At 41.8% G+C, this 261,599-nt stretch overlaps 2 protein-coding genes and 1 long non-coding RNA gene across 9 annotated transcripts in view; 1 reads left to right on the top strand and 2 right to left on the bottom strand.

Annotated features, from left to right (window-relative positions):
- Positions 1 to 25,020: 25,020 nt before the first annotated feature.
- Positions 25,021 to 147,881, bottom strand: pmfbp1 (polyamine modulated factor 1 binding protein 1). Of its 5 annotated transcripts, none has more exons than XM_086191041.1 (27): positions 147,815 to 147,881; positions 143,277 to 143,370; positions 132,736 to 132,885; positions 118,247 to 118,308; positions 111,302 to 111,425; positions 108,671 to 108,841; positions 108,176 to 108,469; positions 98,582 to 98,665; positions 80,356 to 80,523; positions 77,744 to 77,923; positions 71,406 to 71,573; positions 71,235 to 71,318; positions 69,411 to 69,557; positions 68,006 to 68,236; positions 67,702 to 67,932; positions 64,624 to 64,725; positions 64,418 to 64,494; positions 64,038 to 64,182; positions 62,359 to 62,596; positions 54,784 to 54,868; positions 48,717 to 48,807; positions 38,458 to 38,567; positions 38,059 to 38,133; positions 36,133 to 36,226; positions 36,003 to 36,043; positions 29,763 to 29,865; positions 25,021 to 26,151 (listed from the first exon to the last, which is right to left on the bottom strand). In XM_086191041.1, exons 1-27 carry the CDS (start codon positions 147,859 to 147,861, stop codon positions 25,906 to 25,908), a joined length of 3,642 nt encoding a protein of 1,213 aa, XP_086047167.1. In that variant the 5' UTR covers positions 147,862 to 147,881; the 3' UTR covers positions 25,021 to 25,905. The 5 variants fall into 5 exon arrangements, with proteins under 5 accessions (XP_086047167.1, XP_086047168.1, XP_086047169.1 ...); XM_086191042.1 differs by having other exon boundaries at positions 26,075 to 26,427; XM_086191043.1 differs by lacking the exons at positions 25,021 to 26,151; positions 29,763 to 29,865 and adding an exon at positions 33,202 to 33,522.
- A 12,811-nt stretch (positions 147,882 to 160,692) lies between these two features.
- Positions 160,693 to 242,153, bottom strand: zfhx4 (zinc finger homeobox 4). 3 transcript variants are annotated; one of them, XM_086190805.1, is made up of 12 exons: positions 242,037 to 242,153; positions 215,103 to 217,629; positions 214,464 to 214,676; positions 214,011 to 214,305; positions 212,017 to 212,558; positions 197,821 to 198,058; positions 179,131 to 179,229; positions 172,953 to 173,086; positions 171,520 to 171,720; positions 171,092 to 171,212; positions 165,583 to 170,967; positions 160,693 to 165,064 (listed from the first exon to the last, which is right to left on the bottom strand). In XM_086190805.1, exons 2-12 carry the CDS (start codon positions 217,581 to 217,583, stop codon positions 163,503 to 163,505), a joined length of 11,271 nt encoding a protein of 3,756 aa, XP_086046931.1. In that variant the 5' UTR covers positions 217,584 to 217,629; positions 242,037 to 242,153; the 3' UTR covers positions 160,693 to 163,502. The 3 variants fall into 3 exon arrangements, with proteins under 3 accessions (XP_086046931.1, XP_086046932.1, XP_086046930.1); XM_086190806.1 differs by lacking the exon at positions 242,037 to 242,153 and adding an exon at positions 238,321 to 238,690 and having other exon boundaries at positions 179,131 to 179,226; XM_086190804.1 differs by lacking the exon at positions 242,037 to 242,153 and adding an exon at positions 238,321 to 238,690.
- Positions 242,154 to 247,690: 5,537 nt separating this feature from the next.
- The window catches only part of LOC147241766 (uncharacterized), a 35,321-nt gene continuing 21,412 nt past the window's right edge, over positions 247,691 to 261,599 (top strand). The window contains exon 1 of the long non-coding RNA XR_015110981.1: positions 247,691 to 247,846. This is a non-coding gene — a long non-coding RNA (uncharacterized LOC147241766). The remainder of the gene's footprint in view (positions 247,847 to 261,599) is intronic.

Consider the following 261,599-nt stretch of genomic DNA (forward strand, 5'->3'; position numbering starts at 1 on the left):
GGAGACAGCCTCATTACATTTGACTCCCTCACCTGACACCGTAGACTCAACATGACATGCAAACACACATACGTGCTGAATTGTCCACCACAGCGAGACAGTTGCACACACCCCGCAACAGTTTATAATTACATTAATATGCCATTGCGCATACACACAAACAAAATAAACACGCAAACACACGTCACACTACACATACAGCTTAGGTTGAGTACGCCCTGTTTACATGGACTAATGTCTGTTAGCAGGTACTTACTTTGAAGTATCATCCCACCATGCCTGTAGAGCAAGCCCAGATTATGTTGAAGCTGTCACTAAAGGGTATAAACACAGGCCTACACACACACACACACACACACACACACACACACACACACACACACACACACACACACACACACACACACACTCAGAGCTTACATTGTATCAGTCCCTCTAAGCAGTCTAAACACACCGTCTAGCCGGCCTCAGAAGGTGTGCATCACAGTTCTGATTTGCATACGTGAAGTGCAGCGAATGCAGCCTGATGTTTTCACTTCTGCAAAAAAAAAAAGAAAAAAGATTACACTGGCTGGCGCTTTTTTGCAACATGAAATGTTCCAGCTAAAATGTAATTTTCAGCCCCATTGTTGAGAGATGAAACCAGGCAAATGACAAAAGATGGGATATGACAGGGAAGATATGGTGGAAGAATAAAGGGATGGAAGAGGAGAGGCAAATATGAATGGAAAAAGAAAAGAAGGAAGATCCAAAGCTTTGATATTCTAGAATCTATAGAAAACACACCAGTTGGAATAGTGAGATGCTTCTGACAGAAAAACAACAAAGCTTCCCAAGTTTCACCTTCCCCTTGGTCTCTTTCCCTCTCTGTTCTCTTCATTCAAACTTCCACGTTTAACACTGTTAATCAATTGACCTCCATTGTGGGGCTAATCCTTAACTGTGGCTAATTCATTGAGTTGAAAGTGTCATTCCACTTAGCTCCGTTCATGTTTCCAATGACACTTGGGACTAATGTGGCCTCAATGGATTCATTTAATTTCCATCTGCTCATTTTGAAAAAGGATAAGTATTAATATGAGGCAAAATAGATTTGATTCGCTATTTTTTCTTTTCTGAAATTTCTTGAAATAAAGTGTCAAACACGACAAACACCTGTTTTTGTTTTTTGAAAAGAGAGCCTTTGAATTCTGAGTGTCAGTAAAGTCCAGCGCTCCAGGTGCAGTTCCAACAAGAGAAAATATTTTCTGAAATATTGATCGTCTTTTGCTCGGGTCTGGAGCGTTCGTGTCTTTATGAATTTAACGTGTTTCGTGGAAGCAGTGTTTTACTGGTCCAATCTGAGCCTTGTTCAATGGTAATGCAATCATCTAAGTTTAACTCCATTTTCTGTCTCTTCTAGCTGCAAGAACGGCTCAGACAGGAGACTGTGCATGTAAGAATACTCACACACACACACACACACACACACATATATATCTATATATCTATCGATATATATATATATATATATATATATATAAATATATACCTACGCATGTGTTTCCATATATATATATATATATATGCAGCAGTAAAGCCTGCCTTTGTCTCACTATCAATCCTTCCTTCCCTGGACTGCCTCATTGAAACATGTTTCTTATCCTGTCAACCGTTACTCCAGAGGGAGGGGAGGTGTTTGAGAAGCAGAATGAAGAAAGGAAAGAAAGAGATAGATAGAGGGAGAGGTGAGAAAGAAAGAAACATGTCAGAACAGGAGAAACAAAGGGCAGACAGAAGCTCATATAGAGGAAGAGATCCGCAGCCATAGCGTGTGGTGTCATTATCATCAGTGGCGGCTAGAAAACCACCTATATGGATATTTCAGCTGATTTTATGGTTACTCTGGAATCTAATGAACATAATACAGCTCTATTATCGCGGCAAACATGATGTCTTTCTGGGAATCATCATAATTGAATCCAAATGATACACAAATAGAACGTTTTACCTCCCGAACAAGTGTAAAGATCATTTGCGCTTCTGGAGTTATTAGCATGTTAGTTAGATGTCATTAGGAGCGCGTGTTAGCAGTGTAAAGAACACATCATGGTGCATCATTTTACTGCACTCGTGCCGGATATGTCTTCATCTCAACTGGTACGTTCACTGGTTCTGATGAATCACAACATTTCATTGGAAATATGTTGTTGGCAATAACAAATTTGTGGCCTAAATGAACTCCAGCTATGCACTGTAATTGTAAGGTATTTTTTGTTGTTGCTGTTACCGAGAAGCCATTTTTGTACAATTATTCCCATTTCCACTGTCAGATAGAGCGTACGAACCATTGGAAGGAGCAGACTTGCGCGATGGTTATCATAACTCAGAAATGCATTAAAAAATAAGTACGCCGCGGCTGTCAAAGACAATTGCATTTACACACATTCACACATGAGCGGTGCACATATACACACACACACACACACGCACGCTCAGGCAACACAAATTTTAAGTGCGCACACATGGGGAAGAGAAGGTGTTCCCACAGATAGTAGACTCGATGTTCTTAATCCGAAGCAGACCCCATCTGTCTCCCATTATAAAGACTCTGCCTTAGCCCCAAGAATGTCTACATTTCATAAATATTATCTGGGCCTGGCAAAGCAAGCCGGACAAAAGCCAGAGCACGGAGCATTTCTCAGGGCCGCATCAGAGCATAATTAGCAATCATAACATCATCCCTACATGCCATACTGCCTTATTTTCTGGAAGCCACTTAATTGCCTTGAGGTACAAAAGAAAAGAAGAAAAAAAAAAGAAAAGAAAAGAAAAAGCATACGTCCTCTGACTAGAAACCATAATTAGATAGAAGTAATAACGGCTTAAAAGTGGGTCGTCTGAAAAAACAACAACAACAAAAAATAAAAAAAAGTTTAATGAAGTTACAGCACTGGACATGAGGGCAAGTTCTCCTGACTGAGCAGCACTCTAAAAGCGAGGGGGTGGGGTGGGGTGGGGTGGGTTCTTGGTTGTATGGGTCAAATATGTCCCGCTCTATATAAATGTTGACCTTAAAAACCAGAGGAAATATAACGAAAAAAAAAACTCCTCACCTTTTTTTTTTTTCCTTCTCAACAGCCTTAGATTTCTGAAACATCCCTGCAGGAGAGAGGAAACCGTAGATGACACACTGTATATAGTGGGGAGCGCAGAAAGAGAAAAAAAAAGAGAGAGAGAGAGAAAGATGTAAGCTCATTACTGAGACAAGTTTAAAAACCAGAGCATGAGAGAGAAGAAAAGTAAAAGTTAAGCACTTCCTGAAACTTCAGCTTCCTTTCTATCTTTCTTGAAGAGTTTACCCCCTCCCTACCATCATCACCGCCACTACCACCTGCACCCCCCACCTCCTCCTCCCCCTCCTCCTCTCTCCTACTCATTCTCTCTCTCTCTCTCTCTCTCTCCACTCTCTTTGAGTTAAGGAGGGTAAGGTAATCGTAATGAAATGACCCCGCGAGGCACGATGGCAGCCCTCGCCTGATAAGTTATTCCTGACTGGCTTTTAAGCTGCTGTCAAGCAATTTCCCTTGAAACCTTGCTTTGTTTTTTAGGGATGGTGTGTGTGTGTAGTTGTGGTATGTTGGTGGTGTGTGCATGTGTGATGGTGGTGGTGGTGGTGGTGGTGGTGGCGGCGGCGGCGGCGGCGGCGGGGTTGCTTTGACACCCCTACTTCTCTCCCATGAGGGGTACGGATGACAACCTCAAGGTATAGCTATGTGTGGTACGTGTGCACACTAGTGGGTGTGTCTATGTGTGGGTGCAGCAGGAGACATCTCATAGATGACAATCCCGCTAATTGAAATGACAGATTATTCTAATGTGCAGAAAGTCATTAAAAACCCAGCAGCCGTTTTTCTTCTTTTTTCTCTATTTCCCCTCGCTGAGAGTATTTCTGCCTCTAAGTCTGAGATGGAGACTCTGTACTTAAAGGAGATGTTAGCTTTCCTTCCTTCAAGCTCATGATTATTATCAGGATCACCTGCCATCCAGGACTTAAGATACTTTTCCAACTTTCACTCAAATGAACACTGCCGCTGCTAAGTGAGACAGTCGGAGGGGACGGACAGTATATGTGTGCTTCCGTAACGGGTACCAGGAGAAATACTCCGATCATCTGGAACTACTGATGCAGGATTACTTCAGTCTACCAGCGCTCTAAAATCATGACACCTTCCTAACTTTGTTGCATTTTTATTAGTTCTCCACATGCGATGAAGAAAGTCGGCTGAAACGAGCCATAAACTAAGAAAAGTAGAGAACGCTCGAAGGGACGGCGATGGGCGGGCCCCTTGCGTTGGTGTTCCGTAGAGCCAGAGGGACGTAAAACCTGATCATGTTGGGAATTCGCATGAAAGAGCAGATTTGTGCAGCAATTGAGAAAAGGGCAGTGGATGCTTTAACATGAATTATTTAAAAGAAATTAAAAAAAGGCGAGTCCTGCAGATTTAGCAGATTAACTCAATTTCATCCGTCGTCCTTAATGATGCTGGAGAACGCATATGATGATGCTGCGTGTGCCATATCATCAATTTTTAAGGGAAATTAAATGACCGTTACGTCAGGGTAGGCAGTATCTTATTTTATGATGAAACTGACAAACTAGCACAGTTTAAACTTATAACTCTTAATGTGTTTCTGAGCAAATCTGAAATGGACCTGGTGTAAACAAACAAACAAACAAACAAACAAACAAACAAACAAACAAACAAACAAACATGACAGTACCAGTTGCTACCGTACTATAAAGATTCTGGTCCAAAGTGTAATGCATGCTTTTTCGGCTCATTTTACACCCCTCCACTATGTTTGGTAAAAATCGGCTTCATAACTTTTTTTTTTTCATAATCCCACTGGCAGACAAACGCCACTGAAAACATCCATGGTGGAAGGTAATAATCCATCACGCCTGTCAGAATCTCAGACGTTCATGTCAAATATCTATTTTGAAAGTTGTTTTTTTTTTCCTCTTTTGGTTTCAACGCTATACTTAGCGACTGCAAAAAGAAAACAAAAAAAAGAAAAAAGAAGACAACCAGCAAAATAGTGCTCTTGCAACTGTGGGATGTAAAAATCTTTAAAAAAAAGAAAGAAAGGGGGGGGGGCAGAAGAATGGTTCGCAGTGAAATCATGCAACATGTGGCTTGATCCCAGCCCACAGTGCTGGGTTGTGTTGATACTGCTCGTGCCCAGACTGTCTGCTGGGGACCTCCAGCACCGTTCATCTCTGAGTCAAAGCCTTGTCAACACCGAGCTTTGACACAATACACAAGTAGACCCGTGCGTACAAGGCAGACAGGACTTTTTTTTTTTGGTGCATCCAACTACTTCCTGTCTGACTCACCAACTATTTTCCAACCCCCCTCCACAGACACACACACACCCCCCCCATCTAAAACATTCTGCTAGCTGATATGGAATTTCTCCCAGACTGCCTTGCAACAGATCCAGACAGCTAAAACACCAACCGGGGACACATTTTTAGATTTCTTTCCTCTGTCTCCTCTTTCCCACCTCCTCCTCTTCCTCTTCCTCCATTGACATTCAGCAGAGGTAAATATTTAACAGCATGCTATTGAGTGCCGTGTGCAGTTTGGCACAGGCCAGGCTGCGGTAGAGATATGTATATAGACAAGACTGTTTTATTAAGAGTTGCTGCAGACATATTAAGGTAAAGTATGCCTGACACCTAGGGAGGAAATTGCCAGTATATGACACTATTCCTCAATACTGTGGCAGCTCGCCTCAGTGCAATTTTGCACAAGGCGAGTGACAGAGAATGACATGCAGAGAGGGAGGGGAGAGAGAGATGAAATAGTGAGAAAGTAGGGTTCGATACTGAGGATGTGTGTGTGTAAGGGGTCTCCAAGTGTGTGTATAGGTGTGTGTATAGATGCGTGTGTGTGTGTGTGATATAGGTGGCATGGTGAGGTGACATGCAGAGTTTGTAATTGCCTTATGCCATGTGAGGGATTGACCTGGAGATAGCGGTGTTTACCTGTGGCCGGTTATGTTTGCTGTTTGTGGGTGTGTGATGGAGGCAGAGGGGCAGCCCTGAATGATTAAGTGTGGTGTGTGTGTGTGTGTGTGTGTGTGTGTGTGTGTGTGTACTGCATGTATGTGTGTGTAAGTTGTGGAAAAGCTCGTAAAAGTGGAGACAGATGAGAGTGACAGAATGATACCCAAACATATACAGATGACCACATCCTCCATCTTACAAACCCACTTTCTACTACACAAGCCTACAAAAAGTGACTAGATAATTACTGGAGACACACGACAAAATTTTAAACATGTACAGCAATAAAATTAATTTAAGTTGAACAGGGTTATAACGGCTCCTCCTCCAGCTACATGAACACACACCAAGCATATAGAAATCACGTTCAATTACAATCCACTATAGGAAGCTCAATCTAAGAGAGCAGCGAGGGTGCAGAGGGAAGACGCCACCGACCACCCAGACTAGATGATCATAAAACAGCTTCGGTGTTCGCCTCCGCTGCAAATTCGAATTCTTCTAATGCAGAAAAGACATTCATTTTCCATTAATTCATTGAAAATTTTTGCTCCTCATATTGCTCCTCAGTCATATTTTTCTTTTGTTAATGGAATTTCCATAACTGTTGCCATCTTCCTCTCCTAAAATGGTTTGAACTTTGGCTACAGTGGAATATTTGATGTTGACTTGAACGAACTGGCAGCTGCAAGTCTTGCTACTCTCCGTAATCCTGTCGATATTGCAGTTGTTTCGTTTTTGCTCGTTTTCTTTTTTTTAAACTGATTAGCTCACTTTTTTCAGGTAGAAATATTCCTACTTTGTTCAATAAAATTTGAAACGTTTGGAAATATGATAAAAAAAATTGACACACATATAATTTGACAAGTATTTAAGACACCTCGAAGGGATTTTATGATCTGACTGTTGCCCCCCCCCCCCCCCCCCCAGTAAAGGTCTGTCAACGTATTTTTTATCTCTTTTAGTCAACTTTCATAAAATATTATCCGATTTAAAAGACAAGCACAGAATGTATATAATGCGTTGGTGTGTTATCATTTTGGTTTCCACCATCTTGGCTTTTGGCAGCCAGAAATGACCATATTTGGACAAGGAAGCTACATGCGCTACCTTCTTGTGTGACTGCAGGGTCACAGTGGAAGGGACAAGGTTGCCATATCCAAAACTATCCCCCTGTTTTACCATCTACTTCACTCTAAATGAGACAATCATTTACAAAATGAACATTTGCGCTGTCCAGGACTTGAAACTAGCGATTGAGACCATAAACTCATTAGGAAAATCTTTACTGTGGTAATAAATCAAGAAGGGAAGCAGGGTCATTTTGTCATACAATCGGACTGCAACCGAGCCGGAGGGTAGGCCTATGCATAAAACATGTGCAAATGTGTGTGTGATTATAGGTTATGAGAGGGAGAGCTCCTGTCATTAAACCCACGCAAGTCCAAAAAAGATTACCAAAGACAGCACAGTGGTGCTCTCAGATCCAAGACAAACTTCAGCAGAACTGTCTGATGATAAACTAAGCGTCAGAACTAACTTTAGACTCAATATTAAAACATAAAACAGCCTCTTTAAGCTTGTGCTCTCTCATCATGCAAATGCAGTTTTGTTTTGAGATAGAAGAATCTGTCTAAACCAAATTTAAGCTAGATTTAATGGACGGGGTTTTTGTGGGGGGGGGGGCTGTGAAGAGATGTTTTTTTATAAAAATGTTTGTTATTCCAAAGTATTCTAGGTTGAGAGATGAAAGAAAAACTTTTAACTCGCCTCACATGTATAATATTCTTCTATAGGTGACATATTTGTGATCATTGTGTTCAGAATCTTTTTTTTTCCTCAAAAGGAAACACATGCTCACAAAAAAACTATCCCACCACCAACGAGTTGTTCTGTTTTCAACATCTAGAGGGCACTGTTGCCCACAGTCTCAGCCACATTTAAAGTCTGATCCTGCCCTGCATTTCTCCTTGAAAAGACACCGGTTCTCACAATTACATTCTAATTAAAAAGAACAACCTAATTAAACGAGGGAATGTATCCCATAATTCGGTATTATTAACATGATCTTCCTCATGCTTGTAAATGATTGGTGATAAAAGCAAAAGCAGAAATGAATGCCAGTTACTAATTAAAATGGGGGAGATAAATACGGGGCTTATGAAAATGGGGGTGAACCGGGAGAGTTTATAGTTTTAAGTAGTTTTATTATTACCGTGTCAAAAGAAAAATTTTTGAGTCATCATATTTTCTTTGAAGACTCAAAGCTGTGATTGGGATGAGCAGAGCATCACAGCACACTTTGCTCCCTGCCAACTCCCCAAAGAGACAGATACTCAAGCGCTGCACGATATCTGAAACATGCAGAACAAGAGCCTTGCTAAAAGTGATACCCAGGATCAAATTGCTATCATAAATTCTTCATAATTCAATAAAAAAAAAAAACAGCACAGACTTTGTGTAACTGATACATTTCCACTGTCTTCTTTTAGTATTCTGTGACACGCCGTTGTACAGCGGAATGGCAACACTTGACTGCTCCTGACTTGTGATTCAAAAATTGAACCAAAGGACAAAGAGGTGAAGTGACGATGAGGTGGAGAGACACGCCGACAGAATGAAAGCACAGAATTGTAGTACACTTCTGCTGCAGCTCATCATCACCCACCTATTCCCACATGACAATATATCTGTCAAAACCCTCATCACCATCCCAAGGTAGAGTCTTCCATTGATAATGACCCATTTAGAGTAAATAGCTCTAGATCATCAGCATAGTAACCATTATCAAAGATATATAGCCAAGCGTGTGACTTGTGAGGCGTTGCCAGCATACTGAACGTTGGTAATATGGAGGCTCTGTGTATATGTGTGTGGGTGTGTGAGGGGGGCATGCATACATTACTAACATTCGGTTAAACGACATTAAATATTGCATAGCTTTCGTCTCCAGTATCGATAAAAACATCCCCGTGATCTCGCCCCCCCGTTTGGATACAAGGATCTGATATCGCCACGCCGCTGTTGTCGCTGCAACAACATTTAAAATGATGGTGGAGTAAACAACCAACAAGGTGACATCAGATAAACCGGTTTCCTCTGAAGGGACTTTTAGGGCGCTAGTCTGCGTGCACGATCTGACCACAGGCACCTCCCCAGAAATTTGTTGCCTCACCCAGAGAGCAGCTACACAACCCTGTGATATCACTGCCTCATGTAGACCAGCAGTTTGATCAACCGACTGAGTAAATCGCGTTATTTGGTCGAAAATACTCGATGAAGAAAAAGACCGAGTTTAGGACAAACGGAGATAGAAATCAGAAAGGAAACAATGGCCCTTCATACAGCTCAGAGAAAGAGAGGTGTGCTGCTTTCAAGAGGGGGGGCATTCACCACGCAGTGAATCAAAGGTTGGTGTGCATGAGGTGGTCATATCAAAAGGAAATGAAGTTGCTTTCTGGTTTAGGCCGGAAACTTCTTCTACACCCAGAAGCTCTGAAAGCCTACTTGGGGGGCTCGACACTGGTCAGGATACTCTCGTTGTAAAACTTCGACAGCAGCATCGACGAAGAAACTCTAAACACAACAAAACTACTCCGTCAGGACTGAGTGGAGGCGGCTGCATTTGACGCACCATCTAAATTAGTCACTATGTGAATCTGCTGCTCCACAGAGCCAGAAGTCTGACTGGAGGATGTTCCTTTTGCACCACCTGACAAGCTCCTGCAGTAGGAAAAAAAACAACCCAGTAGGTTCTCGTTATTATTAAAAACACATCGATTTAAGTGACTGATCTTATGGTTTGCTGCTTAAAACTCTGCTGGAGGTGAGTGGTACTAAAAATACTTGATGTGAACTACAAGGAAGCATGAGCGCCTCTTTGTACAGTGAAATTTGAAGCTTTTTATGTACCAAGAGGGTCAGAATCACAACTGCACTGGTCAGAACTCAACTTGTGTAATTTATTTTATAGAAGCAGGAGACATACGTTCAGAATTATATTCCAAATGAGACGATTACAGAGAGATGTACCAAAAATACTACGAATATAAAGGAAAACGCACGCAAAGACTATTATATACTTCCCAGTAGTGGGCATGGTAGTGAAGTGGGATGCTATCACAGAGCCCCAACAGAAGCATTCTTGTAATTCTACAAGCTGATTAAGGAGACCGCCACCCTGAAGGGCTTCCACACTGCACTGAAGAAGGGTGCGAGTCCTCCTACAGGTCTTCCTTCCGCCTCGGGGAAAGAAACCCAATCAGATAATCTGATGCTGAAAGATTCAGTAAGTGCTTTTTCACATGAGCATACAAAACATTCCAGGAAACATTAACATTATAAATGTCAGACATGAAATATATATATATATATATGAATGGATAATAGATCCAAATGTATAAAACACTAGGCACACTGGCCACTCATCACTGAATCAATACAGACAAACATGGTAATTATCTTAAATGACAAAAAAAAAAAAATATATATATATATATATATATATATATATCTGGAGGGAGTAATCCACCAACGTTACCATACCAGTTTAGGTTACCTTGCTCAATTAGGGGGTCTGCTTAAAAGCAGGGCTTGGCTGGTACAGATAACAGGCTCTGGCTCAAACAGGGGCCAGGCGAAAGCTGAACCGCTTTCCAAAAGGGTTAGGTTGGACATTCAGCTAATGTACAGTAATTAACTTAAACAAAGACCAGATTTCTCCACAGTGCCGCAGAGCAAACATGACATGCAGCAACGATACCCAAAATACAGCTATTTCACCCTAAAGCTCCCTCACCTGCACAAACAAAGCCGTCCCACCCCACGTCTCCCTGACCTCAGTCCAAAAAGCCAACCCCCTCTTCCTCTACATATAGCAGAGGATGTCATTATTTTTTCTACCTGTACTCTGATAAAACAATTCCTTTTCAAAACAAAGAGTTAACCTGGACATTTCCCTGAATTTCAATGACTTCAATGAATGAATAACTTACGATGAGTTCAATTGTAAATTTGTTAATTTTAAAGTTCCTTTATTGCCGTTTGTTTGGGGCCATTTCTTTGTTTGTTTATTACAGGGTTACAAAAAATGACGCAGCTGATTTTCACCCAACTTGGTGGAGGAGTATAGGATGGGTCAAGCAAGAACTCGGTCAATTTTTGGGCTGGATCTATTAAACACTGCATTTTGGATTAATAAAGAAAATAAAAAAGTTACTCCTGAGTTTCCTGTCTTTTGAATCATTAAAGGTCTGTCTGTACTTACTGGATTTAAGTAATACAATTACACATACACATCCATACATTGATATATATGAATGCAAGCGTTGTGCATTAGCATAATTCCATGCATATTGCATGCTTACATATTGCATCTTTTAGTGCTGGTCACATTAAATTGGGGAACTGCAGAAAAAGGAGCATTTGTTTTGATAAATTATTCTGTTGCAACACCACCAGAGAGCTGTTTCAAATGTGTATTAGCCAAATGCAATGTCCAGGAATTAGCTCAAAGATGATGTGTGGAGTGTGCAGATTTTCCATGTCCTTCATAGAAATGTAATAAATTATGCCAATGTAACATTTCAATGATTACTATTTAATAAACCAGCATAATTAAAATACAAGCTGTGTGGAGATGTGTTTTGGTAGTGAGATGCTGTAAGTCATGTACGCTGTCTCACACACACACGTGTGTGTGTGTGTGTGTGTGTGTGTGTGTGTGTATGTGGCACAGCCGGAGGCTATACGTCTACTATAGTGACTACTGACACCCTTCTACCATCAGACCATCATTTACAACAAAGTTTTTTTTGTTTTTTAAATATATCTCAGGACAAAATAAAAAATGTCAGGGACGTCTTTCATGTAAGTCCCCAACTGAGAGTACAGCTAGTTTGTTTTAATGACCCCAGATCCAAGGGTGCGAAAACATTCCCTCTCGTTCAAGGCTGAAAAAAAAAGAAAAAAAGTTTAAAAGCCCATATTTGATAAACTTTAAATGATAACTTTAGAGATATCAGCTTCTATTGGTATGAGGGGTATGAGAAGTGTCAGTGCAGCAGTATTGACCACATGCTTGCTAATATGTGCTCAATAATGAATGAATGTTTATGTTTAATTCTATCCAACACTCCTTTGCTGATTGAAACCAGCTTATCAATGCTCATCCGTCTTTCATTACACTTACAAGAAAACACAAGCATGAACAGCAGCAGGCAGCTGAAAAAAAAGATTTGTACTGACAGTCACTCTCACACACACACACACACACACACACATAGTTATTGCACAGAATCACACGCCATCATGAGCATTATCCGTTCCTTCTACTTCCCATTCTTCCTCTTGCTTCAGTAACTCCACCAGGACGTAGTTTCTTATGAAACTGGCATCATTTTATTGCTCTAAAGATGCAAGACCCATAAAAGCTTCATAATCAATGTACAAAAAAAAAAAAAGAGACTGTAAGTCGTTGTTCCTTCAAGCATTCAATCTTTACATCCTCTCTGAGGTTTGCATAATGGAGATTTACGTTATATTGTGCAGACAGACACCCACTTTCCTCCAGAACAGCCAATATAAATGTGCTTTTTCGCTGTCGGGATACACTCAGAAAATGAACGTAATAAAAACACACATACATCGTTATGGAGGTTAATGAATATAAATACAAACAGTGGGGCATCGGTGTAATTTCATGTATATTGCGAAAGGGGTTCAGGTAGGTTGTCTGGCCTGTGCTGGCAGCAACAGCGGCTGCGAGTGCTGCTGGAGAGGAGGTAGTTAGGCCCTGGTGCTCTGCCAAGCCAAACTCCTGAAGCATGCAGAGGGCTAATGCTCTGCCTCTGATGTGTGGCATAAAAAAACCACAGGGCCGCTTGCAGGGTCCACTAAAACTCCATCACTCACTCACACCCCGGCAGAGATGAAGAGGCGAAGTGAGAGCGAGGAGGGAGGAGGCAGGGAAAAGAGCTAGCTAGAGGTGAAGAGAGAGAGAGCAAGAGAGTGAGAGAGAGAGATGGAGGGGGGGGGGGCTAAGAGAGAAGGGTACAGTCACAGTGTTACAACCGCATGATTGAAGAATGGCTGCATATAAGGAGAAAAATAAAGGGCAAAGTAAGGCAGAAAAATAGAGTGACTAGTCAAGGTGTCTTAATGCATATTCCATTCATCTTCTCTCCTGCACTATTTCTCATTCCTCAGTGTTGTGGCTAAATCAGATAGCCTGTATCAGATGGAAACCAATGGAAGATTCTGGAGTAGATCAAAGGTGCTGCTGTGGTTTAGATAAGTCTACCCACTACCCAAACACAGTTCATCTGTCTTAAATGGCTGCTCATTTCTCTTCTGGGATAGGCGAAAGGCTATATATAGCTGTGATTAAGATGTCTGGAGCAACTCTCACTCTTTATTCAATAGGAGACTTCGGAGGTGTCTCTTGACATTGTAACGCTGCCTATTAAGGGGATTTGTTTTAAATTAGCTGTTGTTTCAGGGGGGTTGCCCTCACAGACGGGGCTCTGGTATGTCTCCAGAGTTTGAAAAAAAAGGCAGAAAAGAAAAAGGAGTTCAGCTGGGCCTTTTCTTAGCTGGCACTCTTACAATTGGCAGGGTATTTTTTTTTTGGGGTGCAAGACTTTTTTTGCCATCCGTTAAAGAGACAGACAAGAAAGAGACCATTCTCTCCTCACAGAGACCCATCGCCTGCAAGTTGGCTTAGCAAAATAAATGGAAGTGGATGGGAAATGCTAACATACCTCAGCAAAAGTAACCAAATACACTTTGTTCAAAAACAGTCCGTCCACATCATGATAACTTATGTCTTGAACACCATTTGCTGTGAAATATTTTCAAATGACCAGATATTGAAATGAAAGAATAAGACACACAGCCGGAACTACTTTCCCAACTAGGCGCAGTGATTTGTCAAGTATGAGGACTGGAAGAGTGACTACTTCTACAAATGGTCAACTTTTTAAAGAGGATGAGGATGATTATGTATCCTAAAACAAGATGTTGAACCTTGATGACTCGTGCCAACACTTCCAACCACCACCATTCATTGCGCTCAGCAAGTCTGTGAGGGTCTAAGCACCCGAATGCATCTCAGAGGAGAGATGGGTATCTATGTTCTTGTCTGTCTCTGGGGAAGATGGCAAATAACCATATTCCTCCTAAAATTGGCATCGTTGATTTAAAACTCATCTTCTTTCCTCAACCTCGATGACTGACTTCCTATTTGATTACCTCCAGCCGCTGTACCTGTTATCTTCCAGCGTGTTGGTCTCAATTTACTTCTTAAGTCTGAATAATTTGACTCCTTGTCTGTCCTGCCAACTTATCAAAGAGGACAACTTTCTGACCTACTTTATTCTGCACATATACACATTTATTTTAATACTAATATATACAATTCTTTGGAAAAAAAAAAAGAAGTTTCAGACATATAAAGCCTTTAAATGAAGTGACACTTGATCAGAGAACCATATCAGTGAAGGGACATCTGAGGGGGAACAATTAAAAGAGCACAGGAAAAAAGTGACGTGTAGTTGGAGAAGTAGTTTTTTTCGTCTGACAGAATCCTTGCCCTCCCTTCCCACCTTCACATAAGGCTTTTGTGCATTGACACAATTATTATAAATGCTGGATTTCAAAAGCGGCGTTCTGAATATCCCCAAATATTTGTTGTGCAAATTATGATTCTTCATTTCTGGATGCCAGAAAACGATCAGACAGCATCCACCACATCTTCATCATTCAGCTGGCCTCTTTAGTAGCCTAAATAGGTCATAAAAAATACAAAAAGCTCCCCTTTTCCCTGTTCAGTGAGGCCCACGGTGTGTTCTTACCATCTCCAGGGCTCCTTCACCAGTTTAGCAGGGCACAAAACAAGCCTTACCCACACACACACACTTACACACCAGAGGCAAGGAGTCTCTTGCTACTACTGCATGATGTCACTAGCAAACACTCAATGTGGGGAACACACGGCCAAACAGCGAAACAATTTGTTTAATCATAAAGTGCATTTACATAAGGCAACGGCTGCATAAATGAATGCATAATTGAACAGGTTAATGCATAATGTAGTGCTCCCCTGGGACAATAAATAAAGTGCCTTTTGAAAAAAAAAAAATGTGTGAGACAGAAAAAAAAAAGATAGAGTGAGAGAGACAACGCTACCCGCCGAGCGTCAGACAAAACATGAAACGCGCTCAACGAGACAATGCCAAGGCCACCGAGGCAGAGGAAGGGAAAAGGGAAGGAAAGAAAGGAATATGGCAGGAAATAAATAAATAAAAGGGTGAAGTCATGCTAAGAGGATTTCAGGACATGCTTCGTTTCTTTCCATAATCTGTCTATTAGCACCAAAGTATTTCCAGCTCTCATAACCATGGCAGGGACACTATTAGTGACAAGCTCACACACCAGTACAACTTAACACTGCCTCCTGGGAATTCATCCCTCACTCTCTGTTTGTCCTCTCAGCTTTTTTTTTTAAACCCCTCTCTTCCTCTCATTTCATTCTTTCCCATCTTCTGTAACTCTCGTTCTCTAAACCCGATGCAATTGCTGAGACGCAGTTGGCTTGTCGAGCATGCGCACGTATTGATAAGTGTGTAGTTTCTAATTAGGAACGGAGTAGGAGGCCATCGAATGATCAACACACAGCCCTTTATTTTAGTTCTGCTACGCTGTCATGGTGAGGAGGGAGAAGCTTTAAGAAACATGACAGGATTTGTAAATGGAAATCTGTAAAGGTCAGGGTGTGGATTTTATCCCAACTACTATCACATTCTGAAGGCTTTGATCACTGCTAAAGTACAGCGTGCACGTATGTATCCAGTATCCTTGTACCACATATGCTGGTCCAAACACTCACTCACAATCTTACGGACATCAAAATGTTTTTTTTAAGCTCTGCAGTGTTGCCTTGACCTGCATGTCAAGCAAAAAAAACAACAAAAAAAAAGAACCGCCTTTATTGTTTTAGACTCCCAGTGATAGTATAAGAGTGGAATGGTGCAAAAAAGTAAAATATTCTCCGGGTCAGCGTTTATGATTCAGAAACCAGTATGGCTCTGATATCAATCACCCTGTTTTGTTCTTTGCTCTGATATTCGGCCGATAAACAACTTTCTAATGCACCCCACTGAAGTCCTGATCTGTTAATGGTGGCTCATGCTGGCTAACGTTCGTTAGGGTTGATGGAACAAATCAACACCAGACTTTGACCGTTGTTTGAGTCCCATTGATGACCATCAGTGTCAACTTTCCCACAAGCAAGTATATAACCCTGGAAATAACGCTTCTCATAATTAAACCAGTAAAAATGCTAAAAACATAACAAAACCAACTTTTTAAAGGTTTCCAGTGAAAGTATTTGGGGACTGCCCATTGAGTTAAGTTCCTGCCAGAAGTCGATCAATTTTAGGCACACGTTGTCTAACAGATCAACAACAAGCCTTCTCAATAAAATGCCTTCGAATCAATTTAGCTCTGTAGCAAATGTCTGACCATTCAAAAGCCAAAAGGACGCATCGATGTAACTTGCATTGTGTTTTTTGAAATCGCAGATGATATATTGAGCCTGCTTACCACACATTCTGCTCTCTCCTTTCTGGCATCATCGATGACCTCATCCTTGTATCCCAATGTCAGTTACTTTCAAAGTAGCGTCCTCCATTCGAGCTGCCTCATGCATCGGCCCTCTGCTGGTCAGGTACATTACTGCATAACTGGACATCACCCAGACTCAGGCAGCTCCTGGTTACAGGAATGGTGGGCTACAAGTCCAGACACAGACCATATGATGTCATCACCTAGCCCCTTCCATTGTAGTTGATTCCTCCATGTGATGTCACACGTGAAGCAACCGGTAAAGCAGATAAAAGTACAGCATATAAGAGCAGAGTTGGAAAACGGCTACATTTCATCCAATCCTGAACTTGTAACCCGAACCCCTCTCAATATCTAAAAAGAAAAGAAAATAGTTGATCAAAACTCTCCTTCTGAGTCATTTGTCTGAAGTGGAACTCACCACTCGAGTCAAATCATGTCTTTGAACGATGTTGCTGAAGTAAGTCTCCACCTCTGGATCCTCGCCTATCACAAACCTTCCGTGTGCATCTAACCTGTTTTACCTGTGTTATGAGCCCGAAAGGGTCTTCTTTGGAGGGCAGTAACAGGTTTGCAAATACTTGATGAAAGACTTGTACTATAGATTGCTGACACATACATAAAAGATATTCAAACTATATAAAGAAACGCTGTAAACATTGTTACACCAAAGCCGTCTTTTGGGTTTTTTTTGACCATCAGTCTAGCGAGTGGATTCCTCAGTGGCACTTCAAGAAGGAGAATGACTTCCTGAATGATTAATCACACTCTCCCTCTGCACAGCTCCCACATCCTTGATAAATTCAACAACTGGAAAACAAACAAAACGGAAGCAGTCGTATTCATTAAAGCAACTGTTATGTGCATCTAAGAATACACTCAGATACCTGTCAATGTCTGTTTCTGTCGCGTCGGTCCACCACACAAACATCGCATGTGTGTACGCGGCTGTCAGGTAAGATTGGAGCGTTTATGCTGTGATGTGTCACACCTGATTATGGATACACGTTTCCGTCTTTCGCTCCTGTGCACCGTAAATATGTGTGATCCACGTACGTGTGTGTGTATGTGTGTGCGCGTGTGTGACAGGCAGACATCAGCCGAGGTTTGGCGGTTGATGACAGCGCTTCGACCTCTGATGACGCCCTCCATTTTGTCAGACGGCTTGTGCAGATTACCCCCAGCGCCATCTTCTTACTCTGTATGCTAATGAAAAAAGAGAGAGGGAGTAATGAGAAATGAGTGACAGATTAAAAAAAAGAACGGAGAAGTGAAGAGAGAGAAACAGGAAATGGGAGTTTTCACAGACATGAAAGAGTGTGACGGAGAGGAAGAAAGACAAAAGAAAGAGTGTGTGAACACGTAGACACATAAAATATGTGAAAAAGAAAGAAAGTGGGACTAATGAAGGTCATCAGCAGCCATACTGGGACTCCAATAGACAGAAATTTAGGAGTCGATGCTCCAGTGGGTAGGATGAATGTATGGTTGTAGGTGAGTGTGTGGCAGTAATGAATTCAGGGATAGAAAAGGGATATTTTGAGAGGGTTGAATTTCAAATGTGAACTGATTGCTGCTCATCCTCGTGTGTGTGTGTGTGTGTGTGTGTGTATGTGTGTGTGTGTGCCGGGAGAAGCAGTCCGGCCTGCTGTAATTTATGTGAAAACTAACAGAGCTGTCATTAGCTAGAAGGCAAATTTCATTTTTCTTTAATAGGGAGCATGATGACTCTTTTTGATGTCCCCCCTCCCTTCCTCTTCTGTCTCCCTGACACCCCCCCCCCCCCATTTACCCACACCTCCTGCCGCCTTTTTTTTGTCTTTTTTCACTGGATCTCCTTATTCAGAGCAGCTTTCTCTTTCAAGGTTGAAGAAAATGGCCATATGTGGAGAAAGTGAGAGTGATTTTCCTTCGTGGTTCCACTGAAGTAGGTGATCACCTTCAGCCTGCCCCCCCCCCCCCACACACACAACTACTGTACCTCACACACCACCTCCCCCCCCGCTCCCTCCCTCCTTTGATGTGTGTTCGAGTCGATGGCTAATCAGGTAGCATCAGGCCTAGTCCTCATTTCCCCTTCACTCCGGCCCCATTAGGGAGCAGGCTTTCTGGAGCAGGCCGATAAGGACAATATGCTCCTCTTTGGCGCTCCTGCTTCCATATACACCCCTAAATCTCTCACTACTCTCCCAGTCTTTCCTTCTCTCATTCTACTCTCTTCCCATCTCTCCCCCGCCCTCGCCCAATCTCCCTTCATTCCTTCATCTCTCATTCTCCCCGTCGTCGTGCGCTCCTCTCACCTTTCACTTTTCTTTCCATCTCATCACCCTCCCCTAAATGTCCCATTAGCCCCCCAACCCCTCCCTCTCACACTCTTAACCTCTCTAAATCTCCCCCACCCTCCTACCCACCCTCTTTTCCTGTCATTCTTTTGTCAGTCTCCCTTTACATCTGTCTCTCACTTTGCTATTCATCCCTCATTCTCAAACTTATTCCCTGAATCCCATCCCGATAACTTTCATTCAGTCTCTTCCCTCGTTTACTTCCTCTCCTTTTTTTCCTTTCTCCCTTGGAATCTATTCTTTCTACAACTATCTTATACACGCACGCAGAGTTTCACGGGCGACGGTCAACTTACCAGCCAAAAACATGTTGATCATTCGTAATCAATCACTCCTCTACGGCACAAATGAGAAATAGGATCTCTTGTTCTTTTTCCACTCTGATGGCGATACATTTATGATCCATTTAATGGTCCATTTAGGAGCTAAAAGTGTGAGTTTTTTTAAAGCCATTTCTCCAGGCAATGGGGGGGGGGGGGGGGGGGGGGGAGAAAAAACACCATTCCTCATTTCTTACTCATAAAGCACTGCAATATCTGATCAAAAAAAGAACCAAAAAAATCATGTCATTTCCATTTTCTCTGTTTAAGATGTTATTTATTAATCAACAGGACTTCTTCTCATAGTCAATACGACATCATATCTGGTTTTAGCAAAGTTTAAAATTCTTATGTTTTAATATTTTACAAGCATATGATGTGACACCTCATTAAAATTTAAATTACCTCCAGTTTACTGTAGATTTTCAAATGGGCTTTTGTGTTACCAAAGATTAATTTTAGTTGTGTATTCTCTGATGGTTCTCTTAATATCATTCGGACAGTATGAAACTGTACTTCAAACTACCTTTTGAACTTCTAATATTGTATTCCTTTTAATTATTTTTGATATTTTCTTTAATATAATTTTTGGAGGGCTTTTTCCCTTCATTTTTCGTCCAAATCAAGCTCTCCTAGTCAGACAACCACAATCCACGTGGTGTCATGGGATGCACCTTCTTGTGCCCTAACAGTGAGGAGTGTCAGGTTTATGAAGCACATGGAGGGATCACGCTACCCGGGCTGCTCCTTATCTTATGTTTCTATCACTTCATAAGTTTGTCGATTAGTTGGCCGATATAAAAGAAAGAAACAAACAAATATTCTAGTGTTTCAAGCATCTGCAGAATTCAGGTTCCTGTATCTGACTCCCGTTCTTACCTTCCCATGAGGACCAAAAGACATCGACAGCTTCCAGCAAGCTTATCACACGCGAGCAATCCCTCCCTCCAAGGGCCTCGGGTTTAGGGCAGTGCCATAAAGTATGAAAATATATAAACGTCTCATGTTTATATTGTAAAAATCACAAAGAGGCAGCAGAACTGCTCTATGGCTGTATTTCAAGTCATCCACCAGGACCCATTTACATTACCTACATGCAAACAAACAAGCATGGTGGAGCATGATTTATATATAGAAAAATCAGAACCCAGACAAGATGAGGAGCTTGCGCTTAAAGAGTAAGCCTTTGCGAAATGTAATTAATAAAGAAGCAGCATACAAAAGAATACAGAGACAGTGAAAAAAAAAGACTTACCTCCAAGCCAATAGTTGTTGATGAAAAGAGGAAAACCAAATCTCAAACAGCCTTGGCACTGGACCCCCATATGAGCGAGGGACACGTGGATACAGCAAAATCCCATTTCCACATACAAAGGTAGAGACGTGGTTTTGTTAGAACTTTCAAAAAAAGGACTTCAAAACACTCGATACAAGATCGAAGAATCCAAATGGCAAACACTTCTGGGTAATGAGGTCATGTGATATGTGGACTCTTGTCTTTACTGGTATACTTTATGAACTCGCACATGTTCCGTAGTTATGTGTGACATTCAAACCCCTGACACACATCTGTACTTTTGGCAATGAGACTGAACAGTGAAAGTACCAAAAATGTCAAGTAAGATCTAACGCAGAAGACAGGCAGCCATTGTCTTCTCCACGGTTGGACTCAACCTGGTTCGCAACAAAAGAAGTGAATCTCAACAAAAAAAAATAACTAGGTCCTCTTTATTTTTCCTGCAACTCAGCAATGGGCGTCAAACTGGCAACGCAGTTGGTTATGGCTGCTTCAAGTTCCCCACTGGGATAATTGAGAATACGTTTGTGGTCTTTTGTTGTTTAATTGAAAATACATAAATATGGCATTGGCAATACAAAGGGTTCAATTCCCATCAGGGCCAAGCTTGTTATAAATGAAGTCATTATGCAACAGTGTAGTTCAAAAAGAAAAGAAGGAAGTTAGAGACACATTTAATGAACTACACGTTTAAGTTGCTTTATTCTAATGGCAGTTTTGGAATTGCTGAAAACATTCTGCTGGTTGCTATTATTTTATTTGTCTGGATAATTTTTATTTCCCCCAAATTATTCTCAAAGTTCATTTTGGAAACCAAGATAATCAGTCAACAGATCCAGATAGATTTATATAGAGATGTTCTAAAAAACTGTGTTAGGTCGGTTTCCTCGAAAAATCAGACAAAGACTCTGAGCAAAAGAAGCTCAGGCTACTAAAACATTACATGTAATTGCTGCTGATGGTACCAAAATGTTAACTAGTTATTATTTATTTATCTAACAGTGATAAGATATATAATATACATAACATTACAGCTATTCTCTATCCATCAAATTAATGTTGCGTCCTTGCAAAAAAACTACTGCTCGAGGCAAGTAATAAGGCAACATGGTGTTTCATCCATCCAATAATAGACACTCGAACCCCTACTGAGGAACACTGAAGCTGCTCTAATGGTGGCCCAACACTTGGGTGGGTGTCTCGTACCATTCTGAAGCAGGCTTACCCCACCCCACCCACTGCATCGTTGCAGGGTCGAGCACGCTTATCACAGAGCGATACGCAAAAGCCTGATACCATCCATCCATCCATCCATTTTCTACCGCTTATATTGTTAAGGGTAGTGGGGGGGCTGGACCCTATCCCAACAGCCTTCTAGTGAGAGGCGGGGTTCACCCTGGACAGGTCACCGTCCATCACAGGACCAACACATAGAGACAGACAACCATTCACACTCACAGTCACACCTACAGTCAATTTAGAGTATCAATCAGCCTCGTCCCCTCTTGATGTCTTTGGACTGTGGAGGAAGCTGGAGAACCAGAGAGAACCCACACAGGAACAGGGAGAACATGGAGACTCACACAGAAAGATCCTGTGATGGAGCCAGGACTCGAACCAGGAACCTTCTTGTTGGTGCTGACCACTGCACCACCGTTCCTCCCAAAAGCTTGATATTTATTTGAGGAATCCTGAAGGTCAGGGTTTTTTTTGGTTTTTTGTTTTTTTTTGGGGGGGGGGGGGGTGGCATGAGTAATCTTGCAGGAGCAAGGCGTCTGACTCAATTACGCATACTTTAACATACACTGCAACATACATCGTACCAAAAAGTGACACCCCGAACTCCATGGTACTTTCGCCACAACCCTTTAAGATTTTTTCCAAGTTTTTTTTCATGTGCCAAAGTTCGCTCGGATTTTATATGTTAGTAATTTGCGGAAGACTAATTATTGTGTCAGCAATGTAACACTGTAATTCTTCCTTTTCTTCTCCTGAGCTGCCAGATTACATAATGTCTAGGTTCGGTTTCTATGCTGAGGCCAGACTCTTTCAGCTGTGCCAGGTCCAAGAATATGTACAGAGCCTGCCATCATGCCAAGGAACTGGACTTCGGTAACGTCCAGATCATCCACTGTGAAGGGTGTCGTCACTGAGATGAAACTGTAGATAGAGCACCTGTGCCGGTTGGAGACATCTGCTGCATTCCAGTTTAACTTCAACAGCTCCAACAGAACGTCAGCATTTGCTATATACTTTAGATGTAACCACAGACAAAAAAAACACCTTTCTAAAAAAGTAGAACGCTGTGTGAATAACTGTCTCCTGTTCCTTTCATTTTCCCGTGTTTTTGAGTGACCTTACCTTCACAGGAGACATGTTGCTAGCACTCCTGTCAGTTTGATTTCTTTCTCACCCCTTCCTACTGTTCTGTCATTTTCTGCTCACGGTGTGACAGAACCGCCTCTCCCGCTAAAAGTTATTTTAACAGTGGCAGAACATTGGGCCGAGCTAAAAACCTTTTCCACATGACAAATATACAGGCTGACGATTTGGAAAGAAAAGAGATTAAATGTGCTATTTATATATATATATATATATTAATAAAAGTCTTTATCATATTCTTTAAATGAAAATCTTTATGGTTCCATAGCTGCACAGAAACATGCAATGTACGTCTACACAATGCAACAACAGTTTGTTTGCCAAGAAACTAACCGCTCGTCAAAAATGGACATAAACCTTAGTTCAAACACAGCAAATAAAATCACATAGTTATTCGGGTGCTGCAATAATCTTCTGGATTATAATGAATCGAGCAAATTATACAGATGGAATAAATTTGAAATGGCTTTTCTTGGCGTGTTTATTATCACCCATCTGGTGGAGACATGACTGCACTCCAAGCTGCTTAAAACAAACACTTAGGATCATTTGCAAACTATTTGTTGCAGAGCTGCTTACGACACGGGCCATGATGCAAGCTTTTTGTTTGATTATTAGCACGGGCAACCACCCAGAGACTTATAGGGAAGCCAAGATATGAGTTGAGACACACACACACATACACAAATATCACGGGCATAAGCACCCCAATCATTTGTATCTCGAAACAGGGATCAAATAATACCTCGTAAACATTGTAATGAGTGTTGTGATGATCAACAGCTACTCTCTTTCCTTCTCTCTCGTGGTTGAAGGCCTACTCTGTTCACAAACAGCTAATTTAGGATAAAAAGAAAATACTGGCTTGCAATATTTTGCTGGCTTACCACATATTTCCAAGGGACCACACATACAGCAGTGAAGTATACCACACATGCTCATTTGATGAAATTAGGTTAGGAAGGAGCCTGTTCTGTGCCTTCCTTCTTTGTGAGAGAAGAGCGCACGGTGTGTAAATTAAGAGCCGGTATGTACTCGTGTGTGAATGTGTGTGTGTGTGTGCATTTGTGTTTGTGTGCGAGGTTGACTAATCCCTCCACAGCGCTGAAACGAGTTAAAAACACATCAAAGGGAAGCTTAACCTCTGTGAAACCTCACCGGGTTTTCAAGAACAACAAATGATCATTCTCCTCATTGTTTCCAGGGGGACTCTTTTCACCGCTGCGCCACTGACTTTTCCTTCAGTCCTGGGAGTTTTCAAAAAAAAAAAGAGAAAAGCCTGTGGTTTCATTTTTAATGACTGTGCCGTTTGTGTGAGTGTGTTTGTGAAAGACTAAAAATGCGTGTGTGTGTGTGTGTGCGTGTGTGTGCGCGCACACTGGCTTTTTTTTTGAGTGTGACACGGCAAATGAGATGCTAACAAGGACACGTAGTTCTGCTTGAAATCATTAAAATGTTAGAAATCATGACTGGCTACGCGGCAGTTATGCAGAACCAATGAAGAATAAACAGGGTTTGGAAGACAGGATGGAAGAGGGAGGGAAAGAGAGAGAGAAAGAGGGAGAGAGAGATGAAGAAAACGTTTGTGGTCTGAGGCCTGATCTCCCCCCACAGTTCTCATTATCACAGTATAAGAGTGCTTTTTCTGTGTACCTTCACACTTCTGCCTGCTTCTTTTGCTTGTCTTTGCTTGTGTGAATTAGCACGAGCTCTTCCACTCTACACACACACACACACACACACATCACCTGTGGATGCACACGGAAACACAGCGGGTCAATATTGGCAGGAGTGTGCGCTATTATTCCCACTTCAAACACACAATTTAAAGGTTTTCAAGCGAAGCAGAGTCTTCCTCTGTCTCAGTAGTCATGTAAAACTACCTAAATAGAGAATGCATACAGGCACAAGTACCAAAAAAAATCCAACTGGCAGATATGCTCAGTGTACCGACAGAGAAATGTCTGACTGCTTACAATTGTATCTTTTATTTGTCTTTCGTGAGAACACAAGCTTAAAAGGAACAAACATCAATAAATAGTTGTAAAATTCAAATTCAATGTAAAGAAAATCTACACGCAAGCACACAATGAGAGACAGATGAACCCACAACATACTCACACAGCAACATTGACCGCAGTAGACGCGGGACACATGGCATGCAGCTGCAGCCTGACTCGGGAGTGTGTGTTACAGTCATTCACGTCAACATGTGAGCTACACTGATGATGTGCGTGTGTCCCTCATCTATCCATGGTGAGACTCATTTTCCAGAGTAGGAAACATTGATCAACACTAAAGAATCCTCAGTTAGTCACTTCCTCTGTTTAGCTCATTTGCCTTTTTAAGGCAGATTAGACTGACTCAGCTTCATCTGAGCTGCTGTCACTCTCTCGTAAGTGCAGGCACTAAAATGTTTTAGTGTTTGAGGCCGCTGGTTTGTAGTAAACATCATTTTCAAAGAGACTGCTAATGTTTTCAGCTGCCAGTGCTCAGAGCATTGCACCTTGTAAGTTTACTATTAGATTTAAAATCGTGTCGAATGGAGACCTATCATGGTGTAGAAGAAGAGATATTCAAGATGGGTTGGTTTTTTTTTTTGTTTGTTTTTTTTCATTTGAGGGAATGCCATCATTCTCTGGATCTGGATTTCCCCCCTCAGGCAATAGGCACCCTGGGACTTGACTTTGACCTGCAGGACATTAACCTCATACTGAGTACGCTCCTCGGTGAGGAGCAAGAGGTCAGGAAGCCATGACAGGTCAAAGTCCTCTGGAGGCTTTATTTGGTCAAATCCCTGCTTGTCCTCCCAGACCAATCATCTTCCAGACGAGCGCTGCAGTCGCCTCGTCCATAAGGCTTCATCCAAAGACTCACCTGGTCTCTCTAGCCCAGCTCCTCTCTGCTCGATTTGGGTTTTGTCACTTGGTCCAGGCTCAGGGGATGAGGGAGGCGGAGGGATGAGGTGGAGATAAGAGGTGGGTGGGTACCGAGGGAGAAGGGGATGTGGACGGAGGAAGAGTGCTGAGAGGTGGGAGGATGAGGGAGCTGTCGCTCCACTTGTCTACGCCTGGACCTCTCCTCCTCCAGCTGCCTACGCAACCGCTTATTCTCACCGCTGAGGGCGTTTAACTGAAGAGGGAAAGAAAGAGAGGAAGATCTGTACAGACAAAGGGAACATCAATATTTCTGAAGACAATAAAACACTGAACAAGATGCGCAGAGGCACTATTTTGAGAAAAGTTTCAAGGAGGAAATTTGACTTGTTAAGAAGATAAATCAACCATATAAAAATAAAAAAATAATTTGAAATAAATATCACTCATCAAAAATCAACAGCTACCATGCTGATAAAAAAGCCGACATCTCATTATGGGCTTAATTCCGCTTTCACAGTTGCTTTCATGCCTGTTGAAACAGAAATGCAAATGGGAAAATGTCAAGAGGGTATTCAGGAGAGTATTGTGTTCACAGTTTGAGATGGTTGTAAGTGGGAGTCATGCGACGACGGTGTAAATTTCGACATGAAAACAACCAATTTGAACGATCATTAGAGGTCGATTTGACACAAAATCATCCGTGACAAAAAAAAAAAACCAACAACAAATAATCACACATTGCTAGAACATGATTGGGCTCCCTGAAACACAATTACAGAGTTGCAAATTTGAGGGTGATTTTCTTTTTCTTTTTTTAAAGAATATTTGGATACAAGGGAGGATTTAAAAAGTGACTTTAAATGCAAAACATTTGCTGTAATTACATCCATAATATACCAGACAAAAAAAATGTAATAAGATAGATAAAACAGAATAAAACATTTGAAATAATGTTTTTTTTTTTTTTAGCTATGAGGAAAATTAAAGGATGGCGAGACAAGGAGACATGTTGGGTAATGACAGTTGCACACATCTGTTTTTTTCGTGTGTGCGTGTGTGTGTGCGTGCGTGTGTGTGTGCGTGAAAGCTGCAGTTGAAAATGATGTCACATCGACGGCCATGTGAATGTCTGCATGTGAGTGTGTGTATTCGAGAGAGGGAGACAAAAAAAAAACACAAACGGAGATGAGACAGACACATTTCCGGAAGGTTCCACAAGCATTACCCATCCAGACACCACGCACACACACAAACACACAAAATGCACGCAGGCACGCACACACTCACACAAACACACACTAATCTGATGACTAGAAATAGCTTAGGCTTAACCCTTGAAGAGCCAGTGACATGTTGATGTGTCAAAACTATCCTAAGACGCTTAAAAAGGGTATTCGAACGGGAAAAGCATCCCACGACATTGAATGTTACGCCAAAAGCAATAGAATTTCTAGATGAAAAACACTGAGGTTGACATTTATAATTAGCTGTATATTCAAGGGGGCCTGTTTAATTTCCCCTCATCTTTGGAGGCTCAGGACGCTTTCCTAATTGCAAGGGGGGAGGTTGAAATTAAAAATCACAGCTTGTCTCCTTATTCTTCTCATACTGCGTGTGAGCTGGTGGATGAAAAGGAAGGAGAGAGAGAGAGAGAGAGAGAGAGAGAGAGAGAGAGAGAGAGAGAGAGAGGAAAGAGGATAGACAGGGGAGAGACAAGTGTGTTTGCACTTCTTTTGTTTGCATAGCAGTATTTTGATACAAATTAAGAGGGTGATTGGGCTGGAAAAGATGAATAAAAAATGGAATATAACCATAAATTGGCAAAATAAGAGAAGAGACTACCGAGAAGTGACTTCGGTACTTGTTTATCTCCTGCAGGAGGTGGGAACAACTTTGTCCATGATACAATCACGATTTGGGATTCAGCACTCAGCAAGACAAGTAATCTATGATACATCTTGAGATTTGTGTAACTTGTACATTAATTATGTGCAAGAGAGTATAAAAGGCGCAGCTCTCATATCTTAAGTGAGCAGAGAGACAGTAAATGTATCCAACGTTAATATAAAATGCAAACGAGGCTCTCAATGGTGGGGATTTTATTAACCAGCACGTGAGCATGGCAGAGAGTAAAAACAACACATTTCCTGCTCCTTGATTGTTTAAAGTGCACGTGAAATCCTTGCTTCATATGTCAATGATGGTAATTTGAGAGTGTGAGTTCCTGAAAAATAAGAAAACTGAGATGAAAATGTCGAAGAAAGTGTAGGATTTTAACTCATTGAACACTGGCGCACACATGAGGCGAACAATTTGGGGAAAAAAGGCGTATCACACGAGGAAATATCGCGATGCGTTGGAGTATCAGTATTTTGTCCCGCACCTCTTCCTGTAGCACTGCTCAGCTTTATCTCTTTTTTAACCCAGCGTGAAAGCATAACACAACCTGGACATTAGCTGACACTAAGGAACAATAACAGTTTGTCTAATTCTCATCAAGAATCCTTTTTTTTTTTGTCCCTCCTCAGATTCTTGTCTTTATCTTTAACTCATATAATTTGCATTTAATTTTGCATGACATTTACTAAGTTTGCATGAAATTTACTTGACAGCTGGATGGAAACGTGATTCAAGCATGTATGTGTGTGTATGTGTGTTATACACTATGTGCCCGTGGGTGAGCATCAAACCCGTGTTTGACTGTGGAGAAATGAGACAGATCCAAAGAAGAGATTCAGACCTGATTTATAAGCCGACGTAGATAAACTGAGACATTCCGTTCAGCTTCTTTACTGATGTCTGTATATGTATGTGTGTGTGTGTGTGTGTGTCCACTGGACAGTGAAGGGTTGTGTAAATGAACTGTCTGTATCCTATCCCATCCAACTAGGTCTGTGTGTGCGTGTGTTAGTGTGTGTGTGTGTGTGTGTGTGTGTGCTGGATCAATGTGTGTAATGATTCACACTGGAGATTAAGAGGTGCTATTACACACCTGACCTGTTAAACAACATCTCCCTCCTGTCTATTTTCCACCTTTTTCTGTCTCAACAGCTTCACCCTCCTCAAACACAGACAAACAGACACACACACACACACACACACACACACACACACACACACACACACACACACACACACAGATAATTCCATTTGCATTTCAGTGAGACGACGCTGCATTAAAACTTCAACAAGTGCCAGATTCCGTCATAGCCCGTCAATCAGCGGGCCATTCCACAAACTAACAAAAGTCGGGTGAGCCGTTCCCCAGGCCCTAGAGTTTTTGGAGAACTGAGGGGGCTGAGGAGTACTTTTGATTCTCTTCTCCTTTGGTGATTTGTTGACTCTTGTGAAGTTCAACACAGTAAAAAATGTCAGCTTTTCCTCAGAATATTCCTCTGTGTTTACCCCCCCACCACATTGTTTTATCACAGCGGGCCATTTCCCTATGCTGTCAGGGAGAGATCAGCACGGCTGTATTGATATACATCCCTCTCTCACTGTCATAAAAGGGAAATCATTTACCAGTGGAAAGAAACGTCACTGCTTTCTCCCGATACAATTTGTCCCCCACATACACCAGCACCATCCCACCCCTTATTCACACACACACTCCTACCCTTGCTTTTATCGTAGGAAGAGGAAATGGATGTCTGTGTGTGTTTGTGCGTAAGTGTGTTTTTGAAGTTGGACGTATGAAAGCTTCCTCTTCTGTGTGAGCTCAACAGCAGGTGGGCCGGCGTGTGGGTGTGCGTTTCTATCTGTCGGGTAAAAGGACTGTCAGTGTGTGTGTGTGTGTGTGTATACACGCATATATATATGTGTGTGTGTGTGTATGTATATGTGTGTGCATGTGTGTGTGCTTACTTGTTGATTTAGCATTCTGATGGCCTCCAGGTTGCTTTGCAGTCTCTTCTCCATGTCCTGGATTTTGCTGAGACTGAGAGCGACGCAACCCCGCTCCTCCACGCTAAAACAAGGGTATTTAAAAACATTTTTAATACTTGCATCAGTTTAAGAGATAAGAAAATTGCATGTATGCAAGACAAACTTTTTAGTGATATTCATTTATCCTCAAAAATAGGGTGCAGGGTGTGGGGCATAAAAATGTTGGCATACATCATCTTCATTAGAACCATCTTCATAACAACTTATTAGTAAACTCAGAGATGGGCGAGCAAATGGCTTCCTGAAATCATTAAATTATAAATGAGAGCGTATACAAAAACAAAATGAACATTAAGAGCACAAAAAGCCATTTAAGATTTTAAGTGTTTATTAAAAAAAATGTTTTGGAGAAGGACAAACAAACGGTTATTTTCAGATCCAGGGCTAACTAAGGAATGTCTATTAAATTAACGACAGTGGATAATGGCGCTCTGTACGGGCTGAAGAGCTTGCTGCCCCCGCTTTACGCTCTTTTCTTTCATGCCCCAGTGAACCTGTCCAGTTAGCATTTGGGAAGAAAAAAAAAAACCCCTCTTCTAAATACTTTATTGAAGACTTCTTAGGCCATTAAAGTAGCGCCGTACCTCCCCAATGTTAATATACTTGTAAAAGAGCAAGCTGGAATTCTTTATCAGAGCGGCAGATGGGAAGACGCTCCTGTTTTTGCTCCAGTTGATAAGGGCTCATCAAAACACTAATAAATGTTGCTCCTGCAGATGTGTGTGAGATGCAGACAGACACACACATGTAGACAAATGTCAGCCATATTAGCCACAACTGAAAACACTGATGCACAGAGAAGGAGATATGTAAATTGACTGAGTGTGACAATCATCAAAGCTCAAGTGAATGTGTAGCCTCTGATATTTAACCTCCAGCACAAAGCAACAACACCAAACAAACACTAGTGCGACAGCCGTCATCATGTTCGCAGTAACGATACCTCCCAGGAAAGTTCTTTCAATTTGACACAAATGTCCACAGAAACTCAAAGATTAACTGATTTTTGTGGCCAAGTGTCAAAGGTCAAGGTCACTGTTACTCTTCAGTGTTTCTGAGCATCTCACAAGCTAATCTTTACAACATTTTCCATGAAATGACATTTCATATCCAAAAGGTCAAAGGTCATCTTCAGTGCAACATCATTCAGGGAGAGAAAAACACTTTCCTACTCATAATCAATATCATTTTGTGTTTTATTTAATTTCTTATTAAATTATCTCAAAAGTCTGTTCCACATCCAAAATATTACAAGTATGAACCCCAACTCCTTGGTTGTTGGAGGCGGACAGACAATCGCAAGGCTTTAATTCTAGTTTTGGAGAGGTATACAGATACGGATAAAGATGCAACTTCGGATGACAGCACATAAATAAAAATTATGAATAAAACTAGTTCCAATAGAATAAAAGAGGTAAAACAAGAGCAGCCGGGATGTTCCGTATTCTTCAATGAACAGATGTGATGCAGATGTGATTGTGATGGTTTCCTCCTGTTAAATACCACAACACCAAACTACGATTTTAGATGGATCCCACCTACAGGAGTCAGCACTGAACTGGAAAAAAAAACAAACTGAGATTTGATTTAATTTGATTATTGGTAAGATACTTCCTTAGAATGTTAACGACATCCACATGACACCGATGTCCTTGATTATATGTCATTTGTACAATATTTACGAATTCCACATACGATGTGCTGCAACCAGAGGGATTAAAACACCTCAGCTAATTGCGAAGGTGCGTGGGGATGTGGTAGTGGTCCAGGTCTAAAAAGAAACCTGATCCCAGTCCAGCTAAAATAGAACATTTGCAATTTGCTGCATATTTAATTGAGAATCGAGTTCATTTTGAAGCTCGGGAAACCCTTGAAGGGAATTTCTTCAGATCTGACTCAAACTTCCACAAGCACCCAGGAGTGAAGTGGCAGGATTTGGGCGGTCAAAGGTCAAGGTCACACGGTTCACAGAAGTATATACTGTTTCCAGCATGCAGTATTTCTGGGATTCATTTTGTGTGTGTGTGATGTAAATTGTGTGTACAGCTATAATTTTGTACATTTCAGTTCAGAACATTTGCTTTTTGTCTTTTTACACACGCGTTTATTTGAGCTTGTGCTCCTTGCTGCACGGCAAGTTTAACATATGGGATGCCTGTCAAGTTTTAAACACCAAGAAGGACAAAATTAAATTTAAAAAATACATACTTCAAGTGGAGTGAACTACATATGGATCATTCCATCCATAACTGCAGCAGCTGACAGACGATAATTTAAATCACTGCCCAATTACCAACTAACTAATTTAGCCTGGCCAATGAAATGATTCTGTAAACTAGATTTCCTCAATATGACATTTATAAACTGAAAATAATTGCAACTGACCCTTCCGGATCTTTTAATTTCACACCATAATTATGATAAAAAGAACATTAATAAGTAGAAATGCTGAAATTTCCTTTGATCTTCCATGAATACGGGGGTTTCCACAGCTACAGCTAAATGAAAAACAAGACACTTGCAGGACAAAACCTGCAGCGCCACATCTTAACGGATCCTTCCTGGTGATTTAAACTCCTCGCTAAGACAGTAATGTAATGTAATGTGTTCAGGGAGATCATGAAACATCACCATCGCTGAGACAACTGTGTGAGATTTATGCACTCGATGTGAGAACGCGGCGATGCGCTGAGTGCCTGGCGTGACGCCCGTGTAAACATCTGTTCCTGTGTTTAAACGCAAACATGGATGTGTGTAATTAGTGGCTTAACCCAATCAGTGTGTGTATAATTACAGTCATTAGTGTCAAAGCCAAGCTGCCATGCTCTCTAAACCAGGCAATAAACTACATGGTTCCTCTCTTCTCCCAATCCAGCTCTCATCTTTCTTATTTATTGCTCTCACACTGCTGTAAATTTCATGCAACACCCGACTCAGTCTCCCTCTTATCTTCTCGTCTGTTTCGCTGTCACTTCACTTCTCTGTGTTTATACAAATCCTCCGCTGTGATCACAGAGTGCTCTTAATTGGAAGCCCATCATTAGTGGTGCGGCTGATGATGTCTGATGCTTTATGAGCCCCCCCCACGGATGGGTTGTGTCACAGTTACTGAGTCAGTAGTCCCGGAAGCAAAATAGAAAAAAAAAAAAAAAAAACAACATAAATTTTATTATTTAATTAATATGAAGCTTCAGCACAGGAATTGCAATTAAGAGACAGAGATATTTTGATTCTTTCTGCTTTGCAATTTGGACTTTCCCAGTATATTGCTTTGCAGCGTCCATGACAAAGGGCATTTTTGCGTGGCGAGGGCTGTTGTCACAGTTGATCCTGCTAGCGCTTCACATTAAACACTTCTGGAGGGCAGCCAGGGAGGGACAACACGCCAACAAGACATTTGGAAGTCTTCATTGTGCACGCAGGATTGCAATATATTTAAGCTATTTAGGCAAAAATATACTGCTCCGATCCAGCCTTCACCAGAGGTTCTTGTATTAAACTTAACTGATGTATTACACATCGGGATAGCTGAAACCTTAAAGGTAGACTCAGCAAATCTGATCCAATACAGTTTCTTTCAAATTCAGTATGTGTGTTCTCACTAGATGGTTTGAATATGACTGTATAAACAGTGTTTGAGCTGAAAAAAATAAATCAATCTTCGTACACAACCCTGGCTCTGTAAAAAAAAAGAGAAAAAAGCATGTCACTCAGGCAGAGAAACATGGGATTATTCCAGTCTATAAGCAGGATGCAGCGACCTCTGCCTCCTCCTCTCCTGCCGCAGGTGACTTTCCTTCTTCCTTATTCTTTACCTAAAGATAGAGCTACACCATGACAGCCGTGAAGCACAGTCAACATAAGACACACGACTGAATTTCCCATCATTCAAAAAAACATGCTAAAATCTGTCTTTTGCCTGCAGTTGTTTAAGCAGCTTGGCCGTCTGGCAACCAAAGGGACGCTGGTTCGATCCTCACCTCCCCCGGTGACCATGTCCAAGTATTCTTGACCAAAATACTGAACCCCTAATTGCTCCTGATGGCCCTGTGACGGAGAGGCGACCCGTCCAGGGTGAACCCCGCCTCTTCAAACAAAACATAGGAGGCAACAGACTCCAATACAAGAGGTGTGTCTCCTGATGTTCCAGTCGAGTACTGCAATCTGGTAACAATTTGGAGTCCCTAGTTCACATGACACAGAAACTATTGGAAAAAAAAGGAAAAAAACAACTGAATTTTGCATCAAAATGTTAACTAAAAATACAGTAAGCAATATAATACAATAAAAAGGAGGCTTGTCCTACAGTTGTACGAATATCTGGTTGTGATTTGGAGTCCCTGGTTTACATGATATTGGAGCGGCTGAGGGGACAAGAGAAACAAACTTTAAAAAAGGAGGAAATTTGGAATAAAAATTCTGATGAAAAAATAAGAAGCATTATGAAGCAAGAGAAAGAGGCATATCCTATATTTCCAGTCTAGTACTGGTACTGGTACGGATTTGGAATCCCTACTTGGCATGGAAGCAATTGAAAAAAATGCTGATTTTTGCAGTTAAGGAAAGAAAAACTGTGAATGAAATCTTGCAAAGCAGAAAACAAGTTTCAAGTGTTAAAAAAAAAATCATGTACAATTCAACAATTAAAGAAGTAAACAATAAAAGGCCATAAAAAATGTCATATAATCAGAGGAATTATAAAAAATAAAAATAAAGTCACAAATGTTACAAAAAAAGGATTTTCTACCTGACAGAAATATCTTTCGTCTACCTTAAATTTCTCCATGTGTTCTAATTCTCCTCACTTTTCCACGAGCTTCATTGCCGCACGCACACACACACACACACACAAAACATAGGTAATATGAAGTTGTGGCTCTGCAGCTGCTTTCAACCAGGAAGCTGTGTAATCACAATATATTTCTTTAATAAAGCCATATCTAATGACAAAACCTTCACACCGTGTTGATTGCTGTCAGCGATAGAGACGCTGTGAAGATGTCCCCTTTGCCACCAGTAATGAGATTTAGACAGTGAACGTATAGGGCTGCCATGCAAATACCATGACATATCTGTTGCCTTATAGATGTACAATTTTCATACATATGGCATTTCGGGAAGTGCAGGTGTGTGTGTGTGTGTGTGTGTGTGTGTGTGTGCGTGTGTGTTGGGGGAGGGGGTGCGCTGCAATAATGAAATGAAATAAATTAGAACTCCTCATAACAAAGAATAGATGAGGAGACACTATAGAAGAAGCTTTCATTCACTGTTTTTATCTCATTCCGTGTTATTATATTCGCTCAATCAAAACCCCTCTTACAGCAACATCTATATGAACTGCCTCTCTTGCTCCATCCCTCTCTCTTGCTCTCTCTCTCTCTCGCTCGTTCGCAATTATGAGGGAAAGACAAAGAAAAGCGATTCATCTTTCTGTCGCGGCCTCTTAATGATATCATTAAAATGACTGACAGCTTTGAATAGCATTGGGAACCTACCCCAGTCAAAACAAATCTGATCCGTTTTGGAAACAGAGCCTGGTGGTTCATTAGGGGAGGGGGTGCAACATGAGTGTGTGTAAAACAGGGTGAGCAAAAAGGGAGGAAGGAGAAAGGGGGGTTGGGGGGGTTGTTAATGAGGGAGACCTTAGGGGGTCATATAAGGGCTATGGGGAGTTGTGCTGCAGGCAGGTTGCCCCCTCCCTACAGACACCCTCTTTTTTCACCTCCGTCCTACGCCCAATCCCATCTGTGGCACATTCATTTTCATTGCCTTAATGAAGATAATAAATATATCTTCTCCCCATTGATGAATGCTATCTGACAGCCATGGGGGTGGCAAGCAGGAGAGGATGGGCCCTTGATTGGAGTGTAATCATTGTTAAAGGCTCAGCATGAATAACATATTCAGAATGAACACACACACACACACACACACACACACACACACACACACACACACACACACACACACACACACACACACACACACAGGTGGTTAGGCCCGCAGGGTGTTTCATTCACTTCTTATCACCATCAGCTTTGTTTTGTTTGTTAGACTTTGTGTGAATGGGTGAAGCGTTTGTCGGGATGCTGATCAGCTGGTGGATGCGTACAAATGTAGGCTCTTCTATGTATCGTCACACACTCACTCATGACTCACCTCCTCTCATCATGCTGGGCGAACTGGTCTTGGATTCGGGCCTGCAAACAATGCAATTTAAAAAAAAACAACGTTTGTGTTCTGTTTCTCTTGTGTTGTTCGCTACTTGTGCTCCCTTGCACTTGTTCACCTTGAAGCATCCCGTCTCTCTCTCCTTCTCATCCGCCACCTCTTTCAGACTCTTTACCTCCGCCTTCAGTGTGTCATTAGCCTCCTGAAGATGTCTGATAAAAGCAGAAGAGATGCAGAGACAGAGTTAAACCACATGGCAGGCGAGACACATGCTATTATCATCAAGAGACTCTTGTTAACATGGAAGAGAAAATATTCCACCACACTTCATGGTCATGCCTATAACACGCATACCCTCCTGGCTATTTTTATTTAATTTTTTTTTTGCTGTGCTGAATCCAGAACTGCTAAAAAGAAGTATTATTTATGTACTCTGCTGCTAAACAGCTGATACAAAGCATATGGAAACAGAAATATTTTAAGGAAAAGGTGCTGAGTAAATAGGCTGCTGCTTCTATTGCTACTGGTTACCATAACAGAAACAAGAGGGAAAATGCACACACATGCAATGTATGTTTCAAACGAGAAGCCTGGCTGTGCTGGGCTGAGTGGAGGTAGGTATGCCACCACAGGAGGGTGAGATGACAGAAGTCGGAGAGACCGCTTTGATCTCTAAAAAGAGGGAGATGTCACGCCCATGTCTGTGTGTACTCCGATTGTGCGTCTTTATGAGTCATGATGATGCAGACATGCAGAAAGACTGTCAGGTGTGAGTATGTCAGAGAGTCGAACTGAATCGCTCCAACACAAACACACATAGCGTTCATAAATCCCTCACAAACACCACTGTATATGCACACACACACACACACACACACGTACACACTGGCGGGAAAGGTGACCTAGTTTGGAGGTGCGGTGGTTTGTTGAGGTTTTTCTTTTAACATCTTCAGTAAACAAATACACTGCAAAGGGTTGAGAGCACAAAGACATCAGAGATGCTCTCAAGACTTTTCTTGAATGTCCAAGTCAGGTCTTTAGTTACAAGTCTCACTCTATGTCAACCCCCTCTCCAAAAATGACTACTTATTCACATATTTTTGTCTTTTGGTTTCACCAACAAGTGTTGGCAAGGGGACCTGAATGGACTACACCATAGAGTCAGTTAAACACTGACACTTCACCCCAAAAGTGTGTGTTTGCCCTTCAAGAATTCATAAATCGGCGTTTCGAGTTCACGAATAAGTTTATCCCCCTTCAATCCTTTCTTTGTGACTTCAGAATGCAGAAAGAACCAAACGAGGCATATTTAGCCTGATGCTAATGGCGACTTAAGGCTAACGCTCGCAAAACTGCCTGAAAATGTCCTCAAACTTGCATTCTTAACTATCCACTAACACTTTAAGTTGAGAGAGAAACAAACAAACAGCAACAATTGTGATGCACTTAAGAGTTTGTCAATTGACATTTTTGACAGTTTTGTTGTTGCTCGCTCTCAGTTGCCATTAGCTGGAAGCTCAATATATGTGGCTGGCTCTTCCTGCATCCCGGAGTCACAAAGAAGTCTTGCAGCTGAGAAAAAAAACATCTTTGAAAGGCAAAATACACATTTTGGGTGAAAATATCCCTTTAAGGACCCACAAATCTAAGGTTGAAAATGTTTACTAACAAATGCTAACTTTCACATTAAGTGACTGACTCATTCTGATGCACGCATAATAAAGGTAGATGTGTTGGATCCAACAGGCTTTATTTTGACATCAGTCACATCCAGTTACGTCAAATGGCGAAGGCGTTCTGCTGCAACAGGGCTTTGTTGCCGCGGTATCCCAGATGCGTAAGGATACATAAATTGTATATATGGGTACGACATTCAGCTCGATAGTTTCTTGATGTCTTTTAAAGACAAATCCCAAGTTAAGTCTCAAGTAACATGTGGGAGCGACTTGAGTGTGATTTGAATCTGCATCTCAGACAAACACACACACACACACACACACACACAGACACAAAGACACACATCTTTTAAGGAAAAAAATCTCACTCTTTTTCTTCGGTGACAACGAGGAGCACCTTGTTCTGGGCCTTCATCTGGGTGGCGAGGCTCTTATTGGAAGCTCTGAAAGAGGAACACAAGCTTATGAACTGAACATTGAAGCCACTCCAGATACACTCCCAGTTTAACAGCTTTAATTATGGACACCAAAACGCAGTAAACTGAGAAATAGATTCATTTAAATTGGCCTCATGCTGTGAAATATCCATAAAAACTAAAAAACTACAACAATGAAGCAAATGTTACCATTATTTACACTTAAATACACACACACACACACACACACACACACACATATATATATATATATGTGTGTGTGTGTGTGTGTGTGTGTGTTCAGATACACATTATACATAAATACAGTCAACAATGCATTAGCTTTCATACTTTTGTTCAGTGATCCAGCGTTTGACATTGGCTATGGCCAGCTGGCTCTCATGACGAAGGTTTGCATTGTCTGATCGCATTCTCTCCAGCTTGCACTGGAGCGTTTCAACCTGTAGTTTAGATCCAAATGTTATTGATTGCAACACAGACAGTTACTTTTTGTTAAATGCCAACAATGCCACATGATGTGTATGGATAAAATGTTTTAAAAAAAAGAGGGGATAAAGAAGGCTCTAATTGATGGGAAAGAAAGGGGAAATAAATGTCAAAAAACTGAGCAATTGCAGAGAAGAACTCAGTGAATAGGAAAGAAGCCAAGACTGATGAAACAGATGGCATTTACAGATGCAGGTATAAATAGCAAGGTGAGGTATTAAGCAGAGTGAAAGAGGAAAGATGGAGGACAGAAGAGAGCAGCAGCAGGCTGAGATTGGACAGAAGGATGGGATGGCAGTGGCCAAACTGCTGACTTTTTCATTCTGCTTATCAGTCAGGACATTTCCGGGCCTAAACTCTGGGGGGACCTGACACATGAGGCATTATCGCCATGGAAACACCTTGATATACAATGCCATCTACCCACAAAGACTTGGGGAGATGTTAAAAAAAAAAAAAAAACAACTTTCCAACATATTACCTATGATTTAAGTATTAGAAATGTCATGTGATTAACTGCATTCTGAAAATGGTTTTTTTTGGACCCATTTGTGAATGAATTTTGTGTTTCATTTCATATATTTTCTCCTCTCGGTCGCCATCATAGGGAGTTCAATGCATCAGAAATAACATACATTTGTTAGTGACAAAGTGAAGGAAAAAACTGATCACGTGACTTCAGTGAAAACTGACAATATCGGAAAACCCATTAAGGGTAAAGGGATAAAATCATCAGGTCTAAGTGGCGTTTATAGAATTTTACAGCTGCTTCATGTCTGTTGATCTGGTGATTAAATGGAAATTAGAAAATGTTTCCACATACAGTATTAGCAGTGGGCTTTTGCATCCTCTCAGTGAAAATAAAACTTTTTAGTTGCCTGAGGCAGTAAATAAATAAATAAATAAATAAATCCTGGATGTAAGTTTTTAACTTACTAATAACTTCACCTCAAATGAACTGACCTTCAATAGCAACATGTTAGTTCCTGATCTACAGAAATTGAATATTTCCAAAGTTCAAAATAATGTTTTGGGTTTTTTTGTTTTTTGGGGGGGAGGGCGGGTTAAGTCACAATTTCAGGTGTTTTTTATGTACACATATAAAATACTGCTATATAAGCAATTATTGTACCGCACTTGCAGTACCTGATGTATAAGGAAGACGTTCCCTGTTTCCACTGCACAGACTCGTGCATACACACAGGTGTTTTTTAATCCGGGTAAACTTGCTAAAAAACAAACGACTGACTCTCTTCCCATTGTGAGTCCATGAATTAAGTTTCTCTGTGTTTCCTTTATTTACTGGCGCATCACATTCAATGTCACATACATGGAGGGTAGTGACACGGCGCTTCAGACTCTTTTTAAAACTCGTATTTGGTCTGAACGATGTTGGCACGCTGATTAAATGCGTGTGGGCATTCTGTTTGTGACTGGAATGACAAAAAAAAGCAGAAGTTTTGGGTGTCATAGTATCATGCAGGAGGAGAGTTGCATCTAAAAATGCTCAGCAGAGTTTGCGTTTACATCAATGCCAATCAAAATACCTGCATCTACTCCACAGTCATCAGACCTGGGATCGCTTGCCTTTTAAACTTTCCCACTGCAGACAAAAGCCAGATGTTAGCAGGGTTTGGGGTCAGTGGGAGGGGGGGCTCTGAATACAAAGCTTTCTCCATCTTACATGTGCTGCAATACAAAATAAAGTATAATGAGCTATAACATAGAGGTGAAGGTGATGGTAGGGATCATATGACGCTTAAGAATAAAACTGTTTGTCCAGTACACACAAAATGTCCCCTAAAATGATGTCACTTCACACTGAGGTGCAAAACAACACTGCAAATGGGACATCACGGTGAAGAGTTTCACATTTGGATTAAGGCTGAAATGCATTTCAACAAACAAAGAATAAATTTGTGGGAAAACAGAAATTAGATCAAGCGAATCATTAAAATTTGATGAGTAAACTGAATCAGGGCATCAGTTGTAATAACGGTCATCAACCGTGAAAAAAATACTGTCTCCTGTTGTTTGTGATGTCATTGCTGTTGGACTATTGTCACCAGAAGTTGTGAGCTTATTGGGCAAAAGCACACATTCAAACATCCAGTATAATTATATATGCAAAAAATGTACAATCACTCACAATGCCTCGCTACACAAGCCCGCCTGCGAACGCATGCGTGCACGCGCGCAGACACACACACACACACACACACACACACACACACACACACACACACACACACACACACGGGCAGGATCTGTAACATCCTGTAATGACAGTAATTACCTGGGGTTTCACATTAACATCTCCCTCCTGACTGTCTGACTGGCTCGGCTGGTGGAGGGATGTAAATCGCAGCGCAAGTCTGATGTTGTGATTAGGACTAAATTACACACCATCACTCTGTTTCCACCATTGTCAAAGGAGGGTGTGTGTGTGTTCGTGTGTGTGTGTGTGTGTGAGAGACAGAAAGAGGGAGGGACACTTGCAGAAAAAGGGGGGGGAAAGGACACAGGGAGGTGCGATTGCAAACGGGGGGAGGAGTAGTCGTAAATCTGCTTAACATTTAGATTGGTTTTGTTGCACAAATATTTTAGCAGATGATTGGGGGGGGGGGGGGGCGCTAAAAGGGGCAACAAAATACATTTGGGACATACTTAGAGCCGAGTCTGGCGATGCCGCTGCTCCTTTCTGTTACACGCTAGAAAATATGAGTTGACTATTGCGATGCTGCTGGAGGATTTGGAATCTTAACAGCAGCTGAAACAGTTACTTATTATTTCTGATAGTTTATTCTATCAAAGAAGTCGATAGACCGTGCTTCTCATTGATGGAAGATAGATTTTGTGGACACACACTCGTTCTGAGTGTATACATCTGGATGAACTTTTCAAGACAAAGCCGTCCTGCAGACAGAAAGAAAAAGAAATGCGTGGGGACTTTAATGGTTTTTCCATCTCTTCTGTTCTCCGTGGAGCTGTGAACTGGTATCACATTGCACATTAACTGCACAGGACAAAAGTGCATTCTCACTAAAACAGACTGATCCGCTCAAGGTCGCGCCATACGTAGCGTAGCGTAAATCAAAGTGAACTTGAGGAGAGGGAAGTGAAATTGAGGAATGAATCAGAAACAGATCGTCTGGATGTTGGCGGCGTCGTCATCGTCATCATCAAACTCCCTGAGATGAACACGAGCCATTACTCTGTTCCACTAAGCTCATCACAGCACATCCTCTCATCAAATTAATGAACACATTTATTGTTAAACACATTTTTTATAAAACATTCATTCATTCTGTCTAATTAAAAGAGCCAACAGGACTGACATCACTTAAATATGCATACTTATCACTCTCAGGGTCTGAATTAAAGATCTGCAAGTGCTGTATATGGGTGTGTGTGTGTGTGTGTGTGCGTGATGAGCAGGTCTTCTCACTCTGGGCTTAATGGTGATAATCATGGCGTGACCCAACATTAAGACGGTGAGTGCGTGTGTTTGTGTGTGTCCCACTCTCCCTAATGGTGACGATGATGACATGTTCTCCATTAGACTAGTCAGTGGGCCACAGCAGATCTAGCATATTAATGATGCTGATGATGGCTTCTTTAATTACCTTCGTCTGCCGCTCCATGGCCTGACTCCTTTTCCCTCAGTCCTTTCATCACACACTCTCCTACGCATGCTGAGTTGTTTATCAGCAGCTACCATTATCGAAGACCCCTATTCTACATCCAGCCCGCATGAGTACAACTGCATTACAAGTCTCAGGAGAAGTGTCTTCTTCTACTTGCATCTGGATGAAGTTTGCAGGAATCCTTTTAATGCTGTATATACACACACACACACACACACACACATATATAGAAAATATTGCATTTTTTGAAGTATTGGTAAAGTTTGTTTTCACATTCCATTGCTTTATTTTCCACGAACAAGATCATTAAGCAATCAGTAAGAATTTCAGTTCAGTGTTTGTATCTGAAACAGCAGTGGTTTGATCAGTCAGGGTCCTTTGGTGGGTGTGGTTTATGTGTGATGATGGAGGCTCCAGAAGAAGTTAGCATAAATGCTGCGCTAGCATCAGTTACATCAGAAAAGTTCCAGAATCTTATATCCCGGCAAAACTGAAGAGCAAAAACACCGCTGAAGGTTTCTCTCCATCACACACCTCCGCAGACTGATTCAATCAATCTGATTGGCTGAATTTAGCACCTGACACAAGGATGGTCCATCCAACGAACTACCAAATATTTGCAGGTAAAAAGAGTCTCCTCTCCTCTATGATCTCTTTGGTCTTGAAACAAACTATCTGACATAGTTCAGATTGTTGTGCCAAAAATATCCTATTTGTCAAAACTTGGGTTTTTAGACATAATACAACTTTGTTCACTGGCACCCGTAAACACTTATTTATCTTCTTTCCCCTAAAATCCACATCTGACATGCCAGAAAAACATGATACTACAGAACTATCATTTTTTTAGAGATTTTTCATTTGTATAAATAAAGTACATTAAACGATGAAAATACAAATAATACCTGGACACACAGAGGTGTTGTAAAAGCAGTGACAATACAAGAAGAACAGATGAGTTTGCTTTCTCGACTGTCCACCCCACCCCTCAAATGAATTAGTCTGTAGCTTAATGAGCTGTGTGGGAAGGTGATTGTACACACACACACACACACACACACACACACACACACACACACACACACACACACACACACACTCCATTCCATGGTTAACCAGTCAGACAATTGGACCACTTCTCTTTGTTCATCATCTAAACAAATGAGCATCATTTGTCTCCTCTCATTTCTCCATCATCTAACCTAAGTGTGCCTGTGTGTGTGTGTGTGTGTGTAAAAATGTTGATCTAGTGTGGGTCATTCTAACCTAATTAGGCCAAGAGCAGCTTCTAGAAGGTATAATGATGAAATCAATTATCAGAATTTTCTCAATTTGACCTCAATTTTAAGAGACACACTGTAAAATCCCCACAAAATACAAACACATAACACTCTGTTAATACACAGCCATGTTTCTTATTATACAGGACAGTCTTCCAGGTGAGGATGAATACCTGTGTATCCTAGCCATAAATGATGAGAGAACTACTAAATCACTGTCAATCTCTGCTGGACTGGCAAATAGAATTGAAGAAAACTTTTTGCGTGAACACTTAACATATTAAGACAAGTCAAGCCATTTTTTTTATAGCACAACAAGAGTTGACTAGCGGAATTCCATCAGGAGTAAAATGGAAAACAACTTGAGGTCCACAAAGGTATTACAGCAATCTCTGAGGACAGTTGTGATTTTAAACCAAACTGTTCTGGTACTGGGTGATCCATCAAAAGTTTCCCACTGAAAGTCCAACCTGAATCATGAGGAAACAGTTTTTAATGTATGTTCAATTTGTTATTTTGGTATTTCTTCAACTGAACCTAATAAAGATATTTATTAAAATTATATTTTACATATTGCTTTTGGTGTATACATACACCGATGAGCCATTACATTACGACCACCTTCCAAATACTGGGCCGGTCCACCGTTTGCCGCATAAACAGCTTTGACGAGTCCACGTATGGACTCAACTAGACCGCTGAAGGTGTGCTGTGGTATCTGGCACTGAGCCATCAGTAGCAGATCATTTTGGACCCTCCATGGATCAGACTTGTTTGTCCAGCACATGCCATGGATCCTTGATTGGATTGAGACCTGGAGATCTTGGAGGCCAAATCAATGCCTTGAACTCCTTGTTGTGTTCCTCAAACCATTCCTGAACCATTTGGGCCACACCCACTTATCCACACCATATCAACAAAAAAATTATTCCTTTAAGCAGGACAACTTCTTCAATTACAGTTTTAGGGGCCATTATGGCCATTGTTGATGGAGGACAGGGGACAGCATGGGGCACTCTGACCTTCCAATGGCTACACAGCCTCTTACCCAGCAAGCTGAGGTAAACAGTGTTCTGATACTTTTCTACCAGAACCAAAATTAACTCTTCAGCAATGGCTCTTCTGTGGGATCCGATAACACGGATTGGCCTTCACTCCCCATGTGCATCAATGAACCTTGGGCACCCTGCAATGATTCACTGATTCCTTGAACCACGTGTTGTAGGTCCCAACTCTACAGACCAGGACCACCCAACAAGACCTAACAAACCTTGTCAACTACTGTATACTAATATCCTTCCATTCAGCATTTTTCCTCCTTCTAACAGATCAACTTCAAGGATAAAAGGTTCACTTCCTAACTCATATGCTCTCCCCGCCACTGACAGGTGCCAATGTAACATGAAAATCAATGTTTTTCACATCACTGGACTTAATAATATGGCCAATTTCTTTATATCTTACTTATTGAGTACTCTTTTAAAAAAATTCAAGGTATTTTTGTCTGTATAGTATTAATCATTAATATAACTCATTTAAATAATGCAAAAATAATGAATTGGAACTACAGTGAATGCTATTTAAATTTTTCTTAGAATTTGTCTTGAAAATGTCAGTGGAGGGGACACATTTGTTCAAAAGCAGAGAGGCTGTTCCTCTCCCAGTACCCGACTGCGCAAAATATAAAAGTCTATTGGAGCAGTTTGTTATTTAGCATCTTGCTCAAGGATACCAGCTAGTCTCTCTAATCACTCCACTGCCCCCATTGACCTGCAGTGATTACAATTTTAATTGCATTTCTATAGCATGACATCAATAGCTGTAAAGTTTGGGGCTCATGAGCATGTAAAACATCAAAACTTTGGCTATCTGAAAAACATCTCTGCAAATTCTCATTAAGACTGTTTGAAATCTTTTATTTTGCAAAAAAAAAGTTGAGGTAAACACACTAATGATGATAAATATGTGTATGTGTGAGAGAGAAAATGTGTCAGTTATGGCGTGTGTGTGGTTTTTTTTTTTTTTGAAGCAGCAAAAACATGTCTTGTGTTTACCATGACTTGACTTGTGGGGTTTAACTGGACTCATGCAGAGGGACAGCTCCAAGTGCATGTGTGTGTGTGTGTCTTATATACATGTACACACAAATCTGATAGGCTGATAAAATGCAAATCATTTTCTTCATATCAAAAGACTGATAAAGCGATATGAAGCAAAAACCACAACAGCTCATGTCACCTCAAACACACCGTGTGTGTGCATACAAAATCATACACACAAACAAAGACAGAGCTATCTGAAGTTCAGCTACTGTGCACCGAGGCAATTTGTAATATAGATTTCCTCTATAGGCCACTGTAGTGTACCATTTACCATTTCAAACCCTTTGATTTTTTTGCAGCAGCGGATAATTCATCTTCTCCTGGTCAATAACAGCGATTGGGACCTAATGAAGGAGTCATAGTCAGAACGACCATCACACTGGTGTTTAAACACTGTTTGGGAGTCAAATTCAAAGCTCATCTATTGTTGAGATGATGAAAGGCATTGAGAATGCAAAGCGGAGTTACGAGGAACTGCGAATGAGTGCGTGAACCGGCAATGAATACACAGATACAAATAAAGTATATACACAAAAACATAAGAGCATTCGGAGGTGTTTGGAGCTGATGCTGTTACGATGGAGGCCTGCAATGGTCATAGACAAAAAAATACATTTTGAAGTACCATGATATAGCTTGCTCTCTCAATTTAGTTATTTAGAGGCAACAAAAAAATAACTTGTTCCATCAGTTCATTTATTTTGAGGTCATGAGGTTTAACTTTTACTCAATTAATCAATTTGTGGCCATATACTATAACTTGACACATTAATTTAGTTAATCTGAGGTCATGAGAGAGAACTTGTTCTCTAAATCTGATTATCTTATAGTTGAGAGATCAGAAAATAACATTTTCCATCACTTTGATTCATTTGTGGGAACAAGTTATTTGTGGCCACGAAATTTACTTTTTCCCCCTCTATGGCCCCTCTCTTACCAATAACATGAATAAATTTCTAATATTGAAAAACAAATAGTTTTTTTTGCATTATCCCTCAATATGATTATTAAATACTTGTTACAAAAAATCCACGGGCAGCACGGTGGTGCAGTGGTCAGCACTGTTGCCTCACAGCAAGAAGGTTCCAGGTTCCAGTCCCGGCTCCAGCACAGGATCTTTCTGTGTGAGTCTCCATGTTCTCCCTGTTCCTGTGTGGGTTCTCTCTGGTACTCCAGCTTCCTCCCACAGTCCAAAGACATCAAGAGGGGACGAGGCTGATTGATACTCTAAATTGACCGTAGATGTGACTGTGAGTGTGAATGGTTGTCTGTCTCTATGTGTTGCCCCTGTGATGGACTGGTGACCTGTCCAGGGTGAACCCCGCCTCTCACCTGAAGGCTGCTGGGATAGGCTCCAGCCCCCCCACTACCCTTAACAGGAATAAGCAGAAGAAAATGGATGGATGGACAAAAAATCAACAGTATCAATCAGCCTTGTGCCCAATCGCATGTCTTTGGACTGTGGGAAGAAGCCGGAGTACCAGAGAGAACCCACACAGGAACAGGGAGAACATGCAGACTCACACAGAAAGATCCTGTGCTGGAGCCGGGACTCAAACTCGGAACCTTCTTGCTGTGAGGCGACAGTGCTGACCACTGCACCACCGTGCAGCCAATACCTTGTACCATTTAATGAAATGTCAATAAATAACTAATCATCCAAAATAATGGACATCAGTGCACTGATCTTTTTTCTTACTCCACTTTCCCTTTCTATTGCTTGTTTTGTTATTTGTTACTGTGTATTTATTGATGTTTCAAACTTATAACAAAAACGTATGACAAAGATATGCAATGGAGGATTATTATTCAGTTTAAAAAGAATCCTTCAAAATGGCATCAGTGCACTGACATCATAAACTGAACTGAATAATTATACAATACCCCAAACATCTTTCTCACTTATTCTGTGTGAAATTAAAAATAAATAAATAAAAAATTGACAATATACACATCGACAGTGACGTACATTTATAGAGAGGGCATTATCAACCACCCTGATATATCGGTTGAGCAAGTACACTCTGAAAATGTTCTATGTATGTTACTGACCAAAACAAATCCACTCATGTCCTTCAATATGTTTGATCTTAAAAAGTTTAGGAGAGAAAAAGACGGATAGATAGCAAAGGCTAAGATGAAAAGGAGTTTTACCAGTTTACAATTTTGACTGGATGTTGACTGACCAGTGTCTCCCTCGCTTTCACTATTGCCAAACCCTGGTGCACTAATGCTGAGAAAAAAGGGGAGCCGTGCTATGTGGGTTGCATTATTCACTAGGGCAGAATTTGAAAGAGGAGTAAGGTGAAGGGGAAGAGTAAGACTAGGGAACATGTGAAAGAATTGAAAGGGAGGAAAAGACAAAAAAACAAAGAGAGAAAGAACAGAAACAGACAAGAAGAAAGAGAGACACTTAAAGGAGAAATTGAACTAAATGCAAAATCAAAATCCAAGAGAGCAGCAGGGTTCACAGAAGCTTAAGAGAGAATTCAAAGTTTGTCGAATCTAAATGAACATCACTTCCCCCGTCCTGGGTTTACCCTTAATTATCCATTCTGCCTTTGTACAGCGCCGGCTCAGCTCTGACAACCGCTCTCCCCTGAGATTTTCCCCGCTCCCAGCCAGAACATTAGGGAATATCAGGGAATATTACACCCAGGAATTAACTCTCCAAATCACCTTGCCAGGTTTAGGTCCCGCATACACCCCTCCCTCTCTTGGACAAGATAATCCAGGCTCTAGCAGTGGATATATGCCACTAATCATCAAAAAGTAGAGGGGATGCAGAGAGAGAGAAGTGTAAGGAAGGAAAGGTTAGGGAGACCTTGATGGAGAGACCTTTGGAAGAAAAGAGGAGAGGAGAACTTTAAACCACTTTAAGTATAAAATGAGCAGCAAGATTAGATAATTAAGTTTAAGTGACATGAAGAGATGAAAATGATGTAGCGTAATGTGAGTAATGGCATCACTGATGGTATTTGAATGGTTGGGGTGACAAACCCCACCCTTCCTGTGCACCCAAACAATCAGAATTTGAATTTGTTGTCTGTCAGGTCGAGTGTTCGTTTATTTACCTGGACCTGTACTTCCTGTTTCTCTCTCTCAGCTTGATGAAGGTTCTTCCTGAGCTCCATCACCTCCATCTCCCTCTTCACAGCCACTGACCTGCACAAACATTAAAAAAAAAATTGAATTTGTCACTTTATACACTCTCAGTCAAAAGTTTGGACACACCTTCTCATTCAACATTTTTTTTTCCATTTTTCTATATTGTAAATGCATATGAAGACATCAAATATATGAAGCAAGATATATTGAGTTATGTTGCAAATATAAACTGTTAAATAATGGGAAATATATTTTATATTTAATATTTCTCAAAGAAGCCACCCTTTGTTTTGTTGCCAGTGCTGAAAAACCCTTGGTCTTCTCTCAATGAGCTTCATGATATCCATCCATCCACTTTCTACCGTTTATCCTGTTAAGGGTTGTGGGGGGGCTGGAGCCTATCGCAGCGGCTTTCGGCGAGAGGCGGGTTCACCCTGGACAGGTCACCAGTCCATCACAGGACCAACACATAGAGACAGACAACCATTCACACTCACAGTCACACCTACGGTCAATTTAGAGTATCAATCAGCCTCGTCCCCTCTTGATGTCTTTGGACTGTGGGAGGAAGCTGGAGTACCAGAGAGAACCCACACAGGAACAGGGAGAACATGGAGACTCCACACAGAAAGATCCTGTGCTCAAACCCGGAACCTTCTTGCTGTGAGGCGACAGTGCTGACCACTGCACCACCGAGCCGCCCCTTCACGATGTCATCACCTGAAATGTTTTCACTCCACAAGTTTGCTTTGTCAGGGTTCATCAGTGGAATTTCTTGCCCTCTTAATGGTGTTGGGACCATCAGTTGTGTTGTGCAGAAGTCAGGTTGTTACACAGCTGGCAGTCCTATTTGACAACTGTTAGAATTCATACGATGGCAAGAACCAACCAGCTAAGTTAAGAGAAATGACAGTCCATCATTACTTTAAGAAGTGAAGGTCAGTCAGTTTGGGAAATTGCAAAACCTTTGAATGTGTCCCCAAGTGCAGTCGCAAAAACCATCAAGCACCACAACGAAACTGGCTCACATGAGGACCATCCCAGGAAAGGAAGATCAAGAGTCTCCTCTGCTGCTGATGACAAATTCATCCAAGTCCCCAGCCTCAGAAATTGAAAGTTAACAGCACCTCAGATTGAGCCCAGATAAATGCTACACAGAGTTCTAGTGGCAGACACATCCCTACGTCAACTGTTCAGAGGAGACTGCGCCAATCAGGGCTTTATGGTCAAATAGCTGCCAAGAAACCACTACAAGAAGAAGAGATTTGTTTGGGCCAAGAAAGACAAGCAATGGACATTAGACCAGTGGAAATCTGTGCTTTGGTCTGAGTCTAAATCTGAGAGTTTTGCTTCCACCCGCTGTGTCTTTTTGCAATGCAAAAAAGTTGAATGGATGGTCTCTACATGCATGGCTCCCACCGTGAAGCATGACGGAGGAGGTGTTACGGTGTGTGCGTGTGTGTGTGTGTGTGTGGGGGGGGGGCTTTGCTGGCGATACTGTTGGGGATTTATTCAATACTGAAAGTAATGAAGGCCCACTGAACCACAATGGCTACCACACGGCAGCGATGCGCCATCCCATCCGGTTTGCATTTAGTTGGACCATCATTGATTCTTCCACACAACAATGACCCCAAACACACCTCCAGGCTGTGTAAGGGCTATTTGACCAAGAAGGAGAGTGATGGAGTGCTGTACCAGATGATCTGGCCTCCACAGTTACCTGACCTAAACCCAATCAAGATGGTTTGGGATGAGAAGGACAGCAGAGTGAAGGCACAAGTGCCAACAAGTGCTCAGCATCTCTGGGAACTCCTTCAAGGCTGTTGGAAAACCATTTTAGGTGACGACCACATGAAGCTCATCGAGAGAACGCCAAGAGTGTGCAGAGCAGTAATCAAAGCAAAGGGTGGCCATTTTTGAAGAATCTGAAAGGTAAAACACATTTTGGGTTATTTCACGCTTTTTTGTCAACTTCATAATTCCATATGTGTTCATTCATAGTTTTGATGCCTTCAGTGAGAACTGACAATGTAAATAGTCATGAAATAAAGAAAAACCATTAGATGAGAAGGTGTCCAAACTTTTGACTGATAGTGTTTATTAAATGAAAGTCAAGTTATTTCAGTCTTCTTTGGTGAAGTCAATATGAATTTCAATCATTTAAGAATTTCATATCATTGTTTAAAACTTAAAGTAACTATAACGACATTTCAGTTTACTGTATGTTGACGTTGGAAGCCCCACTGACCCAGATCGGTAGTGTTTACCAGAGGCCTGCAAGAGGCGGGGTTCACCCTGGACAGGTCACCAGTCCATCGCAGGGCCAACACATAGAGACAAACAACCATTCACACTCACAGTCACACCTACGGTCAATTTAGAGTATCAATCAGCCTAGTCCCCAATTGCATGTCTTTGGACTGTGGGAGGAAGCTGGAGTACCAGAGAGAACCCACACAGGAACAGGGAGAACATGGAGACTCACACAGAAAGATCCTGTTCTGGAGCCGGGACTCGAACCCAGAACCTTCTTGCTGTGAGGCGAAAGCGCTCACCACTGCACCACTGTGCCGCCTGTGGATAACCCAATGAAGTTAAAAAAAAAATATTGCGATGGTCAAAAATGCAACATTTTAGTTTTTTATTAATATTCTAATTTTTATTAATTATAATATTAATGGAAAATAGATGGCACGGTGGTGCAGTGGTCAGCACTGTCCCCTCACAGCAAGAAGGTTCTGGGTTCGAGTCCCGGCTCCAGCACAGGATCTTTCTGTGTGGAGTCTCCATGTTCTCCCTGTTCCTGTGTGGGTTCTCTCTGGTACTCCAGCTTCCTCCCACAGTCCAAAGACATCAAGAGGGGACGAGGCTGATTGATACTCTAAACTGACCGTAGCTGTGACTGTGAGTGTGAATGGTTGTCTGTCTCTATGTGTTGGCCCTGTGATGGACTGGTGACCTGTCCAGGGTGAACCCTGTCTCTCGCCCGAAAGCCACTGGGATAGACTCCAGCCCCCCGTGACCCTTGACAGGATAAGCGGAAGAAAATGGATGGATGGATTAATAGAAAATAATCATTATGTTACATGTCTACATATTGGGGATGCAAAACCAAACAGAAAAAAAAAACACGAAAAATTCAGACATTTAATTGGCTTACGTGGATCTCAATTTTTCTTTTACACAAGGAAACAAAACTTATATCAGTTGGAAATTTTAGTTTTCCAGATTGGCAATGTTGACAAAGGGCAGCGAACTAATGTCACACCTATGTTTTTTCCTTCGTTTCAACCCTTTGTTTGTATGTTTCTGTTATGTTATTGTTCTTTCGTTTCGTCCTTCCTCAAATTGAACCAAAACCATGGCCCAAACACATGAATCCGCAATGGAAAATGAACCATGGTTTTGGTGAACTGCTGCAGCCCTGCAACAAAAATCATCTGATTATTAAGAGGAAACGGTTCCACACACAGAACTTCCGCTGTCCAAGGGTCTGGTTAACCTATGTAGGTCATATAGAAGCGTCAGTATGAAACTGACACAAAAACATAATCAAATAACAGTTCTGGAATCTTCCACTAAGATTAAAGACAAACACACAAAAAGAATTTAATTACAAAATCCAGTTTTTTGCAAATCTAAAGCAGTGGAAATGGACCCTGGAAATGTGAGTATGTGAGCGGTGTTGCTGTGTTTGTATGTGTATGTGTGTGTGTGTGTGTGTGTGTGTGTGTGTGTGTGTGTGTGTGGCAGCCAAGCTAAGGGAATGTGAAGGGGATCAATATGAAGGGGTCTATTCCTGCCACGCAACTCTGCGTCTGTCTGTATGTGAGTGGGTTAGTGTCTGCGAATGTGTGTACATGTGTGCGTTGGAGTTTGTGTGCGCCGGCTACCCGGGCTACAGCGGAATCAATACGACAAATGATTACCATTTCCACAAACCTCCCTCCATAGCCTCGCTTTGGCCGATCAGTGAGCCTAACCACCCCCACAACCCCACTCACAAACACCCACACACACACACACACACACACACACACACACACACACACACACACACACACACACACACACACACACACAGACCAAAACAAACAACCCACGCTCTCAAACCAAACCTAAAAATTACAAATTCAAACAAATTAATGTAGAAATATTTGGGCCCCGTTGAGTTAAAAGTTTTGGCAGGGCGAGCTGAAGTTAGTTATATTATAGATTTTACAGTAAATAATTATAACTATGCAGGGAAAGTCAAAGTTGGGCCGTTACTTTTTATTGGTCTTACTATTAAATTGACAACACACACAAAAAATGTCAGAAGACTAAAGCACAGTGCAGTATTTATTTACTGTTTATATCAGTTACTTGTAAATGCAGTTATTGAGTATGTTAAATGAAATTGATCAGTTATAGGATGACTTATGACTCGTTAATATGCAGATTAGTTGACTGATTAACTAAAAACCTGGCAAATTTACCATCAGAAAAGATGAGGAAAACAACCAAATACTGACATTTGTGCGTCTGTAAATATCCACTGGCAAAAAACAATTTCATATTTATGCACTGGCACATTTTTTCAGCCTTCATTATGCAAAGGGTTCACATGCGTTTATAAAATTGCATGACTTTGAGGACATTTTTCATCGACATAATTCTTTAAATCATGTATTTCCATTGAAACATATACATTCAATTAAAAAGAATGATATAACGTGCATTTAAGTAAATTAATACTGACAAGAAGAGTTTTGACACCTCTCTCCACTCAAATGTGTACATGCTAATATGCAGGTACGTTTGAAGCAATATTCCAGGACATATCCAATTTCAAAAAGTTTCGAAGGTGCGAAAATTGCCTTTATTCAGATTTCATGACTTTTTCAGGTTTTCCGTGACTGTATAAACCCTGTTTGCAGACACTACTGTTAATAAGGTTGAAAAAATATATAAAATAATTAAAAGCTTAAAAATTGTGCGGAGAGTTTTCTATATTCAAATCCATCAGTTCTATCAGGTTTTATCCAATCTCAATCCAGTAAAATTTGTGCGCCTCAACACGCCGACTAAATGCTTCAGCTCTGAACTTTTCGAGACTAGCTGAGTAGCACAAGAAGCTGAAGCAGAAACAGCCAAAACAAAAAGGGAAGAATATGCCTGATAGATTGGTCCTTGGAGAGAACACATGACAGGATGAACAGAGAAGGAGAGAAGAAAGGGAAGAAAGAGAGGAGGCATCCCGTGGAGAAAGGAGGGGATTTCCCACAGCACAGATGGAAGCCATTAGTATGGAGTTGTTGCTTAAAAACCTTTCATGTCTTTGCAGTTATTAGATAATACTGGGTTAACAGTAAACAGCATTATTCTGCAAATGGATATAATATGCAGACACAGCAATTGTTTCACCATCCAGTATCTAAAATGGGTTGAAATGTAATAAAATGCAATAATTCTGAATGTAACCTATAAAGTTTCCGTGCCGAGTTTTAAATTGTCGGCTGACGATGAAAATGTTCCATGGCTCAACTTAACCGAGAAACTCCCTGAGACCGTTGCAGTGAGGTCACGTCGAAGCCAAAGCCACAACCGCAACGACAGTATGCGTGCGCACACGCACACACAGACACAGACACACACACACACACACACACTGGGCGCTACATACTTGCTGATGTCATCACCACAGTTCTGGTGACACACAGGGGTCAAGCAGAGGTCTCGCCTCTGAACTGTGAACTCTATGACCTAACATCTGCCTACCTACCGTGTCCCATCCATACCCGTTTGAATATTTCATTTTTCTATCTGTTCGGGAGCAAAACCCTCATCTACCATTTGGAAAGAGAACATCCTAAGTATTTCAAGCTTAAGGCTGTTCTGTTCAACACATGTTCAGTTAAACGGCCTACTGTACGCTGCACATAAAACATCCAAAATGTTTTTGATTACCGAGCGTACACATGGGACGATGGGAGATGGGGATGACAGAGGAAGCTTCTTTCCCTCTCTTCTTCTTCTTCATCTTCTTACCTTATTTTCTCATGTGCTAGCTTCCCCTCATCCAGGCACCCCGCCATCCGCTTCACCTCCTCTTCTCGGGCTGCCAACTCCTCCACTGAGGAAGGGCGAGAAAGAGGGGAGACAGAAATTTGTTTAAAAAATAAGAAAAAAAGTATGAACAAGAGCAACAGATTCACACGGACGGATGAATAGAGAAAATATATTTTCCCATTTAAATATTAATAAATAGCTCAAGTTTCTGTGCGGCAAGATTTACATAATACTCAAGCTTAACAGATTGATGTACAAAACATTGATTTTTGTCGGCATGAGCAGCAAAAAATGTAATTTCTCTTCAAAAGCAAAACTCCAGCACAGAGCAGCCACTGAATGCAGGGGGCAGCAGCCCTTTTGTTGGAAGACAAAAGACGTGCTCCCCGACTTTGTCAATAGATGGCACTCTTTACCCTAAGCAGCCCACTTGAGCTCCCACTCTTGACTGCAGCCCTTCAATCACACTCCCTTTTCGGCTTTCTCCTCCGTCTACATGCAATAAAACCCCATTGTCCTGCACTTGGTCGTTGAGCACGCTGAGAGGGTGCATAATAAACCATTGGTCAGGTTCCTCCGTTAGCTTTGCAGGCCTTTTTCAGTTTTAGGATCCCCCCTCCCTTTTTTTTTTGTTATGTATGCTGTTTTGTGAGTCAATGTTTCTTCATAGCTCTTAAAACCTTTTCACTAAATTCAGTATTCATTGAATATAACATAAACTGTCAGCCATCGGTGGCCAAGGCTAGTGAATATTGAAGAGGTGTGTGTGCACTGAATATATAGAGGTGTGTGTGTGTGTGTGTGTGTGTGTGTGTGTGTGTGTGTGTGTGTGTGTGTGTGTGTTCAAATCGGTGTTGAATATTTACAGGACGGACCTTGACTTTGTGTGAGCACGCATGTGTATTTGAGTGTGTGAAATAGAGGCAGAGAAATGTTTTGAGGACAGGTTGAATGGAAGGGAAGCTAAAACCAATACCAGAAAAGAAAATCTACATTTAATAAAACTATGATTAATTTATAGCATTGCAGCATCCAAACTGTTTATACTGAATTCCTGGGAAAATTGTAGCTTGAATTGCTAAATATTTAATGATTCACAAACACTCTTTTTGTGTATGTCTGTGTGTGTGTGTGTGAGTGTGTGTGTGTGGTGTGTACTGTATGTGTGTGTTGGCTATTTCACTGACTATTTCACCTCAAGGTGAAAGTTTTTCTATGAATCTCAATAATCAATAAAGGCGAGATGTGAAAGCTTGAGATGGGGATCAAATCCACATTCAAGGCATTAGCTACCTCAGTGACACCTCCCACACCGCGAGAGGCCACAGAGAGAGCAATTAGCGGCATAGACTGGCCGATTACACACACATGCATACACACACACGGAAAAATTAAGTGAAAAGCTAACTCTAAAACATTTCTGAAAGTATAAAAAACAGATACACACACAAAAGAAGAGTGCAAATAGCCACACATACGCCTGCACATACACGCGGGTGTTTACTTGAGACAAACAGATAAGAAAGGACGGTATGTTTAGCTTAGTAGGGACTGATCACCAAATCTGCTACCCTTTCCCACATTAAATGAGGTTTAAGGTCCTGGGCTTTGTCTTTAGTAAGCAAGTGAGTAAAATACATTTATGTAGCATCACATAATGCATAAGACACACAATCAGTTGATATGTTGAAATAATTCTTGTTTTTGTGTTAAATTAGGTTTTTTGTGGCCTTTTCTTGTGTCTCATCAGCTTTTTTAAGTGTGTTTTATAGGGTTTTTTTAATGTTCAAAATAAACAATAACATGTCAACATCAATGACAATAAGACAGTAAAATCGAGAAGCAGAACGCAGATTTTTACCAGGTTACGCCCGTTGTAGCTGCTTTTTAAGCAGATAAACGGAATCAACAGAGCATAAGGGTGCAGGCAGGGCAGCCTCAAAAGCCCGATCACCAGGGTCTTGAGGTGTGTGTGTGTGTGTGTGTGTGTGTGTGTGTGTGTGTGTGTGTGTGCGTGAACCAGAGAGCAAGTTTTGCGTGCTGACAGAGTGAGGAGCAAGATGTACTAGATCAGCCACATACTCTAGGTGCAGTGTCCTTTACATCCTGTTTTGTTGGCTTCGTGTTATGACATCAGTCCACAATCTAACATCTGGGAGCCCTCCTATTCTCTCACTTTTCTTGACCCTCTTATACTGGCTTCACAACTTAAGGTGTGACATTACTCCATAATCTAACTCTCTCTCAATCACTCCCTCTCAACGCCTTCATATGAGGTTCAAAGCCCCGTCATACAGCATCGGCCTGTAATCACAGATCTGCGGTCAGATTAGCCCACTCTCGGAGCTAACCTTTAACATGAGAGGGATAAAAACCCTGCTAACCCTGAATCAGTGGTTGGGGCTGGGCTGGGCCCTGCCTGGCCCTCATAAAAGATTCATAAGGCTTCATAGAGGCTTCCTTTGGCTTTGTTGCGGGATTCGTAGTGGGCTAAGGTGCTCCCGCGAGACGTCCCAAAGCCTCCCAAAACTCTTTCTGAAGTTTCATGGGCTTGCAACACTGCTTTTGGGTATAAGCCAATAGGTGTAGGCACACAGCCGCACACCGTTATACACACATACACCACAAGGAAAAAAATGTATGCACACAACAGTGAACACTCACAAACACACACACCAAAGATCTAAAACTCACACAGACATACACCCCAACACACTCCCCTCTTGCTCTCTCCTCTCCGCTTTATTTACAATCCTCTGGCAGCGGTACAAGGGCCCGGGGCTATAACACACGGCACCTAATGCTCAAACTGCCAGGTAATCTCATGTCTGACATCCCCCTTTGATAGAAACTGATCAATAGACTCTTGTAAAGGAGTCATTTTCTCTGATGTTTCTACCAACCACTTCTCTCTATCTCTATCTCTCTCCGCTTCTCTCCCTTACTTTCCCTCCCTTCTCTTTTATTAGCCATACATTTATAATTCATATTTCAGCACGGCTGCGCTTGCTCTGAGACAAAAAAGGGGGGGGGGGGGGTTGGCAGTGGTGGTGATGGGGGGGGGGGCCTTCTTTGTGTAATAAAGAACAATGGTGGTGAAATGATGGGGAGAAATGCCAGTGTTTGCTGCTGGTTCCGGTGAACAACAGTTTTGGGGATCGATAGAGTGTGAAATGGGATTATAGCTAGTAATAGAGGTGAATTGGAGGAGAGAGGCCTGTGCACGTGTGCGTCCAGGGATCCAGATTGGATAGAAACACACAAACACACACACACACAAACACACACACACACGCACACTCCTCTGCACAGCACACACACACACACACACACAATCGCACGCATGCACACAATAATGATTTCATCATCTTTAGGCAGATGCACATCAGCAGCACAGAGGGGTTGTAATATCACATTTCTGTTTTACTGGAAGTGTGGAAATATGGATATTGTGTTTATGTTTATGCTATTATCAAACATCATCACGTTTATTTCACATTACAAACAAACCTGCTGCGCTTTAGCCACATCTCCATCGTTACAGCGCGTCATCATGGCAACGGCAGGTTATTGACGAGTGATGCTGGGTCAATGGGTCAAACTAACTTCGTTTGGGGAGAGTCTGTTTTAAGGATATTAAAATTGAATACTGAATATAAAATTCAGTGTACAAACATACATTTGTACTTTATCAAACTTTTTATAATATAATTATTTCTCAAGACTTAACGGTTATTTGGACTACTACTTTTTTTTAAAAAACATATATATTTTTGGAAAGCTTCACTTACTGTACCCCCTGGAGTACCTCCACGTACCCCATTTGAGAACCAGTGGCTTAGAGTATAGCTAAGCCAGATATCGCACATTTACGCTTTTAGGCCATCGATGACATCATTTATCAAAAGATATTCTATACTTTAATATCACATTTCAATACTTGAGTAGTAAATTTAAGGCTGCAAATTACTTTTTACGTTGTAAAACTGCTTTGAGTGGAAAAACACGCTAAAATAATAATAAAAAAGACAACAAGTGAACTTAAGCCACATTTTGTTAAATGAGGAGAGATGCACAATAGTATCAGCAGATATTGGTCACTTTTTAAATATTCTTGTATCTTCTTTTTTTAATCTAAGTATAAAATAATTATCTGATTTATGGGCTTTTACAAAGATGAAAAATGTTACTTTTTCAAAAAACCTATTTGTATGAGTTTTCCAGCATTCGTCACCTTCTTAAATTGCCTGTCGTTTTTTTGACAATTTCTTTTTTCCTTATATCCGCTCCTTACGATGTTTTGTCTCCAGTTTTTGTGTTTTCTGAAAAACGTAGAAAAAATGACTTAGGCGAATATTTCAGAAGGCGACAATCTAGAAAACGTAACATCATACTGTATAAACTTGTTTCTATAAAGATAACATCAGGAAAACACATTGTAAAATATCCTGAATCTCTATAAATTGGTTGCCTTTTTGTTATGAAACTCTTTTTTTGAGTGTGTGGACAGGCCAGGGAGCTGAAGCTAAAGATCTGTAGCATAACATGCATTTTTTTCATCTTTATTTGGTTTGAAAAAAAATGTAGTTTTAATTGGTATCGAATTCAACAGATCTGGGAAGATACAGAAACTGAACTTCTTTTTTCACAGTAGACTTTCAACAACAACACATTTGTGTTAGCTGAAGGTACAAAGTGACACTGCAAACAATCTCTCTTGATTGTTGCGGTGTCTCCTACTAATTACCTGTAAGATACTACACTGTACTGCACTGATACATACAGTATGTAGTGTACACATGGTACCATATACAGCTTATTAAGTGCTCACATACTTTTCAGACTGGTGTATTTTGTAAGAAACCTGATATCTACTGAACTGAGAATCACACAGCTGTCATATAACGATGATACATATGACACATACATTCAAAGTTTAAGAGCTTTTTTTCACCCTCTTTCGTTTTAATCACTCCCTTCTTTCCTGTCACTTCATCCTCTCGTGACACAGTCTGGCTGAATCCAGCTGCCTTCAGACGCTTCAATCTCATCTCTGTGACACTTCCCTGGTTTGAGCTCATCCTCCCATCCCCCTGTTTCTTTCCCTCCATTGATATTCGCTCAATCTGAATAAAAAGATCTTTTAATATAATATCAGTCACATCCAGTGTTGCTAGTGTTTTGTTATCAGACAAAAACTGCTCTGTCAAGTCATTCTAAGTCATTAAATATGGTAATTTCATTATTTGCAGGTACTTCTAAAGCCTGCATTGTCTCTTTCCCTCATCTTTATTTGCCAGATAAACGAACATTTCATATCAAATAAGTGTATAGAGATTTGGTTTTAAATAAAGTTGCAATGAGTGTTTTTATGTGTTCATAACCACATCAACAAGCTGAATTCTGATCCATTCATTTTCAAAAATCTACCACAGTATCACAGCAGAATCTGTTGTAATCACACAACCAAACAGAATCAGCGCCACTCAAGGCGATATTTTCATAACACAGAAAGAAACTCAACAAGGGCTTCATGTTAATAAAAAGGTCTTTTGTTCATGACAGTAATTTCTCAAGCTGACTCTTCACCCAGTCTATTCAGGCCACTGCCATATCCAGGTAAACAATGCTGCCTTTGTCAGAATAATGCATCTTTATTCTTCTTAAGTCATTACAATAGACTTGACATTGCTGGATTGTATTTGCAGAAAGTAAAAGGGGAATAATATGTGGTTTTGTGTGGCGTGTATAGAGTTGGGGCATGCGTTTTTGATCACAGACAAAGGCCAAGCTACACAGTGTTGTCCTTCTGTCTCCATCTTGTTAATGAGCAGTTTTCAGTGAGCAAGCCAGCGACTGTCTGCCACACAGAGAGAGAGAGAGAGAGAGGAAAAGAGAGAGAAAGAAAAAAAGAGAGAGCAAGAGAGAGAGAGAGAGAGAGAGAGACCTTAGATTCATCCCTCTGTGGACAATAGGTGATTGTGTGTATTTGTACCTCGGAGAACCAGTGTGTATGTGCTAATTAAAGCAGTGGGAGTTGGGAGAAATGGCCGTGTGTGTGTGTGCGTATGTGAGGTGTTTGCCTGGCGTGACCATAGATGTGTACGTTAATTCTTAATGAGACTTTTCTGTGCCCAGAGAAACCCAGCCATCACCATTCCTGCACTGACACACGACTACAAAGGCCACCGCCGCATGCATACACAAACACACACACTCACACACACACACACACACACACACACACACACACACACACACACACACACACACACACACACACACACACACACACAAGCCAGATCATTACCATACAGCTAAAGCGGAGCACCATTAAATCAAACATCTATCCACTGAGTGTGTGTGTGTGTATATGTTCATGTGGAGCTGCAACCAGCAACCGGATCGCCACATCTTTCTACCACTGCCTGCTAATTTAAGCTAACTGATTGAGCAAACAGCAGCATGGTTTTTGTGCTACAAAAGACAGGGACCCTTACAGAGCTCCTTTAGCATACATTGTAACAGATGACACTGCTCAAAAGTTGCCGAGAAAGTCAAACAAGAAAAGAAGAGAAATTAATGGATCAAACATGAAAAATCATGTGTTTGTCTTCTAAAAAAGGACTTTTTTTCTGCACCAGCTATGCAAGTCATTGTTGTTGTGTCTTTTTGAATCTACCCCGAATTCTACTTTGTGAATTCACCCTATGTGGTCCCTCCTACTTAGAACCACTGCGATTTCTCCATGGCATATGGAGTTGTCAGGAGCATCTTCTCACCTGAGAGAGAGGAGTTTCACCAGGGGGATGAAGCACAAGGGAGGACCAGAAGAGGTCCCAGCACAGCAGCCAGGACTCTCATCAGGCATCCCAAGTGTCTGAATAGGCGTCCAACCAAGCCAGAGGCAAGAAAGCAGAACTGAACCAGTCGGCACTGTGTTGGTAGTCCACACAATAGACCAACCCAGGTGCAAGTACTGGTTTTATCCAAAAAAACAAATGATTTGCAAGCTTCCCCGTTTGCCGACAGAGACTGCTCAATCGCCCCGCTTCACATATTTACAGTGATCTTCAGCGTGTATCCGTATTTGTTGTGATTAACTTCGGAGGCAAACTAGATCAAATCCTGCATATTTTTCTGGACAAATCATGGATACATTTTGATCATTTCCTTGAGTCCATGGGAAACAGTTAAGGGAAGAATGTTTTGGCTTCTAAAAAGGATCTTGATCATATCAAGGTCCAAGTAATACAAAGGAACTATTTGTGATATCATGGTGACTATCTCCATAAAATTAGAGGGATGAGTAGTCTGCTCCCTGAGATGGTACAGATCATATTCTGGATCCAGAAAACATATTTCTTTGTGTTTTTTGAATGAATGAAAGATCCTCTACCGTAACTCTCAAATAAAGGCATTCATATTTGACTGAATGAAAAACAAATGCATCCACCACATGTGTGTCTGGTTCCCTGAAACATTATTAGTTGGGTTAAAGAACAGACGTATGAATAAAAGAAGGGCCAGATGGATGTATTGAGTGATCGCTACCTGTCAGTTGGTGCTTGCTGCGGAGTTCCTTCACTTCTAGGCTCAGCGTCTTGACGTGACTGCTCAGGCTCTGATTATCTCGGAGGACACTCATCATCTTCTCCTTCTCTTTATCTAACTCCTCATGAAGTCTGCATACCTCTTCTCTCTCAACATCCAGCTCCCTACTCCTACTTGCAGCCTCTTGCTTTGCTTCTTTGAGCTCCTCTTCTGACTGCCTGAGGAGTGTCGCACCTACCTAGAACATAAGTAGAGGCCAACATGAACGGAGAACCGTGACTGCGTTTTCATGTGTACACACACATGTGGTGTTTATAGCTCTGTTCAGACTTTGTCTAAAAGGCACCACACAACAGGCAGCCACAGAGTGAACACTTATTATATTTGTCTTCCCCTCGAACATTTGCTTTTATCCACGGGAAACCTTTAAAATAAGATGCTCGTAAAAGAATCGAAGACGAAAGATATTTAGTTCCTCACCACAGATAAAAACTTGAAAATCTTGCCAGAACTGATTTGCATAGGAACAAAAACTATATTCCTGTTAATATCACAGGCAGAAAGCAGAATAAAAATGTTCTGTCGGCTAAATTTTTTTTCTGATTTGCTCAACTAAAGCAAGGCTAAAATGAACAAATTAATACAATCTGACAAAACGCAAATGACTAATATGCATTTTAGTCAAAAATTAGGTACAAAAAAACCCTGATGAAGCACACTGAGGCTCAAAAAGAAATCAAGTAAATTAAATTAAATCAAATTAAATTTTAAAAAGCTGCCAAAATTAACACTTAATATACAGTCACTTCTGCATATTGCAGCAGTCATGGATAGATTACAACTTGCGGATTATATACTGGTCTGTTCTCATGTCCCAAACCTCCTGTGAATGTGTCCCAAATGTATTCTGAGTGACATCGTTCATAAGTGTGTATTCATCTACATGTGATCACTCCAGCCAACATGCCAAACCAAACTGGACCCAAGTATGTATGACGAACCATTCATGCAAAGCACTGAACTCTTGTATAATTATGTAAATATGAATAATGGAAAAGACTGAGTATATGCATAATGCATGGGGCAAATGATGATGTAGCCTTTAATACATGTGTCCTTACAAGGCGCAAACTCATTATGGGAAATTCCACCGGCTGAATGAATGGGCCAGACCTGACAGCCAGAGGAAATATGTGTGTTTGTGTGAATAAACGTGTGTGTGTGTGTGTGTGTATGCATATGATCTATCTGTATCACTTGTATGTGCCAGAGGACGCATAAATTAATGTGTTAACTACCCGTTTCCCACTGCCACCTTCACGCACACACACACACACACATTTTGTGTCTATGACTGCCAGAAATGCTGGCATTCTGCCAGGCTACAGGCACCACTTTGCGTAATTTGAATATTTAGTGTCCCATTGAGCTCTTAATTGGAGTCAATTTCACCAGCCTTGGCACCGTTTGGTGCTTTAATTAATGGTGAGGCGATTTGTTTCTGCCAGGCAATCACGGGACAATCGTGTGAGTGGTGGGTGTGTGTGGTTTGAGTTGGCTTACTCTATGGGAGTTTAATCTGTTGCTCATGTTGTTGCTTTGAGATGCATTTGAGGACAGAAACACCAAAAGATGCGCTTCAGCCTAGATTTTAAAGACAATCGTCAGTATTTCAGTACCTTTTGGGTGTCGGTCACGTCAAACTCTAAGCGTGTGATTTCCTTTTTCAGGTGTGTCACTTCCTGTTCTAGCTGAGTTTGCTTGCTCAAATGCCCACGGTGGGACGCAACAATACTTTCCTTCAGACTCGCCTTCTCCTGGTTTCTGAGAAAGGAGCAAAGAAAAATGTAAGCCAATCTGAACTGCAGCGTTAGCATAAAAATCACAAATTAGTGAGATTAAAGGAAATTATTCAAATGGATGAAATTTTTGCATTTAATATAAAGTCTGTACTGCTCGTAAAAGAGAGAAAAGGAGATGGCGGGAGATGAGGAGGACATGAGCAGAGAGACAAGGACAGGGAACAGGATCAGAGCAGAAGAAGGAGTTTCGTTATTACTGTCTCTCCAGCTCTGATTTCATCTGAAGAATAATCTTCTCACACTCGGAAAGGCGTTCCACCTGCTTAGAGCAGCGCTGAAACACACACACCAGGAAAGAGGGCGGAGTGTAGCCAATGTACTGTTTGTCAATGTAAAATGGACCTGTATCTTAGAGATATGTTTTTAATATGATAATCATGTGAAGATGTGTCGGAGGTCCTACTGTCTGAAGCTGCCGTCTGTGTCGGAGCAGGCGAAGGTACTCCTCGTCAGAATGAGAGTGAGACTCTTGGTAGAGTCGTAGGTCATGCTCTATCATGAGTTTCTACAGGAAATCAAAGGAAACAGGAAAAAAATGGTTTATCAGAGCTACACACACTGTGGGATCCTGCAAAAGTCACTTACGTCACTGCAATAAGGTGACAAGACTTCCACTGAGAGGGTGCAGACTCTGCAACCATTAAGAAACCTTTCTTTTTCTTTGAAACTGTTATAAACGTACTTACCTACATTTAATTAATTCCAAACACCCCAAAGTGGATATGCAGAATGAACCAAAAAATACTTGCCAAGATGACATCTTACCGGCTTTTCCTCCCATGATTCCAACATTTTTTCCAGTGTGGTGACCCAGTGACATGAATTCACCTTTTTTCAAAGCGTTCCAATTCAGAATATATGTTCATAAAGTACACAGATATACAGTTTAAGTTCAGTTGTTCTTGTCTCATTTTCTTATTACTGCTACAGATCTGGTGGGGACTTAAGTGAGACAGCTCTGGTAGGCGTGTGTCTTCTGATACACATTGCACCCTCCGTTGATGATGTACGGACTACACTCTGGTTAGAACATCAGCTATTTCAGTAAAGTACCAAAGGTCCAAAAATGAATGGCATCGGTTCAAGAACCTGCAGGTCGGTCCCTGAACACTTATAGACTGAGAACATTCCCCCCAGGTTTTATTACTTAAAGTGGGTGGAAACTATAACAAAATCCACAAATCATTCCAATGCCTTGAAGGCAAGTCGTGCACCTGTAAACGCTGTCCTACCAGCAACGCACGCATTACTGGATCATTCCAGATGAAAACTCCATCAAAGTTTGTGAATGTTAGTCCCATTAGCAGTGAAACATATTCATCAGTTAAAAACAAACACAATCTATAACTAGGACATGATTCATTTGTCAGGAGAGACTGTTGCCCTTTCTGTGTCACACAGTTTTTGTTTGTTTGTTTGTTTGTTTGTTTTGTAACCCTGACTACATACAAGTGGTGTGGTTTTGTGAGCCAGCCACTTGTTCTGGTCTTCCCCCTGACGTCAGTAGGTGGAGATCTCCCATGTCTGGTATTGTGACACTTAATGATCAATGTTTTCCGTAGCATATTCATACACTAATAAATCTCAACAAGCAATCAATTTTTATAACTAATTTAAATAAATTAAAGATTAATTATTTATATATATATATATATATATATATATATATATAAATAATTAATTATATATATATGTATATATATAATATATATATATTATATATATACACACATACATATATACATATATACACACATATACATATATATATGTATATATACATATATACATATATATGTATATATATACACACATACATATATATGTATATATACATATATATGTATATATACATATATATGTATATATGTATATATACATATATATGTATACATATATACATATATATGTATATATACATATATATGTATATATACATATATATATACATATATATACACACACATATACATATATATGTATATATACATATATATATACACACACATATACATATATATATATGTATATATATATACACATATATATGCTTTAACAAGCATTTCTGATATTCAAATTCAAATAGAATTTGATAAATGTTTGAATAAATAAAGGTTAGATGTTGAAATCTTTTATCTTCTCTGGCAGAAAAGATGAAACCTCCAGCGCCTGCTGCAGCATCTATGTTTTCGAGCTACAGCCAAGTACACGATGCATTAAGGGTGCGTTTACTAGCGTTATTTGTCAACATGTTATTTCACCTAAAATTCATTAATCAAATCAATATGTTACTTTGCCAACTCTAATATCTGTATGTTCTTTGTTTTAAGGGATTTTTAGTGGAAATCTTTGCATTAACACTTGACATAATCAAACACAAATCAAAGAACATATCTGCAATGGTTCCAAAGTGGAAAGAATTTCCCTACTTAAATAAATCAGAACCTGGTCAAACAACTCTTAACAAAAAGCTGCACGTGTAATAAATTGAATTTCAACAGATCGTATGCATTTGGGTTGACTAATAAGTGAAAAAGACACTCCGGAGATGTATCATTATGTATTACACTCATTTGTGCACTGATTTGGAGCAGACCACAGAAACATGTGGCCTTGATGTTCCCAGCAAAGATGGCATACTTCAAAATGACTAGCATAACATGAACAGTAACAAGTGAACCCCTGACCGCTGCCAAAAATTCCACTGTGTCAAATTCAAAAGCAGACCTTGTCACAGAAAAGGAGAGACGTTACTTCAAATCATCTTCATTTTGGAGTTAAATAATTACAAAACAAATGGATCCCAACAGTGATACCATTCCAGTGTGTGTGTATTTTTCTGTTCTTTTTAAAAATGTAATTTGTGGTGTAAATATGTTCTAACACCGATCTGTTTCTTCATTTGTCTTTTCGTATGTTCTGAGTGTTTTCAGGGTTAGCTGAGCCCAACAGTGACAAAAGAGAGGAGAGAATCAGCAGGACGTGAAGCTCCATACGAACTCCTAACCTCTTGATAGGCGCCTCACAATCAAAGTCATTAGCCAGTGTAATAAAGGGCCTGAGATACAGCCATTCTTCAACAGCCTAACTCTTTTATAACCAACAGATTAAAGTTGATTGGATTAAAATGACATTCTTCCCGTCTGACCTTGGCGGCAGCAGTTAAGTTCATCCAAATTAAATTTCTCCATAATAAAGATGATTCATTTGTTGCCTGATGTAGTAAATATAAAACAGAAAAGAAAGAAGAGAAAAGATTAAGGGACACGCCACATGCACAGTTGTACACACACACATATACGCATGCACGTGTACGGTGATGTGCGCAGTTATGGGGCCTCTCAGCACACATGCGGGGACACACAGATGTGACATTGTGTAAAAAGTCACAATTTTTCGGCTCTTAAATAATGTAGAAAGAGCAAAGATTCTCATCAGGACTGTTGTGACAAATGTGTGTGCTCCCCTGTGTCCTGCTGACCTGCTGCTGGACTGTTTCCCCCTGTTCCTGCAGGGTACAGGTCAGGCTTCTGAAGTGTTCCACGTTTTGCTGGCTCTCCCTCAGTAGATTCTGACCGGCCTGGAGCCCATCTGTCAACTGCTCCAGAGCCTCCTGCGAGCTCTCCCACTGGCTAACCTTTTCCCGGTACCGCTGCTTCAGCTCGGTGAGCTCTTCCTTCACGGAATCAGTCGCTAATCTTGACTCGCTTAGCTGCCGATTAAACAGAGTGAGTGATTCATGTTATAAAACTCTATCCAGGTGTAGTACAGTTGACTGAATCTACCTGTTGTTGTGAGTACCGTAGCTCCTCCTCCAAATGTTCCACCTGCCTTTGCACCTTGTGCACCTTCTCAATAGCAGCAGTGTATTTTTGTTTAAAAATTGCAACAGTTTCTTTCTGCTCCTGCTCTTGCAGCCTGGCCTGTTTTCGGTCCTCCTCAGCTTCTCTCAGCTGCTTATGAAGGAGCTCCATTTCCACTTGCTGCTCTTTAAGCTTCCCCTCAGATGCTTCAAGCTGAAAGCAAACAAATGTAGATGAGAATAAATCTTTTGGAAGAGCTGTTGCCTTATATCTAAGGCCTCATTCAGGAACCTATTTGCAAGAGGGAATAGATAGATACAGTGAAGAATGGTGCATTGCATTACCACATCGCCAAACATGGTGAAAAAAGGCAGCTGCTCTATAGTAACCTCTGTCATAATGACAAGGGAACCCAGGAAGTGAAACTGGGCTTAATCCTGGTGTTACACTAGGAATCCTACCGTAGCTCAACTTTCAAGGGGAGAGGTTGAGAAAGTTAAACCCGCTCTAACACTCATCTCGACTTCATCCACGTTAATCCCGCTGTAATCTGGATGAGAACATGGCGGTTTAAAACTAATGACAGCCAACTAGTTAGATTTCAGTAGTACGCCGCAGCTTGGTTTAACCATGGATTTGGATGGCCCATCTAAGACCAACACGTGGTGGATGGTAACGTGACTGAGGAGGAAACTTGTTAACGGAGAGGAGAGGAGAGAAGAGGAACCATTAACTCTACTTTAGATCCAAAAACTGAAGACTGTGTGCAAAATCAGCTTATATACAGGTATACTCCTTTTTAAGTGTATGATGGTTTTATTTATCCACACACACTTTCACACATTCTGTCTCTCTCTCTCTCTCACACACACACACACATACACACACAGTAAGGAGTCATACAACAGCTTTAACTATTATGGCAGCAAATGTGACTTCTTCCTTTTGTATTTCTCCCCTTCAGTTTATCCGCTTCCGACACATCCACACAGTGAATTTAGCCTCTTTTCTTTTCTCTCCCATCACTGAATGAAAGACTTCATAACAAGGCTTAATGGGAACACCATGGCTTTCTTGTGACCATAATCAGGAGCTTGTGCTTTGGAGAAACAAACAGCTCTCATTAAATATGATGGAAGACACATCGCTTTGACCCTCATGACCTGATGATCGTCAGTTGGCCTGCTGTTTGAGTTGCTGTCACATGACCATCCAAGTGTAAAAGGGGAAATATTATGACTCGAAAGTTAACTGTACCAAAGCAGAAAGGGGCATGATTGTCTAGTATGATGTTTTTTTTTTTATGTTATTCACTGGATTACCATGATTAGTCATGTAGGGCCTCCTCTGTAGCTCTGTGCTACTGGGAGAAGAGATGACTACGTACTTGATGGTATAGCTGCTGCTGTTCTCTCTTCTTCTGGTCTTTAAGGCGCTCAATATCTTGAACCTTTTCACTTAACCGGTGGGCCTTGTCCTGGTGAACTTTGACCTCCTGTTTCAATTGCCTGACAACCTCCTCTCGTTTTACCACCTGAGCAGGATGAGAGAGGAGAGGACAGCCGGAGATGCTAGAACTGGAGGGCTTCATTGTGAAAAATAACTGAATTGAAAGAAAAATTCTTCTTGATACAGACTAAACAGACTGAGAATATACTAGGACTGTATCATATATACATATGTGTGTGTGTGTGTCTATGTAAGCCATATATTGTATTTGTTTTTTTTTACCATATTTGTATTTATCTGTAGTATATTCTTAAAATTCACATTTATTGAGTGTATTATGTGAGTGAACTGTGGTGTCAAAATTTCCCTCTGGGATCAATAAAGTTTGCTCTATTCTATTCTATTCTATTCTTCTATAGACTTTTGTTAAATGTCTGCATGAATACCAAACTGTGCTGTATTTTTTCTTTACAATTTTATTTCTATTCTCACCCACATACATCTGTCATAGTTCCCAAAGTTCAGTGCTTTTTTGTGTGCATTTTTCTTTTTTTCCTTCTAAAGAAAGAAAAGTTGTCGTCATCGCAAGGAATGAACTGAATAGCTAAACAGTATACGGAACAGGAACTGTAGGAATATGATGATACGATAAGTACAAAAAAACCTGAATAACACCCTGTTGGCAATAAGCTGACCAAAATAAAAAACAAAAGCAAAAGAAAAAGAAATGGAAAATTGTAGCAGGATAAATGAAATACAGGAGGATACCAACAATTTGCTATCTAAATAAAATCTGCAGGACAGGAAAAAAAAAGAAATAATGGGGATTAGGAAGCATGAACGTCTGCCAAATGTAGCAAAACCCCATGTTAAAAGACAATGCATATTTTCACAATGATAAACCAATCTGTTTGGTGAAATGTACTCTTGACGCCAGCAACATTACATCCTTGGCGGAGGTAACAATCACGTAGGCATACAATAGAAAAGTGCACACACTCGCACAGAGACGAGAGCAAGGGGGCGGTAAAAAAAAAGAAAAGAAAAGAAATCTAAAAGTGAAGGAATCAAGGTTGAGTCAGATAGTTTCCCAGTTTAGTTTTACACCAGATGGGGAAATGTGGACATGGCAGACATGAATGAGTAACAATTCCCCTTTCTTTAGCTCCAACTTTTGAGGAGCCCTCCCATTGCCAACAGTAGAAGACTGGAGCTGGTATGGGCACCTCCCTCAGGTGGATGTGGGTGTACAGAAGGGCACCGTCGGAAAGAAAACTCAGTAAAACACAAGGGTAATCTCTCAACCTAGCCTCAGCATATAAAAGGAAAAACAAAAAATAGAAAGACAGGTTAAAGACCACGGTAGAACTATCTCAAATTTGAGCTTCAACACACACACACACGCACGCACACACGCACGCACGCACGCATGCACCACGCACACACACATGCGCACACACACAACCAAAAGGAAACGTGTTTATAAAACTTATTTTCCATGGAGCATATTTGAAAGATATAAAACTGCAAAAAACTAGCGTTTGTTAGTTTTCTCTGTCTACTTTTAGATTAATACAAAATATGCATGTCTATTATATCTAGTAAATTGTGCTTTGCTCAGCAGGTATAAAATCAGCAAAAAAAATTGCAATTTCAAACCTTGTGACATCACTCGAATCCCACCTAAACAAATAGAAATACAGACGGATAAGTTCTGCAAAAAGCCTTGATGAATAAAAATGACACAAAGAGGCCACCACACCTGTTTTTGTGTCCCTCGATGAGTCTGCTCTGCTGTCTTCATTTCAGCTCTCAGCAGCAGAATTAACTGATCTCTGCTTCTCACCTGAACACACAGGAAATTCCAGCCTATTATGTACAGTGCTATTATAGCCATGATGACACTGTAGTGAAAAGATTTGTCTGTATGAACCTCCAGGTGTGAGGTGTGTAATTTCTCACGACTTAGAGCCAAGTCAGCCTCCAGTCCCTCTTTAGTCTGGCTGAGGCGGATGCACTCTTTGCTCCTGTCCTCCATCTTGGCTCTAAGGTCATCTCTCTCCTCTTGGAGCTTCTCCAAAGCCTTCTCTCGACTCAGTAACTGGATTTAGACAATTGAAAGAAAGCTGCTCTCCAACTGATACAAGACAATAACACTTCAAAACATCTAAGACAAATTGTGTCCATGAATACACATGAAATGTGAAGGAAAAGTATCAAAACAATATCAAATCAAATTGAAAGCCTTCTAAAATTGAATGTAGTATTATACAGAAACATTAATAATTAACTAGTAAGTACAGCATTGCAATTATGGATCATTTAATCACCACTGATTAATCTGCTGATTGTTTTCACGATTAATTTATTAATTCCTTAATTGTTTAGTCAACAATGTCTCAAGACATTCTGAAAAATGTACAATGTCCCTTTCAAAATATTAATGGCATTAATTGAGTCCCATTAATGAAAAGACTTCATTTTCTTTCACACATGACCAAATTAAACAGCAAAGCTTTATATGCCAGTCGAAAACCAGCAAATTTTGTTTGAAAAATGAGTGACATAATTGATAGTTGATCAGAATATTTAATTTTTTTTCAATTTGTTAATTTTTGAGTTTTTAACCTCCTCCTAACATTCAGCAACAGCTTCTTTCTCTCTGAGAGCGTCTTAATTAGCGCACTCGTATTTACGTCTCTTTTCTCAATCTGGAAGACAAGAAAACATGATTGCCATTTGAAAATATTTTCAAGCATTATTGCATCCATAATTTTCCCAGGAAGGAGGAGAATGGGAGGAGATGAATGTGGGTCACTGCTAACAAATGTTGAGATGAAAAATGATCAGATTTGTGTTTAGGGTGACGACAATGCAGAACAGTTGTATGTGGTAGCCTTGAGATACTATATGTCTAACAAAGGCTTGTTTGTCTGTCTCCTTGGTGACCTTCCTTAACTGAACACTTTTGTGTGTGTGTGTGTGTGTGTGTGTGTGTGTGTGTGTGTGTGTGTGTGTGATTCCTCATGTTTGTTGAGAAATGTTACGTCTTTATTCTTAATTCTTCTCTTCTAGTTCACCGTGTCTGTATCTTGTCAACATTTGTCTCAGTTTAAATTGAATCAAGACGGCCAGACATCTGCAACCATGCATCATACAATCTCCAGCTGAAAAAAGAGCCAGTTAATCCTGAACGAGGGTGGAATCAGAATGACATTAATAAGACATTAATATACCTCATGTAGATTTAAAAATTGTAAGAATGAGGCCCCACATTTTGTCTTAAAAAAAAGAATGAGGGTCCAAAATGAACACCTGTCACATACCTACCTGATCTTGGACCTAAACTGTTATGTAAGAAAACACCTGTTGTGATCAAATCTAAACAAAAATGTCTGGAGTGATCGAATGGGCCTACGTTCCACCCACAGCCGCTCTCCAGGCACCTCCCTCACACCACGCTCCCTGGGTGATATGGGAGCGGACACACCTGTACAATTACTCTCTGCACATAGCCTCTTTAACCCTTCAGGACCCATAACACCATCTACACTTGAGAGGTTCAGTCTCACCGTTTCTACTAATAAACTCGACCTTTTACACATCTGTAACACTATGCATTGGGTCAGCCACAATTACAACTTTGTGGTGCATTCAGGAACACCTCGTAATGGTTTTCTAAACCTTTTTTTTCATTCCTTACTTTCTTTTTTTCCTTGTCGAAATGAATGCACCTGCCGCTATGCTCTCCTTCTGTCAGTACAGTATTTGTAAAAATCAAACAACAGAGCAAAACATAGATTTCTATAAAATTCAAAAATAAAAACAATCAAAATGTATTTAATTTTTATCAAACATTATCAGACTTTGGTGTACTGAACTGACTACTGTTTTGTCCACTGTTTTGATTCACCACCACAATATGACACAAGCTAAAAATGCACTTTGTTTTTTTGTTTGTTTTTTTGGCTGGTAAGACAAAGCTGGGCAGGCAGATTGGCTGCTGAGCCAACATGTTAATTGCAATCTTTTAAACCTTATATGAATGTATATATTCAGTCCATTCCAAATTGAGTGGAAAGCACTTCCTCTCTCTCCCTCCAACCCTTCCCGCCTCCTGTCCATCCTACATGATCTGGAGATTGTTTTGACAGGAGTTGAGGGCTCGTTTGTATCTGTCCAGGGGGATTGATGGAGTTAACTTGGCTCTTTGACCTCTCACCTCTGGCTGTCAGCGGCCAGGCTTCCTAACCACACTAAACCTGAGTTACGGCAACAGGAGTCGGGAAAAAACAACATATACACTCGACTGTGCTGCTTAAATCACAAATGAGTGCTCGTGTAAACACAAACTCCTACAAAGATGGAGAAATAATGCATGTAGTAATCTATAGATAGAACAATACAAGCTCACTGTGCAAATAAAAGTATGACCGAAGCTTTTATTCACGGTACAACTGCAAGTCATTCCACCCACACATAGAAACACTCACTCCCTGCCAATTTTTAAATCTTAGCTCAGTGTATCTTTGACTATGTGCGTGCGTGTACGTGTGCGCGCACGCATGTGTGCATGAATTCCCCATGTGAGCTTGTGATAGGCAGAATGGATGTTGATAAACACCGGAGGATGTCGTGTCAAAACAGACAACTTGTCAAAATGACACGCTAACTAGGTCAATCACAAAGTTTAAGGAGAAACTTTGGAGTAGAGCTTTGGTTTATGCATATCTCTACGTGGATGTCTATGTGTGTGATAAGCTCCTGAACGAATCGGCAGGAGGGGACCTCCAATATCGAAGGTATTTTTAAATCAATGAGCTCTTAAGTGTATCTCAGTCTCAATGTGTTTGCACATACACAACACTCAGCGCAGATAGAATCCCTACTGACAGGCAATGACAAGATAAAGAGAGGGAGGGAAAAAAGGGGTAGAGGACGACAGGAGGGGGTGCAATAATATTTGTACAGTTGTGGTGGGAGGTTGGGGGGGGCTGGTGATGAGGAGGGGGATGAAAGGGAGAAGTGGCAAGGCAAGAAAAGAAATGAGCAATAAGCAAGATGAAGAATGAACGCAGGGAGAGAGAAAAATCAGTAAGCTATTATGATGGTTGTAAGGCATTGTGAGCAGAACCAATGTTTGTCCACGTCCAACCTTGAAGGCTTGAACAACCTTCCATAATGCTGCTTACCTTCAACTGCAGCACTACGTCTGTCCTTTTTGATTCTTGTTCGCTTTGTCACTCCTCCAGCCACTCTTGTCCATTTCAAATAATATGCAATTTAAATCTTTTATCCAATGTGCTTTAAAGAAGACCCAAGAGTGAATACTTTCTAACTAAAAGTCCTGCTGGTGAAGCTGTTGACACGCTATGTTGGATTGTTACCAATAAATAGCTCGGACAACTCACACTGAACTAGAGTTATGTTTCATGTTGTAAGTGCATGGAATACAACATGGGGAGCCAAACAAGCACTCCTAATGGTCCTCTACAGCCCTGATAGAATCAGAGAAGTTCTGATATTGCAAGGTAACGGAAACTAGCGAATGTGGGTGTTATACTGAGTTAGCAAGCAAAGTTTGCATTGTGTTTATAAAGATAGAGTCCAAAGCATGCTTTGTTGAGGCTTGCAAACACAACATTCATTCAAGTTGGAGCCCTCCTCCCAGACTCAAGGTCACCAGAAGCATATGCCCCCCCGCTAACATGAACCACTGTCCATACCTGCATTCATGTGCAACCTGAACACCAGCTAACTCACACTACACTCCAGCTAGGACAAGCTAAACAACAGCTGGGTCATGCAAACCACTGGCTATCTCAAGCTAATCACCAGTTAGCACAAACAAACTGCCGGCTCTCGCCAGCAAACCACTGGTTGGCATAAGCTAAGTGCTGGATAGGACAATCTCACTGGTGGCTAGGACAAGCTAAATGAATTTCATCTCGTGGCTCTGTTGTATCCTCGTCATTTGCAGGGGGAGGTACGCACACGCTCCAGACGCAGAAACTTCTCAACAAATCAAACACACAGAAATATAGGCAGAGGGCAGCGGCTCAGCAGTCTCACCTACACATGTCTAGAGGCCCATAAGTGATGACTGAAGCAAATTAATTTCATATAAGTCGATATTTTGTTTTTTGTTTTCGAGGAAAATGCTACAGAGACTCTACCTTATATTTGTAGAACCCACTAGGGCGATAGTATGAACCCCAATTCCTCTCCTCTGCTGAGTTCCAGTGAGTAAGGTATAAATTAATGTGAGTGGAGTAGTCATTCTAAAACAAATTGTAAAAAAGGAAATTTAAATTTCAAGAAATGAATTCCAAGCAACGGTACCTACTGTAACTGAAATGAGGAGGGAGTAAATCAGCAGAGTAGATTTCATATGAGGGAAGAGAGCGTTGACAGTATTTCTTCAGCTGTGCTAATGTTAGGAGATGTAGCACTGCAGAGGATAAATAGTTCTTGCGAACATCTCTCACACTGCGACCACTGTCCGTTCAATGATGGAAGGAAGTGGGCATAAGTGAACACAGGGCTATACGTGTGTGCGTGTTTGAGGGGGAGCGAGTAACAGACCAGCAGTTTTTGTGCACAAAGCAGGGCCAGATGTGGAGCAGAAACCAGACGCCTGGGCAAAGAGTAATGGACCATTCATAAACGGTCCAAACATGACGGGAACATCCCCACTTCTACTGTACAGTACATTTACACCCAGAAATGCATGCATGGATGCATGCAAAGGGTGCATGTGCACAAATGCAGGAGCATAACTTATATTGTTTTCGAGGATAAAAGTTTGTCCAATAGCGTTGTGCCAGTGTATGTTGACCAGCAGGTCACACCCAGGCAGGGTTAAAGGGGAGCTTCAGCTCTGTGAAATTACGCATGCATGAAACAAGAATATGACATAATATATTATCACAGCAGAGTTATATACCGTTTTTGTTGCAAGACAACTCTAGGAATGTTAAAAAAAAAAAAAAAAAAGGAGACTGAATTAGCGCTAAATGCAAACTACAAGCTCAAACTTAATAGGAAGCTTGCATGAAGTTCTGGTGATGTTTACTGTGGAAATTCCTTAAGTTTATTCCAGGAAGTCCCTAGAATGGCAGTACCACAGTCTGGTGCAGGTGTCAGCTTTATATCAAACCCATTCCAACATGTTAACACCAGCCCAAATCTTACTGACAAATCTGTCGATAACAGAAAATCCAATGTAAAAAATGCCACTGGCTTTTGGATGAGGGAACCCACACTGATGCTAACTTCCAGGTTAGTACACTAGCACTCTATTGACCAACAAGACTTGACTTGAAGCAGCCAAGGCAGTTCGCCTCCTTCCTGAAAGATGACAACTGCATTAATAATCATCGCTCCAGAGTGAATTACAAAAGGTCAAACATGCTGTAAAACATGAAATTAAAGCGTGTTATTTCACCAAAGGCCATGCTTTCCCAAAGCATGAGCTATAGAACATATAGTCTTTTCAGTTTTCTCTCTATGAAGTTGGTGACTATTTTTAAAATAGAACAAAAACCTGACCTTAAACCCAAAAAATAAAGTGAAAATTAGTATTGTCAGTGAAGAAAGAGGCGCACCAGTGAAAAGTACTCTATCCAACCTGGTTAATGGAAGGTTAACTACAAACTATTGAGGTCTAATATATGCTTTGGTAGTACAAAAGGGCAGTGTATAAAAGTTTAAGAGGCAATGTGGCATACAGGTCTGTGGTTTCTGAGTTTTAGTCCTAGTCAGTGGTCACGAACAAAATAGCAGACAAAATCCAACATTTTTGTTTTCTGTCTCATCATCAAAAGTGTGTGTTTCCAATAAGGCTCTAAATATCAGAACATCCCATTACCCCTTATCTGAAACCTTATTATCAGCACTATTGTCAAAATAGACAATAACTGTCACAGTGACTATTACATTTGAAAATTGAATATCTAAGTAACTCACCTCACCTGTGTGACCCTCTTATCTCAGCCATTGTAGGGAAAGACAATGTATTACATTAAAGTGAATATTTCATCTCCATCCTATAAAAACTGCATATTTTCCAGTTAATATTTTTTTCTCCTTGTCAACTTTGTGTAGAAAATATATCTTGACCTTGTGTGCAAACAACCTTACTGATAATATATCAATGCCACTAATACATGGATGGGAAACGTGTTTGTCTCGGGTAAATTGCTAGAATAAACAGGCAAAGTTAGACAAGCAAGGTTCCAATATGAAGGTCTTGAGAGAGAAAGTAATTACCTTCTTTTCAGCGGTGCAACGCACACGGGTTAGTTCCTGCTGCAGACGCTCCGCCTCTTCGCTGGCATGATAGAACTGTTCCTGGATCTGCTCCCTCCGCTGCCTCTCCACATTCAGACTAGCTTTAGCCTGATCCAGGGACGTACTAACGTCACTCACCATGGACTCACTTGTCTGGAACTGAAGCGCAAGCAGAGATAGATGAAGAATAAGTTCAGTTTGTCTACTTGTCTGTGGTATATGAACCCTCTCGAGAGGCTGAGAGAGAGGGCCGTCACACAGACAGACTGATGCAAATGAAGAGAGGCACAGGAGAAGAATGAGTCAACCGTTACAGCCACAACAAGCCAGAGATGAAAGAATAATTTAGGGATGTTTGCCTCTGCTCTGTCTCCATAGCAGTGAAAAGGAACATCATAAAGGCATTGTGTCCGGCCGGGGAACCCTGCAGTTCCTGCTTTGACTCTGGACCAATAAAACTACAAGTCAACAAATCACAAAGTTGTAGGACACTAACATTAGAGCTTCTTAAACCTCCGGGCAAGATTTGTGCACAGTTGCTGTCTTTTCTTTTTTTTCTTTCTACTGGCTCCCTATCAGACTAGAGAAACAAGATGCTTTGATTTAAGTCAGTTGAAGGAAAACACCAATCCCAATACAAGATGTTTAGCTGGGCCACTGCATTTTCCATAAAATAGTTCATGTACGAAAAACTCTGAAAAGCCACAGATACAAGTTATATCTTCAGTTATGAAAACACTGTCTGTTTAGAATGGGAATTCAATGTAAGTTGTTTTTTTCCCGACTGATAACCATGTTATTAAAGACTCTGCTTATTGATCTGGCTCTTTTGATTCCCGATCAGTTTTCCTGTGAGGTAATATAGTCGGCCTACATAGATTTTCTTTGTGAAGTCAAAGCTTTAATTATCTTCCCGTAGGTACAGCATGTAGAAACTAGAAGAACATGTCACAGTTGACTGATTTTTCTATTTTCATATTCTGGTTACATTGCTTGGTTGATCGCTTAGATTAAAAGTGCAGTTGTCCACTTTCAACATGTTTCAAATTCTACGCAGAGGAATGACAACATTCATAGAATTCCATTCATGAGAATGAATATGACTAATTGTGCGTTTGCATCTATGTTTGCTGCACCAATATCTCATGTTCATCTGAACATCATCTTGATGAATGTTAATCACTCTCTTGGGCAAATCTGGTTTGTAGTTGAGGAATAAAAATGCACTTTTCTTTTGGGCTGATTAACAGGCTCGGCAGGTGCTGGCACTTCACCTCAGGGTTTATCTTTACAACATCTTAGTTCCGACAGTAAGATTGTTACGTTGCGTTTGTGTCAACATTGGAAAGAAAAAAAACCACCAACAAACTCGCCCCTCTAGCTGAATTGCTGACCCATTTACAAATAGCCATTTGCTGTCATTGCTATGCAACTGTAATAAAAAAAAACACGTTCATCAATGCATCAATGAAAAAAGTGTTCACAAATTTAAAGGAAAATAAAAGGAACTGATAAAATCGGGGACACACAATCCAGCGGATTCAAACCATTTGGAACCAGGTCAGTTATCATTTAGTTCATCTTTGATGCTGTACAGCGGCAACTTATCTAACCAAACCAACAACAACTTCTTGTCTTAGCAAAGTACTTGTGATTTTACAATGTTTGATCAGAAAAGGGAACAGAAGAAAAGACAACTTTCAAATTAGATTCAAACCATGACAGGACAAATGTAAGGATCAGTACATGATGAAAAAGAACCTTGAAATCAATGCTGTCACTAAACCAACATGTAAATGACAACAGAAAAGACACAGCACAGAGCAACTAACACGCTTTTATAATGGATGTACGTCCGGCACCTGCACCACTAAAACACGAGTAACAGCACATGAATGACTTGGTTTGGTCAAGGACACAGTAACTGGGTTAATTTAAGCCTAAAACATGTCACTGCCTCGCGCCACTCGACATACCTGGAGGGGCAAGAAGAGGAGGAGGAAGAGGGGAGAGAAATAAATACAGTGTGAGTGTGACAGAGACAGAGAGAGAGAATCATAAGAAAGAGGAAGAGAGAACAGACGAGAAGAGAAACCTAAAGGCCATTCCATTTATCACACATATGACTCTCTAATGTTCCCATTCATTACTATTGTAGACTGGGTGAGGGACAAAGACGAGAAGAAAAGCAGGAAAACTAAAATCATCAAAGAACTAATGAGAGAAAGAAAACAAGATCCCCCCCACCACCACAATCTGTATGAACATGATTCTTTGTTGTACAATGAGCAAAGCCTCAGTGGAGCTAAGATGGTGGCGATGAGTTATTAAATATGGAGAGAGGAGGGGAAGAGAGAGAGGGGGGGGGAGGCAGAGGAGGAGGAGGGGAAGGAGAACAGATGATTAACTGTGAAGGAAGTAAAAAATGAGGAGAATTCCCAGATGTACCTGACTGGATTTGATTTAGAGAATGTTGCCCAAATCTGTTCCTTATTTAAGAAGAGCTTACCTCCTGTTTGTGTGTGTGTGTGTGTGTGTGAGTGTGTGTGTATGTGTGTGTGTGTGTGCGTGCACGCGTGTGTGTTACCTACTTTGCTCTGCAGTGCGGCCATGCTGTCTTTGAGCCGTGTGTTGTCTTGAACCAGCTGTTGTGTGTGTTTCTCTTTCATAGCCAGAGTTCTCTTGAGAGTGTCCTGTGTGGCTCGCAAACCAACAAAATCCTCGTCCAGGTGCCTCACATGTGCCTCCCTCTCTTTTATCTATACACGCAAACACACATATACAATCAACACGTGAGTTCAAGACTTTTTTTCCCTTGTATTTCGAACTGGCTTACATGTACACAACAGGACATCTAATTGGACAAAGTCCTTTCACCTTGGCATAGTTCTGTTCTCTCTTAAGTGCTGCAGATCTCAATCAAGGTCAATACAACAAAATTGCAGGTGTCCTGAAAATATAGCGTTTTCTTTTTTTTTGGAAAAGGCACCAGTGTGTCTCATACAATGCAATACATACATCATTTAAATCATTTTTCAATCTAATGCTTTATTAAGAAGTAAATAATGTAGTAATTAATAGGGGGAAAGTGTATTTTTTAAACAATGCTATGTTTAGAAGATGTACTGAAAGGGACACAACCACCAAAATATCAAAGTACATCAGTTGTCAATGGGACACATATCATTGCAGTACCTTGCTGACAGCAACAGCTCACCTGCACTACAAGGGAATGTTTAGAGCATTACTTCACCTTTACTTCACTTAATTTGGTTTTCAAGTATTCACCTTTTGTTTGGGTGTACAAGTACAATTATTATATGCTCAAACTAGTGTTTTTGGATCATGGAGCATACAGGTGGATAAAGAAGTCTTGGACTGATATTTTTAAGAGTTTATTAATGAACATTTTTGACAGTTGTTGCTGTTGTTCGTAGTCGATCTCCATTACCTTCAAGCTAATAACATATGGCTAACATTTTCTTCACATCTGGGGTTACTAAAAATCATAAGCGGGGGGGGGGGGGGGGCATCTTTGTGGGATCAAAACACCTAAAAGTGAGTGTTTGAAAGGCATACTATAATTTTTGGGTGATTTATCACTTTAATTATGGAGATAATTTATGTTGTTCTTAAAAACTATCAGTAATTGGGTGGAGTGGAAACTAATTATTGTGGGTGAAAATGATCGGATGTGCTAATCATGTAACCATAACTAATGTTTGTTTTCACAGCTATAGTTTGCAATGTTAATTAGCCACACCTGGCAACAAACGATGATACTCATTGGCAATTACTTTATTTATTGCATTCTATTTATTAGACAGCCCACGTCAACGTATTTCGTGCCGCATGTGTCATTTATAATCGTGTTCATTTATTGCATATTACTGCACAGCTTTATTTTCTTATGATAAATAGCACTGTTAGCCTGTATTTGATTATATTAAAGTCAATTTAACTTATGATTTGGTCCCCCCACCCACCTGTCCCAAAAGTTGACTCCATGCCTTTGTGATCAGGTGTGTGTGTGTGTGTGTGTGTGTGTGTGTGTGTGTGGGCCAGTGGTTAAAAGCCCCTTCCCAAATCAACACCCCATTCATTAGCGCTGTATTAAGTAGTCTCTGTTTTTGATTAGCGAGGAGGCTTGTCAACACATTTTCATATTCACATATCCATACACTGATATGTGCACACAGTAAACATACGCTCGCACATTTATATCATCCTTGATGTGATCACACTTCATACACTTCATACACTCTCACAGCCATAATGAGAACATTAAACATTCTTCTTAACTACTGATAGTCAATTAAACTCAGACTGTGGTTCTGGACTCTCTTGTCTTGGCACCGACACACAGCCGCCCACCTCTGCCTCCTTCTGAGAGCTCTCTAGACTCTCCAGCAGCTTTGTACAGTACAATATATCATCCAACATATTGTCACAGTGAGCTAAAGGTGGACTTTTATGTTCATCTACAGCATGGCTAATGGATAGTAACAATTATAAGCAATGGAGCAGTAGGCATTAAACACTGAATTAAAATTACTCTTATCTGGATAGTCTGCCAATTTTAGTGTGACAATTGGGAAATAAAATTAGTTTTATAAAACTGAGACAGTGATGTGTGAATTTCAGTGCTGAAGCCACAGTTAAACATAGAAAAGTGAGCAAAAGTTCTCTCTTGAACTCATAATTCTTGAATCTTCTTTATGTCAATCCATCTAGTGCAGGAGGGATTTCTAGTGAAAAATGACTGAAGCAAGAGAGCACATTTGCAATGCATTTAAAAGTAACTATTGTTGTTTCACTAAGTTAAGGCAATGACTTTTTCCTCAAATTCAGCTGTTTTTAGTCTGCTTACTTTCCACAGCAGTTCTCTACCTTATAGGACAATCATGTATTTGCAATATATTGTGTATTCAAGAAATGGACAAAAACCTTCATTTATAGTAAAAAATGATAGATGCCGTTTTGCAAGTGTGCGATAAACAGATTAGGTGCATTTTATTTGACTGGTTGAAAGGCTCTCAGATCAGTGACATTTGTCTGACCAGTGCACATGTTGTGTACCCTGGTTTTACCAGAATATCAAAATACCCTTAACGCTTGCTAGATGTTACGTAGCACGGGTGTGGATATCATGACATTATACAGATTTGACATTTTCTCAATAAATGACAAAGAATTCAACTGTTTATAGTGTACTTTTACCTAATTGATGTTAACATCTGTTATAATGGGAAAGTATGAATTGCTTCTTCTTTGTTTTCACAACTCGTTTGTTTTTTTTAATCTTTAAGTTGAATGGCTTTGAGGTGTTAAGTTTTGACTGAAACGATTGCAACAGTGAGTCTACAGCAGCAGTGCGCAACCTTTTTGGGCATAAATGATAAAATATGATTTGACAATGTTAAATGAAACACACAAAAGAGCAGCTAAATATTTAAGAGCTGCTGGCCAACAAGCTAATTTGATTTAACAGAGTTGTTTGTTTGTTTTTTTAAATTTTTTTTTTTTAATAAATTGAATGAAGTACTGAAACTCTAAATCTGTAAAGAAAACATTTGCTTAGGACACAAAACACAAATTTCTGACTTGCGGCTAACAAGAGACTTGCCTGTCTTGATCTAGACTTAATTTGCAAAAAAGAAAAAGTAATGGATTAATGGTGTCAGTACATAGAGATGTACAGTATTACATTGCACATGAAAATGAATCCAGATTGTTTGAATTACCAGGTCACTAAAACGCATTTTATTTTAAATCTAACTGTACGGACAATGAAGCAGAGTGAAAATACAGATTCAAAACCCCCAAAACAAGAGCAAAAAACTTACTTAAATACTTCAGTGCTTGACGCAGCAATGTGTGAATGCCGCCCTGATAACAACGCTCCGACGTTGCAGTGTCTACCACAGTCCATATCCACCAGGCAGCTAGTTAAAGAAACCACTGTCATCATACATCCTCCAGCCCAAGGTCTTTACAGCACTGACTTTGAGAACTCCATAATATTGTTACATAATTAATACATATCCAAATCTGTCACCATCAGAGATGATTAAAAGTTCCCATGTGGTCTGTGTGAAGTCTTAACTCTCCGGTGGGGGAGTATAGGACCTTGGCTGGAAGTCCGAATGAAAGAATATCAGATTTGTGATTTCATTTCAAATGAGTGTTTAAGCCTTAGACTTTCTTATTAGTATAGACCCCATTGAGTGAGAAACCTCAATCTGATCAAGTCTCATTTCTTTAGCAATCAAAGTTTCACCCCTGGGGTCCTCCCCTCAACTCCTTCTCTCCTCCTAGAGTGTTTTTTTTTTTCGCCAACAAGGCGGAGGCGAGAAGAAAAAGAGGAGAGGAGGGGAGCAGCTCGCACAAATCCTTGATTGGCCGAAGTCTATCCTCCATCTAGGATTAGAAATGGAACATTTGAGGACAAAGGAAGGAGGGGTGAGATGGGAAGAGACTAAAAAAAAAAGTGTGAGTTGCAGAGTTATGGGCATAGAGAGAGAGAAAGAGAGAGAGGGTGGCTAATATAATTGAATTAAAAAGATGGAGCGGGGCCATTTCTAAGCAGGTGGGAGTGTGGAGTGAGAAAGAGCAGGCGAGATATTAACTTCTAATAAAAGAGAGATTAGAAAGTGGCTAGGAGGACTGCTGTCTTTACCTGTGGGAGTGACGGCCCCCACATAACCTTTCGCTGCAATATGCACACTGATATTGGCTGCTATATTCTAAAGCATATCGTACACTGATGGTTGCATGCATGTACGGTACACAAGCATTCAAATTCACTGTGCATGAATACAAAGCAAGCAATCGCAACATTTAGAGACGCCCGTACACACGCGTGCACACATACACACACACACACACACACACACAGTCATGGGCTCAGTGTGACAGCAATGCATTATCAGCTCATATTCAATGATCAAACAGCCATCAGATAATGAAGACGCAGCTCTTTGAGAAGCTGCTGCTATACAGACAATTAATTAACTAATTGGTCTAACTAGCTCGTTAATGACCCGCTTTTTTTGGCAGCCGCTGAGAATACATTAACAGGGCTAATTGAATTAAACAGGTGCAGCTGCTTCTATCACACACACACACACACACACACACACACACACACACACACACACACACACACACACAGATCCAACAGGTGTTGTGTACATGTTTGCTCCATTTGACTCTGATGTCTTTCTCAGCAAAACCTTGGCATTCAACCAAAAGCATAATGATATGCAGATCAAGTGGCGTGGGGTTTTGTGTGTGTGTGTGTGTGCGTGTCTGTCAGTGCTTGAGCCTCAATAGGCCGGCAGTGTGTCTTTGAATCAAAAGTACAGCTCAATACGTACTAGCAGCATTAGTAATCTGTATAATTGAAAGAATGGAACTTAAGTGGGTGGAAAACTGGTTGAATCCCAGTATCCCAGGGGTCAACCACTAACATTTTCCTAAAATAATTTCTGTTGTAAGCACTTGAGTACATTGCTCCTTTTACCCCATTTTGTTAATTTATTTTATTATTTTGTTAACCTTATCCTCAGTTTCTTTAACAATGCAATACTCCATTACAATAGTACTTGCTTTTATCTTGAGCTACATCTATCATTCCCTCCACCAACGAATGTTTTCACTGGCATTTGGGTTTTAGCAGAACTATGCAAAAACTATATGACCGATTTTCACCAAATTTAGTGGAGCGGTATGGCACTTTGTCATTCAGATACTTCGATGAAGGAATCCCCCTTACGCAGTACAATGTTTTATTATTAGGTCGTAAATTAATCCATGTGCTTCTGACCTCCGTATTTCTCTTCTCTGATAGATCTTGAGGCCCTAACTAAGCATGGTACAAGCTGGTGCTCGGTCAAGTGCAAGCATCATCGCTAGTTTCAAGCAGGCACACACGACGGTTTGAGAGGCGTCACGCCCAAAACACATTGAATAACGAGGTGTCTAATGACTGCCTCTTTGCATTGTGGTTTGGCCTCTGATTTCGCGCCATCTACATTCCAAAGTTAAGCTGAGCATGCCCAAAACGCACAGCTCAAGTTTAGCAGTAGGTTCCCAAACATCATCTAACATCATCTGTAAGCGACAGTAATTCAGTCAGACGTTGCTTCATTTGATGTGAAATACTTTTCTCTGCAACAGAATTAGTGGTTGGTGGTAGGTAGACAAGTCTTTGGTGTTTTCTGTCAGCTCACATCCCGTTTTGGTAGAGGATTTTAACAGAGGGCTGAAGAAAGGAGGACTCAGAGAAAATAAAAATCTAAACTACTGCAAATGCAGACATGTACTTCATACAGATCCTGTCCCTCCACATCAGGCACGACAGGATGTCTGTACACACAAACATACATTTTCTTTCAGGCCCAACATGCTCATTCATGCATAAATCTGAGAGTGACGCTCGAGTGTGCGCGTATGATCATAGTGTATGTGAGTGTATTAGTGACATGGGGGGGTTTGGTTTGTTATGGCAGCAGCTCCAGGAGCAGCTCCCTCATAGGCTGACTGAAGCTCTGAAGTCAGTGGTGAGCGAAACTCCCATGGAGATGATACCGCTGATTAATTTCCTCCATCTTTATCACCCTCACACCTCCCCCATCCAAAGGTCCTCTGTCTTTCCCCCTCCCCCCTCCAGCCCCCTCAGCTACTGCTGAATATTAAATCAGTTCCTTTTTTAATTTCTAGATAACCACAGTTCATTTTTCTCGGAGTGTCATATTGCTGTGACAGGGTGTAGCAGCATACATATTAGGGAGGGCTGATGTGAGTTATTGTTATTTTTATCTTTTTTTTTCTCCATTTACTGCCTGTGTGTGTGTCCCACTGTACTCTAACTCATTACCTGCACATGAGGCACAAATATCCAATAACACATTTGTAATTTGCAGTGAAATTTCCTATCTCAGAAATGCTCATGTTGCTGTGTTTAAGAGCCACACGGAACATAAAGTCTCAGTTTCACAGCGTGATTATTGCCTGTGGTGTTTTGTGTTTATTTTCTGGCAGTTAATAATGAAGTGTGTCTGTGTGTAGTGTATACGTATGTGTACGTGTTCGTGTGTGTGTTTGCGTGTGTGTTGGCCTGGGACAAAAGGGGAAGACTGTTGTGATTTTGATTTTTGCGTTTAACAGAAAAAATATCTCATGCAGTAACGGTAAAGGTTTTCTTTGCACCGCTCTAAAAACTGTGGGTGACGTTGTTGATGAGGGCAATCCTGTAGTTTGAATAATGCATTGTGTGTGTGTGTGTGTGTGTGCGCGCGCGTTAATACTCCACACACATACGGACGCAAACACACACAGAGCCGTGAATGTCATTGCTCAATGTCCCAGCTGCAAATGAAATCTCATTCTCTCCCAACAGTCTGATTAGCCCACTCTCCAATATCTAGCGCCATCTTGCCTCCCAGCCCCCACTCTTTTTTGTGGATTTTTAATAAATCATTTTTTTTAACCTCAACTCCACATCCTTAAAATACATCAAACAAATTAGCAGAAAGCATCACACACACAATTTGAGTGGGCTTTTTTATGTTTTTTATCTCTGTATCCAGACACCATTTGTTCTCAGGTTTCCTCAATTGTATTTTTTATGTTATTTCCCCCCCCCCCTTCATACGTTCACTGCAGGTCTGGAACCTCATCTAGGAAAACTGGGGAAGTGAATTGGAAAAAATGAGAGCAATAAAAAAACACACAGGGATGAATGGAGAGATGTGATATAAGGTAATATGCTAACCCAATCACTTTGCTGCTGTTAGCCGACAGCATAATCAACATATCGGCCTAATATCATTACAGCTATGTGAGAAATAATATTGCGTGAAATGATATTGTGCGGCGCGCGTGTGTCCGTGTGCGAGCTCACATGTCCAGATGTATAAATCCCTTTTACTGGCACACAGACTTTGTGAAACGCATGACTACACAAAGGTTTTGCGTGTATATGATGCAAAAAACTACATGTAAAACACTCACTTATTCAGCTATAAAGGCTTTTAGTTTCCTCTATTAAAAATGGATGACATTAGTGAGAGACTTAACTTATTCGAGACAATTAATAGACCCAATGACTTGATGATGAATTGGTTATTTTTAAATATATTATTTTGACCTACCGGCACTTCATTTTGTGGTATGAAGATAAGTTTTTAAGAGCTAACACTAGATTTACACAAATACCGATCAATTTTTTCAAATATAACAATAGTTTTTGACCATTTGTTCCTTTGTTCTCCACAACTGCTCCCACAAATACACCCAATCAATCCATTATACGGGTGTCACTCTGCCCCTCTACCCCCCACTTTGGCTGAAAACACCTTCACCTGACGAAGTGGAGCTTCACCAGGAGGATGTAAAGAGTGGGAGGATCATACTATCCCCTGAAGGTACCCTCTCTCCCAAACAGGCACCCCAACTGACCAGAGGAGGCGCTAGTGCAGCAACCAGGACAAATGCCTTTGTCCGGCTTCCCACTCGCAGCCAATGCCAACTGTGTAAGTACAGATGTCCAACCAAGCCACAGACAATTTGTGTTGTTCGGCAAAATAACACTATAGCCTTTCTAAAAAGAATATTTCATTGCATTTATTTGACTGACATTTCAAATGCAATTTCATTTTCAATATAAGCGGGACTGTCTTTTTTTTTTTGTAACTATCATTGAAAATCCAAATCAAAATATTTACAGTGGGATTTGTGGAGGATCTGTGCCAAACAAAGATGTCTGTAGAGCATGATGTATTGGCAGGATGTCTCAGCAGCACCAGAATATTTAATTTAAAATGGAATTTTTATGCACAAAAACACAATTTAATGTCCATCGAGCCATCCTTGATTTGATTTTAATCAAAATATTTTTGATGAAAATTCCAATTGTGGGTGCAACTCTACAACACGGTTACACTCTGCTTCTTGTTATTTTTTTATGTATTCATATACTGTGCATGCACATGTAAACATCTGCATATTGATAAACATAGATGGTCCAATGGTTGTGAAACAAGAGGATATTAGTTAGTGTGTGGCTTCCATATCCTGGATGCATAGGGCTGCTGATGGCCTCTATTGATGGACACTGGCGTGAAGCCATCACTCAAGTTATGGACCTTTAATTGGAGACAGCATAAAACGATAAACCAAGAAACATGCATGGCTGAACAGCCCAATGTAAACCATTAATCATAGCACAGGCAAAGACAAGTGGCCACCACATAAACCCATGCACACGCGTACAGAAAAGAGAGTGCGCATAGCTGCAGAAGTGCACACACACGCACACGCACACACACACACACACACACGTTGCCCTTGCACCACACACCTTGCATTTGAACACACACACAGTGAGCATGGCAGAGACAAGTGTCCTAGTCACATATTCTCATGATATATGACCCGTTTAACTTTGATTTCTGAGAGAAATGAGCTCACCAGCGATACAGTTAACATGCACGCGCACACAAACACCTACATACTCGTACATTCATAGCATAGCACACAAAGGCAACATACATTAACTCTCCATGTATAGTCTATATGTAAATAAACGCCTGCATTATCGTGCAGGCTCACATATTCATGCCCTCACTCTCTCTCTCTCTTTCCCCTCTTACAGGCGCGTGCACACCAACAATAGCACTTATTTGCATGAGAGGGGTTATAATATCAGGATGATTTGTGATGTAAGCAATCAGAAGTGAAGTAATTCATCAATAGCTTTGTCAAATACACATCTCCACCGGCTTGTAAAATCTGCACAAAAAGGAGAGAATAAATCAGCGCTACAAACAGTTAGCATTAGGGAAAATTTGTTACAGCAACAAAAGAAACACACAGTAATAAATGAGCTCTCACTCACACACGCACCGACAAACTACCTGGAATATAAAAGATATGAAAAAAGAAAGGATTAAAAGTTAAAAAGAAACATAGATAGCAGACATTTGATACAGAATACTGTACGGCTGTAACAACTCAGATATATCAATTCGATGTTATCGATGCAAAAGTTTAGGTGGAAGGTCCACTATACCTTTTTTGCAACTCTGTGGTCAAATTCATTTGATTTTAAAAGAATAGTTTTTATTTCATTTACGTACAATTAACTGTACCATTTTCCAGAACCCAAATTTGGTGCCTTTTTGTGAGTTGATAAGAATGATATGAATAGGAGATCAAAACAAAGACTTTCTACATCAAAAATATTATCAACTATTCATAACTATTTAAATGTGATGAAATGTAAGTAAAATGCAGGGAAATTGTAGGAAAAAAAGATGAACATGAGAGATAAGAGACACGTAAGGTACATGTGTTCACCAAAGGGAAAAGGGAGTGATATTCTACACCGCTCAAAGGCAACCTCAGCAAAACTCCACGTAAAGTATTGCAGTTTTTTTGTCATGTTAAATGCTATACTTCAAAATTTATCAACTATGGTGAAATCAAGCTTCATACTTTGTACATAACCCTGACCACCCATCCATCTATTCATCCATCCATAACTCCTTTTTCGAGCACCTTCACTAGCTCCTTTTGACACAATGAAGCAGCGGCTCGTCTCTGATTCCCTCACAGATGACGTCCTCCCCAAGGAGACGTTAGCCACCCTCATGAGGAAACTCATTTCAGCCACTTGTTTTTGCTATCTCATTCTTTTGGTCATGACTCATACTTGATGATGATATGACTTTCTGATGCTATGTAGATATGATCATAGGTAGAATAGGAATGAAGACTGATGGATAGATTGAGAGCTCTGCCCGCCAGTTCAGTTTTCTCTTTGTCACAACACTGCTGTAGAGCAAACGCAAAAAATGCTCCCGTGGTTTCAATTCTCCAGCTCCAGAACAAGACCAAAGAACTCCTCCACTTGGTGTAAGAGTCATTCCCTACCTAATGTGGACTATCCACCGTTTTCCTGTTGAGACCATGATTGCATCTCCTTGAGGGAAGTAAACATGTTTCTGAATCCAGTTATTATCACATTAACAAGATTTAAAGAGAGATATTACTTCAACCGACAACAGGCAGGCGAGCTAAGAAAGCTCAAGGTTTTTGTGGCAAAGGGTTAAACAATTCAGACATGGAACCATGAAACAAAACAAAAAAATCCTAGCATTTCAGCTCCTCCTGCCTGCACCATTTCCTTAATGACCACAGCGAGAACAAAGGTCTGAGATGTCCCTAAGAACAATTCATTTTTTCCAATTCAGACAAGAGCATTGTCTTTTTCTTATTTGGTCCTAGATTGAAAATGTAACACCCCACAACCACTGTCCAGTGACATATGAGACAGTGTTGATATTTAGACAGATGGATGGTGCATTAGAAGGATGAATACCTTCCAAACACACACACACACACACACACACACACACACACACACACACACACACACACACACACACACACACACACACACACACACACACACGTTCCATACAGCAGTTGCAGCCCCTCAGCGCTCCTCTGTCCTCACATGCTTGGTTTCCCCATCTAATTGCTGCCATTCGTCAGTGTGTGTGTGTGTGTGTGTGTGTGTCCGTCTGTCTGTATGCCAGAGCTCCTAATTTTGCTTTGTTGTTGTATTGTGCTTATTTTGTGATTCTGTCACTGTGCATTTACTGTGAAAAGAGAGAAAGTAGATAATCAAACGGGCAGGTAAGAATGAGAAGAGAGGGTGCAGACATAGCAACACACATACACACACGCACGCACGCACGCACGCACACACACACACACACACACACACACACACACACACACACATCCAGAGGGCTGTCACAGTGCCACAGGGCATACAATAGCTGTCAGCATTAAAGTCTAGTGGGTCGTCGTCTAGTGTGCAAAGTGGGATTAGTCTCACGTAATTTCCCCAATTCTTTATTGAATCAACAAACACTTACTAAACAGAAAGGAAGCTCTGTATGTATTGATTCGTAAATTATCTCAATAACGTCAATCTTGGCATGTGCATTGCTGGAGATCCAAAGAAGTGTTGAATTTGGTACAATGTGGATATGTTTAATATTAATAAACTCTGAATAAAGCACTACTAGTCGAGCCACACAGGAGGGCTGAGCTTTAGGCCCCTAGCGAGTGCATCAGTCAGGACGAGCAGTGACGAGTCGGGACAGAGACAAAAGTGCTCTCAAAAGAGGAACAGCAAAGACTGCAGCAGACCAACTAAAACAAGTGACTGTGCAGGAGGCGTTAAGGTACATTTTTCAGCATAGGTCAACTGCATTTTGGAAGTGCTCAGAGCCCAAAGAGGGAGCCAATATTTTAGAGACAGCTTGACATGGGACACGTTTAATATTAATAAACTTTGAATAAACCAGAGCTGAGCTGCTACGCTCCACAGAGCTTCAGGACTCTGCCGACTGACTTCACCATGTCAGGAAAGACAAAGTCAGAGAAAAGAGTTGCAGACGTCATGTGAGTGGTTTTGTTTACACTGCCATGTTTTTTGGAAATGAGCAAAAATGAATGGTACCAGTTTCAATTTCAAGCAGTCTGAGTTCACAAGACACTTTAAATCCACTGATCTTGAAAGATATATTGCAAAACTTGACAGATTTAACATTACTGAGGTGCATTATTAGGGTCAGCCGGAGTAGACAATATTCCAGACCTGCAGTATCCAGACGTCCATAATTACCTGATCAACTTCCCCTCGTCCCCATCTGGAAAGTCTCTGGAAGTCTACAATAGCTTGGAGGAGCACAAATGGACACAATCTGGCAAGATCTCATGTGTCCTTGCAGCTTAGTTATAGTGTTAGCACATCGAGCAGTTATAATGTAACCTACTGATGTCAGGAAGCATTGAATTCTCTATCTGTGATTTCCCAGCGCTCTGTCTTCTGCTCGCTTCTTGCACGTTTTATGACAGTAACCCAGTGCCGTCGTCTTTCCGGATCTTTCTGAAACTGATAAAATGTTCTCCCCTTTACATGCCCTCGACTGTTCTGGAGTATCAGGGCACAACAACCATACGGAACGGAGCAGCTAGGATCATGTGCGTGGCAGTCATGTGATCCTAGTGAACATCGCTCTTTCCTGCGGTGGTTTTGATTTGGACTGTTGCATGCTGGGACTGTGCAGCATCAGCCACCGGAGCTCTATTGTAGATATTTCACATGTAACAGATCAACACAGGATGTGTTCAGGTACATAGTTGAATGTACATAAAAGACAAAGTACTCATCTTTACCATTTGTATCATCTGTGTATAAAAGGATGTTTGTGTACAGAATAAGCGCATATGTACTTATTCACCTCACATCAGATGTATTAATGTTCTATGAATTTAAATAGCAGCAGGAGGCCAAGCATTTGAGCACTGCACTGCACTGGAAGCGATGTGATGACATGAACACTAAAGCATTGATAGTTAACTTCTGAGTAAATCAACTCGTTTTCAGTTTAACTTCCCTGCATGTTTTTCAGAGCTCCCTGCTTTCATGCAGCTTCTTCCCCCAAAATTCAAGATAGTCTGTCCACCATGATGTCTGCCAACCGTGGCGAACATAAATTCAGGGAAACAGCAAGAGAGTTTTATTGCAAACATCCTGGGAGTAGACAATTTCACTCTGGTGGTTGTGAGAAGGGTACATATAGCCACTCTTCTCTGCTTATTATTTGACTGTCTACAGCATATTTTATTTTTTCAAAAAAAGGCCATCTTTCGGGGATTGAAGTACTTCTTTAACTTGATTGATGTCTGACATTGACATTTTGACTGGTAAACAAATGAGACTGAATGCAGTGTTTTTGGGGGGGCAATCATGAAAAAAATGACAGTGCTGATGAGTAAAGCTCTTTATGTTCTTTATGTTCTGTATGGCCTGTGTGTGTGTGTGTGTGTGTGTGTGTGTGTGTGTGTGTGTGCGCGCACATGTGTGAGTGTGTGCGTGTGTGTGCGTGTGCATGCATTACAGAAAACCCAGCAGTGTGTTCAATAGGACGGTCTACGTTCACATGGGATTGTGTGTGCCTGCGTGTGTGTGTGTGTGTGTGTGTGTCTTCAACATGATAATTTCTCAGTTTATGTTGTGTGTGTGTGTGTGGGGGGGGGGGCTAAACAGATAAGCAATCCACAGCTCAATCCTTCATCCTGCTCTGATTATAAATCAGCTGGAGCTCTCAGAAACAATCAGCAAGAGCAATCTGCAGCCAGCGCAGACACCTTATCAATCAGAGGGGACCATCACACTGTCACACACACACACACACACACACACACACACACGTAAACTCAAGAAATCACATATTTGTATGGCTCTAAACCTCCCCTAACACACACACACACACACACACACACACACACACACACGTGCGTAAACTCAAGAAATCACATATTTGTATGGCTCTAAACCTCCCCTAACACACACACACACACACACACACACACGCATAAACCCAAGAAATCACATATTTGTATGGCTCTAAACCTCCCCTAACACACAAACACACATACGCACACACACAGACCCACTCAGGTACGCCCCGATTGTAATTCTCCATCCACACCCTGCAGCCTCTTTCCTCTTTTCAAAACTTCTTTTTTGTGTCGTGAAACAGGATCACAGAGAACGCGACAAGAGTTTCATCCAGCGAGCTGCCTGGCGGCCACAGAGCACTGCCGAGCTAGACGCATCACTCCTAATTACAGTCTGATATTAATAACAGAGAGAAATATTAATCTTGGAGGTAAACACTAAGCCGCTTAAAGGAAAATTGCAAATAAATCAGATTATCTTATAGGAATATCCTCCGAATGGGCCGAGGGGGTAATGAGAAACAGGAACCTGGCCCAACCTCTCTCTCTCTCTCTCTCTCTCTGGCTCTCTCTCTCTCTCTCTCTCTCTCTGTCACTTCACACTCTTGCAGGATTGAAAAAGGTGTGACTGTGTGTACGTGTCTGGATGTGTGTTTGTGAGCACATCTGTGAATTTATAAAACCGCAATGCAACCCCCCCCCCCCCCCGCCTGCACCACCCCCATTGCCGTCACTATACTCAATCTCTCTCTCTGCTGCTTGCTGCTGTATTCATTTTTCACCTGCAATTTTATTTTTTCATCAGTCGGTAGGGGGGTTGGATGGGTGGTGTGTGTGTGTGTGTGTGTGTGTGCGTGTGTGTGTGTGTGTGTGGGGGGGGGGGGGGGCATTTGCCGAGCAGATTCAATTAGGTTCTGTGATTGGGCCGCTGGCATTCAGCAGGGTCATTGAAAGGTTAAAGAATTCAGCGGCACAAACATGATTATGGCTCTGTAGCTTTTGATCAGAAGTAAGGTTTGTCACAGCAAAGTGGAGCCCTCTGTTTCTTGCTTTGGGGAGCGCCGGGTTTTGGTGTGAATGTGATGCGAGAGCTGTTCCACATGTTGGTTTACTTGATTCTCCCATTGAATAGTAATAACATGCTGAAGAGGCTAGAAACACAGCCAGTATCACAGATATCAGTGTGTGCCTGCGTGTGTGTGTGTGTGTGTGTGTACAGGTGTTGCTACACGAGGACACACACATAAACACGTCCGGGGAGTAGCAGAGTAATAAAGCCCATCTTTGCAGTGAAATTAAAGCTAGTCAATGGCACTGCGTGCTGAGTACACACTAAATCATTTTGATACCCAGATGAAACAGTCAACATAATACTGCACATGTATCCAATATCACCTGGAGACTACAAAAATAATCAACAACTAATCAAATATTGTATTGGATGTGTCAGATTCTTGTCAGAACAAGAGATAAATACTAAATATAGGAAATATGCTACACTGACACTGCCAGATATTTTTATATTCAAAATGACCAGGCAGGGAGCACATTATGAGATATTGGATTGATAAACAGGCTGGGACGCCGCTGTTCGGTGAATATAATAGAACAATAACATTGCTCCTGGGTTCGCAGAGATTGCATTATGATTTTAATGTGTTTTACAGACACAAGACCCTCACTGTGAGGAAATTGTGACAATAAATAAGCAGCCGTACATGTTAAAACAAAAGGGGATCGTAGCAAAAATAGATAATGTGGCATATGTGAGCTCAGGAACAATGTTCTGTCTGGATTATTTTAGTGTGCATTCACACAAGGCACGGATTTCAGGTTGTGCAGTCCGAAGTTCAAAAATACACGAGGAGAAGAAGAAGAGGAGTCTCAAAATGTGACAAATGGCTTGGGGAGGAGTATCAACAGGAGGATTATAACCTAAGATACATGTTTTTGATTGCAGAGGAAACACAAACCCATTCAAGAAGGACCTTGGATGGCCAGGATTCGAACTCGATGTTTCATTGAAGCAACAGTATTAACCCTTAAGCTAATGTGCAATAACCAGGCAAACCGTTCCTCCAGTTGTCAGACACAAACACACACACACACACACACACACACACACACACACACACACCAAACTTCAAGCCCCATCTCTACCGGCATAATCTACTATAATTGTCTTGACCTTAGCTTACTGTTTTTGAGAGACAGAAACAAAATTTGAAATAGTTTTGCATACAAACTTTAGTGTAAAATCACTTATCCCATGAGTGTGTGATTATAATTTCATTTAACATGTGCAAATCTAATTTTGACAACCTCAGACCAGACAAAGCCCCACCCCACCCCACCCCCTTTGTGATTTTTGGCTCCGACTGGGAGCCACTGAAAAGGAGGAGGAGGACGGTATGTGAGCTGATCTGGAAAAAACACTATCGTGCCACTTTCTTTATGCCATTGATCATATAATTGTTGACGCATGATTAAAACATCCATGTCGACCTTGGTTTAAAGTATAAATCTAAATTACATATATATATATAAATATAATAAAAACACAGTGCATATTTTTTTGAGACGAAGCTTTGTGCACATTTTCATAACTGTATGAAATGTTCTCAAGCTGTTTTGGCCGCAAAAGAACTGCTCCAGGCTGCGAATAGAAGCAGGTCAAGACCAGCCTTTCTTGGTCATCTCGGCTCGCTTGTGTTGTCCCACATCTGAGTGTGACTGCCGAGTTGACACATGCCCAGACAAAAAGAAACTTGGAGGTAAATACTGTCTTCTTTTCTTTTATATTACTCTATTTTTCAGCCCTAATTGTGCACATTAAAGTTCACCTCATTTCTGACCTGTCCTGGTTGAAGCGCCTCTCCCTTTACCACTCGGTGGAGCACTGCAGACTACCTCATGCTTCCTTTGTCATGTTTGGAATCATCAACCGGGAGTTTCACCCGCGTGCAAGGATCACGCTTTTAATCCCCAAATCCCCTCCCACATGACAACCACCCTGACAGAAATGAGGACTCATACCTTCATCTGGCCTCCCTTCCCCTTCCAACCTAGCCACTCACGGAACTGAACTAGCAGATCCTGTGTAGGTTGACAACGTAACTGACTGTTGCACTACCTGGACGCCCCAGTGAATATACAAAACTGAGTAAAGGGCACATTTATGTCTAAATAATACTGCCATAACCTTGTTTTGTTCATTCTCATCTCTGAAAGTTACACACTCTTAACATTTTTGCCACACTTCAACTCTGCATAGAGAATACTTGATGGGGTTACAGTGTTGCTATACACACACACACACACACACACACACACACACACACACACACACACACACACACACACACACACCTGAATTTGCCCATGAGTAGATTCATTGTGACAGTGTGTGCCAATCATCTCATTTTCACAGTACCTGTCAATCAGTTCCTCCTCAAATCACCAGAAGCCATAATCATTGGGGAGCTTTCCCATCTGCCACTTCAGGTGTGGAACACCCGTCTGTCAACACACAGCCGTTTGGTTCTCCAGTTCCCTGCTGTGGCCTAATTGGTGGGGCAACACACAAATATGCCCCAACACTCCCCAATTCCTGTGAAACCCCACCACCACAACCGCCCTCCACTCCCCACCCCCCCACGAAGCAATCCCCATTCCATACTCAAGACGGGTATTTACATGCCCCCACACCGCAGAGAGCAAACAAGCTCATTTAAAAGTTCACATGCTAATGTGTGACATTTAATCCAAACTTTACACGAGGAAAAGGACACGCAACAATAGATTTTGATTCCTTTCTTGTCTGTGAATCTCATCATCTTTTTGCTTTCCATATTTATGAGCAGAAAAGACGGGGAACCTTAGTGGGGAGGGACGGGAAGGGACAGGGAGTTTACTGTTTGAAAATTGGGAGCGTTCATGAGATTTGGAGTCTAATTCTGTGTTCATAATGTTGATAAGCACAAATGAACGCTTCTTAATTCACTTTTTGGGAAGTGATAGGACAATTTTTATTAGAGGTTCATGGAATAGTTCCCCGCTGCAATATCAGCTGTACACACATCGCTAATTAATAACTGTGGTTCACTCCATGAGGGCGACAAATTCTGAACAGATGTTTGGGTTTGAGCGCTTGCCAGGGATGCACCATACGCTATCATTTGGTTATTTCAAAAGAATGAAAGACAGATAGTGTGTGTGTGTGAGACAGCTGAAGTAGGTGTTGCATGTTCTTATTTTCTTATTTTCACCCAGAGGGTAGGCTAACAGATAAGATCAAAATTATTACCCCAACCTCCCCCAATAAGAGAAATTGGGGATTGTGACACCAGATGAGGCCAGATGATGAATTTTCATTACATTTTCTTGCTTTTTTTCAGCTAGTCTCCTTTCATGGTGAGGGACCGGGGGACAGGTCTCTCATGAATGCATTTGATCCCCCCCCCCCCCCCCCCATCATATTTCCTGTACCTTTGAAAGAAGAGTCTCCTCCCTCTGGTGACACTCGGACAGCTCCACGCTCTGTCGCTCTGTCTGCTTCCTGCTGACCTCCAACTGGGGAGAGACAAAGAGAACACCAATAATAAGAACGAGAAGCCCACTCAGAGAGCAAAGACCTCCAGTAGCCAGCACTTAAATGGACTTTTACGGAGGATTTGTACAAAATCATAGACAATAATTTTTTTCACGGTACCTTGACACAAATCACTGTAAATATTCGTTTTCTTTCATATGCTGGCTATGTGGGTCAGAGATGTCCTATCTACTGGCTTATACAGTGAAAGAAATTGTTTTTAAAAGCAAAAAGATTGTTGGTTAACAGCTTTCACCACACCAAGCTTGATTAGACAAGAAAACGGATGATTTATGCAAAAGGCTGATGACAAGAAACCTAGATTTGTCCAACATTGGTGACCTGCTGAGAGGAAGACTTCTGAAAGGGACAAAAAGCAGTTATTTTCTTTCTTTATCAACTTTTATCCTGACATTTTTAAAAACATCGGCATGATTGCAAACCTAAGCCAACATTACCTATGACAATGGAGACTTTCAATCCCAGATCAAGCATGGGAAGGAATGACATTTTGCACAATTTAGTGATGTAAAATATCACTGAACAACTTTATGTTTCTGCAGCATTGAAAAAGTCATACAGAGGGGGGGGGTCATGATGACCAGACAAGACTCGACTGCTTTTTGGATATGAGTACGTAACTCAGCCACATTACACTCATTGTTAAAGAAACCATTTATCTTTGAAGAACTGCATATTCTTTTAATTATTAATTTACTAATTTACTGATTGTGTATGTACTGTATATCTTTATATTTTCTCCATGGAAGTTTCTAGGAGAGACTTCTACAGGGTCCATTTGAATCGGATGTGCCTATTGGTATGGTAGATTTCTTTATTACGACTGTGATAATTTATTAAAGCAATGCATTCTAATTAATATTTTATTTGTGTTTTTGTAAGAATTCATCTTTGCGTTCCATGCTGCCATCATGCTCGACTCTCCTTTTATCCCATAAAATAACTTAACCAAGCTCTATGCATGGAAATTATATGAACTGCAAGTGAAGAAGACGGGCCATGTAATATTGTCATCATCTCTACTCAGAAGCAGTCTGATTTCCACTAATATTTTATGTTTTATTTTCAGAAGAATATGCTCTGTCGCACAGGAACAAGATGTGAAGGAAGGTGAAGAAAAAGAGAGGTTAATTGAGCAGAAACAAAAAAGACACAAACAGACCTTGACTGAATTTTTTTGAGTGCCAAAGAAATAAGGGTTTAGTGGGAGGAGGAGTTAGTGATGTATGAAAGTCAGGTATTCTCTCTCCCACAAACACACACACACACACGCGCGCGCGCGCGCGCACACACACACACACACACACACACACACACAGATCGACCAGGACAGGCCAGGGATGAGCACACCCCATCTGATCTGTGGCCCGTTCATTCATTAGACCCATGCTCTCCCCTATTGATTTCAGCTTAAGTAATGAGAAAGCTTATCCAAAAATCTTTAGCATTTGGGCTCCAACTTAAGGGAATCGATGGGGCCATTTCCCATTTTGAGCAGCACATTCGCAGGGGTTTTATGTACGGTGAACGGGACAAATCCCGATGCTGATAAATCAATAGGGCCTTTTTGTCGATGGACAGGCATGCATACAAGCACACGCACACATGCATACTTACAGGGACAAACGTGGCTAATAAATGGTATTTTTTGAGGCAATTAAAGTGAGCTGTAAACATATGAAGGCCAATCAATTGGTCAGAGGGGTCTATTATCAGGGCTTTAACACTGATTTAGAAGGGGCTTTAAGGAGCCGGTGGTTTGAAATGTGCCACAGTCACTTATGCAGATCAGCAGCAGCAGCAGAAGCACAGATACAGACTGCTAAGCTGGTTACACAACGTGTCACCTCTAAAGACCCCGAAAACTGCTGTACTACAGGGAAAAAAGACTTTTGTCATTTTTGGCACCACTGAGTGAAAAGTAAAAGGGACTTTAAAAACTCAATTTTGCTGATTAGCTTTTGTTATGTTCAAATACAGAGGTGATAAAGCTTATTTTGAGTGCAAAAAACCCTAAGCCAGTACATTTCGCAATTGTGTGTTTGATACTTTTTAAACTGGAAGAGCACTCAGAGGGCACCAGGGTGAGCGTTTAGCCACTATCAATAATCAGAACTGCAAGCAGTGATGAGAGGGCCCTCGCACCCTTACACATATTAGTGCATGTGGCTGTGTGTCTGTGTCCATGTGCCTGACAATGTTTGGATTTTGCATAAAGGAGCTGACTACTGCATGCAAAGAAGAATGGATATCACTTCCTGTGTCCACCAGGTGGCGCTATAGACATACACCCACTTACTACATATTATGTTGCTGTGCATCATGTGGAGAATTAATTAGTAAATGTTTTCAGATCAGGATTCTCATCAAACGTGTGAAAATCAAAAAAAGATCTCACCATTCAAAGTCCACCTACAACAGTTTCTTGCTCTATGGTGAAATATTAAAATTTGTCACCTGACTATGGGAACACTGTTTGATGAAAACCCACAAGCATCACAGTAACCCCTTACTACATTCTCAATGGTGTTTTTCACCAAAACACAGATTTAAAGGGTTCCTCCTTGGCCCATACTACATCCCTCTACCGTGTGTGATAAAAATCAGCCTTGAAGTTTTTGGAGAATCCTGCTGACTGACAAACAAACAGACTTACAAATCCCCTGAAAACACTGGCGGAGACAATGATCAAAACAAGGCTGATCACTCAATTATTCATTTCGTTAAAGGTGATATCAGAAGAGGGGAGTGGCTGGACAGTTCCATTTTGGCTGGTTAGACAAGCTTGTTAGGGGAAAAACAAACACGTCTCTCTCCAGACTTTACCCCCACTGCCTCTACTCTGCTCAAGGTGAGGCCTGTGCATTAGCAGAGCTAACTTAAGACAACATTTCCCTAAGGTAATTGATTCTGCATTAATATTCATTTGGTTCTGTATTCAGCATCTGTTCGAAGCCTCTGGTCCACTATACAATGTTAAGATAAATGCAAACACCTCGCGCTGCCATCTGAGACACCACAGTTATATAAAGCTCAACCCAAAGCCCTCTCCCTCCTCCTCGGGTGTTGCGTTAGTCTCTGCTTTCTCTCATTTTTGACTTGTTCAACGTGCCCCGTTCTTTCATCCCGACGTTTCCGTCTGGTTGATACGGTGCATGTGTGTTGCTGAAGCATGACATTTCAATTGTGCGCCCAATCAAATTGGCAGAGAGGGAGTGAGAAGCGGCGGGGAGTGATGAGAGGTACAAGGGTGTTTTGAGGGTTGCCGACCAACCGTTTCCATGGTGAACCACTTCTGTCAAAATCGCCACAATCGTCACAACTGCTGACCTGCAATATTTCAAAGAACTAGTGAATAGCATACAGCACATGCACACTCAGAAATAAAGGCACCAGTGTGTACCTGAAAGGTTACAAATGCTGTTGCTGGGGAGGTCCTCTTAAAGACCAATATTGTACTTTAGAGGTAACAAATGTACCTTTGAGGGAGCATTCTGTGTACCGCTAGTCCAGCAGTGAACTGTTCATGAACCTCACTTTCTTTACTTTTCTACACATTTTCTTGCTTTCTTTCCCCCTCCTCTCTCTAATCATCTTTATCTTTCCCTCTATTTACAAGCACATTTCCTTCAGTTTCTCCTTCTTTCATATTTAAGACAACTAATTGCACTATTATGAGATCTGCGGTGTTGCTGAATCCATTATGTATGGCTTGCGCTGGCATTGGGTCTGAACGCAGCCTGTTTTGAGTCATTATAATTCAGTTTGCTAACACACAGCCATTGTGCTAGTGTGGGGTTAGGGGAGATGGTATGATAAAATATTGAGGGCGAAGCAAGGCAGCTGCAGATGCTAGCTGTCATGTGTGAGCGAATGAATGTTATGACAAGCATGTTTAAACATTCATGCGGGGAGGAGAGTTTAGGAGGGCTTTTCATTAACACCAATATGTCTTCGTCTCCCTGGTGCAGACACTGCTGGTGGAAGCATGACAACAACAGGGAGGAGAGGAATTACCATCTCCAGAGGAAACCGCCACAGACGCTGAGAGGAACACTTCGCGTTAACAAACATACAATGTTTTGGGGTTCTTGTCGGGGGGGGTATGTTTTTACATGTCTTTTTTGTACCAGATCCACTATTGAAAGTATTACATGGTGTTCTGAGCTGATCAAAAAAGCTCACAGTAAAAAAACGGAGCAACACATTCAAATAGGAAGGAACAGGGAGTGCAATTGCTTCTCACATCAACCATAACAATGACATAATAGAAAGGATTTTTCAAAGGAAAAAAATAAGGATGTAGGCGGTTTCTAGGCCAAAGTTACATCACCCACCATTCTGTTGGGTTGTCATGAGATTTTAACTGGTAACAAAAGTGCAATCCTTACACAAAGAGTAAACAGAAGAAAAGCTATTTGTGGTTTTTGCTGGGGGCAGAGTAACGGCCAATCTATTTACATGACTTTGACAAATCTGCATTAATCTTGTGTTCATCAGGAGAAAAAAAAGGGGTTGCTTTGGCAAATTCCAACCAGCTGCTTGGGTTTGTGCATCTGTATTGTGCATAAAAAGCCCAATGCAAAGCTCTATGTCTTCTTCATGTCTGCTGCATGTCATTATGGAGATACACATTTTAGCTCACTAAAACTCCATCTTACAGAGTGCAAAATCAATATCTACACTGATGATCTCACGAAGTCAAACAAGGCGAAGGAGGTAAACGGCACATCAAGTATTCTCCTCTTAAAGTGGCTTGGACTTGCAAAATGTGTTTGCATAACATGAGCTTTAGTTAATGACATAAATGGCTTAAAATGCTGCAAGGTGCATTGAAAATATGCCCAGTCATCTGTTTTAACCTACACCTCCATGCAAACATTTTGAATTAATCGAGTTTTCACTGGTCAAGCAATTCCATTTTGATATTCAAATGTGGTGTGTGTTGTGTGTGTGCAAGACTGATCTAATCAGTCTTAAATCAGTTAATAAGCCAAGGACATGGAGGAGATGACTCAGCTGATGTGAGCATGAGCTAATATCATCATCTCACCCCTCGCATTTAAGCCCTAAACTCAGTACGAGCCAGTGTTTGCGCTTCCTGTTGCAGTTTAGCTCACCACACTGAATTCTGTTAGCATACAGGCAAAGAAATGATGTTTAGTTACTCTTTTTCCATTCATTTTTTGAGCACCTTAACTTTTATGTTAGGATTTGCAGTAGAATTATGAATAAGAATCAATGGTAAGCCAAACAAACTCGATAAAATGTAGGGCCAGGACCTCACAATATACTGTGATATTCCATGTTGTTTACTGAAAATTTATGATTACACTGGAATATCAATACGATGTCGTTAAAAAAACCAAACCAAAACAAAACACGACGTATTGCTGTATCGACTGTATTTCAAAGCTCCTCAAGTAGGTTTTCTTAAGGTTCATCGATTGTGAAACTCTGGGCTGATACTGACGTTTAAAATAGGAACCTGGCTGTTTAGGATGTCTTTGTTGGTCCTTACTCCCCCTTATGTGCCAGTAAAGCAAAATAAAAATATAAACATGAAAAATAAACTCAAACACTTTAAGTCTTTTAGCCATTTATCACCCCATCTGATTGAATTCAATCCTACACGTCACTGAAATATTGAATATAAACTCTGATGTAAACAGATAAACATTAGCCACTGCCTTCTTTGAATTCCATCTTACTTACTGATGATGGATGGTTGTCAATATGGCAAATATTGGTTGATGTATCGGTGCATCGTTAAGAGTTTATACACATCCATAAAGTTGCAAGAATGGCTTCAGCACACAATGCAACTCTTCTCATGCTAAATCCCCCTCATGTTGTTTCAATTGCCCTACACACCAAACCAGAGATGAGTAGCGCTCTGCTGTCTACAAACTCAATCTAATGAATTACATGACTAAAAGTTAGAAACACCACAGGGACAAACAGATAAATAAACACACACACACACACACACACACACACACACACACACACACACACACACAAATGAATATTCACCACAAAAGCACACACAGGAATTTATACAGACTATTAATTAAAACCCAGCAGTTTGAGCTGTGGACTCAGGGTGGGCGGTTCAAGACACCACACAACTGGGAGACTTCCTGTCAGACATAAATCTCTCATGTTCTCTCTTGCATAGGCACAACAAAGACTGGTCGTGTGTTTCCCTCCCTTCTTGCTCCTCACCATTCATTAGCAGCACAAGACGCTGCGGTCAGGTTCAAAGACAATTTACATCCTCTCTCTTTCAGTCACTCATTCATTTCCTCTGTCTTTTTCCTTCTCGTTTGCTCCGGCTTTTACTCATTTTCTCCCTCCCGTTCTCCCGCCTGTCCCTCTCCAAGTCTCTCTCTCTCTCTCTCTCGCTCCCTCTCTTCTCTAAACACTGTCTCTTCCACATGGCCCGGATAATGAGTGGTGAAGCTAAACGAGAGGAAACACGGCTCACTATTAGGAGGGGAACGCTGACTGAAGGTTTAAATAAACGGAGAGAACTTGAGGCCAAATTGTATTTCCAAGGACATAAACTAATGGAACAGGCAGACATTCTCTGAACAAATACACACTCTGTTTAAACTACCATAATAGTTGTAAAAATATACATGTCCATGTGGATCTAACTGAGAGGACCGGCAGCAGGGAGACAGAAATGTGTGCGAATACACACACACACACACTTTTATATATATATATATATATATATATATATAAATCTCCTCACGTATGCATGCACACAAACATGGATTCAATCGCGCTTATTTCCTTCAGTGTGGGAAGCCTATTACCTCGCATTCAAAAACAGAACAATAAAGGCATGAAAAAAACCTAAATGCTTGTCTTTGTCATTGAAAACTAATTAGGCAAATGTGTTTTCTTAAGTGTCTCTGATATGCTCTCAGGCATTGAAATCCACACCCGCATATAAACACAGAGAGAAGCCCCCCCCGTGCCTCACTCTATGAGGTTAATTGGGTTATCTTGGCAGATTAGCATAACTAATTAGAATCCTTGTTAAAAGATAAGTATTATTTATTTAATTTTCGCGTATGTGTGTGTGTGTGTGTGTGTGTGTGTGTGTGTGTGTGTGTGTGTGTGTGTGTGCGCGCGCACGCGCGCGCGTATGTGGGTATGGATGCGTGTGTGTAGATCCCCTCCCATCGTCTCTGGCACTAGTTCAAATGAAAATCAAGCAAAGCTAAGTAGGCATGAAGTGAGACCTGTGGGTGTCTGTGTATGTGTGCGTGTGTGTTCAATTAATCATTTATCTACACACAGATGATCACCATCAGGTGCCAGGCACCCCACCAACATACACACACCAAAGCTTTCGAAGCTTAAAAATCCCTCATCATGATCATTAGCCTTCTGTTTAACATAATTAGCGCTGTCAACCAGATGAGTCGGGCCATCTTTGCCTGGTGCAGCGGTGGATGACCCTATCCAGCACCTTAGCAAGCTAATGAAGAGTCTACTCGTCCATATTCGCCTGTTTTTGCTGATTGCGGAGGGAACGTTTAACAATGCATTCTGATGCAACCTGTGCAAAAATATGACCACCACTGCTCCCCCACCAAAAAAAAAAAAAAAAATTCTAAAAATGGGTGATTTCTGTTTTTGAAGCCAAACAACTTGCCGCCTTTTGTTTGCGATGTTCGACACGCAGCCCGAGCTGACGGCAAACACGAAAACAGCAAATCAACAACACTCGTCTAGTCTTTGGGCTCACAAGTGAATACTCACAAACACGCTCACAAATAACCAGAGAGGGTAAATGAAAGAGAGAGAAAGAGAGGGAGCGCTACATTTACTGAAATTAAACATTTTCTCATCAGCCTGAGGGTGCAGCAGGCCCACTAATGTATTATTCATTCCCACTTCACAAAGGAACATTAATCAATTATGAAGATATGAGGATCTTAAAGTATAGAGGAGAGATGAAGAGCGGCCCATTCGTATTAATATGCGGCCGCAATCGTGCACCCCTACCCTCCACCCCCTTGCTCCTCAAATCAATATTTTGCAGATTAATTTGGAGCGGTTGTGGTGAGATGGCAGGATGGAAGGAAGGAGAGGGCGGGGGGTAGAAGCGAGGAGAGAGTGTCTGAGGTCTGAATTAAGGTGAAGTGTTTTGTTGTTGTTGGGTTTTTTTCTGCCTCTTTCTGCATGTGCATGCAGGATTGAGTATGTTCTGCACTGTATTCGGAAAACATAAACACCCTACGAGGGGAAATTTTATACAGAAAAAAAAACTGGGCTGAAAGTCATCACACCTGTTTGGAGCTCGAAAAACCGGTCAAAGCACACAAGGAAAGTACTTCCGCTATTGTTTCAGCAATATAACAAGGCATTATTATTATTATCACAATGTTAAATAACAGATGTGAAACAGGAACAAATCTGTGTATAAATATATACATATACACTGAGTTTACGAGAAAATTAATCCAAGAATTTTAAACCTCCAAATTGTTTAATTCATATGAGTTATCAGCCATCATTGCACTTGCAGTGAGCCCTTTGATTGAGATATAAGTGGACATACTAATTATCATGTCCATCTCAGTCATTGTTGCACAGGGCAAATTCAAGTGTCGAAAACTTGTTGACCACAAATACATTCTCACGAACAATTTCAGGTTAATCAACTATTAAATAGTGCCTTTGCTCCGCCCACGGCATTCTGTGTGGACAGTGACATCAGCATATTCACTGACGGGCAGGTCCAGACAGTTTGTTAAAACTGTAAGGTTTTGAAATTCTGGGCGGCGCCACGCCCACTTCCTGTCTACCATCCAGGCACACATGCTGAAACATGAATGACGTCTCATCAAACCTAATTAGTATTTGTGGTTTTTCATTGTTTTTGTGCCTTTCATGATTTTTCTATGTTTCATATGGCCCTTATTACTTCCGCCAGGGAGGTCATGTGAGGTTTTCAAAGGATTATGCTAAAACTATAAGGCGGATTTCTACCAAACTTGTTGTAGAGGAGTAGCATGAGCGAAGGAAAGAGCCATAAAATTTACTGGGAGATCTGTTTCACATGGCTCAAAACTGATTTTTTTTAAAAATTGGATTTGGCTGAGGTTGCCTTGGTGGAGGTAAAAGCTCCTCCAGTTGAAAACGGTGTTTGTAACATGTCGGAAGATCATGTCCAAGGGCTGAAACACAAAAGTTGAGTATTTTTTTCCCCCTAGAATTAGGAGGACAAATTTTGAAGATGGAGAATGAATTGATGATGGAAAGATCATTTTAATGTATACTATTATTATATAAAGAGATCTATTCCTCCGTCAGTTTCTGTGTGAGTTACGCTTTAATTTGAAACTAAGCTGAATGAGGGGATGCAATTAAGACCCAAATGTACACTTTTGTCACTCATTGTTGAGTAGTTTGGTTAGATTTACTCATTATATAAATATACTCACCTCAGAGTTCAGAATAACTGCCTTCTCAGCCCACTTTTTAATAGCTTGAGAACCAGCCTTTTTCTCCTCCGACGCTTTCCTCATCCACTCCTCATCCCTCCTCTTCTCCTCCTCCTCTGCTCTCTTCACCCACTCCTCCTCTCTCTTTCGTTGCTCCTGCCTTCTCCCCTCTTGTGCTTTCTTAAGTTCCTGTTCATGCTTCAGCCGCTGTTCATCTTCTCTTCGCATCCACTCCTCCTCTTTTCTTTTTACCTCCTCCTGCAGTTCACTCACTCGTGCATTCGACTCAGAGAGCTTAAGACAAAATAAGAACAAATGTACAGGCTTTTGCAGTCTGAGGAACAATAGTGGTAGTAATCTAGAAGCCACCTGAAACAAGACATTCATTGCGAGGCAGAATGATATAAGGAGAGAGGAAGTGATATTTGAATTGACAGAAAGTTTCATTTATTAATTCATTTATTTTGCATTAACAGTGTAAGAGTTTCCGCACACCTGAGCGTGTGTGTCGACACCGTCTTGTTGCAGCAGCAGAACGTTAGTCTGCAGTTTGGTGATGCAGATGTCTTTCTCAGCGATCTCCTTCACGTTGTCTTTCTGGATCTGCTGCAGACAAGAAATCTCCCTCTGCAAGCGCACCAGCTTCTCGCTTCCTTCCAACACAGTCTGGAATCCAAATGTTAAATATTTGATCCAACAAAAAATTAGGGTAATTCTCTGACAACACTTTCCACAAGAGTGGCATGTCTTGAGCCTCAGTGCTTATCACAGAATAAGAGCAGCTGCTGTGTTGTACTTTAAGGTAAATATGTTACGGTTAGCGATGAAGAGGAAACGCAAGGCCAACGATGCAAAGTATAAACCATCAGTGGTGGAAAAACATTTGATTCAGAGAAAAATGAGATCTTTATTCAATGATTAATGCACTGATGAAGAAAAAGTGAAATCGGGTAATCCAGTGTTTATTTACTCTCAAAGGAACGCCACTTTAACTAAATCTTTTTTTTATTATTTTATTGAGAAAACCGGACAAAAAAGTCAACAAATACAACAATCCAAAATGCAAACGTAATTTTAATATCATTTGTCCTTGAAGAATTTCTAAAGGGGGAGGTTCATAATTAACCTTCAAGTAGTTATCAAATAATTTGGAGTTTGATCAAATAATTGGTCCCACACTTCTATATAGAAATAAAAATGACAGCTTGCCAATGCCGCTAACTCTGCATTCATGGGACCTCGACACATTTGAGCGAGTATTTTCCAACTTGAGAAGGCTACAATTATTGAACAATACTAGTATTCTAATATTCTGATGGCGATTCGTTTTCTGCGTTGTTTTAATTGAAGCTTAAAGGTGCCATGATTGTCCATTAGCACACTATGAGAAGGATATGTATGTGAGGTTGAGCGGCTCTTTTTAAGAGGACCATCTTGAGTTTTAAACCACCTAAGTGAGGACTTCGAGACATTTCCTTGAATCCTCACTTCATAAGACAAAATCCAGTTGGAAGATTTATATTTTCTTCACTGTTAGTATTGTGTTTCGCTTGTAGTAAGAGCTGCATTCAGTTGTAATGATCAAAGTTACGTGCGCAACAGGTGACTGCTGTTTTATTGATTTAAGGAACTTTTCTGGTTTGAACAACAGCTACAGTTGAACTTCTGGCAGTCTTGGGTTTAGGTTTACCTTAGGGTAAAGCTTGGGGCTTGATACCTGCTCATAGTAAAGGGCTAAGGAATACGTTGTGACATGTCCTCACAACTATAGCAGTACAAGCCCTGCGAATGTGTGTGAATCAGTTTGTACTGATCAGGTTGTGAGGACATAAAGCCATAAGTTAAATGGCTCTGCTATGATGAACACCTTTAATGAATATAGTAAGAGCAGAGGTGAGGGATTAAGGAAGTATAATAAGTGCAAGTCTATGTAATGTCCTCTGAAGTAACGGAAACACAACCGTCTGTGAGTGTGTGGGATAGAGAGTGAGTGTGTTTCGGCAGATTTATCTGTGCATCTGCGTTGCACACGTACTAGTTAAACAGAAACACACATCAGCATTTGTTGAAAATATGATTAACAGAACAAGCTGTAGCTTGTTCCTCTCCAACTCTGTAATCACGCAAACCAATAATTAGCAGCAGTGTAAATGAGTCAACTCACAAACACCATGTACAAACAGTAACCAGCCAACACACACATAAACAACCAACATGGCCTGGTTTACCACAAACAGAAATTTATGTGTGTATCAAGTGTTACTTATGTTGTGGGGACAGAAATCTGTGTAGAATCAAACTGCTGAGGCTAAAAGAATGTTATTTCAAAATGGTCAAAGGTTAAGAAAAGATCAGGCTTAAGATAACGGTTCAGGTCAAGCTAGCAACAGTTAAGTCTCAAGGAAATGAATCTAAAGTCAATGCAATGCCCTCTGAAGTGATGAAAACATGATGTGTGTGTGTGTGTGTGTGCGTGTGTGTGTGTGTGTGTGTGTGTGTGTGTGTGTGTGCATTTCTGCCGAGCTGTGTGTTTACATGCGCCTTAACCGTAAGCCACAGAAGACAGTAAAACAGCAGTAGGTATAATTTAGCGACACCCTGTAAGGAGGTGTAGGAAGGCCGTAAAAAGCTCTGCCTTTTAATCCCAACCAGCAAACGCCATGTTTGTTACCAAGAGCTGGGAGATACGCTGGTAATTCATCACACACGCCCCAGCTTCCTGTTAAACCTGGCTACACATGGAGAGCTTCTAACACAGCTGCCAAACCAATATCGTAAAAAAAGAGGACTTCTCCACTCCTCAGACAGGCTTCTAAACAATAACAAGCATGCTGCAGAAAAAAAACAATTTAACATTCATTTAATCGTACAGGGTTATCTTACAATGAGGTGGAAATGATTATCTTTGTCGAACAATGCAGCATAACTTATGCTAAGAATTCTCTGCAACAACATCTTGGAAATGATGATAAAATGCTCTATTCTAATAAATTACAGAAATAGAGGAAGGTTTTCAACATGTTCATAAAAACGCTACGCCTGGGCAGCGTCCTCTTCTGAAAGTGAGTGGCACCTTAACATTTTTAGAAGGTGATTCTGATGATAAAGTCACGGCAAGTCAATTACCTCTTTCTTTTGCAGTGCATTCCCTCTCAGCTCCCTCTTAGCGTCAGAGGCGACCGTGTCCTTGGGTTGAAAGTGGACTCTCACGTCCTCTGACTCGGAGGTCACCTGGACCAAAGACCTTGACCTGTAGTGGAGAAATGAAAAGGGAAATGAAACAGAAAACTTGCTGCATGACCATGTCCCATTTCTAAGGTTGAAGACGGCTGCTATTGTTCTATACGCTGTGAAATAAAATAGAAGAAATATAAGGGTTACGGTAAATTCCAGTATGTGTGTATACAGGTTGGGAATCAGAGCCCAATTAATGATACGATACTTGACAAAAGTTGACAGGAGATGATGATTGATGATTTCATTTGAGGTGAGACACGAGTTCAACACACACCCCATTCCAGGTGAAGAAGTTTAAGCTAAAGTAAACATTGTTTGCCGTTGTTTGCTATGAGCATCGGCAGTTGGTAAAATTCTGTGTGGTATTTTTGAATAAACATTGAAGCAACAGGCCAGCAGATAAAATATAAGCAGCACTCTGCGTACGACTGATTTAATGTCAAAAATTAGACAAAAAAGTGCCAAAAAGGTTATATTTTCAAAGTGAGCAGCCAATTTGAATCATGACCACAGAGTTTGAAAGGTATTCCCAAGTTTCTGAGCAGGATGTCTGACTTCTGAGGGGGGATTTCGGTTGAAATTTCCGACTGGGAACACAGATGACTTCAGAATAGTGTAATCAATTGCAGCAGGTACACTGACCACATCGCAGCGCAAGCATCTCTATTTTTACGCAGCAGGTTATTTTCTTCTCTCAACATGCGAAACACAGTCCTCAGGCATTTAAAAAAAAAAGAATCTCCATAGCAACAGCTCCATTGCACCATAGATACACATACATATGTCCATTCAACTCAGGTCCACACAGCTGAGAGAACACAAGCGCGTATTTTTCAGCCGTTAGCATTGTACCTTTCTAGCAAACACGATGACGGTATCTGTTTATCACAACTCTTTCGATAAGAACATCAGTATCTGCCATTAGTGTATCAAAACATGTGAAAAGGAAGAATATGTAGGACTATACTCTATATATAATGTATTTTTTCTAGTCAAGGCTGCTTTTATACTCAGATAAATAAAAGATTTCAGAGTTGTTGCAAGTTAGAGACACATCCCAAATTAATCTGTTGTAAAAGTTTATTCAATTGGTGTGTGTGCTCAGTGACGACAAACTGACGCTCATGTGCCTGTGTGTGCATGTGCACGTGTGTGTGTTTCCCAACAGTGAAAATATGCTAACTCTGCCCAGACTGTCACCAGTGACAGCTGTCACACACCCCAATATGGCAGGAGGGTGAAAAAAAAAGAAAAATCACACGGAGCACTACTTTTCACACAGGCAGACACATAAAACACACACACACACACACACACACACACACACAATTTTATATTTACCAGCCTCAAGAGATGAGTTATTCTGATGAAACTTTGCACAGATTAAAATTGTTATACTCACATTTGATCAAGCCCGTCGACACGTTCACCACCGAGCAGCGAAGGGAAAGGAACGATTTGACAAAAGTGACATGTGAGTGGATAGAGAGTTAAATCTTACACTTCGGGAAGAAAAAAAAACTTTCAGTCACATGGTGTAAAAGCCAAAGAGGAAAGGGAGAGAAGCTGATTTAAGATTACAAGTGGGTTTCTGTTGCTGGAAGAGAATTGGAACAAATGTGTGCTGCTGCACTATTAATCCAATTTTTTTGCTGCTCTAACTACAACGTTCCTTTGTTTGAATCATCACTTTACTGAGTAGTTCTGTCAGAAAATCTGTAAGGAGAAAAAGAACCTACAAAAACTGTGTGTAAATCTAATAAAAGCATATATATATATATATATATATATATATATAAAATAATTCAAATGTGTTGCACTGTGGCAATTTTACTCTAAATATCACACATTTCAACTTCCAACCTCTGGAAATAACAACCTTTAAGAGTTGATTTATAATGTGATTATATCGTGCTTATTTCAGGGCTTTTTTAGATGGAGAGAAAAAGGCTGATATAAATAATACTGATTTCACAACTTATTTATCCATTTTGGTGAAAAAAAATACTGAAATCAAACCAAAATCTCAGAAAGATTCTTTAGAGGTTTGAAATGGGAACAAGTTGAAAATTGAAGAGGGTTTTTAAATGAAAAGTAACTGCAGCCAATTCCATCTCTATTTTTACCTGCACAGTGGTGGGTGGTGGGTTTAAAGTGCTGAGTGTACTGTACACATCAGTGTGTGTCTCTGCATACACGCCTCAGCTAAAGATTTCCTAACTGAGATAAGGAGCATCTTTTTGTTTTTGGCTAAGGGTTCTATTAAAAAACACACAAATGAACACCCACCTTGCCAATATCAAGATTGTAAAAAACTGTTAAAATACAGTAAAACTACTAAAATTTGCATCATTAGTATCAATCTTGCATCACTGATAGCTGATACAAGGGCACGATGCACTTTTCCTACCTCGTGGAGGCTATTTTAGATGCTGCTACCTTTGCACTCTGCAGACCTTTTCATTGTGCATTGTCCACTGTTGTTTTGGCACACTGTAACCCCCACAACACACACACACACACACACACACACACACACACACACACACACACACACACACACACACACACACACACACACACAATTTAAAGCAGGTACATTCTGGACTTTTATACTTTTGCTTCCTGAGGGAAAATAATAGTTACATGTAAAATGCAGCACATTTATTCACATTATTACTTTATTATTATTTATTCTCACCCGAAGATACGTACTGCAGCAGGAACAACTATTACTACCGCTACTACTTCTTCTCAAGCATGAGTTTCTATATCTACTGAATTTATTTTATTTTTTTTTTTACATCAGCAAGACAAACCTAAAGGTGTGTAATACTGTAGTAATAACTAATGTTTCATAGTTTGTGGTCTGGCTGGGGCCAACCAACAGATGCTTCCCAGTTATTTATTTCCAAATATGGTTTTATTCATGTAATTCTTGGTGTGTGGATGTGTTGGAGAGTGTGTATATTTTAGCTCATGATTATGCACGTAACAAATGAGACTTTATGATTGACTGTTTTGTTATATACAATAAAGTATTTGTGTTGAACAAATGACACAATATCGAACTAGATGAACAGAGGATTCTTAGTTAGAGCCCTGAGTGTTGTTATGATTATTGTGTGGACAGAGAGAGAATAAATGTGATTGAAGAGACAGGGCATGTGGGTGTGTGAGTGTGTGTGTATGAGATATTAAAGCACGCTCTCGATTTCTCAACCTGTCACTCAAGCCTATTAGGCAAGGCTAACAAAATTAGTCATGAATATGCAGTAATAACATGCAAATTGCCACCCCTTTCCCCTGTCCCGTTTGTGTTTGTGTGTGTGTGTGTGTGTGTGTGTGTGTGTGTGTGTGTGTGTTTGCCCTCGGGGCCATAGACATTGGCTCTGTAAACCTAATTCTTTCTACATCATTACAGCAACAAGGCATAATTCATAAGAATAATAGAAACATGCATATACCCTGGCGCGCACGCGCACACACACACACACACACACAGCAAACAGGTCCTCTGCGCTGTCCTCTTCACATACCAGGGTTAATGTACTGCAGGTTGTTGTTGAGAGAAGAGTTTTAAGGTACCCACTTCCACTTTTTATTGCAACACACATACACACACACATATGTGTGAATGTGCCGACACACACATGTAGCACGTCTGTTGCCTCCGTATCCCCAGGGTGATGTTTGACACAGCCTGGGTGCTGCCACAGCAATTAACCTCCTTGTAAATGAGAAGAGCTCTGTCAAGCAGCCAGATGGCACTGGCTGGCACACTGCCATCCACACACACACACACACACACACACACACACACACACACACACACACACACACACACACACACACACAGAGTACATTCACAGATGCACATTCGCAGACAGACCTGGTCGCTTATGATGCATGCGCACACACACACGCACACGCACACGCACACACACACACACACACACACACACACACACACACACACATACACACACACAGCCTCACACCTAACTGTTGGAAGAACCCCTCCTCACTCTTCCGTCTTGCTTCCCTCCTTCATTGTCTTCGATTGCTTCCCCTTCCTCCCTCTCTCCCTCCCCCTCTCTCTATCTCCCTGTTGCCCACCCGCCCGCACACCCGCCATCTCTGGCAGCTGTTTATCCATGTCGCAGCACTGCAGATGTCACAACTCACCAGCTGGGGAAACGGCACGGGAAGGAGGAGAGCGGAGATGATTTGACGAGAAGAGGGAAGATTTGTTGCAACAATCAACTCAAAGAGGATTTTTAGATTTATCCATAATCAGTTGATTGAGTCAGATTAGCTATGTTAAGATTTGTTTAAGGTGGGTTAGTCCGAGTTGTTAATTTTGTAAGCGTACAGTTTTACTGTACTGTACGCTCTGTGTGAATGCGTGCATGTGTGCATGTGCGCGTGGGTGAGGGTTTGCATGCCCACCCAGCATTCAACCAGGGCCCCAAGTATTGATCAGTTAGCTTGGCCTAATAGGAGAAGAGGAGCCTGACCTGGGAAAGTCAATATGTAGAAAAAGAGACATATCCTCATCCTGTCCTGAGAGAGAAGTAGGAGAGAAAGGGAAGCAGAGGAGGAAGGTGGGAGGGGAGAGAAAGTACTGTCCTTGCTGAGATGAAAACAGTAAAAGAAAGAGTCAGGAGACAGTCAGAGAAAACAGCTGGGCAATAACAAAACAAGCAAGAAAGTAATAATGGAACAATAATGAACCTCCAGACTCCTAAAGCCTAAATATCTTATCACTCCTCTCATGAAAAGTTTGGAGTTTTGAATTAGAACAGTTACACAAAGGGGTACTGTCAGAGTGTGAGATAAGTTAAGTTCCAACCTTTCCCAAATGAGAATCAGGATATTCTGTCAAAGCTTTTTTTTTTCTTTTTTTCTTCTAACTAACTTTCCACATTTCAGTGCTTTTGGCAAAGGAAAACAGCACTCACGTTAAGTCGAGTGTAGAAAAAAAAAACTCTCCAGGAGATTATACTAAAGGAAATAATTAAAAAATTGGAGGGAGTTTGAAAATAAAAAACCTGACACCCACTCACACATCAATACATTGATAGATCAATGTGTGTGTGTGTGTATAAGTGTGTGTTCTGTACACCACCTCAACAGAAATATAAAAATAAATCTGTAGATAAACAAAAAAAAAAAAAACAGAGGAAACGGAAAAGTAGATAAAAGACTGAGGTTTCACCACACAGCCGCACACATACATACACACACCTGGCTGAGTGATGCTACCCTGGAGGGTGGTTTCAATCTGATGTGTTTAATGTTGACGCTGGTGGCAAGAAACACACACACACTCACCCGCTGTTTCAACCTGCCTGTCATTCCGTTTCATGAGACCTGATTTACTCATTTCATTTATTTCTTTTTTTATTATTATTATTATTATATGTGCAGCCATTTAAAACGCTCAAGGTGTGATGCAGATCCCCGCGTCTCTGACAGCGAGTGCGCCCACTGAGGAACCATCACGCCCTTCAGTGCCGTCTGCAGAGATGCCAAACACATTCTGTACAGCCACATTGTGCCAGACCACCAGTTCCTGGTTTACTGCCTGATTTAATTGGCTGCTCCTCAGGTTGTCAAAAATAACTGCTGATTAGCTGGTTGGGCAGGAGTGATGCTTCACTGGTTACTGGTTCAAACCCCAACCTACCCAGAGACAGTGTCAATGTGTCCTTGAGCAAGACCTGAACCTTTTAATTGGTCCTGATGAGCTGGTTGTTAGTTAAGGTATGTGTCTATTTCATTTTCCAGCAAAACTGAAGCAAACGCTCGAAATGTCACTGTATCGTCAACTGGTTTCGGATGAAAAGGGATGTGTCATGCACATTTTTGTCAGAGGGGGCAGTATAGGCAATGTGACGCATGGCTGTAGAGGAGTAGAGGAAAAAGAGGAGGTTGTCTAGGCTATCCAGCAGCAAAAAAACAGATAAATCACGAGCATTTCCTTTCAGTTGGGCAAGTGTGACAGATTCAAGCCAGCGCAATGCATGATGGGATATAGGGATGGGAAACTTTTACTCAGTGATGTAGGGTATCGTAAAACTCGTAATATAACTGGAATTTTTGGGGGGGCTAAATTGAGAGTTTTTCAAACTGTGTGGTTTCAAACAACTTTTTTGAAAGCAATACGTCAAAATGTGTTTCAAAATATGTCGATGGAAAAAGTGGATGAGTGCGCGTGCAGGTGTACTCTTCTCATACAAAGTATCTGACAGATTTCTTTGGACTGAAGTGCTAAAGAGTGGTATTACATTTCAGTTTCACATGGAGGTGAATTAGATTTAATTAAATTCAATTGTTTTTGTGTTAAACAATGTAAAACAAGTTGTAACTAGAGCTTCAGCAAGCAGCGGAGATTCTGTTATTTCCTCATATTAAACTGTTTTTTTATTCTGTTAGTCCATGTATCCAGGTGACAATGTGACAGTGCACATAAAAATAGGCATTAAGCATCAGAATCAGAAAATTCTTCTTTCATTACATAACAAAATAAAAACATAGTCTTTCCAGAGAAGTCTTTAGGGGCCTTGCAGGAGCGCTGCACTGTGGGAGATATCGTATAGGGATTCGCATATTGCCGTGGGGACAGAGGTGTTGCTGGTGCTCCCTGAGGAGACAAGGAGTCCCTGAGGCCAACTCTGCTACACTTCACTACACTCGGGAACTTGTGTATGTGTGTAAGTGTGTGTATGGTCGATTCATGAAGTTATTATAAAGAAGTCGCTAGATATTTGAGCCAAGAGTAGAGAAAATATAACAATCACAAGTCATTCGTTCTAGTAAGGCACTTACTGATGAGGGATGGAGGCTGTCGGTCCAACATCCTGCAGTAAAATGCTAAGATCACCTGGCACCTGGGACAAAGGAAAAAAAACAGCTTCACAACAAGGTACGGTATGAGGTTTATTATATATGTGAGATTATGATATGACATTTAAAAGAGAAAAATAAACACTGCACTTGCTTTTCTCGAATGTAACAAACCTCTGACATTTTCAAAAAGGGTCAGCGTTTGCATCTTTTTTATTACTGTTCAATTAAAGAAAACAATTTCATAGGATGGGATTTTCTCAAGTGCTGCGAACTGCAATGACGTTTGACAGCACACGGGAATAGAGGTGTAAACTGTCACCCCTGACTTATTAGCGGCTTGATCACTGTGTCATTAGGAGGAAAGCATCATGGGAAAGACAGGGGATAAATTGAAATACAAACAACAGAGGAGACAACATTACTTCTTTCTACTTGACTCGTTTTTTTTCCCCTCAAACAGAGATGCAAAAACAAGAATTGCCAGAATCAAATCAAAAAGCCGACAAAATGAAACACTGAAGAAAAAAAATTGAGGATGACCCTAAAATGGGTCGCAGAACCATTTGTATTGGGTTTGAGTAACATGCATAATGTGGAAAATTAATGTATTTTCTTACTTTTTAGCAATGCACATAATTTACAAGTGACTGGAGACTTAGCATAAGAAAATAAATTGTAAATAATGAAAATAAATGATTTCACAGTCAGTTTCAATGAGTGGTTTGCTGTGTTCTTTGTCAGTACTTTATAAATCAAGATGCTCTTGCAGTTTTGTTTGTTCAGGCGCCTGTCATGCCAACAGTAATTTTTGCTGTTTTTGTTCAGGATTGAAATAAAAGATGCATGGCAATGATTCTAAAAACATGGGACAACCAACATGGAATATTTGACAGAGAGTAACTTTCTGTAGTCGAAGGACAGAAGAACATCCTGCAGTCTTGTTTTAATTATCCAATCGATTGCAACACCTTGTAACAAAGTAACCTCCACCTGTCTGCCTCTCTATGTTGCCTTCTGTTTCTGCATATGTGTATGAGGGGACAGGTCGGAAATATGGGTCTGCAGTGTTACTGATGAAGTTATGCTGTACTGTGTCAGCACAAAAGAAATCATAATTGAATGACTCAAACATGAAAGAGTCAACACGGGGGGTCCTGTTTTGTTGTTACACAAATATTTAAAAAAAAAACAAAAAAACAAAACTGACCAGACAAGCAAAAAGCGTGCTCAGAAAATGAAAAACTGGATCAAGAAATAAAAGAAGCAGACACACATAAAGAGTGGAAGCTTGAAAGAAAGAGCGAGAGAGAGAGAAAGGTAGACAGAGGGAGAGTGAGCACTACTGGTGAAATATCGGCCACTCTATCGTCGTGGTGACAGGGGTCACTCTGGGAAAAGGAAATCAATACTGACAGCAATGAGTCACTGGTCAACACATAGTGTTGTAGAGTGTGTGTGTGTGTGTGTGTGTGTGTGTGTGTGTATTTCAATTATGCATATGCAAGGGTTAAAAGTATGCACGTATGCAAACACATTTGTGTGCACACATCGTATATAATAGTGAAATAGTTACCAAAATATATCTATACAGTACAAAGGCAAGATAAATGGAAAGATAAAATTCAATACATTAAAATTTTTGGTTAAGACAAGATTTCCCATGCTGGACAGGTAAACCTTCAGAAAAAAAATTAGATGAAAACTAATTTACCAAAAATAATTCATTATTATATAACAGTCATCCATCCATTCTTCCACACTGCTTATCCGTTAAGGGTCGGGAGGGTGGAGCCAATCCCAGCTGACACTGGGCGAGAGGCGGGGTTCACCCTGGACAGGTGGCCAGTCCAGGGCCATCAGGAGCAATTCGGGGTTCAGTATCTTGCTCAAGGACACTTAAACATGGTCACCAGGGCAAGTGAGAATTGAACCAGCGACCCTTTGGTTGTTAGACAGCCACTCTACGTCTGAGCCACGCCGCCCCTTGTAACTAATTTAATTATTCATAAATAATTAGTAAGCTTATATTTCAATACATGGTCATAGAAAAGTGTTGTATCATTTGTTGACAGCAATATTTCTCCAAAAAGTGAACTTTTTTTTCCCTCCTCCATCACTTCTTAGTGACTCCATCACATAGAAAGAGCCAGCCACATATATTTAGCTTGATGCTAATGGCAATTGATAGGTAACAACCCCAAAAATGAATGTTTCCAGCCTCCCAAACACATCCTCTGGTATAATCCATGTCTTCTTTATCCAGCTGTACACTCAGTAATCAACAAAGACCTTTTTAACACTTTCTCTTTGGATCCTATTCGTGGTAGCGCTAAGAATGAGTGGCTGAAGCACTGAGCTGAACCAACTTTCTCAGGCTCATCTATTCTAATTCGTAGTAGCACCAAATTGGGAGAGCTATGGTTAATTATCTTTTGCAAAAGGTTTTTGTGGATTACTGAGATGTGGATAATACTGGTGGCACTTGAGATTTTGTAAAGAGACATTTTTGATAGTTATGCTGTTGTTAGCTGTAAGTCCCCGTTAGCTTCAAGCTAAGTATAAAGGACTGGCTCTTACTGCATTCTTGAGTCACAAAAATGTAATACAGGAAGGAGAAAAAAAAACATCTTTGTGAGCTCAAAAGACCTATTTTTTACAGGTGAAGTGTCCCATTAACCCACTGATTTTTTTTTAACTAAGGTCATTCTTTTAAAAAAATACCAATGGACTGTATAATTATTTCATTGAGCTCAAAAGTAGACATAGTTGTGTGACCATATGCTCATCAAAGAACATGAGGACACACACATTATTTTATCCCCCAAACATTACCAGGTATTCAAATGCAGCTGCAAAGTGACAATGAGCAGTCCCGCTACACGTAGAGGTCAGTGGCTGATATTGGTAGGCTGCGGATGGATACCTTATATACCCTTGGGTTACAAGGAGTTATGACCTGCTTACATTATTAAGGTGAGTAGTAGGCTGTGTTATGTATGACTAAACAGCTAGTCAATTCATTACAGATGCAATCCCCTAAGTACATGAATAAGCACACACCTTCCTCTCTTGCTCTGCTCCTCTGAACTGTAAAGGAGACAAAATATTGGTGGGATGCAGAGCACTTGAGATAAATCAGAAACAGGAGCAAATTAATAATAAGGAATAAAACAGCATTAGCTGATTAAGTATGTATAGCAAAGTGGCAGGTGTAATTTACAGGCAGCTGGGCTGGGTGTCCGGAATAAGGTCTCATTACGGATCAGAGTAGGTGCATGTGTACGTGTGCATGTCCATTGCGTTAGTAATCTGTCACCAGTGGTCTCGGCTTCAAGAAAAGGCCTGCAATCTATGGTAATGAGCCCTGTGAAGGTTATGACCACGGTAAACTCATTTGATAGAGGTGGGGCATATACAGTTCTGTGTGTGTGTGTGTGTGTGTGTGTGTGTGTGTGCGCACGTTTTATGTTTAATAAAGCTATGCCATTAAAAGGGGGTGAGTAAATATACTATTAAAGTAATGGTCAAAATCAGCAGAGTGCATGAGTAAGAGGAAAGATAACAGGAAGTACATTACATGAATGTTGCATCTCATCAGTTCCTTTGCTTTGCTGCTCAGGACAATCAGAAGAGGTATCTACTTTATATCGAAAGGGTTGCAAAAATAGTCAAATTCTTTCTTTCTTTTCCCAGTAGGAAATGCTGTCATGGGTGATATACATTAGCAGTTAGGCATGTAAATAACGCTGTAAATTTGGTACTTGGTACAAATGTAACGGAATTTCTGAGATTTTTAAATAATAAATTAGTGTAATAAATTAATTTCAAAAGTGTTCCAATAAAGGTTGTCATGGAAACTTAACTACTTTAAAACCCACTACTCTGCATGTGAGCAGACTCTGGGCAAACACCCTTAACTCACTGATGTTGGGCTAACTTCACAATTTCTGTATTAATGTATTGTTACGAATAAAAGACAATCACAAGACCATCCCATTATTTTTAGATGTATTTCCAAGAAAACTCACCATCTCCTCTTTGGAGCATTAGTGGATTTTTTTATGCTTAACAAAAGTTCCAAAATTTATAACATTTTTATTTTTTCCCAGTTTACAAATATGACCGTACCAACATAATGCCCCGCTGTGATATGATCTGATGCCTAAATCGTACATATGCAGGTCTGTGTATGGCAGTGGTCCTCATACAACTGCAACACTGTTCATAAGCCTCAGAAATGCTCACAGACTCGCACAAAAACACTCCTCTCACTGGCTGAAACCTCCCTCTCTCTGCAGCATCAGCATTTTTTCTTTTTTTTTTTCACAAATCCACAAGCTGACCTGTTGCAGTACTTATCGTGACTATTCTGCTCATCATTGTCCAATATCTTCTGCAGGGAGGGAAGGTTAAGTGTGATTAAAAAAAACAAAACATGTAGCGTCATATTTTCAGAATTTAGTCATTGACTTGAAGTATCACTTCTCATTCTCAACCCGAGTAGGAGTAGAGCAAAAGAAGTACTTGTAGTGATATAATATCGAAAGTAGTACTTGCAAAAAAAAGGCAAGAAATAAAGAAAATGTATAATAGCAACAGTCAGTCAGGGAATGAGTTCTCCACTGTCACCGTTCGTCATTTCACTTACGTCTCCCTCCATTTCTATTTCTTTGTTACCAGCCTCCAACCTTGTCACACTCTCTTGTCTTATCCTGTCTCATCCACTTGTCCCTCACCCACGCCTCCTCTTCCATGCCACCCCCCACCCCCCACACACACTTGCCCCTTTCTTGTTTCTTTTCTATCTGAAAATAGCTATCCATTTATGCAATCATTCCATTTTTCCATTCCCCATCTATTCCTTTTGTCTGGAGCTAGGTCAACTGAAAGCAACGGAGGAGAAAAAACAAAAGCGGGAACATGTGTGTGTGTGTGAGTCACCAGATCACAACAGAAAGATGAAAAAAAAAAAAAAACATAACGCAGTACACAGTGATGGTGACTGGAAGGAACACATCGGCATCTTCCTCTACAATGCTGAGGCCTGTATGTTTGAAGTGAGTGTATGTACAAAAATATGGAGTTTAATTTTGCCCAGCATGAACTTGATGCAGGTGTAATGTGATGCAACTATGACGATAGCCTACAGGAAAAAGATCAGCTTCCTTACATGTTTTCTGTTGAGAAGATATGGCATGTCATTCAAATGTAGCGGGTGAGTAGATGTAGAAATATACATTATATACCCACACAAGTTCATTCCACGTATTACTTTACATTTAAACTGTTTCTTAGATGGACATATATTTGTCCCGTTTGTGCAGTCTACAGAGCAGGACTCCAATTTACAACAGTGATGCAAGATTTGATCCTGATAGAAACTTGAGCAGTCACAAAGTCATGTTTTAAAATATAAAAATGTACTACTGCACTGATTCGCAGCAGATTGATTGGGAGAATGTTGAAGTCTTACATATTACTTTGAAGGGGAATCCACAAGGGCAGATGTGTGCCTGGCTTATTAGTAATGCAAAACATTTGCACAACTATCCCCCATTTTTTTTGCCTCTGTGAATTGGAAGAAGAGGAATTTTTATTCTCAGCAAATGTGTGCTGTTGTGCTTTTATATCGATCTAAAGCTGGCGGATCCAGCCTGTAAGAAAATCACAAAGGATAAGCATTGACTGCCGTTAGGCTACAAATAACTTACTATCTCTATAATTCATCCATCTGTTGACTTTTTTTTTATTCACTTCTTAATTGACTGCTCTGTAAGAAAAAAAAAAATTAAAAACCTGAAAAATTTAGCTTCAATTTTACAATCACAACTTCGTATTTCTTACACTGTGTTAAGACAAAAAACAGATATAAAACACAGAAAAGCAGCCAGACATTCTCATCAAAACTGTTATATCAGTTTGTCAAATTTGATGAGGAAATCAAATGATTTTTCAAAACCTTAAAGATTCTTAGGTTTTACAACTTTTTAATGAGTTACATACAGTAAGTAGCAAATGCATTTTATGAACGAGCACGAGAGTTTTGGAGGGAAGAATCCTTATTAGCCAATTGCCTCCCAGAGCCAAACAAGAAAACAGATACCCTTCTCTCCTCTGTGCATGCATGAGAGAGCTGGGACCCCGAAAGTCTAGCTGATGGCTAGTTAGCTTAGCACAATCACTGGCAGTGGTAGGGCAGTTTAGCGTACCGCTGTCTCTTCCACTCAGCTTCCAAAGAATGTAGTTCCCCCTGTGTATTCTGGTTCAGATAACATTAAAGGTCACTGTTTGTCCAGAAGTAGTTTCAACTATAATTCTGATTATAAAATCACAATTTCTCACATTTAAAATTTTGATTTCATAGAAAATATTATACACAACCCAAGTATACGTTAGTGCAGTCAATGACAGTTTTGTAGAAAAGCGTACCTCGTTAATCAGACATTCTGAAGCTATGTACGATAACTGTACACCTTCAACACTTACAGGTCCTTTTTCAAACCTTGCAAAAAGCGACAGAGGTGGGACCCATTCTGCAGTGACACCACTGCCAACCCATTGACCGGAGAGTGTTGTGGTGGATACAAGTCAAAATACTCTGTGAAAGTCAGGGATGACTTGATAACCTCTCCACTTGGCTTCATCAATTTAAAAATATCTGAAACACGGCATCTTTAGTGTTATACAAACCAGGTGTACCAGGTGTACCTTTGGGCTTTCTTCATCAGATAAATTTTCTGTAAATTGCCGAATCGATTACATCACTGATGACTGGATCCATCCATCCATTTTCTACCGCTTAACATGTTAAGGGTCGGGGGGGCTGGAGCCTATCCCAGCAGCCTTCAGGCAAGAGGCAGGGTTCACCCTGGATAGGTCACCAGTCCATCACAGGACCAACACATAGAGACAGACAACCATTCACACTCACAGTCACACCTACGGTCAGTTTAGAGTATCAATCAGCCTCGTCCTCTCTTGATGTCTTTGGACTGTGGGAGGAAGCTGGAGTACCAGAGAGAACCCACACAGGAACAGGGAGAACATGGAGACTCACACAGAAAGATCCTGTGCCCAAGCCAGGACTCGAACCTTCTTGCCGTGAGGCGACAGTGCTGACCACTGCACCACCGTGCCGCCCATGACTGGATCATTATACCTTAGACATCAAGTAAACACAGAACCTGCTTTTACTGTCCAATTAACATCCGCAGTATTCCTTGAAATAAAACTGCCATCAAATGATTATCGTACAGGTTAGGAAGCCAGAGTGGTCTCGGTGTTTCAGACGGACTAGTTACAGTTCCATTCGGTGGCAGATATATTAACAAAGGTTTACGAGGGCAGAGCACTACATATGTAAGTCTGGCCTTATGGCTGACCTTACAATGCACTTAGTATCCTGTACAGGGAGTAATGCTGCAGCCACTCCCACAAGCCATTTATTCCAGCTAAAGACCGTCAAGCACTCATAAATCAGCATTAGGAACCTCTTTTAGCCTCTCTCCTTCTCTCTCTCTCTCTCCCACTCATTTACTTTCCCCTATTTTCCTTCATGCTTTCTTGTCTTCATCCACTCATTTTAACATTTTACCTCTGACATTTTACCATCCTTTTAACAACTCTCCCTCACTTTCTCCTTGTCTCTTATCTTCTCACACCTTTTATCCTATTTCTGTTGATCTCAACAAACTGCTTCCTCTCCTTTCTACCTCTTCCACTCCTACCTCACTCCTTTTGTTTGTTTTTTTAAACACCCTTCCTGTTTTACCTGCCATCACTCGTCTCTCACCCACTCTCTCTCAAAACTCCATCTCCTGCAGATAGAGACGGCGGCCCTGAAATGTCTAACCTGGTATTGGCACATCTATTGATTTTAATTAAGCTAATTAGTTCATTATTCCAAAGATCAAACCGGGGCATCCATTACGGCATAGAGAAAGAAGTGTGTGTGCGTGTTTGTGTGTAGGTGTGTGTGTGTGTGCATGTGTGTGTGCACGTGTGCCTACGAATAGTGAGGACAGTAGAGTTAATATGGTAATGAACGCGATCAATTATCGCTCACAGCAAAGTCATTAACAACAACATTAGCATAGTCAACCATCGCAACCCCGTGACCTCCCTTGCTCTTTTTCTCTCACTCTCAATTCTCATTCTCCCTCCGAGCAGCTGCTACATAAGCAAATGTACAGATGTGTGTGTTTGTGTGTGTGTGTGTTTGTGCCTGAACGAGAGAGGGCGAGGGAGAGAGTGAGAATAATAAAGGTCACACGGTTCAGAGACGATGTTTTAATGCATACCTGAGTTGAGTTTGCACATTCATCGACTTGAACAGTGCAGTCACTAAAGTCAGGTTTGGAGAATTTGCCTTTTTTAACTTTTCGTGCAAAGTAAGATTTGGCTTGAGGTTTAAAAATTGTATTAAAAATTCAAATTGATGTATGAAGTGGGCAGGGAAGAACGCGTCTTAGAGGGGATGGTGCATTGTTGTATAGATCAGTTCTGTGTGTGGATTTTGGGTATGGCTCATTGTTATCATTGAACTAAAAGAATGATCCTCGATTTTTGATAACGGTATTTAGACAGGCAACCTATTTTCTGTATTTTAGTCTATCTGAATAAGCGGCAATATGAGAGTTCCTTCTTCATGCCACTTGCAAGTTCCAATGCTGGAGAGAACAAGTGAGAATTAGATAGGAACAATAAATCCAACCTGCAACCCAAAACTGGACAAAAGTTTTGCTTTCACTGTATCTGGTCCGTTGCATGGGGCATGACCCTTGCACAACAGGACCCGAGCTGGGCATGGGTCAGATATTGACTCTAGAGTAGTCGCTTTTTTCCTGACTTTTGGTTTGTTTATTTTAGTCCCACAATTCTGAGGTATTTGTTTTTTGGGCCAAGTATTCCTCGATCTCTGTTGACTCACTTGTATCTATGGCACTATACATTACCTTTGAATATTAGTTGGCCCTTCCATAATTCTACTCTATTCCCCCACGGATGAATGATTCGGTTCAGATTAAATAGGTGTTTGTGTTACTTCTATGGAGGGTGCTTCATTGTATCACACAAAATTTTTTTTATTTTTATTTTTTTTAGCGTAGATTACAACCTTTTTTGTCACTTTGTGCCTGTTAATTCCCATAAACCTGAGAGCAGGTGCTTTAAAATTCTTATGAAAAAGAAAATCACAAAAATTATCAAAACCACCGTATAAACAGATATGCATAGAGATTTGTTCACTTCTTTTGTAACAGTAAAACAAAATACATGTGTTAAGTGTGACTTTTATGAGCAAGGCAAGATAAGTCTATCAAATGAGACATTTACAGTTCAGGCTTCAGCACAAAGACTACCACACATCTCCAGTGCAGACACAAATGTGTTTACAAACACGTGGGTGTTTTTACTTTGCCTGGTATGGTAATAATTTGAAAATTGCGTGGGAATGATGAGATGATAGGATGAGTGGATCAAAGAGAGGGGCCAGAGATCCCAAATGATCCCTACTGATCTGTTCTGATCTACACTGATCCCCCATAGGCCTTTCACAGTACTTCATACTACCCTGCAGGCAAGAAGCCAAACACTGGGAATTAAAACAGCTACCCAACACACAAATACGCTCACTAATCTATACGGCATGCATATAGTAAAAAAAAAAGAAAAAAAAAAAGAAAAAAGTTATACAGGCATATACACTTATGCTTGAACACTAATGGCATAGCATAAAGACTTACATCAAGGTTGGTTATCTGAGTTGTGTGATGGAGTACACATCTGACCTCAAATCTCAAATGTGTGCTGATGAAAATACGTACACACTCCTCTGTCGATTGAAGCCATTGAGAATTACCACGTTGTAGGGCCTGATGATGTATAATTCTTACAGCAGACAGAAGCTTCTACGACAGGAGTTGTTTTTAAGACACCATGTTGGCAACGTCTGTGACTCGTGTGGCAAAATGTGAAAAGTTAACCTGGCCTTCTTTTGTCTGAATACACATCTGTGAGAATACACAAGTCAAGCAGAATTCCAGGGGACAGGGTAAGGCCTTGTGGGAACCTCCATGATCTCTGATGCGTTTATGAAGTCTCTGATTCTGTTTCATTTTGTCTGGCACATGCCTCGAATATGTTGAAAAAATAAATTTTGCAAGGGATTCAACAAGTTAACAGGCTAGGAATTAGCCAGCAGGCTATAGATACCTCTGCCGCTATCTCAGCTGTCCCCCATTCGCATATTTCAATGGACTTGCTTGTAAAAAAAACAAAAAAACAAAAACCTTCTGTCCATCTGTGAACAAAAGCAGTTTCTTGTGTTGGTCAAAAAGCACAATCCCCATTTCGCCATACAACTCTATGTATGTCGAAATGTTTCGTGTCCTAGCTAACTTCATCGTTTTCCTGTTAGCTGACTTGTGCTTTTGACCTGCCTTGAATAAAGCCAGTTGGGGGGAAAAAATCTTTCACAATTGTCCAAAAAGAATATAAGAATCAAAAAAGGAAATTATAAATGTTTACTGTGTTTTATTTGTATGTTTTATGATAAGTCTTTTATTTCTTGACTGGCTGCAAAGCTAGCTAGTTACTGAAACGGATACAAGCACAAGCATCGAAAGTACAATGCTGGAATTCTTCATGCTAATATCAGTTCAAATTGTTAAAGGAACAAAGCTCAGCTGCCTCTGAGAAAACCAACTATAGTTCAAAAATACAAACACCAACAGGAGTGAAATCAATCTTTTTGTTTTTACAATTGATTGCGTCAACTTAGTTGATGCCAACGCAACCTTTGACACATATTTTCATGGAATTACTGTTGTTATTTTAGTATAGAGATGGGAGCCAAATTGCTAATTAATAGTTAGGGGACTGGGTGAAATTAAAGATTTTTCTTCGTATTCAATGTTTTATAATCCACTTAAAGGGCAACACATGTCAAGCCAAATGATTTTGGTATTCTCAAATATTTGATTTAAGTCAATACACAGCAAACATGACATGTATCCATTTGTCTATGAATTACAAACAGACCAATTACAGTCGTCTAGAACAAAAAAATACAAGACTTAGATTTCATGATATTATGACCACAAGACAAACTCTGTTTAGTGTCCATTATTGTGCATCAACAAGACCATACACTACGATTCAATCAGACGTTAGCCAAGCTCCTATTACAGAGCTCATTGCATCGTTTACATGGTGGAAAGGTCCATAAGTAGTTCTAAATGCTCTTCATTTGATTGGATTTCACATTATGGACATCAGAGCAGAAACACACTGTTGTCCCTTGACTACCCCTAATAGACTGTTGAGTGAGTAAGTCCATCTGTTTGTATTTGTTTTCCAATTTCGACTCTGAAACGTACAAAGTAACATAAACAGACAGCGAGAGCATCATTTAAGATTGGTGAAAATGGAGATTCAAAAGCTTCGACGACGGGTCAACGGAATGGCTGCAGAGTGTAGCGATCCTTCACACTATGTGTCTCTCTGGCCAGCGGGGGAAGATTTGAACGTCACTAACAATAACAAAGTAGTGCTACTGGAAGGACTGAAGGACTCCCGTCAACTAAGAAAATATCATCTTATCCCATTTTCGAATCAGTCTTCATCTATTCCACTACAGCTGTTTAATCTGCAAGAGAAACAGATACATTGATAAAGTACCTAAAATGCCATTACTGATAATACCACATCAAAACACCAAGGTCTTTGCCATTCTTACCATTCAGTCTGTATGCTTTTTGCAAAAGTCAGAGTGAAACATATATATTATACAGCCACTTCTATGAAGGCAACTGAGAACACTCTGAAAAAAAGACGGCAAACATGCTGCTCTTCTTTTTTGTTGTTGCAAAAGCTATACTACTGAAGGAAAATTAAGTTTTTGAACGACAGAAGTTAAAATGGAAAGTTTTCAGTTTTGAAAAATGCAAAGCACTGCAGTACGGAGACTTTTGTGACCAGTGTGGAGAGGACACAAGGCTAGGCTTCTGTCCGTCTCTATAATAGCAGATAAGTACTTTGATGTATAATAGGCCATAATTACTTTTCTGTGTGCAAAATGCACTCAGTGGAACGAGAACTGATAGAAGTCTGGCCAGAATTGAAATGGAACAAAACCTTTAGGTCACTATAATAAATGGTGATAAAGTCTTTACAGTCTTGCCTTGAGTTGATGCAATCTTTAAAAAAATAAACCCCATCAGTTAAGAATTACAACTAAGAATGATCATTTATAGCTTTTTCCAAATAAGGGCCACAAAACAGTAAGTAGAGAGTATCCCCTAAACTAGACTCCTTTTATCGTATAAATGCATCTTACCCAAAATAATTCACTGTATTTTTTTTTGTAGAACAATGAATCTGAAGCTGTATTTGTCAATGTTGTTCTTGTGCAGTGGCACCTTTTTCTAGTGATGTTATAAACAATGAGGGATGTTCATGATATTTCATGCAATCTTCACAGATTGGATTCTGTAAATACATTTTGGTGTCACAAACAAGCAAAGGCTCATGGAGACGATAGTACAACAGAGAAGAAAAACCGATGCACTGCACCTATCATTGCCTCTCAACATTGCTGTGTTTATGCATGCTCAATACTTGGAAACAGACAGTGTTCATCACCAGGGTGTCTACACATGTAAGTGAGTTGAATCTGATGATTTTAAAGACAATGTTGATGCCACAATGAATTCAATAAGGCCAAACTTGCAATTGGCACCAGTTTTAGCCACGGGAGGTAGCTGCCGCTCTACCTCTGAGCAACATGGCTCACAGGTAGTGCCACCGTCTAGCAACTGAAGGGTCGCTGGTTTGATCCAATCCGCCCTGGTGACCACGTCGAAGTACTACTGAAAAAGATACTGAACCCCTAATTGCTCCTGATGACCCTGTGATGGACTGGCGACCCATTCAGGGTGAACCCCGCCTCTTGCCCAATGTCAGCTGGGATAGGCTCCACCCCCCCCCGACCATTAACAGATAAGCAGTATAGAAAATGGATGGATATTTATATTATTCTGCATGAAAAAGGTCTTATTTTTGACACATTGAAGCTGAATTTAAGACAATTAAAAAAAATTGTATGATGAAAAAAATGATTGAAGTCATTTTAAGGACCTGTGACTACCTTCATGGACGAGGCTGACTGATACTCTAAAGTGACCGTAGGTATGAATGTGAGTGTGAATGGTTGTTCGTCTCTCTATGTTGGCCCTGCGATGGACTGGCGACCTGTCCAGGGTGAACCCCGCCTCTCGCCCGTTGACGCTGGGATAGGCTCCAGCCCCCCCGCGACCCTTAATGTGTAGGAATAAGCGGAAGATGACGATGGATGGATGGATGACTACCTTCATCATCCGAAAACAATACTTAACACATTGGCTCATTTCAGGCCACAGAGGGTCCTGTGTTTCAAAATCTCTCTTTCCAAATGTGGGTTATATCAGCAACTCCATGTTTCTGAGTTAATATCTTCAAGTAAAAAAATATATTTGCATTACGGGTGCTCTGATCAATCAGTGAGGGTCTCTATAAGGGCTGATCACATGTGCAGATCAGATGACATAAAAACACGCCAGAGAGTTTCCCTCTGTTTGTCTCCCGTCTGGACGATGTGTCTGTAAGATAACATTGCAATATACAAGGTGTGTTGAAAAAAAATTCCCTTGTAGAGGAACAAGAGGAAAGACATTTCTCATCATTACCCCCACACATTTGAAGGTTGGTCATGTCAAAGAGTATGCAGAGTTTTCAGAGCTAGCGGCTAACAAGGGAGAGAGCTGAACTGGATAGCCGGTTGCTGCTGTTTGCTGTAGTATTTATATCCACTTTTGCTGGAGTAAATTGATAAAGAACCTGCAGTTTATTGGAATTGGTTTTGTTGCCCGGTGTATATAATTGGTTCTTACTTTGTGTACTTTTGACATTAAGAATTTTTGCTACTTTTTAAAAAGATTTTATTCATTTGGGAAAATAACTTTTTAAACTTTAAACTGCTCTTAAATATTAACCAAGCACAGGTTGCTAAGAGAGAGAGAGGTGGGGTTTCTGCTATGTCTGCTGTTAAATAAACAGTTTTCAGTTCATGATACTTTCTCATCTCTAATTTCAATACTTAAAACAAAGTGTTTGAATATTAAAATAAGTGAATAATGCAACATGATGATTAGAAATCTTAAAATAAAGCCAGCAATCTGTGATCAGCAATGGTATCAGCAGATATCACTTTTGGCGATCAGCGATCAGCCAGCAAAAATTATGAAAGGAGCACCCTTAAATAGAAAATATCATAAAACAACCCAAAATAATCCAAATAATAGTCAATATACTGAAGTACATTTGTATCAGACACAACATTTCCTGCAGACATGAATTACATGATGTAAGTTATAGTGAAGCAACACTGAACACTAATACACGGCTTTTTAAAGTGATATAGAAATCCTTACGTTCACTATCCAATCGGAGGTGTGTAGCTTCACACCTGAGGAGGACACCTGGTTCTCAGCCTCTCTCTGCAACTCATCAATGGTCTGGACCAACACTTGGTTCTGATCTTCAAGGTCATTCACGTATGACCACAGAAAATCCACTTTCCTCTGAAAGAATAACAGAACCGCAAGATCAGACATTGGTTTATTTGCTGTTTTCACAAGCTCAGTGCAGTCAAGCAATAATTGGAGTCAGTTAATCCAGTAACCAAGAACATCCCACTGTAGAGCAAGAAACCACAATGTATTTAATGAGTAAGAAACAAGTAGAAACAAAATCTTTGTTTTCCATACTTATACTTTAAGAAAAAAGAATTTTATTGACATTTTATAAAATATTCACACATCTGCAAAATCTTTTAAGGTGAATTTTGTTTTTCACGCATTTTTTTGACATAGTCAGCAAATAATTCATGATCCTTTTAAGGCAACGTAGTGAAAGTTAGATACTAATCAATATTAAATGTTTAGACCTATACGCTAAATTAAAGAATGGGAAGGCACACAAACCTGAGTCCAACACTGAACTGCCAGCCAATTCAATAGAGGGGGACCAGGAAAAAGATAGATAGGTAGAAGCAGACAGACCAGGACAGAGAGAGGGAGACAGAGGGGCTAATACTATGCAGTATTGGGTCAGGGTTTAAGGCAGGTACAGATAAATGCTATTCACTGCTTCCGGTTTGGAATAAAACATTTCAAAGATTGCATTTGATTTTTTTGATTTTTTTTTTAAATAGGTCACCTGAACCAGATCACCATTCAGTAGTCTGTGGGGCATACCGTAGTTTATTAAAACTTCACAGTTTGTCAATTCATCCCTTTGGGTAGGTCTTTTATCTCAGTTAAAAAAAAAATAGTTCTTCCTTGAAGGGGTTGTACTGTTATCCAAATCGCATGCACATAAAATGATTTCAGTCCTGATAAAAGGTGTGTGTCTGTGTGGTGGGGGGGGGGGGGGGGGGGCTCATGTCATGCCCCCCAGGTGCACCTGTACATTTGTATTCATCTGTGTCTGTCCCCTAAAGCCACAAAACAACATGTCATCACCTGACACACTATATAACACTAATGTCTAGCTTTAGGGAGAGGATAAACTCAACATGTACATAAAAGTGTGTTTCACAGCTTTGGTCCACACATTCATTATCATTGCTCACACAACATAAGGAAAACATGAATCATGAAAAAAAAACAACAACAACAACAACAACACAGGATGTGATGTTAAAAGTGTCTGTTGTGCCATTAGATGGTACTCACATGAGGTTTGCCTTGATGTTAAGAGGGGCACAGGAGGTGGAACTCATACATGCATTATGTTTAGGTTGGGGTTAAATGTTTTAACATGTTAGAAAACATAACAATGGGTTAAAGGATGACTGAGCGCTTGTTTTCAATGGAGCTTTATGATTAAATATCCACATCAACCTTTAAGACTAGGGAGCTCCTGGGTTCTAAACACGTAACCTTGTTACGCAGGTCCTTGAATGGGACCGGCTGACCGAAACCCATCTCTGAAACCTTGTTACACTCTCTTTGATGCACAGCCCAGCTCACGCAGACTACATTCTCTAGTTAAATGATGTCACATGACAATCCTGATGATTCCAAACCTCTCTTTTTTAAATATGAGTGTGGATCTGTGTTCCTGATCTTGGCCGCTCAGATGGAAACGTAATGCAATTTGCCACCTGTTACAAGTGCTGCGGCTTTATGAAAGCACCCCAGCGCTTCCTCCTGTCATTTATCAGACGCAACAGAGGTCATCTCTTGATGATCGTGTCACGGTGAACAGGATGTTCTTGGATTTTGATGGGATGGATGATATTGGTAACCTAATGACAATAGCAATAGCTGTTGGCATAAAATTAGACAACACTATATAGATTTTTAGGTCCGACTTGTAATTTTTTTTAGCACAAACTACACAGTTCACTGGACTCAAGACTCCTTGATGGATTACTGAGGGAGGTTATTTGTTCCCTAACAAAACAATATACATCTTTTTTCCAGAAATATGTTCTGATAGCAAATATAAAATGACCAGATAAACATTTAAATATCTATATTTGCGCTGATCTTGTGGATAATATACATGTGCTACGTTACTGAGGACAATACTTCAACGTGAGATACTTGATGGGATTTTGTTCTAAACTTGTCCCTTAAGATGCGACACACTGATATAACAGATCCCAGGTCTACTCACCTGCAAGATTAGCTCTGGGATAACAGTGGTGTCCAGATCCAAGCATCTCAACCTTTCCTCATAGAGTCCTTTAAACTCCACTAGAAGCTGGTTAATGTCTAGTGTTGTTTTAAGGCTCATGACTGCGGATTTTACTCACTGCTCGAATCAAGTCAAGCTATCCATGAATTGCCCACCGAAATAGCCGACACAATCAGTTTTGTAGACTACAATAGCCAACCGTAGTTTTAAAACACAATGACATGTGTTCATGTTGTCTTTCCTTTGCGTGAATTAGCGTGTCTCCGTCTAAAACAATGTCGCTATGTGTGGTTTCCACAACGGAGAACTCAAGACTTAAGCTGTTCATGTTGCAGATGGACGCTTTCCCCTGCTGTTTGCCGCTGCTTTGGCGCTGCGTAACCTGATTGGCTACATTCTATCGTCTTTCTTACGTTCTTATGCAACATTGGACAATTTATTTTTGAAGGCGGGCTCAACGCTTCCAACCCGGAAATAATCATTGTTTACGTCCTGTCCGGAACTCGGTGGACGGCAGTGACAGGATCGCCTTGAATTCAGCTCTCCCTTTACCGCAATGGGTAAATATCCTTGATGTGTTGCTCAAAAACGGCTCCGCCCAGCTTTTGTCTGTTCCCAGTCGATATCGCAGGAGCCATTCGTCTTTAACAGCAAACAGAAAGCTCCGACTGTTTTGTGTGACATATTAATAGGTGTTAAGACTCGTTGTTTATCGTTGTCAACCACGTGTTGTTGTCAAGTGTCACTCGTGTGTTGACATCGCCCTGTGTGCATGCCTACGTCTAAAATCAAATCGATTATTAATGTCTGTCTGTCTGTGCTATCCAGACTAGTATTCCGCACTGGTCATGTCAAGATATACAGTATTAGTAACTAAAACTTTGGTAACTCTCAGTGTTACTTCAAGACTATGTTAAGCTGCTACCTATATAATTCCATTATTCCCCTAAATAATCAGCGCCTGGGATCAAACCTCTCCACATTGAGATTCAAGGCAAAGTTGATCTTATTGATTTTTCAAGAGACTACTCACTTCATTTTTCTCATCCCAACCATCACTCTTCTACTCTTATCTGTCGCATGGTTATATCTCCCTTTTCCACTGGCTTTGATTGCACTGCTCTCACACACTCTGCCAAAACCTAATCCCCACTGTGATTATCAAATAGTGCTCTTGCCTTATTATCAAAATGGAGCAGATTTGGGTTTTGTTGTTGTTAAAGACTGATTGGCACCAGCAAAAAATAAATAAATAAATAAATAAAATGCCATTTTAAGGAGAAAGTGGAGTGGCTGATTGCATGCCATATAAGCCTCTGGGGCTTAACACTTTAGTGTAATGAGTGTGTTTTTAAGAGAGTTATTCATGGTAAATTGGGCTGTGATCTAACCCTGGGGTCATAAGGTCATCCTGTAGAGTTTCCAGATAAAACCGTTTGATAATGACTTAGATGGATTGGACATTTAGTTGTAGCCAATTAAGCAAAAATGCGGAAAATAAATTAATACATTGTGGCTTGTCTGAACTGCGCTCGAACTATAATTTTTTTTTGTGAAAAGTTGAAGCATTAAGTGTTTTAAGAGATAAATGACCTTAATAATGTGCATCAATCAATTTTCTCTCTAGTTTTGACATTTCAGTACACAAAGTACCAGGTTTACAGTGAAGACACAGGGAGGTATTACAAATATTCAGTGAAGGGTATTCTCAGTATTTACATTAACTGTGTGAAAGAAAAGTCTGTCTTTCTCTATCATATTATGTTGTCAAAGTATCACTTTTATTTTCAGGTGTTCAGTATTGCCAGGAGGCACATGATTATCTCATTTTTGGAGGCAATTGATACATTACATTTTAAAATTCTGATGAAAATACAATACAAATGTTCCTCCAGTGTATTCAGAGATTTATCAGAAAGGACTTCTCTGAACCTGCAGTTGTTTTTACATTTACAAATATTTTACAGTGGATTACAAATCAGCTTCTCCTCCATTTGAATGTTTCACTCTCATTTTCATTGTCACAGAGAAAAAAATAGTGAAATATTCTAAAGGAGAATACGTTTTATTTGCATGAGGTTAGGTCACATCACAACTCCAGTTCTCATTTATTAGAAGCACTTTTTCTTCTACATTCATTGTGCCTTTTTGCCTTCTAAATGTTTCATGAGTTTTTAGGTTGTGTTTTTTTTCCTTTTCTTTGCAAACCCATGTACTTATTACTCATACAGCCTTAGCATACTCAACCTTCATACTCATGAAATCAATTAATTCTCTTAAATAATTCACCTTCTGTGCAAACCAGATTAAGCAGAGTGCATTTTTTTCTTTTGTGGGTCAGATGGTCTGTTCTAACTGATGTGTATTTTTTTTTTTTTTTGTGTTCAGGCATTAACTTGGCCCTTATACCATAGCTCGGAGGAGTCTTTGATGATTAGAGAAAGAGTAAAGCCTTGATAAAGCATTAGTGTGTCACACACACACACACACACACACACACACACACACACACACACACACACACACACAGCCTGAGGACCCCTCTGTGCATTTGCGCACATTCATTTTTCATGAAACAGACTCATAACAATTAGTCTGGTTACCGCCTGGGTAATCTTAGCGTCCCCATAATGCCTGTGGTCTGCTGTATGACATCATTCTCTTAAAAGTTCTGAATCTGACATTCTCATCCGTTTTCATAGTGAGGACATTAGCAGACCTTCACTAATAGGCCCACACTCATTCCTGGCGAAAGGCGGGCAATAAAGTGGGGGGGGTGGGTGAAGGGAGGGAGACTTGAGTGCTCAGAGAAATAGGTTTTAGGTTTTATTCACCACGGCTTTTACACAAATTAATTTACATGAGCGTGTGAATAAAAAGTCAAGTTGTGATCCAGCATGCTTTGCCAACACGTAGCTGATTTCTCGCTACAATCATCATAGAAAAGCCAAGTGAAAGTTAATGCATTATTTCAGCAAATATATTATGCTAACAAGCATTGCTAAGTGCTTAGGAATCTGAACACTAGACTTTGCCAGGAGCTAAATCGAGACTTCTGGCCACAGAGTTTGCAACTGGCATGAAATGATAGCCTTGTAAGCGGCTTCAGAGCACTTGTCCACTGCAGAAAAAGGGAAATGCAATCCCCCCACCCCACCAAAGATGCTCCACCTTCCCAACATCCCTCAGTCTTTAGTCCCCCTGCCCTAAACAGACTCATCCCCTCCCTAGACGCCAAAGCCAAGGTCAAGAAGAAAGTACAGCCTTCCTCTGACTATAGGCTATTCCCTGGATGCCCACACCTCTGTATGGCAGGGCTGCTTCAGGAATGTTCCCTCCTCCTTTATTGTGACCGTCAGTCTCAAGGTCAGCTCCTCGGGAGGTTTGTGCTTATCTGTTTTTCCACCCTCCCTTGTTTTTTTTTTCTCTCCTTGGATATCTTTGCCCCCAGTTTTTTTCTCTCTTTCACTGTATCAGTAGACAGTAGCTCAGCGCTCCCAGCTGGGAGTTTTCATGACGCGATGTCTGACGTGTCTGTCTGTCCCTTTGTCTTGCTGTTGGGTGACTGTCATTACAGCCCTCTGTCTAGTTGTCAGAGAACTGGGTGTAGCTCCGAGGCTTCAGTCTGATGCCCCGTGTCTCCTTCCTAACACTGGTCATAGCCTCTTTTGCTGGAAGCAATGTTGCAGCGTGTCCCCTGTTAGATTGGATATTGTTGTTGTTGTTGTTGTTGACTGTAAGCCGTAATGTCAGTCAGCCTTGAGTCAGTGCGCTATCTTTGTCTGAGCAACATGCTCAGGATAAGGGAACAAGGGAAACAACTCTCATCTGACCTGAATGAAAATATCTTTGAAAGTATTGTTTCCAACACTGATAGGAAAGTAAGACGCCAGATTTTTGAGGTGATTTGTCTGTGGATTCTCACTTAGGACATTTGGTATCTGGCTGATCCACAAGAGAATTATCGATCGTGTACATCCTCTGCTTGAATCTGTGTGAGGGATGCACCCTAATATTGGCACATCATTTGTATTTTTTTTTCAAATTTTAGTGTGGGCCCAATGAGCAAAGTTGTGCTGAAGTCTCTCCCAGGGGAAACGTGGTAAATATATGATTTATGGGCTTTTCCAAAGTTTTCCAAATAAAGAAAAACTACTTACTGACTTACTCACCTCAACAAACTTGAAATGTTTTTCAGGAACTACAAAATATGAATATTATATTAACTTGTTTTTTATACATCAATAAATAGAGTGCCATAGGAGAGTTTCTGCAGACCAACCCAGAATTTAGCATTGCCATGGGTCCTTCAACCAAAAGCTAATTGGTCTGGTACATTGGATTGTTGGACATGTTGCAGAAAATAAAATGTGAGGAAAACAAAAACTTTATGAGACTTACACATTTTGTTCAGAAATGTAAACTTCACAAATTAGAACAAAGTCTATTGGTTTTTTTTTTTTTTGCAATTGCTAGATGTACAAAGCTAACGATGAGCCACGGAAAAGCTACGCTGTGGATGCACGACTTCATCGTCAGCGTGAGGATATCTATAGTCTTGTTTAGCCACTTGTAAGTAGCCTGCATTTTTAGTGAGACACGTAAATACATATTAAACAACACGTTAAAATATTTTTAGCTTGTTTGAACTACTGGCCTTATTTTACGCATTTCCTGGAAGAAAAACATTGACTTTTAGACAAGGGAACCAGACACTCAATAATGATTTATTTACTTCCGATTGTTAGGACTCATTCCTGTGCATTTCTGTTCACTATCGGCCAAATCAGTTGTAGAATACTGGCCGATCTGATATTGGCAAAATAAACAGATGGGATACCTTTCTGCTTTCTGTTGCTTCACTGAACTCAGTACAATACTGACTCTCCAACAGAGGACTTTTTATTTTTTCACCTGGCTGATCCACATGAGAATTGTCGATGTATGGTTCACACGTGTGTACATTTCCCATGTCCGTACGCTGACATGCTGTGTGACTTTTGACTATTACATAAGACGCATGGATTTCCCGCTGTCCACAGTAAAAGGCCAGTAAATTCAAATGCTTAATTTTTATAGGCAGCCCTGCATTGACCAGAGTGTCTGCTTGTTATATATTTGGCAAGTGCTGCAAGTCTGAAGGGAAGCTGTCAATAACAATCCAAGCTATTGATATGGCAGTGGGCAGGAGATGTAACTTGGCCCCCGACGCCGGTATCCCTCTGATCCCTCTACATCATAATTACATTAATATTGACAGATCCTTGACAATAGTCACATTACTATTGATAGGTGGCTGTCAATACAGTGTTTCCCCAAATAAAACATATTCATTCATAACTTGTAAACTGCTCGATAAAAGGCTTTGAAAAGAATATTGGACTCGGCTGGGTTTACTCTCCCAAGAGTGCTGCTGCTGTGACGGGGATTTTCACCACCTGTGTGTGCGTGCGTGCGTGCGTGCGTGCGTGTGTGTGTGTGTGTGTGTGTGTGTGTGTAAAGCTATGGACTGATAGATTAACTTAGCTCTGTATTAGAGCTCTGCATAGATCAAGGCTAGCCTTGACATACATAAATAGTCACACTCTCCCTCACACGCTGGCACATAATCTGCGCATTTTCTCACATCAAGGAAAAACTTTCAGATTAAGCTAAACAAATGGAGCCTGTTTATTGGTTAGGACACTTATTCAGACTACCTCTCTCTCTCTCTTTTTCTTTTTTAATCCAAACTCTTCCTCCGTCACAGGCGAGGTTCTAGTCACTAAACATGGCAGCATTTCAAATGCAACTCAATGAATTTGTCACACCTGCTTACTTCAGCGTGAATTCACTCTTTTTTTCATTCATTTGCTAATTCTAACTTATTTGGACGGTGTATCCTGGATCTATTGAAACATCATGAATACACAGATGGTCCTGTGCGACGCAATAAACCCAAGCATTGCTACTAAATATGAGAAATATTTTTTTCACCTCCTCAAGAGATGTCTAAAGTGACCATCATCTCTCTCTCTTTCTGTCAAAACTGCCATATTTACCCAGCTGAAATCTCTTTTAAAGCCTCGTGACAAATCCTGTTCAGCGAGACACAAAAGCCACTGTCAAAAGAGGCCTCTCTGTCTCTCTCTCTCCCTCTCTCTGTCGCCCTCTTGCTCTGTCTCTCCGTGGTTAGTTAGTCTCCCACTTCCTAAGCGTTTCATTTGAGGAAAGGGCAGATAAAATTGGGGAACTGAGAGCAGTTTTGTAACGTAGGCAGCACAAAATAGCCCAGACGTCACAATGGCGAGATCCCATATGGAGTAGACTCGAGGGGGAGGAAGATTGTTCCACATTTGGCAAATGTTTACGGTGTACCAGAGACTGTGCCGTTAGCCTAATCCCTAGTGATGTGATTTGTACACACACCCCTATCTCCAGAGGGAGCAGGCATCAAGAGCCCCTGGGCTTCACCGTGTGTGTGTGTGTGTGTGTGTGTGTGTGTGTGTGTGTGTGTGTGTGTGTGTGTGTGTGTGTGTGTGTGTGTGTTGGATTGTGTGCTTATACACTGGAGAGTGCAGTCTAAGACCCCCTGCTCCACTGCATTGCACAGCTCAAAGGTTGCATTAAGGATGGGTTTTACATGTGAAAAGTGATTTCCGTTCCTATGTATAAAGAAAAAAATAACCTTTCTAACAAGATGGGCTTCACCTCAAGGGCCCCATTTCTACCAGTAACCAAGTTGTCCTTTAATAGTTTGTGCATACATTTTCCCAAATATTTATGGCTTAAATAGATCATCTACTAAATCTTCATGAAGTGCTTATGAGAACTCTCTGTACTTGGTTTATTGGCAGTTTTAAGAGCCACAGTAACACTTATTTTCTCATATTGTTTAGAATAAATCTGTACAACACTTGCAAGTTGACACAAGGTTACTGTGTGATCTCTGTGTAGAATGTAAGAGTTGTGAAGGCCATAAGTTTTTATTACTGAAAAACATCTGAATTCCAAAGGTCACTTTTAATTAAAAAAGAGCTGGACAGAAATCTGCAGATCTGCCAACTGGGGAATGAGAATGGAGACAAATATCCCATTTTCTTCGAATATGAGATTGTCAGTGTGTCCGTGTGCTTTATAAGGAAAAGTTCTTTGCACAAGTGTTATTGAAAATGTTAGTGGTTTTGCAATCAAAAATGCAAAAAATTGTATGTGTTTTTGTTAAAAAAAAATATCTTGTCCACTTAATTTAAAAACTGCATTTGTCAGATTTTGCTTTGTCTACATGTGGGCAAGTGCAGTTTCACTATTTACATGCTGTAACAAAATTAATTGAATCTTGTGAAAATGTGCTGAAATTTATCAAACGTTTTATCTTACAACAGGTTTGAAAAGTGAGGACGACCAGAAAAGAGTCATTGGAAGCTCTGGCTCAGAAACTGGTATTGACCCACAGATCCCAGTACTGCGCATCAGCCAGCTGGATGCCCTGGAGCTTGACTCAGCCCTCGAGCAGCTGCTATGGACTCAGTTCTCCCAGTGCTTCCAGAACTGCCGCCCAGGCCTTCTGACCCCAGTGGAGCCAGAATTGAAAGCTTTGCTGCAGCTGGTCCTGTGGAGGTTTACCCTGTACTCCAGCAGCACCACTGTGGGTCAGTCTCTGTTGAGCCTGTGCTACCACAACACCCTGGCTTCATCTGCCCACTACAAGCCACTGTCCCGAAGGCAAAAGTTGGGTCTTGCCTTGCTCACAGCAGGTCCCTGCTGGCTTCGAGAGCGTTCCCACAGCCTTCTGCTGTGCCTGGGTTTGACTCCTGGAAGCTCTGCGTCTGAAAGTGATTTTTTCCAAGAGGCTCTTCGGAAGAGCCTGACACTGATTTCTGGTATCACCCAGCTTGCAAGCATCCTCAATTTCCTGGTGTTCCTCAGGAAGGGCCACCACCCTATCCTGGCGGAAAGGGCGGTAGGATCCCGAGCGGTCTTCAGCAAACCCAATGTGACCAGGAACATAACGTACGAGTACATGAACCGTGAACTGCTGTGGCACGGCTTTGCGGAGTTTCTCATTTTCCTGTTACCACTGATCAACACAAGGAAACTAAAGGCAAAAGCATATTCAGTTCTGTTCGGGGCAGAACGTACTGGTTTGGATGGAGCTCGGGATGGGGAAGGGGTGTGGAGAGAGTGTGGGCTGTGTGGAGAGTGGCCAACTATGCCTCATAGGGTGGGCTGCCAGCATGTTTTCTGTTACTACTGTATCAAAAGTCAGAGTATTGCAAACGCTTACATCACCTGTCCCAAGTGTGGTGCAGAGGCGGGGCAGCTGGAGCCAGTCAAGATGGAGGTGGAGATGGTTGGCAGGTGATGATCCCCGTCCATCTCTGTAGGAAATAGTCAATACTGAGATGGAGATGCTAAAATTGTATCTTTATAGCTGCATAATGCGCGCGCACACACACACACACACACACATTTTTTTTTTTCTGTAGAAATGTATTTTTTAATGTATAAGTTCAAGGCAAGAATTTAACAGTCACTTAGAGTCACAAAGTAAATGTGTAAGAGTTTATGACAGGACTTCTGATGCTCTTTATGATGTCTGTGTCTTTTCTGAGCACACATCGACCTGCTATGTTTAATGTATGTGTGCATATATTGACAATCCTCTGCCCCTTCTTTTTCTCCGGCTGGACATTGGATGGAACTATTTGTCTTTGGCGCACTGGACAGACTACAGAGAACCACACAAAGCATATATTTGATGAGCGAACGTGTTGATTTATGCTCCAAATTGGCTTTCTGTTTGAGAGTGTGTGTTTGTTGAAATGGGAATATTTGTTCTGATGAAAAATGCAGAAAGTCAGCTGAATAAATAATGGGGAGAATTTCTGATGCCTCTTATCATGGCCAAATTAGCATTTGTTGTGTATTTTGTGCCTAAATTGTATTTCAACATCATTAAAATTGATTTAGTGCTTCCTCTTGGGTGTTTACTTAGTTAAGTGGAGGAGAGAGAGATGAGGAAAAGTTATAACAATCAGCACACTTCTCTCTAGACAGGCCCAGTCGTTCTAACTCCCATTATCCATTTTCACAGCACCCCAACATGCTCAAGATCAAGGGGGCAGCCGGGGGCTTGGATTGACTCACACACACTTGACAGCCAGCCTCTCTTTTCCCTTGGCCTTTCTCTCTATTGCTGCCTTTCCATCTCTCTCTCTCCCTCTGTAATCTCTAGGGCCCTTGCCCCCACAAGACTGTCGTAAACTGTACCAAAACCCTGGCAGTCGTCTTCTTCCTCGCAGGCGAATTACTCTCTAATCCCTGTAATGAGTCCAAAGATGCTTATTTATGCTGGAGTTAACCTCCACCAGTGAGCTCAGCCCCGGGCCAAATGCACCCCAGCTGAGTGAAGCCTTTCCTGGCTGACAAGAGAGGAGTGGGTTGGTGGGGGCTACCTCCCACCTCTCCTCCCCTCCCCCCACCCTCTCCCACTCTGATCACTGGGGCTTAATTGCTGATTGCCAAGACGATCAATCGGAAGCATGATAGAAAGCCTAGTGCTGCCTCAGATCTCAAACAGTTGCTCTCAGGATGAGGTTGATGGGGGGGGGGGGGGAGGTTGTTGTTTTTTTGGTCAAGCAAAGAAGATAAAGTATGAAATATTTGTACCGGTGAGGTCCATGAATGCCCTGAAGAATGCTGGGTAAGTACCCTAGCAGGGTTGAACTTAAATTATTTATGTCACTGATAGATGGGATCCCTGTTTCTCCCAGAACTTCTGCAGGTCCACGTGAGTAAATGTCCTTGTGGCCAAGGCCAAAATTAATGACTTGTATGGTTTAAATCACCTATAGAGGTATTGAAATAGCCCCTTGTTAGATTAGAAGAATATGTAAGGTGAGGTTACAACTCTGGAAGATTGATTTGACATTATGTAAGAAACAGGACTCATCACAGGTTCTTTTGACTAATGAATCCTATAGCAATGCATATAAAGCCAGAGACAGGAAAGGCTGGTTGTCAATATTTCATGCACTACATTACATTAATGTACGAGTCCCAGAAAGGGAGATAAAGGAGATGTTTGAGATTAAGGATGCATATATGATCAACCTCAATGCCACTGGGACATGTCATTGTCTTAACATTCAGACAGACGTACAATCGGAACCTTTTTGCAGACATTACTCTACAACTCTAATTGAAGTCCCCAATCCCCAGGAAAGAGAACAGATAAAGACGAAACAGTGTATTAAAGACTATTAATTGAGTTAGGCCACGGATTGAATTAGCTGGAAGTTGGAACAAGGCTCTGGACTTAAGGCAGGTAGTGAGGGGCTCTGCTAAGCCTATCTGTCTTTGGATCTTTTCTAATTCACAGGCTTCGTGTGGAGACGAAAAAGAGGAAGAAGCCCAGATTCCCAGCGGCTATGCAAAGCAATCTGCACATTCACACGCAGCCATTTAGGGAGCAAATTGGCCCTGTGCCCCCACTGACGAAGGTTTTAAGAGAAAGGGAATTAGGGCATTGAATCCCTAACTAGATCTCCTTCTTTGATGAGCCTCTTTATCCGTCTGTCCTTCATCTCCATTTCTTTGATGTGAGGCATTGATTTTCCTGATTAAATAGTTCTTAAAGTAAAAATCTCTTCACTGGGCGCTGTAATACTGGGTACTTTACTGTACCTATTGTTGAAATGTTTGTGCGCCTGCTTGTTGAATGGACCATCAGTGGTATTCTTTAATTGAGCAGAGCCCTTTGGCTTGCACATAATAATGAGTATCGCACAAAAGCTTTGAGAGAAAAATGTCATTCAAGCTCATGCCCGGCTTTTACGTCTTCATTTGAAATGTCTAGAAGAACTCTATATATTAGTAATGACAAAAAAAAACACCTGCACTTTTCGACTTCCTTTTGCTCATGATGCAAGCCTTTAACTACTTTTCAACAGTAAAGGGAATTATCCACACTCCACTTGTAATGGGAAGACATTTCCAACAACTGGCATCACGTTCAGACAGAGAATGACATTTTCACGCCAAAAAAAGATGTGCACAATCTGTTTGTCGACACCAGTTTTTTTTCTTTTTCTTGTGGCGTGTCCGACATGTCAAAAGAAGTTACACGCATCTCTTATATTTCATCTATTCAATAAAAGGCATGCCAAACATAACACACCAAAATTCCTCCAAGGTAGTTAAATCCTAGGTGTGCTCAAGTTCAGGGCTGCAGTCGCTGCAGGTAGCTACGTTATGAGAGTTCTTTCCACACCTGCCGGGCTTCGGATACCACCGGGCCCAATTATCTTCGTCTTCCTCCTCTTCTTAACCACCCCTTCAGTCTAACAGGTCAGGGGGACAATCAATCACACCTAAAATAAGGAAGTCATTTCCTGAGCTTTTATCGTGCTGTTGAGGTTTTGTCTGGTTGAATATCACACTTCAAGAACGACAGTGCAGCATCAGATTTGGGATATACAGAATTTGGCCTTTTGTGTTTTTGTTTTCATGACCCAGGATAATTTGGGAGGTTGTTCACTTCGATACGTGCAGCACAATCACAAAGATGATCTTGAAATACAGACAACACTTAAATAAAGGCATTACCCTACCGGATACTGGAAGTTACTTTTTCTGTTCCTCTTTTACAAAAATTAAAAATGTTTTAAGACTTTTGTTAGATTTAGGGGATGATTGAACCCTACACTTAAAACCAGGGAACAAAATGTCTTCTCCAGCTGCAGCATATGTCAAATACCAGTGTTTTGTTGGCCCATCTACTACCTCAACTTACCTCCATGCACAGACTGTCTTGCTATAAACTGACATCATCTGATTATCTACTTTGCTCTGGCCATTATAACTACAGCTGGTAGATGTTATCTGTAACATAAATGTCAATATTTATCAAACCAAATATATGCATTTACGCCCTATCCGGTCATTTTTCAACCTACTACAGCTTTGTGTGTACAGCAATCATTCCACACTCATTTTAAAAAAGTTTCAAAGAAGGCAACTTTTTTCCTTCTCCACTTCAGAGACAAAGACATCCCTGACATGCATCAGTTGCAGAGAAATATGAACTCAGTCGACTCCTATTCACTCCATCTTGATTTACTTTTATTCATCTACCAAAGTGGAGTGGCTTTTTACCTGTTTTTAGGTTTCCATCTTGGTGTTATTGTAGATTGATTAACCTGACTTTCATTTTCAAACTGATTAACAATCACATAATCTTCCTTATCCGAGTCACATTTAACTGTTTTCCTTGTTAAAATGGTACTCTTATCAAAAAATATTTCAAATACTCACTAACAGGCATCTTGAGCTCAGGATGTCATTTTTTTCCACCCTGCATCAGTTGTTTGTGTTCTTTGAAATAGCTGCAAGCTAATGGCAGCTAACATTAGCTTGCAGCTAATGGCAGCAAACAGCTAACAGCAGCTATGATAAAAAAAACAACAACAGAAAACTTCCCAAAATGGATTTGAACCAAAAAACAAAAGGACTATAACCCTTCAAGTTTAGGGAACAAGTGAGTTGGTTCCCCTATATGTACAAGCTGGTCACACTTAACGCTACTGAGAACAAGGTTTTGCTGTTGTTTGTTGTGGTTGAAGTAGTTGTTAGCCACCATTAGCTTCAAGCTAAATATATATGGTTAGCTCTTTCTGCATTCTGGAGGCACACAATTTTTGGCTGAAGTATCACTTAAAACAACCACACCAGTGAGGTTTTGCTCAATTAAATTTTTTTTTTTTTTTTTTGTGGAAACTTTTGCTTTAAAACAGGCATAACATAAATTGAAGCAAACTTTACCTGACCTGTCCTGTTATTAGATTGGACCAACAACCAGAGGGCATCATGGGGGATTACACACAGGTGTGCTGTGATGTGCCCAGGGTAAAATCTCCCGAAGTCCAGCCTGTTTGTGTTTAGCTACCTCAGTCTTTTTTCCTACTGATGTCTCGAACAGACTAAATGAGCAATAATCTGCACATATCCCTCCAGATGTCCCAGTGAATTTCCTGTGACTTAAGGCGCCAGCTGAACTCTTTGATAACTTCTGCAAATGTGATTGAACCTCTGCTTGTTCAGGAATGTGGTGCAATGTGCTTATTTCCCCTCAAAGAGATGAAAAAGAAGGCACGTGCTCGGCTCAGATGCCAGTCCACCCAGTTGTTCAATATAATCGTGCACTTTGTTACTAAAGTATTTTAGAGGTGTTTTGTAGGAGCTGCAAAGAAAATGAAAATGAACAGCTTTATTCTTGTTTTGCAGTCTGTTCACAGAGATAATTCAGCAAGCTAAAATGAATAGCAAAATATCTGAAAATATCTGATCTCAATCTTATTTTCGGATTAAATGTGAACTCAGGAATATTTGAAGAAAGAATCTATTCTTTTCTGAAACCTTTTTCACATGTTTATATTTTTTGAGCTCCAACTATAGACTAATTTCCAGTAAATGAATGAAAATAAAGAAGAAAATCGTTTTCTTCCCCGTCACCTGTCACTCACTGTTGCTACAAGGCCTGCAATCCACATAAGCAACAAATACAAACAGGAACACGTGTAAAATGTCATGAATATTTGATAAATGTCCTGCCAATCTGACCAGCATTTCTTTAATTCATTTACAAAATCAAATTGTATCTCGGAGCCAGGTTGAGAGTAAACATGGAAGAATGTTAAACTGAATCCCAATAACAGCTGTGGATGAAAGCAACTTTCAATAATGGGGCCTCATATGGACATAAGCATCTTCGCTGTATGTAAAAGATAATGTGTATGGGTGAGGTAAAAGGAAGAATTTCTGTATTACATGTGTAGGCAACACAGCTAACACTGTTAAGTATGAGGTTGGCAAGTAATGACAATGTATTTTTGAATTTCAGCATCTTGGAATCACTGGCTTGCCGGGGAAGGAAGAAATATAATTTTGTGGTTGCCATGGATACCTGTGTGTGTGAAGGTTTCAGCGCGAGTCTCGATTCCTCCAGGAGATTAGTGAACTGCATGTGTCAAGCAGCATTAACCTGCTCAGTCCAACAGATGCGCAGAGAGACACACACACACACACACACACACATGAACACATGAACACATGCAGGTGAAAGACATGTAAACACACACAAACATCTACATTAACCTTCTCATCTCAGCACAAACACGCAGGTGTGAGCAGCATTATCTGAAGAACACACTCTTGAGTGAACACAGAGACGTACCCTGAAAAAAAAAAACTTTGATTATTACGATATTATTCTACATGAGGTCTGAACCTCCAGTGAGGAGTTTCCAAACAGACAAAGTCTTTCCTCCATACACTCTTATACTATAGTCCGTACATGTGTGAATATCTGATGTCGTTTTTGTAGTATTACCTGCCATGTCTTCAAAAAAGTCAGGTTTTTTTTGTTGAGTTACGGAGAGAATTTCAGAGATTTTATTTTCCCAGACGATTCAGGTGAGGCACTTAAGCTTAACATGTGGCGCATCGAGCATGTGTTCTAGGAGTATTCCAACTGGGACCATTCTAACTAAATTATGCATTTATATGCTGGCAGCACTCTCTAAATTAATATATATGCACACTACTATTTACCCTCTAGGAGCATGTTGAAATGCAGTGTGGCTTAATAGCTAAATATGAAGAGTTAAGTCACAATAAACAGATCAAAGTCCCTCTTACAATGAAGGAATGAAATTCATTTTAAATAAAGTTAAAAAAGTATATTGCAATCATTTTCAAAACATCTTATAAAATATTATCTTAAGAATTATTCATATCAAATTAGAAATATTTTATTCAAATTCTTACACACCGTTGTTGCTGCTTCATGATTTTTTTTTTTTTTTTTTTTAAATTCCGTCACAAAATTCCAGCAAAATTCTGCAAATAAAACAAATAACTGTGTCGTAACCCCAGACTAAGACTTTTGCGGTCTGGCCAGAGTGCAGGACCCTCCTTGGGGAAGTAATGTGAGATTCTATAATAACTATGCATGGAAAAAAAAAAAGAAGAAGAAAAGTCTGAAATTCGATCTAAGAATCGGCTTTCAGGCTTTTTCATAGTCTGTGTTTTCATCCTTTTCACAAACATGCCAGACTTTTCTCTGTAGGCCCCCAAACTGACACTCTGGGCTTGCTGTCAAGTATTATGTTCTCAAGTGTTTGTGCTTGTTTTCAGCGCCAAGCTGCTGGAGTCCTCTCTGCCCCATCCACAAAGGCCTCCACAACATTCAGCCGTCATATCTGCGCTTGTCTATCTAGGAGCCCTGTGTGTTTTTCCTCAAAGTCAAATTAAAAAAGTATGCCAGAAAAGCGAGCATATATCTGCAATTCAGAACACATTTTTTTATCAGACAGGAGATATATTGCTGACTAAGTATTGTCAGATGTTGGCAAATTCCACATATTTTTCATATCCGGCCCCCTGAAACTTGGGGCCGCTTCCAGACTCAAGGCACATCATCAACAAAGACTCTGTTTGACCTCAGGAGCACAAGCAGAAATGAACCAAATATCCATTCTGTTTTCTTCAAAAATATTTTCTCCGATATAAACGCATTATCACCGGCCATAAATCATTTAGGAATTCATTTGGAAATCATTTGAAAAACACATTTATTTGGGAGGGAGGTGTTCATCAATAAATGTGGCTCCTGTAGAAAGTTGTATTTATATATTCATACATTCAATAGATTCAGTTATTCATGTATTCACTCATTCACAAGGCCTAGTCAGTGGCTATGCATGCACAGGCCCCATGTGTGCATTTATGGGTGTGTGTGTGTGTGTGTGTGTGTGTGTGTGTGTGTGTGTGTGTGTGTGTGTGTGTGTGTGTGTGTGTGTGTGTGTGTGTGTGTGTGTGTGTGTGACCTACGGTGTAACCATGCTATGCTGCGGGCTAGTGCTGTTCCCCAGGGGGCTCTCATCTTTTACTGAGCCCTGACAGAAGATGGAGGCTGGGAGAGGGGTCCGCTACATTAAAAAGCCTTTACCTAGCTCTGATTTATCACCCCTGCTTCACACACACACACACACACACACACACACACACACACACACACACACACACACACACACACACACACACACACATAAACCTGCCTGCCAACCTCACGCCATCTCACCATTCCTTGCCGCAGCTTAGCTCTACACTCTATCAAACACAAAGACATATAGATGCACGCATACACGCGTGCACACACATTCCCACACACACATATACACAGAGTCAAACAGACACACATTCACACACCATCAAACACATACTCGTTCCATCTTAAGATGGCTGCCTTGGAGAAAGACTAGGAGAGTGAGGCGCCGCAGTGGTGATTTTGCATTTTAATGGTAACCCCTCCTCTCTTCCCATCACCCCCCTCCTACCCCCCCTCAGTTGGTAATTCTGGTGAGTTGCGGGCAGGCAGGCAGTACACCATCAGCCACCTCACCCCAGGAAGACAGAGTGACACAATTACAGGACAGCGTTTCCTGAGTACGTCACCTGCTAACGGCTGCATTTGAATGGCAGCCATATGGGGGTCAGGGAGGAGAGCAGGGGAATATGGGTGTAAGAGTGTGTGTGTGTGTGTGTGTGTGTGTGTGTGTGTGTGTGTGTGTGTGCGTGCGTGCGTGTGCGTGTGTGTGTGTGTGTGTGTGGGGGGGGGGGTTATTACACCGCAAAAAGCAGCACAAACAGACTAAAAAACTAAATACAAAATAAAACAGTACTCTTCCACATCTGTGAGGGCACAAAGGTGAACACACAGTTTTGAAATGCATCACAATCATGAAACATACAAACACAATGAAATTAGACAACAATGTGCATGCAAACACATACACACACGCGTGCACACACACACACACACACACACACGTACACAGCACTTTGTCCTTGAGAGGGTCCCATACTTGTTAATCATATTCATTCATTCCTTCATACATATGGGTGGAATACATTTGCTCCATCTCTGCTTGAGTTATTACATGAGTGTTGATAAAAAACTGTGAGCAAAAAAAAAAGAAGAAGAAGAAGAAGAAAAAACACTGAGAATGAATTTAATCTCTGAAAAGAAACATTTAATCTCAGCCTACGAGTTAAGAAGTTATGTTAGGAATGAATAATTTTTGTGTAGAGAGAATATTGATTCTTACAAATGGACTCAATTCTGTGTCTAACTTACAGGGTGTGGATACAGGGTGTGTTTCTGTTGCATCATTGTATTTAAATCAATATAATTCATAATCAAATGAAGCTTTATAGTTCTTTGAGATGTGTTTTTATGTGTTTATGTATCATTGCAAGAAAAGAAAAATGCAAATCAGCAGCAATGCCCTCGTCTACACAGATAAGATGTCCATGATCTCTGTGTGTTTATAGGGATGCGCCTGATTTGCTGGGCATGTGAAGCCATTTGTTTTTAATAGCAGTAACATTTTGCAGGTAATCTATGTGCTTGTGTGTGTGTGTGTGTGTGTGTGTGTGTGTGTGTGTGTGTGTGTGTGTGTGTGTGTGTGTGTGTGGAGGAAATGGAGGATGAGAGGAAGGCTGCTGGAGCTTCTGCCTCCAAACCCATAATTCATTGTTGGGAACGCTACAATCTAGATTACATCTCTTGCAGCTTAAAAGTGTAGTTTCCCATAAACAGCAATCTGCAGCTCATAAAAATTCATTCTGCTTCAGCATAAACACTCCCCTTGTCCTCTCACCCCTGCTGCATATGTGTGTGTGTGTGTATGTTTATATGTGTGTATGTGTGTGTGTACATGTATTTGTCCGTATGGCATAAACAATCCCCTACTCCCGTCAGGAGCAAAGAGTGATCCATCAGTTTCTCCACGGAAAACCAATTTCACTGGAGATGTTCAGTTTTTCACAGACACACACCACCTTCCTCTTGCAGAGGGGGAGAAAAAGGGGAGAGATAGCGAGACACACACACACACGCACATACTGAGAAGAAAATAGAACAGAGACAAGAAGGACACATGAAGCTAAATTGAAAAGGAAGGATGGGGGGGAATAAGAGAAAATAAGAAACCCCGCCTTGATGTGTTTAATAGGACACACTGTTATTTGATGTCTCATCAGTTCAATGTAGTACGAAGAAATCTGTTGCCCCGTGCATTACAAGTTGACACATAGAGCCTGTCATATATGTGACTGCTCCAAAAAAATAAAGAAGAAGAAAAGCTGCACTTTCACTCTTTAGTTTCAGTCTCTGCGGTGACATTCGTAATAATACGAAAAAAAAAGAGTAATGATGAAAGACGAAGCCGTTCCCGCTTTTGACCATTAAAGCTTGAAGTGTGGAATTATGAGCAAGGAGCAAGGCATGCTGCGGCGGCCCAGTTTTGCCTTGTTGGAGCGGGCAGATGACAACATAATTACAGAGAGTCATCTCATAACACGTGATTAAACAAACAATGCATGTCATCTCCTCCTAAGGTCCCTGTTTCTGGAGTCTTTTGTTTTCATGCAGAGGAGCGACGTTGTGTGTCGCGAGGGAGGGAAGGAAGGAGGGAGGGACGGAAGAGAAAAAGACCGATGTATATGTGAACATATGTGGGCAGACGGAGTCAGACAGATAACAAACAAGTCAACAGACAGCAGGTTAATGTAACTGCGTGGTAATGGGCTAACTTAAAAGAAGATGAGGAAGACCTTCATTTCAGAGGAGCTGCATGGCGACTAATGACTAGAGGGCCTCCAACCGCCATCTCAGCCTATTATAACTTGGAGATGGCTCTTCTGTGTTTTAAAGATGAATGCAAATTAAAAAGCATTAGGCTACATTCATTTGCGGTCTTTGGCATATAGGCCACTTTTGGTCTGAGGGCCACTTAAGGCTGCCTTATATCTTCAAATGACCTTGGAATCAAAGAAAGAGCAAGTTTTAATGATTTAGAGGGGCTCTTAAAGACTCGCAAGGCAAAGCAACACAGCGCCTCATTAAAATGTTCATTTAAACATTAAAAAAGCTTTTTGGTACAAATGTGACTGCGAATGTGTCGAGTTGATACAGCGGAGAGAATGCCCAGCATCTGTGAGCCAATTTGATGCCAATGCTTCTCTTCGTCTGTTATTCTATAAATTAAAAGGCATGAATTTGCCTGCTTTATAATCATCTTTGTTGAGACTCTGGCTCGTGTGTGTGTGTGTGTGTGTGTGTGTGTGTGTGTGTGTGTGTGTGTGTGTGTGATAAATGACGAGCTGTGGCGCATTGTGATTTTGCACAGGGCCTGTGAATGACCTGGGGAATGCATCGTGTCTCTTTATATTTAACTTCCATTTCCTCACCGCCTGCTCTTTCGCTGCACATTGCATGATTTCAGTTCGTGTGTATGTGAACAAAGTGTGAGACATATCCCATCACCCCCTAAAATTCCTTCATTCCCTCCTCCATTGCTCCCTTATTTCCCCATTGACTCGGCACGCCTTGTAAAAACCTTAGTCTGGCTCTTCAGACTCCTTTTAAAATGTAAAGCAATATTACGCTGATCTGCCGTTGTTTCACAGGTCCGGTGAACGTCATGAAAGCTGCCCAGAACAAGCCAAAACATTGAATTTTTATGCTGAAAGAGAACTACGAGAGAACTGTTTTGCGTGTTACAGGTGTAAATGCATTATGAATGCCAAAAAAAGAAAATGTGCCACATATTTTTCACTTTTTGGCATGTAGATCCAGCCCCTTCAGTAACTTCACATCTTGTGTGTTTAGTTATTTACAGCCCTGACAACAAAAAGCCTTGAACTGTTCTGCAAACTACACAGCACCCTTTGTGTCACAGGCAAAACAGGAAATCAGGCTTTTGTCCGCTCGAGATGGCATCAAAAAACACCTTGTTTCATCTGTCTTAAGCAATCCCATCTTGACGCCTTCACACGTCCCCATGTGGGGCTGTGCAGCTCCTCAGAACAGATTGGGAAACAGCACAAACGATCTGCCGAGGAAGTCCCAGCGGGCTGCCATAACATGCTCATTTGTCGACATACCTCTGTTGCACAGAGCCGGCGTTTGATTTCTCTCAGGTCGCCCTTCTTTTTCTTTCTCTCTTGCTCTCACACTCACTTCACTTCTATCACTTGCTCATTTTGCTGTCTATATCACCTACTTTCATGCTCTCTCTGTCTGTCTCTCTCTCTCTCTTTGTCTCTCTTGTCCCTGACTCTCTATCAGCCTGTTGGCCTGTCTGTCTGCGTCTCTTTCTGTTCCTCCCGGGCCTTCCTCCCGTTCTCCCTCACACCTGCTCCTCCTTTCTTTTTCACTTTAAAATACGTGTTAGTTGGCTGTGTGTCTTGTTGAAATGCCAGCAGTGATTGTATGTTTCATCCACAACGTAATAATGAGGCAGGTGTACTCTGCCCTCTCTATTTTCCTCACTGCCCTTCTTTCCTTTTGTACCTCATAAATGAGGTAATGCAGCTGTAAACACACAACGTAGGAAGGTTAAAAGAAACATATGAAGAAAAGTAGATTTCTTTGTCTTTATAATGTTACTTTATTTGACTTGTGCTGACCTAGGTACAAGAATTTTGACATTGTGTTGCCTGCTGCTGCATCTTTCTACCCTCTGGTGCAGCTTATATACTTAAAAAAAATTACCCTCCTAACAGTGAAAAGTAAAGGAGTGTTGCATAATAACTTGTATAAGTTGCGTTATACCTGTTAGCAGAACAACAGGTTCCATTCAGTCCAAACACAGACTAGAGGCAATAAATAATGCGACTTCATGTTGTGTGTTTGTGCGCAAGGGACACGGGTTCCTGATTCCTTAGGTGTAATGCTTTAGTAGATGACTTGCAGGTGCACCTGTAAGAAATATTACGTGGTGGATGGAACCCAGGTGCCGGAGTTATTTACGGTCTCTGCTGTTAATCACCAACCTGACGCTGAAATATGGCTCACATTTTAGTGGTTTTAAAATAGAGCTCCCTTGACTGCATATACTTAGGTAGGAAAATAGTAATAATAAGGGCGAGATAAAGTCAAGAGACTGTGAAAATGTTTCATATGGGCTGCGAAATATGTGCTGTTTTATCAGCGAATGTGTCCTCAAAGTCTGTAAGATAATGGGACCTAAAAGGGATCTGATGCTGTCCGCCTGATAACACTGATTTGACAGTTTCAATTCCTACGCAGAAATCAAGGCTTTGATGTACGGAGCTGATTAATAACTAACTTTACCAATCTCTCTTTAAGGATTTTATGTGCAAAAGCAGCCTTTTAAATAAAAAGAGCAAATGAGCAAGGACAAGCAAAGTGACTAGTTTTCCACAAAGCAGGTTAAGTTTCTTCTTCTTTTTTTTTAACCAAAAAATACAGAGACATAGCGGGTAAACAAAAACAATACTCAAGTTATAGTACAATAGGCTCCAGCCCCTCGCGATCCTTAACCGATAAGCAGTACAGAAAACGGATGGATAGATGGATGGATGGAAGTTATAGTACAATATAATGTTTCAAAGAGAAGTAAAAATACAAATAATTAAATAAGAGAACAAAAATGGCACTCAAACTACAACAAATAAACAGATGAAGACAAATGACAAAATATGTGTTGTTAATTGTAGTTAAAAAAAAAACAACGTCTTTTTTGTCACTTACTGGAACCTCAAAGGACAGCCTTGGCACAGTTGTGTTGGAGTCAAAACCACCTAAACTGAGAACAAGACCGAGACTTTGAGAGATCCAGACCAAGTTAAGACCAAGACCAAGGCAGTGCAAGACAGAAACAAGACCAAGACCAAAACAGGGTGAGACTAAGACAAGACCAAGACCAAGGCAGGATGAGAGTGAGACAAGACTGAGACTAAGCCACGGTGAGATCTACACAAGTCAAACCAAGGCAGGGTAAGACTGAGATAAGACTGAGACAGAGGCAGGGTGAGAGTAAGACAAGACCAAGACCAAGGCAGGATGAGAGTGAGACAAGACTGAGACTAAGCCAGGGTGAGATCTACACAAGTCAAACCAAGGCAGGGTAAGACTGAGACAAGACTGAGACTATTCTAGGGTTGGACCAAAACAAGACCAAGACTAAGGCAGGGTGAGATCTACACAAGTCAAACCAAGGCAGGGTAAGACTGAGACAAGACTGAGACTATTCTAGGGTTGGACCAAAACAAGACCAAGACTAAGGCAGGGTGAGATCTACACAAGTCAAACCAAGGCAGGGTAAGACTGAGACAAGACTGAGACTATTCTAGGGTTGGACCAAAACAAGACCAAGACTAAGGCAGGGTGAGACCTACTCAAGACCAAACCAAGGCAGGGTGAGACCGAAACAGGATCCTGCTGCAGGATTTATAGCCTGTAGAGTGTATTTTTGTTGTTTTTCTGCATATGTAGTCTTTATGGTTTGTGTATCCAAATGTAGCTATAATCTTCCTCCTTGTGTCTTCCACTGAAGTGAAGGAGGTGGGGGAGGGAGGGGGGAGTGGCCGTTTAAAGCTAAGATTCTTGTGTTAAAAAAAAAAAAATTCAGGCATTGTGTAATAACACCGTTGTACCAGCAAGCTCAGCTACATATAGACATTATTTACAACTAAATGTGGTAAAAGTAGAGAGAAGAGTGTCACAATTTAGCTGAACAAAAGTACATATATTTAGCAGGAATTCAGGAATTCAAACTGTTGGACGACTCTGGATCAAATAGTTAATTTTCTATTCAGTTAGGTTGGATCTCAGTGTGCACAGGTTCAAGGGAACAGAGCCAGAAATGTGCTCACAGAAGTCTTTCAAATTAGTTAGAAATGTAGTGGAAATATGTCAACTTTTAAACCCAGATGTGTAGCAGAAACTCTCCTCTCTCTTTGTCTCTCTCTCTCTCTCATTCACTTGGATACGAGCTGCTCGGGAGAGGTCGTCTGGAGCTGGTTGTTTGGGTCCAGATGAGAGTATAGTAACGGTTTTCACAAACACTCGAATCGGTGAAAACTGACAAATGCTGGGTAGTGAAATCATCTTTAAATAACTTCTTAAGAACACGTAACAAATCAACTGTGTTCCGAACAATCTCTGGGTGGATTATAATCCAGCTGAACTCACACGTCCCTCTTTCGATGAGCTAATGAATGATAAACATACATAATCAAAATAATCCAACACATGAGACTACAGCAGTGTGTCCTTCACCTTTCTCTATTCACTTCTGCTCATTCTCAGGAAAGTGACAAAGGTTTCCATCAGTAACAGACTTTCTAAATATCTGATTATAAGCTGTTTATCCCTGTTAAATCATGACAACATAGTAACGCCAATACACAAGTGGCCTCAGATGTGATGTTGGTCAATATCTATTGACAGACAAATCATTGTTGTTGTTCTTTCATTTCGTCATTGTCCAGGCCCAATGCATGATGGGCTAAACTGGGAGTAAATGTGATTGGATTTTCAGTCTCCGTCATTAAATTCCCATGCGGGGAATACTAATTCTAGTATTTAGTGCGGTGATGCTAGGGCTTGCTTTCATCTTAAACTGATTCCAGTCTAATTAGATTGGGCATGTGGGGGGTGGTGGATGTATCCGTCTGGACTAATCCCTGCCTCTCTGTCCCAAACATTGTATTATCCAGAGAAAATCCATTGGCTGCAGGCTATTCAAAGCCAGATCTGCCTCCACTGCAGCCTCTGTACTGTATCATCTGGAAAGCTGTGGCTAGAAGGGTGCACTGTGCAGTGAGGGTGGAACCTAATGGTCATGAGTGATGTATGGGTTGCAGAAAACGCCATTTAGAATTTACAGTAAACCTTTTATCGTGTATTCAGGGCAAGACCGACGCACTTCTGCGGCCTCTTTAGCAAAGCCGTGTGAACTACAATGAACTAGTCTTCAGATGTCCCTTCTTTTCTAGGACAGCGCAGTTATGAAATATCAGAATGAGTCTTTTTTTCTGGTTGTTGTTTGAACTGTTAACAGTAATTTCACAAGATGGGAGCTTCAACGGACGGTGGACTTGTGTACACTCTCGTGCAGCGTGCACAACGATCAGACCGTCATCCTGCTTGTGAATTACTGGCAGACAACAGAGAAAACACAGTGTAAAGAGTTCCTCCATCGAGGCGCTGAGAAGGCCAGAAAAATGAAAGGCCTTCAGCCATTGTTCTCCACAAAGGTCAAACGCAATTCAATCCCATAATATAGCAGGGGTTAGCCCTACCTCGGCAACCGCCTTCACTTTAAGGGCGGGCAACAGGAAAGGGCCATTCAGCAGAACGGTTGCACACTGCGAGTCAAACACATTCGTCAAGGGCGAGGGGTGAAGTCAGAAGGGGGGGAGGAAAAAAAGCTGTTTTTTGAGGCTTTTACATGTCGTGGCTGTTTCAATGCACATTGAAGTGTGTTGAGCGAAACAATAAAGGCCACCGCCGATTCTGCGTGAGTGAAAAGATCCTCATCTTCCTCTTCATTTTTGCTGCCCTTGTGAAATTTCATTAGGTGGATTTAACGACTTGTGAATGTCGGGTTTCTCCGTGACCCTGACACTGGTGGCGGACACGTCTTGCTGGCAGGGTGTGATGTATTGTGTCGAGGTGTTCCTGAGGTGCAATTTTTAATGTGACAGCATCTGCTGACCTCAGATATCTAAAGTCACCCTCCTGCCTCACACAGACATTCATTTTGCTTCTTAATGGAATTTTAAAAGCAGTCATCAATGGCACAAAACAGGATTTTTGTCTGTCCATCGATGGAATAAAAATCGAGTTTGACAAATTACGTGCTTTTTGCATTTTGATGCAAAAACACACCAGTAGAAAAAGGCTCAACCTTCCACTTTCAGCTTCATATAAAATATGTACTGCTCTATGTTGTAGCCATTTATCCACTGATATGATTTATTATTGTGGGCATTTCCCAGTTAAAGGAGCAGCACCTGATCAAATCCAGATTAGCAGACACTTCAACATTTAATCCCCCGCATCTGTTTCGAGTCAGATTAGCACAAACAGCACAAAGACAGGAAATACCCATGGGATGATTTGAAATTTTTTTGCCACCAACCAAAAATAATCATCAGCGGAATGTTTAAACAATATATGAACAGTCAGACATGAACATAACCGGCAAATTTTGTATTTCTTTAGGTAAATGTTCATTATTAGAGATGCAAAAAAATCCAATATTTTGCAGCTATTTTGCAAATTTTTTTGGTCAGTCGTGTTTGGAATAAACACAAGTTTATATGAGATTCACATTTCCTCAAAAGCACATGTAAACATTGTAAAATGTAACAATTGTTCATTTCCAAAATGTTGAAAAGCCCCTAAATCATATAATTAGTTTCCTCATAACTGATGGGCAAAGAAGAGAAGATCTGAATAAAACCAAATTAATAATAATAATAAATTACAAATACGGATATGTCAACATACATCCCTATTTAATATTGAATCTAAGTAAAATTAATTTGTCTCTGATTTGTGAATTTCCACTTCTAAAGCATATTTTAGTGAAACCTTCTACGCAAGCTGCATTTTAGCGGCACCGATATGACTACACCAATAATTCTCAATTGCACAACAAATCATATTATGTCACTTTAATTCTAATACGACTGATTGCACATTTATCGCAATTAAGATATCATTCATTATATTTGAACGTATTCGATTTAAACAATAAGACATCTTACAAATACAAATATTTGCACATGAAAGAATATCTGATGAGACCAAATTGGTTTGCAGATACAGTTTTTAATGTATCACAACAATGAGCAACAAACATACTTGATGAACTATTTCCAGAAGTTGTTCAAATACCATCTACAATAAACGTCATTTCAACTATGACAACAGGTCTGTGACAAAATAAAAAAAAGGTTTCAAAACCATGTTATTACCGTGATACGGTACAGTTGAGACCTCAAACAGTACAGTAACAAAAACTAATGCGACTACTCTCTATATATAAAACATCAATAACATTTTTGGTTTAGTTTATTTAAAGTTTTAGCCATAGGGGCTTCTTCTTAATAAAACCTCAGGGTGCATTTCCTATGTAACCCAGATGTTGAAGAGTACATATTGTGTAGGATATGATTGCGCCATGAAAATCCCTTTGACATCCAGAAGAACGATTCCAATTTCAACCTTTTGAAGGCTGTCCCCATAAACATGACACAATCCATCCATTTTTTTTAAAAAGTTCTTTTTTGTAGTTTTTTTTTTGTTTTTTGTTTTGTTTTTGGCTGCTGTGCAGTTGCAATATCTATGTACAGTTATATTGTTGGACCATCCTTTTTGTTGGTTTGTTAGCTTTTACCAGTCCTTGGTGTGGAAAGCGTCCTGTCTGATGCTAACATCTTAGCACACGATGCTAGCCGACAAGTTCAGTCTTTAAAATGCTGAGCCACAGAGTGGGGAAAGGCAAAGAGCCAGAGTTGTGAAAGCCTTTGGAATCAGGACAGTCGCTCATGTTTGTACAATGGCAGAATTGCACCTTGGGAGGCCAGGATGTCTCTTATGAAACACAATCGAAAAGTGTCTTCAGGATTAAAGTAAATGTTAAAATACTAAAAATCCAAATAATGACATTTAAAAAGCTCACACAGAAAATCAAAAAACTGACATTTTGCTTTAAAACTTTGAAAAAAAAACACCTTTACAATAATAAAACATAAGAGGAAATGTTACTTGATTTCATTGTTTGAAACAATAACTAAGCATGATTTGATTTAACCTGTCAAACAGTTGCATTACATGCTACTTGCTCATCTCAGAATAGGAAATACCAAAAGCAATACATTTTTGCATTTCTTCATATTAATAAATTTGTACCATGCACAGCCAACTACGAATATGTACAACAGCTTTGCTTTCTTTGTTCACAAGCCTTTTTCTTTCATACAAATAGCCTTCTGTTACTTTGGAATGAATCACATTGGTTTCAATTACCAAACTAGAAAGTGATTCGTAAAAAATTGAACACCCTTTGACAGCTTTCACATTCTTAGTTCCACAGCAAAATAACATAAAATTAAAAAAAAAAAAAAAAAATAGCAAAGCATAGCAATTCATGGATCAGTATTTTGTCTGGTAGAAGTCTGAGAGAATTTATGGCAGGCAAAATAAAATTACACAGTAGCAGCAAAACTTTGTAAGGTAATACTTTGCAATGTTGAAATCACTAGGTGTGGAAAAATTAAAAATGTTGAACTGTAGATCCTCAGAAGTGCCCAGAGAATTGATGGGAGGACGTCAACCTATGCGCTAAATGGCAGCATTTAGGTGTAACACTGTTTTAAGTCCTACAAGTACATGAAAATGCTTTAATATACAACACAAATGCTGTTGCCCCCCTTTTAAAGCAGCATATTTGCGAACATATAGCAAATGATCATACCTTTTTTTTTTTTAACATTGTGACCAACTTGTACCTTAACAGTTTCAAGTATACAGTACTGCTTTCATGGATGCACCAATTGTTAAATAGGTCTCTAGATTGTTAGGCATCAATCCTGTAACAAATATGGACCAATATGCTGCTGCAAGAGACACAAATAATAATTAAAACACAAACATACATACGTACAAACTGAAAAAAAATTCTATTAAATTAACAAATGGCCTACTCAAATGATAAAAAGTTGAATAAAAACAAAATAAGTGCACTATAGTCCAGACACAAGCAGGTACCGTAACAGTACAGCAATTCACAAATGAAAAATGTTATATTCACATAATCCGAGAGTCTATCAAAACTAGAGTTATTACCTCTTCAGAAAAGGGTGTGAGCAGAGGTAAAAGTGAGAAGGTAAGAGTTGGCACAGATTAGTATATACTACAAGAATAAAGGGGGTGGGAAATAGATACAGCTTGTTGTAATACAAACTGGCAAACACAGGGGCATCATACACATTTATATCACCATTCTAAATTCCCTCAATGGCAAAACCATACTGTCTTTGTAGGGCAAAACTAAAAGGATATGCACATCATCCATTGTAACAGTTATATCGTCTCTTGGTACTCTATACACACCAAGGAAATGCGTCCGATAAAGCTTGACATGTTTTGGTTATAAGCCAAGTGTACCCAGGCTTGTTGCTGCTTTAACAAATGAGAAATGTTATGTTCTGACCTGAGAATTTAAAGCTACTGAATTACACCTATCTAAACTAAGAGAGATTCTCTTTGAGGGTTCTGGATCGTCATCCCATACAGTACATGCTAGCATTTGGAAAACAATCCAGCTGAGGTGCAATTTGCTATCGTGAGAGTTTTTGGCTTGAAACAAGCCCCCCCAAGGGAGCCTGTGGGATTTTTTTTCCTACTCCGTGTTTTTGTATACAATATAAGCTCAGTCAAGCATCTGCAACAGTTCTGTCCATAACAAAAATCAATCAATATCTTGCCAGCATATCAATATGGGAAAAACAATCCTGAGTCAATCATTTGGTACTGTAATTTTTTTTGGGTTAAGAGAAACTTTGGAACTGCAGTTTAAAAAGTCTTATTTTTTTCTTTAAGCAAGGGATCCTTTTGTCACTCCTACACACTGAACATATCCATTCTGATACTACTGAAGCTCGCGTCTAGGCCAGAGGCCGGCTTAGCCTGGACTTCCAACGCGTTATCTAAGTCTTCCAGCTTCTGGCTTAGCTCATTGTCAGACTCATCTGAACAACTCTCGGTGGGTAGTGAGGTTGGAACCCCTGAGGTGCTGCAGGAAGTTGAGGTAACCGTTGAAGGTGAGGAGAGGGGGGGGGGAGGAGAGGCAGACGGGGAGGAGGAAGCAGCTTTCCGGGCTGTGGTGGCCTGGAACAGGACATTTGGCCAGGACTTCATGGACAAGCGAGAGAGATGAGGAAAGGTGTTATTAGAAGAAGCTGCAGACTGCGAGGTAGATGTGGTGTTAGGAGTAGGGGAGCAGACAGAGTGAGGTAATAATCTAGTATGCTCTTTGGCATTTCTCATTGCTTGTTTGATTGTTTTCTCTTTGTGCAAGCTCGACTGAAGGTGTTGGCCAAGTGCTTCATTCCCGTTAACAACCACATTGCAGGCAACACAAGTGTAGTTGCTCACTGCCTTTCGAAGCACCATCTCTTGCGGGTCAGTAAAAGGATGTCCGAAGTAACAGAGGGACTTCTGATGACGCACCACTGAATCTTCGTCAGCAAAAATCATCTGGCACTTCCTGCATATAAACTCATGCTTGACGGACGGTACAATAAAAGCGTCTGGAAAATCCATGGTACTTTTGGTTTCTGTTTTCGGTTCTTCTTTTGTGCTTTCTGTTGAAGAGCCCGTGTTGGTGTCATCCTTAGCCTCTATAGCTTCTTTTGGTTTGAAGGAGTTGGTTGTGGTGCTCTGTATGCTCCGGGTTGTCTTCATGGGGTTTGTTTTTTGATGCTGCTGCTGCTGCTGCTTCTGCTGTTGCTCGAGTTGTTTCTGCTGCTGCTGCTGTTGCTTCTGCAGTGAATCCTGCAGGGACTGCTGGTACTGCTGATACTGCTGCAGGAGAGCGGTTGGGGAGAGACCAGCGGCCATTGCAGCTTGTGGGACTGCTGCTGGGCCATACGGGAACAGGTTTTCCATTCCACAAAGTGGTGGGAAATATCCCCCAGTTTGGACCCCTCTAGGAAGCTGGGGAGAGAAGCAGTTGGGAAATCCAGGAAGAAAGTAGGGTAGGAATTGCCCCCCTAAGAAAGAGCTTGGATCACCTGCAAGAGCATTTTGAAGTGCCTGAAGTTTTGTGGTGTCCAGTGCAGCCTCACTTCCTGGTTTCCCTGGTGCTGGTTTGTCCCTTTTCTTGGCCAAGCTGGGGGTCTCGGGACGTGAGCCGCTCTCATTCTCGCTGCCCTTCACCTTCATCTGAGGTGGCTTGTCTCCTGGTTTCTTATTGTTGTCTCTCTCTGAGTCTTTACCTTGCTGCTCTGTATGATTTACTGCTGCCAAAGGTGTAGAGGGAACAGGAGGAGGAGGAGGAGGTGGAGGAGGAGGAGGAGGAGTCTGCAGAAGAGTCTTGGTTGGGGTAGTGCTGAGAGACATGGCAGGAGATGGGGTGGCTGGTGTAGGGAACCCAAGCATGCCAGCACCGGGAGATGCTAAAGCTGAAATACAGTGGTATATAAATATGGAAATATTCAATATTTAAATATTCAATGCCAAATCATTGTGGAAATTTATATGCATGACAAGATAAAGATATTTCATTTGTCTCTGGTAGTATTTGTGGTTAAGGTTTTGTTATGGATCAAAACTGTCACATGCGCTTTATAGTAACTTCTGTCTGCCAATATATTACAACATAAATATACCTAACCTGCAAGTAGGAGAGGAACAAAACAACGCAAACAAAAGCAATTATAAAGATGGATTTGTTGTAAAAACAAACAAACAAACAAACCAAAAAAAAACTGAATAATCAGTTCAACTCTGATGGTGACATTATGCATGCACTATTTCCCACTATTTTTAATTTTAAAATAGAATTTAAAAAATAGGTCTTTTAGACAAACACCACCAATACAGAATAAACAGTAGAATATAATAGTGCATGATAAAGATCAGTTCATAAAGCTTCTAATCTATTTAACTTTTTTTTTCACTTTTTGTCATACTAACTCACCAGGTGTGTTGGGTGGGAAAACAGGAAGTGATGATGGCCCATTGACTCCAGGAAGAAGCACTGGCGGAAGGCCAGATATCCCTGGGTAGCCTGAAGGCAGGCTAAGGCCATGAAGTGCATTATTGTTGTCCACTGAAGTCTGTTGCTGCTGGCCAGGCAGGCTGAGTCCCTCACCAGCTTTCTTCATGCGGTCCAGCTCTTGCTGGGCCATCAGCTGTCGGACAGTGGTTGGTGCTAGGTAGTCCTTTTCTCTATCCACCTGGTTTCCCAGGGTTTCTTGCACTTTGGTGATGTGCTGTTTGGAAAAGATGTGGTCTCGGATGGACATCCGGGCAGTGTACTTTACACCACACAAAGTACACTCAGGCCTTGGCCCCTCTGGCGAGCCTTGACTTATCATGAATGGCTTTCCAATGTTTATCTTGAATTTCTTTTCCTTTGCTCTGGCATTCTGGAACCACACCTGGACCACACGCTTGGGGAGTCCAATTTCATTGCCAAGCATCTCACACTCTTGCATTGTAGGAGTGCGGTAGTCACTAAAACAGGCTTTGAGGACTTTAAGTTGCAGGTTACTCATCTGAGTCCTGAATCGTTTGTGGCCTGGCCTATCCCCAGTGCTGTTGCCTTTGCCAGACTGAGACTTGCTAAAGGGGTTACCTGCCCCAAATGGACTGGGGGAACTGGGGTCAGCTAGGCTTGATGATTCACTCTTGTCATTGATTTCATCCATTTCGTCATCTCTGGAGCTATAGTAAGAGTCACAGTCTTTCCCTGTGAAACTGAGGGCAGGACTCACCATGCTGAATTGGAATCTCTCATTGCCACCTTCAGAATTTGGCACCATCCCGCCCTTGTTATCACTCAGCTTTTCACCTCCATTGGCTGTGAAGCTCTCAACCTCATTGTTATTGCCCTCATCTCCAGTTGTAGCATCACTTATGGCTGTATTAATCGACGATGTCTCATCAAAGTCCATCTTGCTGAGATCATAAGATGATGCTTCTGCTGAATTAACATTTGGCCCTTCGGATTCATCACAGTTTTCAGCTTTTAATGATGAAGGGCTTAAGAAGTTTTTTACCTGCGCCTCAGATGGTTTGACTGGAGTTGATGATGCAGCAGGCAATTCATACTCATTTGGCTCAGTCTTGGTAGGCAGCTGTGAGAAGTCAAAGAAATTATACTTTGGGCTTTCGCCCCTTTCATTGTCTTGATTCATCATTGGGCTTGGTGGCAAACTAAAGCCTGCCTGCTTAGCCTCATGCCAGTGTCTGGATCGTATGTGACTATCTAGAGCAGACTTAGCTTTGAACAGTGCTCTGCAAAAAGGACATTTTTTGTGGGACTGGGAGGGCCCTATAGCCCTAAACTGCCCCTTTCTCTCTCTAGCTCGAGTGTTTTGGAACCAAACTTGTACAACTCTCTTTTTCAGGCCAACCTCTCGTGCAATGTGATCCAACATCTTCCTTGTTGGGTTAGAATCAAGAAGGTATTTGTCATAGAGAATCTCAAGTTGTTCTGGTGTGATGGTGGTTCTCAAGCGTTTATCTCTGTGTTGCTCTTCACTGCTATTTCCTCCATCTTTATCATTAGTGCTTTCATCCTTATCATCCAGTTTTCTCTTCACTGACCCTGACCCTGGAGCAGAGGTCAAACCAGAGCTACCCTGAGAGGGAATTTGGGAGAGGCCTCCAGATAACAGCTGGCTGGCCATTAGAGGGTTGTTTGGGTCAAATATCATGTAGGGCATGTCAATGGGTCTTTCAAGAAACTGTGAATGAAGGAATTGGTTTTGAGCAGCCAAGAAATGCATATGCTGGTGTTCCTGCCATAGTTCCACTGTGGGGAATGCAATCTTACACTGGTCACATTGATACTGAAGCATCTGGTGGGGGAGGCTGTTTGTGAGTGTGGACAGGGCCAGGGAGAGTGGACTTGAGGGCACTGCAGCTGCCTGTGGCTGGGAATGGGGTCTTGACATTTGGGGCTGTGGCGCTTTCTGAGGAGGTGGCTGAGGTGTGCAAGCCTTAGATGGTCTGGGTTCTGGTACTGACTTGACCACTGGGGAAGGGGCAGTTTCAGTTTGTTTAGGTTCAGTTTCAGGGGCCAAGTCTGGTTTGGGGGAGGTTTTTCCCATGCTGGTACGGGGAGAAGCCATTATAGGGGAGCTTGATCCAGAGCTTGTGGCAGTTCCGTAGGACTGTTTGGGTTGCTCTGATGTTTTGGATACAACATGCTCATAAGAATCTATGTAGTCTTCGCAGAGGTTTTCCTCATTACCTTCCTCATCTTCATCTTTGTAACACTGCTTTTTCTGGTGAGTGATAAGGTCAAAGATGCGCGGGAACACAATGTTGCACTTTTTACACTGGTACTGCATGTTGTTGGTTCTGATGTATCTCTCATTGGTCAGTTCTTTTTTCTCACTGTCTTTACAATCTGCCTGGTTCTCGTAACTCTTCCGAGCTTTCTGACGTGCATTTTGGAACCAGACCACAATGACTCGGGTTGGCAGGTTGAGTACAGTGGAGAGCTGCTCAATTTCATCATCCTTTGGATAAGCATTTGTGTCGAAGAAATCTTGAAGCACCCTCAACTGGTAATCAGTGAATCTGGTCCTGGAGGACCTCTTGTTGATGGCTGAGTCAGTTCTGTATTCATGTAAGCTGATCTGGGGCTCCATCCGAATATCATCCAATGTAGTAATCGGAGGAATATTAAAATTGTATGGAGAGTCTTTACTTCGCTGCCTCTCTTTGAAGAGAGTGTTACGGAACCAGTGCTTTATGACCTTTTGGGGCAAGCCAGATTTTTCTGACATCTCCTGAATTTGCTCTTCATTGGGAGAATTGTTGATGTCAAAGTTGGCGCGGAGGATTTTAAGCTGATCATCAGTGATGCGGGTGCGTGGTCGCTTAAACTGGGACTGACGGAGGAAGTTTGGATCAAGGCCCAATTGTTGCTGGCAGAGCTGTGTAAGGTCAGAGGAAAGCGAGTCCATAGTGGGCAGCTGGAGTGCCAGCTGAGGGGGTAAGCCTGGGTGCTGGACAGACTGCATCATTAGAGGTGGGAAGAGGGGCAGATCCAAAGGAACAGGAAGCTGCACTTGTGGGGGTGCAGGAGGGGCAGCAGGTGGTGGTGGAGGGGGTGGTGGCTGTGGTGGTGGTGCTTGGTGAGATGGTGGGTGTGATGTTTGATGGGAGACAGGGACTGGGGAAGGTGTTGGTGTTTGGGGCTTGGGCATTGATGCAGAAGCAGGCTGAGGTGCTGTCACTTGGGTGGGAGCAGGAGGCGGTGGAGGAGGAGGAGGAGGAGGTGGTGGTGGTGGTGGAGTCTCAGGGGAAGCAGGGTTTATTGGGTAGAGTTTGTCATAGGCTTCTCTGTATTGCTGGGCAAATTTTTCAAGCTCCACATATGGAAAAAACTGACTGTGCACATGTTCCTGATGGCTTTTGAGAATAAGCATATTGGAGAAGAGCTTTCCACACATGCCACACTCAAGCTTGTCAGTGTTCATTTCCACTTGTTCAATTCCATCTTTATTTTTCTTTTGGTTTTTCTGTCTGTTTTCATTGTACTGGATGACCAGTTCAAAACCAAAATTCTCTAGCAATGCTTTGGCTGCATTACCTCTAGCTCCTGACACAATACGTGGAGGGGGAATCAATGGCTCTGGGAACTTTGACTTTTTAGGTTCTTTATTGTCTTTTGTTCCATCACCTAATACATCACCTCCATTCTCCATCTTTGCTCTGTTTTCTTGTTTTTCAAGGTGGTCCTCAGCCTCTCTTGACATCTGGATTTCTGAAGCTGACCCACTGCTGGATTCCATTTTGGGTTTGTGGTTATGCAGTTGCTGGTTCTTCTGCTGCTGAATCTGTGACTGTGTCTGAGAGGCCTGTTGCTGTTGTTGCTGCTGAGCCTGTTGCTGGGCCTGTTGCAGCTGGTGCTGCTGTTGCATCTGCTGCTTCATGTCTTCTAGGAATGATCCAGTAAGACCAGGCATGCCAAAAGCTGCTGCTGAGTGCAGAGCAAGCTCAGGGCTAAGACTGAACTCTGCCCCTGGGATATAGAAGGGGAAGAGGAACTGTGGCTGTTGAAATTGCAACAATGCTTCTGGCGTCATTGGAAAATGTGGAAAGAAAGCTGGGTTAAGGAATTGAGGCTGGAAGAAGGCAGCCTGTTGTTGGAGTTCATGTTGAAGCTGCATTTGCAGTTGAGCTGAGGACTGTGCTGACTGGTGGCTGCTTGCCTGTGCTGAAACGTGGTCAGTAGTTGTGGTTTGTTTTGTGTTGCTGCTGCTGTTAGCTTCTTTTGGTTCCACAGTATTTTCCTTGTTAGTAGAGGGTGTTCCACTTCTAGCAGTGTCTGAGTTGTTGCTGTTCCCTTGTATGCTTGGAGCGGGGCTTTTTGCCATTACTGGACCACTAGTGCCAGTGTTACTGCTGCTGCTGCTCATTTCAGTTTTGGCTGTTCTGGCTTTAGTCTGGTGGAGTACTGACCTCATGTGAATTTCAAGTGTTGAGCTTTGACTGTAGGCAACATTGCAAATACTGCATTTGAATGGTTTGTTGTCAATACTGTTGCCTGTTTCTTGTGGTACTGGACTTGATGCCTCTTGAAGGACTTTCTTCAACTTATGCAGATGGGAAACTGAATTATAGTGGACTAGAAGGATATTCTTCTGAGTGAAGGACTCCTTACATACTGTGCATTTGTAAGGCCGAGAAGGGTCCAAAAATTTCTCCATTGTAAAGTTGGGCCCTTTCCTAAATGGTAGGGTCCGTTTTGGTTCGGCTCCCATGTCATCTAGCAGAGAGCTGCTGTCACTTCCTGTTGGACTGGGCCTCTCTTCCTGGTCCATTTCATCATCTTTGTCTAAGTCATGTTCAAAGGCCTGAGCTTCTTCCAAAGCCCTGGCTTCACTCTCAGTTATATCTCCGTTGAGCGGGAGATTTCCAATGAGTTGCTGCACCTCAGCTTCACTAAGTTCAGGGTGTCCATTTTCCAAATGCTTCCTGAGGGCCAGGAATGTCCTGAAGCTGCGCTGGCAAAGGCTGCACATAGTAGCTGCTCTGATGGCATGGTACTGGGAATGTATCTGAAGCTTCTGCATTGTCTTGAAGGCCAGGCTGCAGTGGTTGCAGCGATATTTGTAGACATGACGATCAGATACTGAGAGCTGCTGTTGCTGCTGCTGGAGCCTCTGGAGCTCACTGAGATGGTCCTGTAGGGTATCAGGGGACTTGCTGTCATGTCCTAACCCACTTGCTCTCTTCCAGTCTGGAGCTTCTGAAGCCTCCTTTGGGGGCTTGAGTTCCTCTCCTTGCAAGTCCAGTTCAGTCTTTTCATTACAGCTCAGCTGATCTTTTGAGGTGTTTCCTATAACGTAGACAGTAAAAGCGGAAACAGTCAGTTACATCAACAGAAGACTTATGCATCGATGGATTTCAATTGAACTCTCACTTGGACAAGAAATACCAGTGAAGTACTACATTCTGTTTACCTTGGGACTTTCCTGACCCATCAGTAAGAGAGGTAGAGGAATCCATTACAGACAGTCCTTTGTCTTGTCCAGTTTGGGGATGCATGATGTTATTTGATGCTGTTGTGTCAGGTCCGACAACCTAGAAAGACCAAAGCAAATTTTCATTATTGTTGAAATATAATGATATGACAACCATCAACTCCAATATTTATTTTTATACTTAAACACATGATTCATGTTTTATAAGAATTTTGCTGAAAGCGATTATCCTAAACTGTAATGGAGACAGCTTTATCATTGAAAATGACACACATAAATTTTTATGCATCGTGTTAACTAACAGTACAACTGGGTATCATATTCTGCAATGACATTAAACCCTTATGTTAAACATTCCAATCACATGACTCATATAAATATTAATAATCACTGATTTTTTTACATACTGTGAGAATCAACTTCTCCACGCAGTCGGGTGCCACGCTGTGAAGGTGGGTGAGATGCAGCTGCAGGTGAATCTTGTTGCTAAGGACATCCTGGCACAGCGGGCAGCGGATCACTGGCTGCATGGAATGCTGTGACATCACGTGAAGCTGCATACGGTTGGCATCTTTACTGCTGTAGTTGCAATATGGACACTGCTGAACCTGAAAAACACAAGACAATATATTAGGTAGTTGGTTGGGAGGAGAAATCCTTCAAATTGCAGCCATGAAAACATAAATGCTCTGAGAGAGAGATGCTCTCTCTAATTTCATTGTATGCTTCTATGTACAATGATAATTAAGTCTATTCTATCAATTTTGGATTACAGAGCTATTAGCATAGCTGACTGTCCAGTGCCTACTCACTGTTAAGCACAAACAAAGGTTCACACATCTTCTGCATTGCTGGGGGTGTAAATAATTACGCCACTGCAAAATTACACAGGATTTTAAACAAGTATTTCCAAAGCTTTTCTGCACTGTCCACTCACCGCTCCCTACATTCACCTCTCCATACCTTAACACAGAAAATGTAGATCAACCATGTTTCATGTAATTCACTTAAGTCCCTCAACTCATGCAATTTTATTAGCAGAAAACATGGCTGGCCAGAATTTTTAATCAGGAGATTACAGATGACAAAGGTGTGTACTCTTCCAAGCTACGCCTTGCCCTCATTACAGGGAGTACTCTGAACATAGCAGCCTCCCCACCACCTGTCTTAATAGAATCCATTTCTGAAATGACAAAGTCTTTCCTCCTTACGGGCCCAGAACCAGACGAGCTAATACTTCATAATCTAATTTAAAAACACATATAATTTAAAGAGATGCAAAAAGGGGGAATGAAGCAGGGAGGGAGGCATAAGGCCAGTGGAGGTATTCCACTTAAGAACATAAAGACTGGCCTACTGTGCTTGATACTAAAAAGCTCTGTCAGGGAGGGAATGGTGGGCTGTGTTTAACCCTTTGATAGAAAGCTGGCGCCAGCAATTGCTAAATGCTTAGCTTTGCATTTCTGCTTTCTACAGATCATGAGTATCTTCCCATTAGCTCATACACGGTGACAGTGAAGGTTAGATTTCATTAGGGCTTATGAAGGAGAACCAGCCTCATTACCTATTAGTGTACTATACCTTTCCTCCGACAACATATCCAAACATGAATATGACTTGCAAGGTGCCCACTCTAAATAGATGCACATAAAACTTAATAACCCACTGCTGTATTTTATTTGGAGGGGTCAAAACAGTAACCAATTCCACGGTCACCCTCAGAGCCCCTCAAACACATCAGAAATCAGCTACAAACGCCCCCTGAGCTTCAGCAGCAGGATGGTTCTGCTCATGCAGCACAAAAGAAACATTTTTCTTTTAGAATTCTATAAAGCTTTACCTGCTCACTGGTGGTGGTCTTCCCCTCAGCAGACTTTGGCCTTTTGGGTGGGCTTTCAATTTGACGATCAGGCAGGAGTGAATGTTTAGCCATCACGTTCAGTCCGGCAATGTCTTTGGATGTGGCATTCACTTCTGGAATAGAGAGAAAGTATAAATCAATAAAAAAATTTTTTTTTAAAACATATCAGAAATATTCATATTTGTATAGCACAGATATATTCATAATGCCTCTCAGATTGAAATAGATGGCTTCTCATTGAAAATATAAGAGATGCTAAAATGACTATGTTCGCTTGTTTAAATTAATGTTTGTTAGAGTGGGTGCGGGAGCAGAGGTCATCCTACACACACACACACACACACACACACACACACACATATGTATGTTAATTTGTAAAACATAGGAGTTGAAAGAGAGTAGGAGGTCTCATCCTATTCCATAGGTCAGACATGTTTACTGCTTGAACTCCGGCAGAATTAGTTTATAAGATGGTAACATGGCAATTAATACATATATAGTAGAGTAAATAACCTAAACTAATCCGCTGAATTAATATTCAGTGGAACACAGGCGATGATGACAATATAAGCGTGGATACAAGCAAGGGTTGGAGCATTCACATTCAGATAAACTGACGTGTTTCTGCCCTGAGGACATGTGAAATGGAGAAAATTCAGGCAGGCTCATTATCACAGCACGACATACATTAAATGTTATGGTAATATTATACACTTCATTAGTTCATATACATTTCCCCAGTTGCTTCAACTACTTCTCTATCTGTACAAGCTGCTAAATTTTCAGGACTTGGTCACGGCTGGTGGTGCAGTCGGAGCGCTACATGCGTGTGTATTTGTAAGCGTGTGTATGCGTGCGTCTGTGTAGAAGTGTCTGTGCCATTAACAACAGAGCTCAATGTGGGGGAGCTGAGCCTCTGGTTGTATTTAGTAAATGCTGCAGCTGCTGATAAATCTTTCATTAGCCTCATCCTTAGATACAGGTTGTGCAGGCCCCAGCTATACTCTGCCACTGCAATTTAACCACTTGACGCAAAACAAAGACACAGCATCCCCAACTCTCCCTGCCTCCTTCCCTCCCTCCTTCTCTCCCACTGCTCTCTTCCTCCCTCTCTCCCTAAGCCATCATTCCCCTTTCTTGCCTCCCCTCCCCTTGTCTGGTCACTCAAGGCAATATGTGAGCCTCACTCTTTCGAATCAACGCTTCACGCTGGATGCACAAATGGAAAAAAAAGGGAAATCAAAGCACTGATACATGGAGGGGGTGTTGAGCAAAAAAAAAAAAAAAACATTTTGTATTTCATATTATTCTGTGGTTCGTGTTTGTATTGGGTGCATATCAATTCCTCTGGCCCGTTCATGCATTTTAATTCTGTTGCATTAAGTAGGCGTTCCACTTATTTTATTTGTAATCCCCTATATCTGGAGCCTGAAATATTGGCCTGTCAAGGAAAGTGACAAGAGAGAAGGAGGGAGGGAAGAAAAGAAAAGAGAGGGAGAGGGGAAAGAGAGAAAAAAATCACAAGGGCACAATGTGAATTTCCAAGAACATCCGAGAATTGGTCTGCAGCTCAGAATAGCGAGGTAATCTCGTCTTCCACTGCCTGTGATGGACCCTGCAGGGCTTGTGTGTGTGTGCCTTTGTGCGTGTGCGTATTATGACAGGCCTCCCATTGGTCAGATTGGTGCAGCCTGGAAGCACCCATCATATAACCTGACCTTTTCCAAAGCCGGTGCCCCACCTCCCTTATTTGTTATGACCATTTCTAATTTCAACTTTCAATTTTTGCCTCCGTCTTTCACTCCATTTGCAACTAAATTACATCCCGACGGAAAAAAAAAGGAGATGAGGTGATTGTCGGACAAGAGGCCGCAAACACATTTACAATGCGGATGGGGAAGGGTCCACACATCACCATTGATTACTGTCATACTGAATGTGAATGCATGTTTGTGTAATGTGTATGCGCATGTAGATAGGTAGGTGTGTGTGTGTGTGCGCGTGTGAGTTCAGATCTGTCCTTCTGGTTTAGATTTGTCTGTGACCTAGTGCTTTCATCAACACTTATGACACTCAAGCAAAGAAAAGCAGTTGGTTAACCTTGAATGTTGAGAAAGCAGTTCTCTCTCTATGGCCACTTAAGAGATTTAAATGGGAAGCCCTGCAAGTGCATAATGAAGTTGCTTTGAGGCATAGATTTGCATTCAAAATTATAGAGTGTCCTCTGAGGATATAATGACCTGTAGAACAAATAAGCACAATGGAAAGTGCTACTCAAATGTATATTTATGAAATAAATGTACAATATCTGCCTGGAGTTTTGAACCAGCATATTCTTGTCCTCAAAATTGAGCGGAGAGCTCAAATAATTAGAGAGGAATCATCGGGAGTGAGTAGGATAGAGAAGAAGACAGCAGCAAGAGAGTCGGTGCTCGTTTTCCTTTGTTTGGGTGAGTCTGCATCCCACTCTTATTGACTGTGCCCTTTTTCCTCCTCCTCCTTCCTCTTCTTTCCCCTCCCTTCCCACCTTCTCTCCATCCCCTCATCCTTATGTAGGCTTCACCAGCTGCAGCCCAGTGAAGCGGAGGAGCAGAATAAACCTGACACTGCGCGCACCCCCCACCCCCCCACCCCCACCACCGATGACAAATGTCTGCATGCAGCAGGCCCTGGCTTGATTAGATAAATCAAAAGGTGATTTATGACACTCAACCCCTTTTGCATTGCAGGGGGAGAGAGCGGCACACTCACCACCCATCTTTATTTGCAACTGTCAATGGTGTTTAGGGCCGTGTATACACACACTTATATACATGCGAGTGTGTGCTCAAATGAAAAGAAATACAGAGCAGTGGAAGCAGAGCAATGTAGACCCCAAAAGCAGCTCCTTACACCTCAGGATATTTCCCAAATGGTTCCTCGAAAGGCGAAGCTTTTCTCATGGATCTATTTTAAAATCTGCCCTTTTGGGTCAGAAATGCTACGACATTTTGAAAACTGAGCAAAGCAAATGAGATTTCACACAAACAAGCATACCATTGAAACTTTTACATGCTACAAAACAATTAAATTCCATTCCTGACATTTCATTTCATGAAAATAAGAAAAGCCTACAAACTTAGGAGGGCGCAGGCTGGGTGGCGGCAGCTTGGATTTAGTATTCAATTTAGCTGTCCTGAGCCCTGGCAGACTGGCTAAGGTTACGGAGCAGTAAATCTAGGAGGGAGAGCTGGCCAAAATGGGCCGGGGAGGGCCGGCCGGCATGATTTACTGGCCTACTGCTCTGAGGTTACGCATTAGGCTGACCCCCGGTCACCTGATAACATTACAGCAACACACTCTGAACCCCAAACTCCCACTGAAGCACTCAGCAGGCCCAGAGGTAGCCAGAGGGAAGAGAGAGAGAGCGAGAGCGAGAGTGTGAGAGAGAGAGAGAGAGAGTGAGAGAGAGAGAGAGAGTGAGAGAGAGACTACAAAGGAGGGAGAGGAATGGAGCGAGACAGGAAAGGAAAGGCCTGTAACAGCAGCTGTCTTGTAGTTTGTGTGTTATTTTAATGACTAGCCTCCCTCTCTCTCTTCCAGCTCCAGCTGATAAGAGAGATAAATATGAACATGGCCTTGTCACATTTGACAAATCGTCTGAGACGCAAAACAAGCTGTCATTACATAGAAAACACACATGCATGTGCGTAGGAATTGCTGCAGGCTTGCAATTAAACATGCTAATATCTTTAATATATTTTAATCAGATCTTGGAGACAGAAAACAAGCCGAGTTCTCATCTCAAATTTGCAAGATGCATGCAAATAATAATAACAAAATATTCTGAATGTGAACAAGCTAATATGGAATATTTAACATCTGATCTTGTTTACACACCATTCCATTTTGCTTCCCCTTTTTATCTGCACAACTCCAAACTGTACACGATATTAAAATATAATATTTGACTGTTGGAACAATGAGTAATTTCGTTGCTAATTTGAAGCAGGTAGATATCTGTAATTTCCGTAGGCTGCTTGACAGGCTCATTTCCATGCTGGGGCCTTTGTTTAGTCGGTTATTTATAAGAAGTGGGCCCCTGAGCCATAGTGGTGACATGCGCCATCTACACACACAGCACAAAGCTATCTGGAAGTAATCCACATCGGGGACATTTGCATGGAAAATGTAACATGGATTATAATTAATCTAAAGTGACATGGGATTTAAAAAGACAATGTAAATGAGGCAAGGGAAAAAGCCCTTTCTGTCTTTCCTTGCCCTTCCCCCCCCTTATATCTCTCTCTCCTCTTCTCTATCTATCTGCCCCTCTTTGTTTAAAGGATCTTGGTTTTTGGAGATGAAGTGCGCAAACACACTGCTCACTTGGTCACACTGTAATCCCTTCCTTGGAGATCTCCATACGGACACACACATGCACAGATCTGAACATTTCAAGCTTGCCAGAGATTTGGGGCTGAGGAAAGAGATGCTAAATCTTATACTACTTAAAGCTGGAAAAATAGCAGAAACAAGGCCCTGCCTCTGATGATAACCCTAGCATAACAACACACTGACACACCAGGCTCCCTTTTGCATTTTTTTGGGCATTTTAGAAACCTCTTTTAATCCAAAAGCAAGAACAAAACAGAGAAACTCACTCGCAATATTATATTTGGAAGCTACTGACCCTGGGGCAATTCCAAGAAGAAATTATTCACAAATACACATGCAAAAAAAACAACCTCTGCTTTAGCTAATAGATTTCTGATATCAGACAAACTGATAACTCTCACAAGCGCTCTTCATCGCAACCTGGACACTGTCGGTTTGCTTTTTTTTTGCATGTGTGCGGTGGTGTTAAATGACACCGGTGGTAATATGCAGCAGTAAATGCATGGATGGTGGTTCCCCACCAGTCCGTCAGACAGGCCTGTCAGAGAGATAGAGCTGAAAGATAGATGACTAGCTAAACTAATAGGCCCCAGTCTCACTCAGCTCTCCTTCTGCCTCATTGAGCCTCACATTATGGAGCTAGGTATGGCATGCTCGGAAGAGGAGGTGGGGAGGGAGTTTGAGACGGATAGAGGGCAGGAGATGGAAGGTGTCTGCATGTACGGGGTGGAGAGAGGAAGGGGGGGTGAATGGAGGGAAAGAGGAGGACAGACATTAGTAGAGAGAGAAAGAATAAGAGAGAGAACCCCATGCAATGACAGAAAAAAGGAGAGAGAGAGAGAGAGAGAGAGAGAGAGAGAGAGAGAGAGAGAGAGAGAGAGAGAGAGACCCCATGCAATATTCATTCACAGCCATGGATTTCCATCTCATACATAAAAAGACCATATGAATTCTTATTTGGGTAAATCAAATCTAACAAAGCCAGGACTATCCCAACCACAGCCATGCAGCAGAAGCATTATGTGCTCCCTACATCGCCCAAAATAAAAAAGCCACATTGTACGGATTGCTGCTCCTCCCTGATTAAAACACCGCCATTCTTACACGCAAATTAACAGTTGCTTCTTTCCTCTTTCTACCTTGTATTAGCGAGGTAATGCCTAGCGACAGGGTCACAGATTGGACAACAATTAAGGGATGGATTGAGCCAGGAAAAAAAGGAGAGAAAGAAAAATGAAAGGAGGGTGCAAGGAAAAAAAACTAATTTAAGGGTTGTAGGGATGCAATATTAGAAAAACATATACACAGCCCCCCCCCCCCCATCTAATCCTGAGCTTATGAAAAATTAATATGTCATCGGAGAGGGCACAAGAACGAGAAAAGATTAATGCAAGGCGCTTATAAATTACAAGCACGCAAACTGATTTGATTAAAAAATAATCTGGGGCCTGGACATTGCCTGGTAATATCCACAACACTCAACTTATCCCTCTCTCTTTCTCTCTGTTTTTCTCTTTCCTTCTTTCTCACTCTCCCCCCACCGCTCTCTTTTTCTCTTTTTGTCAGATGGAAACGATTAAAGCGGGTCACATGGAGGCTAGTCAGCAGCATTCACATGTTACACACACATGTTTAAACCTTATCGGAGAACGAGTGAGATGAACGATAACTTTGGAGGGAAGGGAAGCTTACAGCTCAGAGGTGTTGTTTGTGCCAGTGTGTGTGTGTGTGTGTGTGTGTGTGTGTGTGTGTGTGTGTGTGTGTGTGTGTGTGTACTCACGGTCAGTTCTTCTGCTGTCAGTCAAGTCTCGGTCAGTGAGGTTGAGTCCAGGCCCAGAGGAAGAGCGAGGAGGTCTCTCACCATCCTCAGCGGTTTCTTCTGAAAATGCACAGGAAAAAAAACACTACATTACCCATAATGCTCTCTGAAAACTCTCCAGGGGACCAAAACTACCAGAGGAAACTCCAATAAAAAGCCTGACATTTAGACATTAGAGACTTGCGTGCATGTGTAATGTTAATCATCCTCCCAAAAACGTTTTCACACAGCGGTCAAGGTTCCTCTACTGTTCAGTGTATCTCATCAGAAAATAATGCTTCTGGAGAATCGAACACATGTTCCCTTGAAAATAGCTCTGGCATGCCACTTCTAGTGGCTGAAACATAATACATCCATGGCCCGAAAGACGGATATTGTGTGACAAGAAAATATGTCCCACAGGGAAGCTGTTTTAGTCATTTTGGTTGCCTCTTCTTCAGAAGTGACTTCAGCATTTAAAGAAAAGCTTTAATTATGCTTACTTTTTGGTTTCCTTTGAAAGATTCTAAACTTTGAAACTTTGTTAAGGTTAGAAAATTAGAAATGGCACTATTAATAGAAAATAATTGTAGAAAAGGAATAATTAACTAAAAACTGTTTGAGACATTAAAAAACAAAAGTGCATGTGGAGAGTTTGTAGATGGCCACTACTTTACTGTTTGTATATATTGTGCCTACCTAAAATAAGTGCACGTATGCAGTGCGGTGCAGTGCGCGCGCACGCACACACACGCACACACACACACACACACACACACACACACACACACACACACACACAAACACAAACCCAGAGACACATGCACATACAGCTCAGTACTATTAGCAGATTAGCCTACCCATCTCTGAGAGTTCAGCCCCTTGTTTGATAATTCTGTGTATCTGCAGTGTTCTGCCAGTGGATTAAAGTGTGTGTGTGAGAGTGTGAGTGTACGTGCATTGTGTGTATGTGTGAGTGTACAAGTGTGTATGTGTGTATATGTGTCGCCAGCACAAGCTAACACTAATCCTAGCCGAGCCCCAGCGCTCCCTTTCATCCAGCCATCATTTGTCTCCGGCTGGGCTGATGTCACTTTGTAATGAATTTTGAGCAGTCTGAGAGAGGCCAGATAACCAGGCATGCGCACAGACGCACGCACACACACACACACACACACACACACACACACACACACACACATACACACACGCAAAAGAAAAAAACGTATACACACTACATAGGACCCTCCTTCATCTCAGGGATAGCACACACAAATGCAAAATCAAACAGAAACACTTGTGCACAGGCTTCCAATCATACACACACGGTATCATATTCTCACACACGGAGCAAAAGCGTTAAAAATTTCATGTCTTCTAAATGGGGGGAAGGGGGTCTCTTTCACCACAAACCCCTTACTCTGCCAGAGAATGAGACGAGTGTATATGAGTGTGTGTGTATGTGTGTGTGTGTATGTGTGTGTGTGTGTAAAAGAGCTGCGCTCATCAATCCTGCGTTGCCTTAATAACCATATTTTACAACACACACACACGGAGTCATATTCATAGAAATCAGGCAAAGGGTGCATTGAGGTCAGCTTGCATTTGCATACAATCACTTTGGCCATTGTATGATGAGCGCAAGGGGTCTGCAAACCCCCCCACCCCCTCACTAAGAAACATGATATTATTAACCCTTTCACATACAACAGGGTGCACACACACACGAGCAAAGACAGAAACATAGACTGATGGCGGATGGTGACTGAAGAGGAAAACTGCAGTTGTGTGTATTTATGAGCACTGTGGTGTTTTTGTATTTGCACGTGTGAGTACGTTTTTCACATGTGTATAAACACGCTTCAGTCAAAGTGTACATCCTCATATATATATATGTGTGTGTGTGTGTGTGCGCGCGCGTGTGTGTGTGTGTCTGTGTGTGTGAAAGAGAGAGGACTGCACTCTGCTCCTGATGTTTTATTAATACGTCGGTGACAACAGGGATGAAATATCTCCTGTCAGCCGAGAGAGCCCGGGCTGCAGAAATTGCAATTTTCACTGCTGGTGCTGCAGCGTCCATCTTTGTATTTTAATTCACCCCACCTTCATACAGACAGAGAGGGAGAGGGAGAGGGAGAGAGAGCAAGAGAGAGATAGACAGAGAGAGAGAGAAAGGTAGTGTGTGCGTGCATTGGGTGTAAATGTGTGTGTAGTGGGGTTTTTTTGTTTTATCACATCACTGGTTTATCTTTTCCTCTACTCTTGACGGTTGATGCTAAGGAAAAGCCGACTGCACAAATCGAAGAGTATATTTTACAAGTGGAGGTGAAGGAGAGGGGTCAATACAGAAACACAGAGGGGAAAAAAGTCTCACTCACTGAGAGATCAGGACAAAAGACAAAATTTAAAAAAATGTGAAAAAGTAAGTGGAACACAACATCTACATTTATTCCTTCATACACACTGTATAGCCTGTATTTACATATTTGAATACACATTTTTGTATGTGTTAAATTGTTGTTTCAATTGAAAGAAATTCATCTATTTTCATATAAACATACTTAAAAAACTTAAAATATGTATGTATTAGAAAATTTAACTTTTAATCTGAATCGATGCCACTGGAAAATATCATTTAATTAAAAATAAAAATATAGGAAAACATTGACTGGTTTGTGGTAACATGTAAGCAGCCATTATCCAGATATTAAGAGATCAATACTTACATTCTTAAATGAATGTCTGTTGCTCTCCATTATTTTAATTTGTTTTGAAAAAAAAAAAAATATATATATGTATTTTGTACATTGCTTGATTAAAGTGGTTTCACTCCAAATTAAGAAAGCTCATGATCTTAAAAGGAGGGCAAACAGAAGCGGAGGACATGGGTCTGGTGATACTTGCAAGTACTGTTTGATCACAACAATACACAACTGGCATCTTAAGTGACCTCTAGAGGGCACTCTACCTGTAACTAGATAGGACCGGGGAGAAATGAGGGACAATGAACAGAGGAGGAAAGAGTGGGAGCAATGGTGGTGAAGAAAGGAAAAGAGGAGAAAGAGAGAGAGAGGAGGGGTGATCATCTGGGCCTCATCAGTGTTTTTTCTTTCTCTCCTTTCCCCTTCTAGTCGGTTAGATCAGTTAGTGAGTTTTGAGTGTGTGTGTGTGTGTGTGTGTGTGTGCGCGCGTGTGTACATACAGGGAATGTGTTTCCACACTGAGGACATTCCCAGACGAGCTCTCTCAATACATCAGCACAGTGTCTGCCCTCTGACTGACCCTGACAGTTACACACCACATGATTGTGTACACGAGTGCATGTATGACTGTGTGTGTGTGAGTGTGTGTGCATGTTGGCAGTGTGTTTGCGTGGACGTGCGCCATTGATCAAGTGAGTGAGACAGTGACTGCATGTGTTTGCATGTGAGATGTCATGTGCAAGTGTGTGTGTGTCAGTGTGTGTGTGTGTTTGAGAGAGACAGGGAGAGAGGGTTCTGCAGCAGGGACTCTTAACCATCGACTTAATCGCTACCAGAGGACGTGCAGAGCAAAACTTTCACAGTCACCTCACTGCCTCTGCACAAACCCTAACACACACACACACACAAGCAGCAGAGGGTGTGTGATTTTAGCAGCCTGGTGAGATTCTCTTTGATGTGGGTCGGTCGGAACATTAAAGCCGGCCGGTGAGCTCAAGCTAACCGCAGACCCTGGGTCCGATTACCCTGCAACCAACGGCAGCCTATATTTAAACGTTACAGAGGAAGAATAATTAAGTAACTGTTGATCAGATATACAACCATGTCAGCCTGGTTTTAGATTCAGCTATTAATTGGAAGCCAAAATAGGATCAAGGAATAAATAACTGTATTTTGTTAACATGATTAAAAAAGACATTATTTTAAATTGCTAATTCTGCTTCATGACAAAGAATGAGGGAACAATAACACTTGGAAACAGAGGAAAGATTGAAAATTACATAAAAAGAGATGTTTCAAAAGACAGAAAAAATAGATGAATAGACATATGGGAAAAAGAGGCGATGGAGGATGTATCGAGAGTGGCAGTGCAGCGTGTGTGTGTGTGTGTGTGTGTGTGTGTCCTCTTACTGTATAATGACCTGCTCTGAGACCACTCTCTTCCCCCTCCTGTCCTCCCCTAAGGGCCCATAACCACCATGCCAGGTCATTATGTGCCCGGTGGAAGACTCAGTTGTACAGCACACAAGGGCCGAGCGATGGCACACCAAGAAACTGGACACGGAGGCTCCAAAATGGCTGAATTCATTAACTGGGCTGAGCTGCCTCTAATTTGTTTTTTTTGGGGGCAGAGATGGTGCTCATTAAAGGATAAAGGAGTAAAATATATATAAAATATATATATTTCATCACTGTTTGCGTTAAATCATAGACACATGGACTTCACTGTAATTGAAGCCAAAGGAAGTACACTATTATCAGTGTTATAAAACTAATCATGAGTAGTAGATACAGAGTGTATCCGGTGTATCTGTGGTAGTAATACTGTCTTAATATTTTGTGTAACGCCCATGACTGCCACGTCTCTCTCACTTAGCTCTGATGTTGATGTTGATTTCTTTTAACAACTCTGGTCATGTCCCCTGTGAGACTGTGTGCACATAGATGTGTGTATGTGTGTGCGTGCGCACGCACGTACGTGCACGCGAGCGAATAGGGGCCCTGTGATGTCACATTTCTGCGCCCCGCGCGCGTGGCTCTAGTTTGGCCTCTAGGTTTTAAAGGGAAAGCTTTGAAACATTACACCATCCCACACAGGCGTACACACGGTCATGTGCACACACGCACACACAGTCAAGGGCCAGTGGTAATACTGCTAGAGTAATAACCTTACAGACTTACTGATCTCCCTCCCTCCCGTTCTCTCACCCTCAAATCTTTATTTACCCTGCTCTCCCTCTTTATCCCCCGTCTCTCCCCTCGTTCTCCATGTACCTTTCCCCCTGAATTTCAGCGCGTTTAACAAGCATTTAGATCTTAACCAGATGTTGTTAATGTAGCATGTCTAAAATACTAAACATCAACCCAGCGGAGAGGGGCTACAGCTCCTGCACAGGGCCTGGGAATAACTGACACACACACACACTCACACTCACACTCACACACACACACACACACACACACACACACACACACACACACACACACACACACACCTACACACACACACACACACACCTACACATGCAACCCTCTACACATTTTTACTCCCACACAGCGTTCAATGTATTTCACGGACAGAGGTCCACAGCCCACATGCTAACATGTAAACACACATGTTTCCATCCACGCACTGAAATCCGCCCACCTTTTTTATTGCTTAAAACACATGAGAAGTTATTACACCAGCAGAAAATATCTATTGTTTCAGGTTAACTCTGAAAGCCAGACAATAGGATTGTCACATTTAATACGCTCCTGGTGTGAATGTCAATAAGTTGAACTGACAGAATAAGCTGGAAAAAATGACTTTTCAGTAAAAAAAAACAAAAAAAACAAAAACGCTTGTATCAGCAGCTTCATATTTGCTTTGTTGTTGTCAATTACGACTTCCTGAGACACATAGTATTTTATTTTCCCTCAAATTGCCCGCTCCACTGTCTTGCAGGCAACTAACAAAACACGTCTTTTTGGGGGAAAAAAAGGAGAGAAAAAGAAAAATCATATGAATAAACATAGCCAAGATTAAAGGCTTGGGTATCTTGCTTGCTGCGCAGACAGAAACTGTTGTTTTGTGTTAAGAGGGGTTTTCAGTGCTGTGAGCATGGGGGTGTGGGGTGTGTGTGTGTGTGAGGGGGTGATGTTAATGATTCTTTAAAAGCAAATACAAAAGGTTTTCACAGGACAGAAATATGGCTTCAAAAGGTTCTGTGGTGAAAAAACTGCAGCGACACCTGGCCTTATACAATAGGGCTAGCACACCTACTGTACACCTCCACACGTGTGCACAAACACCTGCATCTTACACAACAGCCATATTGCATTTCGGCAGTTTGAATCACCTTAGGCTGAGTGGGTGAATTGAAGAGGCGGCACGACAAGCTTACTGAGAGATTTAGGAATAATTTGAAAAGAAGATTCATCTCCTCTGTTTTATCTCCCCCCATCTCTTTCTCTATTTTCTATTTTTCCTGGTCTTTTATGATTCTTCGGTCCAATCTAGCTCCTGATTATAAACATCTGGCCGACGGGGGCAGTCTGCACAGCGGCAGTCGTAAAACACACAAACGTACGCGCACGCACGCCCTTGCGCACACACACACACACACACACACACACACACACACACGTGCGCATGCTCAAGAGTCACACACACTGTGGAAATATCACACACGCTCACCAACGTGACCCTGTCAGGTCCAGACCGGGGGACGACGGAGGGAACGTAGAGTGAGAGCGAGAGAGAGCGAGAGAGGGAGAACCAGAGAGACAACTAGGAGCTGAGGGTTAATGGCCTTCCCATCTCTGTGATAAGAATTCATTCTCTTCTATTACCAGCACTTATCTACACAGGCTTCTGTCTCCCCCCCTCAAAAACACACACACACACACACACACACACACACACACACACACACACACACAGCGAGGGTCCGAGATCGATAGATGAACCTAATGAAGAAAGCAGCTGTTTCTCGGCATACCTGCTCAACTCTATCAGCCCGACAAGATCTCCCTGCCACATTCATCTGTCTATCTATCCATCCATTTATCTATCCACCTATCTATCCATCTGTCCATCTACTTTTTGCACACAGCTAGCCATCCATACACCTTTCCTATCTGTTACGCAGTGCATTCATTTATCCCTCTATCTGTCCGTCCACCCATCCATCCATCACTAGACTGGTTAACAAAGATACCAGCAGGGGAGATATAGTTTGTAATTGACCAGACTGCTCCTTGTCATGTATTCGAGGTTTATTTATTTCCCGGGAACTAATACGAGGCCTGAAAACAGGGAATCTAATAAAATGGCTGCCATGGTTTAAGAGAATGGCTTTCCATCTATGTGTGTGTGTGTGTGTGTGTGTGTGTGTGTGTGTGTGTGTGTGTGTGTGCGCGCGTGCGTGTGCGTGTGTGTGTGTGTATCTATGCTTAAAATAGGCCTGTGACGGGCAGCGGCCAAATAGATAATGCTTAAACAGATCTTTATCCTGTCGGGCTACTGTCCCGTTTTTAGCAGCATAGAAACATCTGCTTTCAGAGCCGCCACCACAAACAAGACTTTAATCCTGTATGAAAATCAAAGATAAGACTAGCAGCAGATAGAATGGAGCGATAGTAATGTAGTTAGAAGACAATAAAAAAAAGTTCTATTGTCTGTTTGATTCGTAAAAAAAAAAAAAAAGCGGCCTGGTGATCTGCAACAATAATATCTATGTTTTGTACTAATGCTGCATTTCTTCTATCCAGGATAAACAGCATGTTTGTATGAATTACATGGTGACATCTAACAAAAAATACTTTTCATTCATTTGTTGCACCTTTTTATGAACGCATTCCTAACTGATAGGGAATTTGGAGCAGCTTCCATTAGCACATTTCATATACTGACAATAAGTCCATGTTACATGCCTTAAAAGAAGAACGCAAAACAAAAAATGTGTGCATCATCAGGGCCTTATTATGTGCTGAGGTTATACAGTAAGGCAGGACCTTCTCAACATGAGAAGAATAGAATCACGGAATAAAAAGAGAAATATCTTCAGGCCCAAATATTCATTAGGTTGCTCAGAATCATCTCCAAAAATGACCACATGGAACCTGTAATACATAAAGCACATAAGTCCTCATGCAACACACACACACAAATGAACGTGCAGACCCGGGGCGACTGCCCTGGAGATGGTATTCACAGACAATTACAAATAAGGAGTGTTGGCTTTCCCCCGACTTTCTAAAAACATGCAAAAAATGTCCATTTCATTACTAGCTAAACAATGTCATATGGGCCCCCACTGGCCCTAATAGAAGCAGACAAAGACAGAGCAGCACACATATGCTTCGAATAAATCAGATTACGAAGGGAGAGGGGAAGAGAACGAGTGAGAGAAAGAGGGAAAGAAAGAGAGACACCGCCAGACACTTAGAGGATTGACAATATTCCCTTTTCTTGCTACCTCTCTCCCTCCTCCCACCCCTTTGCTTCACTTTCTTAACCCCCCCCCCCACACCCCCCCCCACCCCCGAGCGGGATCTGTTTTAGATTTGAGCCAGTGCTACAGCCATATCTCTACCTTATCTCTGCTAGCCGTCAGAAAACAGAAAGCTCCATGTTTCCATGCATTAGGACTCCCGGCCCCTGACACGCCACTTGAAAATCCCATAGCCCTCCCCCCACCCCCAACCCCGCCTCCTTAAAAATGGTCGAGCAGAAAAATAAAACTGCAAAGATATCATTCAATCAAATGCAGGTTAGTGGGCTGTGTTGATATCATTTTTTGGGAGTGTATAGTGTCATGTCAGCCGTGAAATATATGGAAATGCATTTTGGCGATGTGACAACAAATGTCACCCAAAAGCCCAAAATGACATCACTCTTTCAGCGTTACACTAAGAGTCTGAGGGACTTTTTTTTTTTTTTTTTAAACTTCGACGTCCTGTTTTGTTTTTGGCTTTAATTGCGCCACAGCATGTATTGATTCTTAAAGTTGTAACTTAAGCTTAGACAGGGTGGGGAAATATGTTCACACTTTGAAGTTAAAAAGGAAAGAAATCCATATTCAAATGACTCCTTTTATTGATTCATTATTAAGACTTAATTTGTGGTGAAGCTTTGGATGTTGTGACAACAGCAGGGAAACAAGATAGGAGAAGATTATTGATACACTTTAGCAGTGGTGGTTGGCCAGACATCGATTCAGACATTTTTTTCGGTGCCTTTGGCTGAAGATTTAAATGGACATGAGGAAACACTCACACTCACCCACTGCACATATACCTGCATGCACAAACAAATACACACCCTTAAATGAACTAACGGGATAATTAACCTTCATCTGGGAAAAGTCAGGGCTGCCTTATCTGCAAGCTTAGCTGTGCATATGTGTGTATGTATCTTTTGTCATTACACTATTAGATGTGGAACTGATTGACTTCAGATGGTGCTGGTGGATAGAATAAACGGGTAAACAGGCGAAAACGTGGAGCTTTTTTAAGCTCACATGTAGATTTTTTCCCCCCCTGTACAGTTTATCGGTGTTCCAGGTGTGTATGTTCCTTGTGTCTTTACCTGCTCCACGTGAGTGTGTGTTCAAAACTGTGCGGAGTCCCCACGGGCCTAATCAGGTATCAGATACCTTTTGTTTTGGGAGCTCATTGATGGATGAAATCTTTATCTGTGCTATTGATCAGGAGGGCGCGGGTCCTAAACTGTCTGTCTCGCGGCCTGCCTGCTCCAGCTCTAACAAGATTGCCTGGGCCGAGTATATCAGTTAACATTTAATCAATGGCAGCTTAAGACACTGGGGCTGAGGGAAAGAAGCCCACCGCTTCAGCCCCCTGCCCCAAACCATTACCCGGGATTGAAGGGGAACTATACGTGCGTGTGTGTGTGTGTGGAGTTCCAGATGATTACAAGGGATTGGGTCTGGTTGATCACATGTCTTCAGGGGACAGAGGTGTATGTATGTGTGTGTTTGTGTATCGGTGTTTACGGGCATGTGAGTGCTGGTTTGTCAATACATGTTAATATGTCAAAAGTGCCAGAGGGGGTGGTATGTGCTAGCTGTGCAACTGAAACTGAACTGAGGTGACTTTAAATCTGAATTAAAGGATTCAAATTGAATATGCTTCTGTGAGAATACACACACACACACACACACACACACACACACACACACACACACACACACACACACACACACACACACATTGCAGTGGAAAGATATGACATCAGGCAATGCATGATTTTTTTTTCTTCGCTTGCAAAAGCCCCCTGATGATAAAATGCAAAAGAAGGGAGTCAGCAAAAAAGAAATGATCAGTTTGACTTTTTTCTTTCTTTTTATTTTACCATCAGCTCATCTTCCAGTAAATGAAACCCCATCAGATCTGAGACAGATCCCTCTTCTCCCATCTCAAGCTCTTTCTTTCATGTTCTCATTCCTGCTATCGCTGGACCTCATCATCATCAAATCTCATTTTCAGAGAATTAAAGATGTACTTACAGCATTTGCCTATATCCTGTGTGTGTGTGTGTGTGTGTGTGTGTGTGTGTACATATGTGTGTGTTTCAGCAAGACTATCCCTGTGTGTATGTGTGCGTTTGTCAGGGGGTTGCTCCAATGGGGGAAGCCCCTCTCACGTCCCTGCCTTTCGTCCAAAGCCTGGGAGATTCCCACCACCAAAAATCAATGTGTGTGAGAGCATATGTGCGCCAGTGTGTGTGTCAAGGTTTTGTAAGACAAATCTCTCCAGCGTGCGCCGCTTTAGTGCTATTGAACCAGGCTTCGATCACTCGGCTGCTGTGAATAATGCAAGGGAGGCTACTGCTCACTTACAGCACAGGACGCTTGCATGTGTGTGTGTGTGTGTGTGTGCGTGTGTGACAAGACGGTCCTTTCTCCTTCTTGCAAATGCAACAGGGCAGTTCTTCGACATTCCTCCACTTGGCCCTCTTAATCTCGTGTCAGATACAGGAACTCCCACATTGATATAGTCTCTTTGAGCGTGTGCAGCACATATGTATGTGTGCGTGTGCATGCGAGTGTGTATGCTGGAGGCTTCTACAGTAGACGGGGGAAGAGCTTAACTCAAGCAGACAGCTTAGGCCTGCACTTTGACACAACCTGACTCATTACATACAGCTGGCACACAGTGGAATATTGTCATTTCAAAAGACAATTAGATATGAAGACAAGGGTCTTACACACGAACGGACACAGAGAAAAAGGTGAACACACTCGGCTCCATGTCCTTAGGTATGTGATGCGGGGATATTAATAAACAGGATGTCACAGGGTAATTAGAATGATTTTAAATGATGAGTGTGTGTGTCTTTTTGGAGTGTATCTGTGTGTTTCTCTTAATTAAGCTGACTGATCTGATATGACAAAAACCGTAATGCTTTAATTGTGTCCTATACTTGATGTGGCTGGAGGGGACAACAGCTGACAGGGTTATAGGGAGAGACAAGCTCACACACACACACACACACACACACACACACACACACACACACACACACACACAGAAACAGCTGTTCACTGGCCCTGCCTATGAGGAGCATCTCGTTTTTTTCGACGTGATTATCTGTGTCATCGCTTATGAGGCAATTAAACAAACATCAGTTCCTGTTTCCTCTCCTCTCGTCTCATCCAGCTTCCTCATCCTCTCGTCTCCTGCCATTGTCCATCACTTCTTCTCCCTGCTCCTCTCTTCCACTCCTCCTCCTCTCTCTCTCTCTCTCTCTACTCCTCTTCCACCCCTCCGGTGCGACTCCAAACAAGGTTTCAATTTCAGCATGCTGATTGTCTCATTGCCGACTCTATGCATGTCTAACACTTACTGGCACTCTGGGGACTGGCAATACACACCATAGAATGCCTATTACACTCCCACACATTTCTGGCGAGTGTGTGTTCATGTGTGTGTTTGTGAGCAAGGGGGTGATGAGGGTGTAAAATGCCTATTACGCTGAGGGTCTGGTCTCTCTTACACTGGAGAGAATTCTCTGGCGCCTAAAGAGCAGAAAATTGCAATGCTCCTCTTCCTCACTCCCCATTAACCTGCTTTTGAAACAAAGGCCTGGCCAAGGTGTGTGTGTGTGTTTGTGTGTGTGTCCATTAGCTCTGAGCACCATCACAGCAGAACAACAGGTTCTTCCTTATGTTTTTTCTTTACATACTGTACTTTTAAATCATCATCTGTTTATCATCTCTTCCATTTTTTATTTGTATTTTCATGTAACAAAATGAACTTGTCAGTCATTCTCTCTTTTACTTCCTTCCATCCTTCATAAAAAAAAATGCCAAAAGGAGGAGATGGCATATTATGAAAAGCTTTGAGATGACTAAAGCAGCAGGCATATTTGTTTAATTTGCACAAAGACATCGACATCAAAGAGCGAATCAAGACCCGAGATCATTCGGAGGATTTTTTTTTAATCAGTCTATCCATTTCTTGTATTTTTACCAGCATCCTTTTCCTTCTCCCTGTCACATTTCTTTTTCTCTCGCTATTTTCATAGCGTTATTAGGACATGATAAAAGCAAAAAAAGGGATGTCATGACACGGGACCCCCTGTTAGCATTAGGAGGTGGGAGAGAAAATGAAGGAGAGAATGAAGGGAGGGTGGGGGGAGAGATGAAAGAGATTTGTCTGGAAATGATTGCTCACAAGGCATTGATTCTCTGCTTTAATCTCACACAGTGTGCTCAAATTTCCTATTAGGGAGATGAAGAAAGGCGAGAGGGAGATGGGGTCGTATTCACATAGGTGGGAGGTGAAACTTGGCATGTCTCTCACTTCTTTTCCACGGGCAGACATAACATACATTTTCCTTCAGCAGAGAGGCAATATCCAGAATATTATGTTTTTACATGTGCTTTTAGGCCATTTGTTTGTTATAAAAGAAGAGAAACACCTACTGCCACTGGAGGGTCTCTCTCTCTCAATCTCTCTGTCTCTCTCTCTCTCTCTCTCACACGCACACATATACGACAAGCCAATGACAGCTGCTATAGCTGCAAAGCTTCCTCCAGTTAGCGACGATTAGCCTGGGTTATAGGTAATCAATAGCTGCTATCAATTCCATACCTCCCACTGATGGATGAGGTAAAGGAGAGTGAGGAAGAAGGGACTGACAGAGGGGGAGAAAGAATTTGTTGCTGCTGCGGCACATATTTTTCCTCTCAACCTCACTATGTTTCTGCTTTTGATGTTTGAGTGTGTGTGTGTGTGTGTGTGTGTGTGTGTGTGTGTGTGCGCGCGCGCGCGTCTGTGTGCATATAGGCTGCCTTAAATGTCCATCTGTGAATTGTATCATCGCAGTCTCAGATTAGTGGCTGCTTGGACCCAGTGAGCGTATTGCCTGGTTACCGTGGCTCCGGCTCCACACAACCCTCCTCCCATCACCTGATTGTCTGTCTTAATGCTGTGTGACATGGCCCATTGTTTTGTCCATCTGTGGTTAAGAGTCAATGGACAGAGGGTGCATGAGGGGATCAGGGAGAGAGAAGAATAGAGGTGAGAGACATGAAATAAAGAAGAGCAGGGGTGAAAGGGAGGGAGGGGAGGGAAGGGGGGAGAAAAGATGAATGTTGGGGAAAAAGATTGGGACAAGAGCTGAAAGGTGAAGAAGTATGGAAAGGTCAGAAAGATAGATAGAGAGAGAGAGAAAGAGAGAGAGAGAGAGAGAGGGAGAGAGAGAGAGAGAGAGAGAGAGAGAGAGAGAGAGAGAGAGAGAGAGAGAGAGAGAGGGAAAACATGTAATAACTATGAGTTGAGTCTGGACTTCAACACTTCCTCTTCCAAAACCAGAGTCTTCCAGTTCCATATGGAGCCGGGCCTTAAGCCCTTTGTTATATCAGCGATGTGAAAGACGTCCTGGCCCTGTGACGCCAGTCCCCTCTTCAAAGGGTTAAGTCATATTTAGTATGCGTCCTCAGAGCCCCACGGCTTTGTATTGTAAATAAGACTAATGTGGCATTGGTCAGGTATGCTAATTCAGATAATCAGTGCAATTTTTGCAAATTATAACTGTCAGTGTGGTGGGCACAGAACCTTGGCGGAAAACATGAGGGAACAATTTAGCCCGGGTAATACCCCTCCACCAAAGAGCTGCTCAATTCAAAGAAAAACAATCGGCCTGAGCCCATACCGCCCGACACACCATTTCAAAAATAGTTTATGGTGAACGAGGCTCATTTTTTCAAAGGCACAAGTCAGCCTGCTGCCATTTTTTTTCTATGTGCACACACAGACCACAAAGTAATTATAATTCGCTTGGATGGAATTATTCAAAAAATGACCACATCTTTTACTCTCTCAGCCATAGAGAATATGGTTTTGGGAAATTTGGGGTAAATTGCTACTTGCTGAAAATATAATAATATACATATATGAATGTGTTTTATTTTGATTTGAACAAATTATTCAAAATGAAGCGCATTGTCTCCAGCTAGCAATAAAAACTCTCTCTCTCATCAGTCTCCACAGGAACTGCATTTTAGTCATGTTTGGCACATTAAATTACATTCCAACCCCATTTTTCTGTTCTATTACGTAAGGAATGAGTCCCATCTAACTGAAACAACCTGTTTGACATTAAATGAGAAGGAAAAACTGTCGGCATGTAAACTAATCAATTGTCTTGCTTACCTTGTTAAAGCTAATGTCAGGTGTAGATATAAATTCATCAGAAGGATTATATAAGATACAGAGGACAGTAATTGAAGAATCATCCTCTGACGAGCTGATCCACTCCTCTAACCTCCCGTATTCTGACTTGAAAAAGAAAATAGCCACCACTGTGCTAACTCTAGCGGTTTGTGTGCTCTGGGTGTGTGTTGCATCCTTTCTCTCACTCCTTCGGCCATCCATGAATGTTTATGTAATGGCCACAAATTACTGAGACAAACCCTGGAAATAGACTTCTGTCTGAGACCTTCCTGCAAAAAAAAAAAGTGAGAGAGAGAGAGAGAGAGAGAGAGAGAGAACCACTGGAATGGCAAAACCATCCCCACCACCCAGAGGGAAAAAAAAAAGTTGAAGATGAAGGGGTAAAAAGTGAGAGAGGAGGAAAAAATAAAGCATCAAAGGATGTCTTGGTGTCATCACATCTAGATGATCTTTCGGAGACAACAAAGCTCTTTCCCACATCGGAAAAAAAAATGAAGGGATCATATTTGGATGCGCACGTATACAGTTTGGGTCAGGCAAATTTGGAATGTAAACTGGCTTGAAAATAAACAAGATGCGCCCTTGCTCTCTGTTCATGTGCCATGATCCAGCAGGATGCACACAGCCACACATCTCCATCGGCTTATATAGGGATAATAAGTGTCCATTAGGCTCATTTTTAGCCTACAGCTGCAATGAAAATGGTTAGCACAGCTACAGTAATTTGACTAGGACCAAAAATGTCCCAGAGCCTTATCACTCAGAGAAAACAAAAGGCTCTGCGTGCACACACACACACACACACACACACACACACACACACACACACACACACACACACACACACACACACACACACACACACACACACACAAATGTACACGTACAACCCCTACGCATGCAATACAAGTATAGTTGGTCTCTCAAAGTCAGAAAAGGTCTTTTGTTTAAAGGGGGAGTCAGACAAAGAGGGTCCTCTCCCTCCCTCTTTAATGCATGTTGTGTGGTGGTGGTAGTAGTGGTGGTGGGGGTATAGTGGGATGGAGATGTGTGGGTGGTGGGGTGGCGGAGGAGGGCTGGATGACAGGCCTTGCTCTCAGAAATAATTACCTCCATAAGATCCCATCTCCCTTTCCTTCTTATGAAGGACTGAGGGAACGAAAGAAGAAGAAAGAAAAAAAATAACAGAAAGCAAACTATGCAGAAAAGGCCCTAGTGTTTCTGCTTGGTCTGACTTATGAGGAGCTTTACACATGATGGAGCACGGGGCTAATGGGCAAGGATACACAAACAGAGAAAAAAAGCCACACTCATGCACGCATATACACACACACACACACACACACACACACACACACACACACACACACACACCTCCTCATGGTGTTCTTTATGGCTAAACAAACGGTCAAACTGAGGTCTGGGGGGGTGGTGGTACGGGAGTGGCAGCAGTGTATGTACATCAACTAAACCTCAGAGACTGTTACGGTCTCTACAAATCCAGCTGCACAAATTATTCAAATTATATATACATAAAGAAAAACCTATGATGAAATACCCATGACTTGCAAACTGTCATATTTTTCTTTTTCTGCTTGATTTTTTTATTAAACAGCTCTATTCAGGGCTTAATTTCATTAGAGAGCGGAGAAGGGCACAAACGGGAAAAAAGAAAAAAAATCTAATTTCTCTAACAACTTTTGGACGACCCTCAAAGCAAAATGGCCTCCGAGTCCTCCATGTTGAGAGGCAATTCATTTATGCGTGTTCTTATGATGCAAACTGGCATTTTTTTATAAACTCAATTTACCTTAACACTTCTAATTGTACGCAGAGAGGGACGATTTATCTCGGTGATGCGGGCACAGAGGGCTTTTTGTCTTTGAAGGATGCTGCTAGAAGATCACGGTGAAGAGTTGTTTGGGTTTTTGTTTTTCCTCCTTTCTTGTTTCTGTGAGAACTGTTGATCGAACATGCACAAGATGAAGGCCATGAAGGCTTGACTCTTCCTTCACGATGAAGTTTTAAGTCATGGAAGTGATGAGATGACTGGAGAACACGTATGAAGTACACTGACGCGCACACAAAGCTGTCCATGTCTGTCAAAACACCTATAGGCTTGTGTTGCTTCTCTGCAGTATAGTATCCTTAATTAGGCCATAAAATCAGCACCAAAATTGTTTAATGAAAGCCATTCACATGTACATAAAGTCCAGAGCATTAGAACTCTTATTCCCAAATGGGCCTATAATTATCTGGCTCAGTGCCAGGTCCCAGGCTTTAAGAGAAAGATACCGGTCAGCACTTAAATTAATCTTTTTCATACCAGTCTCTAATGAACCGAAAGTGCTCGAGTCAGGAGTTGCAGCCCCAGAAAACTAATAGCATGCACACACACACACACGAATATGGGGTCCTCAAAGTGAACACAGGCTGCAAATGTTGCCTACTATGGAGCCTTTTCTATCAGTAAAAACATTCACATCATTTATCACTATGGGAGCCTAAAGCAGTTTTATGGTTTTTTCTATATAATGTAACCTAGCATGAAAACACAAAACCTAAGCTAAGAAACACAGTGAAAATGTACAGTTGTTTCATTATATAACGAAAGAACCGTTTGATCTCCAGTTGACATCATCACGTCAGCCTACAAGGAACATGTGAAAGAATACTGTTATTCACTAAAAAATTACACAGTGGGCAAAAGGAGGGCATCCAAAAAAATTGCTAAGCATCTTGAATGGTGCCAGCGTCCGCTCAAGCTTTGCGCTAGCTTCCACATGGAAACTCACCATGTGGCATCAAAGCTGAGGCATAAAAATGAGGGCCCAAGTGACAAATATGGTGTGTTTTAAGAGCGGAAAATTTGAAATAGGTGCAGAGGGTGAATATTGCTTTTGACAGGTTTAAAATCTGTTCTAACTGTGAGATTTAAGAAAAAAAAGAAAGGAAAAGGAGAACAGGAGAACAGGAGAGAGCGTGAGAGATATGATGGACAAAAAAGGAGAGAGGGTAGCAATGTAAAAAAGGATGGATTTTGTGACGCGCCACAAATCTCATTGTAACTTTGATCCACATGTATTTAAAACCAAGCCGTGTGTGTGTGTGTGTGTGTGTGTGTGTGTGTGTGTGTGTGTGTGTGTGTGTGTGTGTTGGGATTCACATGTTCCTAGTCTTACTCTGTTTCAAATGTACACATGTACAGTATACAGGACACTTTGCACTGATTCAGGCTAAAACACACACACGTCCACACACACAAACACAGATGGATGTAGGGCCTAATGCTATGCTGGAATGCACAGCCCCCCACCCCAACGCCCCCCAACCCACCTCAACCCACCCGCTCCTTCAGGTCAAGCAAAGCAAAAACAAGTTAAGCGCTCATTTTCTCCCAGCAGCATTAACATAAGGATGACTAAATAATGGACCCTGACTCTCGGTCTTCTGGTTTAAATTACAGCACAGCCCCCTCCCCCTTACACCCTGCAACCCCTCACCAACCATCCAACCCCCACTCAAAGAAAAACGATTAATCTTTTTTTTTTTTTTTTTGTCTCTCTGAATGTTTTACAGTTCTGTTACACTTATTAGCTGCTGGCAGGACGGAGACTCTTAAATGAAAGCCAAATTGCTTTGGTCATGAGAAAGGAAATGAAAGCTCACTCCAGGGAGAGACTGTGTAGCTGTAGCGTATGTGTGTCTGTGTGTATGTGCGTGAGTAACCTGTGCGTGTGTGTGAGTAACTTGTGTGTGTGTGTGTGTACAAGCCCTTTCACTATGAGATCCTCCCAAGGTGAAATTTCATAAGCTGCCTGCCTGCCTGCCTGCCTGCCTGCCCGGGATGTCCCTGTGCACGTGTGTGTGTGTGTGTGTGTGTGTGTGTGTACAGTATTTGTTGAAGATATAAGCGCGGCAGCCTAATAGGAACAGTATGCTCATTTTGGAGAGATTAGGAGGGAAGGACGGGTCTGTATCGAGAGACGTGATCTGGATAGGAAGGCCAAAGGCGGGAGGGAGGAGGATTTGACAGAATATAAAGGGAGTGGTGCAAGAAAAAGAGATGGAAGGAGTGTAACGAGGGAAGTTCGATGGATTTAATCACAACCGGAGAAAACTGACCGTCACAAATGAAATCATAACTTCAAGAGCAAAACAAATACATAAAGAAATTCAGGATGTCCTGTGCCAATAAAAAAAATAAGAAAAGAAAGAAAGCACAGACTCACACAAACTCAGACACAAAATATACACGTGTGAAAGAAAGAAAGAAAGCACAAACCGTGGTTGGGAGGACACTCCTTGACGTGGAACAGCTCTTGGAGGCTCAGTCCATCCTCATCTCCTCCTCGCAGGCCTTGCTGGTGCAGCTGGAGTTTTCTCAGACCTTCGTTCTGCTGGTGGCGAGCTGAGCGGGCGTGCTGCACCAGGTTGAGGCGGGCTTTGGTGGAGTAATCGCACAGTGTGCAGTAGTAGACACACGACTCCGGGTTGTACGCACTATCCTGCTTGTGCAAGTGCTGTGGAACAGATAGAGGAAATTTCAGATCACCAATATTCGAGAACTTGCTTTTAAATCCATCAAGCCATATCATCAGTAATGTAATTTGAATATCAGTGAAACAAGCGAGGCCTGTCTGCTACGCCATGTTAGCCTTTTGTGCTGTACAGTAATATAAGCCTTTCATTCTTCTCTGGTTCCAGTTTGATTCCAAAACTCCCAGAAATCCCACTTCCCAGGGCTTCAAACAAGCCAGCAGATTGTCAGTGGGTAATGTCTCCATCACTTGGCCTATTATTTTCCTCTGTATACAGTGTGTTCCTTACACTTTACAGGCTGTGAGCTGAAGAACCCCCTAATAAAGCAAAAATGTCATCTTTGGTGTCAGTTAATTTCTTTTTAAATTTGACAGTTTCATTTATCCAACATAAGATTAATCTACTTGGAAAGGTTCAGGAATAATTTCACCAAAATATGTTGTATAAGCAAAACCATGTCCAACTTTGGCACTTAAACTGTATAATTACTGCGAAAGAGAAGAGAGAAAAGGGAGAAGAAATGTTGCTATGTTCATGTTCAGACACCATTTAGAATTAACAGGGTATGCTTTAGGTGACATACAGACTAAAAACACACAAAAAGTCAAATAAAGGGCAGAGTTGCGAATGCTGTTTTTCTCTTTAACATGCACATTGTCCGGCTATCCTCATTGTTGGCAGCTGCAGGGGTTTCTCATTCAACGTGTGCTGTCAGTTGCGAGCCCTCAATCTCCAGTTGCCTCTTTAATGGCATTGCAGCCATGCAAAGCTACCCCCTACCTCTCGCCCTACCCTCAGTGTGTGTGCGTGTGCGCAAACTCACAAACACGCACGCACAGCCCCCATCCCACCTTGTCCTACTCTCATACACCCGGTCAAGCCAAGCATATCGAGTGTGCCTCTGTTGTTGCTGCCGGGCTAATGAACAATGCACAAAAACAAAAGAGCAGGCCAAGCTTTTATTATCTGATCCTCTGTGGTGGTGGGAGGGAGGGAGGGAGAGAGGGGAGACACACAGGGAGGAAAAGAGTGAGGCAAAGAGACAGAGGGTGGCTCTCATATGTTGGTTTATACACGTCGCCATGTAAGAGACAGGTGCAGTGATGTATACATGGAAAGGTGTGTGAGTGTGTGAGGAAAACAAGTCGCATTTCTATGTGGAGCAAGAGGAGATTGGAAAAATGAATGTGTGGGAGGAGTGTGTGTGTGTGTGTGTGTGTGTGTGTGTGTGTGTGTGTTTGTGTGTATGTGTGTGGTGGAGGGGTGTGTGTGGGGCACATTTAGCTGCAGGTGTGTGAGTTCTAACTCCCCCCTTCCCTCCACATCCTCCCTCTTCCGTCTTTGACAAACAGGGATTAGCAACATAGCTACAGCTGCTAACACATCTTTTCTCTCTGTCTCTCCCTCTTTCTTTCTTTTGTAGGAAATCTTACGAGGTTTTTCTCACGAGACGGTGGGACGTCCCCTCGCAGTCAGAGGCCCTTTCAGAAGTCTTAAGTTTTAATTAAGTCGGAGTTGTCAGAAGAAAGCTCCCCTCGTCCAGAGCTCAGGGCCATTAATTACAGCTATCTTTGTTTCTCTGTGAAAGGAGGCCTCCCTTGCTCCTTCTCTCTCTCCCTCTCTCTTTGCTTCTTTTCTTTCCGCCCCTCCCTCGCAGGAGAACTGGGCTGTTGAGCCTTACCGGGGAAACCACACACACACACACACACACACACACACACACACACACACACACACACACACACACAAAAGCAAACATATATATATATATATATATATATATATATATATATATATATATATGCCACAAGATAGTTTAATGTCCTGTCTTACTCTCATGTCCTTCTATTAAAACATTTTCTATTTTCGTGTAACATTCAGTTTTCCCTCCCTCCAACAATTGGTTCTGAGCTGTTCCCAATCATCTTAGTTATAATGGCCTTACATATCTACACCATATGCTATTCATCATACACAAAAGCCCCTATAGATTCTTACTGTCTTTTATTCTGTCATCAGTCATTAGTTGTGCAGTGTAAAAACAAGAATGCTTTTTTTTTTTTTACTGCTGCTTTGCCCTCCGATACTCTTTTTTTTTTAATTTCAGCAAAAATGCTTAGAGCACTGAAAAAAGAATCAGTTGACAAACTCAAACAAGACCTTGCTATCCTCAAGTGTATCCCATTAAGAAAAGAGGAAAACCTCAATGGAACTGTGTTTGGAACATATTCTCCCGTCTTATCAGGAGAGTGGGGTTCCATTGGAAATATTCTTGACAGTTTCCAGTGGTTTCTAATGGCTGTTTAGAAATTAAAAATGTTCATACAAAGTGGCGTTAAAATGCTTCACATCTTTCATCGTCTCAGCTTACATGCTATTTGCTTTAAGGATATGAGGCTTCGCTCGGTCAGAGTTGAATGATACACTTGGGGTTGAACTGGGCTGCCAGATAAGTTTAGGCCTAATATTAATTCTCTCTCCATCAGCACATTCCACAGGGTTTGTTTAAGACCTAAACTAGAGGGCTGTCTGTCGCTCTCTGGCACTCTGCAGGCCTGAAAAGCAGGCGGTCTGGTGATCACAGGCCAGTATATCCATGATTTATGAACTTTTAAAGGAGCACTTTGACTCCTGCCAGGCGTGGGCTGTGTAATGCATATTCGAACACACAAACACACTGATCCTGCTTCTGGGTTTGCGCCTGTGTGTGTCTGCTTGAAATGTTTATGCAATGTGCGTGTGTGTGTATATACATTTTATATATATATATATATATATATATATATATATATGTGTGTGTGTGTGTGTGTGTGTGTGTGTGTATACACGTGCATATTTTGTGTTAGATGAGTTTGTGTGTGTGTGTGTGTGTGTCTACAGAATAAAAGAAAAAAAAGGCTCATCTTTGTGAGTGCGGCACCTCCGCGGAGTGCCTGGTGGTTAATTGTTAGGGATTAGTGTTTGGCAAACAACCAAATAAGCCAACACTCCCAGTGGGCCAATCAAAATCATCTAACGGCAGTCCCTGGGTGGACTACAACATGGCACAGACCTCTCTGGATAGAGGAGGAGGCGCATACGCACACCCGTACACACAGAATGCAAATTACGACACTCGGGACTTCCTGTTTACCTGTCAAAAACATAACATTGTCAGCCTTGTCCATGACACACACATGCACTGGGACTTGTATGAGGAGAAGGGAGGAGAGTCAATTTGACAGGTGAGGGAAGCTCCCTTGTGTGTGCTTCTGCTGCGTATGTTTGTGTGTGTATGTGTGTGTATGTGTGGGTGAGGATGACAGAGGACTGCATTCATTATGCAGAATGAGATGTTTACAAAACACCTTCCTCTCCCCCACACACACACACACACACACACACACACACACACACACACACACACACACACACACACACACACACACACCTCACCTCCGCTCGCTCTCTGGGTTTGTGGGGAGGGTTAGCAGCCCCACCGTCTCATATTCATTTGTTCTATCTGTGGTGGCAAAGCTGTCTCATTAACTGAATTCTTAATAAGGCAAGGCAAAATACATCTTCTCAAAACTTCTTTTATCTCCCGGCGCATGTACACGCACTTGGAAGAATGTGTGTGTGTGTGTGTGTGTGTGTGTGTGTGTGTGTGTGTGTGTGTGTGTGTGTGTGTGTGAGTGTCTGTGCAGGTGTTATTTTAGTTCTTCTCACCTTACTGTATATGTGATTGTGTATTTTGTGTGTTTATGCATTGCAAGTGCACATTTTTTTCCTGATTCATAAGTGTGTTTTGGTGTCTGTCTATAATTTCAATTGTGCACTCTTTTTTGTCTTCGCCTGTGATTGTGTGCGTACTCTAGTAACATGACAAAAATATTTCAAAAGCAGCAGGGTTGCTATTTCCTCCAACACACCAAATGACAAATTAGGGTATTCAGTACAAACACGACTCTTTCCTGTCATTAAGTGTAGAAGCAGGAAGCTAATGAACACATACTGGAAATAAGAACCCTCTGCCACTGCAGCTAACAACCACCGCGTGTGTTTGTGTGTGCGTGTGCGTGTGTCAGAGCGTGTGTGTACATGTTTTATAAGTAAAGATTCAGTACATTCAGTTTTTCTATGTCCGCTGAGAGAATGCAAATGTGCACCCTTCACATTGTGAAAATGAAAACCTCTTTATCTGCTTTCATCATTGCTTTTTTAGGGGAAAGCAGGGAGCTTGTTGTCGGTATACCTTCCTTTTGGATTGTCACCAGCTTCCGGTGCTATCCACTGGGCCCCCGGGGGCCATCAGAGACAAAAACAACCCCACTTGGCCCAGCAAACAACAAAAGCGTGTTTTGTTCCTTGAAAGTATTTTAAACACATACCAGCACTGCCTGGAAGGCTGCCAAGTGTAGAATTCCATCCGTGCTACCATCTCCCTAACACATGTTACTGCTAACCACCGCTCAGCCCCCAAGACATAGATGTAATGCAAGATCAGTGCCAATGTATCTGCTTGCAGACTGCGCTGCTGAAAAAGTGGAGCTGGGGGGCTCAGGTACGTGCCACCTTGTTTCCACAGATGAAGAGAGCAGCACATATAATGCATGGAGAGACACATTCAGAGCTGTAGGAACAAATAAGCAAATAGAAGCCGCATACAAAAACTGCAATGTAAATCCTGCTTATCTCGCTCCTTCCTTCAAGGCCATTGCGTTTGATCTAAAGATGCTGGAGACACAAAACAATCCTGAAAAGAAAAAAAAAATCCCCAAAACTCATCCGACCTTCTTGTCTTACTTGCTGGTCTTCTTTCCTTTCCTTCTTTTTTTTTTTTTTTAGACCTTCCAGGGCTTTTACTTTCATAAATGCTAAGAAAAATATTTCCTTGAGCTAAATTGCTTCTCCTGTTTCTCTCAGTTCTGCCTGATGGCAGTCTCATGTGATCACAGCTCTGTGGCCTGTCCATGAGGTGCAGGGCCTGTGGGCGAGCTTAGCTTAGGTCACCTAATAATAATAAGCATCCATTGCACGATGGCCGCCAAGCCAAATAAATGAATTATCACAATGAGTCTTTTATATTTCTTCCGCTCTTCTGTACTCTCCTTCTATCTCTCTCTCTCTCTCCCTCTCTCTCTATTTGTCTCCTTTTCGTCCTTTCAAGATTTCTAGACAAAAACATTGGAAGTGATAGAGAGGAGGCTAATGTATCTATAATGTCCGGCTGACGTACACATTCACTCACACACAAACCTGGAGTGACGCAAGTACATCTGACATATGGGTCAAAGGTCAATCTGAAGTTCACAGCTTCCTGACCTCTGGCCCCCTCTCTTGGAAAAAAAAAAAATCACTTTTGCCTCTCTATCTCTTGTTCTTCTTCTCTCCCCCTCCCCTGTGTGATGAATCTCTTTTTGTCTTAGTCAATAAAGCCTAGTCACATATTATTTTATCATGCCAGCAGTTGGAAAAAACCGAATCTATCTAACAGAGCTCATCGGTGCGTGCGTGTGTGTGTGTATATATATATGTGTGTGTGTGTGTGTGTGTGTGCGTGCTAGGTGTCTTGAAAGCCAGCTCACCCCCCCCCCCAATGAAAATGGATCAGTATTTACATTAGCATTAGATTTAGACAGCATGGCTCAGCCACTTATTCCCTATTAGCCATCCTGACCTTAGCCCATTAGGGTCTAAAAGCCCCCGCTTGTCTCTACCGCTGCCAGGTGAGACTGACCAGACCTCCCCATTTCCCTAAACCATCTCACTGCTGAGATTATATTTTTCCATCAACTCACAATGGGACAGAGATCATAAAATGTTGAGATCAAGATCATCAAAATGCTTGTGGGATTTTTTTTTCTCCCTCAGTGCTGTGCAAGGGGAGGAATATTGCTAAAATGATAACATGCTTTTGGGTAGGGTTCATCATTTTCCATTTTTCCCAACATGCATGGATGCTTTTGGGAAATCAAGGCAAGGCTTAATTGACAGGATCTATGAAAGAAAAACAAAAATAAAGGGGTTGAAAAATCTGGGGCTTCAGCTAATTGGCTGGTACCATCAAAGAGGTTTGTACTACACTGATGTTGTTATATTTAACTAAAACTGAAAGGGAAGAGAAGAGAAAATAATTTTGGTGCCGGGAGGAGCAGTGATTTTTGCCAAGTTTGTTTTTCAATGTTCTGTTCATAATGGAGGACTTACTTAAAAAATCTCTTAGACAAAAGGAATGACAGAAACATACAGTGAGAGAAACTAACGGATAGATTGAGAGGCAGGGAGAGTGAGAACCTATGACAGAAAGAACAAAAGAACCAGAGATGGAAAGAGAGAGAAAGAGAGAGAGAATGATAGGGAAGAATCTAGACAAGCGTAGTCGGGTTCAAATCACTAATTACACATTCCTGAGCCTGTGAAGGGGAGTATTGTTTTCCAGTTAGCCCCTACCCTGTCACATGGTTTCACTTAGCACAAAACAAAAGGTACAGGGAACAAAACACAAGCCTAATACCAGGCCCTGCTAATGACAGAGAAATGGGAGAAATTATCCCTGGGGTGGATCCTCGTGAGAAAATGGCTGGTGATTGTTGGACAAAGGGAGTTCATTTTGAAACTGTCACAAAATGGCAGACTGTCTGCCTCTTTTTTTTCTTTTCTTTCTCTCTCTCTCTCTTTTTTTTTTTTTTTTTTTTTTACAGAGCTGCAGTTGTCAAATGAGTGTAGCAACGCGGTACATCACTGCACATCTCAAGAAATACAAGTTCCTTCTTTTGATTCTTGACACGTAAAACTCGTCAACACTGTGCAGGCTTGTGTTAGCGCGGTACAATACGAGTGGCTCTTCAGCTGCGTCGTTTTGCATCTTGTCGCAGGAAAACAAATGCATTGCAGTTGACCTGGAAGATGGCACACTTGAGCCCGCCCTTCTTTCCTTCAGTGAGGGCGACAGCTGTTAGTCAGCACCACTTTTTTCTACATCTCAATAAAAAAACTGTCTCCCACAGCACACACTTTTCTGCAACAGTTTCTGGCTAAGCACACGTTCAACAACCTCCGATGTTCTGTCTACCCCCATAAACCCATAATGATGAACTCCACCGTGTTCTCCCGACATAGGGGACCCAACCATTTTCTGCATGAGCCAAAAGGGGGGTGGAGGGTGGGGTGGGGGGGTGGAGTAAGCTGATAGCAGTGGCAGCACTGGGCAGAGTCGCCTGGCTGGTAGTATTTGCCCAGGCCCCAGCCATCTAAAGGAAGGATATTGTTTTCCCTTGAAAAACCCTCAGCCGCAGTCCGCATACCAGCGTCCACTCAACATACCAATGGGCTCTTTGAAGATTACTCAAATGTTTGCCTTTGTTCCCCCACCAACCCCCATCCGCCCATTCCCTGAGTCCTAACCTATACTCTTGCCAGGAGGAGGAAAAAGAGGTGGAAGGACAGAAGGAGCTAAATTAGACATGTAGCATCAGAACAGCGGGGATGCTATATCACCCGTAGCATCTGTAGGGGATGGGCGACGAGTGAAAGGAAAAAAAAAATTGACCACCGGCATCGCAAACATAAACACGTGTGACGTATTAACAACGAGGATGTTATACACTCCCATCTGTCCGCTGTTGGCCTTAAATCTATCCGCTCCTCTTTCCTCCGTTCAGCAATTAGACGTGGGCATGATAATTCCGATGGGTTAATTTAACTAAATGTGCTGAAAACTCAGGACCTCCTATACCCCCACCCACCCAACCCACATTAATCCTAAACAAGTAAGTGGGCTTTCTATCAGGTCTATTTCAAAGCATTAGGGATTACCTCACAGAAACTAAGCTGCTTGAACTCGCAGGAGGTCAGCAGTATTGTGCTGCTGCAAGGAAAGAAGGCCGGTGGCAGAGACGGATAGGCAGAAGGACAGGTCAGTTCCTCTTTCTCCAGCTCTCCGGCGACATCCCTCAATCCCTCTCTTTTCACTCCCGTCTCTCGCTTTCACCGTATAATCGAATATCTCCCACTACTTATCTATTCACTGAGCACCTAATGGTTAAAATCAATTACAGCTGGAATGCTGAAATGCCGAATACTGGGCCACATGCTGATAATGACAGAGAGTGTGTGATAGAGAGAGAGAGAGAAAGGGAGAGAGGGGGGGAGACTTGGGAATGTTCCAAGGGAGGCACAATTACCTCCAATCGATTGATTATTGATTTGGTAGGGCGTTGAGGAGTATTTCAGCTCAACTTTGTTCATATCAATATCCTGATAGCTTCATGAGGAGGGCAGTGTGCTATCTAAATGCCAAAGCTGCGAGAGCACCTACTTAAAACACGCTCATTAATTGACTTTGAGATGACAACTTCCATTCAAATTAAACACACGTTTTTTTCTTTTATGTCAGATGATTTTATAGCCAGACACAAAAATATTGATCTGATTGGTCTTTAACAGCCCTAGAAGAGATCATAGTCTAGATCATGAATCCTCTTTGAATGCTGTGGTTTTGTCTTTTCTTTTTTATCTTTTTCCATACACGCGATGATCAAGTCCCAAGAGAAAGGAAGTGCTAGGGAGGGGTTGAGGAGGGGGGGGGGGGGGGGGGGCTGAAGGGGAAAGACAAAAAAAAAACAACAAAAAAGAGAGACAAACTCCTGCTAGCCTCTTTGTTCCCACATCCCAGAGATGTTCCCTTCTTTCTGTGGTCTGAAAGACAATGACCCCCCCTTCCCTCCCTTCTTCTATTGCACACACTTCATGCCCCCCCCCCCCCCCCCCGCTATCATTCCCATACCTGTCAGGCCCTGCAACTTCACAGTCCCGTGCACTTGGACAAATGGTTCGGCCCCCAGCCCAAAGAGGGTTGGGGAGCATCACATCTGGCTATTAATATGACAAAACCAGGCCTGCATTTTTCCCTGTCTCTCTCTCTCTCTCTCTCTCTCACACACACACACACACACACACACACACACACACACACACACACACACACACACACACACACACACACAAACAAAAACTCACCTTACCAAAGGAGGAAAGCATCAGACAAGGCCTATAAATCACAGCAGGGTCAGGAAGTAGCTAGCTTTCTGGCGTGGTTAATTAAACGGAGCATGTGAGTGTCAATCATGAGTTGAAGTTAATGCTAAGGTGTTGGAGTGGGCAAAACTCTTATTATCTACCATGAGGAAGTCTGTACATTCAAACACACACGTACACGCACACACACACACGTACACACACACACACACACACACACACACACACCTGCATTTATGCTTTAATCAGCCACCACCCTCCCCCGCTTTCCCCAGACTACTGAAAGATTTCCATTGTAATCTCTCTATGCAGGTGAAAAAGGAGATGATTTGAATACTCTGCTAACCGGCGTCACTTAGCGTGAGAGAGCAAAAGAGCAACTTTAGGTGGGAAAAAATTAAGAGACAAACAGATGAGCGTAATGCATTCATCTGCTTGGGTTTGACACTGTGAACTCTCAGAGGCAGGCAGCATCGTTTGTCAGAACCATGACAGAAAATGAAAATCTATATCTTGCAGTCAAGTAGCATCAAGTGTGAAGTGTCTGTGAACATTCCTTTTTGGAGGGAATAACAACGATTTAAGTGTGTGTGTGTGTGTGTGTGTGTGTGTGTGTGTGTGTGTGTGTGTGTGTATGTGTGTGTGTGGGTGGGTGGGTGTGGGCGCGTGCGCGTGCGAGGCAAGGACGCAGTGATCAAGAGGCTGTGTCTGGAACAAGCGAGCACGGGCTCAAGTGGAAAATGGTAACTTGATAATAGAGACTACGATAGAATGCGAGTGTGTATAACTTCACTGGAGAAATCTATGAATGTATGTTATGCCATACCTCTGTATCCACATATGTATTTGTGTGTGTGTGTGTGTGTGTGTGTGTGTGTGTCATAAATGGTGCCATGCATCTGAAATAGATCCAGTCTCTTTTCTATTCTGGGGGCCAGCACAATGGCTTTTTATGCAAATCTATGGGAGTCAATCTCCTGTCCATTTCCCCATCACACAAGTCCAAATGACAGTCCAATAATTCGGGCTGCATATATATAGGGCCATTTGATTTTCAAATGAGAGTGGGCAGGGTTGACCCTTACTAATAGCGAAGGCACAGCGGTAGACTTAATATCACAGATGCATAAACCATCTCCATCTGAGAGAGAGAGAGGGAGAGATGGAGGAGAACAAATGCGAGCTAGTAAGCGACAGTTGAAATATAGTAAAAGAAAAAAAAATGTTGTCGGCTTTATGGAAAAAAAAAGCCAAAATAATAAATACAACACACAGGAGATGATGAAAATGAGAAATGAGGAGACCCTGCTCTTAATGCAGCCACAAATCCAGCTTTTTCCTTCATTCCATCCCTCATTTAATTCCCTGCACCCCTTGTTTCCCTGCCATGGTGTTGCCAGGAGAATCATGGGTAATGAGATAGCCTATCTGCGCTCTCCAGAGGAAAGGTAAAGAGAGAGAGTGAGAGAAAGAGGGTGAGACAGTGTTGGATATAAACAGAAAAGGCATAAAGAGTCACACTCTCTCTCTCTGTAGGTCCCACTAACTAACAGCTCCATCTCTCCTCTCTCTCTCCCTCCATTTTCGATCATAAAAAGTTGAGCATTTTCATGATGCTGAGATTTCAAGAGTTCAAAGAAGAGCACGAGGGGAAGGAAGGAGGGGGAGAAAAAAATAATGAAAAGAAAAACAGAGAAATGGAAATGCGTAGTGCATCTCGGACATCCAATTCTGCTTGAATAATGATGGAAAGCTGGACAGACAGATGGGGGGGGGGGCGAAGACAGTTTAAGATTTATTCAGACAGCCATCTGACAAACAGGTGCCACGGCCTATGAGCCAGTGTGTGTGTGTGTGTGTGTGTGTGTGTGTGTGTGGTCCGAGCCTTGACCATGCCACATTGACCATGAACATTCTCAACTCCTAATGACCCAGGGGCACAGACCTGATCTCAACCTCAAAGCTCTGTGGACACACACACACACACACACACACACACACACACACACACACACACACACACACACACACACTCACACACACACATACACACACACACACAAACACACACACAACACACACACACACGCTCACTACAAACTGAACCCCCTACTTAGCCCTGCAACACTTGTGAATGGCACTGACAGATTTACTCCTGTCTCCATGTGTATTAAGGCCAGTGTTTGTTATTAAAAATCATAACGAAACCATATATCATCATGTCTGACTCAAAGCCAAACATGGGTCTTGCCAGCTATGGACATGCTATGCTATGACACCGTTTAATGCAGAACTAACCTCATGTATCGCTAACAGTAAAAAAAGAAAGCAAAAGAAAGAAGCGATATTAAAACATCAGCCATTTACAATGTTTCTAGAAGCGAAATGATTTGCAGTTAACAGCTGTGATAACACTGAAGCGAAGTCATCAAAATAAATTAGAAATCGCAAGAAATTATACTGAAAGCTTTGATTTGATGAAACATCTTGCGCAGAAGCTTGAAAAACAATCTAATTTAATACAAAGTGAGACTTCCTGTTTTACCATATAAGGTCTATGACTTCCTGTGCCACTTGCAGTACCCTGGACACCAGCTCACTTGAAGTCCATGTGCTGTGAATGTAATTTGCCTCTTGGTGTTTCAAAGTCTGGGGAAAAAAAACACTTTCAAATTCTCAATTCCCCTCAGAAGTACTCCATCTCTGCTACAAAGCAGCCATAAAATCTCTTGAATATGCTTTTTGTTTGCATCTTCAAATGGTTTCCCATGCCATAAAGATATTCTGTGTTTCCAAAAAACCAGATGGTAAAGTCGTCAACACTCGGATCTTTTATGCGCCCGGCCAACAAGCTACCTCCATCCCCATGTGCTTTTCACCTCTGCCAATACATGAAAGAAGAGGTGTTTTTCTGGTCAAATAAAGAAATGATTTTTTTCCTCCGCTCTTTCTCTGCCACTCTATGCTCTCTACTCTCTCTCCCCCTGCCAGAGGCATTAAAAGGAGTCATCTGCGGAACACATTTGTTGAGGCCTGTGGGGTAGGTGGGTGGGTAGATGAGATACAGGGGTGTATGGGTGCACAGAGGGGGCACTGGGATGACCCTCACTTGCCTCGGCTAAACTGTTTTTGTGTAACTACAAGAATATTCTCTTGCAGAACCTATATTTCCTCTGTTTAAGTTCTTGATTTTGCTGATCTAAAACTGCGCTAGATTTCTCTGCATCACTAAATCTCATGGTAACCTAGGTAACCCATTTGTCTCGACACACACACACACACACACACACACACAAACCAATGCTAAAGTCTTCCTGTGACAGAGTGGAGATCCTGATTAGCTCCACTAATGAAGGGTTATAGGTTAGGCCAATGTGCAGGCCGACCTTCTGTTGAGAATTTACAAATGTACAATATTTGAATTCAATTAGTGAGTGGACCCTAAGGAGAGACATCTCCAACTCATCCCATGCCAAGTTCAGCCTTTAGTCAGCCAATCCTGCGTCAATACGTACATCCTTTTTAGGTCAACTGTTTAAGAATGCCGACGGACTAATCCACTCAAGCCTTAGAACAGTAAGTATGAATCAGTCACAGATTTTCACATAAATGCCTGAGAGGTTACTGTGTATTCATCATACTTGGAAAAAATAAAAGTTTCCTTTGATGACTGGAAGGTTGCAGATTCACATCTTAATTAAAATACTTTATATGTAAGTATATATTTTCTTCACATGAATTTCCTGTACAAATTTTCATATTTAAAAACATTCATTTAAAAAAAAAAAAGAACTGAAATTTCACTCCAGGATTGAGAAAATAAGCATTTAATACTTGTTTAATACATTTAAACTTTGTAAATCAGACTTAAAATCATCGTTGAGTACTGTAAATGACTGAGTAACATTTGAAGATTTTACACACACACACACACACACACACACACACACACACACACACACACACACACACGCAGGTGCCAAATGTTTTGTACAGTTGTAAAGGAATCCTCATTAATGTAATGCACTTGATCCTGTATTGTAGGTCAAGGCCCTGCAAATGTAACAGCATGCCATTAGTCTGGAGACGTCTGACAAACTTAATCACCTTAAATCTACGGAGGGCAAGAAAGGTGCCAAACACCGGCCTTGTGGGAATTTTGGAACCTTAGATAACTTGCAGGTTTAATTAGATGAGTAGTTGACTACATGACATTGCTTAATTATTCAATTTAAAAAATAAACCCAAAACATTGTCAATATCAAATAAAAAAATCAGAATAACCCTCAGAATAAACCCTTTTTCATGCTCTTAATTAGTGTATTTTTTTTTTGTATCACAAAGGTATAATGGTGTGCTCCAGCTCCCACCTGATTTTTAGATTTTAAGCAAAATCTGATTGTTCTCACACTGTTAGTGACTAAAGTAGCTGTTAAAATAGCTGAAAACAAATTCTTCAGAATTATTTATAGCTGAGAAGATGAGCTGGAAAAAACAGCTGAAGCTAATCGAAACTTTCAAACATGCCGAGAGAACGAGACCAATGTTAACAGAGACAGTGGTGCCAGCTGGTCACAAGCAGGAAATGTACCCATGTCGGATGGAAATCATCCTGCATACACACAGTGACCTTTTCAGTCTCATTCATTCCATTCTCATGGGAACTTTATATCCGTGTGATCGTTGCAGTTAAGAAAATGGGGAAACACTTTAATCTTTATATATAGATAAAAAACTTGCTCTGAATCTGAAATGCTCCCCTTGTGTGAATGCTATGACAACTACATTTTCATAAACTGCAAACATTTTTTCATGTATAAATATAAATGGACAAGCAGTAGTCTTTTTATGTTTAGACTTTTTTGTTTTTAGCTAGGAGATGACGCGACAGGAGAGTTGCAAAAGAAAAAAGCATTTTTACCTTGTAGAGGCGGATGGCAGCCTCATGCCTCTGGTTGGTGGTATGTAGCCTCAGTTTATCCACGCTGTTGCTGTAGTAGTCACAGGCGTTGCACTTGAGGTGCACAGGGTTGCCAATTGCCACACACTTTAATCTCCACTGGTTGGCCTTGCCTCCTTCCTTGATGTGGGCCACCAGCTGGTGCTTCTGCATGTGCTTGTCTGTCTTGCAGTGCAGCTGAAAGTTGGCTTTGAGCTGCGTGTTGTAGCTGCAGAGCTTGCACTGGTAGACGTCGCCGACCACACAGCGCCACTCCTCCTCGGGCAGAGAGCGCTCTGCGTTGACGTGGGCATTGAGAGCCTCCAGGCTGTCTGTGGAGTAGCAGTTGCACACAGCGCACTGGTAGAGGCGCAGCAAGGGGTCACTAATAGGTGGAGACAAGGACGAGAGGGCAGGCTCTGATGAGGACATGCCCCCCATTCCACCTGAGGACAGCAGCGAAAGGTCGTCTGCCATCAGTTGACCACTGGCGAGACGCAACTCCGCTGACAGGTCGCTGTTCACTATGGAGAAAATGAATGAAAACACAGAGAATCGAAGATGGTGTTTAAAATGTAGAATTACATAGCATAAAAGGGATAACACGACATAGATTGTGCAGCATGTACAGAAAAGTATATAAAAAAACAAAGGTACGACTGAAAGCTGTGGTTGAAAATGAAGGGCTAGCATGTGTGGGAGGGATAAAGGACAGAGAGAAAGAGAAAAGGCTTTTTTTATTAAATGAAATTAAGTGTGGAGGGAGAAGTGAGTCCTCTATGCAGGCCTCTTTCACACAAAAGGATTTGATAAAATAAAGCCTCACAGAGGACTAGGGCTCCTTACAAAGTCTTGTCTATAAAAAACCCTAATAGGATTGAATCAGGATCAATTACAATCATCCTTTTCAACTTGCTAACTCGCTCATCAGGTAGCTTTAATTACTCCTCTCAGCAGTGGTGGAACAACGGTTTTAGAGCTCCAGGCTTTTCTCACATCTACACACAGATTTGAAAAGAATGCATTACACACATTTTCTCTTTTCGTCTGCCCACCCAACTTAGAACAAAAAACAGATCTGCCATTCATACAAATGTAATTAACTATTTCGTTTGATCCCTTCATTGTCTCTCTATGCTTGTTATCAAAGCAATCGTGTCTTGTCTTTCGCATAAAATCCCCCCCCCCCCCCCCGTGTGTGGAGGATTTACACATCTCATGAAACGCTTTAAAATTTAAAAAAATTTTAAAGAAAAAATTCCAACAATTAGCAGCTGACTACACTTGTGTTTGTGCATGCACCTTTTTAAAAGTAATGTGAAGGATTTGAATCTCACATTATCTTGTTGACACCATCTCAGCCTACGTACAGATGCGCTCGCAATAGGGAGCTGTGTGTTATCGGTGTAATTCACTGAGAGTACATCTGCTGTAGAGAAGGGAGTGTGTGTGTAACACTGCAGGGTCACAGTTAAATCTCTCCCACTCCTATGGGAATCCACTTCCTGATATGTGTGTGTGGGTGTGTGTGCGTGCATGTGTGAGTGTGTGTGTCCTCTCCAGGGTGTGGGGAAGGTGGGGTGGTGTACATGGTGGCAGGGATTAAGCTGATGTAAGAAAATTACAAATGCAAGATTAAGAATAATTCTCATGTGGCGTCTCATAATCATTTTTTAATCAGTAAGAGGGGTCAAAGAAGAGAGACAATGACAGAGGGACAATATGAGAGAGGAGATAAGAGGGAAAGTGAATGAGAAGCAGTTGAGTAAAAGGGGGAGGGAGGGGATGAGGAAAACTGATGGAAGCAGAGAAGGAGATGGTGAGAGGGCAGGGAGAGAAATGGAGTGCAACAAGAGAATGGAATTCAACAAAAACAATTCGCTTTTGACATCAGATATACAAGATAAAACAGGAGAAGATGAGCAGAAGGAAATGGAATAACAATAATGTATAATTTGAAATTCAGTGTCACTCACCGAGACCAGATCCAAGAGCACTTGCAGTTGCAGCATCAAGCTGGAATGGGTTGATCATCATCTGGGTATCCTGGCCACTGCTGCCACCTGGGTTCTCCAGCTTTACACCTGCCAGGCCGATATTCTGGGCCAGGTAGTACTGGTAGAGCTCTGCCTCAGCTGGAGCCAATCCTAGATGGAGGCTGTGCTGGATGTGCTTCATGTTCTGCTGCAACAGCATCATGTTGTGCATGTGTTTCTCGCTGGTCATATGGATTCGCAAATTTCGAGCCACGTTGGTCTCATAGTCACACACCTGTTAAGAGATAGAGTAGAAGAAATATACCATTGTATACTTCTAATTGAATCATAACTACGTATTCTCACATATTTTAATTGCAGGAACCAACAAAGGAAGAAAATGGCTTTTTGTGCAGACCGCCAAAGTGCCACAATCATTCTTTGTTTTATTACCTCACAGCGCCAAGTGGGTTTTTGCTTGGGTTTGGATGGCGAGGGTGCACCACAGCCTCCACCAAGGCTGGCAGTGGGTACCGGGTTGGCATGGTTGTGGTTATATTGTGCCTCAGTTCCACCATTCTGGAGTGTTTGTACATTATTCAGATGCTTGTCCGACTGCATATGGATGCTAAGGTTGCCTTTGGTGGTAGTTGAATAGTTGCATACCTAAAAGTCAAGATTTAATATGGTGATGCGTCAAATGCACGATATATGCATTTATGATTAAAAAAAAAATCTGCTGCAGTTAGTCTTTACAGATCATGGCTATGGAGGCTGTAACAAATGTTGAAGAATTTAAAAAGGAAAGCATCTGCTGACAGAGTATTTTCAATAGTTCTCGTCACACCAACATTACTTTACAAAGTAACAATTAATATTGGCACTATCAGTATCATTACAACAATGATAGACTTTCTCCATTCACGAAACACAGTGAGAGGTTTACAGCAGCAACTTGATGGGGTTATTAACTGTCTTTAAAAAAAGCCTGTAAAAGGGTTGAAAATGAACTCTATCTCAATTAGTGAGTTTCAGATGGCTATAAGACAGAGAAAACAGAAATCCATAGAGAGGGATATTAGATGGACAGACCTCACAGCGGAAAGGCTTGTATCCACAGGTATAGCTTTCTCCTCTGGCTAAACGAGGGTGAGGCTGTCCTGTGCGGCAGTAAACACACGATCCTCCAGACTCCGGATGTTTCTCCTTCATGTGAGCATCCAGTGTCTGCTGGTACTTGTAGTGCCAGTTACACTTGGGACACTTAAGCGTCTTGCAGGAGTTACGTGAATGCATCATCGTCATATGTCCTCCCAGAGATCGTGAGGATCCCAAGACAGTGTCACACTTGGGGCACTCCACCCCACTACCTGGGGACCCTTCACCTGGACCAGGGGTACCAGGTGTCCCTGGAGTTCCAGGTGTACTGGGATTTCCCATGTGTTGATGAAGAGGTCCGGGACTCTCATCATCCCTACGCAACATCATCATGTCAAGAGGGTGGGAGGATGGTGATGACCCATCCCGCCCTGCCAGGGCATCACTGGTTGAGTCACTGCTGCTCTCCCGCTCTCTGGCAACTGCCAGGGCAGCAGACAGACGGTTCTTCTCCATCTCCAGCTTCTCAGGCAAGCAAGAGGAGGTGGATGCAGGGCCTTTGCTGTCACTATTAAACATTAGCACACTGTTGGAAAGGGGGGAAATACTTTGGTTTAAGAGAGGGAAATCTTTGCTACTGGTGCTGTCGGCCCGCTGGCCTGTCATCGCTATGGTCATGGCCTGCTCCTCCTCCTCATCTGCCTCCATTTCTCCACCACCATTGGAGTAAACATCCTCATCCTGCTCTGGACTTTCTCCTCCCACTGTACCGGGCTCCCGCTTTATGGGCGGGTACTGGCTCAGGTCCGGCCCATTGGGTTGCAAAGTGCATGTGTCCCTAATGTGGCCCTTACAGTCATTATCAGAGTTCCGGCCTTCCAGGTTGCCACCAGTGGCAGCAGCAGCAGAACTCCCACTGGAGGTTCTGTGGGCACCAGCCCCTCCCCCAAGGTTTGGGTTGGTCTCAGCCTTTGGCATGTTTTGGGTTCTGGGGGTTTGGTCATTGGAGGAGCTGCTGGCACTGCCCTTCAGGAAAGCAAAACCTGCCTGAAGAGAATCTGCATTCTCCCCACTACTGTGGAAAGCATTCCACAAGCCGCGGAGCCCCGTGTCTGGCCCTAGGAAGTTGGCAGGTGTGGGAAAGTGTGGTAGCACAGAGTTAGGGGTTTTTTTTGGTTCCAGAAAGCTTATAAGAGGTTCTTTGTCCTTGCCGATGCCCTGTATGATGGCAGAGACATGCTTGTTGCTCAAAAGCTTCTGCTCCTGCTCATTCAGGGTCATACGGTGGTCATGGACAGCATGTGTCACAAAGGAACGGCTGTAGCCAAATGACAGCTTGCACAGGAAACACATCAGCACAGGCTTCCGCCGCCCATCGGCCACGCAGCCTTCAAACTTGGACAAGTCCACATTGTTGGGGACATCTTTGGACACACAGGAGTTTTTGGCTGCACCATCCCCCGTCAGATAGTCTTTGTCATTCTTGTGACGGAGGTCATAGACACGAAAACTGTGCAACACAGGACCAGCGCCAGCCAGCCCTCCAGCTGAGGTATTTGGGAAGGAGGGGTGGTCGGCCAAGGATTTATTCCCCAGGGAAGAGGCGATGTGGAAGGAGTTGATGATCTGGGGATAGAAGGACATGGGTGCAGCGGGCTGCTCCAACCGTTCCCCCCCTGGGCTCAGGCCGCTTTGGCCACTGCTAGCCTGGGCATTGGGGAAGGTCTGGGAGGACAGCAGGCCCCTGAAATGGAGAGCTCCAGAGAGCCCTCCCTGGTTGCCACGCTGCTCTTTGGTGTCCTCCAGAATGAAGGCAGAGCCATCTGGCTGGTAGATGATCTCACCGCACAGGTTCTCCACATCGCTCTCCTCTTCCATCTCCATCTCACTGTTAATTTCACCCACTTCTGCAATACCCCCCTCACGCTCCCCCTCATCTTCACTCTCCTCCCCTACCATCCCTTCAATCTCCTCATCCTCCTCGTGACCTCCAGTGGTAGGCAGACGGGCATTGGGGCAGTGGTGCTCCATGTATTTTTGTAAACTGGAGAAGGAGTTAGAACATTCGTTGCAGGGGATCTCCTTTGCCGGCGCCACGGGAGATGTGGCAGGGGCAGAACAGTCCGAACCCAAAGCTGCTCCTCCTCCTACTCCTGGTAAAGTCCCAGTAACACTCCCTTTGTTACCAGTTGTAAAGCTTTCTCTCCGACTCTGTTCAGTCACAGAGTCAATGGTTGCACTGACAGTGGTGGTGGTAGCTGTGGACCTTAGCGGGCTGAGAGTGGGCTTTCCAAGGCCATTTTCTGCCTCACCAATGGCTACAGGTGACGATTGGTTGTTATTGGCATTGTTGCTGTTGGTGAGACTGGTCTCCATGGCCGCAACGGAGTTGTCCTCAGCAGCAGCGTCCAGCCTCTGTCCACCATGTTCCTGCTGCCGTGACGACACCATAGGGGGAGAGTCACAAGTTGCCATGACGACCACTACATGGGGATCTCATCTCATCCAGCCTAACAGGGACCTGAGTTGGTGAAATAAATAAATAAAGAACAACAGAGATTTAGTTAAGGTCATGGAAAAGCAAATATTATCAGCAGAATTTGAGGTTGGTAATATTGCTCAATTTTCTGATCAGCTATTTCACCACAGTCCAGAGGGAAAATATTTGTGATTTTTCTGCCGCAAGTCCCCAAAACAATAATGTTTATAGGGATCATGTGATTTTCCCAAAGAAAGGCCTTCTGTAATTCAAAAGGAAAAAGTAAACACCTCCTCATGCAATTCTAAACCACTCTCTTCATTCAGACTGCCGATCACTCGCCACAGCTACAGAAAAATATCCATCCTTAAATAATAGTTTTGTCTTCCATTGACACCAGGGACAAAAGCATGGAAACAAGTGAAAGAATGTGAAAATGAAGGGAGCAGGTTCCTTGAGAGACAACAGTTGGGAAGTTGATACAAATGTACATTAAGGATTGCGATACAAAAATCAAGATTTCAAGCTAGCAGTACATAGCTTTGCATTCTCAAAAGTACAATTAAACAAATTGCAAATCAATCAAGTTTATCAAACAACTTAGAGCATAGTGTTTGCCTTCAAGAGGAAAAGTGGATTGGATTTAGAAGAGTCTTCAGTCACTGGCTAAATCAGCCTTGGCATGTTCGTACCAGACTGGAGTTGTTAATTAGGCAGCACCTATTAACCTATTAATGCCCTCAAAGCATGATTTAGACTCTGTGTGGACAAGAAACGTTGGGTGTATACAGCCTGTTGGCAATTTCTAGTGGCTAGGGATTAAATAAGGAAGTTGAGGAATATTTTCATTCATAGCATTTCTGTATTTTCATTCAGAGGAAATAAGGAGAAGAAGAAGGTTGAAAAGACACAGGGAGCGGGAGAGAATAAGCTTCCATATGGAATGAACACTGGTTTGGAATACCAGTGAGATGTTATCAATGCTGAGCCGCTGCCCGTCTCTAAACCCTCAGCTATTTCATTTTCTTGGCTTTTCTTGACAAAGCGAAAAGAATGCAATGACAAACACACTTGCTCACATGCAAACAATGTCGGAAAAGCCTCATAAGCTGACCAGCACAGACTGCACCCTGCAATCATTTCAATTTGTAATCACCAGAATGAATTCTTCTCACCTAAAGAGGACAAGAAGAAACAACTGAGATAAAGTCATGAAAAAAATTCTTGAGAGCTGGTGCTTCACCACTGCTGAGAAGAAACTGCCTTTTTTGCTCAGCTAGATGCAACAAATGAGAAATGGCTGTGCACGCCAGTGTCTTTTCACTTGCTACATTGCCAGCGCCTTTCAGGTGCTTGCGTGTAAATGAGCTGGCATTAAAAGAAAGCTTTAAAGAGCCATGTTAACCTTTAACCCCATCCACCTGCTGCTTAATTCTCCCTCTCTTTCTCTCTACACTCCGTCTCCCTCACAACAAAGCTACAAAGCAATTAGAGGATTAATCCGCAACAATCCAGGGCTAAACAAAGCCAGTGGGAGGGACAGTAAAAGCGTGAGGAATGAAATCAAATGTGTGTGAGCATGTTTGTGGGTGCGTGTGTGCACGCGCTATAATCAGGTCTAATCTGACATATCCAAGAGATGATTCCATGGGGACTAGTGATAGATTAAAAGAGAGAAATTATGTTTTCATTCTCTGTGTCTCACTCAGGTTCTGTCTCTCTATTTGTGAGATTAAAGGAGAAAAAAATATCAAAAGGAGAAGAAAATGAATTTTTAGCGCTTTCCTGTTCAGCAGGGACGCAGTAAAATGCAGGAAGTCAATGTGTGACGAGAACATGTACGGTCAGAAAGAGGCATCAACCAGTAGGGCAGAAGGTGCATATCATCTATTATCATCAATGATAAACCGCAGCTGGATTCATAACCCCTTCCGGAAGTATGCTGCGTTCCAACACAGAATGAATCAGTCTTAAAAAATAATGATATTTTATGATGTTTCAACTCTCCTATGAAAGTCTGGTGAGGCTTCAACACAATAAACACTGAGTAAGGAACAGTGACATTTGTAATCATGGTTACATTAATAACAGGTTAGCGAATGATCATGGTTTTTAATAGACAGTCTTAACTCGCAGTTTCAAATATGGATCTTGCGGTTGGAAACAGAATGGAATGAGAAAGTGTTCTCTTGAGGGCCGGGGTTTTGTTGACCCACGCACCACCATGACCTCCTCCCTCCACACACTTCCTTAGTTCTGGTCATAATGGCTGCTGGAGGGCATGTGTCACTTTGAACTTTAATACTGACCCAGTAAAAGTTAGAATAGAGTCACACCACTACACATCTAGGCTATAGACGACAACTGATAACCACCATTTGATGGCCTGATAATCGCCGTGCTGCATGAAATGCTTGGGATTTGAAGAGAAAATGAATTATAAGCAAAAATACAGCAAAAAAAAAGTTCCATATATGTCTCGTTCCCATGCAGATCTACACACAAAAAACAACATATTAGAAGTAATAGTGGAAACAGGCTTGTGCCACAAGCGTGCATGAACACACACACACACACACACACACACACACACACACACACACACACACAGATTTAGCTTCTTTAACAGTGGATTTGTGTCAAACAAATGCATTCTTTTTTTTTTTTTAAAAAGACAGGTTTGGCCTGAGATAAAGATACTGTATACTTCCTGCTGGACTGGATGAAAAGAAAGACACATTTGGCTGGAGGGAATTTTAAACTCTCAGCCACTTAAGTTATGACTCAATCAGCTTTTTCTCATAAATACTTGATCACATAACCATACACAAAAAAACAGACTGGCAGTGTTCCTGTCAAAAATATCCAAATTTACCACCAGTTTTGCTCTTACCCAGGCTTGTGTAAAATGTGATTGAGGGTAAAGCTGTTCAGAAGCAGTGGGTTTGAGTGCTAATGCGAGACATACGACAGGATTTACTACTTGTCAGGGGTGTCATTTGGCTGCTTATTTGATTGGGGAGCAACCACGTTGAATTGTGGCTCGGACATAAAACACTGAGGCTAATGCACACAGCATCTCTTAACACTTTAAGTATGGAATTATTTCTTATGGATAAACCGAAAGCGCTTGGCACTGACACGCCACCCTTGATGCTAACAAGTTAGCTGATGTTTACAATTTCTTTGCGCTTTATGGCGTAGTTTCTTGCCATATTGAAGCTTTTCCATCGGCCGAACTTGACCCAGTTTGAGGTTAAATGTAAATATTAGGAATTGTTTGGGTTCTTTTCCAGAATACTCATTCCCTTCTGAAAAAAAAAAAAGGATTATGAGAAAAGAAAACATAAAAAAATGATAGTTGATGCTGTGATGGAAATTTTCCATTTGAGCTAGGGTTGTATTAACTTATATTTAACCTGTGAGTGCAATACATATCCCTCCATCTAAATATTTTGCTGCACTATGTGGGGACACTGACGGTCAAGTGTACACATTCATTCGTCCCCCTCTGTAACTCATGTCATCTGCTTTTAGAAGGGTGATATCAGATCTTTAGTGACATGCTTGAGCCTTAGCGCTGAACTTAGCTCATCTACTCCGATGAAAAAGCAGAGTAGCCTGGTGTAAAGCAGCTGAAGACATTCTGATCCTTTCAGCGTGTGTTGATGTCACTAACCTGGACACGAACGTCATGAGCTCTGTTACTGAGTAAACACTTGTAGCTTTGATTTGTCAAAGAAACTGAGATCTTTAGACACACTACATGTAATGTTGTAATCAGTTCCCACAAAATGAATTCCTGATATCTCAAGCATATAGTTGAGAGGGGTGGGAATAACCAGTGGTCCTCTAATTGAATATTATCCTGATACTTGTGTGAATGTTGCATTATCTTGTGTTTTTTGTTTTACCTTCGTTCAACTGCAGGTTCTATCTCTTAAACTAAACATAGTCAGCACACATCATCCCATTGCATTTCTATTTGCAGTAGCAAGTAGCAAGATACTGATGGTTGTCACACATTTGGGCCGCGTATCTTTCATCGCAATTTAATTATGTAACAAAATATCGGTTTATCGTCACACAAAATGTTCCGACACTGTTACTGTCTTGATTTTTACCCCTAACTTTCCAAGTTCTCTGGCTTGTTTCTCTCTGTTTTGCTCCCTTCCCAAGTGGTCGCACCTTTCACAGCAGCAGTGCCCAGTTCTGCTTCTTTTAAAGGCATATCATGTTACTGCTAACTGGCGCAACACAGACGGATAGATAGACAGACACATAAGAAATCGAGAGAAACTGACAAAAAGGCCAGGTTTCACCACGCTGCACAAACAGTTCCCCTCCTTTGAAAAGAAGAACAAAGGAGATTTCTTAAGCCGCACCTACCTCTGTATTTTAATTAAGCGTATCCCTTTGCTGTTACATGCATGCACATGGACACAGGCTCTCTCACACACACAAACACACACTCTTAGGTAATTAAAGTGGCAGATCAGATCCACTGAGAGGGCAAATAATAGCCCAGGAATGCCTGCTTTGGACACTGCTTTTTCTGATGGGAGAGAAGGGCTAAGAGACTCCTCGGCCGATTGTTTTTCTCACCCCCTCCTCTCCTTAAACCCTTTCCCTCCATCTGCTTCTCAGTAGCTGCCTGAGAGACAGACTCATCAGAATAGGGTACTCCTCCACTTCTATTTTTTAAATTTAGTGCAACTTTCCTCTTCTCTCATTAATGGGGCTGTTCTTAAAACTACATGAAGTGGATGTGAAACTCTTCTACAACTTCAAGCACTACACAAAAGCTATCAATTGGCTGCATTTGTGTGCGTCTGTGTAAAAACTATCAACTTTTGTTCTCTAATGCACTGGCAATAAATTAAGTGTGTGACAATTGACAACATGTCAACCCAAACCTGACATACTAAGTTCCTGGTGATGTCAGAGTCTCCTCCTGCCTTTGTCCTCCTGTCAGACTATCATGCATTAGCCAGAGTCTCAGACTGCTCCATGCCAAACCTGTAATTGCAGCGTCGCCACACTGCCGCCTTTGTTTACACAGGAATCTGTTAGGTTCAAATTCTTCATCACTAACTGTCTGACATTTTAATGCAAGGCCAGAGAGTGCTGTTAATACTGCGGGGTGAATATTTATAACAGCAGTAAACAATGGAATTAAGCAGATCTGGAATCATAGAAATGGTTATTTTCCCGACACTTGTTTTGGAGACAATCTACCAACATCAAGATCGTGTTCAATGAAATAATCTTCAAGGTGACCCGTGAAAGCTAGGAAAGTCAGAAGTCTGAGGATAGCATGAAACTAAGTGTCCATTCCTTGAGGTCACCCCTCTCGCTGCATGTGGCCCCTCAGTCTAACACCAGATCTTCTATAAAAATGTCACCATGTGTTAGCCAAAGACAAAGGCGAAGGGTGCTGTGAAAGCCAGTGCATCCATCTCCCACTGTCAGGGCCATGAATGGGCCAACTCTGGTCTAATTAGACCTGTTTATTTGTTGCCGTGCATAAACAGAGGGATGAAAAACAAAGTGGATGAAGGAGGAGGGGAATTATCTTCTTCCTTCACAATACGAGGGGAGCTTGGGTTGCCATCACAGAACGCTGATGCACACATGCACACAATCACAGGAGCGGGCCTTAGTGCTTTCTGTCGAAAGTCTTAAAAGAAAACACAGAGGGAGAAAATTGCAAAAGGATGAGAGGACGAGGGAATTTGCGTGACCAAAGTGTTTTTTTGTCTTTGCTTCACAAAAGGGTTTTCATGAAGACCTTGTTTTCTGCCTGGAGGTGTAATAGCAGACAGTAGATGTTGTAGGTCTTCCCAACGCACCCCACACCCATTTTCTACCTGCCTGTCCTCGTCCCTCACTAGTGAACATTACAATAGACACCTTTTTATTAAAGCAAGGTGTGGCCCAGACACCTAAAACAAAACGCCACTTCATTTGGCACAGGAATCTTGTTTGACAAATGACCAAATCCACAAAAATGCAAAACACGATGCCAGTGGGAGGCACAAAGAAGGAAGAGCAGAGTTTAGAGGGTGGGGGAGTGAAAATAATGAGAGGACGGAAGTAGGCTTTTTTTCTTTTTTTCTTTTTTTTTCCCCGAGAGCAGGTATGCATCCCTCAAGGTTGATGACAAGTAAATTGGTCTCATTGGTTTGCGCAGGTAACATTATACCCCGACTGGCCTCGGGTCAGAAGTCATTGTTAGTGAAAGAGAATATCTAAAGGAAATATCCAGCAACACGTGAAATGAGATCGTCGCAGAAAACAAAACAAAAGAAAAAAAAAAGAAAAAGGAAGCAAAATTAAACTGGTTGACCAGGTGGGAAGAGATAGTGAATCCAGTGCGACAATCCCCTCTTCTAAAATCTGATCTAGGATCAGGTTACAACCAGGATGAGGTTGAAACATCACTTTTGTCCTTCAGTCACAGCTTTCATGGCAACTAGAGACGACGGGATTTCCTATTGACTTCAGAGTCTTGTCATTTGTGCTTAAGTTTGTCATTATAGCGTTTGGGACGTGTATCCTCGGTCAGTGTCATCGTTTATCTACTAGTTGAACATCTTCACACAGACAAAGTTTAATGGATTCAAGACAACTTTGACTGGATTTAACATTTTTTTTTTTTTACAAATGGACTTAGGGCTTACACAGTCCAGTCTAAATATATGCATAAGACTCACGCCTTTGAAGAGGCAATATTTCAAACTAAACTCAAACTGAAACATGAAAATAAATAGTCAGACATTGCTGGGTCACAGTCACCAATTACTGCCCTTGCTAAAGATTTTTCCAGCATCAAAGGCAAAGCCAATCTACATAGCTAATGCTCCCCCACCCCCCACCCCCCCGTTTCCCTTCCTCGAACTCAAAACAGCAAAGACTGTAGAGGGTCGGGGGGGAAAAAAAGTGGGGATTTTTCTTTTGCCGGCAATCTGGAAACACTCTCCAGTTAATTAGGGTTGATTGGAAATGAACCGCACAAACAAAGGGCAGCCTATGCCCTGAATATTGTGGCCGCGCACGTAGGCGTGCACACCGGGGTACTAGAACCACCTTTGGAGAACGCGCACTGGCAGAAGCTCCAATCTACAGACTCTTCCCCCTCACACACACACACACACACACCCACCCTCCACCCCCTCCAGATTAAGGGAATGCACCACCAAAGAATGTGTGACGACCTCCACTGCCACGGAGCAAAACTTCCAGCCCCTGACGCTACAAAAGGCAAGAAGGTAATTAAGTTCGAAAGAATAGAGGCTCTGCTACAAACAATGCACCAGTGTCCATAGGGAGGGTGAGGGTGTGTGTGTGTGTGTGTGTGTGTGTGTGTGTGTGTGTGTGTGTGTGTGTTTGTGTGTGTGTGTGTGTTGGTGTAGCCATTAACATTCAGTGGCCGGGTGAGAGAGAGGAGGAAGGAGGGCAAAGGCGAACTAAGGATGGCATTCTCGCTCTCTCTCTATCGCAGCACGACTTGTCTGTTCATTCTTCTTATTTGTCTCTTGTCTTTTTATTTTCTGTCAATTGCCTTCACATCTGGTTTGGACCCCTTCCTGAACACCCCCCCCCCCCCCCCCCCTCCCCTTGCCAATGCTCTTTTTTATGTTTTTTTTGCTGTCCCTTACAGTAGCCACATACACACAACACACTATTTTCTCAACTAGGTTTGACACTTTGGACACAAACTGCTGCATGAGAAGGAGAAAATACAAAAACATTAGCCTCTTAGTTATCACCTGACAGGGGTAAGTATGAACTACATTAGCTCCCTACACGCACGCATGCACAAACACACCCACCGACTTGCAACTTGAAATCACAAAACACAGACACACAGAGCAACCCTGTAATCATAGGACAGGTATCCTGACTGACGCCGCAAGTTATGTGTCCCTCTCTGACACGCCACAACAAAACATTGTCTTGTGCATTTCAAAAAGAAAGCTTGTTCTTGAACAAGGAAAAAAAAAGCATATTAACCCTTTCCATGGCTGGAGGACTGACCATGAATGCTCATTTGCCTCTATTAGCTACTGAGAGTACGAAGAGATAACAGGATTACAAACCCCCACACACACCAAGCCAACATACAGACACACGACATACTTGTCGTTTTCACCACTTCTCCAGCAAAGCAGTTTAACTCAATTAGTAAAGAATGTAATTTTATTTACAGACTCCCATGTAACTCACAACACACACAGACACACACATACATACACACACAGTTTAGGCAAACTGTCCTGCGTCTCCCACGTGGTAAGAGCTAAGAAAGAAGTATTCATTGCTCATGTATGTGTGTCAGACTGTGTGTGTGTGTGTGTGTGTATTATGTTAATTAGGTTTAATGCCATATCAGCATCTGTGGCTATTTCTGTGTGTGCATATGCGTGTGTGTGTGTGTGTGTGTATTTAGACGGTGGAAAGATCACGAGACACAGATGAGTGAATCAGACTGAACTGCTGCTAATTTCAATAAGGGAATCTTTTGAAGACAGAAGGAGGATTTCAACAGGAAGTTTAAAAGCTGATAAAATAACTCTGTGAGTGTATGTGCTGGTGTGTGTGTGTGCGTGTGTGTGTGAGAGAGAGAGAGAGAGCGAAAGAGAGAGAGAGAGAGAGAAAACACGTGTTTGCACATCTACTGTCCATCTTCCCTTCTACCCGGCTAAAGGAAACAAGTCACCAACTAATTGTGGTTTTTGTGGCGTTATGTATTTAGTAATCTGCCTCTCTTTGTCTCTGCATCTCACCAGAGACACGGATTAGCGCTAAAACGATGACTGCTTAATCCTTGATTTGCCTGTACTAAATAAATATTAATCTAGCCTGCTCATCATGCTCTTGTAAGGTACAACATACACAATATGAAAGGGCTTAGCTGTTACATAAATCACAGCCTTATCTTTTGGATGAGGCTGAAGCATGAGGCCACACACACACACACACACACACACACACACACACACACACACACACACACACACACACACACACACCTCCCCTGTGTAAATTGAAGGGGGGTTGGCAGGGTGGGATTATTTGCCAAGTGAAATTATTAATCCTGCTAAATACAGAGCCTGGAAAAAAAAAAATCTGGTCTTTCAAATGCATGTTTTCTCTTGGGGTGTGTGGATGCACACAATTATGTTCCAACCTAGGAAAAAACAACAACAAATATCACTCATTTGTGTTGATTCAGACCCCTCTCTAACTCTCACTCAGCCTCTCAGCAGGTTTGTTTAGCAAAAATACTGCTGGGAACATGAAAAATGAAAGCTACCATTGCTCCCTCTCTCTCTCTCATACTTAAATTGACAAGGCTGTGGTAGTGCAGCGCAGAAGAGGTTAAGCAAACACTGTCCACGTCAGTCAAGGATAGCACACACTCACGGACAGACACAGAGAGCAGTCTCTGACGCAGGCATTTCACATCCACCTGGCAAATATAAAAGGCTGGTTATACTGTATCAACTAGCATGAGCCTCGGATTCTTCGCTGGTTTTTATGCTATCGTAACACAAGTCAAACAACTCATACATGATTCATTCAAAAATCAGTTTTGCAAGTGCAGCAACGATATTTTGGAACCTATTATTAAGTACTTGCAACTAATGTAGCAACTCTTGCTACGGCCATAACCTCATTCCTTTTTTTAGGGCAGGAAAAATGTCACTAACGTTGCCCTATTTGGACAAAAATGTCTATCAGGGTCAAGTGCCATGTAAGCCACTCTCACTGTGTTTCCACAAAAAAAACAAAAAACAGCTAATAATAGTAAAGTAACAGTACATGTAAGTGAATGTCTTGTGAGAAGAGAAGAGAAGAGAAGAGAAGAGAAGAGAAGAGAAGAGAAGAGAAGAGAAGAGAAGAGAAGAGAAGAGAAGAGAAGAGAAGAGAGAATTACCAATCAGACACCTTGCTAATCTGTGGCATGACGACCAAACCCAACTGCTCTTTTCCAGGGCTAACAATAAAGTTTAAAGTTCAAACCCCCACTGACTTCCAAAGACAGTCCCCAGCAGGACTCCAGCCCTGTTATTATCTTCATAAACATAATCATAGGGCAGGTATCCCGGCTGACGCCACAAGCTATGTGCCCCCCTGTACATCTCCTTAGCACTTCTCTGACACGCCGAAAAAAGACCATTAATGTCTTGCACATTTCGACAGGAAAAATTTGCTGGCCTTGCGTAAGAAATAGCAGATGAACACACATTTAAGCATTCTTTTTGTACAGAGATGGGATCAGGCACAAGGGATTTTGTGGAAAAACACAAATGCACACATACCTTTTGGCTTTCCAAGAGGTTGAATACTCGTGACAGGTCTAATTTCTGGACCCAGGGAATTACTAATTAACTTAAGCTTTTGGCTCTCTATTTAATTAGAGAGGTCTCCAAATGAACTTTAGACCAAAGCCATTTGCTTTTTAAACAACCCCCCTTTTTCTGACAGCTGTTGTGAGTTTGCCCTCTTCTCACAAAAACCACAAGGAAAGCGCAGTTGTTATTTATGCCATCATAGGCTCTTTTCTGGTTACCGTGGGATGGGAAGAAAGAGAAAGAAGGGATGGTGGTGGTGGCGGTGGAGGGGCAACGGAGTTGAAATGTGTACATTTTATTTGATTTCACTACAAACAAACAACTGTCAGATGTAATTAACATGATTTTAGATTAGCACCACAATATTCCTTTATCAAATAAACATCGTGTCACGCAGATCCAGGGCCAGCTCCCTGAGAGGGAACCGAGATGAATTGGAGCCATTACCTTTCTGTTGGCTGTAGGAAGTAAAGCCGTTAGATATATGTGACACCACGAAACCCGAACAACTCCATCCCGTGTATTTTTACTCTTAAATCGTGGATGCAAGATGATATTCTTTTTTTTTTGTCTCTGTGTGTGTGTTACATCGTCCCCTGCGTGATAAATGTAGGGGACCTTGGAGGTCAACGATTGTGTTTTCGTTTCATTTTTGAGAGAATTTTAGGTGACGCATGCGTACGCTGCATTAAAGAAAAGGAAATGTGCATTAGGTGTATTTACATCAACTGGAGGGACAGATAAAAGAGGTGGTGCAGGAAATGTTACGCGTGGCTGTGGATGTACAAACAGAAGAGAGGAGCAATCTATCAGTGAAAAATGGAGAGAGAGAGACCCTCAGCTGGACAAGTTTTGATCGTTATTTAGCTCCAGCGAGTTGCAGGAGACTTAAGCCGAAGGTTCTCTACTTCAGAGATGATTTGAATTTGGTGTTTCCATTTCCCATTTTATGGATTTACTTTTTTTAACCTTTTCTGATACAACACTTCAAAATACACTGATGAAGATCAAACTTCTGAAACAACACTTGAAGAACAAAGTGGTCTTTCCTTTCATACGTTTAAAAAAAATAAATGTAGTTTATAATGTGCAACAGTTATGCTCAATCCGTTTTCCAAATTGTTTGCCTTTACGTTTCCAGTATTACAAACAGGGTGTTTCTGACTAACTGGGGAGAACACAGGACCATCCATCGCCACTTCGTGACACTTGTTTGGGTATTGTGTTAAGTAAGAGAAGCATACTTTGCTTTTTTAACAATTCCTCCCGAGACCTTCTATATCTGCTCATGTAAGCTGGGAAGAAACACGGCGAAACTCCCCTCTTTATTTAGTCTAGGGGCAGAGAGCTGATTCATCAGTGAAACCGCTGACAGAACCGGCAGTGTTAATACCTACAATTTCATACACAAGAACATTCCTGCGCCTGCTCTGCTCTTCTTCTTCTTTACTGTCACAGACAAAAAAGGTCTTATTTTTTCATCTTCTTCTTCTTCTCTTTTAAAAGCAAATAATTAAAGATTATTCCATGGCTGGTGCCAAGCCAGAGAAAAAAAAACAAAAAAAAACGAGGCAGGGTTTGAGAGGGAGAGTGTTGGCTTGAGTCTCCTCAGGGGAGTTGTGGAGACACATGCTTGCCTGTATTAGATCAGACCTCAACGGGAAAAGGAAAAGATCTTCATTCTTTTTTAAAATACTGTTCATACTGTATATCCCCGCAGTTACAAAATGGGACATGACTATTCATATTTACTGTGGCTCCATGGGTGAGTATATTGGCTCGAGATGCGAACCTCATTACAACTTGAGAACACATTTCTCCAACAACTATGGAAAATTCGAATATCTTTTAAAATTGTACATCAGTAATAGTAGTAATAGAATAACTGAGAAGGTCTTCATGCAGCTAGGGCTAAATTCTTTGGTAAATTTGCCTCATCTCTCATTACACCGTTGTTTAAGCCCACGAGTCATACATTATTAATTAGCCACTTATTCCCTGACGAGCCCTTCCAATGGCCTTGATATCCACATGCGACTGCCTTCAGGAATACAACATGCCAATCATGTCGTATTATAGAGATGTACATGCATATTCAGGAACTAATTCACATCAGCTGCTGAGAAAATGAAGGCAGACATCTTGATTTGAAATATGGTATATGGCACAATAAATTCCTTTGCTATTTATCAGCTTTTCGATCTCTTCACATTTCCCCACATACACAGTGCCACCCTCTCTTTACTTCTCCATTTTTCCCCCCTAATGTCTAATGTGCATATGTCCTGTGACTGCTCACTCTGCCGCTTCAATCCCCGCCTTTGTCTTTGGCCAACAGGGAAGAGAATGTATCATTTGTCATGAGACGTCTTGTGCTATTGTGGAGTATCTTTTCTCAAACCTGGAGAACCTTAGTCACTCATTTTTCCTTTAAAAAAAAAAAAAATTCCATAGCTCTGTTCGGAGGAATTAGCTGCGTATATCTGTTTGGTTCTGCTTTTGTTTTTAAGCAATACAGATGTGAGCGAAATTAATAAAACGTGGCACGTAGACTTTTTGAGGCTGTGTATTATTTTGTTGGTGAGGACGAACCTTTGTAAAACAAATGCTTTGCCGTGGACTTTGCAGTGTACTTCACAGCGACTGAAGAGGACAAGCAAGACTGAACAGGAACTACAGCTCAAATACTACTACAACATGCAGAAACTAAATTAGCAGTAATCCAAATATTCAGTCTGCATGAGGGGAGTTTCTTTTGCAGCCCAACTGCATGCTGTTTGCGATTAACTCACCCCTCCCAAAAAAAAAAACCTGACATGTCATGCCTGTCAACAGAAAGAAAAACATGCAGAGATGCAAATGAAAGATGAGACAGAAAATGAGACGGAGACACCCACTGAGAGACACAGGGAAAACAAATCAGTGAGACAATGTGAGATAAAGAGAGAGGCCTCATTTTTTCTTCACCAGATCCATTTTATTTGACCTGAACCTGAGAATCTCAACCACCCCCAGAGCCCACAGGACCCCTGATCAAACAGACAGAGCGCTCGAAAACACGGCCCCGATTGTTCTTTCCCCACCCTATGAAATCCCCTCACTTCCACTTTGAAATGAAAAAAATAAACATATTATTCTAAATGAAAAACCCAAGCCCATGTTTTTCCATAGCTAATATCCTGTATGAGATGGCTGATGCAAAATAGGCAGGAAAGCATGAGAAAGGGACGGCGCACAAGAGAGAAGAGAAAAATCCCCCTCTTTCTATTTTCCCTTAAGAGACTGATGAAGGCCTGGCGAGATGAGAGAGAGAGACAGACGCGGAGACATGAGAGAGAGAGAGGGTAACGCAATCCTGACTGGCGCGAGACCAACAGCAACAAAAACATTTAGATAACTGCGCTCAATAATGAATAATTTCAATGAGGACAAAAATTACATTTCCTACAGATAACATGCCCCCTTCCCATAACAGAGCCAAAAGAGCCTCGAAACCACGTCATGCTCAACAGTGGTGCACTGGAGTATTATGTTAGGGGAGGGATGTAGTAGGCCTAACTATATTAGTATCCTTTTACCCCACCAGAGACACTGCTTTACTGGTTGTGAGAAGATAGAGCTGGCAGAACAGAAGAGGGACGACCAGAAACGCAGACCCTGCGCGACAACTCTGCTAACAAATCAGCAGACCGGGACTGAGTTCTACCTGCAGCGTGGCTCCAAAGATTACAGATCTGCAAAAGAGCAACTAAAACAACACACTTAACGTAACTAAGTATTGCTGCAGCGTACTTTATCCTCACAGGTGACCTGGGTCATAGCAAGATGGCTCTCCCCACCTTTTTCCAAGCAGGGAGCACTCACTTCCTTTCATGCCAAAGTCTGTCAAGTTGCTTGTGAGGGGAAGAAGCAAGAAAAAGAGGATATATAGCGTGGAAAGGAGGCAGAGCAAGAAAGAGAGAGTCTTTGTCCTCCTCCACTCCAGCACGTTTCCTCCTCGGGTCTGGCCAACATTAGCATATGAAAGGCAAGGGAAGGCGTGCAAAAGGTCAAAGAAAGAAGATCCTGTCCAATGAGAGACAACAAAAACAGGCCACATCGGCCTTTGTGGCGTTCATGTTCTCCACCATCCTGCCTCATGCCCCTCCCTCGACCCCGGATCATTTCCATACGCCAGATGCAATAGCAATGATGACGGTTGATCATAAATTACTCCCAAAGTCGAGTTGGGTCGTATGGAAGTCACGGTGGCAGTTTTAAGCTGCGTCACCACACTTTTGCCCCCCCTCCCTCCTACCAACACCAGCTCTCACATCCACACGGCCTTCACATAAAACACACCTGCCGCACAATTCCACGGTTCTCTCTATCCATACGATATCCAACCAAATCCTTAGCAAACATCTCAATAAAGGAAAATGTAAGAACAGTGTTTGATTTGATCCACGAAAGCCGCTCCCTTCCTTCCATGTAAATGCTACCTGAGCCAGATCCATCCACGACATAATTGCACACTCCAGTGCTTTAGGGATGCAGTTTAGTATATACATGGTGGCTTACAGAGCTTGGAGTTTGCCAGTTACTCTATTATCATACATATTGCCCCACATGACATCTCCCATCTGCTGGAATCCCCCCAAAAAAGCCCAAATCACCAGCCTGGTGTTTCCGGGTCCTCTACAACAGTCCTCTACCGGCAACAGTGGCCGGAGACCAAGGGACTGGAGGGGAAACAGGGAAGAGAGGGAGGGAGGGAGGGAGAGAGAAGAGGGGTAGAGCATTTCATCTCCCTTTCATCTCTGTCACCCAGTCAAGCGTTCAATGCCCCATTCAGCGCCTGCCCAGCATTATGCAAAATAATGCTAATCCCCTTTCCCGTGCTTTCACACTTGTATAAACTGCCGTTCCTGCCTCTGAAAAGCAATTATATCAGTTTACGTTCCTGTCAAAAAACAGGATTAGCATGCAAGTACTAGTAGCACCAACTAGGCCCAATCTCTATCCACCTTTGGCTAGTGGGAAGCACACAACATTAAATGTTTGTCCACCCCCCCGCCCCCCCCCCCCCAAAAAAGAGAGAAGTCCTGCTGCTCAGTCGGGGGTAGCTATAAAGATGTGTTGTAATTACATATTTGGATGGAATAAAAAGAGAGGCTGAAAGTTTCAAATATAGACTGTTCTTTCCCCGAATTTGTACAGTAATGAAAAACAAATTTAGCTGTGTGTTGCTACACAGGGCCATACCAGCCCCACAGTCTGGCTTTACTGACAGCATTGTGTTACACATGTGACACACGCACGCTGACACACCAGTGAACTGCTCTCGCTGCCGCCGACACATTGCTGCCACATGCGCAAAACCCCGGCAATGCATGGGTGCGCGCACGCAAACACACACACACACACACACACACACACACACACACACACACACACACACACACACACACACACACACACACACAGCAGACAGGGGACCATGGCAGAGGATTTTTGAATATGCAAATGCTGGTACAAGAGGAACCTGTGTAAACAGGAGTCATTGTGAGCTGGTTTCATCTGCGGGCCTCTCTGATGTTTTTTAGGGGGGAGAGAAGGATGACATCCATCCTAACTGACAACGGATCATGGGACATTAGTCAGCACAATTAACCAGGTCGTCATGGCGACTAATGAAATTTGGCAAAGCGGCCAGCCTGAGATTTACATAAGCTAGCTGGTTATGTGCTAACACAGGGGACTGGCTGCTGGCTGGTTGCCTTACACACACCCATTATTCTTTTTTCTGCCGTGGTGGTACAATGGAGCCACTTGTATCTCAGCCGATACCCACCGGCAGTACAAGCTCTCCGCCTGACAATTTGCATATGTTAATATAATTAAGTGCTAATTACACTAAAACTCGCATATTCACAAGCACCCTCCCCGGGAGCTACGGAGGGGCTTGATCTCGTTCCAAGTCTTTAACCCTCCTCCGCCTCAGTGTGTGTGATAGAGAGAAAGTGTGTGTGTGTTAGCGGTGATGCCCCAGGGCTGACACAGGAAGCCCCCTTCTTTGAGACGTAATGCTGAGCTGCTGCAGACTTCTTAGCTTCTCCCCCTACAGGCTTCCCTGAGCCAGGAGACCCTAATGCTACTAGTGCAGACCCTCACCCTTCACACACTCACTACAGAGGCAAGGGAATATAACGCCTTGATTTCCTTTAAATATATACAGTAGTTGTTAGAGAGCTTTTTGCTTCAAAAAAGGGTTTGAAACAGTTGCATAATACATGTTGCATGAAACAAGTGTGAAAACCTGGTCGATCAGAATTATACAACCGCTGCAAAACACTTTGGCTAGGAATATAACTACACGGCTGCAGCTCGGAAACCTTCAAATGAAGAATTCAACCTTATTAATTCAGCCATTCTTCATTTATGGGAGGAAAACGCTCAGAGTTGAATCTACTCGAGGCTGGTGACCAGGAGGAGAGCGGTAACGTGAGCCATAGATAAGAAACAAAACATCTACATGATTCCCCCCAGTGGATGGATGTGAGAGTGTGTGTAGGCCTGCCGTTTTGATAATGGAGGACAGGCGGTTGTGCTTTTCACATTGTAATGGCCGTGAATCGGGGAGGAAGCCAAGCGGTCGTGCTACAATTAGAGCTCCTTTGTGCCTCTTCCTCTGTCTCTTTCTCCCTCTCTTTTCTTGTTTTCACTCGCTGACACTCTCCCTATCAAGGGTATGTTAAAATAGTCTACTCGGCTCTGCTGCAAAGGCTGAATTGAGGGGGGAAAAAAATTGGGGGCTGAGTTGTGGTGGTGGTGGCAGCGGTGGGGGATTCACACTGAGCTGCTGCTGGACACACACATGCATGCACACACACCAGATGGTACAGGAAGGAGGATTAAATAAACACACATGCACAGACACACACCTATTGGTAGACAGACGCCTCAGTGTGCACCGTCCCCTTAATGAATGTCTGTAGGGAGTCAAAGGGTCCAAGCTCATTTAGTTGACTCTCAATGAGATGCGGCATGATGACTATGGTAATATGCTCCGCCTTTCCACAATAATCATACACAGGTCATTGTGTCAGAGTGATTCATTTCTATCTCACTCACACACACGCGCACACACACACACACACACACACACACACGCCAGATGTTATTTTTCCGGAGAGCAAATATCTCCAATGGATCTCGACGGCCTTCTATGCAAAAAATAAATAAAGGCATGGACGATAAAAAGAAAAATATATTGTTATAAAAGGACGCCGCGTGGTGGTACTCGCTCAGCCGTGAAGGCTGGTAATGCAGGTTTGGAAGTAGCTGCGTGTCTTTGAGGTGTGTGTGTGTGTGTGTGTGTGAGAGAGGGGGGGGCGGGGGAGCACCCCTCGCTAATACCTGCTACTCGGATTACCACATCGTCTTAAGTATTCAACCGGACTCATATTTTCCCTTTCTGCCTTTTTAGCCAAATTGGGTGTCTTTACAGTGTAAAGCAGCGCTATAGCCCTCCTTACTGAAGGCCTATGGGGATCCACGAAGATGAACATTAAAATGCAGCGATAGCCTTGTTGCAAAGCTCCTCTCTATTCCTTTCTTTCTCTCTCTCTCTCTTTCGCTCTCTCTCTCTCTCTCTCTCTGCAGCAAAGGCTTCTAAATCATCCAACCTCCTCTATTAGACGGGAGACTTATTGAGGTAGAAACCATAAAAAATGAAGAAGGGAAATTTAATCCCTGAAATATTGATTTGCACATTAATATCAGATAGGCAGAGGGCAATCTAGCCGGGTGGAAATGACACATTGTCGACCCCTAGGAGAGGCCCGAGCCAATCTTCTAGCTGCATGTGTCTTGGGCCCAGGAGTTATAGGACAGACTCAGCCCCTGTCTCCCTCTCTCTCCATCTCCCATCATCTCCTCCTCCCCAGTACCCTCTCATCCCTCTTGCCCTCCCCCCATCATCATCACCACCACCACCACCACCACCACACACACCCTTAATGAAGGCTGCAATGCTGAAAATGCATTAGCTTTTAATAATCAAGAAGCATTTTCAAGCCAACAGCTATTGTCCTCCTAGGGCTGTCTGCCCATCTCTCACACTCTGTTTTTTCATCCCCTCCCCTCTACTGTAATGGGTAAAATGAATGTTGCAAGCTGCTTAACTAACATGCAGTGATACACACACACACACACACTCAGCCTTTGATAATGCTAAGACATCCTGCAAAGAAAAACAAAAACAAGGGGGTCTCTTGGCTTTCGCAAACATAACCCTCCAAAAATGAACTCATATGCAAGGCAAGAAAAATAACGTAACGCTTCTGTTACAGTAGAGTGAGACAATAGCATCATTAACTGATGTAATTCACTGCAATTAGACACAATCATCTCCAAAATTTCTTTTTTCCCCCTAATAACTATAATGCTTCCTATCAGACCTACGTTTTTTGGTCAGGAAATGTAGGATTTTATAGATGCAATTAAATTGTCGGACTGGACAGATGATCCATCCAAGCCCTAAAATCAAACACTTCGTCAATCTATAAAATTGATTGGATTTAAGTTCCTGTTTAATTGATGCAAATGGAAATGTCTTTCAAGGATTTTGTTGAAATTTTAAAATAAGCCGGGGTTTTAGAACATCATGGTAAAAATAATAATAATAACAATAACAACAACAAACATAATAATGATAATAATAATTACTAGTTATCATAACCATAATAAAAAGGTCCACATTCCGGTTTATTGACTCAACATTAAAATAATCCACAAATTTGCTGCAAATGTGGGTTTACATTCTGGTTATAAAGCTCTGAACGCTCAATAAAACCAATGTAAAAGTAAAATTATTTTGATAAAAATCTTTAAAAGCATCAATTTAGGGGATAAATAAGCTTCGTGCAAAAATCCATATTAAAATGGCAGAAAAGCCAGGTAAACATGAGACAATCCCGAGGAAAAAAAAAAAGAAGAGTCGCCTTTCTTGTACTGACGCACCGTTCATTTGGAGGATACAGTCTCTCCACTCACACACACACTCACACACACACACTAGCACCGTTACATACCCGGGTTGGAGACAGACTGGCCCCTTGGCCCTAATGTTTTGCTTTTTTTTTTTCCTCCCGTGCGATCGATGTCCCCCCTGTCACTGTCGCGTCCCAATCCGAGCCAAGTCCATCTACCAACCTCAGAAAAAAGACGCGAGGACGCTAAAATACCTGAAAACCTCCACATATATACTCGGTCTCCTCTAAATGAACAGAAAACTACTCCAGATGAGAAAGTATATGTTGTATTTCAGGAGAATAGAGGAGAAATTATAAACCCCACCGACGCGGATGGGATCAGAAATGGAACTTACATGCGAAAGATGGAATTTGAAATGTGTTCATATCAAGAATTACTAACCAAGTATGAGCTCATAGAACATTCCCGATCGTTTAACACATGGTGTTTAAGAAAACCAGGGCACCCGGTGCTGGCTCTACAGGGACTCGCCGTGCTATCAGTAGCCCAGCGATCGCTCTCCCTCTTGGGCGACGCAGCCTCCCACGCCTCGGTAAACTCACACTACTTTTTACACGCAGCAGGTAAAGATCTATCCACTATGACATGTAAATACACATGGCTTTTCTAGTGGTCCTCTCATACAGGTGGAACTTCAGCAGTTTCGAAGATATACACTTATTGAGACGAGGGGGGGATCGTGTCGGGGGACTGATCGGCAGCGAATGCCTGGAAGGTGCGTGAAATCTAAAAAATAGCTTGCGGTTCATCCAAAAATATGCATGAAAATGAAATATATGGTTGTTGGTGAATGGAATAATCTGCCAAGAAGTGAGGGGGGAAAACATCAAGCCGGACCCTTCGACTTGAAACGAGCTCAAAGCGGACATGTCCGAGAGATCGGACTCCTGGAAAGGCAGCACCATATCCGCACCGCAAAGCCACAAAAGGGGGAGAAACGCTTGTCTCGTCTCGTTAGATCGAACGTAAAGTAGGCCTGTTCGGGGTATTTGTCCAGCACTCGGTCTCCCCAGCACTCGTATAAAGTTTGAAAAGGCAGGTGTAGACGTACTACCCTGTTGTACGAGCACGGACACATGCGTAAGAACGCCTCCGAGCCTGTCAGTCGCTGCTTAGACTGAGCAGCCAAAGCGCCGGGACTAAGATGCACTAACATCACCATATCCGCCTCTATTCTGGACTAAAAACACCCAGCACCTGTTCTCCAAACAGCCCCGATGTCAAAGATCCAGCAGCGAGATAGATAATCGATACGCGACCCCTAAATTTAACACACACACCAAACTACTCAATAAAAGTTAAAGGGAGAGGTGGAAAGGAGAAAAAAAAAACTTACTTTCTTCCCCCTCCAAAGCCGTCACCTCCGCTTCTCTCTTGGGTTTATAAAACAGTCACATCCAGCGGCTTGCGATAGTGGACAACCAAAACAAGTAAAATTACTATAATCCTCCAACTTTATATTGGGAAAATGGGGGTAAAACCACAAATGTCAAGCGTTTTGAGCGCTATCCCTTATTTTGGTTCCGGTGGCGGTGAAACGACGTGTCGACGGGCTGCCTCGCAGTTTCTCTTGTGGACGGGGGTCGGGAAACGGAGGAAAGGAAATGAAAATCCGATATGTCTTTATTCTGCTAATTATTATCGTTTTAGCCCTGTTTAAAAAAATGGCTGATTAAGTTGAGTGCGCATGTCTTTGTGTGTCTATTTCCCGATATGCACTCTGGGAATGGGTAGAGAGACAGAGAGAGAGAGAGGGCGAATGGGAGAGAGAGAGAGAGGGAGAGAGAGAGAGAGAGAGAGAGAGAGAGAGAGGAGGGAGGGAGCAAGCAAAAGGGAGACGGAGAGAGGGAGGGAGAGAAGTGTAATTAGTGAGTTGATCAACAGTCTCCACATTGCAAATGACGCGGACACGGAGCCCTGGCGGCCGCAGAGGTCCATGCGCGCAGGAGGGAGAAAAAAAATCCACCCTGTTTGTATTGTTTCTCTCTTCGGGCCAGATCACACATAGAACAATGGACAAGCACGGCACACAAACACACACCGGACTCAGCAGGACTTAGAGGATAGGTTTAACATAAAAAAAAAGATTTGTGAAAATAAACCCTTCCGTAGAGACGAGGTACCACATCTCTTCTAAATATGTAGTTTTACGCATTATTTGTGTTTTTGATATTATTGATGATAGTAGGGTTATTATTATAATTTTTTTTATTTTTAAATGCGCAGAATAAAAGGAGTTAAGAGAAATGGACGGAGGGTTATTTCCCCCGCCCCCTAAATTACTGAATTGTTTGACTTTGACAATAACCCTTGTGAAAAATCAGTTGGATATTGAAAATATGAAATACTAATAATATTACTGATAATAAAAACACACCTGAATGACACGAACAAACCAGCATGATCGTTTTTTGCCGGTCCTTCACACATAGTTGACCACATTTCTGTACAAAAGGCACAAAACGCATTCACACACCTTTGCGCTTCTATTAAGTTCGGATTTTTTTTTTATTTCATATTCTGTAATACTACAGCGTGTATTCCAGAACTGAGGAGGCTGCATCTGGAATGTTGCGTATACTGTACATCCATACTTCAAAATCAAAGCCACACTAGTAATCCAGCACATGTTGGAAAGTCATCGCTGCCCTTTCGGGATCGCTGAGGCCCCGTGTGGGTTCAATAGAGCCAAACCTGCAAAATCCAATACAGGGCCACACAAAAATCCTACTCTCTATTCAAAGCTGCATTCACTGGCGTTTACATTTAGTGTCCTTACAAAGTGCACCGCTCTGTTGACCCTGTATCCTTTCAATGTAAACCTTGCACTGTGTGTTTCCCCCTGGCTTCTTTTTGGCCAAAGAGGAAGACTTTACACAGTCTCAATCGAGGAGAAAATCAAGAGATCGTCTTCATGGAGGAAAAAAAAAATCGAAGCTGGGGGTGAGTTGAACTGCATGAGACGGGGCTTGGGATGTGATGATAAGGCTGCTACTGGCAAGTGAACTACTTGGTCTACTTTGCAGCCACATTGACTGGACTGCACCCACACCGACTGGATCCTTAAGAAGCCAAAGAGATCCGAGCCCGACCCGACCCGAGGCTGTTTATTCTGGGTTTAGACAGGTCTCTGACTAAAAAAAAGAAGGGGGTGGGTGGGTTCGGGGGGTGAGTAAGAGAGGCGTCACTTTTCACCCGGATCCAAGGCTCCTGCTGCGGCCGCTACTCCTGCAGCTGCCTCCCCGTCCTCCAGGGGGGTTTGGTAGCCTGTCAGCCTTGGGAGGCTTCGCTCACAGACGGCTTGGAGAGTCGAGGCTTCCCGGTGCTCTAACGGATGCGCAAAAAGTCCACGGCTGCCGTGCGTCGAGCTTCCCAAAGCCGTTTGGAGTGGACCTATTTGATGCTCTACACGCCTAAACGGAGGACTATTGTAGACATAAAACACCGTGATTTTTCTTTTTCATGTGAGCATCTTTATTTTTTTGTGAAAGGATGTGGGCTTCTGTCTCTCTCTCTTTCTCTCTCTCTGTCTCTCGCTCTCTCTCTCTCTTCAACTTTCGAATGATTCAATCTGTGCGCGTTTCTTGGTTTTCTCAGCCAAGTTGCCTTCATTTGATTTGTTTTCAGTAAGAAAAAGGAGAAAGCGGATTTAGGGAACTGATACTGGCTACCGCTTATCTTAACCTCCTGCGTTTTTTTTTTTGTTTTTTTTTTTGTAAATCCCCCCGGTCTCCACCCTCCCTCTCTCCCTGCAGACGATGCTCTTTCTCTGGAGGACCGCTCCACAATAGACCGCGTTAACTAATATTTCGCCCCATTTCCATATCAGCAGCATCCTCAATTAATTATAGATTTTTATCTGTAAACTCCGCTCTGATGTCTGTGTGTGTATGTGTGTCTCTCTGTGTGTGTGTCTGTGTGCATGTTGACGCGTGTCTGTGTATGTGTGTGTGTATGCGTGTGTGAGAGAGAGTGTGGGCGAGTATTTGTGTATATAGAGAAAAATAAATAGATTTCTTGGTGGCATCACCAGAATAAAAGACGCGAATGTCTGAAATTGAACTATTTAAATCGTCTTATAATTATAAAACACAAAAAAAGTTATCGTGTGTTTTATTTTCTGATGCATTTATTGATATATTTATATATATGAGGCTGTACTGAACTCTCACCTGACTTCTACTGATAAAGAACTTGGAGGAAATTAACATATAAACCCAGGGAGATGCCAGGTAAGTGTAGATATCCTCTTTTTACGAATTGAAAATATGAATCTAAATTTTTCTTAGAATTATCCAGTGTAGAATTTCTGTATTTCTCTAATTCAAACGGTCACCTGGCCAGTGGACGTTGCATACATTGTTTGTCATACGCGCCCCTTGTGGGGTTACATGTCTGACCCCTCAGTCTCACAAAAAAAAAAAAAAAACACGCAAAAGCCCACAGCTCTGACCCGCAGCCTGCCACACTGACCCACTGGCCAACTCTCATCCAGTAAACACACAACATCCATAAAGGCCCATAGAAGTTAAAATCAGCATCAAAAGCGAGATTCCGCATTTCTCTCCACAAGAATTAAGTCAAATTCAAACTGCACTTTAAAACCCTTTGCAGTCATTAAAATTGTATCCTAACAACCTAAAAGAGTTAGAAAAATCCTCTAAAGTCACTTGCAAGTTGTCATCTAAATTAATGATCAGGTTGCAAAATCAATTAATCGCCAAATAAATCAAAGAGGCAGAACAAATGTGGACTCCAGAATGAAAACAGTTTCTTTAAGTTGTTTGCTGACCAAACAAACCACAGAAAAGCAATCAAAAGCAAGTTGAAAAACGCAGGAAAAACAGTGAGATCCCCCCAACATACATAAACTCTCCATGTTCTTACATTTAGCCCTAAAGCCAACGACAGCGACACATAAATATACAATCGTTATAAAAACTTCAAATGCTACTCCTCTTACCTTTTAAATCCCCCCCCCCAAAAAAAAAGACCCATAAACCATGTTAAGCCATTGCAAGAGAAGAAAATAAAAATGTAGAGTCTTGGTACCTTTGGTATAAAGCATTCCGTTTTTCTTCTTTTCTGTCTTTCTCTTGCTCAGTAGCGATCCGATAATAGCATATGGAAAGTGTTTTCAAAATGCCCAGATTTGACACATTGTCATTGAAAGGAGAGGAGCGCAGTGATGCGGTGCTACAACAGGGGAAATGAGTTGCGGATTGGACGCAGCCCGCCTCGGTGCGGACTTATCCCACTTTAATTTAATATTCCGCAATCACACACGCTAGTGATGGCATATAATTCAAGGAGAAATTCAGAGGGAAGGAAATGCTTTTGTGTGTGTGTGTGTGTGTGTGTGTGTGTGTGTGCGTGTGTGCGCGCGCGCGCGTGTGTGTATGTGTGTGTGTGTATGTGAGACTATGTGTATGTGTGTTTTTACACCACTTTATTTGATTAAGGAAAGAGGCAGCATAATATTGTGTCTTTTTAACCCTCTTTTTCTTCTTTGTCTGCCCCTCCTTCCTGAGACAGATTTATATTTTCATATATGAACCAATACATATTTATTTGTATTTACATCATTTATTTCAACTAAAAATCAACAACAAAGACTTCTTTGCGCATCGGTGTCACACTGTAATCGTCCCTAACATAAAATCGAGACCCATAAACGCTTGTTTGTAAAACACTGAACCCAAAATCGATGTATTGGGACATTTCAATCGATTATATAAACGAAAATCCATACGCAACATGAGACCGGTATCAGCTCACTCTTCCGCTCCCTTTTAAAGAAGAGAGAGAGAGAGAGAGAGAGAGAGAGAGAGAGAGAGAGAGAGAGAGAGAGAGAGAGAGAGCTCTTGTAGTGCACAGGCAGGAAACAAAGACAGTCAATGCAGCCCTTTGCTTCAGTCATTTAGATCAGGGCTGCTCCAACATTTTCAAGTCGAGGACCCCCAAATGGACACACCTTATTTTGCCGGGGTCCCCCTTTCATTTAATTGGATCTCACCCCCCAAGACTCAATAGTTGTAATTGATTGCATTGTAAACCTGCAGTAAGTGGGACTCTAATGGTGATAGGCTACAAGTGATACCTTTGTTCACGCACATGTTCTGTAATTGGAATAATTTCAGGTTAATGAAATCACGGTGAAATTGAACAATTCCTCATTTAGGCCGGGGGTCGTCGCCCCCCACTCCCACCGCCACTCCACCCCGAACCCCCCTGCGTGGCCTTCGCGCAGACCTGTGAGGATTCTTGAAGCCCACTTCTGAGAACCAGCAGACTTTAGATGTCAAAGTGCTTCCAGATGCGCAATGATAGCGCGCGTACTCATGACAACAATTAGACAAAAAGGCCCTAATCAAACAGGGCCACGTTGCATTTCAAGGGTCAAGGGGAACCGTTTCAGCACCCCCTGCAGCCCCCTTCTCCCTCCTATCCCGTCCCCCTTTGTTTCCACGCCAAATATCACATTTCAGCGTCACATACATGCAACAATCAGGCACTTATAATCAGGTATGCAAATTCAGGGGGACTGTCAAATGCATAAACGGGATTAATATGCAACGTGATATGGAGACGGCTGCAGGGGTGAGGGGTGGGCGGCGGGAGGAGAGGGGTAAAATAAGGAGGTGCCAATCATGTAAAATTTACATGGGACCACAGCTGTTGGGGCTCTCGAGGAGGAAAGAAGGTGGGTGGGTGGGGGAGGAGGTGCAGGCAGGGTGGGGTTGCCCGCCCGTGCAGCCCCCGGTGCCACTCTGTTTATTTGATAAGAGCAATCAATAGCCTCAACCTGCATGGATGTAAAAGCTTTAGCAAGACGTGTGCAGGCGCGGGGACTGCCGGGATATCGCGACCGAGCAGGAGCAGCGTCACGAGAGAAGGTGAACTGGCACACGCCCGCATTTCGGGTCACTCACGAGAGCAAATCAACACTATAAGTGCGCGTGCACGGACGCGCGCGCACGCACAACTGCTGTTTCCTTTCAGTCTCACGTCGCCCTGCTGCCCTCCTCCCACTTGGCCCTTTGGTCCTCCGATCTTTTTCATTGTTGATCCCTCTTTAATAGACACGCGTCCACTGAGTGTCCTCCATATATGGATGGGGGGGGGGGGGGGGTTAAAAAGGAAAAAAGAAAAAGCCCCAAAAAACGGCCTCCTCGTGATGCCCCAACACACTTACACACACACACACACACACACACACACACACACACACACACACACACACACACACACACACACACACACATCCGCTTCGACACCAAATCCTATTGATTATCACTCAGGCACATGCACTTATAGACCTGTAAAGCTGCTGTAAATGGGAACAAAAGCACCTGCATGATCGGTGGTAAAGAAAAGGAAATAAAATGACAGCAGACAAAACACTGATCGAATAGAACCGCTGACTGTTGTAGTGTAATTCCCCAATATACAGCATCTTTGACTATCAAGACTCGGGCCGGGCGACTGCAAATCAATCATGTAATCCACCAGCGATAATAATAATAATAATAATAACAATAATAATAACAATAATAAGAATAATAATGACATTGTATACAAAATAATAACAAAATAGAGCTATATCAGAGGGCCTGCTATTTAATGGCCTCATGAAAGTAAGACTGCTATATGTTGTCACATGGCTTATTAGAGCGCTTTCTTCATGACAACCCCGGAGCTTGAACATGTCAATTTGGTGGTCCGAGAGGTCCTTTTTAGATTTCTCCCTCTCTCTCAGGGGGACTGTCACCCCTCCACCTCTCTACCACATCATCCATTCATCCATACACACAAACCCCCCTTTTTCCCTCCTGACACTCAGTGGGCCATCCCAACACGGCAAATAACCCGGTCAGTACCGAGAAGTCAGTTCTGCTGCAACAGATTGACATCTCGACATCAAGGAGGAGGAAACGTCTGCCTGTTATTCAAAAAAGGAGAATATTAACTCCAGCGTGTCTTTCCCTTTTTTTTTCCCCTGGCAGTTGGAGTGTTTTCTGGACTGGTCGTCACTGACTTCTAGGAAACAAGTTAAATAAGCAATTCCGCTGTGTAAATAAGAATATTTTAATTATTAAAATGAAATCCGATTCCTTTTTGTTTCAAGACAATCTGAACAATTATTTTTAAAACTGTACGTAAAATGTGTTGATTAAAAAAAAAGAAGTTGCTGCCAAAGTTTGTGCTGGTCATGTCGTGTCGTGTTTGTGCTGGAGTTGACTTCCAGCACTGTCAGCTATGAGTTTGTACAGTCAGTCAGACTACTGCCTGGACGCCATCATCCATCAAACCAAGCAAGTCAACCAGAGGTGCAATGACCAAATGCGTAAAAGAGCACGGATTAGCGGACGCGCTTTAGACAAATTGGCAAACGCTTGAAGCGAAAGGGAACAGAGAGAGAGAGAGAGAGAGAGAGAGAGAGAGAGAGAGAGAGAGAGAGAGCGAGAGAGAGAGAGAGGGAGAGAGAGAGAGAGAGAGAGAGAGAGAGAGAGAGAGAGGTCGTTTATCTGAGGTGTGCAGTGACCCTCAAAGATGCTTGTTGTTAGAAAAGTCCTTATGAGGGCTCTCCACCCTCCTTTTGTGAGTGACCATCATTAAATCCAGTGGTCTGGGTTCAAGCAGCCATTTCAGCAAGCATCTACCGAAGTGTCATTGAGCAAAGCAATTAATCTTCTCGGTGGGCGTCTGGTCTTCAGTTTTCTTATGGATTTCAACAAGATTCCTAATGTTAATAATTTGATATTAATGTAAAAACACCAATCAGCAGGAATAAACAATTATTTCAAAATCTAGACATATTAATGTAGTTATTTATATAACACATATTTATAATTTGTGCTCTTAGGTTTTAAAATTAGTTAATTAATATGCAGTTTTAAATATTAATAATTATTTAGGTTCCAAACAAATAACTTGAACAAAAACTAAATGTTAAAAAATAAAACTGCAAGGTGTGTGTGGAGACAATGACTTTTTCTCCTCCTTATAATACAATTTTATACCAACAAATGTCACAAACCAAAATAGATATTAGATTTGATTTAAAGAGAAAGACATTTCCTTGTTTGTTTTGTTTAAGAGTAAAAAAAAATACAAACAATAACTTGCACTTATTCACAATCAAACGAGCAAGGGAAAAAAAATGCAAAAAAAACAAAAACCCTCAGCACACACTCATGCAAAGAGAGAGACACACACACAAACACTGTTATGTTTTCAATTTGGGTTGAAATGTAGACATTTTCCCTTGGTTGCATAACTGCCATCCGTATCACCCCTCCCATCAATTAAATGCTATTTCTCCCAAACAAAATGTCAGAATCATTCCACACAGGGTTGTTCTACAGTGATTTGTTCTGAAAGCTATGTGTCTTTCTCTGAGATGGTATGTGTGTGTGTGTGTGTGTGTGTGTGTGTGTGTGTGTGTGTGTGTGTGTGTGTGTGTGTGTGTGTGTCCTGACCTCAATTCTTGCTGGGTTCACAAAAGGACGGAAAAAAAAGTGCCTAAAAATACATTTAATTCATAATCAGCCCAGCTGAGCTGAGAATGACAAATCCTTTTTACAATGCCCCACAGTGAGATGTGAATTCTGAAACACAAAGACACACACATGCAGGAAGACACATACTTGCGATACACACATCCACGGACACACAAAAAAAGAGTAGGTAAGTCAACTGTGGAAAAAATGAATTCTAGTCAAAAATGTTGAGTTTTTTTAGCGATGTTTTTTTTTTTTTTTTAGAGCATGCCTGGCTTGAAAAAGCAGAAATACCAGACAGATTTTTACAGTAGACAAATGTTGGGAAAATAATTTTGTGTGAGCTAAAATATTTGGCTGCTGTGAAGAATGCATGTGGTCAAAATCTTGTATTTCAAAGACGTACATGGAGTTTCTTTGTCATTATAGGTGTGTTGCAAAATCAAAATATCCCACAATCTTGTTCTGTGAAGAAGAAAAACAAAATGCCCCCCCCCCCTCCCCTCCCATGGTTGACCACTTGTCATTTTATTTAAAGCAATAACACGGCAGGGCTGCAGTCATTTATCTATTCAGTCGACACGCCAGCACACAGACACTCAGCTGACATGTCCACCGGTTCAGACAGATTCCAAGATGGCCGCGCACCTGTCATGGAGGTGGATTGTCACGATTATGTATGGAGATCACCTCAAGGCCTCTGTAAGCTGTGAAGAGCAAGCACACCTTCAGTTGCCGGTTCAACACCGGTCAAAAGCCACACCGTTTTAAAACCGCTGAGTGTCCCTTAAAAAGAAAGGATAAACCCTGGCAGTGTCTCCTTTTTTTCCCTCTCTCTCTCTCTCTCTCCCTCACATAACCTTCTTTTCTCTTTCTCTCCATTGCCCTCTCTCTCTCTCTCTCTCGGTCTGTCTTTCTGTTTTTCTCTCTCACCCCCCCTCTCACATCAGAAGCGCTGAAATGCACCCCAGGGCCAAATCGCACAGAACAACCCCTCTGAGCCAGAGAAAAAAGCTAGAATCCGTTTGCCCTGATATTTCACCAGCACCAGCCAGGAGCGAGGGGAGAGGGAAAGACAGAGGGAGAGAGAGAGAGAGAGAGAGGGAAGAGAGTGAGAGAGAGGGAGAGAGAGGGGGAAAAGAGACTGGGGCAGAGAAAAAGGGATAGATGGGAAAACGACGGACCAGGGCTGTATTTATTGGGGGTGTGAGTGCCACGCTGTAGGCTGTGGGATGGTCGGGAGAGTGCAAGGTGTTGCTGTTAAGTGTGGTTGGGTTTACTGAAAGGGAAGAGCATGCATAGATAGGATGGTGGAGGCAAAAAAAAGGGGGAGAGATGGAAGGATTGGTCATGCGCAAGGTAAGAAAGAGGCTTTGTTTGATTGTATGTGGGATGGGGGGGCGAGGTGGGAATGAGGGGATGAGAGGGAGGAGGCTGAAGCTGTTGTCTGTGGGGTTATTATTATTGCAGGCAATCTTTGTGTGTGCGTGCATGTGTGTGTGTGTGTGTGTGTGTGTGTGAGTGTGAGAGATGCAGGAGCGATGAGGAGATATGAGATTCAGCTGCCGGGCCATTATTATTATTTTTTTTTCCCTGACATGAGGCTAAGAGAAGGGTTGAAGTCACATACTTTCTGACATCACCAAAGCTCATTTGCATATTTAATAAGAGTTGTTCCACCTGCTGAGGTAGAGCACATGTCCTCAAACATCTCGTGCGCACACGCACAAACACACACACACGCGCACTTTCCCACTATCTCAATAGGTTTTTTAACAGTGTAGAAAGCACTGATAAAGAAAAAAGTGCAGGAAATAAAATGAAAAAGAGATCAGAAGAGCAGCATTGGAGAAGAGGAGCATTTTTTTGCCATTTCACCCAGTTTAATAGGGGGAAGTTAATGGGCCCTTTTTTTTTTATCAGGCGCAGGCATCAATCAAGAGGTGTCAGGCAGCTGCTGAATCTGGGCTGTGGTCCTCTTCACAGATGACTGATTAGCAAGCCAAAATCACCAGATCCATCTTCCGACGGTCACTTTTATTACAGTCATTTTTAAAGTGACAGCAACCTGCCTTGTCTCACAACACTGGCCACCGCATATATATTCTCATCTTCTCTGCCTCCTCTCTGCATCTGTCTTCCTCTCTTGTTCTGTCACTAGGTATTTGGTCAGTCACTCTCCTGTTGTTTCTTCTTCTCCTTCTACTACTTTTCTCTGTCTCTCTCTCTCGCTCGTTCTCTGTCTCTCCCTCTTCACACCCCAATGTTGGTGCTACACTGATTCACTCACTCTGCCAGGCAGGTTGAGGGGAAGCAGGGTCAGGGAGGTGTGTGTGTGTGTGTGTGTGGGGGGGGGGGGGATAAGACACCCTCCTCTACCATTGTCTGAAGGGTGTGTGTTGTGAATCCCTATATCGGTCGCTCTCCAGAGATGGTGAGAAATTCGTTTTGCACAGTCCCCCCGCTGTCTTACATTGGAGGAGGAATTCTCCATTCCCAAGCACTAGATGAATGTAAATGAAACAGTTCAGCATGCAGCCGGTTTGGTCACAGCTGCATATACATGGCTACACTCTGAATTTCAAGAAACAGACAGGGAGACATTAAAGTTGGAGGCCAGGGAGTGTTAAAATGTGTTTTTGGGGCCAGGATGTAATAATATGTTGCTTGAAAAGGGGTATCAGGAGACTGTCTTGGGGTAGAATTTTGTTTTGGAGCATGTCAGTCAGATTTCTCATCCTTTCCTTCCTCAGTTTACTCACAGGCTGCGTTCAAAATAAATCACTGCATCAAATAATCATCATGCAATCATTCAAAATGGCAGCTGAGCTGTGTTTACCAAGCGGTTTGTGTATGTGTGTGTGTGTGTGTGTGTGCATGCGTACGAACGAGTGTGTACGAGGCCAGGCTCTAAAGAGCACTCCTGTGTCTTGGCAGGAGATATGCTAATCGCAACTGACATCAATCTGAAAAACATCAGCCCAAGTAACATGTGTCTAAGATTACATTTACAACCTTCTGAGCAAAGAGGGACAGCGCACGCACACACACACACACACACACACACAAACACATACATACACACATACAGAATACGGGAAAGTGGGTCAGGTAAAACAAGCAAACGTAGTTCAGAGACTGCCTGCCATTTGCAATGTCCTAAAAAAAAAGCTGATTGAACAGCATGTCGAAACATTAAGTCTCAAATTTGAAAGCTTTGGAGTCACCTTAAACACAGGAAGGATTATTCTATTAAACAAATGTGTCCTTTGTTTTTCATTGCCTGTTAAATACTGAAAGCTTTTAATATGGTGACACAAAAAAGCTATTACTCTTTCTTTTGTTCAGAGGTTATGAGTTCTTTCCTTCGTTTTTTTTTTTTTTTGGAAAGATGGAGAAAATACGTCATGCTTTTTCAAAGGCTGTGATATACATTACAGGACAACCTGGGTCACATTTAACAGTGAAGCACCTGAACATCAGAGCGGCTCAGACGGGTGTAAAATATGTGTGCTGTTAAAACCTATTTGGATATGGCCCTTAGAAGTGTGTGTGTGTGTGTGTGTGTGTGTGTGTGTGTGTGTGTGTGTGTGTGTGTGAGGGGGCAGAAAGACAGAGACATGCACACACAGGAAATCATAGTAATGGTGTGAGCAGCTGTGGCTTGCTAAGTGAACACATACGACCGTAGATATACTGGATCAGTCTTCCACAAGCTCAGGATCAAGTGTGTGTGTGTGTGTGTGTGTGTGTGTGTGTGTGTGAGCTGAAAAAGGCTGTCCACGTTTGCATTATAAAGTTCAAGCTGAAACATGCCTGCTTAAAGCACTCAAAATTCTGGATTTGTTTGTCACAACTTTGTCCACAATTGTTAGGTTGTCCTCCCCCCTCTGTCTTACACACACACACACACGCACACATACACACACACACACACACACACACACACACACACACACACACACACACACACACACACGCACTCGATAGTGTAGCAAGAGGACATCGGGGCACCTAGGGGGGTCCAGCAGTGACTTTGTCCCAACATCCGCCAATAAAAGATTCCTGCAGTATTTTAGGCAAGAAACTTTCGATGACAAGCAGTAACTAGCGTGAAATTCCCCTTCGATTAAATGTCCTATAGAGTTGTATTCCCATCCGGCAAATACACACATCTGCGAGCATGCACAGCACACACACACACACACACACACACACACACACACACACACACGATGTAAACCCCAGTCAGGGTATACCCCTTAGCAGGGGGGAGGAACAGGAAACAAAGATAAATCCTCACACACACACACACACACACACACACACACACACACACACACACACACACACACACACACACACACACACACACCTGGAATTAATGCAGAGATTGTGCAGTGCACACATTTTGAATGTACATTTTCACACATGGACATATAGAGACACTGATTTACTCACAGGCATTCAGACTAGAGACACCACAGGGGGCAAATCATAGCAGACTAGTGGTGCGTTTGGTTGATTACAAGGGAGCAAAAGGCAGCAGTGCATGCTCACACGCCACTTCCACCACCCCCCACACACACCTGTTTCTTGTTGTTTATTGAAAGTGCTGATTATAACTCCTATTATTAAACTTTCTTCTTTTAGTCTTTGTTTTTTCTTGTTTTGTGTGTGTGTGTGTGTGTGTGTCAAGGCCGAAGAAAATAATAAATCCAATAACAAGCCACGAAAGAGCTTGACACATGAGATTACTCACTTAAGTTTGTAACATTGGATTTTCTTCGTGGTTGATTATTAAATCAAATAATATTCATCGTGTGTCGTACATTTTGAAGGACACTCTGCTTATCAGCATTTTTTTCATTAGAATGGGTAGATGGAGGGAGGAAGGATCGAGGGAAGGATGAGACTGAAAGGATGACTGAAAGGGACAACAACTGAGCGCTTTATTTTGTTCAGAAGCATTCACTAGTTTGTATGGCTTTCTTGTAGTTTGGAACTCTTCCCCTTGTGCACATCCCCAAATGCATCAGCTATATTTCAAAACAATTTCAATATGCAGGGCAAGAATCGTCCAATCTTCTCTTTCTGTCTTTCTTACCTTCAGCACCATATTATTTATATATATATATATATATATATATATATATATATATATATATATATATATATATATATATATATATATATGCCATTTGTGATTATGCCACCTGGCTCTTAAGGAGGTTTTTTTTTGCGATTTGAATGCAGGGAGAGTCAAGGCTGAGTATGAGGAGGTCAGGCAGAGGTAAACCTAAATAAAGCCTCTAACTGGGCTGCTTTACAAGCCTCAGTTAAAGATATTGATTCAGTCATAAAAAAAAGCAACATTCTGCTTCGTGAAGAGAAAGTTGCAGTTTACAGCTTGTATGTTCATATCATCCCCTGGCATGTGTTTCTCTTACCACAGTTATGTGCCATAATTACTCTAGACTTATGACCTTTCAGAAGGGCGGAAAGGGGGCAAAAAAAAAAAATCCTTGAACATCTTAATTTGATTCCGTTTCAAACAACAGAGGCCAATTTTGGAGAAGAGGGAGGAGGCTGCACACATATTACAAGCAGAGCAGTGCCAGCTCAAGAGGGTGCCCTGTTTTTTATTTTCACTTCATATTCGTCAATGAAAGGTTCTTTTGTTGCCTACTCGTTGATTGAGTTTAATGAGAAACATTCCATTGTAACAAATGTTGGTTTTACAAACTTGACTTTGTGTTCCTCTTACTTGATTATTACCTCCACCAAGGAGGTTCTTTTTTTGGTTCTTTGTTCTTGAACATTGTGAGACAGAACATTTCATTGATGGAATGCTCAGAGGCTGGAGTGGGTGACTTAACGCAGCGTGGGAGAAAGGATGTAATCTGTCCTTCCCTCAAAATACCAGTCTCATGGAAATGCATGAAACAATCAACGGCACTTTTGATTCTATTTAGTTAAGCTTAATATCAGAGCAGCACATGAACAAATAGTCCACAGATGGACGCTGAAATGCAGTCTCTGCCTGTGCATCTGAACGTAGGCATGACTAGAAGAAACCTAAAAGATCAAGCACATTGTTGCATCTTGCATGGAGGAGAGAGAGAGGGTTCCGCAGGTCGTAGTTGGCTGCAATAAATCCCTTCACATTACTTGCAAATGAAAAAAAATCTGATTTGAGAGATATACAATCTCTCTGCAGTCTGAAAAGGGCACACAGATCAAAATTATATAATTTCGAGATGTTGTGCTTGAACCATTGAGGCATGATCAATGGAGTCAATTTTGGATAAATCTATCATGGACATTTGGATCTCTTTCCTAAGTAGACTCACGAGATTCCTGGTTCAAACATGAAGCTACGAGCAGAAATTAATGTTGTTTTGTAGCTTAGAAAACTGTCTATTATTGTCCTTATTGTCATTTTGATGAATCCCACAGGCGGCACGGTGGTGCAGTGGTCAGCACTGTAGCCTCACAGCAAGAAGGTTCCAGGTTCGAGTCCGCTCGGGCACGGGATCTTTCTGTGTGAGTCTGCATGTTCTCCCTGTTCCTGTGTGGGTTCTCTCTGGTACTCCAGCTTCCGCCCACAGTCCAAAGACATCAAGAGGGGACGAGGCTCCAGCGACCCTTAACAGGATAAGCGGAAGATAATGGCTGGATGGATGAATTCCAAGACCACAGATTCTTGAGAAGAAACTATTGGAAAATAGTGTTATGTTTTCATGTAAATATATGGTCATCATCTGGTTAGGTCCTCAGTTTGGAAAACAGTATGTGTTCAAGAGGTCTCACTCAGTTTGAACTAGGCAGTTGCCATCACCATGGCAATGTCCAACTGCAGTTGGACTCTCGCAGCTGATTCAGATTAGTTTATTTACTCTGAAACAAAAAACTTCAAGTGCAGGCTAATTTAAATATCTGTTTCACCACTTCCCCACCCATCCTCTCCAATCAGAAACTTGACCCTGAATTATGACAATTTTTTTTTCCGCTACAGAGTACCTGAAGTAAATATTGGACCCGTTTTTCTGACATTAAAATGATAATTTGCAGACGGACAAATCAAGAGAAAATTTACTCTGTTGGAAACCTTTCTCTGCAAAACTCTTGCGAGACACGGGGACATCTCTCACTCTCTCTCTCCCTCTCTCGTTGCTAAACTGTTGTTTTCTAAGCAGATAGAAAAATTTAAATGAAATTACTTCACTTTACTTTCACTCAGAGTTTAAAACAGAAATTAAACTTGCTACATCTAAATCATGTTCCCAGTGCCTCAAAATTAACAGAACAGGGGCGAGGCAGCAGCAGTGAGATAGAGTACAGGCGGCGGATAAGAATTCAGTGTTTTGTGATTTCTTCTGCGTAAACAACCTTTAATAAATCTGCTTCTGTGATTTCTTACATGTTTACCAGACACTTGACTGACATTTCCGTCAATGTAAATTAGTTTGAGTTACGCCTACGCAGCAACATGAATGTGCCTGCAAGCAAAGTGGGGGACATTCCTTTTATTCTCTGTGGAAACTGTAATGTTTTGAGATAGTTCTGACAATGTTGTGATTAAGGTCTTTTTAGTTAAAAAAAAAAAAATTGCCGTGGTTCAGTGAAAAATTACAGATGACTTACAAACAGCTGCAAATGTCCTGACGTCTCACTACAAGAAAAATAGAGCGTTACTTTTAGTAGGGAGTAAATTATCCCTGCTGACTGCTTGACATTGAAACATAACTTTTCATAAGTTTTACAAAAGTTTCATGAGAATATGTTGCTTTGAGCAATGAGTAATCTTATGGATTGGACCAGGCCAACCCATATGAAGCCATTGCTGGTGGGCTAATTCATAATGTGACGTACTCTGATATGTTTTGACATGTGCATTTTCATGAAAAATAATTTGAAAAGGATTGAATTATATCTGAATATCATCATGGATTTCTAAGGCAGCATTACGAGGAGCATGAAGGAGGTCTGCACTCACCAATTTCTGTAAATTAGATTCACAACAGGACATGGCGGTAGAGGCTGGACCTGGACATTAGGAATAAACTTGTCATGCACCTTCACTCACACAAGCGAGGAGAAACAAGCAAAACTCTCTCTCTCTCTCACACACACACACACACACACAATGCTATAATCCCTTATACTTTACACTGAACTGTGTTATCATCTGTAAAGAGAATTTGAGAAGCATGACTATGACAAAGAGGGAGAAAGAGATATATTTGGAGGAGGAAGGGACAGACATGGAGGGATGAGAAGATGCAACAGTATTCAACTGGCATTAAGTATGGTTCACATAGCAGTGTGTGTGTGTGTGTGTGTGTGTGTGTGTGTGTGTTTGGGTGGTATCGACAATCTCAGCCCTTGATCTGTGAAGAGGAGGTGATGGTGTCTTAAAAGTTGGTTGTGCACAAATCGTGTAGATTTACACTGGAAACAATCATGTAGTGTGTGTGTGTGTGTGTGTGTGTGTGTGTGTGTGTGTGTGTGTGTGTGTGTGTGTGTGTGTGTGGATGCAGCTGAAAGCAATTCCTCAGAATAACCGGTGGATTGGACTACCTGCTGGCATGAGCTAAGCTGTAGATCGATAACAAGTGTTAGTGAGTGTGCATCTGTGTATGTGAAAGTGTTTGTCGTATGTTTATTTGTATGTGTGGGTGGGTGGGTGTGGGTGTGCGTGTGCATATGTGTGTGCCGAGACATCCTACAGTTACTGGAACATTTACTATATTTGGCTCCTTCAATGCAACATCAGTTTTTATGAAAGCAATTCATCTGAATCGTGGCAATATTCTTCCATCAGCCAACAATTTCTAAAGTGAAACTAACAAGTGTTTTATAAAATTACATCTGAGCTAGAACAGATGAGATGTTAGGAACAACAGTTTGGTCAAGAAAACATTTTAGACGATGGAGTGGATCAATATACACACAGACGGGCTCAAGCATGCAGTCACACATACATAGATCCAGTTGCCATGGTTTCTTGTATGCTTTTTGCATGTTCCTGTCACTTGGGTGACGTGTGTTATATGCTGAAGGGCATGGTGACCCAAGAAGCCGGCAGCCTTTCCTCAAGGCTGACACGTCCATTACGTTCGCACAACATGGACAGCCGGCGTCAGATGCTCAGCTCAGACTTAAGCAACCTCCACCAGCCTCTCTGGCAGTGTTCTACATGCTGTTGCTGTTCCTGACGCATCAAGATTTAATTTTTTTCTAAAAGGATTTCAACATATGTTTGGATTTCCACAGTATAATTTCAATAGGTGCCATGGGTCCAATGTTCATGAAACATGCAGAAGGCCCTGGAAACCTTCAACCAATTGGCCTTTACTTTCTGCTGGCTTCTGCCAAGCTTTGCCGCAGGCTAATAAAATGCACAGTCATGTGATATTATAGCATATATTATTGAGCATTAGACTGTGATCAGATAGGACAGCTAAGTGAGTGCTGCTGGTGAGGCACAGCTACATGAGGTTAGCCTCAGATACGTCTCTGTTGTTGGTCAGATCTGATCCCAATGCATCAGGCTATGCTGGTTTCATTGCACCAACAGAGCAGAGCGGCCTTTTGAACTCATCCAAATACCAAATATACCAAATATCAAATGAATCCATATGTTATTTGTAATTATTTTGATGATAATTGAATGGTTTATCATGACGATGTTTTTGATGAGCAGCTTTTTTTCAATCAAATAGGGATGTCGTAAAATAAAGAATGAAATTGTGTGGGAGAAAAATCTGCAACACTCCTTTTTTCGCTTCGCTGCGAGGAAGGTATGATTGGCAGTCCGTCGTGGACCCCATTAACACCTGGTATCAAAATGTGATCTGTCTCCCACCACATTATCCTAAATGATCAAATTTCACTTGCGCACTTACACTTTGCATTTTTAATGCCTTCTCATTATCCTCATGGAGATCAGATCTCAGAGCAAATCCTGCAAGTGATTCAGAGGTGGCAGGAAATCAGCTGTTGGCTGATAGGTGTTGACATGGCCAGTGTACGATCGCCACCAGAGATGCTTGCGCTCTACTACCTTTTTATCTCAGTAAAGGAGGGAGCCATATCTTTTCAGAAAGGGAAACAAGGTCACAGATTGTGGGAATGTATTGTCAGGGGTCTTTGGCTCAAGGTGACAAAATGAAAATTTCTGAATCAGTCAAAATTCGAGAAGTAACTGTACATTGGAATTGTGTCATAAGGTATGGGTACAGGGCTGTGGATCATTGCTAGCATGTGTGTTTGCATCAACTCCAGATCTAAACACAAGAGCCAGATGTCATCAGTTGTCAGATCCCATCCAAAAACATTTACCTGGTATTGGTAATAGAGATGTAAACAACCGATTTGTTTTCTAGTCAACATGTAGGAGGCATACCCCATCATCTTGGTGAAAACTAAAAAAATTTGCTGGCCACTACATGTTGTGCAGAAACATCAATTTAATTACAATATTACTCAAAACGAGAAAATCTATAAGGCCAGAGCTATTGAGTATGCAACAATGCAGATCAGTGCACAGGAAGTGCTTTTGGCCCTGATCCCTGAAAATATTTTGAAAAAAAAAATACTGTCAGGAAACAGGGTAGTACTGTATGTCAAAACTTAGCAATCGTGTCAAAAATGTAAACACTCCAAATAAACATGCATTGTGCCAAACAAATTATATTTTAATAAAATTAATGTACAACAAGATTGCAGCTTACAGGCTGAGTAGCCTGCACACTAACATTGTTAGTGAAATGTTTGTTTTGTGTTTCATTCTGATTCGGAGAACATGTTCATGCTTTGTCCATATGATAAAGCTCATGTGGGTTCTTTGTTGGAGTCTTTGGCTCTGGTTTAATGTTGTATGCTTTACCTGTGTCACTTTTTCCTCTACTTGTGTAAGAAATGTATGTTCTAAGAGTATTGATTTGCCGTGTCAGAATAAGCAAGCCTCATTACCAGCACGTATTCTTAGCAATGTATATTTGTGCAACCCACAGATGTATAATCTCAAGGATGTTTAACAAAATATATGTGTCATATGAAACTTCTCGACAAGGCTAAAGGCTGAGTGGATGCATGGCTCCATCAAACACTGATAACAGTTAAGGGCTGCTGTTAGAATCTTATTGAAGGATGAAGGATGTACCTTGCTGTTTAAGTCTCATCAAGTCCCATTTAACCAAACCCACAATTTTGCCCACAGTGCTGTGTATCCAAACTCCAAATGCGTTTTGTTTCAACAAGCTGTGCTGCCGGTGAACCTCATTTGCACATGCGTTGTTGGGCATAAATAAGCCATGATGAAGAGAACAACAAATAAACATTGCTCCTTTAGTTTCTTTAATTTCCTCATAGCACACACCAAAAGTAATCAACAAAAAACACGTGTATGCAGTTTACAGAAAAAAAAAAATTTCTGTTGGACTTAAAGAATCAATCCATTTTGATGGGTTTTATTGCTGACAGAGCTGGTCTAGTTGTTCAAGATGCTACACTGCTGCACAGACCTCAGGTCAGCCACTCAAAGGTTGTATCGCGAGTGTAGCTCAATTGGCGACACAGACAGCAAGAGGTCACAGAGAGTATATGTTCCTATTCAGCTCTGTAGTCACAGTTTGATAAATAACGGACACTAATACACTGGAAAATGTTGTTGCCAATAACAGTAAATGAGTGAAATGTTGTTTCTGCTCTGGTTGCTTTTGGAGATACAGTTGGCAAGTTTATTTCAAAATGTGACTGAGGCTACATACTAGCAAAATGCTAGTACTTCCAGAGCTCCCGCTAAGTTAGCATTATTAAACGTCCAGTCCCCTTGTCTTCAAGTTTGTGGGTTATTGAATGCGTTAAATTGTCTGAAATGTCAGTGATAGTTTAATGTTTGTGTCTGTAAATGCGTCACTTAATACATTTGAGAATTTTGAAGCGTTTCCATCCATCCAGCCATTTTCTGACTGGAGCCTAGGATCAAGGATACCTCAACATGGTCACTGGGGGAAGTGAGGATCGAACCAGCGACGCTTTGGTTGCTAGACGGCCACTCTACCACTGATGGGTTACTAACAAGTGGCTAATGGGACAACAGAGATTGTTGGGGACAAACGTAATCAGGAAAAAACCGAAGACACACAAAGTCACTTGTGGTGAAGTTGAAGTCATGCGACCAAGGAAAATAGTAGCTCATAGTCAAGAGCTTATTTTGCTGCAATAATAAAAAATAAATAAAAAAAGACAATGAAGAAATCCAGTTTTGTTTTTTTTTGGTTCTTTTTGGTCAAGGTAACCCACAGCGACTTCCTGGTTGGCATACAAAAACTGTTAAAATCCAAAATGAAAAGGCTCCAAGTACATTCATTCATCCATTCAACCGATTATCCCTTAAGAGTTGTGGGGGTTGGGGGGGGGGGGGGGGGCTGGAGCCTATCCCTTCTGCCTTCTGGCGAAAGGTGGGGTTCACCCTGGACGGGTCACCAGTCCATCACAGGACCAACACATAGAGACAGACAACCATTCACACTCACACCTACAGTCAATTTAGAGTATCAATCAGCCTCGTCCCCTCTTGATGTCTTTGGACTGTGGAGGAAGCTGGAGTACCAGAGAGAACCCACACAGGAACAGGGAGAACATGGAGACTCACACAGGAAGAGCCTGTGCTCGAGCCGGGACTCAAACCCGGAACCTTCTTGCTTTGAGGCGCGGTGCTGACCACCGCACCACTCTGCCACCCCCAATTACATTCAAAGGTAGATAAACAAATTAAATCATCTAAGTGTGCCTGTTTACTTACTGAAAAAGTAAAAACTTCATGAGATAACTATTAGACAACTATATAAATAGTGAAAACAAAATATATACCAGATAAAACTATGTCCAACTCTATCCCCCAGTTAGGTTGTTAGTATTCTGCTGAGCATGTTTTGATGCACCAAAAAAAAAAAAGAAAAAAAAAAGAAGTTGATCCGTCTGGCCTGGCATTAAACATAATCACTGAAAACAAGGGGAAAGAGTTTTGAAGCCCTTTTTGATGTAGGCAGCAGCTTGGAGTCGGTAATGAGGATGTTGATTTTGTTCTGATTAAAGAATTGCTGGACTGTTTGTTGATATGGCTCGGCTGTGTCCCTCCCTCCTGCTGAGTAGCATGGACACCAACTGCCAACATGTGAATTGAAATTACTCACCATCCAATTAGTCACACTGCCCACACTCGGAGCTGCAAATGTTCAGCACAACAAGAGATCAAATTTTGACTTCCGAAGACCTCACAATTGCTTACAAGAAGGCTTCAACTTGTGATACTGAAATTTAAAGTACGATGTTGTATGTAACACACACACACACACACATACATATGTATATATGTATGTGTATATTTTTTTCCACATATATATACACTCATACAGTATGTACATATACATATACACACACACACACACATATATATATATATATACATATATACACACATATATATACATATATATACACACATATATATATACATATATACACATAAATATATGTGTGTGTATATATATACATATATACACATATATATATATATATATATATACACACACACACACACACACATATATATATATATATATATATAGTATATGTCTTCATATTACCATGAATAATGTTTGCAAATGCCATATTTGTCAGAGGATTTAGCATGAGAGAGACTGACCATCTGTACTGAACATCTACAGAATATTTAGATGACATGCACAACACTCCATTTGCAATCCAAAAACTCAAAAGATGCAAATATACCATCACCAAACTTCACACACACACAGTGAATTTCAAGATGCTCTTAAAAAGCGGCAGAAACAACTCATACACCCTCAAAACCTCTTAGTAAAATGCTAAAATCCGAGCACTCCCATTATACATAATTTAGGGGAATCTATATTCATAGAAGTGCAGGGCGTGTTGTGCTCAATGGGGTAAAACGCCCCTGTGTGGCTAATGGAATGGCCTGAGTTGCGTGATTGAGTGAAATGTGCTGGAAAGATTGGGAGGAATTTTAGTGCAGATAAATAAAGAGGAGATTCTGCTTTTTACTGGGCGTCAGCATTAATGCAGCATCTCCCCAGGTGATCAACACATTCAAATGGAGCGATGGAAAGATGGAGGAAGTAATGGGTAGACAAAGAGAGGAAGAGGGGGAGAGACAGTTAGAGGGACACAGAGGGACACAGAGGGAACGGCGAGGACACTTTCAAAGATAGCCTGCCTTGGTCCTACTCCACATGCACCAGGGCCGTAGTATACCATCTCATATATCATCATAATGTTACCATTGGAGGCTTCAAAGGAAAAAGAAAAAGGGAGTGAAAAAAATGGCTTCTCGCAAATTCAAAGTCAAAATAACCAAGGGACATTATGAAGCTTCTACAGTAGATGACTTGCGAAGGCCAGGCCTGTCACGTGCAGTTCTTTTCTCCTTTTTTCTCTTCTTACCTTCCATAATTTTACGTCAAAAGCAAGCGGGCAGCCCTTTCTTTTCACCTCCCACTCTTCACATCCATTACCTTTCGAGAGATGCAAAGTGAACATTTCAATTGGATTGCAATGGCCAGTTAGCGCTGCTTTGATCCCCACTCTGCTATTTGAGGGCTCCATTGTTCCTGATTTGCTGGCTTGATTTGCCTGCCTGTGGATAATGGCCAAGGAGCCACGGTCTGGCCTTCACCTGTCAACCCACTTTTCCTTATCATAAGTCTGACGCTCAAAGCACATATGGATGCACCCTTATGGCACAGAGCCTCTCAACTTCAGCGGGATAGAGTCCTACTGTACACAGTCAAACGAACACCAATCTGCAGAATCCCACTGACTCGTGCTCAATCCGAGTTTGAGGTGAAATCTCACACACACACACACACACACACACACACACACACACACACACGTGCTGGTGTTAATTCCCAGAATACCTTGCTTTGCTAGCTTTGAGGGGAAAACGGGAATACCAAGAAGTGCCAGTTACAATTTTGTTGGGCCACATTCTCTCTCAATTCATCAATCAAACCCTGACAGGATAAACTGGTGCAGAGGGGACTCGAAGTGTGTGGCA

Source organism: Aulostomus chinensis, chromosome 21 (genome assembly GCF_037954235.1).
Source record: "Aulostomus chinensis isolate RoL2024-O1b breed Wild chromosome 21, RoL_Achi_v1.0, whole genome shotgun sequence".
Taxonomy (NCBI): Eukaryota; Metazoa; Chordata; class Actinopteri; order Syngnathiformes; family Aulostomidae; genus Aulostomus; species Aulostomus chinensis.

Bases quoted from the DNA above. Each gene is read 5' to 3' on its own strand.
- pmfbp1 (XM_086191041.1), bottom strand. From the start codon at position 147,861: ATGATGCCCTCTGGTTGTTGGTCCAATCTAATAACAGGACAGGTCAG. The intron at 98,666-108,175 runs GTGAGTATATTT...GTCTCTCCCCAG, and splicing joins CAGTTATTCTGAACTCTGAG to TTGGAGGTCAGCAGGAAGCA. The intron at 26,152-29,762 runs GTAAGCACACAC...TTCCCTCTTCAG, and splicing joins TCAGAATGCTAAATCAACAA to TTAAACGCCCTCAGCGGTGA.
- zfhx4 (XM_086190805.1), bottom strand. From the start codon at position 217,583: ATGGCAACTTGTGACTCTCCCCCTATGGTGTCGTCACGGCAGCAGGAA. The intron at 214,677-215,102 runs GTCTGTCCATCT...CTTGACTTTTAG, and splicing joins ACAAGCCTTTCCGCTGTGAG to GTATGCAACTATTCAACTAC. The intron at 198,059-212,016 runs GTAAAAATGCTT...TCTGTTCCACAG, and splicing joins CTGCCATCCGCCTCTACAAG to CACTTGCACAAGCAGGATAG.